This window comes from Anolis sagrei, chromosome X (genome assembly GCF_037176765.1).
Source record: "Anolis sagrei isolate rAnoSag1 chromosome X, rAnoSag1.mat, whole genome shotgun sequence".
NCBI classification, from domain to species: Eukaryota; Metazoa; Chordata; class Lepidosauria; order Squamata; family Dactyloidae; genus Anolis; species Anolis sagrei.
The window spans coordinates 64,956,903-65,189,691 of NC_090034.1; the positions used below are offsets into that span (position 1 = coordinate 64,956,903).

At 44.4% G+C, this 232,789-nt stretch overlaps 5 protein-coding genes, 1 long non-coding RNA gene and 4 other non-coding genes across 13 annotated transcripts; 7 read left to right on the top strand and 3 right to left on the bottom strand.

Moving 5' to 3' along the window:
• Positions 1 to 383: 383 nt before the first annotated feature.
• Positions 384 to 26,922, bottom strand: LOC132781459 (CCN family member 2-like). The gene is made up of 5 exons (XM_067473656.1): positions 26,765 to 26,922; positions 13,796 to 14,009; positions 5,152 to 5,403; positions 2,604 to 2,839; positions 384 to 1,056 (listed from the first exon to the last, which is right to left on the bottom strand). The coding sequence occupies exons 1-5, from the start codon at positions 26,837 to 26,839 to the stop codon at positions 745 to 747; spliced, it is 1,089 nt and encodes a 362-aa protein (XP_067329757.1). The 5' UTR covers positions 26,840 to 26,922; the 3' UTR covers positions 384 to 744.
• Positions 26,923 to 45,718: 18,796 nt separating this feature from the next.
• Positions 45,719 to 65,615, top strand: TRNAU1AP (tRNA selenocysteine 1 associated protein 1). Of its 2 annotated transcripts, none has more exons than XM_060784636.2 (9): positions 45,719 to 45,894; positions 54,724 to 54,821; positions 56,982 to 57,081; positions 58,533 to 58,585; positions 59,858 to 59,989; positions 62,682 to 62,801; positions 63,057 to 63,219; positions 63,574 to 63,607; positions 65,121 to 65,615. In XM_060784636.2, exons 1-9 carry the CDS (start codon positions 45,868 to 45,870, stop codon positions 65,270 to 65,272), a joined length of 879 nt encoding a protein of 292 aa, XP_060640619.1. In that variant the 5' UTR covers positions 45,719 to 45,867; the 3' UTR covers positions 65,273 to 65,615. The 2 variants fall into 2 exon arrangements, with proteins under 2 accessions (XP_060640619.1, XP_060640620.1); XM_060784637.2 differs by having other exon boundaries at positions 45,720 to 45,894; positions 65,139 to 65,615.
• A 5,532-nt stretch (positions 65,616 to 71,147) lies between these two features.
• On the top strand, positions 71,148 to 79,521 carry LOC132780829 (uncharacterized). Its single transcript, XR_009631945.2, has 6 exons — positions 71,148 to 71,404; positions 73,530 to 73,640; positions 75,756 to 75,823; positions 76,354 to 76,425; positions 77,574 to 77,642; positions 79,375 to 79,521. It is a non-coding gene; the product is annotated as an uncharacterized lncRNA (long non-coding RNA).
• Positions 73,913 to 74,054, top strand: LOC132782221 (small nucleolar RNA SNORA16B/SNORA16A family). Its single transcript, XR_009632055.1, has one exon. It is a non-coding gene; the product is annotated as a small nucleolar RNA SNORA16B/SNORA16A family (small nucleolar RNA).
• LOC132782226 (small nucleolar RNA SNORA44) lies at positions 75,930 to 76,064 on the top strand. Its single transcript, XR_009632059.1, has one exon. It is a non-coding gene; the product is annotated as a small nucleolar RNA SNORA44 (small nucleolar RNA).
• LOC132782232 (small nucleolar RNA SNORD99) lies at positions 78,021 to 78,094 on the top strand. Its single transcript, XR_009632065.1, has one exon. It is a non-coding gene; the product is annotated as a small nucleolar RNA SNORD99 (small nucleolar RNA).
• Positions 79,522 to 88,178: 8,657 nt separating the features above from the next.
• On the top strand, positions 88,179 to 105,011 carry RAB42 (RAB42, member RAS oncogene family). The gene is made up of 2 exons (XM_060785731.2): positions 88,179 to 88,447; positions 101,361 to 105,011. Exons 1-2 carry the CDS (start codon positions 88,179 to 88,181, stop codon positions 101,782 to 101,784), a joined length of 693 nt encoding a protein of 230 aa, XP_060641714.1. The 3' UTR covers positions 101,785 to 105,011.
• Positions 105,012 to 109,959: 4,948 nt separating this feature from the next.
• On the bottom strand, positions 109,960 to 129,701 carry TAF12 (TATA-box binding protein associated factor 12). Its single transcript, XM_060784635.2, has 6 exons — positions 129,593 to 129,701; positions 123,257 to 123,508; positions 121,344 to 121,421; positions 118,752 to 118,866; positions 117,467 to 117,555; positions 109,960 to 111,195 (listed from the first exon to the last, which is right to left on the bottom strand). The coding sequence occupies exons 2-6, from the start codon at positions 123,422 to 123,424 to the stop codon at positions 111,160 to 111,162; spliced, it is 486 nt and encodes a 161-aa protein (XP_060640618.1). The 5' UTR covers positions 123,425 to 123,508; positions 129,593 to 129,701; the 3' UTR covers positions 109,960 to 111,159.
• A 364-nt stretch (positions 129,702 to 130,065) lies between these two features.
• Positions 130,066 to 130,203, top strand: LOC132782229 (U11 spliceosomal RNA). The gene has a single exon (XR_009632062.2). It is a non-coding gene; the product is annotated as a U11 spliceosomal RNA (small nuclear RNA).
• A 5,675-nt stretch (positions 130,204 to 135,878) lies between these two features.
• LOC132780827 (discoidin, CUB and LCCL domain-containing protein 1-like) lies at positions 135,879 to 231,720 on the bottom strand. 3 transcript variants are annotated; one of them, XM_060784633.2, is made up of 15 exons: positions 231,409 to 231,720; positions 203,124 to 203,345; positions 191,058 to 191,189; positions 189,713 to 189,764; positions 186,653 to 186,725; positions 185,183 to 185,316; positions 184,972 to 185,009; positions 179,734 to 179,928; positions 160,849 to 160,970; positions 155,715 to 155,895; positions 153,396 to 153,488; positions 151,088 to 151,178; positions 144,941 to 144,978; positions 143,456 to 143,590; positions 135,879 to 138,459 (listed from the first exon to the last, which is right to left on the bottom strand). In XM_060784633.2, the coding sequence occupies exons 1-15, from the start codon at positions 231,701 to 231,703 to the stop codon at positions 138,104 to 138,106; spliced, it is 2,157 nt and encodes a 718-aa protein (XP_060640616.2). In that variant the 5' UTR covers positions 231,704 to 231,720; the 3' UTR covers positions 135,879 to 138,103. The 3 variants fall into 3 exon arrangements, with proteins under 3 accessions (XP_060640616.2, XP_067329759.1, XP_060640617.2); XM_067473658.1 differs by lacking the exon at positions 231,409 to 231,720 and adding an exon at positions 197,633 to 198,128 and having other exon boundaries at positions 203,124 to 203,333; XM_060784634.2 differs by lacking the exon at positions 191,058 to 191,189.
• Between the last annotated feature and the right edge of the window lie 1,069 nt (positions 231,721 to 232,789).

Below are 232,789 nucleotides of genomic sequence, written 5' to 3' on the forward strand. Positions count from 1 at the left end.
GTGCTCTGTGTTACCGCCGCCTCCTCTCTTTCTCTCCTTCCTTCCTTCCTTCCTTCCTTCCTTCCTTCCTTCCTTCCTTCCATCCATCCATCCATCCTTCCTTCTGTGTATTGTGTGCCATGTGTTACTTCCTCCTCTCCTTACCTCCTTCTTTCCTTTTGTGTGTTGTGTGTGCCATGTGTTACCTCCTCCTCCTGTCTCTCTTTCCTTCCTTCTTTCCTTCTTTCCTTCCTTCCTTCCTTCCTTCCTTCCTTCCTTCCTTCCTTCCTTCTTCCAACCCCATGGAAGGAGAGAGAGTGAGAGAGGAGGATCATTGAGAAACTAGAGCAAAATGTGCTCTAGCAGGATGGTGTTCGTCCTGCAAAGACAAAGTTTGTGCAGTTTCATAAACTTTTCCCATGTGTTTATGATAGAACCAATTAGGAAATGCTATTGATAACCCAGGAACAAAAATCATCGTCCAGGAGAAAAAGGGGTTCTTTCCTCAAACACAATGAGGGCAGGAAGTGTGGGCAGGAACAACTCTCTCTACAATAAGATGGCAAATCAATGGAGAATTCTTGAATAAAATGGATAGTTTGCTAGTGTGTGACGGAGGTTGGAAAACGATCCATTTAATTTCAAAAAGGAGTATGTCTGAGCTGTATGGTAAACCTACTCTTCCAAAGACTTGACATGTTCAGTGGGATGAAGTCTTGAATGTTGTGGTCCAAAATGTAACTCTTTTCCATACTCTGGCTACTATTACTGCCTCTCCAGCTTGACATGGTCTCCAATCATTCGCCGTCGGTAGATTGCCAGGAAGATATCATTTTCTGTGGGGCAATCATAGTGGCAAGAACAGGATTTGATGACCATCATCTTGCGGACAAAAGAGTCCCCTTCTGGACACTTGAATTCAACTTCGGTGGTGCTGGTGGTGAGCGGCGTGCAGCATCGCCTGTCTGTGCAGTGGCCACAGAACTTGGGCCGGTAGGATCGGACGCTGGTACAGCCCGTGAACACAAAGCGCATTACTTGGCGAGGCTTTGCATTCCTAATGCACTTCCTTCCCTTCTGCAAATAGATAGATGGATGGATAGATAAGTTTGTTTTTATTTCATTTTCACACTTTTATACCATAAGAATAGGGGGAAAGTATAAGTTGATTATGGAATTTTGTTAATATGTTAGGTCTATCCATGTACATCCAAGAATGAGGAAGGGGAGAGTATTGTTATTAGTATTTCTATTTTTAAAGCAGTTCCATTCACAATGTCTTTTGCTTAGGAAAAACAAAAATAATCTGGGTTCTTTTTCATTTTTTAAAATTCCGTTTGTCTTTCTCGTTGATCTTCTTTCTTCTTCTATTGTCTCATCTTTTTCTTCTTTTCTCCTCTGGGCCTAGACCATTAGTATTTCTTTTAGATATTTTGTCACTTTACTTATACATTATATTTTCTATTTTCCCTTACTTTTAAGAATAGCCTTTCATTTTGATTTCTTAGAGACATAAGGCCAAGAATTGTATGAAAGTAATAAAGAATATAATCTCATCATCTCTAGATAGTCAGGGAAAAAACCAAGAGAGCAACTAATATGTATTGTTTCTACATAATTTTCATATATTGCACTCATTTCTCAGATCTAAAATATATAAACTATATTTTTACTTTTCCTTATACTTAAATGTAAAATATCTTTTCCTTTTTCTTTAAACCGCCTGAGTCTTGGCAGAGAGCTATTCGCTTTGGACAAAGGCAGTCACCTCAATAAACTAGCTCAGGGGTCCTCAAACTAAGGCCCGGGGGGCCGGATACGGCCCTCCAAGGTCATTTACCCGGCCCTCGCTCAGGGTAAACCTAAGTCTGAAACTACTTGAAAGCACACAACAACAACAACAATCCTATATCATCAGCCAAAAACAGGTCTACATTTCCAATTAAAATACTAATAAGTTTATATTTGTTAAAATTGTTCTTCGTTTTAATTATTGTATTGCTTTCAAGTGTTTTTTGCACTACAAATAAGATATGTGCAGTGTGCTTAGGAATTCATTCATGTTTTTTTTCAAATTATAATCCGGCCCTCCAACAGTTTGAAGGACTGTGACCTGGCCCTCTGTTTAAAAAGTTTGAGGACCCCTGGACTAGCTGAACTGACGACTATGGACTGACTTGGAGGATGACATGAAATGGCGAATTGTTTTAATGTATTTATAACTGGTAGAACCTGGGCCTAAAACAGGAGCTCATCCCGTTCCCCGAATTCGAACTACCAACCTTTCGGTCAGCAAGCTCAGCGGTTTAACCCACTGCACCACCGGGGGACCCAAAGTTCCAGATTAAAATTAACTCAACAAAGCAGCCAAAGACCTTTTATTGTTAGAGGCCTTTTATTGTTCATCCTGATCAGAGATGGAGACTTGTGGGCTCCTGCCCCAAAGTGCAAGTCCGAACCCATGTGCCCCTACAAGAGGCTAAATAGGGTCTGTTTCATTGTTACAGTTTGAATTGCCCTCCTTCTGTTCTGGTTGGCCAGGAAAAGAGACTGGTTATTAATTGTTAGCATTCCTTGCCAGACAGAATCCTCAAAGTATTGCGGTCTAGATTCTATATCAATACCTTGATGCTCTTCTCCAAGGGGATGTTGCAGAATCGGATCATGCACAGCCTGCTCTCCTTTTCCAGGCGGCACTGCGAGTTGTTGTTTGTGACCCTGGTTGAGATTCCCATCCCACACGTCTTGGAACAGGCGCTCCATTGGGTGGTTTGCACCAAGCAGTTCTTTTGGAGGCTGCTCACCTTACGATGGGCCTTGCTCTTGGCTTTGCCCTTGTGCGCAGGTTTGTTCCTGTAAACTGAAACCGAAAGAGAGGTTTCCATCAGCAAAACTGAAGGGGAAAAGGACCTTTGCTGCCTTGTCTTTCCTTGCCAGGGTAAGGCAAGGAAAGAACTACCTTGGAGAAGTGGTGACTTTCCAGCTTTTCTCCTGTTCACGTGGTAGTTAGTTATCTGTGTGATCCTGAATCCCGATTCCCCACATGTGATCAAAGCCATAACAGAACTAATGTGATTAGCATATGATGATGATGACGATGATGATGATGATGATGATGATTGTGCTATTTATTTATATCCCGCTTTATCTCCCCCAAAGGGGACTCAAAGCAGCTTAACATAAAAGCATCAGCATAACCATTTAAAATATACAAATATGCAAACATATTCTGATCCTGTTTATGTTGCCTCAGCTAAAGAATGAATGTTATTCAGGATAGTAGACACTTTCTGCTTATTCATTGAATAACTTTATTCTATGTCCAACAAAATTAAATGCTAGATGGTAACATTTTTTTAAAGATTATGCCATGTAAGATAGAATATTCTGAGCTTTCTTAAGGCAGCGGAAATTATACAGTTCTTCCAAAGAGGGGAGAAAGAGGGCAACCATGATTCTCTATGCCAGTGGTTCTCAACCTGTGGCTCCCCAGGAGTTTTGGCCTTCAACTCCCAGAAATCCCGACCAGTTTACCAGCTGTTAGGATTTATGGGAGTTAAAGGCCAAAACATCTGGGGACCCACAGGTTGAGAACCACTTCTCTATGCAGTCATGGTGACTCTTTAGAGTGCCTTCCTATCTGCCACTGTGCAGTTAACAAGCCATGTGCAGATGCAGTAGGTTAGGACACTCTCTAGAGCACAGAAGAGGAAAGTCACCAGCAGTTTTTCATTCAGTTGTTGGTTCCTTAAAAGTCTCAGATAATTCTACAAACTCTGCTGGACTTTCTTAACTAACACTGCCCCAGGTCAGATCCTCCTTCACAGTGACACGAGGAACCTGAAACTGGCCTCCTGCTCCACTTTGTACTCCACTTATGACCAAGGACTGGATTTCTGCTCTGTTCTTCCTATAGTCCACTATGAGCTCCTTGGACTTGTTGATATTAAGAACCGGATTGTTGTCCCTGCCCCACAAGAACGGCCGACCCACCTCATCCTGACAGGCAGGCTCACTCCCTTCAGAGATAAGAAAGCCCCACCACCAGGCCTGTAGTGAGGGGGGGGGGGTTAGGGGTTCAACCCCCCCCCGAAATATTTCAGATTTTTAAAAAAACCTGGTTTACTCATGAATTTTAACTGGTTAACCAAATACCCATGCTAAGTCTATGAGATGCAAAAAATTAAGAGTCCCTCCAGAACTGCAAGCACTGTCATTACTTGCAGCAATAGCTGATGTAGTGAAGCAACCAAGTTGGGGGTGTGTGTGTTGAATGTTCTCATTAAGGAGGCCAGACTTGGTGGAGGTGGTTGACAGGGGCGGAGCTGCAGGCTATGGAAGGCTGCTCTGCCCTCTGCTGTGCTCTTTGCTTCAGCATGAGCTAGGAGGCAGGTTTCAACCCCCCCCCCGCAAAAGTTTCAACCCCCCCCCCCTGAAAATTTCAACCCCTCCCGAATTTTTTTTCTGGCTACACCCTGCCCACCACGGTTGTATCATCTGAAAATTTGGTGATGATATTGGTATGGTGAACATAGTACAAACATATGTGTACAAAGTGTAAAACAGAGGACTCAACACACAGCCCTGTGGCATCCCAGTGTTGAGAGTGAGATTAGCTGGGGAGATATGGTGACTTAATCTCACCCTCTGGGAATGTCCAGACAAGATATCCATAATCCAGGAACATATTGAATAGGACAATCCAAGATGCATGAGTTTGTGTTGGAGAATTGTGTTGAACACGAAACTAAAGCATTCAAAAAGCATCATCACATAGTTCCCCAGTCGTTCCAGACGAGTCAGAGCAGGGTAAAGCATGATGGCAATGGCGTCCTCCATCGATCTTTTAGTTATATGTGCAAACCGATGTTTATCAAATGTATGTGGAAGGCAAGAAATGATAATATGCCTGCAGACCAGTTTTTCAAGGCACTTCATGAGGATGGAAGTGAGACAGTGCCACTGGTCTGTTGTCTCAAAAATAATAAATAGGGAACTTCTTTGCTAACAGAGCAATGATGGAGGCCTTCAAATAAGATGGAATAATGGACTGAGATAAAGACGAATTAAAAATCACAGTAAAAACAACAGCACCTTAAAGACCTCACACCTGCAACTTGTATCCTTCCTATGACTTGTAAAGCATTTGTTACCAAATACAGGCCTTCTCACCTGTGGTATCCTTTCCCTTGTGGTTCTTCCAGTTGCCCCATTCACAGAGCCACTCTTCGCAGCATTTGCTCTGCACCTTCACCTGGTAAGGGAGAGGGCAGTCAATGGGAGAGAGCCGGGCTCCATCTGTGCAAAGGGGGATACAGCCAATAGCCCCATCCATACAGTTGCATTGCAGCTTACAGCTGGGCTGGAAGTTCTCCCCATTAAAGTAGATCTTCCCCATCAAGTCACACGTTGCTCCTTCATGAGCTGAGAGAGAGAAAGTCCATGTGAGCAAGGATTCCACTGCTGCCCACCAGTGTCTATTAGGCATGTGCAATGGATGAAAAAATTGTTTCAAAACTCATTACAAAATTAGGGGTTGCCGGTGTTTCATTTCTAAAGTGTTTCTAAAGTGTTGTTCATGAAAATTTATTTACTATAACAAGAGTTACTTTTCCATTCTAGTAATTGCACAAGTGGGGAAACTTCAGGGGCTCCTTCCTCCCTCATTTTTGCAGCTATTGGGGCGAAACTTGCTACAATGGTAGAACACATTGACCACTGCTAGCCCATCAAGTCTCAGAACATTTCACTTATCCGCGGATTTTTGGGAATTTTTCAAAGTTTTTATAAACAACATTTTAAAAAAATACAAGGGCTATCTCTTTAAATTTTCTATGCAATGACATAAGATAACTTTCAGAGAGATTCATGTCAGCTCACAGTAGATGTTCCCAAAGACGACACAGGACCTCCATCCATTATTAGCAAAGAACTTTACTACTGGACACATGAACATACAGATTCCTTATCAGGGCCGGATGTCAGGACCCTGGTTTTCTGCACCAAAACCAAGGGCCTGGAAACAGGATCCTGACATGGTGTCCTCCTCCTCTTCTTCCTGGAACGGAAACGTCAAACATGTCTATAGTCCTTCTTTATCGAGCGGTCCCTGATACTTTTTCAACAGGCTACAGTGAAATACAGGGTGTACTTTACCCAAATCCTTAGGCAGCCGTAACTTGTACGTGACCTCATTGATTTTATTAGAGATTCTAAACGGACCTATGTAACGTGGGGACAATTTTCTGGACGGGGCGTCCAGTTTAATGTTTTTTGTGGATAACCAAACTAACTCGCCTTCCTCCAGTTTATCCCCGTCCCTCTGCTTCCGGTCGGCGAATAGTTTATTTCTTCTCTGGGCTTCTCGCAGCGACTTTACCACTTCCTCCCAGCTGGACTTTGCCTTGGTCACCCATTCCTCACTATCCAGGTGTTCTCCCTTGCCCCAGTCGGGCAGCCTTGGCAACGGGGCTACATCCTGGCCATAAACCACCTCGAATGGGGACCTTCCGGTCGCCGCGTGAGGAGCTCCGTTATATGCTACCTCTGCGTATGGGAGGAGATCCACCCAATCGGACTGGCGATGGTTTGTGTATGCCCTTAGGAAGAGCCCCAACGTTTGCTGTGTGCATTCGACTCCCCCGTTCGTCATAGGGTTGAAAGCTGAGCTTAAATTCCTCTCAGCTCCTAATAACTGCATGAACTTCCCCCAAAATCTCGCAGTGAATTGGACCCCCCTGTCACTTATGACTTGATTTGGACACCCATGCAAGCGATAGACGTGCTTTTGAACAGCTCCGCCAGTTTCTCTGCGGATGGGAGTTTGGACAGTGCAATGAAGTGTGCCTGTTTAGAAAACAAGTCCAGGACTGTCCAGATATAGCGCTGGCCTCTGCTGACTGGGAGTTCACCCACAAAGTCAATGGCAAAAGAACTCCACGGCCTCGAGGGGTTCGCCACCTTTTGTAACAGCCCTGTGGGTTTCCGTGTAGGGACCTTGTTCCTGGCGCATGTGTCGCACTGAGATATGTATGTTTTGGTGTCGCCCCTCATCCCTGGCCACCAGCATTGCCGTGCCAGTAGCTTCGTTGTTTTTGTGACTCCCAAATGGCCTACGCCTTTATTATCGTGACACCTTGCCATTATCTTCCCCCGCAAGCTCCCGGGGATATACAATTTCCTGTTCACGAACCCCAATCCGTCCTTCCACTCCACTCATTCCTTGTTTCCCTTGAGCCATTCATCTCCTTGGTATGCCTGCTTCAGCTCCTCCTCCCATCCTTCACTCCCTTCACCTGCTATTCCAGTGAGTTTCTGGCTGCGCTCTGCTTGTGTCTGGGTCAGCACTGTCATGCCCCGTTCTGAGATAAGACACCCGCTCGGGCTTTTCTCTCCCCCCTCATGTTGCGGCATACGGGAGAGCGTATCCGCTAAGACATTTTCCTTCCCCTTGAAGAATTTGAGCTTGAAATCGAACCTACTGAAATACTGAGCCCACCTTATCTGTTTAGCTGACAACTTCTGGGGTGAAGTGATGTATTGTAAGTTTTTATGGTTGGTCCACACCTCGAAAGGCACACCGCTCCCCTCCAATAGGTGCCTCCAACACTCTAAGGCCTTTAATATAGCTAGCGCCTCCTTCTCCCAAATCGGCCAATTTCTCTCTGTTTCAGTGAATTTTTTTGATAAGAACCCACATGGCTTCAACGTGCCTCCCGAATCCCTCTGCATCAACACTGCTCCATACGCCCAGTCTCAGGCATCGCAGTGGACTATGAATTGTTTGGCCGTATCAGGATGGGTCAGGATTGGCTCTTCTATAAATCTATGCTTTAGTTTCTCAAAAGCCTCTTGGCATTATGCCGACCAGACTAACCTTGCCTCTGGGGACCGCACCATGGTCGTCTCTCCCCTCCCCTTGGTCTTCAACAACTCAGTGAGGGGCAGAGTGAGTTGGGCAAAGTCTTTGATGAGCGATCTATAAAAGTTTGCAAATCCCAGGAAGGATTGCAACTGCTTGCGCGTTGTTGGGGGCTCCCAATTTTTCACATCATCTACTTTCGTAGGGTCCATCGAGACACCCTTATGTGAAATCCTATACCCTAGGAAATCTTTCTGTTCCTTGTTGAACTCACACTTGGGCAGTTTGGCAAACAGTTTTGCCTCCCTCAACCTCTGGAGCACCTCCCTCACCAGTTGGATATGGTCAGACATATTTCGGCTGAATATGATTACATCGTCTACAAAGCAGTACACCCCACGATACAATAACGGGTGCAGTACCTCATTGATCTTCTGCATAAATGCTCCCCCGGCCCCCCTTAACCCGTATGGGCAGACACAGTAGTTGAATAACCCCAGGACGCAGGAGAAAGCAGTCTTCCATCTGTCCTCTGGCTTAATTCGCAACTTGTGGTAAGCCTCCACCAGGTCCAGTTTTGTGAACACCCTGCCTTCTGACAGCCTCAATAGCAAATCCTTGGTTAGGGGCAAAGGGTAGCTGGTGGTTGTGCTCACGGTATTTAGCCCCCTATAGTCTATGCACAGCCTCAGAGAGCCGTCCTTCTTTCGTCTGAACAGTACAGGGCTCCCAAGGGGGATTCGGAAGGTTCTATAAATGTGCCACGCCCGGCTCCGGCCAGGTGCACCAGGGGTGTAGTTTGGTGGGTGGCTGTGGCTCCCCGCGGCCCTCCTCCTTCCTCGTCGCTCTCTGCCCCTCGGCCCCAGCTCGTCTGGGCCTTGGGGCGTGCTCCGGGTTCCCGTTCACTCCTCTCACTCATGCTCCATAGTGACTCCGCTTGGGTCCGTGGTTCCTCCACCAGAGGGGCCAGGCGCTCCATTAGCCTCAACATCATAGCCAGGGTGGTCTCCATAGCTGCTACCCTCTCTTCCAGATATTCCATCCTCTGGGGGGAGGGGAACTCCAGGTTGCTGCTTCCTCTCATGGCTTCTCTCGGGCCTTTCACTCACCTCTGGGTCACCCCGTTGGGCCAAGCGTAAGCGATCGACGATGCTAAGGCCGTCACCCTTTCCAGCTCTGCCTCTGCCTCCCCGAAAGGTGAGCCCTGTTCATCTCCCACCGCTCCGAGGAGGGGGTTCTCCTCCTCCGTTGGGACTTCATCCTCATCCATAGTGGCACCTCACTGCGAACGTGGGATGGTGCAAGGAATCTCAGCTTAAATGTCAGCTCACAGTAGATGTTCCCAAACACAACACAGGACCTCCATCCGTTATCAGCAAAGAACTTTACTACTGGACACATGAACATACAGAAAGCTGAGATTGACCAGCAGTGGCTGGTCACTCCTTATATACACCCACACCCACATTTGAAATAACAGTTCCCGCCAAGCCAAAACCCTGCGCAATGTTCCCGCCAACAGCCAACAGTCTTCTTCCAAGGCCGCCAGCTGCAGATTCCTTATCAGGGCCTGATGTCAGGACCCTGGTTTTCAGCGCCAAAACCAAGGGCCTGGAAACAGGATCCTGACAGATTCATACATCTACTGATTTCACAAAACCTTTTTTAAAGCAAGAACAGCTATCTCATTCAAAGTGTCTCTCTCCTATTAACCAATAAACGTGCTATTTAGAGATTTCTTCCCAGCCCAGCACAGAGATTTACTTACTGGAAGTCTCAGCCAGTCCCCCTATTTACAGATTAAACCATTTATTGGAACTCTGACTGACTGCTGTGACAGAGGGACACACCTCTCCTGCTCCTTTCTGAGGCTGAGCAGAATTCTGGGAAATGTAGTTCAGGGCAGGGCCTGGCATTCTTTAGCATAGGGCTCCTCGCCTTCCCAGACAACATTTCCCAAATTCTGTGCTTTCTTGGTCTCTTTTCCAGCAAACTCTGCTTTCTCCCTGCTACTTCCATTAATTTATAGAGGAAAAGCAGCCTTTTTGGCTTTGCTTTGCTTCCTTGCGTTGAACATCAAACTGACTTTGGGAGGCTTCCAAGGTTTACAAAGACCAAATGTATTGGGTGAGTTTTGATTCTTAAGTTTCTGGTGTGGGCCCATGTGTTGGATATCACCTCGTAAGTATGAATTAAATGAATTTGATAGCTAACAAAAAATTAAACAAATTATGACAGCTAACAAAAAAATTTGCACACCCCTAATGTCTATATGATATGTGTGAAATAAAGTTTGGGGGAATGGACCTTTGATAGGTCTATTGTCCCACCAATGTCCCACTGCCAGCCACAAATGGGTGGAAAGGTCCTTGTAAGCTACCAGTTGCAGCTTCCTACTTACACCAGTACAGGCCTCTGATACATGGAAGTCCAGCTTCTGCTCAGAACAGTGGTTTTTAACTTTGAATATGCACTGAATATGTTTGAATGGTTTTTAAATTGTGGCGCAGCTGGCTGAGTGTCAGCTGCATTAAGATCACTCTGACCAAAAGGTCATGAGTTTGAAGCCAGCCCAGGTTGGAGTGGGCTTCCAACCAATTGTGTAGCCTGTTGTCGACCTTTGCAACCCGAAAGACAGTTGCATCTGTCAAGTAGGAAAATTAGGTACCACCTTGTGTGGGGAGGCTAAATTAACTAATTTATGAGGCCATTAAAAAAAGACTCCAGCAAAGCACTCCAGCGGGGAATGTGGAAGTACTTCATCAGTGTCGCAGATGGACGATGAAAGTGACAGCTCCCCTGGCGGCCAGAAAAAGTTAAACAGCCTCTGTTTATGTCTGTATAGGTTGTATGTCAAATTGGCATTGAATGTTTGCCATATATGTGTACACTGTAATCCGCCCTGAGTCCCCTGCAGGGTGAGAAGGGTGGAATATAAATACTGTAAATAAATAAATAAATAAACTGTGAATTTTTAAAATACTGTTTAAATTTAATTCCATTTTAATGTTTGCTTATTTGTATATTTTAAATGGTGCTAATGCTTTTATATTAAGTCACTTTGAGTCCCCTTCGGGAGACATAAAGTGGGATATAAATAAATACATATAATGATGACGATAATAATAATAATAATAATAATAACAACAACAACAACAACAGTTCTTCTAGTAAGGGAAATGGCCACAACAGCCAATTTAACACCATCTACTTGGAAACTGGTACCATCATTTTTTTATTTCACTCTTTTTTAAATTATAAGTCTGATACTTGAAGTAGACATTGAGCATTTTAAATGCATTTAAATACTCAAAATCGCAACATTTTCAACACAAGAGTACTAATAGCATGTTACCGATTCAGTTATAATGAAATAACCTTTATACATTTTTTCTGTCCTAGGCAATATATACATATATATATTAGGCTTGTGCATAATTTCATTTTAAAATCGTATTTCATTAAAAAATCATAAAATTCGTGCATACAAAGCGATATTTGAAACTTATAGGAAAGGTGGTTTATTTATTTATTTATTTATTTATTTACCTTATTTATATCCTGCCTTTCTCTAGCCTGAGGGGCGCTCAAGGCGGCTTACAATTGCACCTCCACAGGGCATTAAAACATACAATATCAGTTAAAACATAAGTTAAACATTAAAGCATAATAAGCATAATAAAAATACATTTCAATGAATCATGTCATCCAAAGTCATAGTCTAAAGGCCAATCCATAGTCAAATTGCACATATTCCATACCAATTTAAAAATACTAATTATTATTATTATTAAAAAAATAATATTCCATACATTTAAAAAGTTAAACTTTCACCAATATTTTTTGTTAATGTTCTGTAACATTCAGATGTCTTCCAAGGTCAGTTTAATTTTCAGTATAACCATTAAGAAGCCAAGTGTTTAAAAAAACCAATTCTTTTTCTTTGGAGTTATGCCCCATTATCACCATAAGGAAGGTGCTGTGATTGGGACTAAAGTTAATGGAGATTGAGGACACAGCCATCTAAAATGTAGTTTTGGAAAGCTTGACCCCCGGTGGCAGACTGCAAAAGGCCCTGCCATAAACTACATTTCCCAGAATGCAATGATGCTCAGGACCCAAATCAGGGCTGAAGGACCCAAATGATAGCTGCCTGCAGCCACTTTGGCAAAGCCAAGAGAACATGAAGTGCTTTGAAAACCATTCCATTTATTTTGGACCATTGCCATAAGGAAGGCACTGTGGGGGGTAGCCAGCCAGTGGTTTAGAGTCAGTCTAATAATAAATAAAAGTTCTGCGGTTGTGTGCATAAAGACAATTCAAGGGGATTGCTGTTGTCACTTTTGGGGAGATAAATTGTTTTGGTCTAAACTTTTCAAAATCCCCAAACATCTGTACATGTGTGAATCTTTCTAAAACTTCTGGGGATTGATGCCCTGGTTATCTTGTGCATTGTAAATAAAAGTCAAGTAGACAGCTCTTGTAGTTTTTTGAAAAAAATGTTGTTTATAAAAACTTTGAAAATTTGCCAAAATCCGCGGATAAGTGAAACATTCTGAAATTTGGTGACTTAAAAGTGGTAAATGTGTTCTACCATTGAAGCAAGTTTCATCCCAATAACTTTAAAATGAGGGGGATAGGAGTTTCCCCATTAATAGTAATTATTGCATTAATGCGCATGCGCAATTACTGTAACAAAATAGTAATGAAATTTTATTAGTCTCATTTTAGTAACAAGTTTTTTTATTAAGTATACTTTAGAAACATTTTAGAAACAAAGCTCCAGGGGGCCCCAGTTTTGTAAGTACTTTGGAACCATATATTTGCTTCAGGGGAAATCGTCATTTCTACGTGCTGGGAGAGCTCTGGCAACACTCTACTGGAGGCCAGGTAAGTTTTCCTTACTTTTAAAAGGGGGGTTAGGGCTTTGGGGGAGGGGGATTGAGTCTTTAGGTCAGGGGTCCTCAAACTTTTTAAACAGAGGGCCAGGTCACAGTCCCTCAAACTGTTGGAGGGCCGGATTATAATTTGAAAAAAACATGAATGAATTCCTATGCACACTGCACATATCTTATTTGTAGTTCAAAAAACATTTTAAAACAATACAATAATTTAAATGAAGAACAATTTTAGCAAATATAAACTTATTAGTATTTCAATGGGAAGTGTTGGCTGATGCGATAGGATTGTTGTTGTTGTATGCTTTCAAGTCGTTTCAGACTTAGGTTGACCCTGAGCGAGGGCTGAGTAAATGACCTTGGAGGGCCGTATCTGGCCCCCGGGCCATAGTTTGAGGACCCCTGCTCTAGGTGATCTCCCAGGCCATTCCTGGAAGAACATCTGGATACCCACCCCAGAAAGCACACACTTTCTGGGGTGTGTGTGGATAGGGGTCCAGGAACATCCATGTTTTTTAAACGTGGATGCTTCTGGGATAAAGGGCTGTGTGGAAGCACCCTGGGTTATACAGCTGTGTGGAAGGGCCCTAAATAAGTCATTAGTTCTTATTTTAAAATAAGTCAAACATGGCATAGTCAAGCAAAGAAAAGCATTTCCAAATCTTGATTTTAGATTCCCAAATCTTGATTTTTGCACTATTGAATTCTTTTTTCCTGGGAGAGCACTAGCGGTATTTTCTTTGTTCTAGCACTTCTGTGGAATGATAAATCAGTTTATGTTTTCCATTAATAAATACAGTTATCCATATTTGTCTAACAATAGCCACAAAATATGAAAGGTTACATGACATGTTTTACAAAAGTTTTAACAAAATGTGATGTTTGAAATGAAAGGGTGAAGTCCTGTATGTACTGCTGAATTCCATTTCCTGGGAAAATATTTTTCTTAATCTTCAATCAAAACTGATGCCCTTGTAAATAAAAATGTTACATCTCTTAGAAAATAACAAATGACAAAGGTCTTCTATGGCAGAGAAACACTATGAAAGCAGCTCACCTAAGCAAATGCCATTGTCTCTATGGATTTTGGAAAAGTCGCAGTAGAGACCCTTATGGTGATCGCAAGGCTTCTGCAAAGAGCAAAGCTCGCCAAGCTGCCTGGCACATACTTTGCAGCATCCGCAGCCGTCCAGCAGCAAACTGGTGCCAGCAGGACACTGGAGTGTCTGCGTGGAACACTGGCATGGGTACAAGCAAGCTTGTGCTGCCACCTAGGGGAGGAACAAAGAGCAACATTTAATGAATGCAAGGGGCTGATACCGTGGGGGGAGGAAAGTATCATGCTATTTGATTGTAGGTGAACTATAAATCCCAGCAACTACAACTCCCTATCTATCTATCTATCTATCTATCTATCTATCTATCTATCTATCTATCTATCTATCTATCTATCTATCTATCTATCTATCCATCCATCCATCCATCTATCTATCTATATCTATGGCTGGATGGCTCTTTGTCAGGAGGACTTTGATTATGTTTTCTTGCCCTGATGAAGGGAATTGGATTGAATGGCCTTAAGTATTTTCTGTTGTTCATGGGGGTTCTGTGTGGGAAGTTTTCCCCAATTCTGTTGTTCGTGGGGTTCAGAATGCTCTTTGGTTGTAGGTGAACTGTGAATCCCAGTGACTACAACTCCCAGATGTCAAGGTATATTTCCCCCAAACTCCATCTGTGTTCATATTTGGGTGTATTGAGTGCTTGTGCCAAGTTTGGTCCAGATCCATCATTGTTTGAGTCCACAGTGCTCTCTGGATATAGGTGAACTACAACTCCCAGACTCAAGATCAATGCCCACCAAACCCTTCCAGTATTTTCTGTTGGTCAAGGGAGTTCTGTGTGCCAAATTTGGTTCAATTCCATCATTGATGGAGTTCAGAATGCTCTTTGATTGTATGTGAACTATAAATCCCAGAAACTACAACTCCCAAATGACAAAATCATAATTTTTGGAGTGATGGTCACTCCTTGTGTTGTGAGACATTTTATTGCCAAATTTGGTGTGATTTCGTTCATTGGTTCTTTTGTTTTTAAGGTACTCATTATGCACAGAGCATTTATATATATATATAGAAGATAGATTATTATGGTGGTAAATGAGTATTTGGTCCATAACAAAAGTTCATCTCAATACTTTGTTATATATCCTTTATTGGCAATGACAGAGGTCAAACATTTTCTGTAAGACCTCACAAGGTTGGCACACACTGTTGCTAGTATGTTGGCCCATTCCTCCATACAGATCTCCTGATGTGATGTTTTGGGGCTGTCGCTGGGCAACACGGACTTTCAACTCCCTCCAAAGGTTTTCTATAGGGTTGAGATCTGGAGACTGGCTAGGCCACTCCAGGACCTTGAAATGCTTCTTACGAAGCCACTCCTTCTGGCGGTGTGCTTGGGATCATTGCCATGCTGAAAGACCCAGCCATGTTTCATCTTCAGTGCCCTTGCTGATGGAAGGAGGTTTGCACTCAAAATCTCATGATACATGGCCCCATTCATTCTTTCATGCATACGGATCAGTCACCCTGGTCCCTTTGCAGAGAAACAGCCCCAAAGCATGATGTTGCCACCCCCGTGCTTCACAGTAGGTATGGTGTTCTTTGGATGCAACTCAGCATTCTTTCTCCTCCAAACACGATGAGTTGTGTTTCTGCCAAACAGTTCAACTTTGGTTTCATCTGACCATATGACATTCTCCCATACTCTTCTGGATCATCCAAATGCTCTCTAGCAAACCTCAATAGGCCGCGGACATGCAGTAGCTTAAGCAGGGGAACACGTCTGGCATTGCAGGATCTGAGTCCCTAGTGGCATAGTGTGTCACTGATGGTAGCCTTTGTTACGTTGGTCCCAGCTCTCTGCAGGTCATTCACTAGGTTCCCCCGTGTGGTTCTGGGATTTTTGCTCACTGTTCTTGTGATCCCTTTGACCCCACGGGGTGAGATATTGCATGGAGCCCCAGATCAAGGGAGATTATCATTAGTCTTGTATCTCTTCCATTTTCTAATTATTGCTCCCACAGTTGATTTCTTCACACCAAGCTGTTTGCCTATTGCAGATTCAGGCTTCCCAGTCTGGTGCAGGGCGACAATTTTGTTTCTGGTGTCCTTCGACAGCTCTTTGGCCTTCACTATAGCGGACAGGAGTCTTTTATATTGAGAACAAGTTCAAATAGGTGCCATTACTACAGGTAAAGAGTGGAGGACAGAGGAGCCTCTCAAAGAAGAAGCTACAGGGCTGTGAGACCCAGAAATCTTGCTTGTTTGTAGGTGACCAAATACTTATTTTCCACCATAGTTTTCAAATAAATTCGATACAAATCAGACAATGTGATTTTCTGGATGTGTTTTCTCATGTTGTCTCTCATAGTTGAGGTCCACCTATGATGTCAATTACAGGCCTCTCTCATCTTTTTAAGTGGGAGATCTTGTACAATTGGTGTCTGACTAAATACTCCCCCCTTCATCCCACTGAACATGTCAAGTCTTTGGAAGAATAGGTTTACCACACAGCACAGGCATACTCCGCTTTGAAATTAAATGGATGGTTTCTGACCTCCGCCACACACTAGCAAACTATCCGCTTTATTCAGGAGTTCTCTGTTTGCCATCACATTGTAGAGCAGTGGTTCTCAACCTGGGGTCCCCAGATGTTTTTCGCCTACAACTCCCAGAAATCCTAGCCAGTTTACCGGCTGTTAAGATTTCTGGGAGTTGAGGGCCAAAAACATCTAGGGACCCCAGGTTGAGAACCACTGTTGTAGAGAGTTGCCCACCCACTCTTCCTCCCCCATTTTCTTTGTGGAAAGAAACCCCTCCTCTCCTAATTGACTATGATTTTTGATCCTGGGTTATCAATGGGATTACCTAAGTAGTTCTATCATAAACACATGGAAAAAGTTGATGAAACTGCACAAAATTTGTTTTGCAGGAGGGACATCATCCTGCTCGAGCACATTTTGCTCTAGTTTCTCAATTACTGAATATCTCGTAGAGTCTCCACCCATTTAACGTAGTTTGTGGGCACAAAAATAAAGTTTCTGAAGTACACTACTACTTTCAAAGTAAGGACTCCACAAATAAACAGGAAATCAACACTTGCAAACTAGGAACATATTTTCATGATGATGATGATGATGATTCAGAGACAGGATGGCCATCTGTTGAAGGTGCTTTGATTGAAGGTAATAGGGCATTACCATTTCTCAAAGGGGTATTTCAGCCCCTCCCACAAGTTGTGAAACCGTATCATTTTAAACCTGAGTATGACGAATGCCATCACATGACAGAATTGGCCCTTTTGTCCATCTCTATCCAGATAACTTGCAAAAAAGTTACTTATTAACCAGCTTAGAAAGCATCTAAAAACAAATACCCTCACTTGTTCACTTTGCAGCTACATGGCTACTCAAATGCTAATTCAAGCTTGCTAATTGCAACATCCACACTTTCTTCAAAGAGGCAAGAGTCCTTTCTCCCACCCTGGACTTTATTTCACAGGTATAATATATACACTCAGGCATGTAGCCGGGGGGGGGGGGCTCGGGGGGCTTCAGCCCCCACCCCCCACCCCGAAATTTTCATGGTGGTTCGCGAAAAGGCCTTAATGGTGCATTATTTAAACTGTTATGTTTATTCATATCATGATCTGATCACCATACTCAATATATCCCATATGCATGGGGTAATGATACAAAAGGTTTGCTAGGCTAGACCCTCTTTCACTCAGACTCAGCCCCCCCCCCCCCCGAACCACCCCTGAAAAAAATTCAGCCCCCCCCCCCCCCCCGAAACGAAATCCTGGCTACGGGCCTGCACTCCACTCTCTTCACTGCCAACAGACCTATGAAAATGCCATTAGCCACAGATGCAAGCCAAACATCATCAGAAGAGAATACTGCTTGCACATACAGCCTAAAAAACTTACAGCAACCCACTGATTCCAGCCATGAAAGCCTTTGACAACATATTTTATATACCTTTAAGGAAGATAGATACTATGTGCAGAATGGAGTGGACTGGTCAGCTGTTCAAACTTCTATCTAGCACATCAGATGTTCTGCTGGAGAGATCCATGACAACCTCCCCATACCTTTACTCCCCACACCTTCATCCTACCTGCTCAGCCCACAAGTCAAAACAAGTCTTTGCTTTAACGCCAGCAAGCTGAACCTGGGAAATTACTCACTGAATGTTCTTTCTGCTTCACATCATCTTCTCCACGACCAGTGAAACCTTCTGGATGAGAAGCCAGCTGCCTTCTTTGCAGCTGTTCTGGCCCCAGGGAACAGCTACAACACATGTGGCATGAACACCACTGGGCCATGTTATGATTCATGCTATTGTATCCAAGCAAATCAGCTGTGTAGTTGTTACAAAGACCCTATACATTTAGAAGACGCTTTAGGAGGCTGGGGTGAGTTGTAAATCTTAAATTCAGAGAAAATTCCCTTGCTGATTCCCCCCTCCCCACTTCTATTGTTTTTCTTATGTCAGATTTTCAAAGGGGACAGAAAGCTGTTCTCTTCTGTTTCATGAATCACTGCACATTGGTGGCATTTGGGTAAATAACAGTATTGGTGCTGGTGGTTGAACAGGAATATTTCACTGAGATGGAAAAGAGCCTAAAATTCTTAAAGTCTGAAATCTAAAATTTATCTTTGGAACAACGGGATAAGTTACCGAGAGCTTCCTGAATGATGAATGATACTGGCCTGGGCTGGAGAACACTCTTTCCTTTAGTTCTTCTGGCTTCAAGTCTGTGTCGATAGTGTCCGGGATGCTGGTAAGTGACTTATAGTTTTCCAATCACAAGCTCCCTGAAATGCTGCACACTGGACAAACAAATGTTACAGCAGCAAACAAAGACAGTAGAGTCCATTAATAGCAGAGTATACCTAATCAACTTCTCAGTAGAGTATAATTGTTACTTTGACCTTCTTCCTGCACACTGTTTAATAAACTTACGGGATTCTTACGGTCCTACAAGGGCCAGAAAAATAGTACAGGTCAATAACTCGCTTAGAAAATGGTGTCAGGAGGCACGCTTTGGCTTCCTTGACCATGGCCTGCTTTTCCAGGAGGATGGCCTACTGGCATGGGATGGGGTGCATCTCACACAAGTAGGAAAACACCATTTTGCTCACAGACTCGCAAACATCATTAGGCGCACTTTAAACTAGGCCCACTGGGGGAGGGGGACAACAGCCTTGCGAACACTACTTTACCCACAATGTCAGGGAACCGCCAGAAGGCTAAACGGAGGGCTGCACAAACACAACGAGGACTAAGTACCAAAAGCACAATAATCCCAATTAAACAACTCAGGGGAAGATCTCAGGGGCTCACATGTCTTTACACTAATGCACAGAGCATGGGAAATAAACATGACAAACACCAACTTTTAGCACAAAACCACAAATATGATATCATAGGTATCACTGAAACCTGGTGGGATGACTCCTATCGCTGGAATGTAGACATCGAGGGCTGTAACCTCTTTCACAGAAACCGAACAAAGGGGAGAGGAGGCGGAGTAGCCTTATATGTCAAAAAACTCTTATGCTACAGAAGAGATGCAAGACAGCAATCCGGGAAACCAGCTTGAAAGCATCTGGATAAGAATCAAGGGAACTGGGACTCAAAAAGATCTTGTTGTAGGCATCTACTACAGACCTCCAAGCCAAGAGGAAGAACTTGATGAAGTCTTCTGCCAACAGTTGACCAAACAGGCACAGAGAAGAGATGTAGTAGTCATGGGCGATTTCAACTATCCCGATATTTGCTGGAAAACAAACTCGGCCAAGAGTACAAAGTCCAACAAATTCCTCGCTTGCCTTGCAGACAATTTCATGGTCCAGAAGGTAGAAGAGGCAACAAGGGGATTGGCTACTCTTGATCTCATCCTAACAAATGCGGAGGACCTGATCGATGCGGTTGAAGTGGTAGGATCCTTAGGGGCAAGTGACCATGTGCTCCTGCAATTTGAGGTACAAAGGAAGACAATTTGAGGTACAAAACTAAGACAAGTCAAACCCGCATTTTGGACTTTAGGAGAGCTGATTTCCAAAAAATGAAGGAAACACTGAGCAGCATTCCGTGGACACAGATACTAAAAGACAAGGGAGTTACGGATGGATGGGAGTTTCTCAAGAGTGAAATACTCAAGGGGCAATTGCAAACCGTGCCAACAAAGAGAAAAAATAGGACAAGTGCAAAGAAGCCAGAATGGATGTCCAAAGAACTTCTAACTGTGCTAAGACACAAAAGAGACATGCACAAGAAGTGGAAAAAGGGAGAAATCACCAAAGAAGAATTCAAACAAATAGCCAACACCTGTAGGGAAAAGGTCCGCAAGGCTAAAGCACAAAACGAGCTCAGGCTTGCCAGGGACATTAAAAACAATAAAAAGGGTTTCTTTTCTTATGTCAGTAGAAAAAGGAAAAACAAGGAGGCGATAGGGCCTCTTTGAGGAGAAGATGGGGCAAGGCTGACAGGGGATAGGGAAAAGGCAGAACTACTTAATACCTTCTTTGCCTCGGTCTTCTCACAAAAAGAAAGTCATCTTCAACCTCAGCAAGATGGAGTGGGTGAGGGATTAGAGGACATCCAACCCCAAATTGGGAAACAAGCCGTCCAGGAATACCTGGCTGCTCTAAATGAGTTCAAGTCCCTAGGGCCAGATCAACTCCACCCAAGAGTATTGAAGGAACTAGCGGAAGTCATTTCGGAACCATTGGCAACCATCTTTGAGAATTCTTGGAGAACGGGAGAAGTTCCAGCAGATTGGAGGAGGGCCAATGTGGTCCCAATCTTCAAGCAGGGAAAAAAGGATGACCCAAACAACTACCGTCCGGTCAGCCTCACGTCGATACCGGGCAAGATTCTGGAAAAGATTCTTAAGGAAGTGGTCTGCAAACATTTAGCAACAAATGCGGTCATCGCTAATAGTCAACATGGATTTATCAAAAACAAGTCATGCCAGACTAATCTGATCTCTTTTTTCGATAGAGTTACAAGCTGGATAGATGCAGGGAATGCCGTGGATGTGGCGTACCTGGATTTCAGTAAGGCCTTCGACAAGGTCCCCCATGACCTTCTGGCAAGGAAACTAGTCCAATGTGGGCTAGGCAAAACTACGGTGAGGTGGATCTGTAATTGGTTAAATGGACGAACCCAGAGGGTGCTCACCAATGCTTCCTTTTCATCCTGGAAAAAAGTGACAAGTGGAGTGCCACAGGGTTCTGTCCTGGGCCCGGTCCTGTTCAACATCTGTATTAATGACTTAGATGAAGGGTTAGAAGGCAGGATCATCAAGTTTGCAGACGACACCAAATTGGGAGGGATAGCCAACACTCCAGAGGACAGGAGCAGGATTCAAAATGATCTTGACAGATTAGAGAGATGGGCCAAAACTAACAAAATGAAGTTTAACAGTGACAAATGCAAGATACTCCACTTTGGCAGGAAAAACGAAATGCAAAGATATAGAATGGGGGATGCTTGGCTCGAGAGCAGTACGTGTGAAAAAGATCTTGGAGTCCTCGTGGACAACAAGTTAAACATGAGCCAACAATGTGATGTGGTGACAAAAAAAGCCAATGGGATTTTGGCCTGCATTAATAGGAGCATAGTGTCTACATCTAGGGAAGTCATGCTACCCCTCTAGTCTGCTCTGGTTGGACCACACCTGGAATATTGTGTCCAATTCTGGACACCACAATTCAAGAGAGATATTGACAAGCTGGAATGTGTCCAGAGGAGGGCGACTAAAATGATCAAGGGTCTGGAGAACAGGCCCTATGAGGAGCGGCTTAAGGAGCTGGGCATGTTTAGCCTGAAGAAGAGAAGGCTGAGAGGAGATATGATAGCCATGTATAAATATGTGAGAGGAAGCCACAGGGAGGAGGGAGCAAGCTTGTTTTCTGCTTCCTTGGAGACTAGGACACGGAACAATGGCTTCAAACTACAAGAAAGGAGATTCCATCTGAACATGAGGAAGAACTTACTGACTGTGAGAGCCGTTCAGCAGTGGAACTCTCTGTCCCAGAGTGTGGTGGAGGCTCCTTCTTTGGAAGCTTTTAAACAGGGGCTGGATGGCCATCTGTCAGGGGTGATTTGAATGCAATATTCCTGCTTCTTGGCAGGGGGTTGGACTGGATGGCCCATGAGGTCTCTTCCAACTCTTTGATTCTATGATTCTATGATTCTATGATTCAGTTCACCCAAATCCACAGGAGGCTTTAATTTTCAGTAATACAATTCAGGATGTACTGATCCACAAACTGACTTCTATTTACACGAAGAGGTTCACTCAGCAGTGATTCACAGATCACAGGTACAGATCACACGAAGAGAGAAAGGATTCACATTCCACTCTCCTCTTATAGCCACTGGGTGACTTGTCATCGGTGAGGGACGAACTAACAATAGAACCTCTAGTCCTACATCTCATATTATGACTGTTCCATTTCTGCAGTCCCCTCTGATATTTCATCATACCCTCACTGTCATTTCCCAGGTGATTATCACATTTCCACTAGAACTGTATTTAACACATAGATTAAAAGCTCAGGCATTTCTATCCAACAGATAGCAGGGTACAAGGGGGTAGTGGCACCTGGAAGGTCTGGAACCACATGCCACTTAATGAAGCCTTGCTTCATTACAGTGAAAACAGATAAAATTAGCTTTAAAAGCTAATGTAATTCTAGGCTCCATCTGCAGTGTCCAGATCTGCTTGAAGATGAGAAGGTTGAGAAGGGATGTGATAGCCATTATTAAATATTTGAAAGGATGTCATATTGAGAAAGAGGCAAGCTTGGTTTTTTGCTGCTCTGGAGAGTACGACACAGAGCAAGAGATTCAAATTTCAGAAAAAGAGATTTCACCTAAACATGTTTGCAGCAGAATAGGCTGCCTCCTCGGATCACAGTGGAGCCTCTTTCTCTGGAGTTAGATGGCCATCTTTGATTGTGCTTTTCCTGCATAGCAACAAGTCAGTTAGGAGCATCATGTCTGATCTTGGAAGCGAAGAGTAGTCACTTGGATCATAAACTGCTTCAAAGGAAGCAAATGATAAACCATTTCTAAGTGTTCCTTGCCTAGGAAATTAACAGACTGGCATGTCAATGGGTGACTTGAAAGCATACACATATAGAGATACACATAACTGTTTGTAGGGATTCCATTTTCTAGGGATATTTTGTCTTCATCCCATTGATACTCTTCAGACACATCCAAAGCACATGGAGGCAAGGCTGGCACTGCTGTGCTCACTTGAGATGCTGGGGTTTGAAACTGGGAACTTTGAGATGTATTATTATCTTTATTTATATCCCACTTTCTCTCTCCTACCTATACCTGTATGATTTGCTGCACTCAGCTAATCCATTCATCAAAACATAAGAAGAGTCATCCTATATCAGACCCAAAACTTACCTATTAACATAAATTCCATTGTTAATCACAATTGTAGCAGACTAATTAAAACAATGGGATGTATAATTTAGCATTTTAGAAAGTGTCCTCTGGCTTCGCAACTCCAGGGGTTCTTGGTAGACACCGATTATCTAGATCCAGCACAGTCTGGCTTTAGGCCAGGACATGGAACTGAAACAGCCTTGGTTGCCTTAGTAGATTATCTACGTTGGGAGCTAGACAGGGGGAGTGTGTCCCCGTTGGTTCTGCAGGACCTCTCAGTGGCCTTCTATACTGTTGACCACGGTATCCTTCTGGGACGCCTCGCAGGAATGGGACTTGGGGGTACTGCTCTCCAGTGGCTCCAGTCCTTCCTGGAGGGACGGTCCCAGAAGGTGTTATTGGGTGACACCTGTTAGACTCCACAACCATTGTCTTGTTGAGTCCCTCAGGGTTCAGTACTGTCCCCGATGTTGTTTAACATCTACATGAAGCTGCTGGGGGAGATCATCCAGAGTTTCAGAGTACGATGTTATCTGTACACAGATGATGTCCAAATCTGTCACTCCTTCCCACCCGTTACTAAGGAGGCTGTTCAGACCTTGAACCGGTTCTTGGCCGCTGTGTCGGACTGGATGAGGGCTAACAAATTGAAATTGAATCCAGGTAAGACAGAGGTCCTCCTAGTCAGTCGAAAGGCTGAACAGGGCATAGGGTTTCAGTCTGTGTTGGATGGGGTTACACTCCCCCTGAAGACGCAGGTTCGCAGCTTGGGAGTGATTCTGGACTCATCGCTGAGCCTGGAACCTCAAGTTTCAGCGGTGGCCAGGGAAGCTTTTGCACAGTTAAAGCTTGTGTGCCAGCTGCGCCCGTACCTTCTGAAGTCTGATCTGGCAACAGTGGTCCACACTCTTGTTACATCCCGAATAGATTACTGCAGTGCACTCTACATGGGGCTGACTTTGAAGACTGTTCAGAAACTTCAACTAGTCCAATCCACTTCCAAACTCAATTCAAAGTGCTGGTTTTGACCTATAAAGCTCTATACGGTTCTGGCCCAGCTTACTTGTCCAAAACGCATCTCCCACTACATCCTGCCTTGCAGTTTAAGATCATCCAGGGAGACCCAGCTCTCGCTCCCACCAGCATTGCAAATACGTCTGGCGGGGACGAGAGACAGGGCCTTCTCAGCTGTAGCCCCCTGCCTGTGGAACTCACTTCCCAATGAGATAAGATCGGCTTCTTCTTTCCTGTCTTTTAGGAAGAAATTGAAGTTGTGGTTCTGGGATCAGGCTTTTGGACGGCAGGCATAAATAGAGCTTTGGATATGGAATTTGACTGGAATGGTGATATGACAGTTAATACTGTTTTTATTGTTTTAATCAGTGTTCTATTTATTGTTTTAATTGTTGTTATATTGCTTTGTTATATTTAATGGCATCAAATTGTACCAGATGTAAGTCGTCCCGAGTCCCTCTTCAGGGGTTGAGAAGGACAAGGTAGAAATGCTGGAAATAAATAAATAAATAAATAGTTGGAACTAACAATTGGACTGCAACAGTTCCCTCCTGTTCATGCTCCACATTTACTAATTTATTACAGATATATATTGCACTGGGGGGGGGGGGGTGGCGCAATGGGTTAAACCACTGAGCTGCCAAACTTGTTGACCAAAAGCTCACAGGTTCGAATCTGGGGAGCGGCGTGAGCTTCCACTGTCAACCCCAGCTTCTGCCAATAGTGCTCCATGCAGTCATGCTGGCCACATGACCTTGGATGTGTCTATAGACAACGCCGGCTCTTCGGCTTAGAAATGGAGATGAGAACCAACCCCCAGAGTCCAACCCCCAGAGTCGGACATGACTGGACTTAGTGTCAGGGGAAAACCTTTACCTTTATATATTACACTGAGAACATAGGTGTTATGACTAGCAGTTCTTAAAAGCCTTATTGTTCTTCGGTTTTATTAATTCACTTTTGTTTGGTTGCATACTGCAAGTTGCTTCTGGTGTGAGACAATCAGCTGTCTACAGCTGATTCCTAATCTATCTAAAACGCAGACATGTGCATTTCATCTTAAGAACAGACAAGCATCTTGAGTTCTGAGGACTATCTGAGAAAGAATCCCGCTGGAGCATTGCAGCACACTCAGAGACCTGGAGGCCACTCTGGATAGTGCTCTGGCTTACAAGAGGCACTGCTTGACTATCAAGCAAAAATGGATGCCAGAGATAATATCATATGAAAGCTGACTGGCACTACATGGGGATCACAACCAGACATAGTGAAGACATCTGCCCTTGCACTTTACTACTCTGCTGCTGAGTATGCATGTCCAATGTGGAACACATCTCACCATGTTAAAACAGTGGAATTAGCTCTTAATGAGAAATGACAGGATGTCTGCGCCCTACACTACTGGAGAAATTATACTGTTTAGCCGGTATTGCACCACCTGATATCTGCTGGGAAGTAGCAACCAATAGTGAAAGGACCAAGGCAGTGACAACTCTGGCTCATCCTCTGTTCAGATATCAGACAACACACCAATGCCTTAAATCAAGAAACAGCTTCCTAAGATCCATAGAGATACTTGCAGGAATACCTCAGCAAGTGAGAGTCCAAAAGTGGTAAACTCAAACGCGAAACCTCGATTGGTGGCTGATACCAAATGAGAGGCTCCTTCCTGGGCACACAGAAAACTGGGCAACTTTGGGCTGAACAGACTACGCTCTGGCACCACGAGATGCAGAGCCAACCTTAAGAAATGGGGCCACAAAGTGGAGTCCATGACATGCGAGTGTGGAGAAGAGCAAGCCACAGATCATTTACTACAATGCAGCCTGAGCTCTGCCACATACACAATGAAGAACCTTCTTACAGCAACACCAAAGGCACTCCAAGTGGCCAGCTTCTGATCAAAGTACATTTAGCATCATGACAAGTTTTTAACTTTGTTGGTGGGTTTTTAAAATACATTATAACTGTATTCTTAATTTGCTTCTGACACGATAAATAAACAAATTCACCTTTAAAGCCATCTAAAACCCCATATAAAGCAGTTCAATGCATGTCAAAATGCATGATGAAATTGTCTCAGGGCCCTTCCACATGGCCGGATAACCCATAATATCAAGGCAGATAATCCACCATATCTGCTTTGAACTGGGATATCTGAGTCCACACTGCCATACAATTCAGTTCAATATGGATTTTAGACAGATGTGTGGAAATGGCCTTTTAAGGCAGAGTAGATGGGGCCTATACACTTTTTCTCACACAAAAAAAGCATGGTAATGCTGCTTACTCGCCTGTTTTCAAAATAAATATTCCTTGCAGGGAAGTTTCTCTAACTTCTGTAGCCATGCATTCCTGCAACTTTTTCATCATTTTGCCCACTCCTGCAACTTTTCCAATTATATGATTTTTTTTCTCCCTAGGAGCAGCAACCAGAACCATACGCATTATTTGGCATGTGGCAGATCCCATTGCTTTCTTCACCAGATGGCACACATATAATTATAATATAATTTATTAGCACATACCCAGCCAGGCCTCAAGGCAAAAAGGAAGAGGATGGGGGTGATGATGGCCCCAAAGTCATCAAACATCCTGTGCATTCCTCTCTTCTCCAACTTTTGAGCAGTTCGGTGCTCCAGCCCATCTTTAAATAGGGTTGTGCCTGCGCATGAGTGACAACCTGGAAAACAGCCCAATGTCAGTGCAATAGGAATGAACAGAGAGTTGTTTACTCCTCAGTTCTCCTCCTCTTATTCAGAATTCCAATAAAATCTGGGATATAGACATGACATGAAGATGGGAATTGGAATAGAAGGGAGATCAAGATCTCTGGTCAAGCCCTTTATTTTCCTTCAATTCCTAAACCGTGAAGGCTGGAATGAGCCTGGAGATTGTCTCCTTCCCCCTTTAAGAGCTAGACGTGTCAAGTATTTTGTGGACATTGAGCAAATTTCAAAAGAAACTGGCTACCACTAGAATCAACCTACACCAGAGGAGCCAGTGATAAGAAACGTCCAATATTTTTTCAGAATTTGAGCACCTGTTCTAAATCAATGCAGAACCAAATTGCTAAATGACCAAAAAAAAAAAACCCATTGTTTTCCAAGTGTGATGGTAGGAAATAAGCTTGTGCATTATGGCTGAAACTCCATCTGTTTCTGCTGGCTTGATTTTGGAAGCAACTTGTATCTGTTTTTGTGCGCCCTCTGAAAATGGGCGGATATCTGAATAGCTGTTTTTGGTCTGCAGTCAGAAAATGCAGCTAGATCCAGCCCACTGGCAGCAATGGGGAGGGGAGGGCTGCCCAGGCTTCCCTTCCCACTATTTTTAGGGCTATCAGGATGAAAATGACCACACTTGGAGGACACATCTACCACTGTTAGCCCACACAGTTTCATAACGTTTGGGTCATCCCCTGATTTTGAGGAATCTCTTTTTCTTTTTAGAAATAAAACCTCCTTTTAAAAATTCCCCCAAAGGTATCGATCTCATCGCATTATTATTATTAAAACAAGAGATAAAATACAATTGGATCTGTAATTGATTAGCAGATGAACCCAGGGGGTGCTCACCAATGCTTCCTCTTCATCCTGGAAAGAAGTGACGAGTGGAGTGCCGCAGGGTTCCGTCCTGGACTCGGTCCTGTTCAACATCTTTATTAATGACTTAGGTGGATTCTTAGAACAAAATGAAGTTCAACAGGGACAAATGCAAGATACTCCACTTGATGTCGAATTCACCCCAGACCCCTACTTTCCAGCTGATCTGACCAGCTGCAGGGAGTTCCACAGTTCCTGGATGCTTCATTGGTGAGATGTGCCCCAGCAGCAGCCTCAACCAAGGACTCTTTGCAACCTTGAGCTCTCTCCTTTCGCTTCTTTCCCCAGCCCAAATATTGTAACAAAACCCTTAATAAAGACTAATTTAATTGTAACCTTCACCTCTTCATAGTGATACATTGTGTCCTTTTCCTGACTCACCAGTATGTAATGCGTGAATTCACCCTTTTCTGGGCCGTGGGTAGCCACTGGCCCACCTGGGATGCCTTCCAGGCGACCCAGGGAGGCCGAATCTGCGTTTCTTCAAACCGCGGATACGGAAACCCCTCGGGCCCCTGTATCCGCAAGTTGATGAAACGACTCCATTTTGGTGCCATATTTTTCCTAGCTGAATTCTAACACTATCTGCTATCTCACTTTTTGAATTTCAGGCTCCTGCGCTCGGGGAATAACCTTTTTATTTTTGAGAATATATTTTAAAGGAAAACAGCTGATTGTCAAATCGAGCCTTTTTTCTGCTGCGCTGCTCCCGCCACTGCTGCTTCGTCGTCCTTCTGGAGCCCCAGGACCGGGGACTTGATGCGGTCACCCTATGAGGCCATCGGGGAGTGGATCTTTCACCTGGCTCCAGCCCTTGGATGGAGTTATAGTTCTCCGAGGACAAAAGGACAAGCTTCAGCCTCAGTGATGCAGAGCTCCATATCTTGGCTCAGTGGAATCACCAAGCCTCTCCTTATGATTTTTGAACCTTTTTACCCCCACATCAAGACTTTTCTCCCTTTAAGGACATACTTACATCTATGGATTTCCCTATAATGAACTATGGACACATATTGAGCCATGATCGAGGCTCTTATAAATTTTTCTATGGGATGCTGGGGGGGAGGGATAAATGCGTATATTTTCTGTATCATGATTTCTATATTTTCATATTTATCCCTGTGTATCTGACCTTTTCCTGACCCTTTTGCCCCATTCCCCTCTATTGAAAAATGTATAAAAAAATACAAGGCAGCCAGCCATCCGTGATCCCGGAAGGAAGGAAATCTCCAGTAGAAAAGACCCTTATCAAAAGACACAATTGCATGGACAATAGAGGAGGATCGTGACCTCTGGGCTCAGAGTTGGTCCACCAAAGGAAACGGTCATTTGGCAATTATGATCATATCTCAATTGGACGGAGGGGGCCTTCGGAAAGCCACACCTCGTCCTAATCTGTCACCCATTCAACTTTTCTTTCACTGAAACTTCTACCAAAGTTCCCTCATTGTTCCCATGTCTCGGCACTGAAAAAATCCAGATTTTGGCAGAATCGCCAAACATCAATGTTTATTGCAGCCACTCAGTGACAATTGCCAGACTGGCTCGCAGGCCCTCAGGACTCACTGGTTGCTTTTACATCCTGAAATCTCCATAATCCACTCAAGAACACATGGTTTCTCCTTGTCCCGCCTCCCTCTCTCCTGATACGTCAGTACGCTGGCGGCAGGAGCCCAGCGATTGGCCCAGGGATTTTGGCCTGCATCAATAGGAGTATAGTGTCTACATCCAGGGAAGTAATGCTACGCCCCTATTCTGTCTTGGTTAGACCACACCTGGAATATTGTGTCCAATTCTGGGTACCACAATTGAAGAGAGACATTGACAGGCTGGAATGTGTCCAGAGGAGGACAACTCAAATGATCATGGGTCTGGAGAACAAGCCCTTTGAGGAGCGGCTTAAAGAACTGGGCATGTTTAGCCTGAAGAAGAGAAGGCTGAGAGGAGATATGATAGCCATGTATAAATATGTGAGAGGAAGTCACAGGGAGGAGGGAGCAAGCTTCTTTACTGCTTCCATGGAGATTAGGACAAGGAACAATGGCTTCAAACTACAAGAAAGGAGATTCCATCTGAACATTAGGAAGAACTTCCTGACTGTGAGAGCCGTTCAGCAGTGGAACTCTCTGTGTGGTGGAGGCTCCTTCTTTGGAAGCTTTTAAACAGGGGCTGGATAGCCATCTGTCAGGGGTGATTTGAATGCAATATTCCTGCTTCTTGGCAGGGGGTTGGACTGGATGGCCCATGGGGTCTCTTCCAACTCTATGATTCTATGAAAAGACATAAAACAAGATACATAGAGTTGAAATACAAATTTCAAATCCACTGATAAAATGCAGATGAAAATTAAAATTTACAATTTAAAATTACAATGATAATGAATTATTTATCTCCCACTTTTTCCCTCCATTAAGAGGAGCCCATGGATACTGAGGGGGGCCCAGCGTATGGAGGCCAGGCTATCCACGGGGTTCAAAGGTGACTCAGGTTTAGTTGGAGAGAAAGGAGGATACATTTGGGGGCAAAAGAAGGGAGGGAGCCCCGCTCCAGGGGAGCCATGGGGGCAGATGGTTACCAGGGCCAGCTGCAAGGGGTGAAAGGGGAAGAGAAAGACACAGAAGCCAAAGAAGATACAAAGAATCAAATATAGAGGGTAAGGTCATCCAGAGTTTTGGAGTTGGATGCCATCTCTATGCAAATGACACACAACTCTACTACTCCTTTCCACCTAACTCCAAGGAAGCCCCTCGGGTGCTGGAAGAGTGCATGGCCACTGTGGCTGTCTGGATGAGGATGAACAAGCTGAAGATTAATCCCGACAAGACAGAGGTCCTTCTGGTCAATCGTAAACCGGATCGGGGTATAGGGTGGCAACCTGTGCTGGACGGGGTTACACTCCCCCTGAAGTCACAGGTCCGCAGTTTGGGAGTCCTCTTGGACTCATCACTTACACTTGAGGCTCAGGCGTCGGCGGTGTCCAGGAGGGCTTTTGCACAATTGAGACTCGTGCGCCAACTGCAACTGTACCTCGTGAAGGCGGGGTGGTCCATGCCTTGGTCACCTCCAGATTGGACTACTGCAATGCGCTCTATGTGGGGCTGCCCTTGAAAACAGCCCGGAAATTCCAACTGGTCCAACGGGCGGCGGCCAGGTTGTTAACTGGTGCTCCTTACAGGGAGAGGTCAACCCTCCTGTTTAAGGAGCTCCATTGACTGCCGTTCATTTTCCGATCCCAATTCAAGGTGCAGGTGCTTACCTACAAAGTCCTAAATGGTTTGAGACCCGCCTACCTGCGTGACCGCATCTCCATATATGAACCCACACGATCCCTCTGTTCATCTGGAGAGGCCCTGCTCACCATCCCACCTGCATCGCAAGCGCATTTGGTGGGGACGAGGGACAGGGCCTTCTCTGTGGTAGACCCCCGACTCTGGAACTCTCTCCCCAAGGACATCAGACAAGCCCCAACATTGGCAGTCTTTAGGAAGAGCTTGAAGACGTGGCTGTTCCAGTGTGCCTTTCCAGAATAGGAAACTCCTAGCATCATGTCCCAAATGCACTTTATTAGAGATTTAAGATTGTCTACACACCGCACTTACCTCTAAAAACCTATACATTTCACCTGTCATGTCCAGCACTTTTTAAATTTTACTCATTACATTTGGCCCGGCCTTTAGTTTTAAATGCGTCGTGGTGTTATTGTTCTAATGTTTATTGTTATTGCTTTAATGTTTATTGTTTTGCTTTGAGTTTTATTGTTGTATTTGTTATGCTGTTGTTTTATTGAGGGCCTTGGCCTTTTGTAAGCCGCACCGAGTCCTTCGGGAGATGTTAGCGGGGTATAAATAAAGATAATAATAATAATAATAATAATAATAATAATAATAACATACCATGGTGTGTTATTTATTTAGCAGTTATGCTGTAATAAGGGGGGAAGAAAGATTGTACCCAGGGTGTTTGGTAGCTGCTGCTGGGCTCCTTCATATCTCTGATCGCAGAATCCATTCCCGTGGGGCTCCAGGCTCCCGCTTTCCACATCTCTTCCCGCCACAGCTTCAACCTTAATGTTATTTATAATTTGATCTTGCTCAACATCAATATTTAAAATCCCACAGCGAAAAACCATTAAAACATATTCTAAGTAAAAAAAACCACAGCAGCCCCTGAATTGTGCAGCACGACATAATTTCAGCTAATTACTATCATCCACCAGGATTGTGAATATAATAAATACAATTCAGAAGACATGAATAAAAGTTCTGAAGGGGGGAGGGGGAGCAAGCTAATAAGACAGTTTTTGATGTTGTTGTTGCTCCAGGAAGACTTTGATCATTTTTGACATCTTTCTGTATGTAATTTCCCTTCTAAAGCAGATTCAAATTGCCGCAAACCTGGGTGTTGGCTTCCTTTGATCATTCAGAGCCATTCAGCCATAATTTCTGCATTTCTTGGCTTGTATTATAAACAACAGAAAAAAAGTTGAGTGGGCAGTCATGTCAACCACATCAGGCAAAGTTCCCTGTTACTCCTAGGATAATTTTAGGGAATCCTTAATATTCGTAATCCTTATGGCTATTGGGGTCCTTCTCCTTGTCATGCCCAGTTGAGCTTTTTCTCTTTTTTCAACCTAGAGCTAAAATAAAATAATGCAAAAACAGTAGCATTTTAAAAGCATCCATTTCTATAGCCACTAAGAATTTATGTGTATATAGGAAGCAATCGTGCGTGTGTGTTCAAGTTGCCTACTGACTTAATGGCAAACCCATGAATTTCACGGGGTTGCCTTACTCATAGGTTTCCTCTGGTATTGCATATCTCTGTGTCTATCTATATATATAAATTTGTTAGGGGCATCCAACGAGGAAACAAAACTCAAAAAACCCCCAACGAAACTTAACCAAAATTCCCATGCCCATAACACAACCCACAAGGTACAAACATATCTACTCAAAATGAAAAACAACACAACAACACACTCACAAAACAGCAAAACAACAAAACTCAAAAATCCCCCAAAGAAACTTAACTAAAATCCCCGTGCCCATAACACAACCCACAAGGTACAAACATAGCTACTCAAAATGAAAAACAACACAACAACACACTCACAAAACGGCAAAACAACAAAACTCAAAAATCCCCCAACGAAACTTAACCAAAATCCCCGTGCCCATAACACAACCCACAAGGTATAAACTTATCTACTCAAAATGAAAAACAACACAACAACACACTCACAAAACAGCAAAACAACTGAGCATGCGCATTGGCGCCCAGCCGCAAGTTCCATCACGCAAGCACATGGCCTTCTGGCCAACGTTCCCTCTGCGGAAACCATGCCCACTCCAAGCCCCGCCGCGCCGCTTCCCGCACACGCACACCCCCTGCCACACACACACACGCAACCCCACGCTCCATCACTCCCCCCGCCGCCGCACACACACACGCAACCCCACGCTCCATCACTCCCCCCACTGCCGCACACACATGCAACCCCACTCCCCCCGCCGCCGCACACACACACGCAACCCCAGGCTCCATCACTCCCCCTGCCGCCACACACATACACGCAACCCCACGCTCCATCACTCCCCTGCCCCAATCTTACCTCCTTTTACTTCAGGCCACCTCCAAACCCCACCCCGCCCCTTCCCGCCCTGTCAAAATCTAGGAAAGACAGGAAGGAAGGAAAGAAGGAAGAAAGAGAAAGGGAGGTAAAGAAAAAGGGGGAAGGAAGGAAAGTTAGAGGAAGAAGAAAAGGAAAGAAAAGGAAAGATGGAAGGAAAGAAAAGAGAGACAGCAGAAGAGAAAGAAAAAGGGGGAAAGAAGGAAAGAGATAGAGAAAGAAGAGGAGAAGGAAAGATGGGAAGGAAGGAAGGAGGGAGGGAGGGAGGGAGGGAGGGAGGGAAAGAAGGAGAGAAAGAAGGAGAGAAAGAGGGAAGATTGGCCACAGCAACACGTGGCGGGTAAAGGTTGTTATTTCTATTATTATTATTATTATGCTATTGTTCCTATGAGACCCTTTTAGGGGGAATGGGAGAGGTGTCAGGTCCCAGAGGCAATGCATTGCATTATTGTTATTGTTATGATGGTGGTGAAATAAAAGGAAATAAAAAGTGAAAGAAGGAAGCAAACAGGGAGGGAAGAAAGGCAAAGGAAGAAAGGGGGAGGGAATGAAGGAAAGAGAGAAGGATGAAACCAAGTAGTGAAAGAAGGAAAGAAAGAAAGAGGGAGAGAAGGAAGAAAGTAGAGAAAGGGGGAGGAAAAGGGGGAAGGAATAGGTAGGTACCTCTCTTTCATAATAGTCCAGATATCTACCTCAACTTTGATAAGTTTTACTATAGGCCACAGCAACGCGTGGCAGGGCACAGCTAGTATATATATATAAAGGGTATTCATTGGTGGTCTCCCATCGAAGTACTAACCAGGGTTGTCTTGTTTAACTTCCAAGATTAGTCATGCATCTTGTGTCTTTATGGTATTTAGGGCTAGGCAATCTTATACTAAAAGTCAAATTAGACAGTACTTTCAATATACACACAATGTGCAACCAGAAATGGCTTGATTTCAGCCAATCTTTCAAATCTTTTAAAAAAAATAATTTATGGATTATTTTTTCACACACTCCTAATAGAGCTGTTGAAAAAACCATCACTGGACCCCACTCAATTTGTCAACTATCGGCCTGTTTCCAATCTCCCCTTTTTGGGCAAAGTCCTGGAACGTGTGGTGGCCTCACAACTCCAGGTATTCTTGGAAAACATGGATTATCTGGATTCGGCACAGTCTGGCTTTAGACAGGGACATGGAACCGAGACAGCCTTGGTCGCCGACCACGGTACCCTTCTGGGACGCCTCGCTGGAATGGGCCTTGGGGGGCACTGTTTTACAGTGGCTCCGGTCCTTTCTGGAGGGTCGCACCCAGAAGGTGTTCTTGGGAGACACCTGTTCAACCTCACATCCTTTGTCTTGTGGGGTTCCTCAGGGCTCAATACTGTCTCCCATGTTATTCAACATATACATGAAGCCGCTGGGGGAGATCATCTGGAGTTTCGGGGTGCGCTATCATCTGTACGCAGATGATGTCCAACTCTGTCACTCCTTCCCACCCGCTACTAAGGAGGCTGTCCAGGTCCTGAACAGATTGGCTGCTGTGACAGTCTGGATGAAGGCGAACAAATTGAAATTGAATCCAGACAAGACAGAGGTCCTCCTAGTCAGTCAAAAGGCTGAACAGGGCATAGGGTTACAGTCTGTATTGGATGGGGTTACACTGCCCCTGAAGACACAGGTTTGCAGCTTGGGTGTGATCCTGGACTCATCACTGAGCCTGGAAACCCAGGTTTCAGCGGTGACCAGGGGAGCAATCGCACAGTTAAAACTTGTGCGCCAGCTGCGCCCGTACCTTGGGAAGTCTGACTTGGCCACGGTAGTCCACGCTCTAGTTACATCCCGTATCGACTACTGCAACACTCTCTACGTGGGGTTGCCTTTGAAGACGTCCGGAAGCTTCAACTAGTCCAATGAACGGCAGCCAGGTTGTTAACAGGAACGGCGCTCAGGGAGCATGCAACCCCCTTGTTGCACCAGCTCCACTGGCTGCCATTTTGCTACCGGGCCCAATTCAAAGTGCTGGCTTTGGCCTATAAAGCCCTAAACAGTTCTGGCCAAACTTGTCCGAACGTATCTCCCTTTACAAACCACTGAGGACTTTAAGACCATCTGGGGAGGCCCTGCTCTTGGTCCCACCTTTGTCACAAGCACGTTTGGCGGGGACGAGAGAAAGGGCCTTCTCAGTGGTGGCCCCTTGGCTATGGAATGCCCTCGCTAGAGAGATCAGATCTGCTCCCTCCCTCTTGACGTTTCAGAGGCAAGTTAAAACGTGGCTAATCGAGCAAGCGTTTACAAATACAGAATAGCTAATATAGGAAATCGAATGACCTGACAATGGAATTGGACAATGCTTGAGAATAATGAGACGCTGATGATGTTGCTTTTATTGCTTTTGTGATGTATAATACTGTTTAATGTTTTTTATCTATATTATGTTTTATGTATACTGGTTTGTTGGAAACCGCCTTGAGTTGCCAATTGGCTGAGAAAGGTGGTATACAAATACAGTAAATGAATAAATAAATAATAAATAGAGACATCAAAATCTTATGCAACCTTTTAAGACCTGTGATTTTTTTTAAGCTCAGAATAAGTTGTAACTGTGAATTTTAACACTGTTAAGTTTAATTCTGTTTTAATGTTTGCATATTTGTATACTTTAAATTATGTTGCCTTTTAATGTGAGTCCCCTTCGGTAGAGATAAAGCAGGATTTAAATAAACATAAACATAATAATAATATTTTAATATTACTGCATAAATGTAGAAGAAGAACAGAACAGAAGAGAAAACTGGCAAAAGAAGGCACTCCATGGACAGTTTCTTGGAAAAATTGAGAGCCAAATTGACAAAGAAAAAACATGGCTGTGACTCACAAATGGAACTCTGAAAAAGGAGACGGAGTGCCTGATTCTGGCAGCCCAAGAACAAGCCATTCGAACCAATGCCATCAAAGCCAGAATTTAAAAGTCGACAACAGATCCCAAATGTAGACTCTGCAAGGAAGCAGATAAAACAATAGATCACATCCTTGGCTGCTGCAAGAAGATCACGCAGACAGACTACAAACAGAGGCATAAGACCATTGCTCAGATGTTTCATTGGAACTTGTGCCACAAATACCATCTGCCTGCAACAAAGAACTGATGGGATCACAAGCCAGAAAGAGTTACAGAGAATGAACACGCCAAACTCCTCTGGGACTTCCGGATTCAGACAGACAGAATTTTGGAGCATAATACTCCTGACCTCACAATCGTGTTAAAAAACAAAGTATGGATAGTTGATGTCGCAATCCCAGGTGACAGCAGGATTGCAGAGAAACAACTAGAAAAGCTAACACGATATGAGGATTTAAAGATCGAACTGCAAAGACTCTGGCGCAAGCCAGTCAAGGGGGTTCCAGTAGTGATTGGCACACTGGATGCAGTGCCTAGAGACCTTGGCCTTCACTTAAACACAAACGGCACTGACAAAATTACCATCTGCCAGCTGCAGAAGGCCACCTTTTACGCATTATTCGCCGATACATCACACAGTCCTAAACACTTGGGAAGTGTCTGACGTGTGATCCAATTCAACAGCCAGCAGAGTGTCTGCTGTGGACTCATCTTGTTGTGTATCAAATAATAATAATAATAATAATAATAATAATAATAATAACAACAACAACAACAATTTAATATTACTGAACAACTGTAGGAGTGTATGAAAAAAAATCCATTGACTGGGTTGCTGTGAGCTTTCTGGGCTGTCTGGCCATGTTCCAGCAGCATTCTCGCCTGACATTTTGCCTGCATCTGTGGCTAATGGCATCTTCAGAGGGTCTGTTGGTAGTGAAGCAAGTGGAGTGTATAATGTCCAGCATGGGATGAAGAACCCTTTTCTATTGAAGCAAGTGTAAATGTTGTAATTAGTAAGGTTAAATTAGAATTGAGTAGCCATGAAACTGCAAAGTCAATCAGTGAGAGCATCTCCATAGAGGTAGCTTGGCTGTTGTTTGCCTGGAGGCAGCCTTTGTTTAACTGGCACTTGATTGTTTGCTATCTGTTCTCCTGTTTCTAAGTGCTGTTCTTTGAAATTATTATTATAATATTTATTTATACCCCGCTTTATCTCTCCCGAAGGAGACTCAAGCAGCACCTCTCACCCGGCACCATACTAAAGGCCAAATAATAAAGAGTTTATTGAATAAATATTATAAAGGCGGGGGGGGGGGGGTTATATCCAAAAGTGGCAATCAGGAAATAAGCAGCAATATATGAAACTAGTCAGAGTTCAATAAGAATCAGAAAGCCAAGAATACGTCACAGGAACTAGAAATCCATAACACATAGAAAATCCAGGAACATGAACCCAGGAACCTCTTCCAGGCAAAACTCTTCCAAGGTACATAAACAAAGGCAAGTACATGAAGCAAGAATCTTGACAATACAATACCAATGGTCTTGAGAACTTGGTAACATGAACTGTTTTCCCTTTAGCAAAGTTGTCTCCTCTGAAATGCCTGGAACTGAACACCTCATTTAAGCCTGTTCTGACTCCCATGAAGTCATGTAATGAGAGCACCTGCTTGTCCAATTTTAATGGATTAATTTCAATTTGTGCAACCCGAGGATGTTGACAAGATTCTTAGAGAGGCGAGGGCAACCATATACATCCTGGAACCCTGCTCATCCCAGCTGATAAAGGAAACCCGAGGGGGTTTGGCAGAGTGGATAAAGGTGGTGCTTAACGCCTCCCTTCGAAAAGGCAAAATTCCAGTGAGCTTAAAAGCTATGATAAAACCGCTGTTGAAAAAACCTCATTGGCCCCACCGATATGAACAACTTTTTGGGCAAAGTATTGGAAGTGTGGTTGCCTCACAGCTCCAGGGGTTCTTGGACGAAACTGACTATTTGGATTCATCGCAGTCTGGTCATGGAACTGAGACAGCCATGGTCGACTTAGTGGATGATCTCTGCAGAGAGCTTGACAGGGGGAGTGCATCCCTGTTGGTTCTCCTGGACCTCTCAGTGGCTTTCGATGCCATAGTATCCTTCTGAGTTGCCTCGCAGGGATGGGTCTTGGAGGTACTGCTCTGCAGTAGCTCTAGTCCTTCCTGGAGGGTCGTACCCAGAAAGTGTTGCTGGGGGACTCCTGTTCGGCCCCATAGCCAATCTAATCAGTGGATCTTTCTTTTCACACACTCCTATTAGAAACATCAAAATCTTATGCAATCTTTAATATTACTGCACAACTGTATGAGTTGCAGTTTGAGAACACCTCTGTATTTTAACAAAATTGGCACAAAACATTGGTAATCCCAGTCAACTCGAAAGGAGACCTATCAGTCTTCCTCCTGAATTGTACCATCAGGAGGAGAAAATAAAGTTATATTAAGAATGGTTGCATTTTTTCCTTCTAGCCCATTACTGGAAAAAAATCCCAACATGTTTCCTCAAATACTGTTTCTTCGTGTTAAGCACAGAAGAGCAACACCTGTTGAATTGTTTGTGCATTCAGCTGCTGCAACTGCAGAACTCTTGTCAAGAACAGGGTGGTACCCCATCTACACCCAGATAGTTGAAATTACTGGAAGTCATCATTATCTGAACAGAATGTTCTCTAGATGGGTTACCCAGAAGGTTTTCTGCTTCTGGCCATTTTATTATTATTCTTTTTTACAAGAAATCTGTCCAAACTTGAATGAATAAACACCTCTACAGCTGTAGCTCAGCCTTTTCCAATTTGGTGTTTTTCAGATGTGCTAGACTAGGCATGGGTGAACTCTGGTCTTCCCTCCAGGTGTTTTGGACTCTAATTCCCACAATTCCTAACAGCCTACTTTTTTCCCTGTGTCAGGAGCAACTTGAGAAACTGCAAGTTGCTTCTGGTGTGAGAAAATGGGCCGTCTGCAAGGATGTTCCCCAGGGAATATTGCCGAGATGTATGACCATCCTTGTGGGAGGCTTCTATCATGTCCCCGAATGGGGAACTGGAGCTGACAGAGGGGTCTTATCCACGCTCTCCCCGGATTCAAACCTCTGACCTGTTGGTCTTCAGTCCTGCTGGCTCAAGGGCTTAACCCCACCGGGGGCTCCACAGCCTACTGATTGTGCTTTTTCTGCATAAAGACAGAAGGGGATCGGACTGGATGGCCTTTGGTGGTCCCTTCCTACTCTAGGATTCTATGATTCTAAACATATGGTGAATCTGTATATTAAACCCTTCATAATGGAACAATTTTGCAAGGCTGGGGTAAAAACTGCTGGAAGAAACATTAACAATCCTAGATATGCAGATGATACCACTTTGATGGCCAAATCAAGGAGGAGCTGAGGAGCCTTCTAATCAAGGTGAAAGAAGAAAGTTCAAAAGCTGGGTTGCAATTAAACATAAAAAAAACCAAGATTGTGGCAACCAGACTGATTGATAACTGGCAAATATTGGGAGAAAACATGGAGGCAGTGACAGACTTTGTATTTCTACGTGCAAAGATGACTGCAGATGCAGACGTACAGCCAGGAAATCAGAAGACGCTTACTTCTTGGGAGGAGAGCAATGTCCAATCTCGAGAAAATAGTGAAGAGTAGAGACATCACACTGGCAACAAAGATCCGCATAGTCAAAGCAATGGTATTGTCGTTGAAGAAATCCCAGACCCCTGCCTTCAAGCTGATCTGACCAGCTGCAGGGAGTTCCACAGTTCCTGGATGCCGGGTTGGGCCAAAAACTGATAAAATGTGCCCCAGCAGCAGCCTCAACCAGGGACTCTTTGCAGCCTCATGGTCTCCCCTTTCACTTCTTTCCCAGTCCCAAACTATGTAACAAATCCCTCAATAAAGATTAATTGAATTGTATCACTAACCTCTCTAGAATGTTACTTTGTGTCCCCTTCCTGACTCAAACTGTCTCAATGCATGAAACAACCTTTTCTGGGCCGTGGGAGACCGCAAGCCTGCCTGGGATGCCTTCCTGGCATTCCAGGGAGGCTGAAACTGCGTTTCTTTAAACCGTGGATACAGAAACTGCTCGGCCCCCATATCCGCAAGTTGACGGATCGCCTCCATTTTAGTGCCATATTTTTCCTGGCTGAATTCTAACCCTTTCTGCTATCTTGCTTTTTGTATTTCTGACTTCTACGCTCGGGAAATGATCTTTGGTTTTTAAGTATTATTTTTAAAGGGAAACAGCTGATTGTCAAAGTCCAAGCTCTGCTGCGGCTGCGCTACCGCTGCCTTCGCAATTTCCTCATTCTTCTAGAGCCCCCTGCCTCAGAAGCTTGATGTGGTCATCCCATGGGACTTTCGGGGGGCCAGGCCATTCACCAGGCTCCCACCTTCGGAAGGAACTATGGTTTTCCAAGAACTAAGGGTGAGTTTCGACCTCAGCACTGCAGGGCTCCATGCTTCGGCTCAGTGGAAATCATCAGACCCCTTTTTATGATTTTTGGACTTTCTGCTATACTTTGGACTTCTTTTCCTTCATGAACTTGTTTTCACTCATGACTTTTCCCACAATGAACTATGAATTCATCCTACACAATGGTCAACATTTTCATCAATTGCTCTGTTGGGGGGAGGGAGAGAAGGGATGCCTAGATATGACTTCTTTGTGTATGATTTCTATATCCCCCCCCCCCGTGTATCTGACCCTTCCCTGACCCCTTGCCCCACTCCCTTCTTCTAAAGAAAAATATGTAAGGAAGTCACTTAGCCCCAAGGGACGAAAGCAATTAGCGAGTACAGAAACCCTAATCTAAGAAGATTTTTTTAACATGTTTTTATTGTGAATTTTTAGGTACATAAAAAGTGGTGGAACAATTGGGAGGAGATAGGAAAGAGTGGAAAAGGGGTAGAAGGGAAAGAGGGGATAAAGCGGGGAGGAAGGGGAAGTGGTTTCTCATTCTCGCACACACACACACTGGGGCATTCATAGAATCATAGAATCAAAGAGTTGGAAGAGACCTCATGGGCCATCCAGTCCAACCCCCTGCCAAGAAGCAGGAATATTGCATTCAAATCACCCCTGACAGATGGCCATCCAGCCTCTGTTTAAAAGCTTCCAAGGAAGGAGCCTCCACCACACTCCGGGGCAGAGAGTTCCACTGCTGAACGGCTCTCACAGTCAGGAAGTTCTTCCTAATGTTCAGATGGAATCTCCTTTCTTGTAGTTTGAAGCCATTGTTCCGTGTCCTAGTCTCCAAGGAAGCAGAAAACAAGCTAGCTCCCTCCTCCCTGTGGCTTCCTCTCACATATTTATACATGGCTATCATATCTCCTCTCAGCCTTCTCTTCTTCAGGCTAAACATGCCCAGTTCCCTAACGCTTTCGCTTGGACGCTTTCACTCCGGTTTCGCTTGGAGATATTGTCTCTCCATCGAAAAAAAATGCTTCCAGGTCTTTCAAGGGTAGCTTTCTGTTTTATCTTCTTTGGACTGGTTCCGATCCATCTGTGTGTTCGAGGGGAGTCTGGAGATATTCTATGTTTTCTTCCATTGAAGTCTTGAGATATATTTCTGAGGACTCATCCATATTTATCTTCTTCTTCTTCTTCTTCTTATTATTATTATTATTATTATTTTACATTATTTCTTTTTGTTGTCCTAGTCTACTACTACTATTAAATTTTTGTATTAGTGTATTTATTATGATTATTATTATGTTTTGAGTAGATTTCTTGGTTTGGGACTTTTTGCCCTTGAAACAATTTGTTTCGGTTGTATGTTTTAAATTTTATTTGCTTTTTTCCTCTTCTAAGAATTTGAGGAAATTGGTCCAAACGGTTATTTTAGGCCTATTTTGTTGAGAAAGTCTTTGTGTAAGAATGTCCATGTTCATGATGTCATGGACCTTCAGTATCCATTGCTCTATAGATGGTATTTTCGGAGTCTTCCAGAGCTGTGCCAATTTCATTCTCATCGCTGTTATTAAATAACAAAAAAATCTTGTTCGTGTTTATGCCCATATCAAAAGAACATTTTTTTTGCATCGACAATAAAAAGAATTATTCTCCTGACCTCGGAGGATCTGCCCATCAGGGGATGTTCGTTTGGCAGAATTTAATCACTTTACAATAAGATAATGGGGAAATCTTCCCCTACGGACTTGTTTCCATTCAAGCCCTTCTGTTGATAACATCTACCCAAGTTTGCCCCCATTGTTCCCCTGTCTCGCAGTTGAGGAAAAACCCAGATTTTACTGCAACATGTTTATTGCCACCACTCACAAAACAATAGGCCAGCTTGACTGGCAGGTCCTTTCGGAACTCATTAAGCCCCTGGGCAAAAAATGCATTGTACCAGTCAGGCACACCGTGGCTGCTCTGTGATTGGTCCAGATGCACAGGGGGCGGACAAGCCTCCTCCCAGCATGGCAGCCAATCAGCTTCAAGACCGGCAGAGGGCAGGAAGCGGGAGATTTGAACCACACAACTCTGTATTTTCTATAAAAATGGCATTTCTTGTGTAACTTGGCATGTTGTGCTTTGGCGAATGATCGCAGCTTTGCATCCTTTTCAGCTGAATCGCTAATAAAGACTTCGGTGGCGCTTCCTTCCACGTTGGTGAGCTTCTTTCTGGTAACCTTAGGGGAATAACTCTTAGAATTTGGGCTTCTCTGCGCTCACCATTGTAGCGATCCCTCTTTGGTGGGGCTGCTAAGGTCTCCCTTAAAGGGCCAGACCTTCCCAAATTCCCATCGATTTCATTATTCCCCGTAGTCACCTACGGATGTGAGAGCTGGACCATAGGGAAGGCTGAGTGAAGGAAGATAGATGCTTTTGAACTGTGGTGATGGAGGAAAGTTCCGAGAGTGCCTTGGACTGCGAGAAGATCCAACCAGTCCATACTGGCGGCTGACAGGGAGCTCTGGCATGGGCTGGTCCAAGAGGTGACGAAGAGTTAGAAGCGACTGAACGAATGAACAACAATGGAACAATACAATATATTACTATCTCTCAAAACATGTAAACACTGAAATAGAGCAGAAACATCAAAGGATTACAAGCCCATACTTAATGTCAATAAAACTGTGAAGCAACTCTATCAAAACACAACAGCTGCTTTTTTTTTTTTGCCTTCCTAACCTTCTCTTTGTTTGGCCCAATAAGGCCTCTGTGGTTTTGTGGGGTTTATGATGTCCTGCTGCCAATGCGCAGGGGGAGGGACTTCCAGGACACTCCTCCCTCCCTCCTTCCTTCCCTGCAGCCCAGCACAGGTCCAGCAGCATCACCCTTGCGGATGGATTAGGGATCAGCTGGTTTCCCCTGTAATAGGCAATGAGGGCACCTAGAGTTTCGGAGAGCTTTTGTTTAACCATCTCAAAGCTCCCTGCTTGAGCGGTAATGGCACGATCATCAGCATAGATGAAACTCTCTGTCCCTTCTGGCAGTGGCTGGTCATTTGTGTAAATGAGACAGGCCGTTCTTCTGTTTCCGCCATCTGCTTCTCTGGCCCTGGAACTCAACAAAAAAGCTCCTGTTTTGTAGCAGGTTTCCTATGAGGCGGGTGAGGTGGTAGTCCTTTGTGATACTATACATTTTTCTCAGGAGAAGGCAGTGGTTTAGCCGCTAACACGTCTATGAAGACAGCTCCTGTTATCTGCTGCCTTTCAAAACCATCTTCTATGTGCTGAGTCAGGTTCAGCACTTGCGATGTGCAGCTTTTGCCTTTCCTGAAGCCAGCCAGCTAATCCATCTAAATCAAAGACATGTGCTTTTCACCTTAAGAACAGACAAGCATCCCAAGCTCTGAGGATTAGCTGGGAAAGAATCCCACTAGAGCATTGCAGCGCACCCAAATACCCGGGAGACACTCTGGACCGTGCTCTGACGTACAAGAAGCACTGCCTGAATATCAAGCAAAAGGTGGGTGCTAGAAACAATATCATACGGAAGCTGACTGGCACAACCTGGGGATCACAACCAGACACAGCGAAGACATCTGCCCTTGCACTTTGCCACTCTGCTGCTGAGTATGCATGCCCAGTGTGGAACACATCTCACCACACTAAAACAGTAGACGTCAGGGCCGTAGCCAGAAAAAAAATTTCGGGGAGGGTGGAAAATTTTCGGGAGGGTTGAAAATTTCAGGAAGGGTTGAAAATTTCAGGGAGGATTGAAAATTTGGGGGGGGGGTTTGAAAATTTTAGGGGGGGGGGTTAGGGTCACGCTGAAGCAAAGAGCCCAGCAGGGGGCAGAGCAGCCTTCAATGGCCTGCAGCTCCGCCCCTGCACCAAGTCTGGCCTCCTTAATGAGAGCATTCAAACTCCCCCCCCCCCCAACTTGGTTGCTTCGCTACATCGGCTATTGCTGCAAGTAATGACAGTGTGAATAAATTGTCAATATTTGCTTGAGATAGTGCTTGAAGTTCTGGAGGGACTCTTAATTTTTTGCGTCTCATAGACTTAGCATGGGGATTTGGTTAACCAGTTAAAATTCATGAGTAAACCAGGTTTTTTTTAACATGAAAAATTTCGGGGGGGGGGGTTGAACCCCTAACCAACCCACCCACCCCCCCACCAACCCCGGCTACAGGGATGGTAGACGTGGCTCTTAATGAAACATGCCGCATTATCACGGGGTGTCTGTGCCCTACACCACTGGAGAAATTACACTGTTTAGCCGGTATTGCATCACCTGACATCCGTCAGGAAGTAGCAGCCAACAGTGAAAGGACCAAGGCAGAGACGTCTCCAGCTCATCCCGTTTGGGTATCAGCCAGCACGTCAACGACTTAAATCAAGAAATAGTTTTCTAAGATCTACAGAGACACTTGCTGGAACACCTCAGCAAGCGAGAGTCCAGAAGTGGCAGGCTCAAACCCAGCACTTCAACCAATGGCTGATACCAAATGAGAGACGCCCTGGGCACACAGAAGACTGGATGACTTGGAAGGCGCTGAACAGACTGCGCTCTGGCACCACGAGATACAGAGCCAACCTTAAGAAATGGGGCTACAAAGTGGAATCCACGACATGCGAGTGTGGAGAAGAGCAAACCACTGACCACCTGCAATGCAACCTGAGCCCTGCCACATGCACGATGGAGGACCTTCTTGCAGCAACACCAGCAGCACTCCAAGCGGCCAGCTACTGGTCAAAGGACATTTAATGAACTACCAAACTTGCAAACATTGTGTATTGTTTGTTTGTTAAGAAATGCAATGCAACTGTGCGGTCCGCCCCTGACACGACAAATAAATAGCCCAGCACAGGCCCAGCAGCGTCACCCTTGCGATGCTCATTCCCTCCGGCAGAGGCCGCTGTCTGGAGACTCTCACTTCCAGCCGCGGACGGAAGCCAGAGCAAGCGCGGGGGAATCTCGGGCCTGGGCGAGAGTGGCGAGCGCCGGGAGGAGGAGGAGGAGGAGGAAGCGGCGAGGCTGAGGGGAGGCCCCGCCGCCCGCCCCTCTCCGGCTCAGGCCTGGAACAGCATGGCCGCCAGCCTCTGGATGGGAGACGTGAGTCAGGCAGGGAGGGAGGAAGCGGGCGCCCGGGGCTTGCAGGAGGCACTGCCTTTCCGGCAGGAACTGTTACTACTATTATATAGTATTACTAGCCGTCCCCTGCCACGCGTTGCTGTGGCCCAGCATGTGTATATGTGTTTTGTGTGTGTATATATATATATTTGTATATATGCGTGTTTGCGTATATATGTGGTTCTGTGCATATATTGTAATATTTTTGTTGTATTTTTGGCTTTTAAGTCTCTTCTGCTGTGTTTTTCAATGATTTTATGTGTGATGGTCACTCGTTGGCCTGATAGGTGTATTGTGTCCAAATTTGGTGTCAATTCGTCCAATAGTTTTTGAGTTATGTTAATCCCACAAACTAACATTACATTTTTATTTATGTACTAGCCATCCCCTGCCACGTGTTGCTTTGGCCCAGTCTGTGTATATGTGCTTTGTGTGTGTATATGGTTTGTGTATTTCTGTATGTGTGTGTGTATATATGGTTTAGCACACATGTTGTAATGTATCTTTCTTTTGCTTTTTAAGTCTCTTCCACTGTGTTTTTCAGTGTTTTTATGGGTGATGGTCACTTGTTCGCCTGAGAGGCGTATTGTGTCCAAATTTGGTGTCAATTCGTCCAGTGGTTTTTGAGTTATGTTAATCCTACAAACGAACATTACATTTTTATTTATATACTAGCCATCCCCTGACACGCGTTGCTGTGGCCCACATGGGGGTTCTGTGTGGGAGGTTTGGACCAATTCTCTCGTTGGTGGGGTTCAGAATGCTCTGTGATTGTAGGTGAACTATAAATCCCAGCAACTACAACTCCCAAATGTCAAGATTCTATTTCCCCCAAACTCCACCAGTGTTCACATTTATTTATTTTATTTATTTACTTTACTTCTCAGCCCGGAGGCGATTCACGGCGGTTCACAAGACACAGGACACAGCAAAATTCAACACCAATATGAAACAGTTAATAACCTAATCTAATACACAATTAATACACAATTACTATAATAACCATTCACTAAGGTCTCATCACTAAAAACATGATCCAGATTCGTCATCCATTGTTCCATTCCTATGTCATTACCAGTCATTGCACAATTATTCAAACGCCTGCTGAAATAACCAGGTCTTTACTTTCTTGCGGAATACCATTAGAGATGGTGCTAACCTAATATCTGTGGGAAGGGCGTTCCACAGCTGGGGAGCCACCACCGAGAAGGCCCTATCTCTAGTCCCCACCAGCTGTGTTTGTGACTCTGGCGGGATCGAGAGCAGGGCCTCCCCGGAAGATCTCAAAGTCCTGGTGGGTTCATAGGCCGAGATGCGGTCAGATAGGTAGCTTGGGCCGGAACCGTTTAGGGCTTTAAAGGTCAACACCAGCACTTTGAATTGAGCCCGGTAGCAAATCGGTAGCCAGTGGAGTTGGCACAACAGGGGGGTTGTATGCTCCCTGCGTCCCGCTCCTGTTAGAATCATGGCTGCCGAACGCTGGACTAGTTGAAGCTTCCAAGCCGTCTTCAAAGGCAACACCACGTAGAGAGCGTTGCAGTAGTCTAGGCGGGATGTAACCAGAGCGTGTACTACCGTGGCCAAGTCAGACTTCCCAAGGTACGGGCGCAGCTGGCGCACAAGCTTTAACTGTGCAAATGCTCCCCTGGTCACCGCCGAAACCTGGGGTTCCAGGCTCAGTGATGAATCCAGGATCACACCCAAACTGCGAACCTGCGTCTTCAGGGGGAGTGCGACCAGCAACACCAAATCCCAGCAACTACAACTCCCAAATGTCATGGTCTATTTTCCCCAAACTCTACCAGTGTTGACATCTGGGCATATTGAATATTCGTGTAGAGCAGGGGTCCCCTAACTCAGGCCTGCGGGCCGGATACGGCCCGCCAAGGGCATTTATCCGGCCCGCCTGGCCTGGCACAAAGCCCCTCGCCGTTTCTCTCTCTCCCTCCGGAGCGGCTTCAGGCGGGGTCGCGCCGGACCAGGCTTCTCCCTCTTTCTTTCTTTCTTTCTTTCTTTCTTTCCTTCCTTCCTTCCTTCCTTCCTTCCTTCCTTCCTTCCTTCCTTCCCCTTCCCCCTTTCTCTCCCCTTCCTTCTCCTTTCCCCTCCATCCTTCCCTTCCTTTCCTTCTTCCTTCCTTCCCTCCCCCCCCCCCCCCATGCTGGCCCGGGGAAGCCAGCGCTGCCTGGCCACGCCCACCCAGTGCCGCCTCCGCTTGTTCTCCTGCCTTGTTCTCCTGCCTTGTCCTGCTTGTTCTACTGGGAGGGGAACAGGAGGAACCTCATGGCCACGGATCTTCTGCTGCTGCGCTCCCTTGTTCTCCGTGGCCACGAGACGTCGCCAGCTTTCCTCCCAGCCACGCCAGGAGACAAGCGGAGGCGGCACCTGGCCCGGTGTCCCCACAGAGAGAAGGAAGAAGGGAGGGAGGGAAGGAGGGAGAGGAAAGGAGAAGGAAGGGAAGGAAGGAAGGGGAAGGGAAGAGAAAGGGGCAAGGGGAAGGAAGGAAGGAAAGAGGGAGAAGCCTGGTCTGGCCAAGTTTGGTCCAAATCCATCCTTGTTTGAGTCCACAGTGATCTCTGGATGGAGGTAAACTACAACTCCAAAACCAAAGGACACTGCCCACCAAACCCTTCTAGTGTTTTCTGTTGGTCATGGGAGAACTGTGTGCCAAGTTTGGTTCCATTCCATCGTTGGTGGGGTTCAGAATGCTCTTTGATTATAGGAGAACTATAAATCCCAGTAACTACAATTCCCAAATGTCTAGGTCTATTTCCCCCAAACTCCACCAGTGTCCACATTTTGGCATATCGAGTATTTGTGCCAAGTTTGGTCCAAATCCATCCTTGTTTGAGTCCACAGTGATCTCTGGATGTAGGTAAACTACAAAACCAAAGGACACTGCCCACCAAACCCTTCCAGTGTTTTTTGTTGGTCATGGGAGGACTGTGTGCCAAGTTTGGTTCCATTCCATCGTTGGGGGGGGGGGGGGGAGGTTCAGAATGTTCTTTGATTATAAATCCCAGTAACTACAACTCCCAAATGTCAAAATCAATTTTTTTGAGTGAAGGACATACATTGGGTTGTTAAGTGTCCAGTGGTTTTTGAGTTCTGTTAATCCCACAAATGAACATTACATTTTTATTTATATAGATTTATTTCTTATATTTATACCCTGCCCTTCTCCCCCTGAAAGGGGACTCATGCCTACATATTCCAAAAAACCACTTTCAAAACGACAGAAAATATATATTTTTTCCTCATTTTCATTGGAACTATTTTATTTTCAGAAATGCTAAAGCTATCTTTTTCTATGTACTCCTATATTGCTTTCCGCAGCCCATGGTTGGGTGTGTGTTCTCCTTTTATTGGGTGTGTTCTCCTTTTATTTATGGCGGCCCCATGAATTTAATAGGGTTTTCTTTGAGAGGAAATACTCAAAAATAGTTTTCTCAGTTTCTTTCTCTGAAATAGAGCACCTGCTATTCATTTGTGGTTTCCCATCCAAATACTAACCAGAACTGGTCCTGCTTAGCATTCCAGGTCAGAGACATTTAATCTTTCATTGACTTTGCCAGGTATTATTCTTCTGTACAGTCGTCTCTGTGACCCAACCTGAACAGGCAGTCCCCAAGTTACAAACACATTATGTAGTTTTGTCCTCACTGAGGGCTGAACAGTCAACATATTCATGGATTCCCTGCTGTTATATTAAGACTTTTACACATGCTGTGACATGCTTGAAATCAAAATTTCATTTATTTGTAATTAGAAATATATATTTCACAATGTATATTACATATTGTTTTAGTGATTCATCACTATGCTTTATGTTCAGATTGTAATAATAAAAATACATCGTGCATATCAGATATTTACATTACGATTAATAACAGTAGCAAAATAAGACATGTGCAGTGTGCATAGGAATTTGGTCATTGTTTTTTTAAAAAAACTATAGTCCGGCCCTCCAGTGGTCTGGGGGACAGTAATCCGGCCCCCGGTTTAAAAGGTTTGGGGACCCCTGGTGTAGAGATTGGTCCAGAGCCATCATTGTTTGAGTCCACAGTGATCTCTGGATGTAGGTGAACGAAAACTCCAAAACCAAAGGAAACTGCCCACCAAACCCTTCCAGTATTTTCTGTTGGTCTTGGGAGAACTGCGTGCCAAGTTTAGTTCAATTCCATCGTTGGTGGGGTTCAGAATGCTCTTTGATTGTAGGTGAACTATAAATCCCAGCAACTGCAATTCCCAAATGACAAAATCATTTTTTGAGTGAAGGACATACATTGGGTTGTTAGGTGTCTTGTGTCCAAATTTGGTGTCAATTTGTCCAGTGGTTTTTTAATTCTGTTAATCCCACAAACAAACATTACATTTTTATTTATATAGACTAGCTGTACCCCCCACGCATTGCTGTAGCCAACCTTCCCTCCCTCTTTTTCTCCTTTCTTTCTCTCCTTCCTTCCTCCCCCTTTCTTTCATTCCTTCTCTCCTTCCTTCCCTCTTTCACTTATTTCATTCTCTCCCTCCTTCACTCCTTCCTTCTCTACCCTTCTTTCTCTCCTTCCCTCCCTCTTTCTCTCCCTCCTTTTCTCCTTCCTTCCTTCTCTACCTTTCTTTCTTTCCTTCTCTCCTTCCCTCCTTCTCTCCCTCCTTCTCTCCTTCTTTCCTTCTCTACCCTTCTTTCTTTCCTTCTTTATCTCCTTCCCTCCTTCTTTCCCTTTTTCTCTCCCTCCTTCTCATAGAATCATAGAATCAAAGAGTTGGAAGAGACCTCATGGGCCATCCAGTCCAACCCCCTGCCAAGAAGCAGGAATATTGCATTCAAATCACCCCTGACAGATGGCCATCCAGCCTCTGTTTAAAAGCTTCCAAGGAAGGAGCCTCCACCACACTCCGGGGCAGAGAGTTCCACTGCTGAACGGCTCTCACAGTCAGGAAGTTCTTCCTAATGTTCAGATGGAATCTCCTCTCTTGTAGTTTGAAGCCATTGTTCCGCGTCCTAGTCTCCAAGGAAGCAGAAAACAAGCTTGCTCCCTCCTCCCTGTGGCTTCCTCTCACATATTTATACATGGCTATCATATCTCCTCTCAGCCTTCTCTTCTTCAGGCTAAACATGCCCAGTTCCCTAAGCCGCTCCTCATAGGGCTTGTTCTCCAGACCCTTGATCATTTTAGTCGCCCTCCTCTGGACACTTTCCAGCTTGTCAATATCTCTCTTGAATTGTGGTGCCCAGAATTGGACACAATATTCCAGATGTGGTCTAACCAAAGCAGAATAGAGGGGTAGCATTACTTCCTTAGATCTAGACACTATGCTCCTATTGATGCAGGCCAAAATCCCATTGGCTTTTTTTGCCGCCACATCACATTGTTGGCTCATGTTTAACTTGTTGTCCACGAGGACTCCCAAGATCTTTTTCACACGTACTGCTCTCGAGCCAGGCGTCCCCCATTCTGTATCTTTGCATCTCATTTTTTCTGCCAAAGTGGAGTATCTTGCATTTGTCACTGTTGAACTTCATTTTGTTAGTTTTGGCCCATCTCTCTAATCTGTCAAGATAGTTTTGAATTCTGCTCCTGTCCTCTGGACTGTTGGCTATCCCTCCCAATTTGGTGTCGTCTGCAAACTTGATGATCATGCCTTCTAGCCCTTCATCTAAGTCATTAATAAAGATGTTGAACAGGACCGGGCCCAGGACGGAACCCTGCGGCACTCCACTTGTCACTTCTTTCCAAGATGAGGAGGAAGCATTAGTGAGCACTCTCTGTGTTCGTCCACTTAACCAATTACAGATCCACCTCACCGTAGTTCTCTCTCCTTCTCTCTCTACTCTTCTTTCTTTCCTTCCTTCTCTCCTTTCCTCCTTTCCTCCTTCCTTACTCCTTTCTGTGTATGTGTTTTGTGTATGTATATGTGTGTTTGTGTATATATATGTGGTTTTGTGTGTGTGTTGTATATTTGTATATATATATATATATATTTGCTTTTTAAGTCCCTTCTGCTGTGTTTTTATGAGTGGTGGTCACTTGTTGGCATGAGAGGTGTCTTGTGTCCAAATTTGGTGTCAATTAGTCCAGTGGTTTTTGAGTTATTTTAATCCCACAAACGAACATTACATTGTATTGTCGAAGGCTTTCATGGCCGGAATCACTCAGTTCTTGTGGGTTTTTTCGGGCTATATGGCCAATGCCTCTAGAACATGGCCATATAGCCCGAAAAAACCCACAAGAACTGAACATTACATTTTTATTTATATAGACTAGCTGTCCCCTGCCACGCGTTGCTTTGGCCCAGTCTGTGTATATGTGCTTTGTGTGTGTATATGTGTGTGTGCGTGTGTGGACATTACATTTTTATTTATATAGATTCTATTATTATTCTATTATTTTATTATTGTATTATTTATATTATTATATATTTAGTATTATATTATTCTATGTTATTATTATATTTCTATGACCCTCTGTGCATGCTCAGGAACAGTAGCCTAGCTTTACAGTGCTGGATTTCTAATTATTATTATTATTATTATTATTATTGATGTATTTTTATTTTTGTCTTTTTAAGTCCCTTCTGTTGTGTCTTCCAGTATTTTTATGAGTGATGGACACTCATTGGCCTGAGAGGTGTATTGTGTCCAAATTTGGTGTCAATTCTCCCAGTGGTTTTTGAGTTATGTTAATCCCATTACATTTTTATTTATATATATAGATAGACTAGCTGTCCACTGTCACACATGGCTGTGGCCCAGTCTGGTGATCTGGAAAATAATGCGAAAGTGTTGGTTTCTAATATATGTAATTTCTTGATGCTTGTCGGTAAACAGTACTTCTTGTTGTTTCTTTGTCAGTGTTGATGTAGAGATTGTCTGGAAGATGGAACATATTATTGTCGTTCTTTAGGGGTCCCATTCAAATCTATGATATTATATCTGTCATATACATATATCTCTGTGTGTGTGAATCATTCATATCTATCTATCTATGGCTGGATGACTCTTTGTCAGGAGGGCATTGATTATGTTTTCTTGCCCTGGTGAAGAGAGTTGGACTGGATGGCCTTAAGGCAGTGTTTCTCAACCTGGGGGGTTGGGACTCGGGGGGGGGGGTGTCATGAGGGGGTGTCAGAAGGGTCACCAAAGACCATCAGAAAACACAGTATTTTCTGTTGGTCGTGGGTGTTCTTTGTGGGAGGTTGGCCCAATTCTGTCATTGGTTGGGTTCAGAATGCTCTTTGATTGTAGCTGAACTATAAATCCCAGTAACTACAACTCCCAAATGTCAATGTCAATTTCCCCCAAACTCCATCTGTGTCCATATTTGGGCATATGGAATATTCGTGCCAAGTTTGGTCCAGATCCATCATTGTTTGAGTCCATGGTAGTCTCTGGATGTAGGTGAACTACAACTCCCAAACTCAAGGTCAGTGCCCACCAAACCTTTCTAGTGTTTTCTGTTGGTGAGGGGAGTCCTGTGTGCTACATTCAGTTCAATTCCATCATTGGTGGAGTTCAGAATGCTCTTTGATTGTAGGTGACCTATAAACCCCAGCAACTACAATTCTCAAATGACAAAATCGATTTTTTGAGTGATGGTGTCTTGTGTCCAAATTTGGTGTCAATTTGTCCAGTGGTTTTTGAGCTATGTTAATCCCACAAACGAACATTACATTTTTGTATTGTCGAAGGCTTTCATGGCTGGAATCACTAGGTTCTTGTGGGGTTTTTTCGGGCTATAGAGCCATGTTCTAGAGGCATTTCTCCTGACTTTTCACCTGCATCGATGGCAAGCATCCTCACTACCTCTGAGGATGCTTGCCATAGATGCAGGCGAAACGTCAGGAGAAATGCCTCTAGAACATGGCTCTATAGCCCGAAAAAACCCACAAGAACCATTACATTTTCATTTATATAGATGATTATTAGTTATTTTCTATGTACATAACAACACAGCACACATGCCCATTAGGTCCAAGTATCCATAGCCCATCTCTGTATATCGGGTGCTTCACAATGACCTAGGATATTGGAGATACATTTCATTATTATTTGATACAGAAGATTGGTACACAGCAAACAAGCTCACTCTGCTGGCTGTTGTATTGGATCACACGTCCCAAGTGCCTAGGACTTTGTGATGTACCGGCAAATAATGTGTGCTGATCCAAGTAGGATGGCCTTTTGCAGCTGACAGATGGTAATTTTGTCAGCACCGATTGTTTTTAAATATAATTATATTTAACATGTTGTTGTTGTTATGAAAGGTTAAAGGTTTTTCCTGACATTAAATCAAGTTGTATCCAACTCTGGGGGGTGATACTCATCTCCATTTCCAAGCCGAAGATCTGGCATTGTCCATAGACACTTCCAAGGTCATGTGACAAACATGACTGCATGGAGCACGGTTACTATTTATTTTACATGTACATAACATCACAGCACACATTCACATTAGGTCCAAGTGTCTGAGGTTCATCTCTGAATATTGGGCTTTTCCCAAGGGCTGAGGATATCAGAGGTATTTTTACAGAATGTGCATGGTCCAAGAAGCGCCGCCTTCCTTCTACACTACAGCATGTGGATTGATGTTCTGTCCAAATTAAGGCTTTTGAGGTGCCTTTGGACCAGGAAACATGCTGAACTGTGCAAAATCAGGAATAGGCTGTGCCCTTTGGTTAGTGATGTTACTTCTTTCCTTGCAGATTTGTTTTTAGAATATTGCCTTCAGGGAAGTATCAGCCCTTAAATGGATCTTAGTTGTATATATTTCTCGACGTACTGCTACATGACCTCTATTTATGTTTTCTCCTCAGCTGGAACCATACATGGATGAGAACTTCATTTCGAGAGCCTTTGCTACAATGGGAGAGCTAGTTCTGAGTGTGAAAATAATTCGGAATAGATTAACAGGGTATGTCTGATTTATATTTGTTTTTTTTATCACATATCTATTTTTGTTGTATACCTTCACACACTTTTCATAATAGTAGTGTTTGTGGGAATGTTTACTCTTTTTAGAAAGAATAGCCTAGGAATTAGGATTGGAGTCTGAAACATTTACAATATCTGATCTTGACAGATTAGAGAGATGGGCCAAAATTAACAAAAAGAAGTTCAACAGGGACAAATGCAAGATACTCCACTTAGGCAGAAAAAACGAAATGCAAAGATGCAGAATGGGGGACGCCTGGCTTGAGAGCAGTACGTGTGAAAAAGATCTTGGAGTCCTCGTGGAAAAGTTAAACGTGAGCCAACAATGTGATGTGGCGGCAAAAAAAGCCAATGGGATTTTGGCCTGCATCAATAGGAGCATAGTGTCTAGATCTAGGGAAGTCATGCTACCCCTCTATTCTGCTTTGGTTAGACCACACCTGGAATATTGTGTCCAATTCTGGGCACCACAATTGAAGAGAGATATTGACAAGCTGGAATGTGTCCAGAGGAGGGTGACTAAAATGATCAAGGGTCTGGAGAACAAGCACTATGAGGAGCGGCTTAAGGAGCTGGGCATGTTTAGCCTGAAGAAGAGAAGGCTGAGAGGAGATATGATAGCCATGTATAAATATGTGAGAGGAAGTCACAGGGACGAGGGAGCAAGCTTCTTTACTGCTTCCATGGAGATTAGGACAAGGAACAATGGCTTCAAACTACAAGAAAGGAGATTCCATCTGAACATGAGGAAGAACTTCCTGACTGTGAGAGCCGTTCAGCAGTAGAACTCTCTGTCCCGGAGTGTGGTGGAGGCTCCTTCTTTGGAGGCTTTTATACAGAGGCTGGATGGCCATCTGTCAGGGGTGGTTTGAATGAAATATTCCTGCTTCTTGGCAGGGGGTTGCACTGGATGGCCCATTAGGTCTCTTCCAACTCTTTGATTCTATGATTCTATGGTCAGATGTCATCAACCACCTTTTGTTGTTAGAGAAAACTACTTATATAGAGCCAGTCCATTTAGTCAAGCATTTGTTTGCACTGAGTGGCAGCAGCTGTCTGGTGTTTCACACAGTGGTCTTCTCTGGTCTTACCAGTGATTCATTTGGACTGAATCCTATGCTTTGATGTTCATTAAACTCAAAATGCCTTTGTTTTGAGATAAGAACAAGCACAGAGGTTCCTTGCTCCTCAGTCTTGTAATAATTGAAGTAGAAATGTTATATTTTAAACCTTGGATGACTATGCACCTCAGATTCAAGTCCATTCATCTAAGATAGACTCTGTTACTAAGGCTGGAAGGGCCTTTCTCTAAACCATAAGTGAAAATTGTATCACCTTCCAAATGTTGCTGAACTCAAAACATCCTCACTGTCGACTCTGGAAGTTGCTGTTTAATACCTTCTGTCCCAGTATAAAGCATTGCTGTAGACCACAGTTGTGGAACTTGTCGCTCTTCTGATATTGTGGAACTACAATTTTTCTCTATGCTTGCAGTTTGGACTAGCCTGTTAAGAGTTGCAGTTGAGCACCTCGGATGGCAGGGCCACCAAAAATAAGGTTTTTTTTCAGATCTTAAAATACAGACAAATCATATGAAAAAATGATTACCATATTTCACCCCATAATAGTCATCCTTTTTCTCCTTAAAAATTGGATGTGCACGACTATTATGTGGTGAAAAAATGAGGCCTATGCGGCCTCTCCCCACTGACAGCCGAAAAAGAGCCCACAAGTCTCATCTGCCAGCACAGCTACCAGCATTACAGGGCTTCCTTCAACTTCCAGCAGTCAATGATGGTCTTGTCACTCTGGCTGGCAGGTTCACAGGTGAAGGGTCATCCGCCTGCATGCTTGCCAGGGAGAGCTAGCTCTCGCTCCTTCACTTGCCTGCACACCTACTCTTCTGAGCTACAGGGACTGCTCCAAGAGGCAGACGTGCAGGTGGGGATGTGACTATTATGCAAGGAATCCTAAAATACCAATTTTGGGACCCCCCCCCCCAAAGGAGGGTGTGATTCTCATGCAATGGCAACTATTATGTGAAGAAATATGGTATTTAATTTTTGGTCCTCACTTTGCAGAACTATTTTCAGGTATCAATTCATAACAGATGTTTCATGCAGTGCCTCTCTCCTTCCAGGATTCCAGCAGGCTACTGTTTTGTAGAATTTACTGATCTGGCAACTGCAGAAAAATGTTTACACAAAATCAATGGGAAACCCCTCCCTGGTGCCACACCGGTAGGTAAATTACAATACTAAGAGGTCAGGGACAGAATGAAAAGTACGAACACTTGCACTTAGTGGGTTTTACTCCAAGTATAGAATGTATAGAACATGCATAGAATATGCTATGCAGAATTGGTAGAGGGTTAAATGAGGATTCATTTTTTATTAAAATGAAAGTAACCTATACTATGCAAAAGCTATTAATTAAAGGAATCCCAGAAACAGCCTTGGATGTCTGAGGCACATAAACCTGAAGCATTATAATTTGAACAATACTGCAGATTATGTCACTACAAGTGGCAAGCCACCAGCAGCACATTGCACCGAAGTGTTGGCATGGCCATTGTTTTCCCTTTTTGGGAAACCTTCTTAGTAATGTTTTTGTTTCCTTGTTTTAAATATACTCATACCTGTGCATTTTGTGTTTGTTGGCCCTGCTGTAGGAGAATAAAACTTACCTAAACCTCGGTGAAGAGAGGTTTAATTACCCTTATTTCATCACATAATAGTCACACAATTATGTGTGACTATTATGGGAAAAGGGGAAAGGGGGAGCGACTATTATGTGATGAAACATGGTGTGTGTGTGTTCGATCTAAATGTTCTGTCCTGAGCATTTCTCTTGCTGAATAGATTTATGTTTCTGAGGATATGTGTTACTGACTTGGGAAGTCTGACTTGGCCACGGTGATCCACGCTTTGGTTACATCCCGCTTAGATTACTGCAACGCTCTCTACGTGGGGTTGCCTCTGAAGACTGCCCAGAAGCTGCAGCAAGTCCAACGCGTGGCAGCCAGATTACTAACGGGTGCTGGGTACAAGGGAGCACACCACTCCGCTGTTACACCAGCTCCACTGGCTGCCAATTAGCTTCCGAGCACAATTCAAAGTGCTGGTGTTAACCTATAAAGCCCTAAACGACTCCGGCCCTGTTTACCTCTCCGAACGTATTCTCCCCTACGAACCATCAAGATTATTAAGATCTTCCGGAGAGGCCCTGCTCTCGGTCCCACCGGCCTCGCAAGTGCGTCTGGTAGGGACGAGGGACAGGGCCTTCTCGGTGGTGGCCCCGCGACTCTGGAACTCTCTCCCACCGGAGGTCAGAACCGCCCCATCTATCCTGACATTTAGGAAACGGGTGAAGACATGGCTGTGGAGACAGGCTTTTGATGAATGAGACAACACCCTAGGATTCTGGATGGAAGATGATGTATATTTGATATTAATACGACGACTGACCACCGTAGTTTTATATATAGTGTTATTTTAAATCTGTTACTGTAATTGTGATCTATGATATTTTAATGATTGTATGTGTTTTTTATGGTTGGAAACCGGGCTGAGTCCCTCAAAGAGGTTGAGAAGTTCGGTATAGAAAACTTTGAAATAAATAAATAAATAAATACTGTGAAAATGTACTGGAGTGATATTCCTTTGCAGAGCTTCTGTTTCTCATTTTTCAGATGAAGCGATTTAAATTAAATTATGCCACATATGGAAAACAGCCTGATAATAGGTAAGCAAAATGCTATTGAAATTATTGCCATTATAATATTGTTATGTGTAAGAAAACAGAGGACGTTGAATTACCTATTTTCCATATTATTTATTAAAGCAAATACATACTTCAATAAAGTGTCTTCATTGAATAATTAGAAAGGCAGTATATAAACGTGGTGGACATGCACATACAATCACAGTGAATATATATATCTGCATCTTCTAAAATGCACAATAATCCTTTGTGCAACCATAGTTGTCAAGGGATTTTTCAGTGTGAAACTAATCAGTATTGCTTGGCTGTATGGAACTGCAAATCTGCAGCTTTGATTATCTCAATTCACAAGCAACATCCTGTGATTTCCCCCCTAAATTATTTGTTCATATGTGACTTCCTCCAGTAGCTCCACAATGTGGTCCCTGTTGTTTTATCCTAACTCATAGTTGATAGGTTAGGATAAAAAAATAATTACTGGGTTTAGATTATCCAGTGAACTTTTCAGAGACTGAGGATATGAATCACAGTTTCTCACAGTTCTAATCCAATACTTGCCACTACATTGCAGGTGTGTGTAAAAAAATTCACTTCATCTCCCAGAACCACCCAGTGGTACAGAATTTTGGAATGTTTTGGGGAACTTTTTGCCTTTTAGACTATAGCTCCCATATGTATTCACCATTGGCCCTGCTTGTTAGGAATTCAGCGAGTTAAAGTTGAAAACACCTGGAAGGCTAAAGTGAAGGTTAATGTGATGTCAAACTGCATTAAATCTACATTGCAGATGTGCCCTTAGATTTGCATAGAATGGTGACATACTTGAATTATTTCTTGGCATTTTGCCCCATTCTGAAATTACATGTCACGTAATATGTTCACATACAGGTGTTTGCCCAATGGAATTGTGGCAGAGGGTTTTGTATCACTTTCAAGAGTAATTTCATGTCTTACCCAGTCCAGCCCCCCTCAGGTGCAGGTGCTACCCTGTCATTCCTAGACAAAATGTTTTCCAGAATAGGGAAGATGGGATGGCAATCCAACACATTTGACAGATGCTGGGTTGGGAGAAATTGTTTTCTTCTCAATGCAAAGGCTATACGTCTGGTTTTGTAATTTATTTACTTACTTACTTTTTATCCCGCCTTTCTCTCCATATAGGGACTCAAGGCGGTTAGTAATGGATTGTAGTAATGGAGGTAACTCATACAAATAATCAGTGCATATCGATTCACTCTTGTTAGAACTTATGTGATTACTATCTTCAAATTAATTTCTTATTTCTTCCACCAGCCCAGAATATTCATTGTTTGTTGGAGACCTTTCCCCTGACGTGGATGATGGGATGATCTACGAATTCTTTGTAAAAGTGTACCCTTCATGTAGGGGTGGCAAAGTAGTTGTGGACCAGACGGGTGTTTCCAAGTACGCTTTTTGCTCCTCACTTCTATATCTGGTACTGTATAAGGACAAGAGGAATAAGGCAACTTCAATGCAAAAATATTTCTTTAGGAAGAAAAATATGATTCAAAAAGGTCTAAATTTGCCCTTCAGGTATTGTCGGGTTTTATCTCCCAGCATGGCTTTTCACTAGCTATGTAGTCCAGAGCCATATAAAGGACTGCACTTTGCCTACTGATGGTCTACGTTAGGGGTTTTCCAGCACAATTAAAATCTCATGCTGATTTTTTAAAAAATCAAATGCTGAAGTACGAATCTTGGGGTTCGGGAGAAAGATGTGCTTGTATTTAAGACAGTGTTGCCTCTTCATCAAAATGTTTACTTGGCTGTTAAATGAAGGGAACTTAACTCTTCTGTGCTACCATTTTTATTGACATATTCCCTCAAGTATGCTGATGATGCATTCAGTTCACTGGCCTGAGAAAGCGTTAAAGGAAACTAATAGCATTAATTCAAGCCCTCTTATTATTTCACTCGTATTTGTGGATGTGGCACCAACACCTGCAGATCTAGCAGAAGGCGACTCTGACATCCTTACGTTCTCTAATTTTTATAGAATTTTAAGGGTGAGTTGGAGGTGGCCATATAGTCCAACTCCACACCAGAGCTGTAGAATCCTCAATAGCTTCTCCTTAATGATCTCCGGAAAGGGAAAGCCCAGCACTCCTCTTAGTAATGATTCCTTTTCCAGATGGTTTTTTTTACAATCAAGATGTTTTTCCTTGGCCCCCCAAGCTGAGTGCCTAATGCAGTTTTGTTTCTAGAGGCAGGTTAATCTCAGTTGAGTCTTGGATCTAGATGTATAAACTAAATTTTTGTTAAAACTGATGTTTATGCCTAAAAGTTTGGCCCCATTGATTATCCATTCCAATCAAGGTGGAAAAAGTTAGTTGATGAGAAAATCCTAAACCTCGGATTCTCACCAAATACCATCCTAACTATGGGCTCCAACTAAGGCCCGGGACCGGATACGGCCCTCCAAGGTCATTTACCCGGCCCTCACTCAGGGTCAACCTAAGTCTGAAATGACTTGAAAGCACACAACAACAATAACAGCCCTATTCCATCAGCCAAAAGCAGGCGCATACTTCCCATTGAAATACTAATAAGTTTATATTCGTTAAAATTGTTCTTCGTTTTAATTATTGTATTGTTTTTAGTGGTTTTGTTTGCACTACGAATAAGATACATGCAGTGTGCATAGGAATTCATTAAAAAAAATTCAAATTATAATCCGGCCCTCCAACAGTTTGAGGGACTGTGACCTGGCCCTCTGTTTAAATAGTTTGAGGACCCCTGGGCTACACATAAACCAAAGAAAACATACAATCTATCCAGGACACTGAGCTGCAAAACTATCTAAACGCAGCCTCTATTCTTCCAGTGTTCAGAGATAATGGAAGGGTGCTTCTTCCCGCAGAGTACTTAGGCAACCTAATTATCCCAAAACATAGGCGTTCTGTTTGGCTAAATTCAATGTACTCCCTTCTACTGTACTGGAAGGAAGATAGAACAAAGTACCATACAGTGAACGCCTATGTCCTTGTGGGGCTGAGGCAGTGGAAACCGTGGAGCATGTTTTGTTGTACTGCTCTTTTTATCGAGACCTTCATAAACATTTTATAAAACCAATTTTAGAAAGTTTACCAGTGAGATCTGTAAGGTTTTATGTTGGTTATCTTTCAGCTGACCAACGCCCCAAAATTACTGCTAAAGTTTCTAGCTTTTGTGCAGCAGCAATAGCTTCTCGGCGTAAGATGCTGTCACAGTCTTAGAAGATTTTAATATTTATTTCAGTTTTTAATAATAATAATAATAATAATAATAATAATAATAATAATCAACTTTATTTATACCCCACCACCATCTCCCCAGTGGGGACTCAGAGCGGCTTACATGGGGCCAAGCCCAGACAACATATTACAGCAATAAAATCAAAGCATAAACCAAAACACAACAATATCATCAAAATACATTTTTAAAAAAGCAGTCATAAAATAACATTCTAAACACAATCACAATAACGATAACAATGGGTGGGCCACATATACAAGATTAAACAATTAAAAGGCTGTAATGAGATAAAAATAGGAGCAGGACATTTACGGGGAACTCAAAAAACAGAGTTGTGAGGCTAAACTTCCCATTTAGAGGGCGCGAGCTCCAGTAGCAAAAAAGAACATTGAGGGGTGCAAAATGTCATGGTGTGCACCTACTCATCAAAGGCGCAGCGGAAGAGCCAGGTTTTAAGGTTCTTTTTGAACATTTCTAGTGAAGGGGCTTTCGTGATCTCTCCAGGCAATGGTCAATGGGGCCAAACCTTTAGGCATAACATGGTCACTGTAGCATAAAAGCGTTTAATACTGTTTTAACTATCATATTCAATACTGGGTTTCCTAATATTCATTTGAAATTTTTCATCTGATGACATAACGCCCATTATATCTATTTTTGTTTGGGACAACAAAGAGCAAATCTTTGTCCCCTTCCATGGTGAATTTTCCTCAACATTAAGGAGGTTCAGAAAGCGTTTAAAGGTGTGGCCTTTGTCAGGCTTCTCTGAAAAGAGGGAGTTATGCTCCTCTGGATTCTTAGGAGACTTGTTCACCTTTTCCTCCTCTCTCTCTCTCTCTCTCTCTCTCTTATCTTTCAACAGATGCTATGGTTTTGTGAAATTCTCAGATGAATTGGAACAGAAAAGAGCACTGGTAGAATGCCAAGGGGCTGTCGGTCTTGGTTCTAAACCAATACGCTTGAGTGTTGCCATCACCAAAGCGTAAGTATTCTTGCAAGTGCTACAGTGTGTTGCACCTCTTCCACAAAGCAGGTGGCTTTTGGCGTCCTTGTTAGCATAATGGCTAAATATTAACAGCCGTCCAATATAAAGTGTTCGCCTACTTTCATTTGTGAAAACTGAATTCTGCCTGCGTTGGATTCCAGAATGCCCCATGGAAGCTTGACCTAAACTTTTGTATATAAGTATCTTGGTCCTTTTCTAATTTTGTCCCCTACCTCTATCTTCTTTCTAAAGGAACCGGCTAAAGACTGTTGAGTATAACCATATGTACAACTATAACTACAGCCAGTACTACCAACAGTATCAGAACTACTATGCGCATTGGGGATATGATCAGAATACAGGCAGTTACAGTTATAGCTATCCACAGTATGGCTACACACAAAGTACCATGCAGGTAAGAGCACAGCAAGCCACATTTACAGGTTTTCTATTCTTTATGCCAAGAGGTTCCTGGCATTTGAATCACAGCCTCACTAAAAGTGATACATGTAATAAAACTGCACAGCTATGCAAAGGTTAAAAAGCAACTTGTATGGATGTGACCTAGCTAAGACTTTTACAGGAGAAAACTTCTTTTCATGTGCATTGGTTTATAGTCTCGTTGTCGACACCAGGAGGCTAGTGAATCCAAATGTATTCTGATGACTCTTGGGAATTTTCTTGCCCTGTCTGCTCTGTCTTATAAAGCCTTTATTTTGCATGAGCTGTAATAATGCTCTCCTCATTCTCTCACAACTTACTGTTCCAGACCTACGAAGAAGTTGGTGAAGACGCACTAGAAGGTACAACTGATTTATTGTAATTTTGAATTCCAAACATCCATTTGCTTTTATCCAAAGTACCCCAGTTTGAAGATATTCTAGAACAGCAGAGGTCTGAGAAAATTTAAAAGCTTGGGAAATATGCAGGTCGATATGAATAGGGTGATGGATGTGTTACTCGACTGCTGGATTATTTCCTATGGCTCTCCTCATAATTTCCTATAGCATATTTTAGTACTTCTGATGCAATAGGACACCTTTTTTTTCAACTGTGGGTCCTGATCCCAAATGGGATCCCCTTATTTCAATGTTGGGGTCATCAAAAGTTGGCAATATTAATGCCACCCATTTACACAAATCTGTTAGCAATAACTTGCTTCAGCTCTACTTCACAAAAAGAGAAATCAGCCTGTTTAGCAAGCTGTGCAAACTTTTTAAATACCTATTTTATGTACTTGTATATCTGGGGTCACATAAAAATTTCTCAGGTAGAAAGGGGTCACAAGTGGAAAAGTTTCAGAAGCCTTGCAATAGAGCTAACTGGATACATAGGTTTTCTTCCATCTGTATCTCAGCAAATATATTTTTATTTGATTTGGCCTTTTCATTATATGCTACATTTATATAAAGGAGCCCCCGGTGGTGCAGTGGGTTAAACCACTGAGCTGCTGAGCTTGTTGATTGAAAGGTTGCAGGTGCGAATCCGGGGAGCGGCATGAGGTTCTGCTGTCAGCCCCAGCTTCTGCCAACCTAGCAGTTTGAACACATGCAAATGTGAATAGATCGATAGGTACTGCTCTGGCGGGAAGGTAACGGCACTCCATGAAGTCATGGCGGCCACATGACCTTGGAGGTGCCTACAGACAGCGCCGGCTCTGGCTTAGAAATGGAGATGAGCACCACACCCCAGAGTTGGACATGACTGTATGTCATGTCAGGGGAAAGCCTTTACCTTTACCTACATTTATATATCCCAGTCCTGCCAAAGCATTTATTGTTTTTCATGAATATGAAACAATGTGTACTGCAGCTGGTTCACTGATATGAAAATCATTTGGAAAATGTAGTTTTAGCAATATTTTTTAATGTGATTAAGAGACAGGAGGGCTTTTCATAAAGTGTTTATGATAGCTGTTCATTCCTTTCCCGAATCATTAAAATACTTCATACATAGGCAAAACCGGTTTGAATTATCATATTGGGCTTAACAGGTCTGGGGATGAAGAAACATTTTTTGCATACATGCAACTGTTGTTAAACTAGGAAGTCTCGAATGGACGAGTGTTGTGTTTCATCCATAGCGGGTGACTGTTGTTACAACTTTGAAGAAAGCCATGGTCTTAATATGGTTTGAAATTGAATTTAAATCTAGAGTTGTTGTGGTGACTGTCAGCATAGTTGCCCAGAGGCCTGTAGAAGAGGACTGCTTTTTTGGGTAGGATACACATTGAGTTCTTGGCTGAGATGGGATTTTCCAAGTCGGCTCCTTATTTCAACAATTCATGTTGCTGTGACCTGAAACTCATTGGTGTAGGATTCCTTTTGTTTTCAGACCCAACACCCCAAATGGATGTGGGTGAAGCAAATAAACAGTTCATGGAACAGAGTGAAGAACTCTATGATGCCTTGATAGAATGTCATTGGCAGCCTTTGGACAGTGTCTCCTCAGAGATTCAAGCCATGTAATTGCCTGATCGCTTGTGTGCTGTTTCCAAGTGTGCCCTGGGCTCCGACCAAGTGCATGGAACCTGCAGCTGCATAAGGGATCCTCCCTTTTTGCTCCTGGACCGCTGACTCAAACGTAGAGGGTGGCATTTGGCACTTCCTGTGCACACAGAGTGGCAGTGAAGCATCTTGGTCACCTTTATTCCAAATTCAGACACTCGGTTTTCTTCTTTTCCCCAAGTTTTGACCTTGAAACAGACTTGCTGATCCTTGTCACAGAATTGTAATTTATAAACCTAATAAGGTGTAATGGGGAGGGGGGAATTTACTTATGTGTACATACAATAAAAAAATATCTTTTGCAGAGGATGTGTTCTCTATTTATTTATTGTTCTTATACCCCGCTACCATCTCCCGCAGGACTTGGTGCGGCTTACAAGAGGCCAAGCCCAACAACATCATAAAGAACAACAATAGCAAAAACAATAAATAACTCATAAGAAGCAAAACAATACAATAATAACACGACACATTTAAAAACATGAGGCAGGGCCAAATGTGAAAATTTAAAATTAAAAAGTTGGGAAGTTCAAAGGGAGATAGGAGGAGTGTTTTGGGGTAGGTGGATGTGCAGACAATTCTAAATCTCTCATAAGGTGCATTAAGGACATATTGCTTAGGATTCCTTATTCTGGGAAGGCACACTGGAACATCCATGTTTTCAAGCTCCTTCTGAAGACTGCCAATGTTGGGGCCTGCCTAATATCCTTAGGGAGGGAGTTCCAGAGTCGTGGGGCCACCACTGAGAAGGCCCTGTCCCTCGTTCCCACCAATCGCGCCTGTGAAGCAGGTGGGGTCGTGAACAGGGCCTCTCCAGATGAACGAAGAGATCATGTGGGTTCGTATACAGAAATGCAGTCATGGAGGTAGATGGGTCCCAAACCGTTTAGGGCTTTGTAGGTAAGCACCTGCACCTTGATTTGGGCCCGGAAAATGAATGGCAGCCAATGGAGCTCCTTAAACAGGAGGGTTGATCTCTCCCTGTAAGGAGCACCAGTTAACAGCCTGGCCGCCGTCCACTGTACCAACTGGAATTTCCAGGCCGTTTTCAAGGGCAGCCACACGTAGAGTGCATTACAGTAGTCCAATCTAGAGGTGACTTAAGGCATGGACCACCCCGGCCAGATCAGCCTTCACGAGGTACAGTTGCAGTTGGCGCACAAGTCTCAACTGTGCAAAGGCCCTCCCAGCCACCACCAACGCCTGAGCTTTAAACTTGAGTTCTCTATGGCATAAATCAGTATAGTGTTGGGTTGCTGTGAATTTTCTGGGCTGTATTCCAATCTAGTGTTCTCTGTTACACAAATGAATCTCCACAACTGATTTGTGGAAATACCCTATGATCATTGTCATCTGAAGTGACAATGAAGTGAAACTGCCAGATGAAAAGATGCATTTCTTAGGCAGGGAAAGATGGGTTCTGGTTTATTTTGTTCATTTTAAATGTAAATGTGGGCCTGTTCCAAACTAGAAAACACTGCTCTGAGTCTCCATGTGGAGCGAAAAAGGGAGGTATAAATAAACAAACATAATAGAAAAACGGAATCCATAACATAAACATAATAACAGAAAAACAATACAGAGCAATCGAGTTTGAACAATCATCCTACCAGGAAAGCTTGTAACATCTGGGCTTATTTAGCTTTGAACAAGACTGAGCAAGTATTGCATAGGGAGCAGGCCAAAGATTTACCAACAGTTCAACCACCCAGGATTCTAATGATATTAAGCAATTGAGAGAGGCAGTAACAAATAAAATTCATTATTATCGATTAGGATACAATCATATCCCATCTATCTGATATGTCAGTTAGTAAAGTAGATATGTTACTGCACATTAATTCTTTGCCAGAACATTTGGTACTAGAGGCAAAAAGGTTACAAAATAGGAATGGGTTCCTATGCAACAAAAAGAACAATTCAATATGTTTCTGCAAATGTCTTATCCAACACGAACAATGTGTCCATATGAAATGAACCATGTCAGCTAAGCCATGCATAAGTAAACAAAAATATTTTGAATCTTCTAGACTGTTTGAAGCCTTCCTCCAAAATATATCAAAGGATGATTTCAAATTTTACCAGCATCCACTTTTCTTAGATTTCCATTTGTTGACTAAACACATTGATCTAAATGCATTTTTAGCATGCTGGTGATAGCTGCATTTCTTTCCTTTGCTATTCACACACACTTGTTTATCGGAGACTGTTAACAGAGGTATACCTATATTCTCAATATCCTTGCTAAACTGCAAATCCTAGGACTTCAAAGGACGTTGCCCATTTGGGTGCGATGGTTATGCTTGAAGTACAGTAACCTGTTTCTGTTGGGCTGTAGTTCATACTATTATTTTAGCACAGAGCACACACAAGTAAGTAGAATCATAAGAGTTGGAAGAGACCACAAGGGCCATCCAGCCCAATCCCCTGCCATGCAGGAATGCATCATCAAAGCACTCCTGGTTTAAAACCTCCAAAGTAGTGTATCCCACTGCTCTTACTATCAGGAATGTCCTATTTACATGGGAACCAGTGTATATCTGAGGAAAACGCTTTATGTGTTTGGAAATAGAAACTTGAGAAATGTATGGGTTAATGTTAAAATAAGCAGAAGTAAGCAATTTGTGGGGCAAGCTGGAAGAAAAAAAAAACTATATTATAGATGAAACTAAAAAAGTGAAGCAAGAAATCAACTGTTGAAATCAATTTATGTCCCAATTGTAGTTTAGACTTACATGTAATTAGAGATGTATGTTGTGTAGTTTGATATGTAATTATTGTTAGATACGTCTTGAGTTCCATGTATGCATAAGTGTGCTTTTTATTTGTGTGTTTTTCTCTTAAAACTTGTAATTAAAATATGGGGGGGGGGGTGTATTCCATCAGAAACTGTTTGCAAAGCATTGCAGAAACTTATTCTTTTTCAGATGGAATTCTATCGTGGTTCTTGAAATACTATGGATTCTTCCATTGCAGAAGCACAGTTTTTGTGTGCAATAAGCAAATCTGTATGCATCCCATCAGCAATGATAGTCTTAAAAAGTTCAAAGAGTGATGCTAGGGGTGATTTGAATGTGTGGAGGAATCAGAGCTGTTAGGCTCAAAAATAACCCTCATATTTCTCACCTGGCATCAGCCACTGATTATGCTGTTTAGCAGGTATTGCACCACCTGACATCTGTCGGGAAGTAACAGCTAGCAATGAAAGGACCAAGTCAGTGACATCTCCAGCCCATCCCCTGTTCGGATATCAGCCAGCATGCCAATGCCTTAAATCAAGAAATCGTTTTCTAAAATGTACAGAGATACTTGCAGGAACACCTCAGCAAGCGAGATTCCAAAAGTGACAGGCAAAAACCTGGAACCTCAATCAGTGGCTGATACTGAATGAGCGACTTGTCATAGATTGACAATACCCAGCGGAAGGAATGCTAGATCAAGCAGACACTGAGTTGCAAAATAAGGACTCTGCAGGCTTCGAGTTACAAAAGAAACTAAGTTTACTAAGTACATACATCAGACACGTCTTTCTACAGTGAGCTACAATTCAGGAACTAGTCAAAACCAAAAGCCTCTTCACATCTGCTTATCTTCTCTTGCTGAGACTGGCTACTCCCTTCTGTTCTCAGCAAGAAAAAAAACTATGTTACTTTTCTCAAGTTCACTTAATCGCAGCCTCAAAGTATAAACATTTCTGCATGGCATTTTCAATTCACAGTGGCACCCATATTTGCAATACATAGAAGCACATTTAAAACACATACATAACTAAATTAATCCTGACAAGACTCCCCCTGGGTACACAGAAAATGGGGTGACTTGGAAGGCACTGAACAGACTCTGCACTGGCACCATGAGATGCAGAGCCAATGTTACGAAGTGGGGCCACAAAGCGCCATCCACGACATGCAAGTGTGCAGAAGAGCACACCACTGACCACCTGCTGCAATGCAACCTGAGCCCTGCCACATGCACAATGGAGGACCTTCTTGCAGCAACACCAGAGGCACTCCAAGTGGCCAGCTACTGGTCAAAGGACATTTAGTACAATGCAAGTTTTTAAACTTTGTGGTATTTCTATATATTATAACTGTATTCTCAATTCGCTTCATGATAAAAGTATTCGCCTCCCTGTGGACAATAGGAATTGCAACGCAGTTGAAGCTGTTGTCCTCCCTGAGCCTGGGGAAAGGTAAAAGGACACCTAAAAGCCAAGGTTTGTACCTAGGCCCAGCTATCTTTACTAAAGAGAGCCAACTGTGGCCTGCCAGGTATTCCTGCAAGACTGCATACCTCTTTATAAAAAACTATAATAATAATAAAACTTTATTTCTACCCCGCCACCATCTCCCCAAGGGACTTGGAGTGGCTTACATGAGGCCAAGCCCAGCAGTACATCAATAAACAAAAGCAATAAACAAAAACGATAAATACAATACAATTAATATAAATCACATATAAACAATAACCAATAAACAGTAACACACAAAGATTTAAAAACCTATGGCCGGGCCAAATGTAATAGATTAAAAAATAAACGCTGGGCAAGGGCTAGAAGGCAGGATCATCAAGTTTGCAGACAACACCAAATTGGGAGGGATAGCCAATAGTCCAGAGGACAGGAGCAGGATTCAAAACGATCTTGACAGATTAGAGAGATGAATGGCCAAAACTAACAAAATGAAGTTCAACAGTGACAAATGCAAGATACTCCACTTAGGCAGGAAAAATGATATGCAAAGATACAGAATGGGGGACAATGCCTGGCTCGAGAGCAGGACGTGTGAAAAAGATCTTGGAGTCCTCGTGGACAGCAAATTAAACATGAGTCAACAATGTGATGTGGCAGCAAAAAAAACCAATGGGATTTTGGCCTGGATCAATAGGAGCCTCGTGTCTAGATCTAGGGAAGTCATGCTACCCCTCTATTCTGCTTTGGTTAGACCACACCTGGAATACTGTGTCCAATTCTGGGCACCACAATTCAAGAGAGATATTGACAAGCTGGAATGTGTCCAGAGGAGGGCGACGAAATTGATCAAGGGTCTGGAGAACAAGCCCTATGAGGAGCGACTTAAGGAGCTGGGCATGTTTAGCCTGAATAAGAGAAGGCTGAGAGGAGATATGATAGCCATGTATAAATATGTGAGAGGAAGCCACAGGGAGGAGGGAGCAAGCTTGTTTTCTGCTTCCCTGGAGACTAGGACGGCATGGAACAATGGCTTCAAACTAGAAGAAAGGAGATTCCATCTGAACATGAAGAAGAACTTCCTGGCTGTGAGAGCCGTTCAGCAGTGGAACTCTCTGCCCCAGAGTGTGGTGAAGGCTCCTTCTTTGGAGGCTTTTAAACAGAGGGTGCTTCTTGGCGGAATGGGGTTGGACTGGATGGCCCATGAGGTCTCTTCCAACTCTATGATTCTATGAATAAGGTAAGATATAACTGGTATAGGGTTTTCAAAGAGAGATGAGGGAACGCAATCAATCCTAAACCATTAGTAAATGCATTCTGAGGGCATATTGCTGAGTATTTTCCTTATCTCTATCGCTATTGAGGAGGGATGTGTGAAAAAAATGTCTATTCCTTTCCCAAAAAGAAATGTAGAAACTGCAGCACCGGAAACGCTCGAAATGCTAAATCCGGATGCAGACAACAACCAATCCCGAAACGTGTTTCATCTCCCATGTTCACAAGAGCCAATTGGAGGTGGCGTTCTAAGAAGAGGGAGAAAGAACGCCGAAAGCAAGCAACAGCCAATCCCGAGAGGTGTTTCATCTCCCCTTTTAACAAGAGCCAATCGGAAGCGGTGTTCGAAGACGAGGACTATAAAAGGCGGCGCCTGGCGAGGCCTCGGCCTTTTCCCCACGGACGTCGGTCGAGATCGGCTGTTGTGCTTGTTATCCTGCGCGCAATCCATTGCCATCCTGGTTCGCCTGCACGGCCGGTGGGGTTTTAAGCGGAGATGTCGCTCGCCGAGGTAGCGTGGGCCCCGTGTCGGGAGGAATTGGCGGCCGAACACGGTCCGAAGGCCGGTCGAGCCACTAGGTCCCGAAGCCGGCTGAAGGTCTTTGGCGAAAATGGCGCCTAGGCCTCAGGTAGGCCTTTCCTCTCTAGAATGAGCTCCTCCCTTGTGCTTTCCCATCGAGCAGGCCTGGGCCAACTCCGGCCTTCCCTCCCACAATGTGAAGTAATTGTAATACGATTGGCATGGCTCCTGGATTATGACTTCCTGTCCTGTTTTAATAGTTCGACTAGCCGTCCCCTGCCACGCGTTGCTGTTGATCTGGAAAATAAAGTAATGAGAAAGTGTTGGTTTCTAATATATGTAATTCCTTTATGCTTGTGAGTAAACAGTATTTCTTGCTGTTTCTTTGTCAGTGTTGATGTGGAGAGTGTCTGGTTTGCCTACTCTGGAACATGCAACATCTCATTGTCCTCCTTTAAGGGTCCCTTTCAAATCTATGATACTATATCTGTGTGTGAATCATATCTATCTATATCTATGGCTGGATGGCTCTTTGTCAGGAGGACTTTGATTATGTTTTCTTACCCTGATGAAGGGAGTTGGATTGGATGGCATTTTCTGTAGGTCATGGGGGTTCTGTGTGGGAAGTTTGCCCCAATCCTGTCGTTCATGGGGTTCAAAATGCTCTGATTGTATGTGAACTGTGTATCCCAGTGACTACAACTCCCAAATGTCAAGGTCTATTTCCCCCAAACTCCATCTGTATTCATATTTGGGCGTATTGAGTGCTTGTGCCAAGTTTGGTCCAGATCCATCCTTGTTTGAGTCCACAGTGCTCTCTGGATGTAGGTGAACTACAACTCTCAAACTCAAGATCAATGCCCACCAAACCCTTCCAGTATTTTCTGTTGGTCATGGGAATTCTGTGTGCCACGTTTGGTTCAATTCCATCATTGATTGAGTTCAGCATGCTCTTTAATTGTAGGTGAACTATAAATCCTGGCAACTACAACTCCCAAATGACTATCATAATTTTTGAGTGATGATTACACCTTGTGTTGTGAGACGTTTTGCCAAATTTGGTGTGATTTCGTTCATTGGTTCTTTTGTTTTTGAGGTACTCATTATGCACAGAACATTTTTATATATAAATATATAAAAAATAAATCTATAGAAATAAAAATGTAATATTCGTTTATGGGATTAACTGAACTCAAAAACCGCTGGACGAATTGCCAACAAATTTGGCCACAAGACACCTACTAAACCAAGGTGTGACCATCACTCAAAAAATTGGATTTCATCATTTGGGAGTTGTAGTTGCTGAGATTTATAGTTCATCTACAATCGGAGAGCATTCTGAACCTCACCAATGATGGAATTGGGCCAAAGGTGACACACAGGACTCCCATGACCAACAGAAAACACTAGAAGTGTTTGGTGGGCATTGACCTTGAGTTTGAGAGTTGTAGTTCACCTACATCCAGCGAGCACTGTGGAATCAAACAATGATGGATCTGGACCAAACTTGGCACAAATATTCAATATTCCCAAATATGAAGACAGATGGTGTTTGGGGGAACTACAACATTTGAGAGTTGTAGTTACTGGGATTTATAGTTCAGCTACAATCAAAGAGCGTTCTGAACCCCACTAATGACAGAATTGGGGCAAACCTCCCACAAAGAACACCCACAACCAACAGAAAACACTTAAGGCCATCCAGTCCAACTCCCTTCATCAGGGCAAGAAAACATAATCAAAGCCCTCCTGACAAAGAGCCATCCAGCCATAGATATAGATAGATACAGTATATTCTGGCGTATAAGACTACTTTTTAACCCAAGAAAATCTTCTCAAAAGTCAGGGGTCGTCTTATGCGGGTGTAGTCTTATGCATGGGAGTCGTCTTAACTCTATATTTCAACTGGAAAAGTTGGGGGTTGTCTTATACGCCCAGTCGTCTTATATGCCGGAATATATGGGTATATTATTCATACACACAGATACAGTATCATAGATTTGAAAGGGACGCTTAAAGAAGGACAATTATATGTTGCATGTTCCAGAGTAGGCAAACCAGACAATCTCCACATCAACACTGACAAAGAAACAAGAAATACTCTTTACCCACAAGCATAAAGAAATTACATATATTGGAAACCAGCACTTTCTCATATAAATGGCCTTATCTAGGACTCCTGGTTTAGTTCTTCCCAGTCCTTCTAATGTGTGTTTCTTTATTGTTCATTGCAGCCTGTATGTCACATTTTCGGAAACAGATGTCTCAGTAAAATATGGATCCATTCCCCATACCGATGCTTCTTTGCCTTTGCAGAACCCTGACTAGCAGCAAATGACCTTATGGTAAGTGTTATAACCTTTTGATGTCAGTGCTGCTTGTAGCTGTTTTGTGGAACCATCCTCTGCGGAGCTTCCTGGACTTTTCTGCTCAGCATTGGTTGAGTGGAATATTTGTGTCCTAGCAAAGAAGGCACTGCCATATGAAATCCAGATTTTCTGCTTTAAACTGGATTATATGGCAGCGTAGACTCATATAATCTAGTTCAAAGCAGATAATGTGGATTATCTGCTTTGATAACCTGAATTATATGGCAGTGTAGAAGGGGCCTGCCTCTTCACGGCCCTCTCGAAGCTGTGTCTGTCTCTTTATGTGGCTGATGCGGTCAAAAAGGTGCCAAAAATAACTTTTCTCTTGACGGTCGCTGTTCAGTTGGTTCTCCTATAACTGTCCAGCAACAATTTTGGGGAAAAACATTGGTGATTCTGAGTAACAGTACTGTGCAGCTCACATATAAGACTAGGTGGAAAGGTTGGGTTCTAGATGAAAAGGGAATGTGTTATCAAGCTTATGATTTTGGACTGGGATTTCGTAGAGATGCCATTTTAGTGTATTTACTATACAGGGTTAGTCAAAATGCATAGGCCAATAAGCCATTCAATTGAATGGCTTATTGGCCTATGCATTTTGACTAACTCTGTATTTTAAGTGTTTTGGCACACTATTGTAATTTTTGTATTGGTCTTTTTAAATTTGTCTAGTGTGGGTAGATATTAGCTGTCTTGAGTCCACATCAGGAGAAAGGTGGGATATAAATAAAGATAATAACACCATTCACCTGTAAAGAGCCCAGTGGGTGTTCTATAGTCCAGGCTATCTGTTTTGAACTGGATTATATGGCAGTGTAGATCCAACCATAGTTTCCCATGCATCTTAGGCTAACTTGCCTAAGATGGTTGTGAGGATAGTGTGATGGGTGGTGAAACCCATTCCTTTCTGAGCAGGAATAGTAGAAATATATAAAAAGTACACGTCGTTGTTCAATTTTTAAAAAAATCAAATTTACAAGACACAAAACTTGTGTAGTCGCATAGAAGAACTTAATTTTTCAAAATTACTGCACAAAATTTTAGAGATACCAAGTTAAACCATAAATAAATGCATGTTGAAGTAAGAAATTACATATAAAACTGCTTGCAAACATCCTGTTTTAATACAGGGTGAAGCAGCATGACTTTTTTAAAATGTGCACCATTCAGTCGGTTGAAGACTTAGCGGAGCGCTAGTGGGCTCGTTCGAGAGGCGGGAGTATAAAGTTTTGTCCTGACACAGTACAGTTGCCATCACTGTGTGCTTTTGCCGAAAAGGCCTACTTTTCGAACTGATTTGGAGTGGCCGGCCCGCTCTCCAGATTTGGCCCCTTGTGATTTTTTTCAATGGGGTTTTTGGAAATCCCGTGTATCTGTGAACCGTCCAAGGACCCCACAAGATTTGAAAACCAACATCCAGGAAGAAATTGCCAACATAACACCTGCTATGCAAACGCCAGAAATTGGTTTATTTTATTTATTTATTTACGGCATTTATATGCCACCCTTCTCACCCCGAAGGGGACTCAGCAGCTTACAATATATATTTTCATACAATATCTTATATTGGCATAGTACAATATCAGTATTATATATTACTATATTGCACTATACCATTATATTGTAATATTATTAATAATATTACATGTAATGTAAATATATAGTTATATTTTATTATTACTCGTATTATATTGTATTACATTATAATATTATAAATTTTATATGTATATACAATATATTATATTATTAGTAAAGACAACATGGAAATGTCTTCTGCTCCCCTCTGTCTTCGCATTCTCAGTGTATGGAGAATGGGGGACGTCACCTACCTAATTTGATCTTCAAAACTACGTAGAACAAAACTTTAGGTATGTGCCTACATTATTAAAAAAATTCAAGTCAGGAATAGCGTTAAGCCTTGCAAGTATTTGTTTTCACCCTTTATAAAACCTTTACCAAGTCTATTAGATTGAGGGCATGGAGAAAACTGATGAGGAAAGAATGCACCTGATACACAGAAAGATGGAGGTGACAGGTGAGTTAATAGCATAGCCTTTTGTTTCAACTCTTGCCACTGTGTTCCCTTTCCAGGACTGAGGACATAAAGGAATCTTGCACCTTTTCTCATGGAGGTTCCTTGAGTTCTGTTCAGAGCACAGGTAAGAGAAAACTTGGTTCAACCTCAGTGTTAGTATTTAGAATATAAATACCGTGTTGATTTTATTCTTTTTAGAAATTCAGCCCACTTTATTGCTGGCAAGTAGCCTGCATGTTAAACCAAGAGCTGTGGCTTAGCGTGATAGCCGCAGGATCTCCAACAGCATGCGAGAACAAAATGGGAGTGACTTTGACTTCTCAGTCTTTTCTTAGCTGCAGATGTCACTCGCCTCTCCTACAAGCAGGGTTTTCCCATTAAGACAAGTCTAGATTTTCCCAGTCTCGTTTCTATACCCTTGAAGTGCTTGATTAGAAGCGACAGAACAGAGCTGATGATACTGCATACAGTGCCTTTTCCTGGCCAGGGAGCTTTCTTCTCCCTTCTGTCCATGAAGGCAAATGGTTTTGATTTGTATGTTTTCCATAAATATACTAGATTTAAACAGCTCTGCTTAAGTAGGCTGAGTGGATTGTTATCTGGTGCAGAATTTTCCTTAAAATGTTGGTTGTTTTTTCTTCCTGTTATTACTAGGTATCTTTGGAGTCAAGTGATAACATTGTCTCGTCATAGGCAATCGGGCTTACTAACAGTAAGGCATGCAAGGTAATGTATAGATTTTATTCACTTGTATGTCAGTCCTACAAGAGAAAAAGGAAGAGATAAAAATACAATATCCTCCCTATCCCTTTCCCATTAGATCGGAATACTGATCTCATGGTCAAGAAGGAGGGAAAGTAAAATGGAAGATGGCCCTCACATCTTTGCTGGGGCAAATCCTGCATTGAACTGGGCTAGCTTGAAACAGTTTTTGATCAGTTGCTGCTATGCTAATCTCATGAAATAAGACATCACGAGTGACACTTGTTCACTTCTTGTTGTTTTATTATGTTTTTATATGGTTCTGCTTTTTAAACGGGGATCAAGATTGATTGTGGCAAGTCCATTTTGTTCTCAACACTCCCCTGAAATAGGTTAACTTTCACAAAATCATCCAACTCCTTATCTAGATCCCCTGACCATTTGTCTTCTGACTGAATTTATCTGTCGTAGCAAGAGAAACAGAAAGTCTCCTTGTACCACAAAGAGACTTTAGTGCCACATAGAATATTATAGTTTCTAACATGACACTATTATTATTTTATTATTATTAACTTTATTCGTACCCCACTAACATCTCCCGAAGGACTCGATGCGGCTTACACAGGCCAAGGCCTCAATAAAACAGCATTATAACAAATACACATAAACCAAAAGCAAATCAAAACATTAAGCAATAACAGTAAAAAAGTACACTGTAACACAATAAAAACTAGGCCGGGCCAAATGTGATGGGTACAAATTAAAAAGTGCTGGATATGCTGAGTGAGATATAAGGATTTTTGGATAAGTGCAATGTGCGGACAATCTTAATCACTAATAAAATGCTTCTGGGACGTGTTGCTGGGGTTTCCTATTCACTACAGTAGATTTTATTAGATAATGTATTTTAAATGGCTGTTCTTTTCTGTGGATACATCACTTAGGATGGGAGGAAATGAACTTCAACAAATCCTTAATTTGTTTTTGTAAAGAGGAGTTGGAGTAGGATGTTAACATATTTTGAGTTGGAATCATAGAGTTGGAAAATACCACAAGATTTCTTGACTTTGCTACAGTGTAGTTGAGATTGTGATCCTATGATTGTTCACTTGGACATTGTGAATGTTTATTTAAGATATGGTTCATTTCCTAATATTGTTTGTTTCTTATAGAAATGGTTGTGCAGAGTGATGAACTGCGTGTTCCTCTGAAAAGAATCTTCAACTTGGTCGATGTCTTAGGTAATATGTAAGAATCATTGTTATTCGTAGTTTCATTTTTAAGTGATTGATTCATGTTTTTATTTGTTTTGGACAAAATGTCGTTGCCAGTAACAAAATGTTGGGAAAGTAGTGCTTTTGGAGTGCAGTTGCTAGAATCACCCAGTCATGTTGGCTGGGTAACTCTAGTACTGGTTACTAACTAGAGTACAAAATAATTATTTGAGCACTAGAGTACAAAATAATTTGTTGCCAGATCTGGCAATAAAGAACTGAAAACTTGCTGCTGCTAGAGTAGGAATACTTTGATTGTGCTTTTCCTGCATGGCAGTGGGTTGGACTAGATGGCCCATGTATCTTCTATGATGGTGGCATATGCTGCGTGAAGCAGCATCTCTGACTGGTCTGTGATGACTCATGTTTCTAATGGTGACAGCTGGATGAATCCTGCGGATATGGGGCTGAGACCAGCTGTGGATAACCTTGGAAATTGTTCTTTCAAAGGACAAAATCTCCTGTGATTGAGCCTGGACCTTTTCTGAAATGTGGGAGTAACAGAGTGGTCCTCTTTTGTAAGGCATTGCTAGACCTTGTACAAACTGAATTTTGGGGTTCATCTACAATGTAGAATAAATGCAGTTTACACCAATTAAATTGCCATGGCTCAGTGCTATGGCCACAGCCTTCTGCTGGTGCCTCACCAACTACAAACCCCAGGATTCCATAGTGTTGGTGATTGAAATTAAAATTGGAACAGAAGTCCTCATGATTTATTTCCCTTGCTTTTCGAGTATCTAAGTATTCTGCGGTGTAGATTGGGGTGGGTAGGGTAGAGTTTGTTGTGGTTTATACGAAAGCTAACCCAGAAAATGTGCAGTCCTGTCCAGACTTCCCAGCCCTTTGTTCATCCACAAAGAGTAAATATGAGCCAAGTAAATGGGAAAAAAACAAAACTTAGGTAACAGAATTAAATAAGCAGCTTCACAAAAATATCCAGCTTTGAAAATAACTCCGTCCATTTGCAGAAATAAAACTCACACAAAGTCCTATGCATTAAATCCATGCATCTTCTTCCTCAATGGTGCAAGGAGACAAGTCTTGAAGCAAATGGTTCAGTAAGTCCCAAAATCCATTAGAAAAACTAAGTTATACTCCATTCAAGGAGTGGTTCAAACTTGATTGCTTCAATTATCCAGGTGTTTTCCCTCAACACACACACAGGAGACGATCCTTACAAAAACTTATATGCATATACTGTAACAGAGTTTGGGATTCTGGAATATATTGCTGTACCTGGGAGATCTGGAGTAGGAATCATGGCTTAGGCAGGGGGACCTAGTGGGGGCATTGTATTGTTGATGTACCGTAATGCACAGTAAAGGGGGGGGGGGGGCAGGCACGCTACAGGTGGATAGCACTGAATTTGCATAATCTCAAATGTTCATAATGGGTTCTTGAGAAGTCCTTCACTCCTAGATTCAAAGTGAACAATAACCCTATCAGCAACCACCAGAATTGAGATCACAAGTGGTTTCACACCATAATCCACTTTCATTTTTCATCATTCTAATGGTAGTGGGGTGTTTACTGGCTATTGATACAAATGGGAGTTGATGGTATTATACAAATTATTTTCAGTAATCTTGCAGATGTACTGCAAATTATCCAGAAATGTATTCATAGCTCTGTCTTCCACTTCAGTTGAAAATAGCTGCATATTTATAACTTTGGAGTAACCAGTTCTCTTTTCTAGGTCTTCAGAGACGCCTTGGAATTCGTCATAGAACAAACATAAGAACTCATCTACTGGCAATTTTGGGAGGATCTGTAGAGCTATGAGTAAAATAGTCATATTTCCATGCCTGTTTTATTAAAGAATGTTTTTAAAAATAATGAAAAACAGCCTTCAGTCTCTTGTTTACTTTGCTAAGTGGTTTGACTTATAATGTGCCTTGTCTTCTTTATTAGAGTTAATGTCATGTCTGTGAACCCAAGTATATTTGGTGAATAAGCTATAAAGATTTAATTTATACATTTACTGATTCTTAAGGCGTAGGACTAGTCCAAACTAGAATGTCTCCTGAATGTCAACTCTGTGAATGTTCAGTGAAAATGTATGGAAACCTTGTAAATTTTATTTATTTATTTATTAATCAATTTTATATACCGCCACTCCCCGAAGGCTTGGAGTGGCTTACAATATACATATGTGATACGTTACATTTAAAATCAAAGAAAATTTTCAATCAGCCAGATTCAAATGCCAGCCTAAATAAATAAGTTTTACAAGCTCTACAAAAAGATAGTAAGTCTCGGAGAGCTCGTGTTTCCGCTGGCAAGGCATTCCACAGGTAAGGAGCCACCACCGTGAATGCTCTACGCCTAGTAGACATCAGGTGAAAGGGCCTAAAACTGGGAACTTCAAGGAGATTCTGGAGTGATCTCGGGGGGTTGGTAGGGGGTGAGGCAGTCCCTCAGGTACTCCGGCCCCAGGCCATGTAAGGCCTTACAAGTAAGAATCAGCACTTTGAAGGTAATCCGGTGCTCAATCGGCAACCTGTGCAGTTGCTGCAAGATTGGAGTGATATGACACCTCGTTGGGAGCCCTGCGAGAAGCCGGGCAGCAGCATTTTGCGCTAGTTTAAGTTTCTGGGTCACCGATAAAGGCAGGCCTATGTAGAGGGCATTACAGTAGTCCAACCGTAGCCTGGACAGATAGGGAGCATGATGACTTTTCTAACTGGGACTAGTACTTCCATTTCGGCCAATACTTTGGGTTGTTTTCAATCAAAAAGTGTATGAACTGGATCCGAATGCAAAAAACTAGGCATAGAATTAAAGAATAAAATAAGACATCTCAAATACATTCTGAGCCTAGACATTTGTTTCCAGTGCCGAAACTGAACTGAGTGTATATATAGAAAAGTCATTACTGCTTGTTCCAAACTCCTTTATTTTGCAGCATAATTTAGATAATTACAAATGAACTGTTGCCATTGCTAAGACAATTAGAAGTTGCAAAAGCCCATCAACTCTAAAGACACCCGGTCTGCTAGTGGAACCCAATTTATTATTATTATCTTTATTTATACCCCGCTAACATCTCCCGAAGGACTCGGTGCGGCTTACACAGGCCAAGGCCTCAATAAAACAACAGCATAACAAAACACATAACTTAAAGCAAAACAAACAATAAAACAATAGCAGTAAACAATAAAAACAATACACAACGACACAATAAAACTAGGCCGGGCCAAATGTAATTGGTACAGATTAAAAAGTGCTGGGTGTGATAGGTGGATGTAGGATTTTAAGGTAAGTGCACTGTGCAGACAATCTTAAAACTCTGATAAAATGCTTCTGGGACATATTGCTGGAGTTCCTATTCTGGAAAGGCACGTCGGAACAGCCAGGTCTTCAAATTCTTCCTAAAGACTGCCAACGTAGGGGCTTGTCTGGTGTCTTTGCGACGCAGGTGGGATCGCGAGCAGGGCCTCTCCGGATTAGTGAAGAGAACTCGTGGGTTCATAAACGGGGATGCGGTCATGCAGGTAGGCTGGTCTCAAACCGTTTAGGGCTTTGTAGGTAAGCACCTGCACCTTGAATTGGGATCGGAAAATAAATGGCAGTTAATGGAGCTCCTTGAACAGGAGGGTTGACCTCTGTAAGGAGCACCAGTTAACATCCTGGCGGTGGCCGCCCGTTGGACCACTTGAAATTTCCGAGCCGTTTTCAAGGGCAGCCCCACATAGAGTGCATTACAGTAGTCCAATCTAGAGGTGACCAAGACATGGACCACCCCGGCCAGATCAGCCTTTGCGAGGTATGGTCGCAGTTGGCACACGAGTCTCAATTGTGCAAAAGCCCTCCCGGACACTGCCGACGCCTGAGCCTCAAGCGTAAGTGATGAATCCAAGAGGACTCCCAAACTGCGGACCTGTGACTTCAGGGGGAGTGCAACCCCGTCCAGCACAGGTTGCCACCCTATACCCCGATCCGGTTTACGATCGACCAGGAGGACCTCTGTCTTGTCGGGTCCTCCTCATCCAGATAGCCACAGTGGCCAGGCCCTCATTCAGCACTCGGGCCTCCTTGGAGTTAGGTGGAAATGAGTAGTAGAGTTGTGTGTCATCTGCATAGAGTTGGCACCTAACTCCAAAACTCCGGATGACCTCTCCCAGTGGTTTCATGTAAATGTTAAAAAGCATAGGAGACAAAATAGAGCCTTGCGGGACCCCACAGGTCAAAGGCCAGGGGTCCGAGCAGGCATCTCCCAGCTTCGCCATCTGGGATCGACCCTCCAGGAAGGACCGGAGCCACGACAAAACTGTGCCCCCGAGACCCATCCCAGAGAGTCGACCCAGAAGGATACCATGATCGATGGTATCGAAAGCCGCTGAGATGTCCAAGAGAACCAACAGGGTCACACTCCCCCTGTCCAGCTCTCTACGGAGGTCATCCACCAAGGCGACCAAGGCCATCTCAGTGCCGTGACCAGGCCTGAAACCAGTCTGTGACTGATTTAGGTAGCTGTTGTCATCTAGAAAGCCCTGAAGCTGGGAGGCGACCACCTGCTTCAGCACCTTGCCCAGAAAAGGGAGGTTGGAGATGTTGTTCAGCACCCGGGGGTCAAGGGAGACCTTTTTAAGGAGTGGACGAACCACAGCTTGTTTTAGTCAGGATGGAAAAACCCCCTCCTCCAGTGATGCATTAATGATCAACACAAACCAATCAACCAACCCCTCTCTGGCCGATTTAATTAGCCAAGACGGGCAAGGGTCTAGAGCCGACGTGGTCGCCCTCACAGCACCAAGGACCTCCTCCACGGTCTCAGGAAGAACAAGCCTAATTTACTTCCCATTTTGCCTTAGGAAAGAGATCCATAACTTCTAGAGCCATTTCCCAGCATTCTGATCTGCAGCTCTGTGGAAATTCTCTATTTGGGGCATTGTCTGTTTTTAAGAGGTGGGCTTTTTTTGGTCATGTCCAAGCACGAATGTCTGTGGTTTAGTTTCAGAAATTCTAAATAGGATGCCAGAGAGAGCTGCATCTTCAGGAAATACAGCTGGAAGGAGTTCAGAGCTTCCACAACCTGCAAGTCACCCATATTGTTGGGCCAGCAAATACATAAGAGGACAGTCTGTAGCTGATACTGTTCTGGCTTCCTCTTTCAAGCTTGCATTCTTTTAACATGTTAAATGCTAGTTGGAAGGTAAGGTAGATGGTTTTGTTCATGGCTTTTAACTGGTTTCCTAGCAAATGTGCAAGATCAATGAAATAGGAACTTTAGCTTCAGTGTGGATGTTTTAGAATTAACAAATTACTAGTTTTTTAATATACAAGTGCTTATGCAAACATTTCTGGGCTGGTGGGTTTAGTGATTTAGTGGCATTTTTAAGATACGCTGGTTTTGCTTCATTGAATACTGATACCGATTCTCACACTTTAATATTATATAGCTTTAGTCACATTAGGAGCAATGAAATCTCAATCAAGAGAACATTAGAAAGGCCTTGCTGGGCCACAGTGAAGGCCTGTCTCATGAACAGTTTTATTTCCATACTAGCTTGAGTATCCAGCAATGCCTGAGTTAGGTATTTTGTAATGATGTTAGAAGTAGTCACTGTTTTTGGGATTTATGAACGGTCCCATTACAACTACAACTCCCATAATCCTTAGTCAATCCCCCCCTCCCCAAAAATGTTGGGTCTGTGTTCCAGGTTGGGTGCTCTCTGGATGTGGGTGAGCGCTCTCTGGATTTATTTATTTATCGTGTCAGGAGCAACCAGACATTTGTATTACATTTTTAACAAAACAAACAGACAAAACACAAAGTTTGCAAGCTTGGTAGCTGATTAAATGTCCTTTGACCAGTATCTGGCCACTTGGAGTGCCTCTGGTGTTGCCGCAAGAAGGTCCTCCATCGTGCATGTGGCAGGGCTCAGGTTGCATTGCAGCAGGTGGTCTGTGGTTTGCTCTTCTCCACACTCGCATGTCGTGAATTCCACTTTGTGGCCCCATTTCTTAAGATTGGCTCTGCATCTCATGGTGCCAGTCTGTTCAGCGTCCTCCAAGTCGCCCAGTTTTCTGTGTGCCCAGGGGGGAGTCTCTCATTTGGTATCAGCCATTGATTGAGGTTCTGGGTTTGAGCCTGCCACTTTTGGACTCTTGCTTGCTGAGGTGTTCCAGCGAGTGTCTCTGTAGAACTTAGAAAACTATTTCTTCATTTAAGTCGTTGACGTGCTGGCTGATACCCAAACAGGGGATGAGCTGGAGATGTCACTGCCTTTGTTCTTTCACTATTGGCTGCTACTTCCTGATGGATGTCAGGTGGTGCGATACCAGCTAGACAGTGTAGTTTCTCCAGTGGTGTAGGGCGCAGACACCCCGTGATAATGCGGCATGTCTCATTAATAGCCACATCCACTGTTTTAGCGTGGTGAGATGTGTTCCACACTGGGCATGCATACTCAGCAGCAGAGTAGCATAGCACAAACACCCCAGGGGTGTTCATCCTTCCCTGTTATCCAAAGCTGATATATATATATAGAGAGAAGGGTGAACACCCCTGTGGTCTTTGTGTCGCTGCCTGTGCCCCCCATTCAGAAGATTTCACCTCTCTTTCTGCCCCTTTGCTCATTGGATTTTTAAAAATTTGACTTGTGGAACCAAGGATATACAGTTTCAGTGGAGACCCCTTTTCCCCATGAAAATAACTTCAGGAGTGAATATTTTTATTTATTTGCAGTATTTGTATACCGCTTTTCTCACCCCGAGGGGAACTTCCCTTCCTAGCGGTAGATTTCTCTCACTTCCTGTTGTCTCATCCCTGTTCTTAACTAGGAGTTGTTTATAAGCTGGATGTTTGTAATTTGAGGACTGCCTGTATGTATAGATTGACCAGTCAGGTGTTTGCAGGCAGAACACAAGTGAGTATGATTTAGGTAATTGGGTATTTGTGTTACCTGGCTTTTTGAGCAAGCTTTCGCTAATGCAGCATAATCTGGCAAATATGACATCATTGAATGACTTGACAATACAATTGGATAATAACTTTGGTAAGGAGACGCTTATGATAATAATTTTATGTCTTTGTACTGTTTTTATACTATATGCTAAATGTTTTAATAGTATTTTATGACTATTTTAATTTTTTTTATTGTTGTGGCATCAAATTGTTGCTAACTGTGAACCGCCTTGAGTCGCCTCCAGGCTGAGAAATGTGGTATACAAATATGGTAAATAAATAAACAAAATTAGTTTTTATTATGTCTTATTGAATGTGCATTTGGTAATAGTATGAAAGCTGGGTCCGGAAGCTCTGAGCCTTACGCTCTTTCCGCTTCGCTCCTTTGGGAGCGCTGTTTGCGCAACGCAGAACAGAACACAGATATAGAAGGAATGTAAGAATTCTTTAATAGTAAAACCCTTACCCGAACCCCTTTGAGAGATTTAAAATAGTCTTTCTCTGTCCATGTGGATAATCTCTTTCAGCAGCTCATGAAGCAAGTGTACTGTCTCTCTCTGCTAGGCTTGTTTGATCAAGAAAAAAAAGGTTTTGAAATCGTTTCGTATGTAGGGGGCACTGAAAGTTCATTTTTTAAATTATTTCCGAAATTTTCCTTTACAAAAGATCAAAATTACCAGGAAATACAAATTGTTTCGTTTGTTTCGTTAATGGAAGGTGCCCTTCCCCCCCTCTAGAACCATTAAAATCTCACAGTTTCCCTTCCAGCCATTGCGGCAGAAGGGAGAGGTGGGCGTGGCCAAGCACAGGGCTCCTCGGAGGCCTCGCCCCCAGCCACCTCCAAGCAAGGAGCCCTGTGCTCGGCCACTCCCAGCTCTCCCTTGGACAGCTGGCCAGGGAGGAGAAGAAAGGGGACAGATTTTAAAAGTGTTGGTCTTTAAATCCGTCACCTTTCTTCTCCTCCCTGGCCAGCTGTCCAAGGGAGAGGTGGGCGTGGCCAAGCACAGGGCTCCTCCCAGACCTGTTCCTAAAAGCCACGCCCCCAGCATTTACGATTCACTGGTGGACGTCGTAAGGAAGATGGGGGCGTGGCTTCGTTATTGCAAAAACACTTCCGGGTTCCCAGAAAGCCTCAAAATCGCTTCTAATTATAAAAAAATAACGAATACATAACGAGTTACAAAAATAACGATCTGGATCAAACAACCCTACTCTCTGCTTCTCTCTTCAAACTGTCTGTCTTTGCACCTGCACAGCTCAAGCCTGAACAAAAATGCAACAGTATCCAAAAGTCCCAGGCTCAGCCTGTTCCCCAGGCATTGCCCAACCAATCAGCTTCATGCATCTTATTTTGCAGATCACTTCTGAACCAGTTGCTATCCCTTTAAGTCCAGCCTATTGTTATGGCTATTTGAAGATGAAATCTACTTTGCGGAGAACAATACACGCTGCAATCCTGGCATGATTAGGTAAACGTAAAATTAATGAAAAGAGCCATTTCACAAGGTCTTGGCTGAATATGACAGTGCCGTGTCCTTAAGGTTAAATCTATGCCCCAAAAAGGGTAGAACAACTAGATTCAAGGCATGTTTTGCATGCATATACCGGAGCACCCTAAAGGTGAATTGTTACTCATTTTCAAAGTTTGGCAAATTGCAGGCGCATGACTTAAGGGACAGGGGAACTGATTAGATAAAGAGTAAATAAATGGCCATGAGGCAACAGTCTTCTCTGCTTAAACAGAACCCCGTCCCAATGTGTTTTTATTATCTGTTCTTAGAGGTTGAAAGAGGGTTGCTTGGTGTTTTATGAATGTTTAAAACATTAATAAATGTGAATGTTTAAACGAGGCCTGGTGCAAGTTCAGCCCTTCCTCCAGGTGTTTTGGACTCCAGCTCCCACAATTCCTAACAGCTTACTGGGTGTTAGGAATTGTGGGAGCTGGCGTCTAAAACACCTGGAAAGAGGGCTGAACTTGCACCAGGCCTGATTTAAAAGCTAGTTTGAGCCCATCATCCATGACTGTGAAGACATTTGCCCTTCCGCTTTGCTACTCTGCAAATGAGTGTGCATGTCAAGTTTAGAACGCATCTCATTATGCTAAAACAGTTGATATGGCTCTTAATGGCTGGATGGCCATCTGTTGGGGGTGCTTTGAATGCGATTTTCCTGCTTCATGGCAGGGGGTTGGACTGGATGGCCCACGAGGTCTCTTACAACTCTATGATTCTATGCTGCATTATCATAGGATGCCTATGCCCTACACCACTGGAGAAATTTAGCCGGTATTGCACCACCTGACATCTTCTGGGAAATAATAATAATAATAATAATAATAATAATAATAATAATAATAATAATCTTTATTTCTACCCCGCCACCATCTCCCCGATGGGGACTCGGAGCAGCTTACATGAGGCCAAGCCCAAACAACAAATTACAACAGAGTAAACTGAAAATGCAAACCCAAAACACGAACAATAAACATCATAATTACATAAAACATGTGAATACATAACAATATAAAATTACAATAAGCACAATCACAGTGACAATGGGCGGGCTACATATAATTATTAAAAGAAAACTAATTAAAAACAGTCATTGAAGGCACATTGGAACAGCCAAGTTTTCAGGCTCCTCCTAAAGATTTTCAGGGTGGGGGCTTGCCTAATATCTCTGGGGAGCGAATTCCAGAGCCGAGGGGCCACTACAGAGAAGGCCCTCTCTCTCGTCCCCACAAATCGCGCTCGCAATGAAGTAGCAGCCAATAATGAAAGGACCAAGGCAATGACATCTCTGGTCCATCCTCTGTTCGGATGCCAACCAGTCTGTCAATGCCATAAATCAAGAAATAGTTTTCTAAGATCTACACTTGCAGGAACACCTCAGCAAGTGAGAGTCCAAAAGTGGCAGGCTCAAACCAGGAACCTCAATCAGTGGCTGATACCAAATAAGAGACTCCCTCCTGGGCACAAAGAAGATTGGGTGACTTGGAAGACACTAAAGAGACTGCATTCTGGCACCATGAGATGCAGAGCCAATCTTATGAAAAAGGGACACAAAGTGGAGTCCACGACATGTGAGTGTGGAGAAGAGCAAACCACAGACCACTTATTACAATGCTGCCTGAGCCCTGCCACATGCACAATGGAGGACCTTCTTGTGGCAACACCAGAGGCACTCCAAGTGGCCAGCTATTGGTCAAAGCACATTTAGTATAATACCATGTTTTTTAAAACTCTGTGTTTTTAAAATTACAACTGTACCCTTGGCTCGCTTCTGATACAATACATAAATATCCCACCACTCTTAAAGGGTTGGGCCAGATTTTGCAGCATTTTAACAAATGATAGTGTGCGTTCTCATTCCCTTCCCCTCTGTCTCTTGCAAAAGAGAAGAAATCCTATCAGGTGAGAAAGGTGGGAATGCTTTGGGTGGGGCAGTGAAGCCTTCCTCCCAATCAAGCGAAGGACTAAGCACATTCTGCTGAGCTCAAGCAGCACACCAGTCTGCAATCCCAAGTCGTGGCTCCTGCCAAAGGCTGCTTTTTGGCTCGACCCTCATTCTTCCGCCAACCTCCTTGGACCATGGACATTGCTGCTTCTGAGACTGAGTGGGGACCCACGCCTCCTGCTGCCAACCTGAATGGCAACTGGCACTATCAGTTCCGGATCCTCTTGCTGGGGGACTCCACAGTGGGCAAGACGTCCCTGTTGAGGCGCTACACCGAGCGGTGCTTCATCCCGGCCCCGTGCCCCACAGTGGGAGTGGAGTTCTACAGCCGGATGATGGAGCTGCCCCCAGGGATCAAGGTGAAGCTGCAGCTTTGGGACACAGCGGGACAAGAGAGGTTCAGGTGAGGAGTGACCCCCTTGCTGGACCAAAGGAAGTCGGCACTGCTTACAGTGGGATCCTAGGTTTTTCCTTTTGTCCAAACCCCTTTGAGAGATGGGAGCCGCTTGGCTCGACAACAGTCCATGAGAGAAAGATCTTGCTGTCTTTGTGGATAATAAGTTGAACATGAGCCAGGAATGTTATTTATTTATTCATATCAAAAGTATTGCATAAATTAGTATAAAACTGATAAAAACAGAAGGTGCGCAGGCAGCTAAATATCTTATGACTAAAAACGGGCAACAGCAAGGGCATTGTCTGTAGCCTCCAACTATTCCTCCTCTGTACATGAGGTAGGGCACAGTGGACAAGCATACAGATGCAGAGTTGTCTGTTCTGCTCCACAGTCACATAAGATGTGGAATTCTTTTAGGTAGTGCCATTTTACCAGGTTGTCTTTTGATCTGTACAGTGGCCCTTATTTCTCATGCCAGTAAGGTAATGCTCAAGATCCTGCAAGAAAGACTCCAGCAATACATGGAGCGAGAGTTGCCAGATGTACAAGCTGGGTTTAGAAAAGGCAGAGGAACGAGAGACCAAATTGCCAATATCCACTGGGTAATGGAGAAAGGCAGGGAATTTCAGAAAAAAAATCTATTTCTGTTTTACTGACTACTCTAAAGCTTTTGACTGTGTGGATCATAATAAATTGTGGCAAGTTCCTGGTGGTATGGGCATACTAAATCACCTTATCTCTCTCCTGAGGAATCTGTATAAGGACCAATTATGTAATAAGGACCAATCTGTATAATACGGCAGGGTTGTATACTCCCACCCAACCTATTCAACTTGTATGCAGAACACATCATGCGATGTGCCGGGCTTGACGAATGTAAGGCTGGAGTTAAAATTTCTGGAAGAAACATTAACAACCTTAGATATGCAGATGACACCACTTTGATGGCCGAAAGCAAGGAGGAGCGGAGGAGCCTTGTAATCAAGGTGCAAAAGCTGGGTTGCAGTTAAGCATTAAAAAAAACCAAGATTATGGCAACAAGAATGATTGACAACTGGGAAATAGAGGGAGAAAACGTGGAGGCCGTGACGGACTTTGTATTTCTAAGTGCAAAGATTACTGCAGACGCAGATTGCAGCCAGGAAATCAGGAGATGCTTACTTCTTGAGAGGAGAGCAATGTCCAATCTTGATAAAATAGTGAAGAGTAGAGACATCACACTGGCAACAAAGATCCGCCTAGTCAAAGCCATGGTATTCCCTGTAGTAACCTACGGATGTGAGAGCTGGACCTTAGGGAAGCCTGAGCGAAGGAAGATAGATGCTTTTGAGCTGTGGTGCTGGAGGAAACTGCTGAGAGTGCCTTGGACTGCAAGAAGATCCAACCAGTCCATCCTCCAGGAAATAAAGCCCGGCTGCTCACTGGAGGGAAGGATACTAGAGACAAAGTTGAAGTACTTTGGCCACATCATGAGGAGACAGCAAAGCCTAGAGAAGACAATTATGCTGGGGAAGGTGGAAGGTAAAAGGAAGAGGGGCCGACAAAGGGCAAGATGGATGGATGGCATCCTTGAAGTGACTGGACTGACCTTGAAGGAGCTGGGGGTGGTGACGGTCGACAGGGAGCTCTGGCGTGGGCTGGTCCATGAGGTCACGAAGAGTCGGAGACGACTGAATGAATGAACAACAACAACAGAGACATCACCCTGGCAACAAAGATCTGCATAATTAAAGCAATGGAATTCCCTGTAATAACCTACGGATGTGAGAGCTGGACCATAGGGAAGGATGAGCGAAGGAAGATAGATGCTTTTGAACTGTGGTGTTGGAGGAAAGTCCTGAGAGTGCCTTGGACTGCGAGAAGATCCAACCAGTCCACACTTCAAGAAATAAAGCCTGACTGCTCATTGGAGGGAAGAATAGTAGAGGCCAAGATGAATTACTTTGCCCACATCATGAGAAGAAAGGAAAGCTTAGAGAAGACAATGATGCTGGGGAAAAAGGAAGAGGGGCCGACCAAGGGCAAGATGGATGGATGGTATCCTTGAAGTGACTGGATTGACCTTGAAGGAGCTGGGGTGGTGACGCCCAACAGGGAGCTCTGGTATGGACTGGTCCATGAAGTCACAAAGAGTCGGAAATGACTGAACGAATGAACAACAACAACTTTTGATCTGCCCACTCCGCTTCTGAGTCTATTCAGGGACTTCCAAGCTGCCCATGGAGGAAGACCCCCTCTCGGGGGGCCATCCAGTAGCGATTTCTTGGTTTAGCTTGCCAGAGAGAAACCCTTGCTGTTGCTGGGGGGACACCAAGAAGAGTGGTAGTTCCCATAAAGCTTGATTTGAGTCTGCTGGGAGGAGGCTGGTAGCCATGTAGTGGATGGCTTTCACAGTGTTCAACCAGTTCTAACTCAGCCCTATACATTGTCGAATATGGCCTTATTCTTCCTACCAATTACCCAGATCATTTCCTCTAGTCGGCCCCTGGAATGAACAGCCACAGACCCGTACCTAATATCATTGTTGCCTGCCATAGCATTGCATTTAATTCCCGGGCCCCCTAGAATTTTTGGGCTTTCACAAATCTTGGCCCGGCCTTTTAATTTTTTAAAAAATTGCCTTGAACAGGCAGGATTATTTTTAATATATGCGTGTTATGGCGACAATTTTTATGCATATTTTGTTTTGTTAATCTTATGGTTATGTTGTTTTTACTTTGTATGGTCTGTGATTTTTACCTGGGAACTGCTCTGAGTCCCCTCGGGGAGATAGAGCGGTATATAAATAAAGTATTATTGTTATTATTATTATTATTATTATTATTATTATTATTATTATTTCTCTCGCTTTTAGCAGCAACTTTCCATCGCACATTGGGAGGAGAGGCAATGCCAGCTAGCTTGTAGCGTTTATCAACAGGTGTAGGTTTAAGACATCCTGTGATTATTCTGCATGTTTCGTTCAATGCTATGTTCACCTGTTTTGCGTGGGCAGACTTATGCCAAACATGACAGGTATACTCGGCTGTTGAATAAGACAAGGCCAGGGCTGATGTTCTTATTAATTTTGGATTAATAAGGAATGTGATGCAGCAACTGAAAAAGCCAATGGGATTTGGGGCTGCATCAGAAGGAGTCTAGTGTCCAGATTGAGGGAAGCCATGGTGCCTCTCCTTTCTGCTTTGGTCAGACCTCTTCACCTGGAATCACACTGTGTCCAGTTCTGGGCCTCATAGTTCAAAAGAGACATTGACTCGAAGCTGGAAGGAGTCCAGAGGAAGAGGGAAACTAAAAGTATCAAAGGTCTGGAGACCGTGAATCCCGATGAAGACAAGTGTCTTAAAGAGCTGGGTCTGTTTAAGCTACAGAAGAGAAGGTTGAGCACTAGTGCATGAATTGTGTTCATATCATGAAGTCTGCTACAGACTGCTTCATATTGGGTGGGATACTTATGTCCTCTGGATGTTTTGGCCTACAATTCCCATCCACAGAAAGGCATTGTGGAGCAGTTTAAAGAGCTGGGTGTGTTTAGCTGCAGAAGAGAAGGTTGAGAGGAGACAGAGAGCCACGTATAATATCTGTAGGGGTGTCATGAGGAAGAGGGAGCAGGCTTGTTTTCTGCTGCCCTGGAGACTAGAACTCAATGCAGTTCAAATTACAGGAAAGGAGATTCCATTGAACATTAGGAAGAACTTCCTGACCTTATGAAGATCTATTCAGCAGTGGAACTCTGTCTCGGAGTGTGATGGAAGCTCCTTCCTAACAGGCTTTTAAACAGAGGCTGGATGGCCATCTGTTGGGGGTGCTTTGATTGTGCCTTTCCTGCACAGCAAGGACTTGGACTAGGAGGTCCACATGGACTCTTCCTGCTCTATTATTCTATGGTTCTCCTCCCCCTTTCTCTTGGAAACAAGGGGTGAGACACCCCTTCCTTAGAAATTTGTGCTGCATCACTACTTGTCTAGCCAGGATAGCTCAGGATCACCATTGCCCCTTCGCTAATATTGTTTCAGGCAGAGCTCGGAAAGTTAATTTGAAAAATGTAATTCCTTGAAGCTCTCAGCTTAATTATAGCCAATTATAGGGGCTGAGGGATACTGGGAGTTGTAGCCTTATGTCTGAAATCCTGTTGGCATATGTGAAAAAAAGAGGGGAATCTACCACGTAGAGAGGATCACCATTAGGAGATCCCACTGCTGTGTCACCAATTGTAAAATATTACAATTTAAAACAACTTTAAAATGTTTGGAAGCTGCAGAGACTTAGCCACCAAATATACTGTGTTCTGAGGAAACTTTAGTGTGGAAACTGGCTACCACCACCCTTAGAAGGAAGTTTTCAGTTTGTGTCTGAGAGGTTTTAAGTAGCTAGAACGTGCTGAATTCGGACTCAGGGCACTGAACTCTGAGGTAACAAACAATGAGATTCTCCTAAATAATCACTGCCACCAATCTGGGAAATCTGTTCCCTTTAACTACTATGGAACTTCTTCACACTTCACACTCTTGAGACAGTTGCTGATTAACAAAAAACCAAGTTGTTTATTTGTGTGGATTTCAAAAAAATACAGGAACGTAAGCGTAACAGTTACAAGAATTTATTTATTTATTTATTTTATTATTTAAACTTCTATGCCGTCACTCCCCTGGGGCTCGGAGCGGCTTACAAGAATGGCTAAAATCTAACAAAATTTAAAAGCAATTTAAAACAATTTAAAAACAACAATATCAAACATTAAAAGCCTGTCGAAACAGGTATGTCTTGCATGCCCTGCGGAAAGTCCCGCAAGGCACAGACTTCAGGTGGCAGAGTATTCCAGAGTGATGGTGCCACTGCTGTGAAGGCTCTGCGTCTGGTTGCTGTTAGACGCAAGGTCTTGACACTGGGAACTTCCAATAGATCTTGGTCCTCAGAACGGAGGGATCTCTGGGGTTGGTAGGGGATGAGGTGAAGCTTAAAACAGTCCAATGCTTAGTTCTTTAAAAAAAACCCCAAAAACTCTTCACTCCTTCCGGAACCTAGCAGACTTCCCTCTGACTAGAATTCTTAAAACTCTAGACTGTCCTTTCCTTTGGGTCTGTCTATACTCTATACCAGCTATTCTTCCTAATAGCTAGCAATCTTCTCTAACTAACCACTTTTGGCTTCTCTAACTTCCCTTCACCTAACACTCTCTCTCCTAACTGTCTTCTTCAAAACCCAGAACCTGAATAGCTTCTTCAAATACTAGAACCTGACTAAACAGTCAGATTTTAAAACACAACCTTTCAGGCATTTTTCCCCCTGCACTCTAACTAACCTCCACCCACTTTCTCCCAGCCAATCACAAAGTTTCTCCACATTTCCCTCCAGACTGCTCCTAAGCTACGCCTCCTCTAGGAAATGAGTACTCTAAGATGGCTGCCTCCATGCACTATCTCACAAAATGGCTGCCAAAACACTTAGGCCTACTTCCTGAGCTTTTCCCTGGCCTAAAAGGTAGGCAATTCATCACAGCATACTTGCAAGCAGTGATGCTTTTCCCAGGCGGAGTAGTGCTGCGGGAAGGCAGGCCATCATTTCCACAGTGTCTGACTGCCTTCACAAATAAACATCATCATCCATAGCCACTGAATCTGCATAAAGATCTTTCAATGTCATCACCACCTACAGTGGCGTAGTTATGACAGTGGAGTGTACAAACAGAATTTCCGCTTAGAAAAATAGCAATTGTATGTGTTTTAGACTGTGTGTTCCTCAGACTATGGCAGTGTTTCTCAATCTGGGGGTTGGGCTCCCTGGGGGGGGGGGGGGTCGTGAGTGGGGTGTCAGGGGGGTCTCCAAAGACCATCAGAAAACACAGTATTTTCTGCTGGTCATGGGGCTTCTGTGTGGGAAATTTGGCGTAATTCTATCGTTGCTGGGGTTCAGAATGCTGTTTGAGTGTAGGTGAACTATAAATCCCAACAACTACAACTCCCAAATCTCAAGGTCTATTTTCTCCAAACTCCACCAGTGTTCACATTTTGGCATATTGAATATTCATGCCAAGTTTGGTCGAAATCCATAAGTGTTTGCGTCCACACTGCTCTCTGGATGTAGGTGAACTACAACTCCAAAACCAAAGGACACTGCCCACCAAACCCTTCCAGTATTTTCTGTTGGTCATGGGAGTTTTGTGTGCCAAGTTTGGTTCAATTCCATCATTGGTGGAGTTCAGAATGCTCTTTGATTGCCGGTGAACTATAAATCCCAGTAACTACACTCCCAAATGACTAAATCAATCTCCCCTTAACCCCACCACTATTCAAATTTGGGTGTAACGGGTATTTGTGCCAGATTTGGACCAGTGAATGCAAATACATCCTGCATATCAGATATTTACATGACGATTCATAACAGTAGCAAAATTACAGTTATGAAGTAGCAACAAAAATAATTTTATGGTTGAGAGTCTCCACAACATGAAGAACTGTATTAAGGGAACGCGGCATTAGGAAGGTTGGGAACCACTGGGCTATGGTCGGTTCTTCTTTGCAAAGCGCAAATTACATTGCTGGTGAGCTTGTAATGATTGTCTGATCAAGAGCCACCAACTACGAAGAGATGCTGTGATAAGCCTGTTTTCCCCTTGTCTGGAGTTGAAGACACAAAGCAATGGATTCAGATTGCAGTGGAAGATGCTGCCTCAGAGCATGGTGGAGTCTCCATCTATGAAGGTGTTTAAGCAGAGGCTGGATGGCCATCTGTGAGGAGGGCTTTGATGGTGTCTTCCTGTATGGCAGAGGGTTAAATTGTATGGCCCTTGTGGTCTCTTCCAACTCTAGAATTATTTCATTGGGGCTTCTATCTATGCAAGCTTTATGTTCGAATAAAGTCGTGCAAGCTCTTTTGGATTAGCTATTTTTTAATTTTTTTACAAATAGCCAATGGTTAAAGGCCTTGTAAAACTAGTTCCCATGATTGCATGGCATAGAGGAGGCATGGGCAAATTTCGGCCCTCCCTCCAGGTGTTTTGGACTTCCACTTGTTAGCGACCCTAAATTTGGGTCTTTTTAGGTCCAGTTGCGGGAGCATGGAAGAATGAAGACAGTCCCAATGAAAGATAAAAAAACAAGGTTTTATTTTAGTTTCTTCATTGAAGAAAGACGAACAGCCTGATAACATTTCGCAGATGCTATCCTTAAAGTGGCTGTCGTGCCGTCCCTTGAAAATCTGCATACTTTATATAGCATTTTACAAACAGAGAGCTCAGGGAAAACACCTTTTATGAATAATAATTCTGACCTTTTTGATGGAAAAGTACCTTCTGTACACGTGGCCTCTGCGCTTCGAAAACAACATTTTTAACCTTTTAACTAAAGAAAGTACAGGAAACCACAACTACTTCCTGTCTGCACTCTGTTACCTTTTTGAAGCTCAGCTTATTGCTAAAATTGCTGGTTTTGTTTGCTTTTTCCCAAAAGCCCCTTATTCAGAGACCCTTGAGGTTTTTGTTTGCTTTTACCCAAAAGCCCCTTACTCAGAGACCCTTGAGGCCTACTTCACACTCAGTCCAACTCTCTTCACCAGGGCAAGAAAATGTAATCAGAGCCCTCCTGACAAAGAGCCATCCAGTCATAAATATAGATAGATAGATATGATTCTCTCTCACACACACAGATATAGTATCATAGATTTGAAAGAGACCCTTAAATAAAGGACTATGATATGTCACATGTTCCAGAGTAGGCAAACCAGACACTCTCCACATCAACACTGACAAAGAAACAACAAGAAATACTGTTTACTCACAAGCATAAAGGAATTACATATATTAGAAACCAACACTTTCTCATTACTTTATTTTCCAGATCACCAGACTGGGCCACAGCAACGCGTGGCAGGGGACAGCTAGTGTGTGTGTGTGTATGTATATATATATATATATATATATATATATATAATATGGGATGTGATGTTTTTAAATGATTGTCTGTGTTAGTGTTGTTGTGAACAGGCCTGAGTCCCTCTGCGGAGGTGAGAAGACCAGTATATAAAAGTTCTAAATAAATAAATAAAAAATATTCATGTGCAACAATTTACATTTATTCAAATAGTCATGTCATCTTTTTCTGGAACACAGTCACACAATATTATGTCAATGATATTATTTATATTTAATTATATATTATTACTTTATAATGCAGCAGAGTAGCAAAGCGCAAGGGTAGATGTCTTCATTGTGTCTGGTTGTGATCCCCAGGTTGTGCCAGTCAGCTTTCATATGATATTGTTTCTAGCACCCACTTTTTGCTTGATATTCAAGCTGTGCTTCTTGTAGGTCAGAGAATGGTCCAGAGTGACTCCCAGGTATTTGGGTGCACTACAATGCTCCAGTGGGATTTCTTCCCAGGTCATCCTCAGAGCTCGGGACGCTTGTCTGTTCTTAAAGTGAAAAACACACGTCTGTGTTTTAGATGGATTAGGAATCAGCTGGTTTTCTCTGTAATAAGCAGAAAGGGCATCTATAGCTTCTGTTCAACCATTTCAAAGCTCCCTGCTTCAGTGGTGTTGACGCGATCGTCAGCATAGATGAAACTCTAGTTCCTTCTGGCAGTGGCTGATCATTTGTGTAGAGGTTAAACATTGATGGAGCAAGCACACTTCCCTAAGGGCTGAGTACGCATGCCCAGTGTGGAACACATCGCACCATGCTAAAACAGTGGATGTGGTTCTTAATGAGACATGCCGCATTATCACAGGATGCCTATGCCCTGCACCACTGGAGAAACTGTACTGTTTAATCTATACTACATCACCTGACATCTGCCAGGAAGTAGCAGCCAACAATGAAAGGACCAAGGCAGTGGCATCTCCAGCCCATCCTCTGTTCGGATATCAGCCAGCACACCAATGCCTTAAATCAAGAAATAGTTTTCTAAGATCTACAGAGAGACTCACAGGAACACCTCAGCAAGTGAGAGTCCAAAAGTGGCAGGCTCAAACCCGGAACTTCAAGCCATGGCTGATATTGAATGAAAGACTCCCTCCTGAGCACACAGAAGACTGGGCGACCTGGAAGGTGCTGAACAGACTGCGCTCCGGCACCACGAGATGCAGAGCCAGCCTTAAGAAATGGGGCCACAAAGTGGAGTCCATGACATGCGAGTGTGGAGAAGAGCAAACCACAGACCACTGACTACAATGCAGTCTGAACCCTGCCACATGCGCAATGGAGGACTTCCCTACAGAGACTCCAGTGGCACTCCAAGTTGTCAGCTAGTGGTCAAAGGACATTTTATTTATTTATTTATTTATCAATTTCATATACCGCCACTCCCCAAAGGTTCGGAGCGGTTTACAATATACATATGCGATACCATACATTTAAAATCAAAGAAAAAATTCAATCAGCAAGATGCAAATGCCAGCCTAAATAAATAAGTTTTACAAGCTCTACAAAAAGATAATAAGTCTCGGAGAGCTCGTGTTTCTGCTGGCAAGGCATTCCACAGATAAGGGGCCACCACCGTTAATGCTCTACGCCTAGTAGAATGCCAAGTTTTTAATAGAATGTCAAGTTTTTAAAAGTTGTGTTTTTAAAAATATATTACAACTGTACCTTTGGTTTGCTTCTGATACGATAAATAAAATAAATCTATATATATATAAATGCTCATGTTGTAAGGAGTGGCTTAAAAACAAAAGAACTGCTGGGCCAATATCCACCAAATTTGGCAACAAAACTCCTCACCATACAAGGTGTGACCATCAATAATAAAAAAATAAAATAAAACTGAAAACAACTTAGAAATCCTTAATAAAAGGAGAAGCCATTACAGCGCATGCGTGCAGCTGTGGGGGGAGCGCACGTGCATGTAAGAGAGCGCCTCCATCGTCTCGCGGCGGAACTTGTGGCGGCAACGGCTGCTGGGCCTCCCGGAGCCAGCCACAGCTCCACTAAAATTTTAAATCTGAAACGCCAGCCTGACCGACGGAGACAGAGGGGCCTCTTCGAGCGAGGGAGCAGAAGCAGGAGGCGCCTTCTCCACTCCGTCGCCATGCTCCTGGTGCTGAGCCTGCCATAGCAGCTGCGCCTGGGAGAGGCCTCCCCGCCTTTCCCAGGAGGAGTTGCAGGCAGAGAGGACTCCTGCTTCTGACCCCTCCGTCGCCAGAGATTTGGCCCTCACCACACAGCCGTTTTGGGCCCGGTCGTCCTCCCTCCCTCCGTTCCCCCCAAGAGGTCTCCCAGAGGCCCTGCACCAAGCCCCGCCCGTCCTCCCGATGCAGCACGCCTCTCTTCCTGAGCCCCACCGCCTTCCTGGCCAGGCACAGCTCTTTCACCCCCCCCCCCCCCACTTCCCCGTAGCTCATGGGGCAGCCACAGTGCTCTGATCCTTCCTTCCCTTATCTTCTGTTTTTCCTCCCTCCCCTCCCCTCCGTCCCTCCCTCCCTCCCTCCCTTCCTTCCCTTCTTCCCCTTACCCTCTGTCTTTCCTTCCTTCCTTCCTTTACTTTATCTTCTGTTCTTTGTTTCCTTCCTTCCTCCCTCCCTTCCCTTCCCTTTCCTTCCCTTCTTTCCTCTTCTGTCCTACCTTTCCTTTCCATTCTTCCCTTCTTCCCTTCCTTTCCTTCTTTGTTATCTTCTGCCCGTTCTTTCCTTCCTTCCCTTCTTCCCCTTCTGTTTCTCCTCCCTCCTACCCTTCCCCTCCCTTCCTTGCTTCCTTCCTTGCTTCCTTCCTTCCTTCCTTCCTTCCTTCCTTCCTTCCTTCCTTCCGTTTCCTTCTTCCCCTTATCTTCTATCTTTCCCTCCCTTCTTTCCCCTTCTGTCCTACGTGGGGTGAAAGAGCGAAGGGCCTGTCGCTCCCCCCCCAAGCAACTCCCAAATGTCAAGGTCTTCCCCAAACTCCACCGTATTCAAATTTTGCCATCTTTCTGTTGGTTCACAGTCTTCTCCAGATGTAAGTGGACTGCTAGTATTGTTGTTGTTGTTGTTGTTCTTCTTCTTCTTCTTATTCTTATTATTAACCTGAAGCTGGCTATCTCTCAGGAGTGGTTAGATTGTGCTCTCCCATTTCCCAAAAGGGGCTGATCTGGATGGCCCCTTCAGGTCTCTTCTATACTAGGATTCTTCTATTATTATTATTAGTAGTAGTATATAGTAGTAGTATTATAGTATTATACTGAGGGTGAATGGCCATCTCTCAGGAGTTGTTTGATTGTGCTTTTCCTTTATGCCAGAAGGGGCTGGACTAGATGGCCCTTGGAGGTCTCTTCCATAAAAATGCTCTGTGCATAATGACTGCCTTAAAAAGAAAAGAACCAATGAATGAAATCACACCAAATTTGGCAAAAAAAATGTCTCGCAACACAAGGAGTGACCATCACTCAAAAAATTATGATTTTGTCATTTGGGAGTTGTAACTGCTGTGATTTATAGGTCACCTATATTCAAAGAGCATTCTGGACTCCACCAACGATGGAATTGAACCACACTTGGCATACAGGAATCCCCTGACCAACAGAAAATATTGGAAGGGTTTGGTGGGCCATTGACCTTCAGTTTGGGAGTTGTAGTTTACCTACATCCAGAGACCACTACAGACTCAAACAATGATGGATCTGGACCACACTTGGCACAAGCACTCAATACACCCAAATATGAACACAGATGGAGTTTGGGGGAAATAGACCTTGACATTTGGGACTTTTAGTTACTGGGATTTATGGTTCACCTGCAATCAAAGAGCATTCTGAACCCCACGAACGACAGAATCAGGGCAAACTTCCCACACACAACCCCCATGACCAACAGAAAAAACTTGAGGCCATCCAATCCAGCTCCCTTCATCAGGGCAAGAAAATGTAATCAAAGTCCTCGTCACAAAGATCCATCCAGCCATAGACATAGATAGATAAATAGATAGATAGATAGATAGATCGATAGATCGATAGATATGATTCACACACAGAGATATAGTATCATAGATTTGAAAGGGACCCTTAAAGAAGGACAACTATATGTTCCATGTTCCAGGGTGGGCAAACCAGGCACTCTCCACATCAACACTGACAAAGAAACAGCAAGAAATACTGTTTACCCACAAGCAGAAAGAAATTACATATATTAGAAACCAACACTTTCTCATTACTTTATTTGCCAGATCAACAGACTGGGCCACAGCAACGCGTGGCAGGGAACAGCTAGTACTTTATAATGCAGTACCTGTCATGTGTTGCAATGGATGTACTACTAATAAATGTGTCCATCTGACTGACGATGTTAACTGGGGCTTATAAAATCATAGAGTTGGAAGAGACCTCATGGGCCATCCAGTCCAACCCCCTGCCGAGAAGCAGGAATATTGCATTCAAAGCACCCCTGACAAATGGCCACCCAGCCTCTGCTTAAAAGCCTCCAAAGAAGGAGCCTCCACCACACTCCGGGGCAGAGAGTTCCACTGCTGAACGGCTCTCACAGTCAGGAAGTTCTTCCTCATGTTCAGATGGAATCTCCTTTCTTGTAGTTTGAAGCCATTGTTCCACGTCCTAGTCTCCAGGGCAGCAGAAAACAAGCTTGCTTCCTCCTCCCTGTGACTTCCTCCCACATATTTTTATACATGGCTATCACGTTTCCTCTCAGCCTTCTCTTCTTCAGACTAAACATGCCCAGCTCTTTAAGCTGCTCCTCAAAGGGCTTGTTCTCCAGACCCTTGATCATTTTAGTTGCCCTCCTCTGGACACATTCCAGCTTGTCATTATCTCTCTTCAATTGTGGTGCCCAGAATTGGACACAATATTCCAGGTGTGAGACGCAATATTCCAGGTTATTATTTTTTGGGTAGGCCTTCTATTAGAAGCATCTTGGGTCTTATTTTGGGGAAAACAGGGCGTGCATATTTGCAAAATGTTAATATTCTTGGTTCGTTTGAGGACTGAACCTGTCTTGTTCCTTCTAGGTGCATCACCAGGTCTTTTTACCGGAATGCAGTGGGTGTGCTTTTCATTTTTGACATGACCAACCGAAGGTCCTTTGAGAACATTTTTGAATGGTACAACGAAGTGACCAATGTGATGGACAAAGTCATCTTCCTCCTGGTTGGCCACAAGTGTGACCTTCAGTCGATGAACAGGGTCACCACGGAGGAAGCCCAGGGACTGGCCACTTCTTTGGGAACGCACTTCATCGAGACATCCGCCAAGGATGACATCAATGTAGATTTAGCTTTTGAGACGATCGCCAACACCATCTACGAGGCTCTGAGAACCAAGGAGATCGATTTGCAGGAAGGATGGGACGGTGTGAAAGTCATTCATAAGAGGAGAGCTAGCAGTATACAGAGAAAGAAGCAACCACCATCCAAAGGAAAATGCCAGTGTTGATTCAAGTGGAACATTCAAGCATGGTTCCCAAGAGATAAATGGACAAGACTCTTCTATTGCGGATCTTCTAGACAGAAGCTACAGAAGCCTTATCCAACTGCTCCACTCTAATAGCACCATTCCCTCACTCATCACCAGCCTACTAGAGGGTTACTTTTACAGTTAACTGGTTAGTGGCTTTGTGGAGAAAAAAATCAAAGGCCTCATCTATCCTGTCATATCATGCAGTTTGAACTGGAATACTGTATATGGTCAGTTTTCTTTTTCGTGAGAACTGCAAGTCGCTTCTGGTGTGAGAGAATTGTCCTTCTGCCTGGATGTTTGATGTTTTTACCATCCCTGTGGGAGGCTTCTCTCATATCCCCGCATGGGAAGCTGGAGCTGACAGAGGGAGCTCAATCTTGCTCTCCCTAGATTCAAACTTCCAACTTGTCAGTCTTCAGTCCTGCTGACATAGGGTGACACCCACTGTGTTACGGGGGAGGGGGGGATATCCATATGGTAACTGAACTGGATTATATGTAGACTCATAAGCCAGTGCATAATCCAGTTCAATGCTGCATTCTGGAACTGTATTATATGGCAGTGTAGATGAGGTCCAAGACAGCATAGTTTATGTCACTGATGTAGAAGAGAGAAAGAACACAAAAAAGCATTAGCAATTCTTAAAGCCACTTTAAAAGCTAATCTGTTAATATAAACAGTCCACTGAAATATCCCTCGGAAGTTTTAAAATATTTTTGATTGGCAGTGGGATGAATGCGCAGATGCAGTGCTTATAGATAAGAAGGGCCTGCTGTATTTTTTATTCCTTTAGCAGTAGTCGAAGTAGTTTGTAGCAGTTAGTTGATAGGGTAATCATAGCTGTGTGCATGTGGATCATGTATTGTTTTTAGAATTATACAATGTAGGTTTTAGATAATAAGATAGGGCTGGGCTTGAGCACAGCGGGTTAACTACCAGATGCAGTAAATCTTACCAACTGAAAGGTTGACATTTCAAAGCCTGGATCAGAGTGAGCTCCTGGCCTTTGGCCCAGCTTCTACCTACCTACAAGTTTTGAAAACAGCAATGTGAGGTACCGCTTAAGTGGGAAGGTATTTAAGACACTCATAAGGAAATGCCAGAAAAATGCCAGCGATTCAATCAAGGAGGAAGTTTACAAAGGTCTTTGGCAGGGAAAGTGGAGTGACAGCACCCCCAGTGGCCAGAACCAAGCACAGCCTCCATGATGCCAAAGATGGGGAAACCTAGCTATACCTTTATGTACAAGTTGTCTGTCTTGTCAATGAATAGCAGCATTGAATGTTTGCTGCATATGTGTTCTGCTCTGAGTCCCCTTTGAGGTGAGAAAGGCAGAATATATATACTGTAAAAATGTAAAAATAATAGTATTGACACAGAAAAGGAAACACTGCTCGATAGATTTAATTATATTATGCCTGGAGTGGAAAGTTTTGAGGCTGCTGCACTGGCATGGTAACATCGATGGAAACTTGTTGTTGTTTATTTGTTCTGTCGCTTCCGACTCTTGGTGCCCTGCTGGGCCAGCCCAGGCCAGAGGTCCCAGTTGGCCATGGCCATCCCCCAACTCCTTCAAGGTCAGGCTAGTCCCTTTGAGGATCCCCATCCATCCATCTTGCCCTTGGTCAGCCCCTCTTCCTTTTTCCTTTCATTTTCCCTAGCATTCTTTTCTTCTCCAAGCTTTCCTGTCTTCTCATTGTGTGGCCAAAGTACTTAATATTTGCCTCTAATATCCTTCCCTCCAGTGTGCACCTGGGTATTATTTTGTGGAGTATAAACTGGTTTGATCTTCTCGCAGTCCAAAGCACTCTCAGCATTTTCCTTCAGCACCACAGTTGAAAAGCGTCTCTCTTCCTTCGCTCAGCCTTCCTTATAGTCCAGCTCTTGCATCCATAGGATACTACAGGGAATACCATTGCTTTAACTATGCGGCTCTTCGTTGTCAGTGCGGCTCTTTGTTGTCTACTCTTCACTAAGATTGGTCCTTGCTCTCCTCCCAAGAAGGAAGTCTTTTGATTTCCTGACTGCAGTCTGTGTCTGCAGTAATCTTTGCACCTAGAAATACAAAGTCTGTTGCTGCCTCCACATTTTCTCCTTCTATCAATCAGTCTGGTTGCCATCATCTTGTTCTTTTATGTTTAGCTGCCACCCCACTTTTGCGCTTTCTTCTTTCACCTTGATTAGAAGGCTCTTCAGCTCATCCTCGCTTTCAGCTATCAAAGTGGTATCATCTGCATATCTAAGGTTGTTAATGTTTCTTCCAGCTATTTTAACACCAGGCTTGGATTTGTCAAGCCCCGGAAATGACTTAGATCTATTTGAGGTCCTGACCGGAACAAATGGCTTCCTTGTGAGACAAGCGTACAAAGATGGAAAATACATTAAGACCACACGTTGGTAAAGTTGGGAACTAAAGTTTAGGTGAAAAAGTCAAGATGTGTCATTGTGCTGGTACAGCTGTACCAGAAGCTCCCACTTTATTTGCCTTGTATTAAGTGTTTGCTTGCAGCCCAAGGCTTGGGATTTTGCAGAAGGGTGGCTTCTTGTTAAAGTTTGCAGTTATAGGGCAGGCCCCCTGTCCATCATCGTTAAGTTTGGTTCCGCCCCCTGTTCAAGACAACTGAGAAGGGAAGGGAGCCATTTTCAGTCAGTCTCAGCAAGGAAAGTCAATGTACAGGACGTGTACAGACTTTCTCCTGTACAAAGGCTTCAACCCTTAAGACCTCCCGGGGGAGACCAGTCTTAAAGAGCAAAAAGATTCCCAAAGATTCCCAGGGAAACAGCCCTAAAGCTCTGAGGAATTTCGGAGGGAAAAACAGCTTTGAATATCAAAGAACTCCAGCTGAAGTGACTACCGGCCTACTGGTAGGTCCACTCGGTGCTTTGAGACGCAGTTCAACCCGGTAGTGGTGCCCACATCAGTTAGGTTTAGGTTCACAGTTAGAATCATAGAATCAAAGAGTTGGAAGCGACCTCATGGGCCATCCAGTCCAACCCCCTGCCAAGAAGCAGGAATATTGCATTCAAATCATCCCTGACAGTTAGCCTGGGAGAAGTTTGGAAAGGGATTTTCCTTTAGAGTAAAAGTAACAGTTAGAAGCCACCAGTTGCACAAAAGCCTGGAAGCATTTGTTTAACCTTTTGAAGACAAAGGAAGTTTCTGTTGATTGTTCACCAATAAAAGACTTTGTTATACTTCACAAGCCCTCTAAAGACTGTTTATGATGAAAATCCTTAAGAATTTCTCTTCGGGCCCCCCTGGCTTCCCACTGGGCTAAAATTGCACGTCCTGTTTTAAAAGCAATTCATTTCAAGCCCAGTGCGCGACAGAACAGTCATGTTGGCTAGTAGTTGTACAGTAAATTCCACTGAAAGAGCCATGTCTATTGGCTGTTTGACCATATTCAATTGAAATATTATGTTCTATGGGGCCCCAGATGCACGGCAAAATGCACACTGGAGGAAAATACTAATGGCAAATGAGCATGGTGGTTCACTGGAAAAATATATATACTAGGCAATAAGAAAAAAAATAAAACAAAAAATATACAAGCAACAGTAGTGCCATTTAATAAATATTATATGTACTTTTGGGAAGAGGCGAATGTAATGGACCAAAACAATTGTGTTGTTTTTAAACATACTCTATATCAGGCATGGGCAAACTTCAGCCCTGGTGTTTTGGACTTCAACTCCCACAATTCCTGGCCTTAGGTCCCTTCCTTTCCCCCCTCAGATGTTTAAACAGCTGAGGCAGAAAAGGAAGGGGCCTGAGACCAGGAATTGTGGGAGTTGAAGTCCAAAACACCTGGAGGCCAAAATTTGCCCAACCCTGCTCTACATACTCATATATAATCTATACATTTTAGTCAAGGAATCAAACCCAAACCCAGGTTCGACTTATCCGCGGATCAATGTAAGTATTGTACCTTAACTCGTAACCCGTAAAGGTAAGAGTTTAGTCAATTCCAGGAGAACCTAAAATTAGCACTAACTCTATGCCGTATATATGGTCATCTGGAACATTTTGGCATATTCTCTGAATTTTTTTTCTTACAGAATGGTCTTTGAAATTTTAAATTTATTTTTGTCTATCTGTGTTATTAAATAAAATAACAGTAACAAGTAAAGTGTGCTGGCATGTCAAACTTGTTGAAGGCTTTCATGGCAGGAATCACTGGATTCCTGTGATGCTTCTGGAACATGGCTCCCTGGCTATGTTCCAGAAGCATTTTCTCCTGATATTTCATCCACATCTTTGGCAGACATCCTCAGAGGTTGTGAAGTCTTCAGGAGAGAATGCTTCTGGAACATGGCCATGCAGCCCGGAAAACACAGCAACCCGTACCATATTTGCTTGATTCTCACCTTTGGTGGTGGTGGTGGTGGGGATATTGCATTTCCAAAATCAATGTGCGCATTAGATTTGATGGTGTGTTAGAACCATGCACATATACTCAATGGCATGAAAAGGCTTGGAGCAGGCCTGGGCCAACTTTGGCCTTCCCTCCAAGTGTTTTGGATTTCAACTCCCACAATTCTTAACAACCTGGAGAAACCCTGAGAACTCTGGAGGCTGGACAGAAACTTCTCAATCAGTTGAGTCCCTTTTGGGGGAGATAAAGTAGATTATAAATGGAAATAATAATTAATAATAATAATTGGAGGGCCTTGTGAATGACTGTTGGGGATTGTGCAAGGCTGGTGAGTTGGGAATCATGCAAAGCTGGTGAGTGCACCAGCCTTGGCCTGATGGAGGGGCATAGCTTTCCCAATGGCCTCATTCAAGCTGCCTGCCTACCTGATGTGCTATGCCTGTGATGTCGGGCGCATTACACTAGAAGGCATATCTATCTGTAATGTGCACCTTCAAAATTGCTGTGTGCATAAGATTCAATGGCAGCTTATACTCAAGTAAATATTGTGACACATGCCTTTTTTACCCCTCCAAACATGCACTTACCTGCATATTTTTGGAACTCCAAGGCTGCCAGACATCCATCATTATCACATTGCAACATGCGGCGGAGTGACAACACATCTAACACCTGATCATAGTATGAAGAACTGTTTGGACCCCTCTGAAAATCCCACAACTAGTATGGCTAGTGGCTAGCATGCTTTTAGGATGGAAGAAAGGCTAGTAGTACTGTTTGGGGCTAGTAGTACTGTTAAGCGCCCCTAGGCTACAGGGCAACGTATAATTGTAGCACTGCATGAGACAATTATAAGGCACCCTCTTTAATAAATGTGAGTACATGCCATGGGAAGGAACAATTTAATAATATAAATACTTGGTTGTTGTAGGTTTTTTCGGGCTATATGGCCATGTTCTAGAGGCATTCTCTCCTGACGTTTCACCTGTATCTATGGCAAGCACCCTCAGAGGTAGTGAGGTCTGTTGGAACTAGGAAAATGGGTTTATATATCTGTGGAATGTGGACTGACCAGGGTGGGACAAAGAACTCTTGTCTGCTGGAACTAGGTGTGAATGTTTCAACTGACCACCTTGATTAGCATTTGATGCCCTGGCAGTGCCTGGGGAAATCTTTTGTTGAGAGGTGATTATAAATAAATAAATAAATATTAGATGTCCCTGATTGTTTTTCCTCTGTTGTTTTGCTGTTGTAATTTTAGAGTTTTTTAAATACTGGTAGCTAGATTTTGTTCATTTTCATTGTTTCCTGATTGACAACTGGAAAATAGAGGGAGAAACCGTGGAGGCCGTGACAGACTTTGTATTTCTAGGTGCAAAGATTGTATTTCTAGGTGCAAAGATTACTGCAGATGCAGACTGTAGCCAGGAAATCAGAAGACGCTTACTTCTTGGGAGGAGAGCAATGTCCAATCTCGATAAAATAGTGAAGAGTAGAGACATCAGACTGGCAACAAAAATCCGCCTAGTCAAAGCCATGGTATTCCCTGTAGTCACCTACGGATGTGAGAGCTGGACCTTAGGGAAGGCTGAGCGAAGGAAGATCGATGCTTTTGAGCTGTGGTGTTGGAGGAAAGTGCTGAGAGTGCCTTGGACTGCAAGAAGATCCAACCAGTCCATCCTCCAGGAAATAAAGCCCGGCTGCTCACTGGAGGGAAAGATACTAGAGACAAAGCTGAAGTACTTTGGCCACATCATGAGGAGACAGGAAAGCCTAGAGAAGGGAATGATGCTGGGGAAAGTGGAAGGCAAAAGGAAGAGGGGCCGACCAAGGGCAAGATGGATGGATGGCATCCTTGAAGTGACTGGACTGACCTTGAGGGAGCTGGGGGTGGTAACGGCCGACAGGGAGCTCTGGCGTAGGCTGGTCCATGAGGTCACGAAGAGTCGGAGACGACTGAACGAATGAACAACAACAACAGAGTGGTCCAGCATTTCTGTGTTCTCAAATAATATGCTGTGTCCAGGTTGGTTCATCAGGTGCTCTGCTATGGCTGACTTCTCTGGTTGAAGTAGTCTGCAGTGCCTTTCATGTTGATTCGTGTTTGGGCAATGCTGCTGCTTATGGTGGTCCCTATGTAGACTTGTCCACAGCTGCATGGTATACGGTAGACTCCTGCAGAAGTGAGAGGATCCCTCTTGTCCTTTGCTGAATGTAACATTTGTTGGTTTTTCTTGGTGGGCCTGTAGATAGTTTGTATGTTGTGTTTCCTCATCAGCTTCCCTATGTGGTCAGTGGTTCCCTTGATGTATGGCAAGAACACTTTTCATCTGGGTGGAACTTTGTCTTGACTCTCGTGGCTTGTTCTCGGTCTTGCAGCTCTTCTGATGTCTGAGGTGGAATATCCATTGGCCTGGAGAGCCCAGTTGAGGTGGTTCAGTTCATCTTGGAGGAGGTGGCACGGTCTGCCAAGGCTTTAATGGTGCTTCTTTTTTGACTTGGGTAATGGTTGGAGTTTTTATGTAGATATCTGTGTGTGGGTTTCATGTAAACTGTGTGACCCAATTGTTGATCTGGTTTGCGGATGATTAGGACATCTAGAAAAGGCAGTTTTCATTTTCTTTTGCCATTGTGAATTGGATGTTTGGGTGGATGCTGTTAAGGTGGTCCAGGAACCTGTTTAATTCTTCTTCTCCATGGCTCCAAATGGTGAAAGTGTCATCCAGATATCTGAACCATATAGTGGGCTTTTTTGTTGCTGGGTTGTTGCTGGTTTTTTCGGGCTATATGGCCATGGTCTAGAGGCATTCTCTCCTGACATTTCGCCTGCATCTATGGCAAGCATCCTCAGAGGTAGTGAGGTCTGTTGGAACTAGGCAAAAGGGTTTATATATCTGTGGAATGACCAGGGTGAGACAAAGGACTCTTGTCTGCTGGAGCTAGGTGTGAATGTTTCAACTGACCACCTTGATTAGCATACAATGGCCTGACTGTGCCTGGGGCACACTTTTGTTGAGAGGTAATTAGATGTCCTTGTTTGTTTCCTCTCTGTTGTTGTGCTGTTGTAATTTTAGAGTTTTTTAATACTGGTAACCAGATTTTGTTCATTTTCATGGTTTCCTCCTGACTTTGGAACTCATTGCCTGGCGAGATTAGGTAAGCCCCCTCCTTAGAAACCTTTAAGAAGGACCTTAAAACCTGGCTCTTCTGCTGTGCCTTCTGAGAGTAACCGCACAATTAGACATTACTGCTCCCCTTTAACATTTATTCCTACAATACACTTCCCACGCTTGTATGAAGGCATGTCAGGAGAGAATGGCTCTAGACCATGATCATATAGCCCGAAAAAACCTACAACAACCCAGTGATTCCAGCCATGAAAGCCTTCGACAATACATTTTGTTGCAGTTTCCAGGGCTTGTTTTTCAAAGTGTTCCATGTAGAAATTAGCTATGACCGGACTGAGAGGGCTCCCCATAGCTACTCCATCTTTCTGTTCGTAGAGTTCATTGTTAAATTCTTGTTGGCAGGAATAGTGAGAAGAACTTGCCAAATTCTCACCTGGGACAGGGCAAAAGGGCCATGGGTCAAATGGTTCCAAAACAAGAAGTACAGTAGCATCTTAGGAGGAAGCCTAGATTGCTCCCAAACATCCCCCTGGATGGGGAAACTAAGGAGCATATTCAAATTGGGAATTCAAATATGCAAAGATATGCTACAAATCCCTGAAGCACAAAATTATCCTTTATCAAAATTCATGGAAACACTTTGAAAATAGAGAAGGCATCTGTATACTTGTTTATTATTGTAATTTAAGCAGTTGGGAGAATTTCATGAAGTGTCAGGAGCAGGGTGAGCCATAGCTGGGTGGCTCAAAACAAAGTGAACACATCCTTCAGGCGCTGAATACAAGAGATGCATATCAGGCAGTCAATTAAGTGGCTCTGCTATTACTTTGGATTGCTGATTGTGCAGCACCTTTACTATTATAGTTCAGTCTATCAAGTGTGAAGGGTGGTTTATTTTTAAAGCTAACAGCAACAAGGAACAATGCAAGGTATAAAAACCCAGCTAATGCATGGTGTTGTTCAAGCATCAAAATCAAAAGTGATAATCCATTTCCCACCAATTTGACCCTGCTTGTAATTTTAAGTGTGCTTTTGGATTTGTAATGCTTGCTGACCCAGATACCAGTGACTAATTTGAAGATTTTTCAATCAGTTCTCAAGGGATAAGAAAGCTGCAGGTTTATATAACACAGCAGCATGTAACTATCTGTCAAGACATTAAGCATAAGTCACAATGAGAAAAAAAACAGCCCTGCAAGTTGCATCAGTACTTCCCCACTGATCTTTTGCTCTGAGCCGATCACAGATGGAGTTCTATTGCATCTTTGGAGGTAGAAAGGCTTGCAATATAAGAAGAATTAAAATTTATTTTTCCTACACGTGGAGCATTAAAAGAGGGGACAGGGAACTACTTGTAATCATCAGCCCTTTTCCTGGGCACATGTCTTTTTGGAGTTGGTGTCAATATTATTACCTAGTTTAGATTGATAATTTCTTTACCCCAAAATCAAATATCTATAACCAGCAACATTACAAACAAATAAAAGGGAAATGAAAACAACTATAGCCATTTCTAATACTGTTCCCAAAATACCAAAATATTCTGTCCTTTGGACAATCACAACATAAATCACTTTGAAGACAGAAAATAAAGTCTGTGTTTCAAGATATATTGTGTTCTTTTGGAGAAATACAGAGGGGAGGGAGAACCGAATGACTCTGGGCAGCTCTCCTTCCAAGCTCAGATACTGCTGCATTCTTAAAGGTTAGGCTTCTCTGCAAAGCACGGAGAAACAAAATCCCATGGAGGATGTCATAGACACTTGACAGCTTGAAAGGCAGATTCCTACTCCCCAGCAAATCCATTTTCATTTTAGCCATTTTGGCCTTCCTGTCACTCTCAGGCATTATTTTTTGGTTGTTTTGCGGATCAGTGCCATCCTCTGGAAAAAAAGAGAGAGAGAGTCAGGAACATGGTCTTTCAGGAAGCAAGCTTTTTCAAGAGAGAAAAACAATATTCATGAGGCCATGATCTGTGCTGAAACAGGGTGCAAGCAGCGTCTAATCCTCTTTCCAATACAGCCTGGAAAAAAATATTACTGTATTTCATTGCAAAATAGTCACTATGCAAAATTGTTATTTTCCTCACATAATAGACGCAGAGTAATTTGGGGCTGATTCCCCCTTCCTTTCTTCCAGTCCCTTCCTTCTTTCCTTCCTTCTCCGAAGGCAAGGCAGTTTAAAAACTGTGAAATGGAGGTCTCTGGGACTTGGATCTTCCCTACCTCCTTTTTCCAAAGAGATTTTGTACATTGCCTTCCTTTTGGAGAAAGAAGGAAGGAAGTGGGAATCTTTCCTCCTCCTAAGCAAAGTGTAAAAGATATCCCAGGAAAGATCACATCGCCGTGCCACCAATTATAATGAATATCACACCAAGGAACTTCTTTTAGCAGGGAGAAGGAACAGGGAATTTTGAAATAGTGAATCCTACAAGCTGCCAAACTTTATAAGGAATATCACAGGAGGGAGATTGATTTAACGTTTATTTAACAGGCTTAAAGTCTTCTGGTATAAATGCGTAATGGTTTCTGTAAGTGAATGGCACAAAAGATTTTTGGTTACGTTTGATGTACAATTTTTAGATGGGTACTGGGTTCAAATCTAGAGTTAACAAACAGGAGATTATCTCAGGAAACTAATCTCTGATGATAATTCCAATCCAAATTCCCACTTTCTGGAATCTAGCCAAACAACCTTGGCCTAGCCTTCCTCAGGAATAAAAGAAACAGACAATAAGCAGGGTCCTGTTCCTACTGACAGTATTCCTGGCTAATTCCTCTAGCCCTTGAATACTACAAAAGTTTAACCCAATTCTCCTATCTAGCACTATCCAACTGTGAACGCCAACCGACTACCCAACTCCCAACTAACAAAACCAACTGCCAAAACACGTCTCAAAATTCAAAAAGTACACTTTTCCCCCTCTATTGGAATGTTAGGCTCCGCCCCTTATTCCTAACCAATCCTGGCCATCTACTCTTTGCTTACTGGACTAGGACACACGCCCTCTAAGAAAACCTGACCTAAGATGGCGCCTCCCTGTTTCCCTATCCTAAGATGGCTGCCAGGGCTTCGCTAAGCCCACCTTCTAACTGTTTAGGCTGCTAGGCCTTGCTAGGCCCACATTCTGGCTGCTAAAGGTAAGGGTTCTTCACACAAGGAAATTTGAAAAAGCAAATAAACAGAAACTGAGCTATTGGTTTGAGGCTCCTTCTCCCTCCTCTTTCTCCAGTCTCAGAGGCAAAGCAGTTAATTCTTTTTTAAAAACAGAAACCAGAAACTCAAAGGCAGATTTTTTAAATTGCGTAATAGTCACACCCCCCACCCTTTTAATAAAAAAGGAATAAAATGTGTGCTTATCATGAAATGAAATACAGTGTGTCACTGACGCAAAACTGCTATGTGCCCTAGGAACTGGTAGCAACTCTAGGGATCCCCCTATCCATATATGGAGCAGGAAATGGTACAGGGGAAGGGTTTTAGCTTGTTAGCCGAGTCTCTGCCCGACCTTTCCTCCAAGGAACTCAAAGCAGTATACATGGCTCTCCTCTCTATTATCACAACAAGCCTAGCAGAATGATAAGAGGACTGGCACAAGGTCACATGGTAAGTTCTATGTGTGGATCTCATGGTTTAGTTCAATATTCCAACCATTTTTTTTGGGTCATGTCAGGAGTGACTTGAGAAATTGCAAGTCACTTTTGGTGTGAGAGAATTGGCCATCTGCAAGGATGTTGGCCAGGGGACGCCTGGATGATTTGATGTTCTTATCATCCTTGTGGGAGGCTTCTCTCATGTCCCCGCATGAGGAGCTTGAGTTGATAGAGGGAGCTCATCCGCTTCTCCCCGGATTCGAATCTGCGACCTGTCGGTCTTCAGTCCTGCCGGCACAGGGGTTTTAACCCACTGTGCCACTGGGGGCTCCTATTCCAACCATGACATTTCACTATTTTTAATTAATTACTGCAGTAGTCATTGAAAGTCACTGAAGAATTTGGATCCCCTGTCTTGGTCTCAGAGACTCACACATGAGCTCTATTTCCTTTCGTTTGGCATGGCCAAGCAGGTTATCTCCAGGTCAGCCATACTGTGTGAGTCTCAGTGACCACAAAGCAGAATCACTTCCTTACCTGTAACTATGGCTCTTTAGATGGCCCTCTCTAAACTTCACACAACCCACCTACCTTCCCACTATGGCTGCCTTTGCTCCATCTATGTTGTTAACTCCTCCTGGGTGTTGAAGTGTATGGTATCTGAGGAAAAGTGCTAGAGTGCCAATGGGCCATGTTCTAGAGCAGGGCTTCTTAAACTTTTCCATTCGGGATCCCTTTTGGCCCAAGAATTTTTTACATGACCCCAGGTATACAGGTATATAAGAGGCATAAAAACCCAACATTTACTGATAACATATCAACATTCGCCAGACTTGCTAAACAAGCTGATTTTCCTTTTTACGAAGTACAGCTGAAGTGTCTTCTCCAGAGTCCACTAAAAACACTGCAACAGATTCGTGCAAATGTCTAAAACAGTGGGGTTCAGAAAAATTTTCAGTGCTGCCAGTTGTTTGGAACACCCAACATTGAGCTAAGGAGACCCAATTTGGTGTTGGACCCACATTTTACAAGAGAATGCTGGACTGGGGCAGAGAGAGTTCCACAGCTGAACATCTCTCTCTCACAGCCAGGAAGTTCTTCCTCATGTTCCTCATGGTACCAAGACAGTCTTGGTCGCCTTAGTGGATGATCTGCGCCGGGAGCTTGACAGGGGGAGTGTGTCCCTGTTGGTGCTGCTGGACCTCTCAGCAGCCTTCGATACCGTCGACCACAGTATCCTTCTGGAGCGCCTTGCGGGGATGGGTCTCGGGGGCACTGTTTTACGGTGGCTCCGGTCATTCCTGGAGGGTCGCTCCCAGAAGGTGTTATTGGGGGACACCTGTTCAACCCCACAACCCTTGTCGTGTGGGGTTCCTCAGGGCTCAATACTGTCCCCCATGCTGTTTAATATCTACATGAAGCCGCTGGGTGAGATCATCCGGAGTTTCGGGGTACGGTGTCATCTGTACGCAGATGATGTCCAACTCTGTCACTCCTTTCCACCTGCTACGAAGGAGGCTGTCGAGGTCCTGAACCGGTGCCTGGCCGCTGTGACGGTCTGGATGAGGGCGAACAAATTGAAATTGAATCCAGACAAGACAGAGGTACTCCTGGTCAGTCGCAAGGCCGAACAGGGTATAGGGTTACAGCCTGTGCTGGATGGGGTCGCACTCCCCTTGAAGGCGCAGGTTCGCAGCTTGGGTGTGATCCTGGATTCATCGTTGAGCCTGGAGCCCCAGGTCTCGGCGGTGACCAGGGGAGCATTTGCACAGCTTAGGCTCGTGCGCCAGCTGCGCCCGTACCTTGGAAAGTCTGACTTGGCCACGGTAGTCCACGCTCTGGTCACATCCCGCTTAGACTACTGCAACGCTCTCTACGTGGGGTTGCCTTTGAAGACGGCCCGGAAGCTCCAACTGGTCCAACGTGCGGCAGCCATGATACTAACAGGAGCGGGACGCAGGGAGCATACAACTCCCCTGCTGTACCAGTTCCACTGGCTGCAGATCTGCTACCGGGCTCAATTCAAGGTGCTGGCATTGGCCTATAAAGCCCTAAACGGTTCCGGCTCAAGATACCTAACCGACCGCCTCTCGGCCTATGAGCCCACGAGGACTTTGAGATCTTCCGGGGAGGCCCAGCTCTCGATCCCAGGCACGGCTGGTGGGGACGAGAGATAAGGCCTTCTCGGTGGTGGCTCCCCGGCTGTGGAACACCCTTCCCATGGACATCAGGCTAGCCCCCTCCCTGTTGATATTCCGCAGGAAGTTAAAGACCTGGCTATTTAAGAAGGCATTTGACTAAGAAGTGCAATGACTGGCAAATTGACCATAGGAATGGAATAACGGAAATGATATCGGATTGTGGGTTGACGATGAGACGATTTGGAATGTAGTAGAAATTTTGTAGTAATGCTGATGTTTTTGATAAGATGTTTTTTGATAATGATATGTTTTGTAATTTGCACTTGTGTCTTTTTCATGTTGTACACCGCGATGAGTCGCCCTCGGGCTGAGAATCGCGGTATATAAACGCAGTAAATAAATAAATAAATAAATGTTCAGGTGGAATCTCCTTTCCCTATCCAGAAACTAGTGCACAAACTCTTAGCTCTCTGTTCAGCCTAGGAATTGCTTTTATGATGTTGTGTTGTGATATTGTAATCTGTTTTATTTTATTTCTGATATTTTGACTTGTTTTTATTTTACTCATTGCACTGTGTTTTAATCTGTGTTTTTTCAGGCTTGTCCTTTTTAAAATTATTATTGATTTCTCCATACAGTTAACAAAACAATACAATACGAACCTTAGCCATCTAAAAGATAATATCAAAAACCGATTACAATTTTATGGATAGGATATAGGTTCCAATTGTGCTTCCCTTTATCGTATATCTTGATTAACTACCCCTTTAACCCCCCCCCCCCCCGAGACCACCCTCTTCCCACTTCCCTCCCACCCCCATCTGGGTTTACTTAAATCAGTTCATTGATTTAACTGTCTGGAAGGCCTGATTTAAAGTTCTGTACCTATCTTTTCCTTCCGTTTTGTTGACTGAACAAGACCATTTCCTAAACCAATCTTGTCTTGACTGAGTATTCAAATATTTATTTTTCTTTTCATAGACGAAATCATTAATTAAATATTCAGAGAGATAAGACCACCAAGTTTTCAGGTCCCACCTTGTTTTATCTTTCCAATCTCTGGTGATTGTGGCATGTATAGCAGCTATCATAAATTTCAATATATCTGACCATTCGTTGTTTCCCTCCTTTATCTCTATGGTGAAGAACAGATATCGAGCTTTATTCCAATATAGTTTTTGCTCTATTATTTCCTCTATTACTTCTCTACCAGTATTATAATATTTTTGGATTTCAGAGCAGTCCCACCACGTGTGAAAAAGTACCAGTCTCCCTGCATTTATGCCAACATTTGTTGGAGGTGTTTTTCATAATGTGAGCCAATTGAGAGGGGGTCCTATACCATTTTGAAATTATTTTCTTTTGTTTTTCTTAGATTCTTAGATGTTTAATTTTTTGAGTTTTATCGATCCAGGAGTTTATTAAGTTTTCATTAAAGTTTATATCCTGTTTCCAGGCCTCTACTAAAGTATGTTTTGTATTATAGGGTAAGGTTATTAGTTCCTTATATATTTCCCCTATAATGCCTTTCTCTTTTTCTATTTTCCAGCCTATTATTTTATCCAATAGGGCATCTGATGTTCCTTTCTTTTTTATTTCTTGTGCTCTTTGCGACAAGCCTAACCAAGCTATCCAATACTTTGAGCCACATTTGTCCTTTATCTTTTCCCATTTTTTAATATCTCCATTGGATTCTAAGAGGTCTCCTACCTTCTTTACTCCATTCTCTCTCAGGGACCTGATTAAATTCCTAAATGTTTTATCTTTATTTTCCAGGGTTTCTAGCGGAAAGGGATCTATTTTATTTATTTGTAATTTATTTTGCTATTTCTTCCAAACATGCAGTGTTGAGGGGAGGGGGCCATCTCTTAATTTTTAAGCTCTTTTTTAATCAATTTTTTTCTCCCATAAATGAGCCCTTTTTCCAATCGTTTAATTCTTTCTCTAATTTCACCCATTTATTTCCCCTTCCAGTTTCAATTCTATTAATTTAGCCATATGGCATGCCTCATAATACAACTCCAGGGATCCCAGGCTTGACCTTTTGTAAGCCGCCCGAGTCCCTTCGGGGAGATGGAGGTGGGGTATAAAAATAAAGTTGTTATTATTGCTCCTCAAAAATGCTTCACTTAGCTCTAGAAGTTTCCAACAGAGAAATCTATGTTTAAATGTGCCCCTGACCACTCAAAGAACTAGAACTACATCAATTGAAATATCTTAAGCGGAATAATTTATTATAGAAAGCCTTCAATTTTATCAACTAGGTGCCTGAACTAATCAAATGGAAAGCGAACCCTGCTCTTTTAAGCGATCTCCTCTATTGTTCTATTGCTAGCACTATCTGAAAGCTTTGGCCTCTAGCTTCAGATTGCACCGCCATCCTTAGTCAGGACTGCCACTCTGTAGGAAGAAATCCTTACCTGTTTGTGAGCTTCTGTAGTGCAAGCTTTTTTATAAGGCCTAATTTCTTCAGAGCCAAAACCTGGGATCCACATGTTCCATTGTCGCTCTATAGCAAAGAACAGGAAATGAAAGACAGTCGGGTGAAGGAGGTGACAGACAAGGAATTAAGTAAGGATAGAAGAGAGAGGGGGCCAGGGGACAGTTCCATCTTGTCTCCTGCATATGTCATCAGTTGGGGACCCCTCCTCCAGCACCAAAAGCTGCTCTGAGCCAGAGTGAAGAGAGAGGGGGCCAGGGGACAGTTCCACCTTGTCTCCTGTGCTATGCCAATAAAATAATATAATATAATGCAATATAATAAATTGCATATACATATAATATTTATAATATAATCTAATGCAATATAATACTAATAATATGATATTATAATTATATATTTTATATTACATGTAATATTACTAATAATATTACAATATAATGGTATAGTACAATATAGTAATATATAATACTGATATTGTACTATGCTAATAATATAATATATTGTATGTATATATATCTTGTAAGCAGCTCTGAGTCCCCTTCGGGGGAGAAGGGCGGCATATAAATGTCGCAAATAAATAAATACATATACAATAAACAAAGGGCCATTTCTAGAATGAGTTTTGTAAAAATAAGCCAGGCACCACTTCATGTGAAGTTTATGAGAAACTGAAAGAGAATGTTTTGGAAGAAGTTTGTATTTAATGACTGGTTTTCTTCTTTGGTTTTTTTGTGTGTGCATTTTCCAAATGTTTTGGAATTCAGTCATAGAACAGCAGAGTTGGAAGAGACCACACGGGCCATCCAGTCCATCCCCTTGCTGTGCAGAAAAAGCACAATCAAAGCACCCCCAACAGATGGCCATCCAGCCTGTTTAAAAGCCTCCCATGAAAGAGTTTCCTTCATACTCTGAGGCAGAGAATTCCACTGCTGAACAGTTTATATGAGATCAGGAAGTTCTTCCTGATGTTCAGGTGAAATCTCCTTTCCTGTCATTTGAAATCATGGCTCCACTTAGTCCTAGTTTATGACACCCTTTTAAATCTCTAAATATGGCTCTCATGTCTCCTTTCAACCTTCTCTTCTGCTGGCTAAACAGACCCAGCTCTTTAAGCTGCTCCACAATGTCTTTCTGTGCAGGACTGGATGGATGAAAATTGTAGGCCAAAAGATCTGAAGGACCAAACTTAAAAACCCCACCCAATATAAAGCGGTCTGTATCAGCCTTCATGATGTGGCCACAACTGATGCACTAATGCTCACCAAGATGGAGCTGGACATCTTTCACTTCCAAAGTGTTGGACTTGCGATGCCGCGCAAGCTGACAGGCAGCTGTCACCACACTTTCAATGAAGTCATCAGCAATCTGCAGCAGCATCTGTCAAGAACAACAAAGCGCCAATCACATTACTGATGTCTTTCAGATTCACCAATATCCATCGATGGAATGATAATGTCAGAAGATTCTTATTCTTCCTAAAATAACCAGCAAAGCCAAGAAGAATGTGCACTGCCTGCAATAATACCATTTTCCTTCCCACAACAATCCTCAGATATTAGCTTTGCATATTAATCCTGTATTTATTTTTCAGTGGCCAATCACTAACTTCAAGATATATAATGAAAGTAATCGTGAGCAATAACAGGCAGATGTATTTTGTATTTTATAGGCCATTTGATGACCTTGAAATACCGACAGATCAAGCTGAAGAAAATTAAGTGATTTTCCACTAAGAAAATGATGTACTAATATACTGTATTTACTCAAATCGAACACTCACCTTTTTTGGCTAAATCACCTTGCCAAAATGAGGACAAGCATTCAATTCACGTAATATGGCACTCTTAGTTACCAGCTAACCCCTTTCCAATGCCAGAGATACAGCTTAATGGTGTAACAGTAGAAAATGTTGACCATTTCCGCTACCTTGGCAGCCACCTCTCCACCGAAGTCAACATCGACACCGAAATACACCACCGCCTGAGCTCTGTGAGTGCAGCATTTTTCCGAATGAAGCAGAGAGTATCCGTAGGGATACCAAGGTGTTTGTTTATAAAGCTATTGTCCTCCCAACCCTGCTATATGCCTGCGAAACGTGGACTGTCTAAAGACATCACATGCAGCTCCTGGAACGATTCCATCAGTGCTGCCTCCGGAAAATCTTGCAAATCTCTTGGGAAGACAAGCAGACAAACAGCATGCTGGAAGAAGCAAAGACCACCAGCATTGAAGCAATGGTCTCCGCCATCAACTCCGCTGGACCGGCCACGTTGTCCGGATGCCCGACCACCGTCTCCCAAAGCAGTTGCTCTACTCCGAACTCAAGAATTGAAAACGGAATGTTGGTGGGCAGGAAAGAGATTTAAAGATGGGCTCAAAGCCAACTTTAAAAACTCTGGCATTGACACTGAGAACTGGGAAGCCCTGGCCCTTGAGCGCTCCAGTTGGAGGTCAGCTGTGACCAGCAGTGCTGTAGAATTTGAAGAGGCACGAATGGAGGGCGAAAGAAACGTGCCAAGAGGAAGGCGCATCAAGCCAACCCCGACTGAGACCGCCTTCCACCTGGAAACCAATGCCCTCACTGCGGGAGAAGATGCAGATCAAGAATAGGGCTCCACAGTCACCTACAGATCCACAAGAATACTGATCCTGGAAGTCTATCCTACTTGGCCAACGAGGGATCGGCTAAGTAAGCAAGTGCTGAACGAAAGCAATAGGGGAAGTGTCAGGAGCTCCTCTTTGAGGGACTCATCTGTGGACAAGTCTACATAGGGACCACCAAACGCAGCGCCCAAATACGAATCAAGGAATATGAAAGGCACTGCAGACTACTTCAACCAGAGAAGTCAGCCATAGCAGAGCACCTGATGAACCAGCCTGGACACAGCATATTATTTGAGAACACAGAAATGCTGGACCACTCCAACAACCACCATGTCAGACTACACAGAGAAGCCATTGAAATCCACAAGCATGTGGACAATTTCAACAGAAAGGAGGAGATCATGAAAATGAACAAAATCTGGCTACCAGTATTAAAAAACTCTAAAATCACAACAACAAAACAGCAGAGAGGAAACAATCAGGCACATCTTAACACCTCTCAACAGAACATGTTCCCAGGCTCAGGCAGGCCTTCAAATGCTAATGAAGGTGGTCAGCTGAAACATTCACACCTAGCTTCAGCAGAGAGCTCTCTGCCCCACCCCAGTCATTCCACAGATAAATAAACCCATTTTCCTATTTCCAACAGACCTCACTACCTCTGAGGATGCTTGCCATAGATGCAGGCGAAATGTCAGGAGAAATGCCTCTAGAATATGGCCCTATAGCCCGAAAAAACCTACAAGAACCATCTGTAATATATATAGCTCAACACTATGTAATCCTGGGATTTGTAGTTTGGTGACGGGACCACACTATTTGGCACAGAAGACTCAAGGCCTCGTAAAACTTCAGCTCCATAGCATTGAATCAAGGCAGTTAAAGTTGATTCATTCTACAGCACAGATGCACCTCAAGGTTTTCTTTTCCACTGCTGAAAGCTTTGGTGTTTCAACACAATTGTTTTTAAAGAAGGAATTCTAAGCAACTGTAGTGGCCATATTACAAAGAACACATCTTTTGCCACCACACATGACTTTCGCTAACAAATACTTTTATTTGTTTCAGGGTTTTGGAAATTGAGGTGTGCATTAGATTCACTGGCGCATTAGACTCGAGTAAATTTGGTAATCACAAATTAGTAGCACTGAAAAGGAAAATCATGGTGGTCTAATATTACTTGAGGAGTTGAGAGGTCCAACATCCTCAAGATTACGTACTTGTGGAACACCAATTTACCAAAGACCTACCTCCTCTACATCTTCATCTAATTGCTCATTTGGATCCACCTCTCTGACAAGATCCTGCAGCTTCTTCTTTGATAAGATCTGGGAGCAGCAGAAGTGTGTTGGAAAAAGAATACACATATTAGCACAAATGTACCAGTCATACTATTCTACATTCCCTTTTCTCCATAAAATGTAGATCTATAAGTTATGGAGCCCCTGGTGACCCAGTGGGTTAAACCACTGAGCTGCTGAACTAACAGAAAGGTTGCAGGTTTGAATCCAGGGAGTGGCGTGAGCTCCTGCTGTTAGCCTCAGCTTCTGCCAATCTAGCAGTTCAAAAACATGTGAATGCAAGTAGATAAATAGGTACTGCTCCAGCGTGAAGGTAACGGTGCTCCATGCAGTTATGCCAGCCACATGAACATGGAGGTGTCTATGGACAACGGCGGCTCTTCAGCTTAGAAATGGAAATGAGCACCAACCCCCAGAATTGGGCATGACTGGATTTAATGTCAGGGGAAAACATTTACCTGACGTTTTATAAGTAACACATGCTTCCAACAAATTGCATGCAATATTACCCAGCAGTTTTGTTACAAATTTAAATTCTACAGACTTTCATACACATTAAAAAGAGGAAATACACCAGCTTCAACTGTAATTGAAGTAATAATAATAATAATAATAATAAAACTTTATTTATATACCACTCCATCTCCCTGAGGGGACTCAGAGCGGTTCCCAAGTAACATCACAAAACATACAGAGTAAAAACAACAAACCATAAGATTAACAACAAAACAGAAGCATAAAAATTGTTGCCATAACACACATATATTAAAAGTAATCCTGCCTGTTCAAGGCAATTAAAAAATTAAAAGGCCAGGACAAGATTTGCGCAAGCCCAAAAATTCTAGGGGGGCCGGGAATTAAGTGCAATGCTATGGCAGGCAACAATAATATTAAGAACAGGTCTGTGGCTGTCCATTCCAGGGCCGATTAGAGGAAAGAATCTGGGTAATTGGTAGGAAGAATAAGGCCATATTGGACAATGTGTAGGGCTGAGTTAGAACTGGTCATTTTCAAAGGCTTGTTGAAACCACCAGGTCTTCAAGCTCTTACGAAAGAAGGGGAGGGATGGGGCCTGTCTTATTTCCCTTGGAAGGGCATTCCAGAGATGGGGGGGGGGGGGGGGGCACCACTGAGAAGGCCCTCTCTCTCGTCCCCACGAGAGGACTGAGAGGAGAGCCTCCCCAGAAGATCTTAGAGCTCGTGCCGGCTCATAGAAGGAGATGCGATCACGGAGATAGGCAGGGCCCGAACCATTTAGGGCTTTATAGGTCATGGCCTGCACCTTGTAATATTTATAGTTTGTTTTCATTTCAGCATTGAATGTTTGCCGTATTTATATTGTGCTTAGTCCTGGGTCCCCTTCTGGGTGAAAAGGGTGGAGTATACATGCTTTAAATAATAAAATAAATAAATGTATTTGAAATTTCTTGTGTTAATATATTCTTTTCTGCAAAGCAGCAGTACATATAAATGAAAAGGCAGCAATGTAACATCATTGTACAACGAAACAATTGGCAAAGGAAACAGCATTTACATCTATTTTTATGAAGATACTGCCAGTCCTGGAAGAATGCTACTTTGAGGCAGCTTTAAGTAAGCTAACTGAGGTCCTCACAGTGACAATTCAGAAAGGATCAATTACACTGTAATTAAAATTAATCAAATGTCTCTAATAAGTAAGAAAAGCTTTTTGTTTGCAATAATAATAAGCTCTCTTCTGAAACAACGATATGGCCATGATGAATTTTACAGTGCAAAATATCGGGGGAAAGTTTCCTTGAAAGTCTCAGGCTCACTCAAAAACCACCCATCAATACTGTTTTTCAACCTTCATGGGCTTTTCAAGGATACTGCACAATCACCTGGTTGCTTTCAGGGCTGAGGCGTCCCCCGCTGCTAGGGGTTCCTGGCATCTTGGCCACTGTGGTGTTGTTTGCCATGGAACTATGGGGAGGAGTACTGGCTGGTTCTGGTTTGATAGAGGAGAAGTTGGACAAATTGATCAGGGTAGATGGTCCAAACTGGTTCATAATCTGTTGAGCTTTAGCTTTCAGGTCATAGAGCTTGTCAAGATCTTGCTTCTTTCTGGGGTTATGTGGGCCTAAACCAATCAGCTGGAGGAAGAAACAAAGTCTCAGGGTTAGCATAGCAGGGAACAGGTTCATGTTTAAAATACAAGGTTGACATTTGCTCTCCTCTAAAATTCCAGGAACTCTCCTATCCTCCAAGAATTCTCAAAGATGGTTGACGAGGACTCTGAGATTACATTTATTTATTTATTTACCTTATTTATACTCACCTTTCTCTACCCAAGAGGGACTCAAGGCAGCTTATAAGTGGCACCTACACAGTGCCTCAAAACATACAATATTAATTGAAAAATAAATGGGATTAAAATTACTAACATATTAAACATAATTAAAATGCATTCAGTGTTAATAACATGCTGTCCTGGGATCAGAGTCCAAGGCCATTTCATCATCAATTGCACATATTCCACATTAAAATTACTGCACTGCACTATTTTTCAAAAGTCTGCTCCCAGAGCCAGGTTTCTACTCTCCTTCTGGAAACTAGGAGGTGGGGGGCTGATCTAATATTGCTAGGGAGGGAGTTCCACAACTGAAGGGACCACCACTGAGAAGGCCCTGTCTCTCATCACCACCAGCCACGCTTACGAGGAAGGGTCTCCCAAATGAACTTAGTCTCCGAGCTGGCGTAACAAGGGGGTTGCGTGCTCCCTGAACGCTGCTCTGGAAAACAACCTGGATGCCGCACATTGGACCATTTGAAGCTTCCAAACAGTCTTCAAAGGCAATCCCATGCAGAGCGCATTACAGTAATCTATGCGGAATGTAACCAGAGCTTGGACCACCGTGACCAAGTCAGACTTCCCAATATGAAATTCTTTCAGTACTCTTGGATGCAGCTCTAAGGGGCCCTCAAGAGTTACATTAATTTAGAATAGCTGGGTATCATGGGCTGCACGACTTGTTCCATTTTCACCAGTTAGGGCACTGCTTTCCTTTTGGGAAATCTCAGCCAGGGTGGCAGGCAAGGGAACAAAAAGGAATTCTCTTACTATTACTTTAAGGCTGTTGGAACAAAACAACAGCTTTGTCTTCTGTTCCAAGGGGAAGGTTTATCTCTCTCACTTAGGGTAGAAGGGAAGATTAATGAGAAGTCTTAGCCCTTAAAAGAAGCACTTTTCCCACCTGACCAAGTGTTTTATAAGTGCTTGATGAATATTACATAACCCAGTATGTTCATGCCTTCTATGCCACTCTAGTTTTCTATGCAATTTCACCCAACACATCCATGACATGAATACAGACTCAAATCATGATGAATACATACTACCAAGTGGTTAAGAGGTCAGTAAGATTGTGTTACAGAAGAGATTGTCATGTTAGTATCAGTCCACAAAACATGTTTCATTTCACTTAATAATCATGCATTACTCAACACACTGGCAGAAATACAGGATAAGAGCCAGCGTAATGTAGTGGTATGAGTGTTGGATTCAGATGCTGTGAGATCAGGGTTTGAACCCCCACTCAGCTATGGAAGAACCCACTGGGCGACCTTGCGTAATTCACAAATGAAGGCAAAGGCAGATCCCTCCTGAAAAAAATTCTGACAAAAAAAAAAACCTGTGGTAGGCTTGCCTTAGGGTAGAGATAATTCAGAAATTACTTGCAGGGACAACACAAAACCAAAAGCTGGGAGGGGAGGGAAGATCCTCACCTAGAATTATAAATATTTCTAAAACAATCAAACCGACATTCTAAAGCATATTTAGAACTGAGAAAAGTCTGCTCTGAGGGAAAGAAAAACATGTCCAGATAAGGCAATGGTGTAAAACTGGACCAACTAGTTAACACAGCAACCACTATTGCCAGTGCCTCATCTGGACAAGAACAGCAGTCCAGTCTATGTAGAAGCCATGGCCCTTCATCCCTTGGTGGTTATTGTTATCTGCAGTTACATCTATAGGGAGAAAAGGGCACTCGCTTGGATTCGTTCTAGGTGAACTATGCCTATCATATTAAAATCAGTGAAACTTTAGTTACTGCTAACTAACTTAATTCCACCGATGTGTTGGACATTACATGCAATTAACTGAGTCAGATGCAGGATGCTGGGATAGGGAATGTCCAGCCCTCTAGATATTACTGGACTTCAGCTCCCAGAAGCCTATATTTTATGGTCAACTGTCAAATATTATAGGAATTGCAATTTACCACATGTTCCCTAGACCTAGTACACATGATTATCAGTGCCTTCCTCTTTACCTAGCTGGTAGGTGCTCAGAAAGCCAGTTCCAATTAATACATGATATAGGATGGTGATACAGGAGTGTAGTGGGTTTGACTGGAGACAAAGGTTCAAATTTCCACGTGAACAGGTAAACCCACTGGGTGACCATAGGCAAATCATATTCTATCAGCTTCAGAAGAAGGCAAAGGCAACCTCTCTGAACAGATCTTGACAAGAAAAATCCTAGGGCTGTCAGGACTAATGCTTTAGAAAAATGCAAATTGATATTTCCTAGAAGAGAACTAGCCTAAATTTTAGTACTAGCTCTAAAAGGCATCTTCTTGACCTGACCCTGCCAATGTTTCTCTTGTGTCAAGCTGTAAGGAGAACATATTCACTAACCACCTATACATGTCTTTGCAAAAGAATGTTCAAATCTTAATGAGAATAGGTATATATATCCTTACAAATATTTCTCACATCACCACACTAGATTCTCAGCATACCGACAAAATTAGCAATACATTCTGAAGTTTTTTACCATAATGCTAACATGCCATGCCATTGTGAATTCTAACCAGGTTACTTACAGCTATTTGAGTATCTAGATCTTTAATTACATCAGAAACTGCTGTGGGACCATTGAATGGAGAAGCCATTTCCCCCAAAAAAACGTTTCTGAAAGTAAACAGTCAGGGTTAACCTACAGATGGGCTCTGCTCGTGTTGAAAATGATTATAAAGCCCAGCAGACAGAAAGCCATCATAACATTCTGCTTTCTCTAGTTAGCATGGCTTTGTCTAGACAACTAATGTGGTGGTTCTCAACAGTGGTTCTCAACCTGTGGTCCGTGGGCCACCAGTGGTCCCCAAGAACTAAAATATGGTCCGCGGCCTCACTGTTACTATACGATTGCAACGAGAGTGACTGGTCTCACAAAATCCTCTCATAGTGCCAAGGCAATGGGGATGTTGGGAGGAAAGAGGCTGACTACACACGAAAGGCATGACAACAAGGCATGACTGATGCTTCTCCTCCTCCACTTCCCTCCCCCTGAGTGAAGCAGGGCGCCTTGTTGCCTTCGTTTTTAGGCCTGCTATTGGGGTTATTTGGGGTGATGATTTGGAAAATTGCGTTTATTTATTTATTTACAGTATTTGTATACCGCCTTTCTCACCCCGAGCTCTAAATGATTAAATATAGTTTTCTGTGGGCGAGCAGATGGTGACTATTGGATGGCATATGTTCTGTATCAGAAACTAGAGCTGATGTGGTCTGTCCCCCCCACAGGTGTTTTGGCCTACAACTCCCAGAAATCCCAGCCACTTTACCAGCTGTTAGGATTTCTAGGAGTTGAAGGCCAAAGCATCTGAAGATCCACAGGTTGAGAACCACTGTCCTAAGTGAAATGCCACAGGATTCTGTTGGGATAATTGTGGGTCATAAACTGAAAATAACCCAGCAATGGGATGCTACACAAAGGAGGACAAGACACTTTGAGGGATATCAATAAACATAATAATAATCTTCTTAGTTTAACTGCTAAGATTTTATCATGTGGGAAATGTGTGTGATATGCTGTATTATGTTTATTTTAGTCTTAACTTGCGTTATTTTTGGCTAGTCTTATATAGTCTTGTAAGTTCACATGGAGGTTGTTTTATTTATTGACTCTGCTTTGATCTATGGCAGTGTTTCTCAACCTTTCTAATTCTGCGACTCCTTAATACAGTTCCTCATGTTGTGGTGACCCCAACTATAAAGTTATTTTGTTGCTACTTCATAGCTGTAATTTTGCTGCTGTTATGAATCAGAATGTAAATATCTGATAGGCAGGATATGTTTTCATTCATCGGACCAAATTTGCCATAAATACTCAATAGGCTCAAACCTGAATAATAGTGGGGTTGGGGGGTTTTGCCATTTGGCAATTGTAGTTGCTAGGATTTATAGTTCACCTACAATCAAAGAGCACTCTGAAGTCCACAAACAGAACTCCCACGTCCAACAGAAAATACCAGATGGGTTTGGTGGACATTGAACTTGAGTTTTGGAGTTGTAGTTCACCTACATCCAGAGAGCACTGTGGACTCAAACAATGATAGATTTGGACCAAACTTGGCACGACTACTCAATATGCCCAAATGTGAACAGTGGTGTTTGGGGGAAAATAGTCACATTTGGGAGTTGTAGTTGCTGGGATTTATAGTTCACCTACTATCAAAGAGCCTTCTGAACTCCACCAATGATGGAATTGAACCAAACTTAGCAAACTTGGCTCTCATGATCAACAGAAAATACTGGGAGGGTTTGGTGGGCATTGTGAGTTTAGGAGTTGTAGTTCACCTACATCCAGAGAGCACTGTGGACTCAAACAATGATGGATCTGGACCAAACTGCTCTCGGCTGTGATTACTCCTGTCTGCTTCATTGCTCCAGAGACTGATTGCCCAGATGCCCTCTTGCCACTCTTGTGAATCTCCATGGTGGTGTGTGGAGGCTGATTCTTTTGGAGGCTTATCGACATCTACCATCGCTGCTGGGTTCCCTATAGGCACTCTACACCTACCTCTGTACTCAGAACTGTCTTCCATAATAATAATAATAATAATAATAATAATAATAATAATAATAATTTATTTGTATCCCGCTACCATCTCCCCAAGGGACTCAGTGTGGCTTACATGAGGCCAAGCCCACAGTACATCAATAAACAAAAACAATAACAAAACTATCAAAGCAATACAATTAATATAAATCGCATAACAACCCCCCCCCCCCCCCAATAAATCAACAGTAACACACAAGAATTAAAAAGCAATGGCCGGACCAAATGTAATAGATTAAAATTAAAAATAGTGCTGGACATGGACAAGGTAGGATATAACTCAGTAGAATTTTCAAGGAGAGATGAAAGAATGCAATCAGTCCTAAATCAATGGTAAAGTGCATTTTGAGGGCATATTGCTGAGGGTTTTCCTTATTCTGGGAAGGCACACTGGAACAACCACATTTTCAGGCTCCTCCTAAAGACTGCCAGAGTTGGGGCATGTCTGATGTCCTTGAGAAGTGAGCTCCAGAGTAGGGGGGGCCACCACCGAGAAGGCCCTCTCCCTCGTCCCCACCAATCGCACTTGCGAAGGAGGTGGGAGTGCGAGCAGGGCCTCTCCAGATTATCAAAGAAATTGTGTAGGTTCGTACACAGAAATGCGGTCACGCAGATAGGCGGGTCCCAAACCGTTCAGGGCTTTGTAGGTAAGAACCTGCACCTTGAATTGGGACCAGAAAATGAATGGCAGCCAGTGGAGGTCCTTAAACAGGAGGGTTGTCCCTAACCCTAACCCTCAACATCCACCACCTTTGATGACAAGTAGGAAGACTGGTCTATGGACCTGGACTACTTTGGGAGGGTGCCTTCACCTTGCACTTATTTTTTTATACTACCAATCTAATAACTTGTACAAATAACTTGTAAGCCACTCTGAGTCCCCTTCGGGGTGAGAAGGGTGGCATATAAATGTCATAAATAAATAAACTTGGCACGAACACTAAATATGCCCAAATGTGAACACTGGTGGACTTTGGGGAAAATAGACCTTGACATTTGGGAGTTGTGGTTGCTGGGATTTATAGTTCACCTACAATCAAAGAGCATTCTGAACCTCACCAACGATAGAATTGTGCCAAACTTCCGACCACTGAACCACCATGACCAAAATAAAATACTGTATTTTCTGGTGGTCTTTGGCGACCCATCTGACACCCCCCCGCAACCCCCTCCCAGGGGTCCCGACCTCCAGGTTCAGAAACGCTGCTCTCTGGTTTGTCTGTTTTGGCACCGAATGTTTGTCATGTTGCCACGTTGTTGGCAACCTCCCTGAGTCCCCTCTGGGTGAATACTAATCCTTAGGGTTTGTTAAGGAAGGCCTTCCACTCACCCGGCCATGACTCCGCTCTCGTCCTCCGGCGCTTTCTATCCTCAGCCTTGTCTTCGCGGGCAAACACTTCCGGGGTTGCAACCGCGCCGCCCGGAAACGCGCGCACGCAGGGCTAGCCAATGAGGGCACTTCTTTCACGCATGCGTACTTCCCGTCCCTGCCCTGGCTCCTTTCGCAGCGCCCGCTCTGAAACCTTTCTTATGCGCGTGACGTCAACGCCATTCTATCGCCATTCTATCGCCCTTCTCTCGCCCCAGCATGCCATGCGGTCATTTGCGTGTCGTTTTCGAAAAAAGCGAATGTAATTTCCCTTCTATCCTAGCCCCGAGGAGTCAGGCGAAAGGGTATGTGTTGCAATAATACAAAAGCACTTAACACATGCAGTGGATTAGGGGTGTAACGATGGATCGCTCGCAGTGACCTACAGAGGCGTCTCGGATGGCTTGGTTGCCCGCTTGTGGCAGCACGCGTTTAAAAAGGGCTTCTGCCGTGAGTGGCACGTGGAGAGGAGGGCTGCGGCCAATCTTTCTGTGCGGAATCGCTATCAAGAGATTTCGGAAGCATAATTTTTGGAAACGGGGTAGCTGGTAATCGCTTGTTCGGGCTCCCCTGAAAAGAAGTGAAAGGCAGAAAGTGGTAGGTGAGTTAGATCAGTGTTTCTCAACCTGGGGGTTGGGACCCCTGGATGGGGGGCATCAGAGAGGTCACCAAAGACCATCAGAAAACATAGTATTGTTTTTGTTGGTCATAGTCGTTCTACGTGGGAAGTTTAGCCAATTTTATCGATGGTGGAGTTCAGAACGCACTAATTGCAGGTGAACTATAAACTCCCAAATGTCAAGGTCTATTTTCCCCAAACTCCACCAGTTTGGCTATTTTGAGTATTTGTGCCAAGTTTGGTTCAATTCCATCATTGATGGAGTTCACAGTGCTCTCTGGATGTAGGTGAACTACAACTCCCAAACTCAAGGTCAATGCCCATCAAACCTTTCCAGTATTTTCTGTTGGTCGTTGGAGTACTGTGTGCCAAATTTGGTTCAGTTCCATCGTTGGTAGAGTTCAGAATGCTCTTTGATTGCAGATGAACTATAAATCCCAGCAACTACAATTCCCAAATGACAAATCCCTCCCCAATCCCACCAGTATTCAAATTTGGGTATTTGTGCCACATCTTGCATATCAGATATTTAAATTACCTTTCATAACAGTAGCAAAACTACAGTTATGAAGGAGCAACAAAAGTCATGTTATGTTTGGGGGTCACCACAACATGAGGAACTGTATTAAGGGGTCACGGCATTAGGAAGGTTGAGAAACACTGGGTTAGATTATATGTTGTTGTTTATTCGTTCAGTCGTTTCCTCATGGACCAGCCCATACCAGAGCTCCCTGTCAGCCGTCACCACCCTCAGCTCTTTCAGGGTCAAGCCAGCCACTTCGAGAATACCATCCATCCATCTTGCCCTTGGTTGGCCCCTCTTCCTTCTTCCTTCCATTTTCCCCAGCATCATTGTCTTCTCTAAGCTTTCCTGTCTTATTATGTGGCCAAAGTACTTCATCTTGGCCTCTACTATCCTTCCCTCCAATGAGCAGTCAGGCTGGTTGGATCTTCTTGCGGTCCAAGGCACTCTCAGAACCTTCCTCCAACACCACAGTTCAAAAGCACCTACCGTATCTTCCTTCACTCAGCCTTCCCTATGCTCCAGCTCTCACATCCATAGGTTACTATGGGGAATACCATTGTTTAACTTACTTACTTGCTTACTTACTTGCTTACGCAATGAGTCGCCCTTGGGCTGAGAATTGCGGTATATAAGCGTAGTAAATAAATAAATAAATAAATACTTAGGCGATCCCTTGTAATCTGAGGATGATGGTCCTCCAAGTTCGGTGTCCTGGGGGTGGGTTCGTAGGTGGCTGTGGAGCCCTATTCTTGACCTGCATCTTCTCCCGCAGTGAGGGCATTGGTTTCCAGGTGGGAGGCGGTCTCGGTCGGGGTTGGTTTGATGCGCCTTCCTCTTGGCACATTTCTCTCTTTCACCCTCCATTTGTGCCTCTTCAAATTCTGCAGCACTGCTGGTCACAGCTGACCTCCAGCTGGAGTGCTCAAGGACCAGGGCTTCCCAGTTCTCAGTGTCTATGCCAGAGTTTTTAAGGTTGGCTTTGAGGCCATTTTTAAATCTCTTTTCCTGTCCACCAACATTCCATTTTCCGTTCTTGAGTTCGGAGTAGATCAACTGCTTTGGGAGATGGTGGTCAAGCATCCAGACAACATGGCCGGTCCAGCGGAGTTGATGGCGGAGGACCATTGCTTTGATGCTGGTGATCTTCGCTTCTTCCAGCACGCTGATGTTTGTCCGCCTGTCTTCCCAAGAGATTTGCAGGATTTTCCGGAGGCAGTGCTGATAGAATCGTTCCAGAAGTTGCATGTGACGCCTGTAGACAGTCCACCGTTTGCAGGCATATAGCAGGGTTGGGAGGACAATAGCTTTATAGACGAGCACCTTGGTATACGTACGGATGTCCCGGTCCTCAAACACTCTCTGCTTCATTCGGAAAAATGCTGCACTCGCAGAGCTCAGGCGGTGTTGTATTTTGGTGTCGATGTTGACTTTGGTGGAGAGGTGGCTGGCAAGGTAGCGGAAATGATCAACATTTTCTAATGTTACACCATTAAGCTGTATCGCTGGCATTGGAGAGGGGTTGGCTGGTGATTGCTGGAACAGCACTTTGGTTTTCACGATGTTCAATGACAGGCTGAGCTTCTCGTATACTTCTGTGAAAGTGTTTAGAGTGGCTTGTAGATCTTCTTCTGAATGCACACAGACGACATCATCAGCATACTGGAGTTCTATAACAGATGTTGTTGTAACCTTGGTTCTGGCTTTCAGTCTGTTGAGGTTAAACAGCTTGCCATCTGTTTGATAGATGATTTCCACTCCGCTGGGACATGGTGAACAAGGTAATACATCAACAAGGTGAAGTATTATAGCGATGAAGATGGAGAATAAAGTTGGGGCAATAACACATCCCTGTTTGACACCTGATTCCACCTTAAATGGGTCACTTTGGGAGCCATTGCTGTCCAAAACTGTTGCCATCATGTCATCATGGAGGAGCCTCAGATGCTCACAAATTTGTTAGGGCACCCAATCTTTTGGAGGATGGTCCAGAGAGCGCTGCGATTCACTGTGTCGAATGCCTTTGCAAGGTCTATGAATGCCATGTACAGAGGTTGATTTTGTTCCCTGCATTTTTCTTGGAGCTGTCATGCAGTAAAGATCATGTCTACGCTTCCTCTGGAGGAGCGGAAGCCATTCTGGGTTTCTGGGAGGGTGTCTTCTGAGAGGGGCAGAAGGCGGTTTGCAAGGATTCTTGCGAAGATTTTCCCAGCGGAGGTTAGAAGGGAGCTACCTCGATAGTTTCCGCAGTTTGTTCTTTCCCCCTTTTTGAAGAGGGTGATGATGGCAGGTCCTCCCTCTTTAAAGATTTCAGCAGGGATCCCATCAGGACCACTGGCTTTGTTATTTTTTTGTTGGCTGATGGCATTGCTGACTTCTTCCAAAATAGGCAGTGCTGCAAGCTCATCTCTGGTTTGTTGTTGTGGGATTTGTGAGAGAACCTCTTCGGCCACATTGGAGCTGCGGTTCAGGAGGCTTTGGTAGTGTTCTTTCCAACGTAATGCAATTGATTTTTGGTCCTTCAGGAGTTTGGTTCCATCTGATGAGCAGAGAGGCTGTATGCCATGGTTTCTTGGTCCATAGATGACCTTTGTGGCTTTGAAAAATCCCTGAGCATCATGGGTATCTGCCAGGTGTTGGATTTCTTCAGCCTTCTTTGTCCACCAGATGTTCTTGAGTTCTCTGGTCCTTCTTTGGACCTCAGCTTTTGCGCTGGTGTAGATCTTTTTCTTAGCAGCATTGTTGATGTCTCTCTGCCATGTTTGGAAGGCTTTCCTTTTCTTGTCAATTAGCTGTTGGATCTCGTTGTCATTTTCATCAAACCAATCTTGATGTTTCTTGGTTTGATACCCAATAGTTTCTTCGCATACTGTGATGATGAAGGTCTTCAGTTTGTGCCAGTGTTCCTCAACATTTTCGGAGTGTTCTTTGGGTAGATGGTTCTTGAGTTCTGTTTGGAGATGGGCTCGCCTGGAGGGTTCCTGAAGGGCTTGGGTGTTCATTTTGCGCCTTGTCTTTCTTCCTTGGAGTCTACACTTGGGGGCAATCTTGATGGCCATCATGGATCAGATTAGCCTGTGGTCTGTCCAGCAGTCGTCAGCACCTGTCATGGTTCTTGTGAGGAGCACGTCACGGCGGTTTCTGGCACATGTGATTACATAGTCTAAGAGGTGCCAATGCTTTGACCGGGGGGGGGGGGGGGGGGTGTGCTTCCATGATGTCTTGAACTTGTTTTTTTGGCGGAAGAGTGTGTTGGTGATGACAAGGTTGTGTTCTGCACATTTGGTGAGAAGCAGGATGCCATTCGAGTTGCTTTTTCCAACCCCGTCTTTTCCTATGGTCCCTGGCCACAGGTTGAAGTCTCGCTCGACTCTTGCATTAAAGTCCCCCAGGAGGATGATTTTGTCCTCCTTAGGTATCTCTGATAGGACGGTGTACAGCTGACAGTAAACTTTTTCCTTGATGTCTTCATCAGCATCTAGTGTCGGTGCATAGGCACTTATGATGGTTGCCTGTTGGTTTTTGGCAAGGTCAATTCGGAGGGTTGAGTCCATTGATGCCAGTGGATGATTCGGTCAGATGTTTCACCATATCATTTCTGATAGCAAAGCCAACTCTGTGCATTCTTTCGTCTTCTTCGGGCAATCCCTTCCAGAAGAAGGTGTAGCCTCCTTTTTCTTCCTTCAGCTGTCCCTCTCCTGCTCTCCGGGTCTCCTGAAGGGCTGCTATGTCGATGTTAAAGCGCCCCAACTCCCTTGCAATGATGGCAGTTCTGCGTTTGGGGCATTCACTGTCAGTGTTGTCCATCAGTGTCTGTACATTCCATGTACCAAAGTTCTTTTTTTTTTGGCCGCAGGTAGGTGACCCCACTGGACGCGGCAGTCCAGTCAGGGATAAGAGAGGCAGACTATGTTTAGGGCACCTTTTCTACCCCCTCCCCGTGTGGGGTGAGCAGAGTGGATCCTCAAAAGGGCTGCTCAGTCGTGGATACAGCTGCCGAACTACTCAACTGCCTCGGACCTTGAAGTAGAACGACTGAGTCTGTACCCAGACGGAAGAAGATGCAGAGCAAGAATAGGGCTCCACAGCCACATACGGACCCACAAGAATATTGGAAGACAATCATCCTCGGAAAGCGAGGGATCGCCTAAGTAAGTAAGTAAGTGTATTTCTAGGTACAAAGATTACTGCAGACGCAGACTGCAGCCAGGAAATCAGAAGACACTTACTTCTTATATACATACAATATATTATTAGTAGGTAAATGTTTTCCCCTGACATTAAGCCTAGTCGTGTCTGACTCTGAGGGTTGGTGCTCATCTCCATTTCTAAGCCGAAGAGCCAGCGTTGTCTGTAAACACCTCCAAGGTCATGTGGCCAGCATGACTGCATGGAGTGCCGTTACCTTCCCGCCGGAGCGGTACCTATTGATCTACTCACATTTGCATGTTTTCGAACTGCTAAGTTGGCAGAAGCTCACGCCACTCGCCGGATTTGAACCTGCGACCTTTTGGTCAACAAGCTTAGCAGCTCAGTGGTTTAACTCACTGCTCCACCGGGTGCTCCCTATTATATTATTAGCATAGTACAATATCAGTATTATATATTGTACTATACCATTATATTGTAATATTATTAGTAATATTACATGTAATATAAAGTATATAATTACTGTCAGCTCCAGCTTCCCATATGGGGACATGAGGGAAGCCTCCCACAAAGATGGTAAAACATCATAACATCTGGGTAATGTCCCCTGGGCAACGTCCTTGAAGACAGCCAATTCTCTCACGCCAGAAGTGACTTGCAGTTTCTCAAGTCACTCCTGACACCAAATAAACCAAACAAACCTGCAAGACCAACTATTTAGAGTTGGAAAAGCCATCAATGATTTGAGTTAAGCCATGGTTTTAAAGTTTGGAAATACCTAGAAGCAACCACTCCTATCTGAGGAAATTATAAGAACCTCCTCCTCCCATCCCAAGAAATCAAAGTATGTAGACTAACAAAAGCAAATTAATAATTTGCTCTGCTTTCATGACATCCAAGATCGACTTCATTCTACAGACAGCCTTTGTTTACAAAAACAAACTTTTCTTAAGAAATAAATCAGACAAAACCTTTAATGATAGCTAACATATGGTTTCCTTTTGAGCAACATGATACTTGCAAACGTTTTCTCAAACCCAGTCACCCTACATTTGAATTAGAACACAAAATTTACTAGGACAAATGAACATGCAAAACAAAAACAAAAAAGCGGATTTATTAGTGATACTGGGTGGGCAAGAAGAAATTAAGTAAAGGGTTTTTTTATCTGTTCTACAAAAAATTTAATAAGAAAATGTGAGGAGAATGAATGACTGGAGTCTAGCTGTTATTATTACATAGGACATATATAATCTGGTGTTAGGGAATACATACAATCTGATAGGGAATGTCTCACTGTTTAAACTGGAGCTCCCGGTAGCACCCTGTAAACCCCTGTACCGGCAGAACCGACAGGTCACAAGTTTGAATCTGGGGAGGGTGTGGATGAACTCCCTCTATCAGCTCCAGCTCCTCATGCGGGGACATGAGAGAAGCCTCCCACAAGGATGATAAAACATCAAAACATCCGGGCGTCCCCTGGGCAACGTCCTTGCAGACGGCCAATTCTCTCACACCAGAAGCGACTTGCAGTTTCTCAAGTCGCTCCTGACACGACAAATAAAAATTGTTTAAACCAGCCATAGGCCAACTTCAGCCCTCAGGGTATTTTGGACTGCAACTCCCACAATTACTAACAGCCTACTGGCTGTCCAAAACACCTCGAGGGAGGGCCCAAGTTGGCTCATGCCTGGTCTAAGAGAACAGCTATTTTTAAAAAATTCCAAAAAAAATGAAGGGATTGGTGAAATGTTCTGAAAGTTGAGTGGCTTGCAGTTGTAAACATGGGACTATACTTGAGGTGAGTTTCATGCCAATAGGCCTAAAAACGACTGAGAAATGAGCATCTAAGTTTCCCCATTGGTGGCAATGGGCCAAATCTTTCCTGTATGAAAACGGGAACCTAAATTTGGGAACTTCTCTAAAAATGGAATGAGGGTGGAAAGCCAGAAACCGGGCATCGAAAGCGCAACAAGCTTTTTGCCAAATTGCACACCCTTGCTGGGAAGGAGTTGTGTTGTGACACCTGAAGGTCAACTGTTTGAATCCGGGCAGCAGGGTGAGCTCCTGTCTGTCAGCTCCAGCTTCCCATGCAGGAACATTAGAAGCGTCCCACAGGTGGTAAAACATCCGGGCGTTCCCTGGGCAACATCCTTGCAAACAGCCAATTCTCACACACCAGAAGTGACTTGCAGTATATTCTCAAGTCGCTCCTGACACGATAAACCTGGGAAGTTGTTGTTGCTGTCACTCGCATCTACCAAATGGTCAGCCTATTGGAGAGTAGAAGACATTTGTAACCCAGGAAAAGGGTTCTTTGGGTGTTGATCACAAGGGCTCATGATAGAAGCATGCATGGCGAGGGTCTCTGTGCTCGTAGGAGGGGCCTTATGATGATGGTGCCACTTGGGAGTCATTTCTCAGTTGGAGAGTCTGGTAACCAAAAAGGATCCTCATAAGGGGAGACAGTCTTTCCTGCAAGCCAACCTCAACCATTTTGCTGTCCAGCTTCGCTGGCCACTCGGAGTGCCTCTGGTGTCGCTGTGAGAAGGTCCTCCATTGTGCATGTGGCAGGGCTCTGTTTGGATTGTAGTAGGTGGTCTGTGGTTTGCTCTTCTCCACACTTGCAAGTCATGGACTCCACTTTGTAGCACCATTTCTTAAGATTGGCTCTGCATCTCTGCCAGAGTGCAATCTCTTCAGTGCCTTCCAGGTTGCCCAGTCTTTTGTGTGCCTGGGGGGAGTCTCTCATCTGGTCTCAGCCATGGATTGAAGTTCTGGATTTCAGCCTGCCACTTTTGGACTCTCGCTTGCTGAGATGTTCCTGCAATTATCTCTGTTGATCTTGGGAATCTGTTTCTTGATTTAAGGTGTTGGCGGTCTGGCTGATATCCGAACAGAGGCTGGGCTGGAGATGTCACTGCCTTCATCCTTTCATTATTGGCTGCTACTTTTCGGCGGATGTCAGGTGGTGCAATACTGGCTAAACAGTATAATTTCTCCAGTGGTGTGGGGCGTAGACATCCTGTGATAATGTGGCATGTCTCATTGAGATCCACATTCACTGTTTTAGTGTGGTAAGATGTGTTCCACACTGGACATGTGTATTCAGCAGCAGAGTAGCAAAGTGCAAGTGCAGATGTCTTCACTGCATCTGGTTGTGATCCCCAGGTTGTGCCAGTCAGCTTTCGTACGATATTGTTTCTAACTTCTCGGTTGCCATCGGGACATGGAAGGCATGCTGCATCTGGACCTCTGGATGCAGCGGAGTCAGACTTTTGGAAGAGGGAATCGCTTTTACAGCCAATGTATTCGTTCTGCAAGTGTCCCTTCCTGGCTGAGTGGCCTGCTCAAGGAATGGAGTGGCATATTCGGGTTCTGGTGGCAAAGGCTCAGCGTATTCATGATACTTGCTGGGAACGTCATAATGATTGACAAACAAAGGGAGTGTGTAACTTTCATCCAAGGCAGGTTTAAATGTCGATGGAGCTGTCTGGCTACTGGGACTGACTTGGACCACATCCGGCTCAGCATATTCTGTAAAAGGAAATGCGGGAAGAATAATTCAAAATGATATAGAAAACTGCCTATCTGTGAACTGGTTTGGGAATGTTTGAGGTTTTTTTGGGGACTATAATTCTAAAAACCACCAGACATAGTTGCTGGCCTTCAAGGATTCTAGTGTTTTGGGTTTTTTTAGCAAGGTAAAGAAAAAGTAAATGCTTTAATGTACTACTTAAATAATAATAATAATAAATATTATTATATTTATTTATACACCGCTTTATCTCTCCTGAAGGAGGCTCAAAGTGACTTAAGATAAAAACATCAGCATAACAATTTAAAATACACATTATTATTATTATTATTATTATTATTATTATTATTATTAGCCATCCCCTGCCACACATTGCTGTGGCTCAGTCTGGTGATCTGAAAAATAAAGTAATGAGAAAGTGCTGGTTTCTAATATATGTAATTTCTTTATGTTTGTGGGTAAACAGTATTTGATTACGTTTTCTTGTCCTGGTGAAAGGAGTTAGACTGGATTGCCTTAAGTATTTTCTATTGGTCATAGGGATTCTGTGTGGGAAGTTTGCCCCAATTCTGTCATTGGTGGGGTTCAGAATGCTCTTTGATTGTAATAACTACAACTCCCAAATGTCAAGATCTATTTCCCCCAAACTCCATCTGTGTTCCTAGTTGGGCATATTTAATATTCATGCCAAGTTTGGTCCAGATCCATCATTGTTTGAGTGCACAGTTCTCTCTGGATGTAGGTGTACTACAACTCCCAAACTCAATGTCAATGCCCACCAAACCCTTCTAGTATTTTCTATTGGGCATGGGAGTCCTGTGTGCCATGTTTGGTTCAATTCCATCATTAGCGGAGTTCAGAATGCTCTTTTATTGTAGGTGAACTATAAATCCCAGCAACTACAACTCCCAAATGGCAAAATCAATTTTTTAGTGATGGTCACTCCTTGGATTAGTCGGTGTCTTGTGGCCAAATTTGGTGACAATTTGCCCAGTGGTTTTTGAGTTATGTTAATCCTACAAATGAACATTACATTTTTATTTATTTAGATTGTTATTATAATTTTACTGAAACAAAACCACAATATGTCACAGCAAACAAGATCTATATGCTGGATTCGAACACTGGTGTTGAACACTTCCCAAGTGTCTAGGACTGTGTGATTTATTATTACTACTACTATTATTATTATTATTACTATTATTATTATTATTTGATACACAAGATGAGTACACAGCAAACAAGATCACTATGCTGGCTGTTGTATTGGATCACACGTCGGACACTTCCCAAGTGTTTAGGACTGTGTGATGTATCGGTGAATAATGCATGCAGATCCAAGTAGAGTGGCCTTTTGCAGCTGACAGATGGTAATTTTGTCAGCACCAATTGTGTTTAAGTGCAGGCCAAGGTCTTTAGGCACTGCACTCAGTGTGGGACAAAGGACTCTTGTCTGCTGGAGCTAGGTGTGAATGTTTCAACTGACTACCTTGATTAGCATATAATGGTCTGACAGTGCCTGGAGCAAACTTTTGTTGAGAGGTGATTAGATGTCCAGATTGTTTCCTCTCTGTTGTTTTGCTGTTGTAATTTTAGAGTTTTTTTTAATACTAGTAGCCAGATTTTGTTCATTTTTATGGTTTCCTCCTTTCTGTTGAAATTGTCCACATGCTTGTGTATTTCAATGGCTTCTCTGTGTAGTCTGACACGGTGGTTGTGAGAGTGGTCCAGCATTTCTGTGTTTATGCATTAGCATAAATATTTAAAATATACAAACATATGAACATTAACACAGGATGAAATATAGACAGTGTTTAAAACATTCCCAGTTAAAAACCATTAAAACAAATTCAAAGCTAAAAACTCTATTCCAAACTCTGAAAATTCCATTGCTTTTCGTGTGTCTCAGATCAGGAATCTGCATATACTAACATAAACAGATGAGGATTCAGAAATAACTTCCATCATTTAAATAGAAATGCCATCTATGGGAGGCTCTTGATGAGATACTGCCACTCTTCTGCCGTCCATGTGTTAATTTCCAAGGCCCCACTTCTTCCGCATTATGGGTGGTGATCTTTGAAGTCAACAGCCCTATGGAAGAACTTAATAATTCCTGCTGCCTTAAGAAAGCTCAGAGCATTCTTGGGGATCCCTCTCACCCGGCGTATTCTTTATTTCTTTACTAGCTTGGGGACCCGGCGTTGCCCGGGTTATTAGAGAAAGTGGGTAATGGTGGTTCTGTATGCCAAGTTTGGTCTTTATTGGTCTTTGGATAACGGCTGCATTATTTTCAGGAAGTGAGTGAAGGTACTTGAAGTCCCATCATCCATGGGCCATCCTCCTACAAACAGCAGCAGGATATAGAGTGGGTCATGGGGGCTCTGTGTGCCAAGTTTGGTCTTTATCAGTCATTAGATGAGGGTGGCAGTGGTGTCAGTAAGTGAGTGAAGGTATTGCAAGTCCCATCATCCAAAGTCCATCCCCTTTCAAACTGCAGCAGGATGTAGAGTGGATCATGGGGGCTCTGTGTGCCAAGTGTGGTCTTGATTGGTCATTAGAAGAGGGTTGCAGCAGTCTTGGGAAGGGAGTGGAGATACTTGAAGTCCCATCATCCATGGTCTGTCCTCCTCCAAACTGCAGCAGGATGTAGTGTGGGTCATTGGAGCTCCATGTGCCAAGTTTAGTCTCGATTAGTCATTGGCGAGGGTCTCAGTGGTCTCAGGAAGTGAGCAAAGGTACTGCAAGTCCCATCATCCATCTCCAAAGTTTTCCAAACAACACCAGGACGTAAAGTGGGTCATGAGAGGTCTATGTGCCAAGTTTGGTCTTGATCCGTCATTGGATGAGGTTTGCAGAGGTCTCAGAATGTGAGTGAAGGTACTGGAAGTTCCATCATCCATGGTCCACCCTTCTCCAAAACTGCAGCAGGATGTAGAGTGGGTCATGGGGGCTCTGTGTGGCAACTTTGGTCTTGATTGGTCATTAGATGAGTTTTGCAGCAGTCTTGGGTAGTGGAGGTACTTGAAGTCCCATCATCCATGGTCTGTCGTCCTCCAAACTGCTCCAGGATGTAGAGTGGGTCATTGAAGCTCCATGTGCCAAGTTTAGTCTTGATGAGTCATTGGCGAGGGTCTCAGTGGTCTCAGGAAGTGAGTGAAGTGACTGCAAGTCCCATCATCCATTGTCAAATTCTTCCAAGCCGCACCAGGATGTAGAGTGAGTTATGCGGGCTCTCTGTGTAAATTGTGGTCCTGATCCATCATTGTTGGCAGTTATAATGGTCTTAGGAAGGGAGTGCAGGTATTGCAAGTCCCATCGTCCATGGTGCATCCTCCTTCAAACTGCACCTGGATGTAGAGTGCGTCATGGAGACTCAGTGTGCCAAGTTTGGTATTTATTGGTAATTGGATGAGGGTTGCAGTGGTCTGAAGAATTGAGCAATGGTACTGCAAGTTCCATAATCCATGGTCCATCCCTGGCCAAACCACACCAGGACGTAAAGTGGGTCATGAGAGGTCTCTGTGCGAAGTTTGGTCCTGATCAGTCATTGGATAAGGTTAACAGCGGTCTCAGAATGTGGTGAGTGGTGGTACTGCAAGTCCCATCATCCATGGTTCATAGTCCTCCAAACTGCAGTAGGATGTAGAGTGGGTGATGGGGGCTCTGTGTGCCTATTTCGGTCTGTATTGGGAGTGTTCTGACCCAGCCCCCGGCCTTTCCTTTCCTCTCTTTGTCATCTCGGAATGTTGGATTTGAAGCTGGCCAATCAGAGACCATATGCAAATTTCATTCTGTCATGCCCCGTTTCTGCCATGAACCCTCTTCTCCACCAGGGGCTCCTCTTGAAGCTGGCCAATCAGAGACCATATGCAAATAGCACCACTGCGGCAGCCAATCCGAATGTTGGAACTTTCAGGCTGGCCAATCAAAACGCTGCCACATACACCGTCCGCCCTTCCTCTGTCCGATACAAACAAACACTCTTCTTTATTATATATATAGATTTGGAACATTTATTCTTTTTCACCTCTGAAGTGGGACTTAGGATGGTTACCAACAGGCTGTTGTAGTAGAGTCTGATAGCAACGCTGCAACTGGTAGTGAGCGTACTGGAAGAGGGAAGAGGAGTGCTCAGGAGTTAGATGAGGAGCAACAGAGGAAGAGGATCCGGGAGATACTTATGTCACCCATGGATGAAGATTCCTTCGAGGGGTTTTCTGAGAGTGAAATGAGTGAGGAGGAGGAAAGAGATACAGTGGATGGAAATAGGGGAACTAAGAGGGTTACTCAGGAGCAGGAATCAGATGAGGAGCGACAGAGAAAGAAGATTTGGGATATACTTAACTGCTTCCACAGAAGAGGAGGATTTAATGGGTTTCTCTGGGAATGATGGGTCTGGGAGTGATGAGGATGAGGATGAATCATTGGATTGGACTAAGGTGCAAGAGGTTCGGGATGTGTGTACTCAACCAACGTCTAATGACACATTTGTCGGGTTTTCTGGTGATGGGGATTGGCAATCGGGAGATACTGGGGATTCTTTGAGAGAACTAAGTCTTGACAAGAGGTGGAGGAGTTGGAGAGATGGGCGTCGGCGTTCAGGTGAAGAAGCTAATCCAGCTGTAAGTGATGATGACGGGGTGGAGGGCGGCTCATCATCGGATGATGAGTTGTAAGATAAAAGTAGGCACTGAAATGGAAGAACTTTACAGTAGGCAAAGTGTTGGTTTCGTGCCTTGGGTCTTGTCGCTGCCGCTTTCGTGTTGGATCTGGATCTGCAGGTTGCTTTTTACCTTCGTGTTACAACTCAGCTTGGGTTCTCGTGAGTGTGGATTTCCACTTTCCTTGACTTCGGACTGCTTTTGACGACGACGCTGCCTCCTGGACTTTGAAACTGAAGTTTGCCGTGGCTGGTATGTATGGACACTATGGGGAAGGTTAAAGAGGACTAGTGGGTGGCTATTTGTGGTGACTGATCATCACATAACTCACCTGGTGACTGAGCTCTACCAACATCCACAGGCATTCCTGCTCCATGGAAAGAGGTGACTTCAGAGCTGGAGAGCTGCAGGGTCCTTCCAGGCCATAACTGGCTGGGCTCAGGTATTGGGTTCATTACAGAGGCATCTTAAGGTCATCAAAAGAAAGAAACAGAAATCTTGATGAATTTGTGCATATGGTGACGGAAAAGCACTATTTAGAATAATTTGGCAGGGAGCATTGCATACTGACTGTCTCAGAGACAGTTGGAATGGAATACAGTAGCCTAAAAGAAGAGTGACCAAGTAAGACATCCCCAAGTTTAGGAGATAGTTCACCCTGGTCAGATTTAATGTGTTCCCATCGGCAGCATTGCAAGGTAGATTTACCCCACATCAGGAACAGGTATGCCCATACGGTATGCTGATTGTAGAAACCACCAAGCATGTCCTCCTATACTGTGGCTTTGATAGAGATATTGAAGCTGTTTTTATTACTCCCATTGTACAAAAGATCCCTGGTAGAAATGACGACTGCTATCTAAAACAGCTCATAGACAACAAGGAACCCTTTGATCCCTCTTAGGGTGACTAAGCTTTGGGCTATAAAAATAAGGAGGCACAATGGGGTCAAACCACTGAACTGTTGAATCTGCTGACCTAAAGGTTGGCAGTTCAAAGCTGTGGGTTGGGGTGAGTTCCTGCTGTTAGCCCTAGCTCTTGCCAACCTAGCAGTTCAAAGACATGCAAACGTGAGTACATCAATAGGTACCTCTTTGGCAGGAAGGTAATAAAGATGCCCATGCAGCCATGCCAACAGCACAACCAGGAGGTGTCTACAGACAACAGGCTCATTGGCATGGAAATGGAACAAGAGCACTTCCCCATGGCTAGAACTGAGCACTATCTCCAGAAGCCAGAGATGAAAGGGGAAGCCTTTACCTTTGTTCTGTGTATTTTTATGTCATTGTTATTCTACTGTATTAAAAGTATATCTGTATATGTTGTAATCCATTCTGAGTCCCCTTGGGGAGATGGAGCAGAAAATAAATAAGGTGTTATTATTCACTCACAGCCTAAAAGAAGGCATGCCTGCTGCCTGGACCTGGAATGAGAGAGTTTGAACTCTAACGAGCTCTCTCTTTTGGAGACAGAAAAGGAAGGGTGTCTTGGTGTCAATGGCAAAGCAATCAATGATCACAATCGTTGTCTAATTTTTTTAAAAAAGTCCCAGTGCCAAAAAAGGACATCAGAATGGGCACCAGGCAGGGATTTCTAAAAAGAGAATCCCAAATGCAAAAAGAGAATTGCAAATACAATATGCCACAACTTAGATTTAATAATCTATGCTTCAATTATTTCTTTAAAAGTGAGAGAAATATGATAAAACGGATACACAAGGCACAATCTCATCAATCCCCAGCCTGTGAGGTAAGAAAACTCATCTGTTTCCCAGCTCGCAAATATGACTAGCTTGCCTCGCATTTGTGTACTTTACCTTTTATGACATCACAGTCTTGATCCACTACTGCCTTCCTGCAAACGTTAAGGAAAGAAGACTATCAGGTGGACTCAACAACAGTTTCAGCACCAAGATTAGAACCAATAAGTACAACTAAACGGCATGCAAACCATGAAACGATATTATTCCAGGGCAAAATACATACGTAGTACATAGTTGTATATGAGCCTCACTTCTTGCCTGAATGTTAAACTTTCAAAGGACAGCATAGTGATTACTAATTAAAGCAACCTTCCTCAGCTTTGTATCTTCCAGATGTACTGGATGACATTCTGCACCATCTACAGCTGTGCTGGGGAGGATAATGAGAACTGTAGGCTAGGATCCTCCAGCAAAGGGTCACCGCCTTGTTGTGGCGCTGGAGCTTGAGCACCTCAATGATGTCATGAGCGAAACCGTGAAGGGCCACCCAAGACGGGACGGTCGTGGCTGAGAGGAATCTGTACAAGGACCAAGTCGCAACAGTAAGAACTGACCACGGAACAACAGACTGGTTCAAGATTGGGAAAGGCGTACGGCAAGGCTGCATACTCTCACCCAACCTTTTTAACTTGTATGCAGAACACATCATGCGATGTGCGGGGCTTGATGAGTGCAAAGTTGGGGTGAAAATTGCTGGAAGAAACATTAACAACCTCAGATATGCAGATGACACCACTTTGATGGCCGAAAGTGAGGAGGAGCTGAGGAGCCTTCTAATCAAGGTGAAAGAAGAAAGCGCAAAAGCTGGGTTGCAGCTAAACATAAAAAAAACCAAGATTATGGCAACAAGAATGATTGATAACTGGAAAACAGAGGGAGAAAATGTGGAGGCCGTAACAGACTTTGTATTTCTAGGTGCAAAGATTACTGCAGATGCCGACTGTGGCCAGGAAATCAGAAGACGCTTACTTCTTGGGAGGAGAGCAATGTCCAGTCTCGATAAAATAGTAAAGAGTAGAGACATCAGACTGGCAACAAAGATCCGCCTAGTCAAAGCCATGGTATTCCCTGTAGTAACCTACAGATGTGAGAGCTGGACCTTAGGGAAGGCTGAGCGAAGGAAGATCGATGCTTTTGAACTGTGGTGTTGGAGGAAAGTTCTGAGAGTGCCTTGGACTGCGAGAAGATCCAACCAGTCCATCCTCCAGGAAATAAAGCCCGGCTGCTCACTGGAAGGATACTAGAGACAAAGTTGAAGTACTTTGGCCACATCATGCGGAGACAGCAAAGCCTGGAGAAGACAATTATGCTGGGGAAAGTGGAAGGCAAAAGGAAGAGGGGCCGACCAAGGGCAAGATGGATGGACGGCATCCTTGAAGTGACTGGACTGACCTTGAAGGAGCTGGGGGTGGTGACGGCCGACAGGGAGCTCTGGCGTGGGCTGGTCCATGAGGTCACGAAGAGTCGGAGACGACTGAACGAATGAACAACAACAGGCTAGGATCAGGCCTTGAGACCAAGACGAGGGTTCATATCTCCAGGGACCATCACTAAACCCAATGGGTAAACATAAAAGAAAACCAGTGGATTCCCTGGTCCAGCTCTATGCTCATGCAGTGGCCAGCCAGATGTTTTGGGAAACCTACTAGCGGATCATGACCACAACAGCACCCAAGTGACCCCCAATAAAATGCATGCATATCTTTTATTTGTTACAGATAATGCATTGTTAGACAGGAATGCATTGGCTGTAACCATATTGTGTAAAACTAGTGAAAAATACAGTTCTAATGGACATGTGTGCTGGGGAAAGACTCCTGTTGTCACAGTGATGTATGCAAATCATAATTTAATGGCTGCTACGTGTCTCTCTAAACCAGACTGGGAAATCATATTAGACTACAATTCAGTCATCTCTTACTATTGGCTATATGGGCCAGCATGGATGGCAGCTATAGTCCAACAACATTGGCAGGATCACTTATTTCTCACCCCTGTTCTCAAACCATGTAGGCAACACATAGGTGTTAACAAGATAAATGCAGATTGATACATAGTGTCGAGAGTCATTCATTTATCTTGTGCCAACCTTGTATTTCCCTCAGCATCAATTCAAGTCTTTTTTAAAAAATCCTGTTATCTTCTAAATCAAACTTTTTAAACAGAGGGTCAGGTCAAGTCCCTCTAATAATTGAAGGGACAGATTATAATTTGAAAAAAGCATGAATGAATTCCTATGTACACTGCACATATCTTATTTGTAGTGCAAAAAACACTTTAAAACAATACAATAATTAAAATGAAGAATTTTAACAAATATAAACTTATTAGTATTTCAATGGGAAGTCTGGGCCTGCTTTTGGCTGATGAGATAGGATTGTTGTTGTTGTATCCTTTCAAGTTGTTTCAGACTTAGGTTGACCCTGAGCGAAGGCCGTCTAAATGACCTTGGAGGGCCGTATCCGGCCCTCGGGCCTTAGTTTGAGGACCCCTGTTCTAAATCTTCGAAATGTCTATTCTTTTATCTTCATAGCCTTGGATGTTTCAGAAATTTTAGCTTTTGTATTTCCCAAGTGGTTTTAACTCTCGATTTTGTATCAGACTTTCTTGTTCTGTTTTCCATAACATTCTTGCAATGCTCACTTATTTTTTTAAGTATGTTTACTTTGTGCTATGTGCTGATTTAATTTTTTGTTCTATTTATTAGACTACTGCTTTATTTTATACGTTACAACACCTGTCATAAGCCTTGACTTTCAAAACACTGACAGGAGGAGAGTAGTACAGTCCGAAGTCAAGCCAATTAGCCCATGGTGGAAACAGAACCCAAGGTAACAGGTGGAAGGGAAAGCCAAGTGTCCAGTCCATAGTCAAAGCCATATACCAGAATGCCAAGCAACAAGGTTGTGTCCACAAGTCAAGAGACATAGTCCCAAGTTCCAAAAGGCACATGAGAGAAAGATTCCAAGGTCCAGGCATGGATACGTAATTGCAGCCAGCACTCACACGGGTCAGCACTAACACATTGCAAACCTTTAAATGCTACTTTCACATCTGATCCTGATTGTCTGCCTTCTCAAGAAGCCCCCTTTTCTCTCCTTAGTTTCACAAAGGAAGGCACAGTTAACTTTTCCTCAGCCTGCTCAACAGAAGTTTCTTTTGTTTGGCCAGCAGGCTGAGTAATTGTTACACCTGGGTGCCCCAGCATTGAATCTATGTGAAAATACAGTTCTAGTGGACATGTGATTACCCCGAGGAATGGCTGAGAAAGTCATGGTGAAATACCTAAGGTGCAGGCAGAAATGGCCGAGTCATAATCATGTGAGGTTTATGACAAGGGGTTGCATCAGTAATTTGTCCCTTACTCGAGAGCAGTACGTGTGAAAAAGATCTTGGGATCCTCATGGCCAACAATGTGATGTGGTGGCAAAAAAGCCAATGGGATTTTGGCCTGCATCAATAGGAGTATAGTGTGTAGATCCAAGGAATTCATGCTACCCCTCTATTCTGCCTTGGTTAGACCACACCTGGAATATTGTGTCCAATTCTGGGCACCACAATTGAAGAGAGATATTGACAAGCCAGAGGAGGGTGACTAAAATGATCGAGGGTCTGAAGAACAAACCCTATGAGGAGCAGCTTAAAGAGCTGGGCATGTTTAGCCTGAAGAAGAGAAGGCTGAGAGGAGACATGATAGCCATGTATAAATATTTGAGAGAAAGTCATAAGTAGAAGGGAGCAAGCTTATCTGCTGCCCTGGAGACTAAGATGCAGAACAATGGCTTCAAACTACAAGAAAGGAGATTCCATATGAACATTAGGAAGAACTTCCTGACTGAGAGCCGTTCAGCAGTGGAACTCTCTGCCCCAGAGTGTGGTGGAGGCTCCTTCTTTGGAAGCTTTTAAACAGAGGCTGGATGGCCATCTGTGGGGGGTGCTTTGAATGCGATTTTCCTGCTTCTTGGCAAGAGGTTGGACTGGATGGCCCATGAGATCTCTTCCAACTCTTTGATTCTATGATTCTATAGGTCAGGGGTTCTCAAACTTTTGAAATAGACGGCCAGGTCACAGTCCCTCAAACTGATGAAGGGCCAGATTATAATTTGAAAAAAACATGAATTAATTCCTACGCACACTGCACATATCTTATTGTAGTGCAAAAAACACTTAAAAACAATACAAAATTAAAATGAAGAACTAGTTTAACAAATATAAACTTATTAGTATTTCACTGGGCAGTGTGGGCCTGCTTTTGGCTGATGAGATAGGATTGTTGTTGTTGTTGTTGTGTGCTTTCAAGTCATTTCAGACTTAGGTTGACCCTGAGCAAGGGCCGGGTAAATGACCTTGGAGGGCCGTATCCGGCCCCTGGGCCTTAGTTTGAGGACCCCTGCTATAGGTGGTTGTAAAAAGGGAGATGAAATGCTGAATCTTGTGTGAATCTCATCATTAATATTTCTCTGCCTCTGAGGATTGTTTGTAAATACAAATCTGATTGTGGAATTATGTATCCTGACTGTACAGCTGTAAATAGTGCAACACTGAAGATTCAAGTCTCCTGATAGGTTTTTAAACAGAGGCTAGATGGCCATCTGTCAGGGGTGGTTTGAATGCAATAATAAATCAACATTCTGTGACTAGATTACAGCAGTGTTCCCCAGGCCCACAACCTTCAAATGTCGTGGATGATAATCCTGGCAAGCAAGCCTTTAGCCATGCTGCTAACTGAAAACAATAGGTGTCTTAGTCCATAGTTTTATCATAATTCACCTGCAGTTCATTCATCTCAAATTTGTTGATTTCTGTGAGATGAATGAACTGCAGGTGAATTATGATAAAACCAAGATCCTGACTTTTGGGAAAAGCAATAAAAAACAAGTCTGGAAGATAAAGGGCCACTATATCGAGCAAGTAAAGCATTTCAAATACCTAGGACTTTGGTTCAGTAACAACCTCTCATGGTCCACCCACTTAAAATATACATTGGCCCGGGCCCAATCAAATGGCAATGCTACCAAGAGGTTTTTCCACTCCAGGGGCAACCAATATATCCCCCTAGCTCTGCAAGTCTTCCAAGCAAAGGCGATGTCACAACTACTCTATGGAGCACCCATTTGGTTAACCCCTGATAACAGTGCCATCAGATCTTTCCACTCGAAATTCCTCCACAATTTTTTTGGTGTCCCAAACTGTGTCCCGTATGCAGTCCTATGTCTAGAATCTGGTCAATATTCTATAGAGGCCACTATCTGGCTAAACATTATTAAATTTTGGTTATCTATCCACTACCAAAGGCCCAGCAACTCTCTGACCCAACTCACCTTGAGCGAACTCCACCACTCAAAATGGTGCTCTACAGTTCTAGCAAAGATCGGGGAATTGGGCTATGATAGCGATTTCTGAACTTGCTAACTTTCACCAAGATCTTTACCCTTATTAAAAGGAAGCTGCTAGAAAGGGACTATAACCAATTGTTGAGCTTGGCCAATAAATCCTGTTCACCTATTAACATGGCAATTCCATTCATACAGGGAAACCCAGCCTTTTATATTGCAGAACTCACTAACCCCTCTTACAGAAGACCCTACATGCTGGCTAGATTTAACATCATGCCATCTCCGCTCCATAGAGGAAGACTCAATGGTCTATCAAGCAATAAGAGGCTTTGTCCCTGTAGCACAGGACAGCTGGATTCTATCCTGCATATTCTGCACTACCCACTTTACCAGTATTGGCCACTTTATGCCAATAAAGGCTTATTGGATTGGATTGGATTTGGAAATAAAGATATCCAGGTTCAAATCGCCTCTTGAGTATATCTCCTTGTGGAGAGAAAAAGCAGAGTATAAATAAACATTATAACAACAACAACAACAACAACAACTTAGGTCACTGGCTGAGACTGGTCCAGATTATCAAATCAGACAATCCACATTATCTGCTTTGAGCTGGATTATACACTACCATATAATGACGGATACTCTGGTTTCTCTTCAGATTGTATAAATCTTTCGTCTTTTACTACCATATAAACCAGTTCAAATCAGATAATCTGGATTTTATATGGCAGTGTAGAAGGGCCCATAGTCTAATCATCCTTTCAGGATGCCGCGAGACTAAAAAGATGGGGAGAACCAACATTCAACAAACAAAGGTGCAATATAAATTCAACAAAGAAGGAATGAAATAAATGTTACTTACCTCTTCTTACGGCAGAGGAAAACCAGTAGTAAAAGAGCAGAACAGATTAGGACAAAACCTCCAATCAGTAGCATCACCAGTAAAGGGGGCCCTGAATAAAGAAACAGAGTCAGCCCTTGGGCTCCTTTTCTCCTCCATTACAATGACTGTCCATGAAAGAGATCTTGCTCTTGCCTCTAAGGGGCCACAGTAGCGCAGCAGGTTAAGCCGCTAGCTGCAGGAAATTTGCTGACTGGACGGTTAGCACTTCAAAGCCACGAGTCGGGGTGAGGTGAGCTCCTGGCTGTCAATCCTAGCTTCTGTCTACCTAGCAGTTCAAAAGCACTCAATGCAAGTAGAACAACAGGTACCACCTTGGCGGGGAGGTAAAAGGGTGCCCATGCAGGCAACATAATTGGACATGTAAATGGACAAGCTCCTTGGCATGAAAAATGGAACAAGAGCACCTCACCATGGCCAGAGTTGAGCATCGCCTCCAGAAATGGAAGGGGAATAGGCCTTCACCTCTGTCTATCTATTGTATGTCGTTGCTGACTATGTAAAAAGTCACTGAATGTTTACCTTATATATGTAAAACTGTAATCTGCTCTGAGTCCCTCTGCAGAGATAAAACAAAATAATGTGTATTAAGCAGCTGAGGGTGAAAAGGAAGGGGACTGAGGCTGTTAGGAATTGTAGGAGTTGAAGCCCAAAACACATGGAGGGAGGGCCAAAGTTTGCCCATGTCTGGACTATACTTTGGGCTCTTTACCTTATCATCTCTAGCAGGCCTGTAGCGGGGGGGGGGGGGGGGTTAGGGGTTCAACCCCCCCCCCCCGAAATGTTTCAGATTTTTTAAAAAACCTGGTTTACTCATGAATTTTAGCTGGTTAACCAAATCCCCATGCTAAGTCTATGAGATACAAAAAATTAAGAGTCCCTCCAGAACAGCAAGCACTATCTCAGGCAAATATTGACAATTTATTCACACTGTTTGGGACCCACCTACCTGCGTGACCACATCTCTGTGTACGAACCCACACGATCTCTTTGTTCATCTGCATTGCAAGTGCAATTGGTGGGGACGAGGGATAGGGCTTTCTCGGTGGTGGTCCCTCGACTCTGGAACTATCTCCCTAAGGACATCAGGCAAGCCCCAGCCAGGATATCTGCATGCCCATCCCCCTCCAAACACCTACCCTTTTCACCTGTTCATGCCCAGCACTTTTTAATTTTAATTATTACATTTGGCCCTGCCACAGATTTTAATTGCGTCATGGTGTGTTGTTAATGTTATTGTCTTGTTTTTGAGTTATTTTGCTGTATTGTTGTTGTTGTTTTTACTGTTGTATTTGGGCTCGGCCTCTTGTAAGCCCCACTGAGTCCTCCGGGAGATGGTAGCGGGGTACAAATAAAGGTTTGTTGTTGTTATTATTATTACTATTAGTATTATTATTGTCATTGTGGGGTGTGTGTGTTGAATGCTCTCATTAAGGAGGCCAGACTTGGTGGAGGTGGTTGACAGGGGTGGAGCTGCAGGCTATTGAAGGCTGCTCTGCCCCTTGCTGTGCTCTTTGCTTCAGCGTGAGCTAGGAGGCAGGTTTCAACCCCCCCCCCCGCGAAAATTTCAACCCCCCCCCCCGAAAATTTCAACCCCTCCCGAATTTTTTTTCTGGCTACGGCCCTGATCTCTAGCAACTACTACAAGCTGGCAACAGTGTGGTTGCAGGCAAGGCAGGTGCCAGGTTGCCTGAATTTGGCATTATGGCAATCGAGCACCTACCTATCCTTATAATAATAATAAACGTTATTTATATTCCATTCTATCTCTCTGAGGGGACTCAGAGTGGATTACAAAAACATATATGGCAAAGAATCAATGCTGTTATACAATTAACAAGGATTGACAGTACACAGACAGAGGCAAAGGCTTCCTCCTTTTCATTTCTGGCAACCGGAGGCTGTGCTCAACTCGGCCATGGGGAGGTGCTGTTGTTCCATTTTTCCATGCTGAGGATCCTGTTGTCCATGGAACCTTCCTGATCAAATTGCCTGCATGTCTTCATGGGCGTCTTTTAACTCCCCGCCAAAGTGGTACCTATTTATCTACTCACATTGCTGTTTTTGAACTGCTAGGTAAGCAGAAGCTAGGTCTGACAGCAGGAGCTCACTTGAACTGCCAACTTTCCAGTCAGCAGGATTTTCTGTAGCTGGCGGTTTAACCCGCTGTGCTAACCGTGGCCCTTTATGCAACAGAGGTGATTGCAATCTGCAATTGCTACTTGGTCTGACCACTACATCAAGATGTCCGAAGTTGAGAAGCACTTACCTGTTTTTTCTGAACTGATCACAGTTCCTGGGATTTGGGTGAAAATGTCAGGGCTGCTAGTCAGGACGGGAAGCTCTTTGGGGCCACGGTGGGCTAGAAAAGAGTACAATTTCAGGGGATGAAAAAGAAAAAAGAAGTGGGGAAGAAATCTTTTCATTGCTGTGTCATTTCCAATTTATGGCAACCCTAAGACAAGACCATCAGATAGTCTTCCTGGCATGATCTGTTCAGAGCAAGGTTGTCTTTGACTCCAAGGCTGAATGCATGTGGCTTGCCCAAAGTCACCCAATGGCCAAGTGGAAAGTAAGTGAAATTTATTGATTAGTCCACTGACCATATCAACAGTAAAAGACAAAAACAAGAAAATACACAAATAGACACTAATCACTGTCCTAAAACACTTGAAATAGTGAACATATATTAAAACACAATTAAAACTTGATTAATTTAAAAGTTCAAGATAATTAAAAATAATTAAAAATGGAAAGTCCAAGTGGAAAGTCAAATCCTAGTTTTCCAAAGTCCTTGTTCAGGACTCAAAAACCACCACACTATGCTGGTGTGAGGACTCGTATATTAATTTCAGAGGGGTACTTTACACGCCACAACTCAGACACAGCTTACTAACCTCATTCGTCATCCCAAGGGAAAGCTAACACTGTATTTACTCGACTCCAATGCTCACCTTTTATGCCTAAATAACCTCCTGCTGCAGGAGCTGTGTCTGGAGCCTTTAATTTAATTGCATTGACTCGATGCTATGGAATGCTGGGATTTGTAGTTTGATGAGGCATCTGCACTATTTGGCAGAGAAAGCTTAAGCTCTTGTAAAAGTACCGCCCCCATGATTCCACAGCATTGAACAAGGCAGTTAAAATGGATTCATTCTGCAGCAGAGATGCACCCCAAGGTTTTCCTTTCTATCACTGGAAGCCTTGGTGTTCCAACCCAATTGTTTTTATAGAAAGAATTCTAAGCAGGCAGCTACTGTAATGGGCTGCTGTGCATTACAATAATCAGCAAATACTTTTTTTATTTCAGGGTTTTGAAAATGTTGCAGGGTTTCAAGGTTTTGGAAAATGAGGTGCGCATTAGATTTGATGGCATATTAGACTTGAGTTGAAAATGTTGATCATTTCTGCTACCTTGGCAGCCTCCTCTCCACAAAAGTCAACATTGACACTGAAATTCAACACCGCCTGAGCTCTGCGAGTGCAGCATTTTTCCGAATGAATCAGAGAGTGTTTGAGGACAGGGACATCCGTAGGGATACCAAGGTGCTTGTTTATAAAGCTATTGTCCTCCCAACCCTGCTATAGGCCTGCGAAATATGGACTGTCTACAGATATCACAAGCAACTCCTGGAACGATTCCATCAGCGCTGCCTCTGAAAAATCTTGCAAATCTCTTGGGAAAATAAATGGACAAATATTAGCGTGCTGGAAGAAGCAAAGACCACCAGCATTGAAGCAATGGTCCTCTGCCATCAACTCTGCTGGACTGAGCATGTTGTCCGGATGCCTGACCACCGTCTCCCAAAGCAGTTGCTCTATTCTAAACTCAAGAACAGAAAACGGAATGTTGGAGGACAGGAAAAGAGATTTAAAGATGGGCTCAAAGCCAACCTTAAAAACTCTGGCATAGACACTGAGAACTGGGAAGCCCTCGCCCTTGAGCACTCCAGTTGGAGGTCAGCTGTAACCAGTAGTGCTGTAGAAATTGAAGAGGCACAAATAGAGGGCGAAAGAGAGAATCGTGCCAAGAGGAAGACGCATCAAGCCAACCCTGACCGGGACCGCCTTCCACCTGGAAACCAATTTCCTCATTGCGGGATAAGATGCAGAACAAGAATAGGGCTCCACAGTCACTTGTGGACCCACTGCCTACACCGATCTTGGAGGACCATCATCCTCGGACAACGAGGGATCGCCTAAGTAAGTAAGACTCGAGAAATAATTTTCCCATTCATGAACAAGTCATGATGAAGCTGGCATTACCACTGGATAGTTTGCAACAATACATGGCTGTTAAAATCAACCCCCCCCCCCCAAAAAAAAAAAAAGACTGAGGATAGTTTCTAAAATATGTAAGAATGGGAATGCCTGGGGTGGCTGATGACATAATGATCTTTGCTAGTTAAAAATTTAGGCACTGACTCTGACAGCCCTGGTCCCATGCTATCTATCAATTGGTCTTCCCTTCTGCTCTGAGATTGCCTATAACACCTTTCAGGACCACAGCCTCCTTAGGAAGTCTCACTGAAATGAACCAGCAGCCTTCAATCCAAACAGTTCACTCCCTGGTTCCCTAGTTCCTTACTTCCGCTGTCGCTGTAAGGATGCAGAGCCTTTGGGCGAGCCACCTGGCATCCCCATAGCATCATTTTCAGAGCCACTTTCTGGTTCCAGCTCTGAGGTGCGATGCGCAGATAACGGGCCACAATGGGTGGGATAAAAGTATTGGAGGCTTCTTGGTGGCTGTCATGGTTTCCTTCAAAGACCTAAGTGGGTTGCAGAGAAGAAAGGGAGGAGAGAGAGATCGGAAAACAGGGTCAATCGTTAGGTTTAGGTCCTTTCTTTTCTTCTCTTTCACACCCTCCATTTCCTTCCCATTCCCTTTCCCTTAAGAGACTAGAATGCAATAAGCAATTCAGACAGAGTTTTGGAGCACAATACTCCTGACCTCACGATCGTGTTGAACAAAGTATGGATTGTTAATGTTGCAATCCCAGGTGACAGCAGGATTGAATAATAATAATAATAATAATAATAATAATACTTTATTTATGTACTGCTCTATCTCCCCGAGGGGACTCAGAGCAGTTTCCAGGTAAAATCACAGAACATACAAAGTAAAAACAACATAACCATAAGATTAACAAAACAAAATATGCATAAAAATTGTCGCCATAACACACATATATTAAAAGTAATCCTGCCTGATCAAGGCAATTTAAAAAATGTAAAAGGCTGGGCCAAGATTTGTGCAAGCCCAAAAATTCTAGGGGGCCCGGGAATTAAATACAATGCTATGTATGATGGCACACCAGGAAGATTTAATGAGAAAACTAAATGTGTCTGGCTATTTTCCCAGTGACTATCGGTATGCCCTAATTACTTTCATGCCCCCAAAAATGATACTCTAAAAACAAGATTAAATTAATCAACAATTGTTTACTGAACAATCAAGGTATAAAAGTACCATTTGATTATGATGGTGTTAGAACAGTGAAATATAAACGCTGAGGTAACAAACTACTATAATTTCTATGAGGTAAATATACCTATAAACTATGGGGAATGTATGACTATAACTATTCTATGAGGTAAATATTATCTATTCTTTATTACATCTACTATAAACTCTAAAGCAAATATGTATTATCTATGAACTATCTATCTATAAGGCAAATATAAACTATTCTAAAATCTATAAACTTTGGCAAATATAACTATTCTATGAAACGTGCTATCTATAAACTCTCTATCTATAGGGCAAATATGTGATAAGGATGGCCTGTACGGATTGCTAGACCAGACCAGACACTTTCTGGCAACTATCTATAAACTATGACCAAAAGGAATGGAGCCAAAAAGTCTTTCACCAGGCTTTGAGGCAGAATGGGCTGAACCAAAGAGCTCGGCCTATGGGGGAGCCTAAGCTCCTACTCTAAACTTGGCAAACTGGAACAGTCCAATGGGCAAACAGGGAAATGCTAGACCGAGACTTCACACTATGGCAGGCAACAATAATATTAGGTACGGGTCTGTGGTTGTTCATTCCAGGGCCGACTAGAGGGAATGATCTGGGTAATTGGTAGGAAGAATAAGGCCGTATTCGACAATGTGTAGGGCTGAGTTAGGTAAAGGTAATGGTAGTCCCCTGACATTAAGTCCAGTCATGTCTGACTCTGGGGTGTGGTGCTCATCTCCATTTCTAAGCCGAAGAGCCAGCGTTGTCCGTAGACACCTCCAAGGTCATGTGGCCGGCATGACTGCATGGAGCGCCGTTACCTTCCTGCCGGAGCGGTACCTATTGATCTACACACATTTGCATGTTTTCGAAATTCTAGGTTGGCAGAAGCTAGGGCTGACAGCGGAAGCTCACGCCGCTCCCTGGAATCGAACCTGCGACCTTTCAATCATCAAGCTCAGCAGCTCAGTGCTTTAACCCACTGCGCCACCAGGGGCTGAGTTAGAACTGGGCATTTTCAAAGGCTTGTTGAAACCACCAGGTCTTCAAGCTCTTACAAAAGGAGGGGAGGGATGGGGCCTGTCTTATTTCCCTTGGAAGGGCGTTCCAGAGGCGGGGGGCCACCACTGAGAAGGCCCTCTCTCTCGTCCCCGCCAACTGCGCTTGAGATAGTAGTGGGACCGAGAGGAGGGCCTCCCCAGAAGATCTTAGAGCTCGTGCCGGTTCATAGAAGGAGATGCGATCACGGAGACAGGCGGGCCCGAACCGTTTAGGACTTTATAGATCATGACCTGCACCTTGAATTTCGCTCAGCAACTTATCGGCAGCCAATGAAGCTGTTTTAATAAGGTGTTGTATGCTCCCTATAGTTTGCTCCAGTAAGGAGCCTGGCTGCCGCCCATTGTACCAGTTCAAACTTCTGGGCCATCTTCAAGGGCGGCCCACGTAGAGCGCATTGCAATAGTCCAGTTTGGATGTGACCAAGGCGAGGACCACACTGGTCAAGTCAGACTTCACGAGGTAAGGTCGTAGCTGGTGCACAAGTTTGAGTTGTGCAAAGGCCCTCCCGGCCACCGCTGACACCTGAGCATCAAGTGACAGCATTGAATCCAGGAGGACCCCCAAGCTACGGACCTGCGCCCTCAGGGGGAGTGTAACCCCGTTGAGCACAGGTTGCCACCCAATACTCCGGTCAGCCCTACGACTGACCAGGAGTAAACAACTGGAAAAGATGACACAATATCTCTCTTTAATTGTGGTGCTCAGAATTGGACGCAATATTCCAGCAGAATAGAGGGGTAGCATGACTTCCCTAGATCTAGACACTATACTCCTATTGCTGCAGGCCAAAATCCCATTGGCTTTTTTTGCCACCACATCACATTGTTGGCTCACGTTTAACTTGTTGTCCACTAGGACTCCAAGATCTTTTTCACACGTACTTCTCTCGAGCCAGGCATTGTCCCCCATTCTGTATCTTTGCATTTTGTTTTTTCTCCCTAAGTGGAGTATCTTGCATTTGTCACTGTTGAACTTCATTTTGTTAGTTTTGGCCCATGTCTCTAATCTGTCAAGATCATTTTGAATCCTGCTCCTGTCCTCTGGAGTATTGGCTATCCCTCCCAATTTGGTGTCATCTGCAAACTGGATGATCATGCCTTCTAACCCTTCATCTAAGTCATTAATAAAGATGTTGAACAGGACCGAGCCCAGGACAGAACCCTGCGGCACTCTGCTCGTCACTTCTTTCCAGGATGAAGAGGAAGCACTGGGGAGAATCACCCTCTGAGTTCGTCCATTTAAGCAATTTCAGATCCACGGAACCGTAGTTTTGCCTAGCTCACATTGGACTAGTTTGTTTGCCAGAAGGTCATGGGGGACCTTGTTGAAGGCCTTACTGAAATCCAGGTACGCTACATCCACAGCATTGCCCGCACCTACCCAGTGGTGATCGACACACTGGGTGCAGTGCCTAAAGACCTTGGTCTGCACTTAAACACAATCGGCGCTGACAAAATTACCATCTGCCAGCTGCAGAAGGCCACTTTACTGGGATCTGCATGCATTATTCGCCGATCCATCACACAGTCCTCGACACTTGGGAAGTGTCCGACGTGTGATCCAATACAACAGCCAGCAGAGTGTCTGCTGTGGACTCATCTTGTGTTTCTAATAATAATAATAATAATAATAATAATAATAATAATAATAATAAAGCTGGCAAGCGCCTGGGATTCGTCTCTGAATATTCTGCTTTTTCCAAGGGCCCAGGATAGTAGAGATATTCCAGACATTTGGACCTAATGTGCATGTATACTGTGTTGTTAAGTACATGTACTAAAATAACAAAGCTGCTAGAATTCCCTATCCAACACTGAAATAATCAATATATAGAGCAGTGGTTCTCAACCTGTGGGTCCCCAGATGTTTAACCTTCAACTCCCAGAAATCCTAATGACTGGTAAATTGGCTGGGATTTCTGGGAGTTGTAGGCCAAAACACCTGGGGACCCACAGGTTGAGAACCACTGATATAGAGGGTCCATAACAATAATAACAACAACAACAATAATAATAGAACCCTAGAGTTGAAAGAGACCCCATGGGCATCCAGTCCAACCCCCTGACATGCAGGAAAAGCACAATCAAAGCACCCCCAACAGATGGCCATCCAGCCTCTGTTTAGAAGCCTCCAAAGAAGGAGTTTTCTCTACACTCCGAGGCAGAGAGTTCCACTGCTGAACAGCTCTCCTTAAGGTCAGGAAGTTCTTCCTAATATTCAGGTGGGATCTCCTTTCCTGCCATTTGAGCCTTTAGCTCCATTGAGTCCTAGCTTCCAGGCCAGCAGAAAACAAGCCTGTCTCCTTTCTGCCTTCTCTTCTGAGGCTAAACAGACCCCGTTCTTTAAGACACTCCTCAGGGATTATTCGTAGCCTCCACATCTTTGATCCTTTGGACTCCTTCTAGCTTAGGGTCAATAGCTCTCTTGAACGGTGGGGCCCAGAATTGGACCCAGTGTGATTCCAGGTAAAAGGTCTGACCAAAGCAGAAGACAGAGAGACCAGGACTTCCCTCAATGTGGAAACTAGACTCCTTTGGATGCAGCCTAAAATCCCATTGGCTTTTTGTGCTGCTGCATTACACCCTTCAACTTATTCTCCACAAAGACTGCAAGATCTTTCTCACATGGATTGTTGTCGAGTCAGGCATCACCCATTCTGTATCTTTGCATTTCATTTTTTTTCTGCCAAAGTGGCATATCTTGCATTTGTCCTTGTTGAAATTCATTTTGTTAGTCTTGGCCAATCCGCTCTCTAATCTGTTAAGGCCATGTTGGGTCCTGATCCTGTTCTCTGGAGTATTTGCTCTCCTTAATTTGGTCCCATCTGCAAACTTAGATAAGCAGGCCCTCTAAACCTTCATCCAAGTCATTAATAAAGACTGAGCCCAGGACCGAACCCTCTTCATGGCACCCAAATAGTCACTTCTTTCCAGGATGACAAGGAGGAACCAGTGGTTAACAGCATTGGTGATGTGCTCTAATGCTTTTTTCCAACAAGTACAACTGGTGTAGCCTTTAATGAATAGTATAGATCTGGAACTATGTCCATCTCGCGTAACCAGCATTGAGAAATGGTGCCAATTGCAATGCAGCAATATCTGGAAGATGGTACAATCCCCTCCCCTATTCCAATGTTCCCTTTAATGTTGGGGTTCTTCATGCTTGGCATAACTACTCCCCAATTTCAGTTTAATCTCACCTTATCTTCATTACCACCTTTGGCTTTGTAAACTTTCCAGTTTTTGCCATCCCTGCTGGAGAGAACCTTGTAAGATTCCACATAGTAGTTGTGTGGATGAGAAGATCCTTTAGTCACAATTCCTGAAAGAGACAGAAACACCTAAGATATAATAATAATAATAATAATAATAATAATAATAATAATAATACTTTATTTATACCCCGCCACCATCTCCCCAAGGGACTCGGAGCGGCTTACATGAGGCCAAGCCCAACAACACTTCAATAAAACAAGAAAGCAATAAACAAAACAATACAATGCAATAAATTAAAATAAATCACATATAAACAATAAGCAATAAACAATAACACACAAGGATTTAAAAATCTATGGCTGGGCCAAATGTAATAGTTTAAAATTTAAAAAATAAAAGCTGGGCATAAACAAGGTATGATATATCTGGTAGGAGGGTTTTAAAAGAAGTGAGGGGAGCACAGTCCAACCCAATCCAATAGTTAAAGTGCATTCTGAGGACATATTGCAGGGAATTATTTTCCTTATTCCGGGAAGGCACACTGGAACAGCCACATTTTCAGGCTCCTCCTAAAGACTGCCAATGTTGGGGCATGCCTGATATCCTTGGGAAGTGAGTTCTACAACAACTGCATTGGCTACCAATAGAACATCGGATCTCTTTCAAGATACTGATCCTGACATTTAGAGCTCGAAATGGCCAAGGACCTTTATATCTTAGGGACCGCCTCATTCCTTTTTCCCATCAGTGGTTACCTCGATCCACCCAAGAAAATCTCCTATACATACCAGGCCCTAGGGAGGTACACCTGGAAGCTACACGGCGTAGAGTTTTTTCGATCTATGCTCCAATTCTGTGGAACTCATTGCCTCCATATATTAAAGCAATGTCGGAGTTGCGACCTTTTGTAAAGGCGCTCAAGACTTGGCTGTTTGGTTGTGCATTTAAGTAAAGTGATCAGATCTAATTTGCCAAATAGTCACTGTTGTATGTTTATATGTTGAATGTTTTTATATTGTGTAAATGCTATTTTAAATTGTAAGTCACTGGGAGCACCTTGGCGGAGAGCGACTAATTAAGAAATAAAGTGAAGTGAAATGAAGTTCCAGAGTCGGGGGGCCACCACCGAGAAGGCCCTCTCCCTCATCCCCACCAATTGCGCCTGCGAGGGTGGCAGGAGCGCAAGCAGAGCCTCTCCAGATGATCAAAGAGATCATGTGGATTTGTACACAGAAATGCGGTCGCGCAGGTAGGCGGGTCCCAAACCGTTCAGGGCTTTGTAGGTAAGAACCTGCACCTTGAATTGGGACCGGAAAATGAACAGCAGCCAATGTAGTTCCTTAAACAGGGGGGTTGACCACTCCCTGTAAGTCGCACCAGTTAGTAAACTATGGTTGCTTACCTGTAACCATGGTTCTTCAAGTGGTCCTCTGTGGAATCCACACATGTGGTATTCTGATGCCCATGTGCAGCAGTTCCGGAAATTCTAGTAAATTATTAAACAAGTACTGCCCCGCCCCTGTTCTCCAGACCACGTGCCCAGAGCCAGTTCCCTGCTGCAAAAGCGGCAGAGCAAAGGCATGAGCGATGTGGGGAGGTAGGGCGGGGATGTGTGGATTCCACAGAGGAACACTTGAAGAACCATGGTTACAGGTAAGCAACCATAGTTTCATTCTCGTGGTCTCTGTGGAATGCACACATGTGATAGAATAAAATAGCCACTTATGTGGATGGTTGGCGTCATGCCAGGGATGAGAAGAGGACAGCTCGTCCAAATGCCGCCGGGCATTTCGACAGAAGGTCAATCTTGTAGTGCTGGACGAATGTCAGCGGGGAAGCCCACGTGGCTGCCTTGCAGATGTCAGCGAGTGGGATGCCCCCGAAGAAGGCAGTGGAGGTCGCAACGGCCTGGGTGGAGTGCGCCTTAAGGCCCGGTGGCGGGTCCCTGCCGGACAGGTCATACGCGAGGCGGATGGCCTGTAGAACCCACGCCCCCAGGCATTGAAGAGAGATAGGATTGCCCCAGGTGTCCTGACGGTACTGGAGGAGGAGACAGGGGGACTTCCGGAAGAACTTGGTGCGGTCCAGATAATACAAGACTACCCTCCGGACATCAAGGAGATGAAGGGAGGTCTCCAGGGGGGTGGAAGGGGATTGGAAGAAGGCCGGGAGGACGATGTCCTGCGCAGCGTGGAAGAGGGAGGAGACCTTCGGTAGGAAGGAGATGTCCGTTCGGAGGACCAACTTGTCACGGTGGAAACGGATGTAGGGCTCATCCGCCCGGAGGCCACAGAGTTCACTGGCACGGCGGGCGGTGGTGATGGCCAGGAGAAACGCCGTTTTCCACGAGAGATGGGACAGGTCAGCGGAAGACAAGGGTTCGAATGGAGGCCTGGTGAGAGCCGACAGGACGAGGTGAAGATCCCACACCGGAGGAGGGAGGAGATGAGGAGGGTACTTGTTCTTGTAGCCCTGGAGGAATAGTTGAACCAACGGGTCCTGGAAGGGAGAAGGGAGGCAGTGGCGCTTCCTATGAGCGGTAATGGCTGCCAGATAGCATTTGACCGATGACAGGGCGAGGCCCTTGAGAGCCAAGGAGGCAAGGAAATGGAGGAGAACGGGGGAAGAGGCCGTGAGCGGGTCCGTGCCCCGTGTGGAGGCGAAGGTGGTAAACAGAGTCCACTTGCGGGCATAGGACCATTGTGTGGATGGTTGATGGGCCGCATTCAGGATGTCAAGGACTGGCGCGGAGAGGCCCGCGGTTGGATCCTCTAGGCGGTGAGGCGGAGCCACGTGGCAGACCATCCCGGAGTGAGTGGTTAAGAGGTCTGGCCGTGGCGGTAGCTGACGGTGATGGCCGGCCGCCATGGAGGACAGGAGCGGGAACCAGGGCTGACGAGGCCACCAGGGGGCTATCACGATGGCATCCACCTCGTCGTGGTAGAGCTTGGCGATCACTTTCAGGAGGAGAGGGACGGAGGAAAGGCGTAGACCAAGGGTCCCGTCCACCTGAAGAGGAAGGCGTCGCCCAGGCAGCCACTGGGTGTGGGGCGTGCCCCCCAGGAGCAGAAAAGGTTGCACTTCGTGTTGGCCCCTGTGGCGAAGAGGTCGATCAAGGGAGTGCCTCACCGGTGGAAGAGAGACGCAGCGACATCGGGATGAAGGGACCACTCGTGATCCGTGGCAGAGGATCGACTGAGGAAATCGGCCCGGTCGTTGGACTGGCCTGGGACATGAATGGCCACTATATAGATGTCATGGGCGATGCACCAATGCCAAATGATGAAGGTCAAGGTCAAGAGGGCCCGCAATCGAGTTCCTCCTTGTTTGTTGACGTACCACATGACGGTGGTATTGTCGGTGCACACCTGGACAACGTGGTGGGATAGGAGATCCCGGAACGTTCTGAGGGCCTTGAAGAGGGCCAGCATCTCCAGCAGGTTGATGTGGAGTTGTCGTTCGGAAGGAGTCCAAAGGCCACGTGTCGAGTGGCGGCCCGTGTAAGCCCCCCAACCCGTGAGGTAAGCATGCGGGACGGGTCCCGGGGTCGGAAGGGCATGCCCGCGAGGACTGTCGACCGGAGGAGCCACCAACGGAGGGAGCGGGTGAAGCGACTCAGCAGGATGAGACGGGTGGACAGCTTGTCGCAAAGACGGTCGAAGTGGCGGAGGAACCAGGCCTGAAGCGGGCGCATGTGGAGGCGTGCAAAGGGGGTGACGGCCGAGGTTGACGCCATGTGCTCTAGGGCGGACTGGACCTGTGATGCGGGAACCCTGGTCCGGTGCATCAGGGAGCGGACGGAGGTGCGAAGTGTCTCGAAGCGGTCCTCAGGTAGATAGGCAGTGTGGGCGGCAGAGTCGAGCACCGCTCCAATGAATTGTATGGTCCTCGAGGGAGTGAGGCAGGACTTGGTATGGTTCATGATGAGGCCCAGATCCTGCAGAAGGGAGAGGGTGAACCGGATGTCGTTAAGGAGAGAGGAGCTCGAACGGCCCAGGAGCAGCCAGTCATCAATGTACGGGAACACGGTCATGTCCTGAGTACGGAGGAAGGCAGAGACAGCAGCCATGCAATTAGTGAACACCCTTGGGGCAGTGGAGATCCCAAAGGGGAGAACCTGGTAGGAAAAAGTGAGGTCCCCTATCATGAAGTAGAGGAACCTGCAGTGAGGGCGGGAAATGGAAATGTGGAAGTACGCATCCCGGAGGTCGATTGTGGCGAACCACGCCTCCGCGGGAATAAGGGGAAGGATGGTGGAGAGAGTCACCACCCGAAAGGTGGGAGAGTACACAAATGTGTTGAGGGCACGGAGGTCAAGGATGGCGCGCTGGTTGCCACCCTTTATGGCCACTAAAAAATAACGGGAAAAAAAGGCTGACAAAAAAACTGAGGATGAAGAGGGACTGTTGCTCCCTTTGACAACAACGAGCGGACCTCCTCCCATAACCCCTGAGAGGGGGAAGAAGCCTTCAACACCCCCGTAGGGGGTGGGAAACAAAATCAATGGAGTAGCCATGTAAGACTACGTCCAAAACCCACTTGTCCGTGGTGATGGCCTGCCAGGCCGAAAAGAAAGGCACTAAACAGGAACCAAACTGAAAGTCCATCCCGGGCACAAGTTGGTGCTGCTCAAGGGCGTCAACGTCCAACAAAAATGGGAAGGCATCACCGTGCCATGAGGGGGGGGGGATTGTGGGAGAGCAGGAGAGGGTGGGGGAGGTGGGGGGGAGGAGTCAAAAACGACGCTTGCCCCTGCCCTGAAACCGAGGCTTCCCCTGTTGGGGAAGGCGAGACGGCTGCTGTTGTCTAGGCGGCTGGGGCAGTGGGGTCTGGGGAAAAAGTTGTTGTATTGTGTTTTGGGCTTCGGCCTGTGTAAGCCGCATCGAATCCCTTGGGAGATGCTAGCGGGGTACAAATAAAGTTATAATAATAATAATAATAATAATAATAAAAGCCTGTTGGGCGTCGGGTATGGCCGATGGGTATAGGAAGCAGAGGGTTGCCACCGACCTGGAGAGCGAGGTTGCCTCTGGGTGACATAGCCAAACGTATGGGCCGCCCGTCGGACCCCGTGAGTCTCCTTGAGCTGGGAGTTGGTCTCCAGGTTAAACAAGCCCGAGTCATGGACTGGGAGGTTTTCGGCCAAGGCCCTGCCTTCCTCCGAGAGCATGGACGCCCGGAGCCATGCATGCCTGTGGATGGTCGTGGAGACAGTAAAGAGGCGGCCCGCAGAGTCAGCGGCGTGCTTGGCCATGTCCTTCTGGGCCCTGGACAAGGCGAGTGCTTCCTGGAGGATGGCCTCAGCCATTGGGCGGCGCTCCTCTGGGAGGTAAGGTGTGTAAGCGTTGAGGAGCTTCCACAGGTAGGTCTGACAAGCCGCAAAATAAGCCTCATAGTGCGCCAAGCGGGTGAAAAAAGACGCGCTGGAGTGCACCTTCTTGCCGATAGAGTCGAGCTTCCTGCCCTCCTTGTCGGAAGGAGTGCTCTGGGGTTTGAACCGCTTGCCTGGAGTCATATCCGCAACCACTGTGTTTGGCTTGGGCAGTCAGGCAACCCAGGGGGCAGTGGACAGGTCAATCCTGTAAAGGAGGTCATTATGGTGGGAGACGGGGTTAACGGAAGGAGGCGGGAGATCCGGCGTCTTCGTCAGCTGTAACAGGTAGGGAATGCTGGGGAGGAGAGTCGACGGGGGTGGTGCCTGTCGTTGCTCATCGGAGGGAAAAAGGAAATCATCCACCGGTTGGTGGGACGTAGTCACCTTAAGCACCCTGGACAGGCGGGTGAGAAGCACTGTGAAGTCCATGGCATCTGGTGGAGGAGCCGGGTGGGAGTGAGAGCCAGAGTAGGCGGAAAGATTGTGGGCCCTGTCGGGGTCTTTGTCGTCCTCCAGAAGGACAGGAAAGGAGGATGCCCCCTGGGGTGGGGGAAAGGAGGAGGGCCCCCTGACACTCTGCTCAGGGGCCAAAATAGGGCCATAGACATAGGCCCTGCCCCCCGGGGACCTATGAATAGAGGGATCCCTAGGTTGGGAAGTGCCAGCCGATGCCCCATGCCATGTAATCAGGCTATCCGAGGCCCGGCCCCCCCTGGGGGGGGGAGAGAAACGTCGGCGCCCCAAACTGCAAAGCGGGGGGAGAACGGAAGGGCGAAAAAGCCAGCGGGCCCGGGCGGCTTTGGTAGGGCATCCCTTCCCTTTTAGCATTCCGTTCAACTGCTAGCCGCTCGGCCTCATAAAGCCTCTATTTTTCCTCATTCTGAGGTCATTACACAAAAACCTCAATTTATCCTCAGGCTTCTGGAAAACAAAGGGTGAATTTACAAGGACATGCCGTATATACTTGTGTATAGGTCGATAAATGGACGCCAAGGAATCACCCCTCAACTTGAGTTGACCATGGACTTATCACACACATTGCAGGAAACGCATTTTAGCTAGGCAAGCCGTGTTTTTAGAAGACTCTATACCAGACATGGGCAAACTTGGCCCCTCCAGGTGTTTTGAACTTCAACTCCCACAATTCCTAACAGCCTACTAGAGGGCCCAAGTTTGCCCATGCCATCTACCCTAGCACACCAGGATCTCTCATTTCCGTATCTAATAAAACAATGCATCTTTGACTTATTACAATCCTTCCAATCCATTAGGTCCCCAATGTTATTGTCTCTCGGCCCTTATAAAAAACTAGCTGTCCCCTGCCACGCATTGCTGTGGCCCAGTCTGTTGATCTGGAAAATAAAGTAATGAGAAAGTGTTGGTTTCGAATATATGTAATTTCTTTATGCTTGTGGGTAAACAGTATTTCTTGCTGATTCTTTGTCAGTGTTGATGTGGAAAGTGTCTGGTTTGCCCACCCTGGAACATGCAACATATCATTGTCCTTTAAGGGTCCTTTCAAATCTATGATACTATATCTGTGTGTGTGTGTGAATCATATCTATCTATCTATCTATCTATCTATCTATCTATCCCTATGGCTGGATGGCTCTTTGATTACGTTTTCTTGCCCTGATGAACAGGCACAGAGAAGAGATGTAGTAGTCATGGGCAATTTCAACTATCCCGATATTTGCTGGAAAACAAACTCAGCCAATAGTACAAAGTCCAACAAATTCCTCGCTTGCCTTGCAGACAACTTCATGGTCCAGAAGGTAGAAGAGGCAACAAGGGGGTCGGCTACTCTTGATCTCATCCTGTTGCAACCCAGATCAGGAAACAAGACCATAAGATATTAATCCACCACACTTGACTGTAGGAAAAAACAATCCTTTTGTATTGATGAAAAATGGTTACAAAATAGAGGAAAATACAAAGTCCAAAAAGCCACAGTAAATACAGCAGTCAGGAATATCTATGAACTGGATCACAATTCCAAAAGCAGCACTAGAAAAACCTGGAACCTGTTAGCATCTCACTAACCGTACTTGGAAACTAGAAGCCTCCGGGAATGCAGGCCATGGAAACCGGGAAATCTGCCAAGGTAATGCCTCAGTCTAAACGATGCTTGATCTAATGAGAGAGCCCGGGGAGAGACACTTAAAGCTAAAGAAACTGTTCTGGGACACGCCTCCAGACTTTGAAGCCTGTGCCTCCCTTTCCTTTAATCTGCTTGACCTTCGCAGACTTTGCGATTCACTCCTGTTTTTCCAAATCTGCCCTTTCCTATCCTCATTAAAAAAGACAGGTTTTAGCTCCTCTGGAGAGCTATCACCGCTTGATTCAGAAACATTGCCATCAGGATGAGTAGTTTCACTTTCCAAGCCACTGACCTCAGAATCAACAGTTTCCAAACCTTCAGGGACAAATTCATGTTCAGTAGCCTGTTCAGTTGCATCAGGAAATACAATCAGAGAATCAGGTTCAGGTTCACACGGAGGCTGAACCCCAACACATCCTAACAAATGCGGAGAACCTGATCGATGCGGTTGAAGTGGTTGGATCCTTAGGGGCAAGTGACCATGTGCTCCTGCAATTTGAGGTACAAAGGAAGGCCGAAACTAAGACAAGTCAAACCTGCATTTTGGACTTTAGGAGAGCTGATTTCCGAAAAATGAAGGAAACACTGAGCAGCATTCTGTGGACACAAATACTAAAATAAAAGGGAGTTATGGATGGATGGGAACTTCTCAAGAATGAAATACTCAAGGCGCAATTGCAAACCGTGCCAACAAAGAGAAAAAATAGGACAAGTGCAAAGAAACCAGAATGAATGTCCAAAGAACTTCTAACTGTGCTAAGACACAAAAGAGACATGCATAAGAAGTGAGAAAGGGAGAAATCACCAAAGAAGAATTTAAACAAATAGCCAACACCTGTAGGGAAAAGGTCCGCAAGGATAAAACACAAAACGAGCTCAGGCTTGCCGGGAACATTAAAAACAATAAAAAGGGCTTCTTTTCTTATGTCAGTAGAAAAAGGAAAAACAGGAAGGCGATAGGGCCTCTTCGAGGAGAAAATGGGGCAATGCTGACAGGGGATAAGGAAAAGGCAGAACTGCTTAATGCCTTCTTTGCCTCGGTCTTCTCACAAAACGAAAGTCATCTTCAACCTCAGCAAGATAGAGTGGGTGAGGGATTAGAGGACATCCAACCCCAAATTGGGAAACAAGTCATCCAGGAATACCTGGCCGCTCTAAATGAGTTCAAGTCCTCAGAGCCAGATCAACTACACTCAAGAGTATTGAAGGAACTAGCGGAAGTCATTTCCCAACCATTGGCAATCATCTTTGAGAGTTCTTGGAGAATGGGAGAAGTTCCAGCAGATTGGAGGAGGGCCAATGTGGTCCCAATCTTCAAAAAGGAAAAAAAGGATGACCCAAACAATTACTGTCTGGTCAGCCTCACGTCAATACCAGGCAAGATTCTGGAAAAGATTGTCAAGGAAGTGGTCTGCAAGCACTTAGAAACAAATGCGGTCATCGCTAATAGTCAACATGGATTTATCAAAAACAAGTCATGCCAGACTTATCTGATCTCTTTTTTCGATAGAGTTACAAGCTGGGTAGATGCGGGGAATGCCGTGGATGTAGCGTACCTGGATTTCAGTAAGGCCTTCAACAAGGTCCCCCATGACCTTCTGGCAAACAAACTAGTCCAATGTGGGCTAGGCAAAACTACGGTTACATGGATCTGTAATTGCTTAAATGGACGAACCCACAGGTTGGTCACCAATGCTTCCTCTTCATCTTGGAAAGAAGTGACAAGCGGAGTGCCGGAGGGTTCTGTCCTGGGCCCGGTCCTGTTCAACATCTCTATTAATGACTTAGATGAAGGGTTAGAAGGCATGATCATCAAATTTGCAGACGACACCAAATTAGGAGGGATAGCTCCAGAGGACAGGAGCAGGATTCAAAACGATCTTGACAGATTAGAGAGATGGGCCAAAACTAACAAAATGAAGTTCAACAGTGAAAAATGCAAAATACTCCACTTAGGCAGAAAAAACGAAATGCAAAGATACAGAATGGGGGACAATGCCTGGCTCGAGAAAAGTACGTGTGAAAAAGATCTTGGAATCCTCGTGGACAACAAGTTAAAAATGAGTCAACAATGTGATGTGGCAGCAAAAAAAGCCAATGGGATTTTGGTCTGCATCAATAGGAGTATACTGTCTAGATCTAGGGAAGTCATGCTACCCCTCTATTCCGCTTTGGTTAGACCACACCTGGAATATTGCGTCCAATTCTGGGCACCACAATTAAAGAGAGATATTAACAATCTGGAATGTGTCCAGAGGAGGGTGACTAAAATGATCAAGGGTCTGGAGAACAAGCCCTATGAGGAGCGGCTTAAGGAGCTGGGCATGTTTAGCCTGAAGAAGAGAAGGCTGAGAGGAGATATGATAGCCATGTATAAATGGTGGAGGCTCCTTCTTTGGAAGCTTTTAAACAGAGGCTGGATGGCCATTTGTCAGGGGTGATTTGAATGCAAAATTCCTGCTTCTTGGCAGGGGATGGACTGGATGGCCCATGAGGTCTCTTCCAACTCTATGATTCTATGATTTTCCAGGCTGCGGGCAGCCGCCGACCCACCTGGGATGCCGAATCTGCATTTCTTTAAACCGCGGATACGGAAACCCCTCAGGCCCCCGTATCCATAAGTTAAGCAAAAGACTCCATTTTGATGCCATATTTTTCCTAGCCCAATTCTAACACTAACTGCTATCTCACTTTTTGCATTTCAGACTCCTGCTCTCTGGGAATAACCTTTTTGTTTTTAAGAATATATTTAATAAGAAACAGCTGATTGTCAAACTGGGCTTCCTGCTGCTGCACTGCTCCCGCTGTCACTTCTTCGTCCTTTTAGAGCCCCAGGACACGGGGAACTTGATGTGGTTACCCCATGAGACCCTCGGGAAGTGGACCTGCCACCCTCGCTCCAGACTTCAGAGGGAATTGTAGTTCTCTTCAGACCATAGGGCAAGCTTCAGCCCTAGCGATGCAGGACTCCATATCCTGGCTCAGTGGACTTACCAAATCACATCTCATGTTTTATGGACCCCTTTGCCCCCTTGAAGGACCTTTTGACGATAATGATAATTTCCCTCTCCTTTTTATGGACTTTTACAAAAATATTATGAACTATGGACATATACTGAGCCATGATTGAGGCTCTCATCAATTTCACTATGGAACTCTGGTGGGAGGGTATGTTTTCTACACCATGAGTTCTATATTTTTCCCTAAGTATCTGACCTTTGCCTTACCCTTCTGCCCTATTCCCTTTTATAAGAAATGTATAAAAATATAAAAGTCACCCTCAGTGACCCTGGGAAGGAGGAAATCTCCTGTTTAAAAAGAACCTTATCGAGAGACATATTTGCATGGACAATACAATGGGCAGCGACCCTGGGGCTCGGAGTATGTCCCCCAGCGGAAGATGCCCACTTGGCATAAATGATCATATCTCTACAGGACAAGGGGCCTCCAGAAAGTCTCACTTTGTTTTGATCCGTTTGCTCATTTGAGCTTCTCTCAGCCGAAATTTCAACCAAGATTGCCTCATTGTTCCCATATCTCGGTACAAAGAAAATCCAGATTTTGGCAGGCTTGCCAGACTTCAACATTGATTGCCACCCATCAAAGACAATAGACTAGCTGGCTAGAAGGCCCCCAAGGACTCGCCGGCTATTTGGACATTACATATTTCCATAATCCACTCAAGAATTCATTGTTTCCCTCTCGTCCCGCCTCCCTCTCTCCTGATTGGCCAGGAAGCCGAGGTGACAGAAGCTCATCGATTGGCCAGGGCGACCAGGAGGCGGCCAAGCTTCCTCCCAGCTGTAGAGCGCCAGCTAATCAACGCCGAGCTGGCTGAGGGGCGAGGAACGGGAAATTCAAATCTGCCATCTCTGTTTTATGTATAATAAGGCTTCATTTTGTGTACACTGTATGCTTTGCTTGACGAATTATTGCGGCTTTGCATCCTTTCCAGCTGGATCGCATCTCCGTGTACGAACCCACGCGTTCACTTCGTTCATTCGGAGAGGCCCTGCTCGTGATTCCGCCGGTGTCGCAGGCGCGTTTGGTGGGGACACGAGACAGGGCCTTTTCTGTGGTGGCCCCCTGACTCTGGAACACCCTCCCCAAAGATCTTAGACAGGCCTCTACGTTGGCAGTCTTTAGAAAGAACTTGAAGACGTGGCTGTTCCGATGTGCCTTTCCAGAATAGGAAAACTCCAATAACAAGTCCCAGAAGCACTTTATTAGAATTAAGATTGCTGGCACACTGCACTTACTCTATAATCCTTACATATCACCTGTCACTTCAGCACTTTTAATCTGTACCCATTACTCTGGCCCGGCCCAGTTTTATTGTGTCTTGGTGTATTGTTTATTGCTTGTTGTTTAATTTTGCTTTAACTGTTTTTAATTTTTTAATTTGCTTTAGGTTGTGTATTGTTATGTTGTGTTTTGAGGCCTTGGCCTTTGTGAGCCGCATCGAGTCCTTCGGGAGATGCTAGCGGGGTACAAATAAAGTTAATAATAATAATAATTATTTATTTATTTACTTTATTTACTTTATTTGTATACCGCAGTTTCTCAGCCCGTAGGCGACTCAACGCGGTTAACAACAAGGGCAAGAATTCAATACAACATACACTATTTAAAAACAATTAACACCGTAATATACTGAGTAATTACACATCAATAGACAGCACATTAACATCTCGTAACTAGAATCGTGATCCAACTCGTCATCCGTAATTCCGTTTTCCTATATTCATTATATTCATAGCACTGTTTATCCAAACGCCTGTTCAAACAGCCAGGTCTTCAGTCTTCTTCGAAACACCATTAACGAGGGGGCTGATCTAATAATAATAATTGCAATAAAATCAACTCGGTGGCACTTCCTTCAGCTTTGGTGAGATTCTTTTGGGAACTTAGGGAAATCTTTTAAACTGCAGCTTCTTTTTCTTTTGCTCACCAAAGTAGCGAGCCCTCTTTGGTGGGTCCGCAGGGTCTCTCCTTCAGGGTGAGACCCTTCAAAATTCCTTCTCGACTTCAAAAGGATCAAGGGTCTGGAGAACAAGCCCTATGAGGAGCAGCTTCAAGAGCTGGGCATGTTTAGCCTTTAGAAGAGAAGCCAGAGAGGAGACATGATGAAGGTCATGGATCAAGATGGGAGGAGAAGTCATAGGATGGAAGGAGCAAGATTGTTTTCTGCTGCCCTGGAGACTATGACACAAAGGAGTAATGGCTTCAAACTACAGGAAAGGAGATTCCATCTGAACACAGAATCATAGAATCAAAGAGTTGGAAGAGACCTCATGGGTCATCCTGTCCAACCCCCTGCCAAGAAGCAGGAATATTGCATTCAAATCACCCCTGACAGATGGCCACCCAGCCTCTGTTTAAAAGCCTCCAAAGAAGGAGTCTCCACCATACTCCAGGGCAGAGAGTTCCACTGCTGAACGGCTCTCTCAGTCAGGAAGTTCTTCCTCATGTTCAGATGGAATCTCCTTTCTTGTAGTTTGAAGCCATTGTTCCTTGTCCTAATCTCCATGGAAGCAGTAACCAAGCTTGCTCCCTTCTCCCTGTGACTTCCTCTCACATATTTATACATGGCTATCATATCTCCTCTCAGCCTTCTCTACTTCAGGCTAAACATGCCCAGCTCCTTAAGCCGCTCCTCAAGCCGCTCCTCATAGGGAAGAGACCTCATGGGCCATCCAGTCCAACCCCCTGCCAAGAAGCAGGAATAGTGCATTCAAATCACCCCCGACAGATGGCCATCCAGCCTCAGTTTAAAAGCTTCCAAAGAAGGAGCCTCCACCACACTCCGGGGCAGAGAGTTCCACTGCTGAACATGAGGAAAAACGTCCTGACTGTGAGAGAGAGAGCTGTTCAGCAGTGGAACTTTCTCTCTGCCCCAAAGTGAGGTGGAGGTTTCTTCTTTGGAGGCTTTGAAAGAAGAGGCTGAGTGGCCATCTGTCGGGGTGCTTTGAAGGCGTTTTTCCTGCTTTTTGGCAGAATAGGGTTGGACTGGAAAGCCCACCCAACTCTATGATTCTATTTGGCTTAGTCGCAGCTCATACTGGTTAACAGTCCTGGAGAGAAGCCAGGGATGTAATTTTTGCTGCTATTGCTTTTTCCCATCTGGACTGAAAGTCATCCAACGGAGTAAGGCCAAGGGGAGAAAGGGCCAAGAGAAGAAGGGGCCAAGGGGAGAAAGAGATAGTCTAAGGCAATAGCTCAATATAACCACCGACATCCTAGCCTCAATTCTCAGGAAGCCAGTCTCCAGGTGTATGGTGGCATTGGAGACACATCTGGGTACCTGGAGGGTTGACCTTAAGAATTTGGATTGTACACTCTCCAATGGGGTGAAGTAAGAAAAGGAGCCTAACTGGGCACTGAATAGGAGTTGTGCAACTGGCTTGGTATCAAATAATTTGAGTGCTGCGGGTATATATTGTCCCCCTCTTGACCTGAGATATTTTAGTATAGCAGATGAGCTCCTCTGTGCAATCTCAGCTACATGGACGCCATGGGCTTATCTGCTGCTGGGGGAATGGAGGACTATCCCCAGATATTTGAAGCACAGGGCCTGATTGATTTTATTTCCATCTATCTTCCAGATGTGAAGCTTGTGGCGGAATGAAAATCACGCGTAGCTCACAATTTATCAGTCTACACACTGTCTTGCCAGAGAAAGAAAATATGAAGCAAGAACACTAAACTCTCTCTCTGCTCCTGCACAGCTCAAGCCTAAAAATCTAACTGTAGTCAGAACTCCCAGACTCAGCTAGCTCCCCAGGTGTGGCTCAACCAATCAGCATCGTGATTTGCATTTTACAGTTAACACACTCACCAACTGATTTCTTACATGCTCCAACAAAGCTTGGGTCTTTTGGCTTCAACTTATATATGAAGTTGACTTATACATGAGTATAATGATAATATTAAGTCTGTTTAGCAGTGCAATAGTTGACCTGGTCTGCCCTGGTGATCTTTCTGTTATAACAGGAACAGATGGAGGAAGGGAGGAATGAAGGAAAGGGAAATTAAGAGAGAAGACATGCAAATAAAGAAGGGTGAAAGAGGGGCAGAGACGTATAAAAGGACCATTATGCATGTCGACACTGGTCTCAACCCAGGGAGTGGGCTCTCAACAGAGATGGCTTGTGTGCTGTGAAGTGCGCACTGAAAGACAGGGAGGACATGCAAAAGGGAATTTCACAAAAGGTCAGCAACTCTACATTTTATCACCCGGTTTAACCGTGATGCTGAACATATCATATGTAAACCTGGATAAGACTTATCGTGCAGCTACACTGTAAGATTAATGCAGTTTGACACCACTTTAACTATAACTTCAGCCCTCCAGGTGTTTTGGACTTCAGTTCCCACAATTCCTGGTCTCAGGTCCCTTCCTTTTCAAGGAAGCTTGAGCCAGTCAAGGAAGCCTGAGCCTATCATACGGAATCGGAAGTGGTGAAAAATTGCATGATTAGATGGTCAGAAAATTTAAGACGTCCAATACAGATGAAAGAATGGGAACAAAGGAAATAACATCTCCAGGTTATGCAATCACTCACCAGATGCAGACTGGGAGGCGGGGGGGGGGGGGGGGGCTATGCTCGCCCGAGAAAGTTTTTATCTTAGGGCAGTTCCTGTGCTGAGCATCTCTGGCATTGAAAGTGTTGGCCTGGTGTGGGACTCCTGTGAAAGCATAGCCTTTCTGCTGGTGTATTGTGCGCCTAGCGCACCAGCAGACAGCCTATCCCAACTGCTTGAGACTGTTGGAGTGGTTCTTGAGGTTCCCCAGACTTATCGTCTTGGGGGATTTCAATGTCCACGCTGATGCAGACTCTTGTTCATTAGCGGCTGTGGACCTAGTGTCTACCATGGAAACATTAGGACTCTCGCTTTGTAGTACTGGGCCCACGCATCGGGCGGGACACATGCTAGATTTGATTTTCAGCGCAGGAATTCAAGTGACCCAAGCCTCCACAATAGAGGTTCCATGGTCGGATCACCTGAGAGTCCGGTTGGAGCATGCCTACCCACGCTGCAAGGGTGCCAAGCCAATTTGGGCTCGCCCAAGGAGACTTATGGAACCCAGTAGGTTCCGGAATGCTCTGAGGGATCTGGAGCCTGCCAGCGACTTGATCGATGTGCAGGTGGACACATGGAACATCAGGCTATCCAATGCACTCGACGAGATCGCCCCTAGACGCCCTCTCAGACCCCGCCGAAATCGGTCTCCTTGGTTCACCGAGGAACTTCGACTGATGAAGCGGGAAAAGAGACAGCTGGAGGGCGTGTGGCCAGAACAGAGCATCGAGATCAGCTTATGAGGCATTTAGGGAGTCCTATGAGCATGCTATCACCGAGGCAAAGCGAGTATATTATGCTTCTTTGATAGCGTCTGCTAGCTCACGCCCGGCAAAATTGTTCAAAATAATTCGATCTCTAACGATGGTTCCTACCGTCCCAAAAAGTGGTGATCAGGCCCCTTCAGCCGAGGTTTTTCAGAGCTACTTTGCAGGCAAGATCTCGCTACTTCGCCGGGACCTCCTCACCACAATTGATACAGTGAGAGAACTTGAGACTCCGTGGCTGCTTGCTGGGCCCATCCTCGACCAGTTCATCCTGCTGGACGCAGGGGCTGTCAATAGGCTCAAAGCTGCAGCTAGACCGACCACTTGCTCCCTCGATCCGTGTCCCACTTGGTTGGTGAAATCCTGCTTGGAGGGATTACGCGACCCTCTGTTGAAGATTATAAACAGCTCCCTTGAGCAAGGAGTTTTTCCAGAGGATTTAAAAGAGGCGGTGGTCTCTCCCTTGCTGAAGAAACCAGACTTCGATTGTTCGGTTCCCTCCAGTTACCGCCCAGTTTCGAATCTCTTGTTCCTGGGCAAGGTGATTGAGAGGGCAGCAGCGGAGCAGTTGCAGCAACTCCTAGACGACACAGCCGGACTAGATCCCTTCCAGTCCGGCTTCCGTGCGGGGCACAGGACAGAGACTGTGCTGGTCTCCATCACGGATCACCTTCGATGCCAGCTTGACCAGGGCGGGTCAGCGCTGCTTGTGTTATTGGATCTCACAGCAGCATTTGACACAGTCGACCACAATCTTTTGACCCACCGCCTTGCTGTTGCTGGAGTCAGGGGGACAGCTTTAAACTGGCTGTCCTCCTTTCTTCACAACCGTGGACAGCAAGTGGAGAGAGGAGGCCTGGTCTCTGAGAGGTTCCCTCTGTCTTGTGGGGTTCCTCAGAGGGCCATTCTCTCCCCTCTGTTGTTTAACATCTATATGCGACCACTTGCTCAGCTGGTTCAAGGTTTTGGGCTTGAGTGTTATCAGTACGCCGATGACACTCAGCTGGTGCTGAAGATGGAAGACCGACCGGACTCTGTACCCGATTGTTTCCATCAGTGCCTCGAGGCGGTTACTGGATGGCTGCGTGCCAGCAGGTTGAGGGTGAATCCAGCAAAGACGGAGATCCTATGGCTGGGTTGACCGGGCAGTGGGGATATCCAGCTGCCTACCCTGGATGGCGAGGTGCTACGCCCGTCATCATTGGTAAAGAGTCTGGGAGTCCTTTTGGACCCTCTGCTGACGATGGAGGCCCAGGTCTCCGCCGTTAGCAGAACCACCTTCTTTCATCTGCGGCAGGCTAGACGGCTGGCCCCCTACCTGTCCAGGGACGACCTAGCTATGGTGATCCAGGCCACGGTCATCTCAAGGCTGGACTACTGTAACGCCCTCTACATTGGCCTTCCTCTGTCGGTGATCCGGAAGCTCAAGTTAGTACAAAATGCAGCTGCTCGGCTTCTTGCGGCAATTCCAATGAGATGCCACATAACCCCAATCTTACTACAGCTGCATTGGTTACCAATTGAGCACTGGATCACTTTCAAAGTGATGGTACTCACCTTTAAGGCCTTGCATGGTCTGGGGCCAATGTATCTGAGGGACCGCCTCACCCCCTACCAACCCCAGAGATCCCTCCATTCTGAGGACCAAGATCTATTGGAAGTTCCCAGCGTCAAGACCTTGCGTCTAACAGCAACCAGACGCAGAGCCTTCACAGCAGTGGCACCATCACTCTGGAGTACTCTGCCACCTGAAGTCCGTGCCTTGCGGGACTTACCAGCTTTCCGCAGGGCATGTAAGACATACCTGTTTCGACAGGCTTTTAATGTTTGATATTGTTGTTTTTAAATTGTTTTAAATTGCTTTTAAATTTTGTTAGATTTTAGCTATTCTTGTAAGCCGCTCCGAGCCCCAGGGGAGTGGCGGCATATAAGTTTAAATAATAAATAAATAAATAAATGTGGATAAAAAAATCAAAATATACCTATGCTATGGACTTAAAAGAAAATGTTTTAAAGATGTTTCATAGATGGTATATGACCCCTAAAAATTAGGACTTATATATATAAAAACATAAGCAAGACTTGTTGGAAATGCCAGGATCATGAGGGCAGCTTTTTCTACATGTGGTGAACTTGTAAAGCCCAAAAATATTGGAAAATGATACACGAGGAGACCCAAAATCTATTAGGAATTAAATTTGAAAAAAAAAAGACTATTACCTTCTAGGGCTCACAGACTTTGAATTAAATATGGATCACAATAAAGATATCTTATTTACATATATTTCTACGGCAGCAAGAATCATTTATGCAAAGTTCTGGAAATTAAATAAAATTCCATATAGGGAAGACTGGATAAGTAAACTAAGAGAAATCAGAGACATGGACAAATTAACATTTTTTTAAAGTCAAATTCGGGAAACCCAATAAGAAAGCTGGACTGGACTCTTTTTGAGGTTTACGAAAGAAGTAAAAATACGAAAGTCAATGCCTAGAGAAGTCTATTTTTTTCTTTTTTGGAATAATATATAATAATAGACACATCCTTCCTGGTTAAAACTTTAAAGAAAAAAAATTAAAATTATTATTAGAAAAGATCCAGACAAGATGAAACAGTTGAAGCACATCAGTTTCTTTTTCTTTTGTTTTTCTCTCTCTCTGTCTCAGGACGTTTATTACTATTATCTCTTCTTTAATTTTCTGTCTTTTCTATAAAATGATTGTTCTCCCACTTTCCATGTAACAAATTCCGTTAATTGTTGTTTTTTTAAAAAAAATTCTATGTTATCTACTCTTATTTCTTATATTTTATTACTTATGCTATACCAATAAAATGCATTTTTCAAAAAAGGAAGCCTGAGCCTACAAGACCTAAGCAGCTCTGAATAATAGGGATACATAATAGACCTACAGGCTTCTCATTCATGGGATCAAGTCAAAATCTCCATGGTGGACCCTCCCTGTTGTGCTTTGGCATTGGAGACTCTCGCACCTTAAAGAATATTCTTGGGGAGTCCCAAGACAAAAAGGGGTACTGACTGACCTGTAATATTCTTCCTTCCTCCTAAGTCTATTTCCAGCCACTCATTTTCAGAATTCTCATTGGCTGCCCAAGAAGAACCATCGACATCCAAAGCAGCTCGGTTAGGTGTCCATGATCTATCTTCTCCCATGGCGTTTTCTTCTTTCCAGTAGGACGATGCGTGGAAGCTGGCGATCTCCAGCCTGCCAGCACAAGCTGCAAAAGGAAGCCAAAGTGAGTAAGAAATATTAGTTTCAGCCCCACAACTGCTTTGCTATATTTATTTATTTTATTTCGCGCATTTCTACCCCGCCCTTCTCAAGCCCCATGGGGGGACTCAGGGCGGCTTACAAAAGGCACAATTCGATGCCAACACAAGCAATAAGATAAAAACATATATCAACAGCAATTATAAAACAATTAAAACAATCAATTATACATCACTATAGGTCATCAAGGCCAACCCTACAATCTGGCAAAGGCATGCAGCTGTTGTCACTACTTGGCAATACATTTTACTGATTTGATTTTTGTCACTGTATTTTTCCTTCCTTTGAGAGGGGACAAGTTTAAGAAAAAAATTCTGCTTCAAGTGCAAGATGAAATGATTAATTCTTCCTACTATATCATAGAATAATAAAGTTGGAAGAGACCACATTGATCATCTAGTCCAACCCCCTGCCATGCAGGAAAAGCACAATCAAAGCACTCCCAACAGATGGCCACCTGTTTAAACATCTCCAAAGAAGGAGCTTCTACCAGACTCCAAAGCAGAGAATTCCACTACTGAACAGCTCTTCTTACAATCAGGAACTTCAGGTCTCCTGATAAAGGCTAGGACTAGGACTCAATGGAGCCTTGGTTTCCTTCCCTTTATCAGGAGAATAAAAAAGGCAACATTAGCGAAGGGAGGAGAATAAGGCCAAGGGACAGGGGCTAGAGGTGAAGGAGAAAAAAAAAGTAGAAAAGAAAATGGATAGTGAACGTTTTTAGAAAGAGTGATGCAGATAAATTGATTATGGTGAATAAGGAGGAAATGGAGAAGAACTTGGTTAAGGAATGGGAACTACCTTTGAACTGTGTGAGAAGAAGGGCTCCATAATTTGGGCTCTGTTAGAATCTTTTCTTGTAATTGTTAGATGATGATTCTTGTGCCAGAGGGAAGAATGGGTGAATGTTTCACTGGGAAGGAAGGGTAAGATTGTCTATGAATGAGGAGCAACTGAGGGAGCTGGGTAGGATCAGCTTGGAGAACAGAAGGTTGAGTGGGGACACAATAGTCACATTTAAATATTTGAAAGGATGTCACATTGAGGAGGGGGAAAGCGTGTTCTCTGCTGTTCTAGAGACGAAGACACAGAATGGTGGGTTCAAATTGCTGGAAAAGGGATTCCACCTTGTACTGAATTTCCTACCAGTTAGGCTGAAAGAAGCCTTGGAAAATAGTCGGTCCAGGGAATTCGGCAGCCATCTTGGAAAGGGTGCCGGGGGAAATCCATTTTGGTCACTCATTTCCTGAAGGGGGAGTGTTTAGTAAGAGCAGCTTTTGGAGGGAAAGGAGAGAGGGATGTCATTGGCTGAATTAGAGTGGGTGGAGCCTAACTTGACAAAAGAAAAAAATGTCTTTAAAGAGAGGTTTTTAAATCCCTGTCAGGAGATTGAACCTGGGTGTCGAAGGGAGAGGGTGTTTAGGAGATTGGAGTGGTGTAGAGGGTTAGGAGAAGGCCTGAGATTGGCCAGAGCTGACTAGCAGGGACAGCTAGTGAAGAGTTTACAGCTATTAGGAAGATAGCTGGGAAGTAGAAAGATAGATCCAGGTTAGGACTATCTGTGCTGGGGAGGATTACTGTCAGATAAACTATCCAGTCAGTATTCTTGTGTGGAGAGAGAAAGAAGAGTTTCTTATGTAACTGTCAGAACCGTTTATATAACCACACGCTTTCAAGACAAATCTCTGAAACAGCCAAGCTTAATACCTGAATTGTTCCTGTTCTTTTAAAATAAACTTTAATGTTTATTGTTCATTACATCTGACTCAAGTGTGCCTCTGTGCTTAAAGGTTTTAAAAGCAGATTCCTGAAGTATTCAAGAACTTTATGGTGGCAGCGTATGTTTTAAATACCTCAGAAACACAAGCCTGAGTGCTAATACCATCACACTCTTTCACAAGATACCTCAAGTAAGCCAAGGGCTTATCAGCACTTCTAAGTTGGTGGGTGCCAGTGCGCTTTCAAAAAGGGTTTTTCGGCCAGGAAGAAAGTGCCAGCTTTCTATCACAGCCTTTTGTTTTTGGGGTTTATTTTATTTCCCAAACAAAGTCACATTACATCCTTTATATATTTTGGCCCTCCGTCTGTTTTGTTATATTCCTCATCATTAGGAAGAACATCCTGATTATTAGAGTTGTCTGAGAGTGGAATATGCGGCCTCAGAGTGTGGCCAAGTCTCCATCTATGGAAGTTTTTAAACAGGTTAAAAACAAAAGTCATGCCAGACTCATCTCATCTCTTTTTTGAGTTACAAGCTTGGTAGATGCAGGGAATGCTGTGGATGGAGCAGATCTTGATTTCAGGAAAGCCTTCCTTTGACAAAGTCCCCCGTGACCTCCTTGCCAGCAAACTGGTCTAATGTGGCAAGGCTACTATCACGTGGATCTGTAATTGGTTCAGCGACCGAACCCAAAGGCTGCTTCTCCCCAATGGTTCCTCCTCTTCATCCTGGAAAGAAGTGACTATTTGGGTGCCATAAAGAGGGTCCAGTCCTGAGCCCAATTCTGTTCAATGTCTTTATTCATTACTTGGATGAAGAGGGGAGCCTGATCACGTTTGCAGATGGGACTGAATTGGGAGGGAGAGGCATTACTCCAGAGCACAGGATCAGGGTTCAAAAAGACTTCAACAGATTAGAGAGTGGATTGGTCCAAACTAACACAATGGATTTCAACAACAACAAATGTAAGATATGACACTGAGGCAGAAAAAAACAAAAAGAAAAAGATGCAGGATGGGTAACACCTGGCTCGACAACAGAGTCACATATGAAAAAGACCTTGGAGTCTTCGTGGGGAACAAGCTGAACATGAGCCAAGAGTGTGATGCAGTAGGTGAAAAGGCCAATGGGACTTTGGGCTGCATCCAAAGAATTGTTCAGATTGAAGGAAGTCATGGTGCCATTCTCTTCTGCTTTGGTCAGACCTCACTTGAAGGAATGTGTCCAATTCTGGGCATCACAATTCAAGAGAGATATTGACTCTATGCTGGTTCTGGCCCAGATTACCTGTCCGAACGTATCTCCTGCTATGAACCATCATGAAGCTTAAGATCATAAGGAGAGGTCCTGCTCTCGATCCCACTATTCTCGCAAACACAGTTGGTGGGGACGAGAGACAGGGGCTTCTCAGCAGTGGCCCCCCATCTGTGGAACTCTCTCCCTAAGGATATCAGGTTGACCACCTCCCTCCTGTCCTTTAGAAGACAACTGAAGACCTGGCTCTGGCACCAGGCATTCAATTAGAGAGGCCAGCGGCAATAGGAAAAGGAAATTTGGATTTTGCAATACGGATTCTCCCAGCTCGGCTTAGTTTTACTGGCACACTAATCTATTAATTTATTGTTAAATTTTAAGGATGATGTAGTATAATATTTTAAAATGATTTTATTGTAAATTGTAATTTTTATTATATTTATGCTGTTAGCATCCTCTGATGCTCATGTGAGTCTGCGCTGAGTCCCCCTTGTGGGGAAAATGACTGTAAGAACAGCTGTTCAGCAGTAGAACTCTATGCCGCCGAGTCTGGTGGAAGCTCCTTCCTTAGAGGCTTTTAAACAGATGCTGGATGGTGCTTTGAATACAATATTCCTGCTTCTAGGCAGGGGGTTGGACTGGATGGCCCATGAGGTCTCTTCCAACTCTATGATTCTATGGTCATCTGTTTGGGAGGGCTTTAATTGTGCTTTTCCTGCATGGCAGAAGGCGGTTGGACTATATGGTCCACGTGATCTCTTCCAACTCTATAATTCTAGAAGGCCATCTGTCAGGAGTGCTTTGATTGCGTGTTCCTGGATGGCAGGAGGTTGGGTTGGATGACCCATTTGGTCTTTTCCAATTTTAGGATGATGTGAATATTGGGAGGCCCATATGCTTCCCATCCTTGAACTACAATGGATCTTATGACTTGGTTGATCAAATCTTGTACCTCATTTTTGTTAGGGAAAAACTACCCAAAAATATAGAAAAGCATCTAAAAACAAACAGGATACCTATAGCTGAGCAATCAACTCACAGCAAACAGAGTGTGAAGTGGGTTGTTGTAGGGTTTTTTCAGGCTATATGGCCATGTTCTAGAGGTACCCTCAGAGGATGCTTGCCATAGATGCAGGCGAGACATCAGGAGAGAATGCCTCTAGAACATGGCCATATAGCCCGAAAAAACCTACAACAACCCAGGGATTCCAGCTATGAAAGCTTTCGACAATACAGAGTGTGAAGTGCCATGTGATGTGGCTGTAAAGAATTCAGAGCTTAGGCAGGCAAAGAGTCCTGACTCTAAAAATCACAAAAGGTTTATTTACAGAAAAAGAATAACTACATTTCTTAATAGTAAAGAAACGAGTCTGAGCTACTCTAACACCCATCTCTTCTAAGGTTTCAAAGAGAGAGGGAAAAAACACCAATCACTACATCTCTCCTGACACACATGCAGAGAGAGATCTCAAAGCACATAGCACATACCAAAGACTTGGGCAGTGTGCAGATGAATCCCAACAGTTTTTACAGCCTCTTCACTGGTCACAAACCCTTTCCCAAAGAGCTGCACAAATCCTTAAAGCCTAAAATGATCTGGGACCAAGTCAACAACTTTCCAAATCAGGTTGGACTGCATCCACACTGCCCTATTTCCCAGGATGTGATCCCAAATTACCTGTTTTGAACTGGATTATATGGCAGCGTAGACTCATATAATCCAGTTCAAAGTAGATAATCTGGGATCAGATATTAGATTTTATGGCAGTGTAGATCAAGCCATAGTTTGCAGTTTACTTCTCAGGCTAGGAGCTCTCTTCCTGTGCCCATCATTGTTTTTTGCAGGGCCATCCTTTATTTCCACAGGGGTTTTGCTACAAAAGTAAATGCAATCCGTTGATGGTCCCAATGGTATTATTATTCTGTGCTCTTTCAGTAAGGTGATGGACTTGATAATTTGTAGTTATTTTTCTATCGCTGTTTTCAAAACCAAAATCGACACACTGAACGGCATACCTTTGTGAAAGACAATGCGTTTCTCAGATAAAGATCCCCTATATAAAATAAAACAGAAAAAAAACAGAAAAGGTCAAAATATTTGGGACTAATTATCTCAGGACTAAAATAAATGTGAAATAGAAACTCAAAACTTATTCTTTCTGAATAGAAGTAAAATGTATGGGAGGTTGTTGCCCAACTGAGAAAAGCATGATGCCTGACAGCTTACCTTTTAGAGCAGATTCCATTGGAAAAGGCAGACTCATAAAGAGTGATCCCCTTCTCTCGCAATATAGTGACCTCTCCTCCCTGCTCATCCGAAATCACACCGGCATGGATGGCAGCTTTGCAGAGAACGGATGTCTACATAGGAGCAATATGAAGAAAGCAGTGAGTAAAGGGAGAGTGTGCCATTTGTTTGTTTGTTTGTTTATTTATTTATATCCCATTTTTCTCCCACGGGTGGGATTCTAAGCGGCGTATGTACAATGGTTAAAAGCAGCAAAAATTACTTAATGTTAAAAAATCAACAAAAAAAATCATATAACCAAATGCCTGCCCACCCTGCAAGGGCGCTGAGCCAATTTGGGCTCGCCCAAGGAGACTTATGGAACCCAGTAGGTTCCGGAATGCTCTGAGGAATCTGGAGCCTGCCAGCGACTCGATCGATGTGCAGGTGGACACATGGAACATCAGGCTATCCAATGCACTCGACGAGATCGCCCCTAGACGCCCTCTCCGACCCCACCAAAATCGGTCTCCTTGGTTCACTGAGGAACTTTGACTGATGAAAGGGACAGTCCAGCCTGGCCAATATGGTTTCAGGCTGAATGGATTATGTAGACCAGGGGTCCTCAAACCGTTTAAACAGAGGGCCGGTTCATGGTCCGTCAGAATGTTGTTCTGGACTATAGTTTGAAAAAACTGTTTATTTTAAATTGTATACTAATGCTTTTATGTCCAGCCATTTTGAGTCCCCTTTGGGGAGATAAAATGGGGTATTATTATTATTAATAATAATAATAATAATAACGAATTCCTGTGCACATTGGACATCTGTGGCGGAGGCTCCTTTTTTGGAGGCTTTTAAACAGAGGCTGAATGGCCATCTGTCGGTTGGGGAGGCTTTGAATGCGATTTTCCTGCTTCTTGGCAGAATAGGGTTGGACTGGATGGCCCACCAGGATTCTATGATTCTATGATATCTTATTCGTAGTGCAAAAAAACCCATGAAAGAACAATACAATATTTAAAATGAAGAGCAATTTTAACCATCATAAACTTACCAGTATTTCAATGGGAAATGGCCTGCATTTCGGCTTATGAGATAGTCAAGTTAATTAGAACTGTTGTTGTTGTTGTGTGCCTTCAAGTCATTTCAGATCTAAGACACCCAGGCCTGGGGAAATGGCCTTGGAAGGCCGCATCAGGCCCACGGGCCTTATTTTGGGGACATCTGATGTAGTCTCGTAGAATCATAGAATAATCCACCCCATTGCTGCTGCAGGTCACACCTTCGAGACCTCTGGAGTCAGTTTGGAGCAGGACAACTGACCTGTGTAGATGACCCCTTTTGTTGTGCACTATGCTAACATTGTATTCACTTCGTAATAAAGAGTCAGAAATTACTTCCCTTCTATATCAATCATTCAAGGACATAAGACATGTTTGAAAGAATAGCTGATGCCATACAACTTACATCTCGGTAACCTTGGTCCATATTGCCCCAGATGTCTCCTGTTATTCCCTTGCAGCCTGCGGGGCAGTAAGCTCTGCAAAAGAACAAAAAGAACAGGTATTTAAGATCTAGTCAGGGTGCTGTGGTTTTAACTTTGGATATGTTGGGTATATTTTTATGAATTTTAACTATGATTTTTTTTAGTGTTGTTTGTGTTTAATTCTATTATTATTATTATTATATTTGCAGTATTTATACCCTGCCCTTTTCACCCCTAAGGGGACTCAGAGAGGCTTTACAGAACACACATATGTCAAACATTCAATGCCGATTATTCAATAACAGGACAGACAACACAACATTGGTAAAGACAGTTTTTCCCATCTTTTTTCTGGCACCTTGGAGGTTGTGCTTGACTCTGGCCACAAGGGGGTGCTGTCGCTCCATCTTCCATGCCAAGGAGCTTCCCTCCAATCGATGTCCTCAAGGGCGCCTATATTACCTCCCCACTAAAAGTGGCACCTATTTTTATCTATTTGCATTTCTGCTTTCGGTCTGCTAGGTGGGCAGGTGAGTTAGGGTTAACAGCGGGTGCTCAACCCTGACCCAAGCTTGAACTGTTGACCTTCCAATTGACAGGATTTTCCGCATCACAGCAGCTTAGCCTGCTGTGCTAAGCGCGGCCCCAGTATTCTGATTTAAAGTTTGTATATTTGTGTATTTTAAATTGTATGCTAATGCTTTTATGTCAAGCCACTTTGAGTCCCTTTTGGGGAGATAAAGCGGAGTATAAATAATTAATAATAATAATAATAATAATAATAATAATAATAATAATAAGGTGTGCCATGATCAGCCCTGTAGGAAAGGGGACAGGGTGGGGGGAATGAATGAAAGGTGCAACTATTATGTGAGGAACACAAAAATACCAATTTTACCAACCCCAAAAATGGGGGTGTGACTATTACACGGTGGTGGCTATTATGCAAGAAAATACAGTAATCGTCAAATCCGAAGCATGTGCTAAGTCATATTTATTTACTTATTTACTTACTGTATTTGTATACCGCCTTTCTCAGCCCGTAGGCGACACAAGGCAGTTAACAGGGAAAAATTCAATGCCTACAATGTCATAAATACAATTTAAAACATAACATATAATAAAAGCTAAACAAACCAATAAAATATAAATTCATAGTGTCTCCTTGTTAAAAACGTTGTCTGGACTCATTGTCTAGCCGTTTCAATTTCCTATGGTCTGGTTGACACAATAAGTAAATAAATAAATTTTCCTATGTCAGTTACTCTGCATTTGCAAACGCTGCCACATCTTGACTTGTTTCCAGAATGTTAAAAGGGAGGTGGGAGGGCGTTCCATAGCCGAGGGGTCACCACTGAGAAGGCCCTGTCTCTTGTCTCTGCCAAACATACTTGTGACGAAGGTTGTAACGAGAGCAGGGTTTCCCCAGATGATCTTAAGGTTCTAGACCAGGGGTCCTCAAACTATGGCCCGCAGGCCACTTCCGGCCCACCAAGGGCACTTATCCGGCCCACGGAGGAGGAGCGCCCCCCCCCCCACAGTGCTCCTCCCTTGGCTGGCTCACGCTGCCCATCGCACCCAATGGGCAGCATGAGCCAGCCAAAGGCAGCTGCCCTGCGGGGCCTACTCGCACGTAAAGCACCTCGCGAGGTGCTTTACATGAAAGTAGGCTGCGCGGTGCTGCTCCTCCCTTGGCAGGCTCACGCTACCCATCGGGCCCGATGGGCAGCATGAGCCAGCCAAAGGCATCTGCTCCGCACGGCCTACTCATGTGTAAAGCACCTCATGAGGCGCTTTACCCGCGAGTAGGCCGCGCGGCGCCGCTCCTCCCTTGGCAGGCTCATGGCAGCGATGGGCAGCGTGAGCCAGCCAAGGGAGGCTGCCCCGGCGCTCCATGCAGTCATGCCGGCCACATGACCTTGGAGGTGTCTACGGACAACGCCCGCTCTTTGACTTAGAAATGCAGATGAGCACCACACCCCAGAGTCAGACACGACTGGACTTCATGTCAGAGGAAAACCTTTAACTAGGAAAATTGTGAAAGATCCAGGGTGGGAGAAAGAACTCTTGTCTGTTGGAGGTAGGTATGAATGTTTCAATTGCCCACCTTGATTACGATTTCATAGCCTGACAGTTTTTAGGGAGAATCCTTTGTTGAGAGGTGATTAGCTGGCCCTGATTGTTTCTTGTATGGACTTCCCTGTGTTTGAGTGTTGTTCTTTATTTACAGTTATAATTTTAGAGTTGTTTTTAATACTGGTAGCCAGATTTTGTTCAGACTAGAAATAGGAAGATTTCCCATTCTCTGCTCCTGGAATTACTGCCTAAAGAGGGCTAGAAAGAACCCCCTCTAAGGGCCCTTCCACACAGCAAAATAAGATATGTGCAATGAGCATAGGAATTTTTAATTGATTTTTTTTAAAAAAAACTATAGTCCGGCCCTCCAACGGTCTGAGGGACAGTGAAGTGGCCCCCGGTTTAAAAAGTTTGAGGACCCCTGTTCTAGACGGTTCATAAGGGGATATGAATTTGGACATGTAAGTTGGGCCAGAACCATTTAGGGCTTTATAAGCTAAAGCCAGCACTTTGAATTGTGCCCTGTATCATATCTAATACAAACTCCACTAACAACTGATTCCCAAAGTTTGGGCCCAAGTGTTTGTCAATCAAAGCTTGGAAGTAATGAGTTCATAGTAACATTGTTACCTGTAACTATTTACTCTGTGGGATTCAGTGTAAAAAATGTTTAATTTTAAAAGCAAACTGAATATAAGAGCATAATTACTTCTCTGGTAATTCTAGTTAATTTTCAAAGCAATATCAGAGGCATTTTTTCACGAACCTCTTATTTTCCAAATCTCAAATGGGAAAGTAACAAGCAATGAGACAAGTAACAAGACAATGTAACCTTTACACCAGCACAATGATTAACAGAAATAGAAGTAATGACTGGAGATACAATATTGTGTGGGTTATTGGTTGCAGAAAGAGGAGCTCCATCATAGTTTTGAGTAAATGAGAGTCTCAAAGGAAGCACTCACCTGATTATCTTCTTGTCATAATGGATTCCCTTCTGTAAACATGAGATCAGATCTAAAAGAAAGAAGGTGAAAGTCCCACAGTAGGTAGGGGAAGGTATCCTATAGGGGTTCTAGCTGATTGTAAATACACTGTCAGCATACAACGGCTACAATATCCCACTCCTCGATCTATATCTGCACATAGATGCTGGGATTGCACAATTCAGTTAATCAACCTCCTTCCAGTCTGTAAGTTTTGCAAGGGAACAGGCCAGACCCCTGTGTTTTCCTGTATTCACTCGAGTCTCATACACTATCAAATCTAATGCACACCTCAATTTTCAAAACTCTGAAACCAAAAAAAGTACTGTATATACTTCAGTATAAGCCTAGTTTTTCAGCCCCTTTTTTAGGCTAAAAAAGTTCTTCTAGGCTTATACTCGAGTCAAGGTTATTTATTATTTTACTCTGTTATTAGTATTATTTTTATTACATTTATTATTTTACTCTATTACTGTTATTAAATTTCCATTATTTACTCTATTATTATTATTATTACATTTATTATTTTACTCCCTTTATTATTATTGGAAGGAAACGTAAGCACATTGACATTGAAGAAGATTAGAATAATGGTTTCATCACAGATGGATAGTCTTATCTTAAATTACAATTTTATATAAATACACAAAAACATTTCAGTAGCAGCTGCATTTTTCACCCTTGGCTTATACTCAAGTCAATACATTTTCCAAGTTTCTTGTGGTAAAATTAGGTGCCTCGGCTTATATTTGGGTCGGCTTATACTCGAGTATATACGGTATTTGCTGGTGAATGTCATGTGCAGCAGACAAGGCGTGCTCTTTGTAATATGCCCATTACAGTTGCTGCCTGCTTAGAATTGCTTCTTTAAAAACAATTGTGTTAGAGCACCAAAGCTTTCTTCAGCAATGGGAAAGAAACCTTGAGGTGCATCTGTGCTGTAGAATGAATCCACTTTAACTGCCTTGGTTCAATGCTATGGGGTCACAGGGGCTGTAGTTTTACAAGGCCTTGGACCTTCTCTGCCAAAGAGTGCAGATAATAATAACAGATGCCATAGATGCAGGTGAAACGTCAGGAGAAAATGCTTCTAGAACATGTCCATATAGCCCGAAAAACCTACAACAACCCAGTGATTCCAGCCATGAAAGCCTTGAAGAAGGTTGCTACTTCCAACAAAACATTTAGTGGGGTTTCAAAATAAACTTTTGCTTTGCTGCTGAAAAGGTTTGAGAACTCTTGCTCTAACTACTATATCACATCGGATCAATTTCCTCCCTCCCTTAATTATTTTCATTGGGTGCAATAGGTGTCCCTTTCCTACCTGACTGATTGCCACTAGCATAGGAAATCAAAAATCCACGCCCGGAACGATGCACCGTGCTGTTGAACAAGACGGTTAGGGGATCCATCACCAAGACTTTGTGGGGTGGATGTGAGTTGCTACAGTATGGGCCTTGATTGACAGAGAGAGAAAGACAGAGAAAAGGATGTATTCATTAGTTACATTACTATTCTGGCTTTCATCCAATGAGCTCTGGTATGAGAGGATTCTTTCTCCCATTTTATAATAATCTATATAAATAAAAATGTAATGTTCGTTTGTGCTATCCACAGAACTCAAAAACCCCTGGATGAATTGGCACCAAATTTGGACACGATACATCTAACAACCCAATGTATGTTCTCCACTCAAAAACCCCCCAAAAAAATTTAACCGGAAAGTCCTTAAACCCCCCCAAGCCTAAATAAGTATACCAAGCATGCGTTCAAAGAACACCCTCCTCACCCCGCCCCTCTCCTGCACGAGGGGGAAAAAACCAACAGCCGAGAGAGAGAGAGAGAGAGAGAGAGAGAGGGAGGGAGGGAGGGAGGGAGAACCAGTAGAGAGAATGAAGGAAAGGGCCCATGGATCCCTTTCGGTAGCCCTGCTTCTCCCCTCCCAAACACTTCTGTGTCAGGAGCCGGTTTCCAGGCCTTGGGTTTTGGTGCTAAAAACCAGGACCCTGACATTCCACTCTGATAAGAACTGTGCAGCTGATGACCTCGGGAAGAGCAGTTAACATTGAGCGGGAATGTTGCGCGGGATCCTTGGCTGGCGGGAAAGGGAAGTTCAATTGTGGGGGTGGGTATATAAGGGTTGACTGGAGGCTGCCAGTCAATCCTGGCTTTCTTTGTGTCTGAACGTCCAGCAGTAAAAGTTTCTGATTGATTACGGATTGGAGTCCTGTGTCGTTATTGGGAACGGCTGTTGTGAGCTGACACTTCTGGTCTAAAGGATTTCACCTCCTTCTTGCCAGTGAGAGAGAAAGAGAGGCGGCATCCTGAGAGGCTGGGCTCCCACAGAAGTTGAGGAAGCAGGAATCCATTTTGTTTCCTTCTGCTTCAGGATAAGCTTTGTTTAAATTTAACTGCTTTCAGTGCTGCTTTGTTTGAGAGGCGGGGCTTCCTGAGTTTAAAAATTAACTGCTTTGTTTGAGAGGTGGGGCTTTCTGAGTTTAAAAATTAACTGCTTTGTTTGAGAGGCGGGGCTTCCTGGTTATCCTATATAAACCAGCGTCGCGCGCGGCGTCAGGCGCATGCGAACTCGTACACTCAGTAACCTATACTTTCACCCCTGCATACAGACAACAACATAAAACACACACCAAGAGGTGGTCATTAGCAACCTCCAGATGGAACAAACACGAAAACTTCCCGTCTCATGCACAAGCTGTGGCATGTTCAGCTTTTTCACACTACAATTACTCAATTACATCTGCCCCAAGTGTAAACAGATCACTCGCATGGAACACAGGATCCGACAACTCGAGGACCGTATTAAGATCCTTAAGGACATTCAGGAACTTGCGCTGTTCTTAGACACCACACACCACACTGTCCTAGACACGCAGCCCATATCACACCAACATTACGGGGAGGCTCAAGAGAACAGCACCTCAGATGTGGACAACCCTCAGGCTTGGAGAAATGTCACCCTTAGAAGGACACATAAGACCCGGAAGCCTCCTCAGAATACTTCCGCTCAGCTGCAGTTACACAATAGATTCCAAATTCTCACACAACTATCACCTGACCAAGAAACACAACATATTGGGGAAGACCAGAATGGCTTAGATACTGATCAGTGGCTCATCCTTGATCAGTGTGCAGGGGATAGCCCTGACTGGGACAACACTTCACAACATTCACACTTGCACAATCGTGCAGGTGTACCATCCCCAACCATAGACCAGGTGCAACAGGAACACATACAGGAGAACCATAGGCTCTTGGACGAATCTCAATGGATTGTCCTTGACGAATGCACCGGGGATGTCGAGGAGGAGGACAACACTTTTCACCTACACAATTCACACCAACAGGATCACTTTTCTGGAGACCTACACACTACATTGCACAAAAGGGGCCCTGTCATTCCTGAAAGTAAACAGGTCTTGGTAGTAGGCGACTCCCTCCTTAGAGGAACGGAAGCTGTCATTTCCAGACCAGATGGGATGGCTCGAAAAATATGTTGCCTACCGGGGGCAAAAATACACCATATCACTCAGAGGCTCACCAGACTCCTCAAGCCCTATCACCGTCCTCCCCTCATGTTGATTCATGTAGGAACCAATGATACTGCAAGGCATACGTTTCAAAAGATCACAAATGATTTTCGAGCTCTAGGAGCAAAGCTAAAAGAATGTAATGTACTGGTGGTCTTTTCATCCCTCCTCCCTGTTGTAAGACACAGACCCACAAGAGCCAGAAAAATAGTACAGGTCAATAACTGGCTTAGAAAATGGTGTCAGGAGGAACGCTTTGACTTCCTCGACCATGGCCTGCTTTTCCAGGAGGATGGCCTACTGGCAAGGAATGGGGTGCATCTCACACAAGTAGGAAAACACCTTTTTGCTCACAGACTGGTAAACCTCATTAGACGCACTTTAAACTAGGTCCACCGGGGGAGGGGGACAACAGCCTTGCGAACACTACTTTACTCATAATGTCTGGGAATCGCCAGAAGGCTAAACGGAGGGCTGCACAAAGACAACGAGGACCAAGTACCAAAAGCACAATAATCCCAATTAAACAGCTCAAGGGAAGATCTCAGGGGCTCACATGTCTTTACACTAATGCACAGAGCATGGGAAATAAACAAGACGAACTCCAACTTTTAGCACAACACCACAAATATGATATCATAGGGACTCCTATCGCTGGAATGTAGATATCGAGGGGTATAACCTCTTTCACAGAAACCGAACAAAGGGGAGAGGAGGCGGAGTAGCCTTATATGTCAAAAACTCTTATGCTGCAGAAGAGATTCAAGACAGCAATCTGGGAAACCAGCTTGAAATCATCTGGATAAGAATCAAGGGAACTGGGACTCAAAAAGATGTCGTTGTAGGCGTCTACTACAGACCCCCAAGCCAGGAGGAAGAACTTGATGAAGTCTTCTGCCAACAGTTGACCAAACAGGCACAGAGAAGAGATGTAGTAGTCATGGGCGATTTCAACTATCCCGATATTTGCTGGAAAACAAACTCGGCCAAGAGTACAAGGTCCAACAAATTCCTCGCTTGCCTTGCAGACAATTTCATGGTCCAGAAGGTAGAAGAGGCAACAAGGGGATTGGCTACTCTTGATCTCATCCTAACAAATGCGGAGGACCTGATTGATGCGGTCGAAGTAGTAGGATCCTTAGGGGCAAGTGACCATGTGCTCCTGCAATTTGAGGTACAAAGGAAGGCCGAAACTAAGACAAGTCAAACCCGCATTTTGGACTTTAGGAGAGCTGATTTCCAAAAAATGAAGGAAACGCTGAGCAGCATTCCGTGGACACAGATACTAAAAGACAAGGGAGTTACGGATGGATGGGAATTTCTCAAGAGTGAAATACTCAAGGCGCAATTGCAAACCGTGCCAACAAAGAGAAAAAATAGGACAAGTGCAAAGAAGCCAGAATGGATGTCCAAGGAACTTCTAACTGTGCTAAGACACAAAAGAGACATGCACAAGAAGTGGAAAAAGGGAGAAATCACCAAAGAAGAATTCAAACAAATAGCCAACACCTGTAGGGAAAAGGTCCGCAAGCCTAAAGCAAAAAATGAGCTCAGACTTGCCAGGGACATTAAAAACAATAAAAAGGGCTTCTATTCTTATGTCAGTAGAAAAAGGAAAAACAAGGAGGCGATAGGACGTCTTCGAGGAGAAGATGGGGCAATGCTGACAGGGGATAGGGAAAAGGCAGAACTACTTAATGTCTTCTTTGCCTCGGTCTTCTCACAAAAAGAGAGTCTTCAACCTCAGCAAGATGGAGTGGATGAGGGATTGGAGGACATCCAACCCCAAATTGGGAAATAAGTCGTCCAGGAATACCTGGCCGCTCTTAATGAGTCCCCAGGGCCAGATCAACTACACCCCAGAGTATTGAAGGAACTAGCGGAAGTCATTTCGGAACCATTGGCAACCATCTTTGAGAGTTCTTGGAGAATGGGAGAAGTTCCAGCAGATTGGAGGAGGGCCAATGTGGTCCCAATCTTCAAGAAGGGAAAAAAGGATGACCCAAACAACTACCGTCCGGTCAGCCTCACGTCGATACCGGGCAAGATTCTGGAAAAGATTGTTAAGGAAGCGGTCTGCAAACACTTAGAAACAAATGCAGTCATCGCTAATAGTCAACATGGATTTATCAAAAACAAGTCATGCCAGACTAATCTGATCTCTTTCTTCGATAGAGCTACAAGCTGGGTAGATGCGGGGAATGCCGTGGATGTAGCGTACCTGGATTTCAGTAAGGCCTTCGACAAGGTCCCCCATGACCTTCTGGCAAGGAAACTAGTCCAATGTGGGCTAGGCAAAACTACGGTGAGGTGGATCTGTAATTGGTTAAGTGGACGAACACAGAGAGTGCTCACTAATGCTTCCTCTTCATCTTGGAAAGAAGTGACAAGTGGAGTGCCGCAGGGTTCCGTCCTGGGCCCAGTCCTGTTCAACATCTTTATTAATGACTTAGTGGGCTAGGCAAAACTACGGTGAAGGGCTAGAAGGCATGATCATCAATTTGCAGACGACACCAAATTGGGAGGGATAGCCAATAGTCCAGAGGACAGAAGCAGAATTCAAAACGATCTTGACAGATTAGAGAGATGGGCCAAAACTAACAAAATGAAGTTCAACAGTGACAAATGCAAGATACTCCACTTTGGCAGAAAAAATGAAATGCAAAGATACAGAATGGCTCGAGAGCAGTACGTGTGAAAAAGATCTTGGAGTCCTCGTGGACAACAAGTTAAACATGAGCCAACAATGTGATGTGGCGGCAAAAAAAGCCAATGGGATTTTGGCCTGCATCAATAGGAGCATAGTGTCTAGATCTAAGGAAGTAATGCTACCCCTCTATTCTGCTTTGGTTAGACCACATCTGGAATATTGTGTCCAATTCTGGGCACCACAATTCAAGAGAGATATTGACAAGCTGGAATGTGTCCAGAGGAGAGCGACTAAAATGATCAAGGGTCTGGAGAACAAGCCCTATGAGGAGCGGCTTAGGGAACTGGGCATGTTTAGCCTGAAGAAGAGAAGGCTGAGAGGAGATATGATAGCCATGTATAAATATGTGAGAAGCCACAGGGAGGAGGGAGCAAACTTGTGTTCTGCTTCCTTGGAGACTAGGACGCGGAACAATGGCTTCAAACTACAAGAGAGGAGATTCCATCTGAACATGAGGAAGAACTTCCTGACTGTGAGAGCCGTTCAGCAGTGGAACTCTGCCCCGGAGTGTGGTGGAGGCTCCTTCTTTGGAAGCTTTTAAGCAGAGGCTGGATGGCCATTTGTCAGGGGTGATTTGAATGCAATATTCCTGCTTCTTGGCAGGGGGTTGGACTGGATGACCCATGAGGTCTCTTCCAACTCTTTGATTCTATGATTCTATGATCCTCCTCCTCACGCCTAGAACTCTTCCTCGTGGAGATGCTGTCTGCTTCCTTTCTTCCCTTCTCCCATTGCATTTCTCCTTGGGCAAAGCCCGACCAGAGAGGGAGGGAGGGAGGGAGGGAGGGAGGGAGGGAGGGAGGGAGGGAGAAAGAAAGAAAGAAAGAAAGAAAGAAAGAAAGAAAGAAAGAAAGAAAGAAAGAAAGGACTGAGGGGTGGGGAGCACCGTCCTCCACCCCTCCCTTTCCTTTCCTTTCTCTTCCCTCATGTTTCCCTGACTGAAACTCGGGGCTCTGGGCCGGAAGCATGGAGGCGCCTCCTCTGGGCTGCTGGGAACTTTTGGGGGAGGAATTCTGTGTAGCTCTGTGTGTATGTGCACACACACACACATACCTCTACACACTTCAGCTCCCAGAAAGCTCACCCATATTGAGTTATGGGAAGGAATTCTGGAAAATGAAGTTCAATACTCAAAGAAAGGACAAAAACAGGAAATGCTGTCCAGGAAGGAACCATCAAAGAACTCCCTACAGATGGCCATCCATTTTTACTTTATAGCAACCCTGGGCTACAATATCTACAATAATAATATATATCAGTCTTTAATAATAATATCTATGTCTGTAATGATAATATCTAGAGGGGGCACCTCTATTATAACAATAATATCTACATGTCTATAATAATATCTGCATGTCTGTAATAATAATATCTAGGTGCCTATAATAATATCTGTAGATCTATAAAAAGATCTGTCTGTTAATAATATCTATATATCTATAATAATAATACCTATATTATTATTATTATTATTATTATTATTATTATTATTATTATTTAAACTTATATGCCGCCACTCCCCTGGGGCTCGGAGCGGCTTACAAGAATAGCTAAAATCTAACAAAGTTTAAAAGCAATTTAAAACAATTTAAAAACAACAGTATCAAACATTAAAAGCCTGTCGGAACAGGTATGTCTTACATGCCCTGCGGAAAGCTGGTAAGTCCCGCAAGGCACGAACTTCAGGTGGCAGAGCATTCCAGACTGATGGCGCCACTGCTGTGAAGGCTCTGCGTCTGGTTGCCGTTAGACGCAAGGTCTTGACACTGGGGACTTCCAATAGATCTTGGTCCTCAGAACGGAGGGATCTCTGGGGTTGGTAGGGGGTGAGACGATCCCTCAGATACATCGGCCCCAGACCATGCAAGGCCTTAAAGGTGAGTACCATCACTTTGAAAGTGATCCGGTGCTCAATTGGTAACCAATGCAGTTGTAGTAAGATTGGTGTTATGTGGCATCTCATCGGAATTCCCACAGGAAGCCGAGCAGCTGCGTTTTGTACCAACTTGAGCTTCCGAATCACCGACAGAGGAAGGCCAATGTAGAGGGCATTACAGTAGTCCAGTCTTGAGATGACCGTGGCCTGGATCACCGTAGCTAGGTCGTCCCTGGACAGGTAGGGGGCCAGCCGTCTAGCCTGCCGCAGGTGAAAGATAATAATAATAATAAAATATATATACCTAATATATATTTTAATAATCATAATATCATATCAATAATAATAATAATAGCAATATCATATCAATAATAATAATTTCTATATGCCTATAAGAATCTATGTCAATACTAATAAAAATATCTATACCTCTGTAAAAAAAAATTCATATCCACAGTGACTTAAGAAACTGCAAGTCGCTTCTGGTGTGAGAGAATTGCCCGTCTGCAAGGACGTTGCCCACGGGACATTGCCTGGATGTTTTGATGTTTTCCCATCCTTGTGGGAGGCTTCTCTTATGTCCCCGCTTGGGGAGCTGGAGCTGACAGAGGGAGCTCATCTCCACTCTCCCCAGATTCAAGCCTGCGACCTGTCGGTCTTCAGTCCTGCTGGCACAAGGGTTTAAACCTTTGCGCCACCGGGGGCTCCACCTCTGTAATAATAACAGCTATATCATATCTATAATAATAATAATAATAACAACAACAACAACTAGATATAATATCTATAGGTCTGTAATAATAATATCCATACATCTGTAATAATAATACCTGTATATCTATACTTCTATAATAATAATAATACCTATATGCCGTTAATAATAATATCTGTGACTATAATAATAATATCTATACATCTATAAAAATGATACCTATGTAATATCTTTGAACTGGGTTATATGGCAGTGTGGACTCAGGTAACCCAGGGCCCTTCCACACATCCATATAACCCTTTGGCCACGAGGAGACTGAAATGGGCCTATACTAGGTTGACACTTTGCCACTTCAGTTGTGCATTGATAGCTTAGAAACCAGCTCTTCCTCTTTTCTTTATTTCCCATTTCTCCACAATGGGCCACAGCAACGCGTGGCCGGGTACAGCTATTAATAATAATAAAACTTTATTTATATCCTGCCACCATCTCCCCAAGGGACTTCGAGCGGCTTACACGAGGCCAAGCCCAACAACACATCAATAAAAACAACAGGGAATAAGCAAAATAAACAATACAATTAATATAACTCACACATAGACAATAACACACAAGAATTTAAAAACCTATGGCCAGGCCAGTTGTAATAGTTAAAACTTTAAAAAAATAAATGCTGGACATGAACAGAGGATGTATCTAGTAGGAGGGTTTTAAACGAAAAGTAAAGAGCAGCCCAATGGGTAATTATTATTATTATTATTATTATTATTATTATTATTATATTATAACTTTATTTGTATCCCGCTAGCATCTCCCAAGGGATTCGATGCGACTTACAACAGGCCGGAGCCCAACACAATACAACAATACAATACATAGCTAATAAAACAGTTAAAGCAGAAAAACAATAACAAAGCAGTACAACAGGACATTATTAAAAACTGAGCCGACCGGAGTGGGGTACAGGATTAAAAAGTGCTGAAGTGTCGGAGGGATATGGGATTAAAATATAAGTGCAGTGTGCGGTGAGGGTGATCTTGACTCTACTAAAGTGCTTCTGGGCTTTGGTAGTGGGGTTCCTAATCTGAGAAGGCACGGTGGAACAGCCAGGTTTTCAGGTTCTTTCTGAAAACCGCCAAAGTAGGGGCCTGTCTGAGATCTTTCGGGAGGGCATTCCAGAGGTGGGGGGCCACCACAGAGAAGGCCCTGTCCCGCGTCCCCACCAAACGCGCCTGCGACGCGGGCGGGATCATGAGCAGGGCCTCTCCTGATGACCGGAGTGAGCGTGTAGGTTCGTAGACTGTGATGCGGTCACGCAGGTAGGGTGGTCCCAAACCGTTAAGGGCTTTGTAGGTAAGGACCTGCACCTTAAATTGGGCTCGGAAAATAAACGGCAGCCAGTGGAGCTCCTTAAACAGAAAGGTTGACCTCTCTCTGTAATGGGCCCCCGTTAACATCCTGGCTGCTGCCCGTTGGACCAATTGAAATTTCCGAGCCGTTTTCAAGGGCAGCCCCATGTAGAGCGCATTGCAGTAATCCAGTCTAGAGGTGACTAAGGCATGGACCACCCCGGCCAGATCAGCCTTAGCGAGGTACGGGCGCAGCTGGCGCACAAGTCTCAGTTGTGCAAAAGCCCTCCCGGCCACCGCCGACTCCTGAGCCTCAAGCGTGAGCGATGAGTCCAGAAGGACTCCCAAGCTGCGGACCTGTGGCTTCAGGGGGAGTGTAACCCCGTCCAACACAGGTTGCCACCCTATACCCCGGTCTGGTTTGCGATCGACCAGGAGGACCTCTGTCTTGTCGGGATTGATCTTCAGCTTGTTCGTCCTCATCCAGATAGACACAGCGGCCAGGCACTCGTCTAGCACCCGAGAGGCCTCCTTGGAATTAGGTGGAAAAGAGTAGTAGAGTTGTGCGTCATCTGCGTAGAGATGGCACCCAACTCCAAAACTCCGGATGACCTCTCCCAGCGGTTTCATGTAGATGTTAAAAAGCATGGGAGATAAAATAGAGCCTTGCGGGACCCCACAGGTCAAAGGCCAGGGGTCCGAGCAGGCATCTCCCAGCTTCACCATCTGGGTTCGTCCCTCCAGGAAGGACCGGAGCCACGACAGAACCGTGCCCCCAAGGCCCATCCCAGAGAGCCGACCCAGAAGGATACCATGATCGATGGTATCGAAAGCCGCTGAGATGTCCAAGAGGACCAGCAGGGTTACACTCCCCCTGTCCAGCTCTCTACGGAGGTCATCCACCAAGGCGACCAAGGCTGTCTCGGTGCCATGACCAGGCCTGAAACCAGACTGTGCCCGATCCAGGTAGTTGATGTCATCCAGGAAGCCCTGGAGCCGGAGGGCGACCACCCGCTCCAGCACCTTACCCAAAAAAGGAAGGTTGGAGATCAGTCTGTAATTGTTCAGCACCGTAGAGTCAAGGGACGACTTTTTTAGGAGTGGGCGAACCACAGCCCGTTTCAAGTTAATTAAAGTGCTTCTCAGGATATTTTGCAGATAATTGTTTCCTTTATTCAGGGAAGGCACTCTGGAACAGCCACGTTTTCAGGCTCCTCCTAAAGACTGCCAATGTGGGGGCTTGTCTGATATCCTTGGAGAGTGAGTTCCAGAGTCAGAGGGCCACCATAGAGAAGGCCTTTGTTCCCACCAATCGCGCCTGCGAAGGAGGTGGGACCAAGAGCAGGGCCTCCCCAGATTATCGAAGAGATCGCGTGGGTTCGTATACAGAAATGCGGTCACGCAGGTTGCTCTCACAACAACAACCCTGCAAGGAAAATCAAGGGGCAGCAGAAATAGCAGCGCAAAAGAAGGCAACCACCGCAAGCACCTTGCCACAATGGCAGTCCTTAGTTCAATGAATAAAAGTGCTATCTTCACTCAGAAAAAGGCACCCATGGTCCTTGGAGATAAAGATGGCTGGAATCACGCTTCTTCCCAACCTGGTGTCATTCAGGTGTATTGGATTTTAATCCCCTTGTACCAGCATCAATGGGAAAAGGTTGGTCTTTAAGACATTTTGGCCACCCATGCTCCCAGTGAATCATTTCCAATGATGACTTATATCTAATGGAATGACCTCCCTCCCTCCCAGCCATGGAGTGGATTCAACCCTTCTCCTTTGCTGCTGGGGAAAGCAAACAGAAGGAAATGCAGTTGTAAAGGCTTCTTGCTCACATTATATTCTTTTTGTTTTTACTGCCTGACAGATCATCGTGGCCTATGACACATCATGATTGCAAACTAGATGTTAGATCAGCCCTGCGAACACCTCTGGAATGTTCCACTGCAAGACTATATTGTAAGGGGATGCATGGAATATTTGCAATCCCACAACCACAGCTCTAGTATAGATGTGTCCTTTGAAAGTTGTGGTTTTGAGATTGCAAATATCCCATGCACCCCCCTCCCCCAACAACAGGGAACTATAATGCAGCTTCTGACTGGTTTGGGACGAATATTAATAATAATAATAATAATAATAATAATATTATAATATAATAATAATAATAATAATAATAATAATAATAAAACCTTTATTTTTACCCCGCTAACATCTCCCGAAGGACTCGGTGCAGCTTACAAGAGGCCGAGGCCCAACACATCAATAAAACAACAGCATAACAAAAACAACAATAAATAAACTCATAAAACAATCAATAAACATTAAAACAATAGCAATAAACATTAGACAATGACGCCATGACGCATTAAAAACTAAGGCCGGGCCAAATGTAATGATTAAAATTTAAAAAATGCTGAGCATGACCGGTGAGATGGATCGGTTTTTGGAGATAGGTGCGGTGTGCAGACAATCTTAAATCTCTAGTAAAGTGCATTTGGGATACAATGCTAGGAGATTCCTATTCTGGGAAGGCACACTGGAACAACCATGTCTTCAAACTCTTCCTAAAGACTGCCAATGTTGGGGCTTGTCTGATGTCCTTGGGGAGAGAGTTCCAGATTCGGGGGGCCACCACGGAGAAGGTCCTGACCCTCGTCCCCACCAATCGCGCTTGCGACGCAGGTGGGATCGTGAGCAGGACCTCTCCAGATGATCGAACCAGTTCCACTGAGCAAGTGATTAGATCGACAGATCTGGAACTGGTTTGAAGCTGGGAGAGGATTCTCTGGACCGCTTCCATCTTGTCCATCTCCTTCTTAAATGCCCAGAATTGGATACAATGTTATTCCAGTTGAGGTCTGACCAAAGTAGGATAGAGTGGGTTATTTCCCTTGATCTCAACACTATGTTCCTATATATACACTTCATATACACTTCACTTACCTCACTGCCAAAAGAACTTGCCATTAGAGTATGCCATTAGAGTATGCCATTAGCCACAGATGCAGGCAAAATGTTAGGAAAGAATGCTGCCAGAAAAATCACAGCAACCCTATGCTCCTATTGATGCAGCTTAGAATTGCATTGGCTTTTTAGTTGCTGCACCACACAGTTGACTCACTGCAGAGAAAACATGGTGTAATCCTGTGATGCTTCAATCAGGATAAGTAAGTAAGTCAGGATAGCCTTACCAAAGCTGGAACCATCCAATGGAGAAGAAAGCAGTAAGAAGCCAGATCTGCATTGTTCTGAAGCTTCAATATCCACATCACCAAAAGCCAAACTGAGTCGCCGTCCTCCAGCCCCATGAATCTTCCACTCGCAGGATGTGAAGTTTGGGTAAGTGTTGGGATAGTTCTTGGAGGTCAAGGTCCCACTGGACGGTGTCAGCACAGAGTGGCCACAGCCATCCCCTGCAAAGTAAGGAGAGATCATCATCAGACGGTGGCATCGTTGACATTATTTTTAACCACAGGAATCTTACTTGTCACTTACTAGTGTTTCGAGAATGCCTCAACTAGCATGGCTTCTGCCTGGAAGATTCTATGAATTATACTTTTCAGACTGAATTAAGATAAGTGGGCATTCGGTTAGAAGGGTTTGGGGTCATTTAAATAGGACTAAGTGGTATCAACCAACTGAAAGTCTGGTCTGTTAAACTTTACCTTTCCCCTTTATTAATAAGCATCTTTGCATGTCATCAAATCGGTTTTTCTGATTTGCACATACATTATATATACACATACACACATGCACATATTCCTGGATCTACACAGGCTCAATAATGCAACACCTTATGGACTTGTTGTTGTTGATTAGCATTATGTTTATTTATACGCATACACATACACACATATATTCCTGGATCTACACAGGCTCAATAATGCAATACCTAAAGGCTTCCTTCTTGTTCTTGCTGTTGTTATGGTTATTGTTCTTATTGTTTAACCTTATGTTTATTTACATACATACATACATACATACATATACACACATGCACATATTCCTGGATCTACATGCTCAATAATGCAACACCTTCTGGACTTGTTGTTATTGTTATTGTTGTTATGATTTTCTTCTTATTGTTATTATTATCATTCTTTAACCCTGCTTTTTCTCTCTACAAACGAGACTCGTAGCAGTGTACAACCAATTTGATACATTTGAATCCCCAAATATGTAAACATTAAAATAGAATTAAACCTTAACGTTATTAAGAATGAACAGTTAAAATCACAGAGACAGGGAGATGCTGAAACATAAATACCTAGGACTGAAGATTAGGATTGTTCATGAAGTTACCATACATCCAGAGAACCACTGACCACATAGGGAAGCTGATGAAAAAACACAACCTACAAATAATCCACACACCCACTGTTGTTGAGCAGGGGGACCCTCCCCCCAAGTCAAAATATTATATTACTAAACTTGGCACTGCAGCGGAGAGTTCTGCAGGTAGAGGGGGCCTGACATTCCACAGATTGGCCTTATGGATGTATGGGGAAGCCCAGCAGCAGCTACCAGTGCCGAGGAGACTTCTTGACAACCATCTTCCCCCTTTTTACTAGTTATATAGTCTCTAACCCAAAATAAACATAGTTACCCTATATCTCTGCTTCTCTGAGTCTCCTTTCACTCTCTGAGTCTTGTTCTCACCTACTTCCACATTCTACAGCCGGCCCAGTGGCCGCTTGGGCCACATGGCCCTCTCGGCCCCCATGTCCCTGGGAGCAGAACTGTAATTCCCATTTCCCTTGCACACTTCATACACACACTTCAGCTGATATAGTTCCAAAGTTGTAAATTAATGATAGACGTCATCCACCATCTCAGTTTCCTTGCCAGATATTGACTCTTCTTGATTGCTGTTACCCTTATGTTGACTTCCTTCTTAACATTGTAAATATTTCTCTTATCACTGTCACAGTTCTTATCACAGTTTACTATTTCAGCTCTCATTAGCAACTTTTAATTACAGTCCAGCAAGCAGGTAGTTAGTCATTGCAGGCCTTAATCTTTTAGAATGGAGTCTCCAAAATTATTAGCTCTCATTAATTCATTATTCCATATAATTTCATTCATATCCACACATATTAAATCCACATTTATCAAATCTGCATATTAAATTTCTTGTGACATGTATCTGTGCACATGTGTATGTGTGACCGGACTGTCATTATTAACTTGGTTGGGAATTTGATTATATGGAATGTCTCTGATGAGAAAGAACATTTCTGCCTCTTCTTTTTAGCAAGTTGTAATCACTACAATATTCTTTAGTTGGGAGAAGGCCATTTATGGGGATTGGTTTTAGGTGATGAGCACCCTGTACTGATTGAAGATACAGATGAATAAGATTATGTCTTATTAGAGTTTAATCAAGTGTTTGGAGAAGGATAATCTATGTAGCCAATACAGTGCCCAAAGATTTTCTTCTACAATTCTATTTGTTGCTGGTTTAGACACTTCCTTCTTATCTCAATCACATGGAATGTATTTTCCTCCTAAGCAAATGCACGGAGACTTAAAATCCAGTAAAAAGAATTTGTTTTGCTTGTGCGCAACAAGAATTGCAGGATGGATGGGGATTAGTAGTAGAAAAGCACTCATAGGAAAAGCAGAGCAAATAATGCGGAGAAATGGAGCATGAGAGGCTTTCGACTGGTTCTGCTCTGATAGATCTTGGTAAAGCTGGAGAACTAGAACTAGATGGCGGATATAACGAATATGAAATATCAATCCCGCCACTGGCACCAATTATAAAGTATATACTATAATATATATCCCACAGCTGAACACCACTGTAAAGGATTATATGTAATATCACACCACTGGACACCAGTAAGAAGGAAAATATCACAACCAGTGACGCGAGGCTGGAGGCTTATTGATAATACGTCTGGGCAAGATGATTCTTCTCCCAAAGATCCACTTTTTCCTCAAAAATCCTACCCCTGTGCCTCCAATATGGTAGCGAGATGTAGACAGATATGTGTAATGATAGAGTGAACACTGTTTGCCTTGTAGTCTTCTTTTGGATTAAAGCTGCCACCAACCCAAGTTATCTTAGGATTTTTAAAATGAGTTTTTGAGGTAAACTTTTTCTACTTCTTCCAACACTGCTCTTCCCCTAGCTCCCAGAATGCCTATTTGATAAGAGTACTTTCTGTAGTATCAGGATGTTAAAGATGCTGGAATTATCACAAAGGATTAATGATAGACTGAGGAACAATAGAGACCTCTTTGAAAGTTAAATAGAAAAAAGATTTATTTATAAAAACAGACAACTACTTCTGAGAGGTACAAAACACTTGACTTGTTACGAAAATACTACAGTTTGATGGTTGCTAGAATGAGTTTCTTCACTTAGTTACAGTCAGAGCTAATCCAACAGATCTAGCTGGTAGTAACAAAAATCCCTCACTCTACTTCAGAGAAATAGTAATGAGTTTCTGACTAACCTATCCTAGGTACTCCCCTGAGTTGTCAGCTAACTCTTCCCAGAGTTCTTCCTGCTAACTAACTCAGCCTAGAGAGCTAATCTCTTGTGCTATCTCCCACAAGAAATCAGGTTGCTGCCTGACCTTTCCTGTCAGCTAATCAACCCCTGTCTGACACAGACTCTCTCTCTCTCTGAAAACTCAGTTTCAAAAACACTTCTTCTCACACCAGCTCCGAATACTCAACTACACAGAAGCTGAAATCTTTTTCCCTCCTAAGACTTGGCTCCTCCCATCTGCTCTAGCCAATCCCAGGAGACCTCAAATTTCTCTCATCTTCTAACTATCCTCACTCAAGATGGCTGCTTCCCTGGCTTACACTCCCAAAATGGAGGATTGCCATACTGTTATCAAGGCTTCTTTTCCGGTTTACTAGGTAAGATTCACTACAGCGGAGATGCAGATTCAAATGGTTGATCAGCCTTAAAAATCACTGGTTGTCTCTGGCCCGGTCCTCTTTCTTCCAGCCAAACATATTTCACAGGGTTGTCTATGATGATGAAGTGAGGGGAACATGTATGCGAAGCATAAGTGCTTCTTTTTTGCCCTATATGATGGCTGGAATTTTTAGTGTAGGTTTCTATCCGTGTGCGTAGGTTTTCTGAAGATTGTGTGGCCCAATTGTTGTTTTGGTTTGTGGATGACTAGCGGCCCTTCCACACAGCCATATAACCCAGAATATCATGGCAGAAAGATCCCACAATATCTGCTTTGAACTGGGTTATCTGAATCCACATGGCCATATATTCCAGTACAAAGCAGAAAATGTGGGGTTTTATTTGGCGGTGTGGTAGGGGTCATAATCTAGAAATTGTAGTTTTCCTCCGTTTTCTTTTTCCATGATAATTTTGCATTCTAGCCTTGAGAGCACCTTCTCACCCAGCACTACACTCAGTCCAGTAGTATCTAACTATAGCAGTTTATTTACAAAAGCATACACTCTGAGTCCCCTTCGGGGTGAGGAGGATGGCATATAAATGTCATAAATAAATAAATATACGAAAGGGAAAAAGGCATTTCCCAAAAAGCAGTGGAAGAAGTGCTATAAAATAGCAGGAGTCCAATATACAAAGTTCAGTAGTCCAAAGTAGCAAGGTACAAGAAATCCAGGAAGTCAAGATCATAGGCATAAATCCCTACGAATGAGAAACAGGAACATTTCCAAGGTAAAACTCTGACAGGAACATAGGCATACACAGGAGATTTGAATGAGAGTGAAACAAGAACTTGATTTATTTTTGAATGCTTTCATGGCCGGAATAATCGGGTTTTTGTAGGTTTTTTCGGGCTATATGGCCATGTTCTAGAGGCATTTCATAGAATCAAAGAGTTGGAAGAGACCTCATGGGCCATCCAGTCCAACCCCCTGCCAAGAAGCAGGAATATTGCATTCAAATCACCCCTGACAGATGGCCTCTGTTTAAAAGCCTCTGTTTAAAAGCTTCCAAAGAAGGAGCCTTCACCACACTCCGGGGCAGAGAGTTCCACTGCTGAATGGCTCTCACAGTCAGGAAGTTCTTCCTCATGTTCAGATGGAATCTCCTCTCTTGTAGTTTGAAGCCATTGTTCCGCGTCCTAGTCTCCAAGGAAGCAGAAAACAAGCTTGCTCCCCCTCCTCCCTGTGGCTTCCTCTCACATATTTATACATGGCTATCATATCTCCTCTCAGCCTTCTCTTCTTCAGGCTAAACATGCCCAGCTCCTTAAGCCGCTCCTCATAGGGCTTGTTCTCTAGACCCTTGATCATTTTAGTAGCCCTCCTCTGGACACATTCCAGCTTGTCAATATCTCTCTTGAATTGTGGTGCCCAGAATTGGACACAATATTCCAGGTGTGCTCTAACCAAAGCGGAATAGAGGGGTAGCATTACTTCCCTAGATCTAGACACTATGCTCCTATTGATGCAGGCCAAAATCTCATTGGCTTTTTTTGCCGCCACATCACATTGTTAGCTCATGTTTAACTTGTTGTCCACGAGGACTCCAAGATATTTTTCACACGTACTGCTGTCGAGCCAGCCGTCCCCCATTTTGTATCTTTGCATTTCATTTTTCCTGCCAAAGTGGAGTATCTTGCATTTGTCACTGTTGAACTTCATTTTGTTAGTTTTGGCCCATCTCTCTAATCTGTCAAGATTGTTTTGAATTCTGCTCCTGTCCTCTGGAGTATTGGCTCTCCCTTCCAATTTGGTGCCGTCTGCAAACTTGATGATCATGCCTTCTAGCCCTTCGTCTAAGTCATTTTCTCCTGACGTTTCACCTGCATCTATGGCAAGCATCCTCACAGGTAGTGAGGTCTGTTGGAAATAGGAAAATGGGTATATACACTCCACAAGATATATACACTCCACTTGCCTCACTGCCAACAGAACCTCCAAAGTTGCCATTAGCCACAGATGCAGGCGAAACGACAGGAGAGAATGGTGCTGGAACACAGCCCGGAAAACTCACCGCAACCCAATGGTGATAGTGTTTTCACTTTGAACATCAGCACCAAACGCTATAAGAAGAGGACAGTCATGCCAGACTATATTCTTAAAAGCAACTAGCAGAAAAGAAGCTGAGGGAAATCACAAGTTGATAAATGAAACTATGATGCTTAAGACATTTTAGTGGCGTAAGAGCCACCCCAAACTACAGGAAAGCGGGAGCGAGCTTGCGCTTGCGCTCGCTCCAAAGCCCCGCCTCCCCCCCCCCCAAGGCTGCTCTCTCTCTTGCTAGCGTGCCTGTTTTCCCTTGCTAGGCCAGCGATACGAGCGTACTCTCGCTGTTGACAGAATTCAACAGCGAGAGTACGCTCGGAACGCTGGCCTAGCAAGGGAAAACAGGCACGCTAGCAAGAGAGAGAGCAGCCTCGGGGGGGGGGGGGGAGGCGGGGCATCGGAGTGAGCGCAAGCGCAAGCTCACTCCCGCTTTCCTGTAGTTTGCGGCGGCTCTAAGTGCTTACACTGCAGCCAACACCACAAACTTAGATTTGGGAGACTTCTATTGCATACATCATTACATTTTTTCCTGAATTAATTCAGGAGGAAGACACGCCTGTCAAAATTGGTCATCCGATCTGACCCAATATGTTATTTTAAACAGGATGTGAGAAAGACAAAACAGAGCAGATGATGTGAGGGAAATACACTTCCTCTTGAGTTAAGTTTAGGCTTCTTTTTCCATTGTAGTATTATTATTATTATTATTATTATTATTATTATTAAACACATAAATTTGAGACCACATCAAACAACAATCAAACTGTACAGAAACAGAGTCACAAGTACACATCTTTGCACGACTAACAGAAGACAAAAGGTTAGAGTAGAATACACTTAAACACTGAACACTACACCTATAATACTAGGTTACATGAACAGAAGTGAAATGTTACTTTCAATTAGTATACTCTTCTCTTTTGAAAAAAAATTCTAAATCTGACTTTGAATGCAGTATTATTTTTATATATACAGTAGAGTCTTGCTTATCCAACCTTCACTCATCCAACGCTCTGTAATGAGGTTGAACCCAGAATTCCCTGCCTTCAAGCTGATCTGACCTGCAGCAGGGAGTTCCTCAGTTCTCCATTGCCCTGCTTGGGCCAACATGCATGAATGTGGCCACAGCAGCAGCTGCAACTCAGAAGCCTTCCTGTTACTTCACTTTCTTCCCCCTCCTAACATTGTAACTAATCCCCACAATAAAAGTATCAATTAGTTGTAACCTTTTTCCTCTCCATAGTGTTACTTTGTGTCCTTTTATTGCCTCTAAGCTCGCTCTGCATGATCCTTTCCTCTCCCAGGCTGCAGATGGCTGTCGGCCCACCCGGGATGCGATTTTTGTGTCCCGGGGAGGCCGAAACTGCGCTCCCTTAAACCGCGGATACGGAAACCCATTGGGTCCCCGTATCTGCGAGTCAACGGATCGCTTCAAAATTGGTGTCATTCTTCTCCTGGGAAAATTCTAAGATTAATGACTATCTCGGTTTTGCTCTGCTAACCCCTCTGCCATGGGAATAACCCTTTTTGCCTCTCAAACCTCGACCTGGAGCCCAGCTGTTTCTCTGAAGACATTGCCCCATTGCCACCATTTTGTGGATGCAACAATACAGTGCAATGTTTTGGTGCTAAATTTGTAAACACAGTAATTACTACATAACGTTACTGTGTATTGAACTGCTTTTTCTGCCAATTTGTTGTAAAACATGATGTTTTGGTGCTTAATTTGTAAAATCATAATGTAATTTGACGTTTAATAGGCTTTTCCTTAATCCCTCCTGATTATCCAACATTTTCACTTATCCAACGTTTTGCCAGCCAATTTATGTTGGATAAGTGAGACTCTACTACTATCTAATTCTCCATATTCTTCCCTCTCAAAGGATTACTGAGCGCCATTCTTTTTGGAATATATACATGCAAATAATGATAGTTTTGCATAACATAAATCCAGTGCTACTGCCTTTAGTACAACAGTTGTGGGATTATTTTATCCTGATTAGTTTTCCTTAATGGCTCAATTATGAAATGGCAAGCCAACACATAAATGAATCTTATCAGTTCAGTGGGTATATTCCAGTTGGGCTTAGCAACAGAATTCAGGCCAGTATTTGCAAATTGCCAGTTTGCTCACCCTGTACTCTAGCCCCATCGAACAACATCATCATCATCAACAACAAAACAGAGCCGATGATATGGGGAAAATGCACTTCCTCTTGATTTTAGTTTAGGCTTTTGATCTGGAAATTGGAAGGATTTTCTCCATGGAGAAACATACCGATTTGTAGTACCATTTCCCTTCCAAAGTGTATAGCCCACTTTGTATCTACTTAGTTTAATATTAAATGACTGAACCTTATAACAATGGGCAAATCCACCCCACAAGCAGATTTTTTGAGACATTTGGGAGAATATGTGAAATGCCAAAGGACATTTAACATATTTTCCCAGATATTCCCTCTCATTCAAAACCGGGGAGAAAAAAATCCAGGAAACCACAAGCTTGACCTCAATACCAGCAAACAAAAAATAATTGCATATTACAAAGGATTATATAGGAGTCCGCTTGCAAGTATCTTGATTAAAATGAAGTGATTAGTAGGAAACAGCATGAGTTTGCCAAAACAAACCCGGCCAAGCGAAACTTGTATCTCTTTTTTATTTTTCGTGATATTTTGATCAGCAAATGGAGCAAATATGGAATAGATCAAAATGCCATAATTGGTGAAAAAGCACGTTCAAAGAGTCATCATCAATGGCAGCGCTTCAAAACTGGGGGCCCTTTTACACTGCCAGATCATATCCAGATTATCTTCTTTGAACTGGATTATATAACAGCGTAGACTCATTTAATCCAGTTCAGAGTAGATAATCTGAATGATCTGCTTTGAGAAACTGGATTATATGGTAGTATAGAAGGGGCCTGGATGGTCTTGAGAGGAGTGCTGTGGTCTTCAGTAGTTGATGCACCACAAATATTTTTTATCAATGATTATATGATAATAATAACACTACTATAATAATGATAATAATAATTAAAAAAACTTTATTTATACCCTGCTACCATCTCCCCAAGGGACTCGGTGCGGCTTACATGAGGCCGAGCCCACAATACATCAGCAAAAAAAAAAAAACAACAGCAGTAATACAAAACAATAAAATGAAGCTCATAAACAAAAATAGACAGTAAACATCGACAATAACACAGTAACATTTAAAAACCAATGGCTGGGCCAAATGTAATAGTTAAAATTTAAAAAATAATGCTGGACAAGACCAGGTGAAATATAACTAGGATAGAATTTTGGAAAAGAATGGGGTGTACAGACAGTTCTAGATCACTAATAAGGTGCAATTAGGGACATATTGCTGGGAGTTTCCTTATTCTGGGAAGACACACTGGAACAACCACGTTTTCAAGCTCCTCCTAAAAATTGCCAAAGTTGGGGCGTGCCTGATATCCTTGGGGAGTGAGTTCCAGAGTCGGGGGGCCACCACCGAGAAGGCCCTCTCCCTCGTCCCCACCAATCGCGCCTGCGATGGAAGTGGGAGCGCGAGTAGGGCCTCTCCAGATTATCAAAGAGATTGTGTGGGTTCGTAGGCAGGTCTCAAACAGTTCAGGGCTTTGTAGGTAAGAACCTGCACCTTGAATTGGGACCGGAAGATGAACGGCAGCCAATGGAGCTCCTTTTTAAATATATATATATTTATTGAGTTTTATAATTATTAACTGACATAACGAAACTGACAGACATAACAAACAACAAATAACAAATAACATCTACAAAACTAACGTACCGACCACCGTATAACAATAACATACAAAACATCTAGTATGACATTTTCCCTTTAACTTCCAGATACCTCAAGTGAGCCTTTGTCTTCTTTCTTTTACAATTTAGTGTTAAAATAGAGGTTATCCTGTAACCTACCCTAACTTTGCCCGGAGTGCCCTTCTTTTATTCCTATTTTAAGATAATGTTTATTTGTCCTTTTCCAGAAAATTGGTAAATTTCTTCCACTTCGTCTTGTCGTATATTGAACTATTTTGGGATACCTTCTGGGTTAGCAGCTCCATATTCATTATGTCCATGGTTTTCTCAATCCAGGAGTTGATCTTTGGTGTCTCCTTACTTTTCCATTGACGCGCTATGCAGATTCTTGCTGATGTGGTGAGATAAAAAAAAATCTTATCATCGTTCTTGTTCAAGTTGAAGTCTGTCATTCCCAACAAAAAATACTCCGGTTTAAACTCAAACTGTAACTGGAAAATCTCTCCGATCTTTTTATATATTTCGTACCAGAACTTTTTGACAGCTCCACAGTCCCACCACATATGTCCGAATGTGCCCACTTTTTCATGTGACGTCCTGGCAGAAAGCCTGCTTGGTCCTCATGTATTCTTGTACTCAATATTTTCTTCATTCTTGAAGCCAGAATTCCTGAGAAGATTTTATAATCAACGTTTAATAAGGAAATCGGCTGGAAGTTCTTGATTTTTGTGTTCTCGGCTTCGTCCTTTGGGATGCGGTCAAGCAGGTAGGCGGGTCCCAAACCGTTTAGGGCTTTGGAGGTAAGCACCTGCACCTTGAATTGAGACCAGTAAATGAACGGCAGCCAATGGAGCTCCTTAAACAGGAGGATTGACCACTTCCTGTAAAGAGCCCCAGTTAACAACCTGGCCACCGCCCGTTGTACCAATTGAAATTTCCGGGCCATTTTCAAGGACGGCCCCACGTAGAGTGCATTACAGTAGTCCAATCTGGAGGTGACTAAGGCATGGACCACCCTGGTCAGATCCTTCACGAGGTACGGTCGCAATTAGTGCATGAGTCTTAATTGTGTTAAGGCCCTCCCGGCCACCGCCGACGCCTGAGCTTCAAGCATAAATGATGAGTCCAGAAGGACACCCAAACTGCGGACCTGTGACTTCAGGGGGAGTGCAACCCCGTCCAACACAGGTTGCCACCCTATACCCCGATCTGGTTTACGATCTACCAGGAGGACCTCTGTCTTATCGGGATTGATCTTCAGCTTATTCCTCTTCATCCATAAAGCCACAGCGGTCAGACACTCGTCCAGCACCCGAGGGGCTTCCTTGGAGTCAGGTGGAAAAGAGTAGTAGAGTTGGGTGTCATCTGCGTAGAGATGGCACCCAACTCCAAAACTCCGGATGACCTCTCCCAGCAGTTTCAAGTAGATGTTAAAGTGCATGGGAGACAGAATGGAACCTTGCGGGACCCCACAGGTCAAAGGCCAGGGGTCTGAGCAGGTGTCTCCCAGCTTCAGCATCTGGGAACGACCTTCCAGGAAGGACCGGAGCCATGCCAGAGCCGTGCCTTCAAGGCCCATCCCAGAGAGTCATCCCAGAAGGATACCATGATCAATGGTATTGAAAGCCACTGAGATGTCCAAGAGAACCAGCAAGGTCACACTCCCCCTGTCCAGCTCCCTGCGGAGGTCATCCACCAAGGCAACCAAAGCCGTCTCGGTACCATGACCAGGCCTGAAACAAGACTGTGACTGATCCAGATAGTGGATGTCATCCAGGAAACCCTGTAGCTGAGAGGCGACCACCCGCTCCAACACCTTACCCAAAAAAGGAAGGTTGGAGATTGGTCTGTAGTTGTTCAAGAACATGGAGTCAAAGGAGGTCTTTTTCAGGAGTGGTCTGACCACAGCCTGTTTTAGTCCAGATGGAAAAATCCCTTGCTCCAATGATACATTAATGATCAACACAAACCAATCAATCAAATCACCTTTGGCAGATTTAATTAGCCAAAACGGGCAGGGGTCTAGAGCCGACGTGGTCGCCCTCACAGCCCCAAGTGTCAGGAACCAGTTTCCAGGCCTTCAGTTTTGGCGCTGAAAACCAGGGTCCTGACGTAGAGCACTGATAAGGACATTGCAGCTGCTGACCTCGGGGGGAAGCAGCTGGCCTTTGGCGGGAGAGTTGCGTGGGATTTCCCACTTGGCGGGAAGAGTGTTTTCAAATGTGGGGGTGGGTATAAAGGAGGTGACCAGCAGCCGCTGGTCAATCTCGGCTTTTGTTATGTTTGAGCATCCAGCAGTAAAGTTTCTAATTGATTACGGATCGGAGTCCTGTGGGGTGACCCAGAGGCGAGTGAAAGGGCCGGAGGAAGCTGCAAGAGAGAGCAGCGGTCTGGAGTTCCCCTCCCCCAAGAGGATGGAATACCTAGAGGAGAAAGTGGCGGCTATGGAAACTACCCTCGCTGTGATGTCGAGACTGATGGAATGTCTGGCTCCCCTGGTGGAAGACCCACGGCCCCGGGAGGAGTCGCTGTGGAGCGACTGAGAACCCGGGGCGCATCCCAAGACTCAGGCAAGACTCCAGAACCGGAGCACAGAGCGACGAGGAAGAAGGGCGACCCCGGGGAGCAGCGCTGACAACCCAACTGACGCTCCTGGTGCCCCCGGCTGGAGCCGGGCGTGGCACAGGGCAGCGGGAATTGCCCCCGGAGCAGCAAGGGCTCCAGGGAGGGCCACCGCGAGCGGGTGTCCGGGAAGCGCAGCCACCCACCTACCAACAGAGGGAGGAGCTGAGAGTGGAATTTGGAGGCGAGGCTGAGAACCTCGATTTCTTCCTGACGATGGTGAGGGGCTATCTGGAAGACACCGCACCTCCCTTTAGGTTGGAAGCCAGCAGGGTGTGAACAGTGGGCGTGGTGCTGAGGAGAGGAGCGGCGGACTGGTACGTTCAGCTCCATGCCAGACGCGACCCATGCTTAGGATCATTGAGACGATTCCTGGCAGCTATGGAGGCGCGTTTCCGAGATCCGCTTGAGCGAGTCAGGGCGAGAGAAAAGCTGCAGACCATAACCCAAGGGCAGAGATCGGTGTCAGAGTATGTGGAGGAGTTCCAGTTGTTGGCCGAAAGGGTGCCTGAGTGGTCCATTGTGACAAAAGTCCAAATCTTTAAGGAAGGCCTGAAGAAGGAGATTCTATCCTGGGCGCTACATCGCGATGACCCGGAGGCGATCGGCGGATGGATCGAGCTAGCGGGCCGCATCGAAACGACACTGGCCCAAGTCAGGAGGCATCGGGGATTGGCGCCACAGCAGACCCGGCACAAGGAGGAGAGTCGGAGACCCGAGAGAGGCTCGGCTGGAAAGGAGCTGACGGGGGAACCCAAGGGGCGACGAAGCGGATGTTTCTATGCGGCTGTTTGAATCATAAAGCAGTTGACTGTTGGCAGCCCAGGTCAAAGCCGGCTATCGGAAAGAGAGCAGAGGAAAGCATCCTTCTCGGGGCCCCAGGGGCGCATCTGGTGAGTCATAGCCCGGGAATGCTAGTATTCCCTATCAGGCTGGAAGGGGAGGGCAAATGGACCAGTTGCAAAGCCTTCATGAATTGCGGCTGCTCCAGGAACATTATGGCCCCAGAGTTTGCAGACAAGCTGGGGTGTAAAAGAACAATCTTGCAGGCACCCATAGCGTTTTCCCAGCTAGATGGATCAGTAGCAGCCGGAGCGCCGGTGAAGTTCGAGGTGGAGAAGGTGCGATGCAAAGTAGGCTGCTGGGAAGGAGAGATAACATTCGTGGTGTCCCCTATGGCTACTTATAACGTGATCTTGGGGATGCCGTGGCTGAAGGAGGCGAATCCGTGGGAAGGAGGGGAGCCTGTGTTTCCCAGAGGCTTCTAAGGGGGAATGCTGCCGAGGGGAGGGGACCGCGCTGCCGGACTGGGTCCATGATATCCCTCCTGAGTATTGAGACTTCGCGGACGTTTTTGACGAAAAGGAGGCTGACCAATTTCCCCCTCAGAGACGGGTAGAGGTAAAGATTGAACTTAACAAGGACGCTAGCCTGCCCAAGAGTAGGCTGTACCCCATGTCGGCCAGGGAAATGGAAGAGTTGAGGAAGTACATAGATAAGAATTTGTCCAGAGGATTCATAGAAGCGTCCGAATCCCCCTTAGGGGCCCCTGTGCTGTTCAGACACAAGAAGGACGGCTCACTGAGGCTATGCGTGGACTATAGGGGGCTGAATGCGGTGAGCACCACCACCAGTTACCCTTTGCCTCTGACCAAGGACTTACTGTCGAGACTATCAGGCCTACCATAAGTTATGGATACGACCTGAGGACAGATGGAAAACGGCTTCTTCATGTGCGCTGGAGCATTTCAACTTCTGTGTGTGTCCATTCGGGCTAAAAGGAGCCAGAGGGGCATTTATGCAAATGATTAATGAGGTGCTACATCCATTATTGTATCGCGGGGTGTACTGCTTTGTGGATGATGTAATCATATTTAGCCGCAACCGGCAGGACCACGTCAAGTTGGTGAGGGAAGTGCTTCAGAAGTTGAGGGAGGTGAAGCTGTTTGCAAAGCTGCCCAAGTGTGAGTTTAACAAGGAGCAGATAGAGTTCCTCGGGTACAGGATCTCGCGTGGGGGCGTCACTATGGACCTCTCGAAGGTAGAGGACGTTAAGGCTTGGGAACCCCCTAAAACGCGCAAGCAGTTGCAGTCCTTCCTGGGATTTGCAAATTTATATCAGACTTTCATAAAGGATTTCACCCAGCTGACACTGCCCCTCACTGAGTTGTTGAAGACGAAGGGGAGGGGGGAAATGGCCAAGGTACGATCCCCAGGAGCGAGGTTAGTCTGGTCAGCAGAATGTCAGAGAGCTTTTGAGGAGCTGAAACACAGGTTCACAGAGGAGCCCATTCTAATCCACCCCGATATCACCAAGCATCTGCGATGTGTCAGATTGGGCCTACGGGGCAGCGTTGATGCAGAGGGATCTGGAGGGTGTGTTGAAACTGTGTGGGTTTTTATCAAAAAAGTTCAGCGAAACTGAGAGAAATTGGCCGGTGTGGGAGAAGGAGGCACTAGCGATATTAAAGGCTTTGGAAGCTTGGAGGCACCTTCTGGAGGGAAGCGGCATACCTTTTGAGGTATGGACCAACCATAAAAATTTGCAATATATCACCTCGCCCCGGAAGTTATCAGCGAAGCAGATAAGATGGGCTCAGTATTTCAGCAGGTTCAAGTTCAGCTGAGATTCCACAAAGGAAAGCAGAATGTCTTGGCGGGTACGCTATCCCGCATGCCACAGGATGAGGGGAGGAAGCAGGGGCAAAGCGGGAGCCTGTTCTCAGAACAACAATAGGGCATGGCGGTGCAGACCAGAGCGCAGGTGAAGCACAGCCAACAGCTCACGGGAGTAGAAAGCGGAAGTGGGGGATGGGAGGAGGAGCTGAAACAGGCATACGAGGGGGATGAATGGCTGGAGAGAAACAAGGAAAAGGTGGAATGGAGGGATGGATTAGGATTCGTGAACAAGAAATTGTATGTCCCTGAAAGCCTGTGGGGGAAAATAATGATAAGGTATCACGATAGTAGAAGCGCAGGACACTTGGGGGTCACTAAGACTATAAAACTGTTGGCACGGCAGTGTTAGTGGCCGGGGATGAGGAGCGACACAAAATCATATGTATCCCGGTGTGACACATGTGCTAGAAACAAAGTGCCCACTCAAAAGCCTACGGGGTTGCTGCAGAGGGTGGCGGGGACCTCCAAACCGTGGAGTTCAATCGCCATGGACTTCGTGGGCGAACTTCCAGTTAGCCGAGTGCAGCATTATGTCTGGACGGTGCTAGATTTATTTTCAAATCAGGCGCACTTCATCGCACTACCAAAACTCCCATCCGCAGAAAAGTTAGCAGAACTGTTTATAAAGCACATTTATCGCCTACATGGATGTCCTGACCAGTTCATTAGCGATAGGGGGGTCCAATTCATGGCAAGGTTTTGGGGGAGGTTCATGCGGTTGTTGGGAGCTGAGAGGAGCCTGAGCTCCGCATTCCACCCCATGACGAACGGGGGGGGGGGGGGGTCGAGCACACACAACAGACGTTGGGGCTCTTCTTGAGGACGTACACGAATCACCGCCAGACTGATTGGGCTGATGTTCTCCCTTACGCCGAGGTAGCATATAACGGGACCCCCCACGCAGCGACTGGGAGATCCCCTTTCGAGATATTTTATGGTCGAGAAATAGCGCCTTTGCCGAGACTGCCGGATTGGGGGGAGGAAGAGTCCTGTGGTAATGAGGAGTGGCCAGATAAAGTGAAAGCCAGCTGGGACGAGGTGGTAAAATCGCTGTGGGAAGCCCAAAGAAAATATAAGCTGTTCACTGATCGTAAGAGGAGGGAGGGGGACAAACTAGAGGAGGGAGATTTGGTTTGGCTAAGCACCAAAAACCTTAAGCTGGACACCCCATCTAGGAAATTGTCCCCCCGGTATATGGGCCCCTTTAGGATCTCCGACAAAATCAATGACGTCACCTATAGGCTGTGACTGCCAAAGGTTTTGGGGAAGGTGCACCCAGTGTTTCATTGCAGCCTGTTAAAAAAATACCAAGGATCGCTCAATGAAGAAGGACTGTAGATTGACGTGTATTTCCCTTCTAGGAAGAAGAAGAGGAGGAGGACGCCGTGTCAGGAACCGGTTTCCAGGCCTTCAGTTTTGGCGCTGAAAACCAGGGTCCTGACGTAGAGCACTGATAAGGACATTGCAGCTGGTGACCTCAGGGGGAAGCAGTTGGCCTTTGGCAGGAGAGTTGCGCGGGATTTCCCACTTGGCGGGAAGAGTGTTTTCAAATGTGGGGGTGGGTATAAAGGAGGTGACCAGCGGCCGCTGGTCAATCTCGGCTTTTGTTATGTTTGAGCATCCAGCAGTAAAGTTTCTAATTGACTACGGATTGGAGTCCTGTGTCATTATTGGGGACGGCTGCTGTGAGCTGACACCCAAGGACCTCCTCCACGTCCTCAGGACAAACCAGCCAAAAAGAATCCCACAAAACCGGACAAGCAGATGCCTCGGTCACCTCCCCTGGCGCTGTGTTTAAATTAGAGTCCAACTCCAGGCGTATCCGAGCGACTTTGTCTGCAAAATGGTGCGCAAACTCACAGCACCGAGTTGTCGGGTCATCGAAGGCCTCCTCCACCTCAGGGGAATGAAGGATGTCCCAAAACAATGTCCCAAAACAACTCCGAGGATCTATTAGATGCAGACGCTATGCAGACAGTCGTGAAGGACTCCCTGGCTACCCATATAGCCACGGTATAGGCCCTAAGTGAGACTCTAGGCAGTGTTCGGTCGGAGCCGTCCTGAGATTTCCTCCATTTGCACTCTAGCCTCCTTCTCGTGCACTTCATCACAGCCAACTCCCCAGTGAACCAAGGAGATGGTGTGTCTCTGCACAACGAGATGGGGCGTTCGGGAGCGATCGTGTCTATCACCCTGGCCATCTCACTGTTGTAGCGATCAACCAGGGTGTCGACAGGATCGCCAGGCTCCAAGACAGGAAGAGCCCCAAGATTCCTCAGGAATCCATCCGGATCCATCAGTCTCCTGGGGCGGACCATCTTAGTTGGTCCTCCACCCCTGCGAAGGTTAGAGGTCACAGCAAGTCTAAAACTGATCAGATGATGGTCAGACCATGACAATGGAAGAATGTTTTGCTCTTCCACTCTGACCGTTCCACTGTCCGCAACAAAAACTAGGTCGAGTGTATGTCCAGCCTGATAGGTGGGTCCAGATATAACTTGTGATAGCCCCATGGTTGTCATGGCGACCATGAAGTCCTGAGCTGCTCCTGTTAAAGAGGTCTCTGCATGGATATTAAAGTCTCCCAGCACAATCAAGCGCTGGGAGACCAGGGCCGAATTGGAGACCACATCTGCTAGCTCAGGCAGGGAAACTGCTGAGTTGTGGTGTGGGCGGTGCACCAGCAGAATCCCCAAGCTATCACGGTTTCCCACCCTCAAGTGAACACACTCAAACCCAGAAGATTGCGGAACAGCGCATCTGACCACAGTGATGGACTGCCGAAAGACTATTGTGACCCCTCCTCTCCGCGCCCCAGACATAGCCTGCTGGTGCACCCCGAAACCAGGTGGGCATAACTGGGTGAGATTTACCCCTCCCAGCTCGTCCAACTAGGTCTCAGTGATGCAGGCCAGGTCCGCCCCCTCATCCAGGATCAAGTCTTGGATGGCAGCTGTTTTTCTATTGACGGATCTGGCATTTGCCAGCAGGATCTTAAGTCCGGGGGGTCTGCCATGGAGTCTACCACATCCTACCTTCTCCAGGGTCGCAAGAACTCTGTTGTGATTCTCCCTGGTGTGTTGGTGACCAGCAAATCTCCTCCCTACTACTAATAACACTTTATTTATATTCTGCCCTATCTCTCCAAGGGGAGTCAGGGCAGATTACAGCATATATACAAACACAAACTCAGGCAAACATTCAATGCCATTATGAAATTCACAAAGACAAAGGCAAAGGCTTCCCCTTGCATTTCCGACTTGTGGAGGCGGTGCTCAACTCTGGCTCTGAGGGAGGTGTTCGTCTCCATTTCCAAACCAAAGAGACTGTGTTGTCTATAGACACCTCCTGGTCACGTGGCTGGCACTAATGTTTGAAGCGCTTTTTGCGATTTCTCACCAAGGCTTTACCTATTGATCTACTCACATTTGCATGTTTTTGAACTACTAGGTTGGCAGGAGTTGGGGCTAACAGCAGGAGCTCACCCTGCTGCCGGGAAGGCACACTGGAACAGCCACGTTTTCAGGCTCCTCCTAAAGACTGCCAATGTTGGGGCATGCTTGATATCCCTGGGAAGTGAGTTCCAGAGTCGGGGGGCCACCACCGAGAAGGCCCTCTCCCTCGTCCCCACCAATCGCGCCTGCGAGGGAGGCAGGAGCAAGAGCAGGGCCTCTCCAGATGAACGAAGAGACCGTGTGGGTTTGTACACAGAAATGCGGCCACGTAGGTAGAAGCCATTGAAATCTACAAGCAGGTGGACAATTTCAACAGAGAGGAGGAAACCATGAAAATGAACAAAATCTGGCTACCAGTATTTTAAAACTCTAAAATTATAACAGAAACACAACATTCAAACACAGGGAAACTCCAGAGAGGAAACAATCAGGGACAGCTAATCAACAAAAGATTCCCCCAGGCACTAACAAGCCACACCAAAAAAACTGCGAGGCCATCAAATGCTAATCAAGGTGGCCAATTGAAACATTCACACCTAGCTCCAAGGAGCCCCCAGTGGCGCAGTGGGTTAAACCCTTGTGCCGGCAGGACTTGAAGACTGACAGGTCGCAGGTTCGAATCCGGGGAGAGCATGGATGAGCTCCCTCTATCAGCTCCACATGCGGGGACACGAGAGAAGTCTCCCACACAGATGGTAAAAACATCAAAACATCCAGGTGTCCCCTGGGCAACCTCCTTGCTTACGGCCAATTCTCTCACACCAGAAGCGACTTGCAGTTTCTCAAGTCGCTTGTGACATGAAAAAAAATAATCCAGAATAACTATTCCATTTCTTGTTGGTTTGTTTTCTCAACCGCTGAGTTGAAGCCGATCTGTTACCAATGTTGGGGGGGGGGGGGGGGGGGAGACCTTTCTTTGCCGAAGCTTTTCACTTTCAGTTTCAACACATGTCTTGAAAATCCATGATATGTAATATTGACAAAGACTGTAATTGTTGAAAAGTTGAAGATGAAGTCGAACATGACCCCCGCCCCCCGCAAGAGATAGTAACATAGTTTTGCTAAGGGCAAGGACACCAGGCTGGATAATAAGGGTTAAGCCTTGGTCAGTTTGGTGTGTATCATTTAATCAAGGCTTATGCCCTATTTTCATATGTTCACAGCAGAAGGTAACCAAATTATTACTGAAAATCATGCCACAAGAGTATTTGACTTTTTCCATCTGAGACACACCTGGGCTCCTGATGATCCCCCATCTCACAAACAAGGGACTCTCTTTCCCCCTCATGGATATATTTCCCTTTATGGACCTTCCTATGAATAATATGAACTATGGACACTGGGGGAAGGTAGTTGGGTTTACTCTCTGTATTATGATTTTTATATTTTCATATTTTCTCCTGTATTTCTATATTTCCCTTCATGTATCTGACCTTCCCCTGAGGCTTTTTGCCCCCTTCCCCTCTCCTTGAGGAAAAATGTCTAAGGAAGTTGCCCTGATCCTGGAGGGGCAGGGATTAGCCATCACAAAGAACTCTTATCTATAGACATCCCTTGCATGGACAGTGACAAAAGCTGATATTCTTTGGCTTCGGGGGTACTTGGCCAGCAAGGGAGTCACCAATTAGCAAACTCTTAATCATATCTCCATGGGATAAGGGGAAACCCTTGAAAAGTTTCCCCCTCCCAACCTGTCAACCATTCAGCCCCCCACTAAAGACATCCACCTAAGTTTGCCCCCATAGTTCCCCTGTCTGTGCTGTTAAAGAAAACCCGGATTATGTTTATTGCCACCCATCACAGGACAATAGACTAGCCTGGCTTGCAGGCCTTTCTAGGACTTGCCAGGCATTTGGACATTTCCTGATTTTCCATAATCCACTCAAGAATGCATTGTATTCCCTTGTCCCGCCTCCCTCCCTCCTGATTCGCCGAAGTGCCGAAGTGGTAGGAGCCTTCTGATTGGCCCATGCACTCAGAGGGCGGCCGAGTCTCCTCCCCGCTGTTGGGGCATCAGCCAATCATTTTTCAGCCAGGCGGAGGGCAGGGAGTGGGGAGAATTGAAACCCACAACTATGTATTTTCTATTAAAATGCCATTTATTTCTGTAACCACATGCTCTGCTTGGCAAATGATTGCTGCTTTGCATCCTTTTCAGCTGAATCGCTAATAAACCTCGGTGGCGCTTCCTTCAACTTGGCAAGACCTTTTATTGGGAAAATCAGAGAAAAATATTGGGTGCTTCTCTGTCTCGCCAGGGCAACGAATTCTTTGATGAGTTTGATTGGTCTCTGCCTCCTGGCAAAGACCCCTAAATTCCAGCTCTGTAACAATGGGAGTGTAAATAGTAGCTTTTTTTTTAAAAAAAAAAGGAAGGAGATGCTTTCCACAGATATATAAACCCAATTTTCCTAGTTCCAACAAAGTTCACAACCACTGAGGATGCTTGCCATAGATGCAGGCAAAATGTCAGGAGAGAATGCTTCTAGAACAGTGTTTCTCAACCTGGGGGTCGGGACCCCTGGGGGGGTCATGAAGGGGTGTCAGAGGGGTTGCCAAAGACTATCGGAAAACACAGAATTGTCTGTTGGTCATGGGGGTTCTGTGTGGGAAGTTCAGCCCAATTCTATCATTGGTGGAACACAGACTGTTCTTTGATTGTAGGTGAACTATAAATCCCAGCAACTACAACTCCCAAATCTCAAGGTCTATTTTTACTCAAACTCCACCAGTGTTCACATTTGGGCATATTGAGTATTTGTGCCAAGTTTGGTCCAGATCCATCATTGTTTGAGTCCACAGTGGTCTCTGGATGTAGGTAAACTACAACTCCCAAACTCAAGGTCAATGCCCACCAAACCCAGTTTTTTCTGTTGATCATGGGAAAATACATCCTGCATATCAGATATTTACATTACGATTCATAACAGTAGCCAAATTACAGTTATGAAGTAGCAATGAAAATAATTTTAGGGTTGGGGGTCACCACAACATGAGGAACTGTATTAAGGGGTCGCGGCATTAGTAGGGTTAAGAAACACTGTTCTAGAACATGGCCATATAGCCCGAAAAACCTACAACAACCCAAGAATCAAGTGCTGCTGCTGATGATCTCTGCTTTGAACTGGGTGATCTGAGTCTGCACTGCCATAGAATCATAGAATCATAGAGTTGGAAGAGACCTCATGGGCTATCCAGTCCAACCCCCTGCCAAGAAGCAGGAAAATTGCATTCAAAGCACCCCCGACAGATGGCCATCCAGCCTCTGTTTAAAAGCTTCCAAAGAAGGAGCCTCCACCACACTACGGGGCAGAGAGTTCCACTGCTGAACGGCTCTCACAGACAGGAGGTTCAGATGGAATCTCCTTTCTTGTAGTTTGAAGCCATTGTTCCATTGGCCTCCCCCCCCCCCCACTTAGTTCTTTTGTTGCTTGATGCTTGTCTATTATTATGTTTGTTTTATGTTTTTAAATTGCATTTTGTTATTGCTCTGCTTTTAATTGTATGTTCCCTAGATCGGCCCCACTTTCTCTCACATATTTATACATGGCTATCATGTCTCCTCTCAGCCTTCTCTTCTTCAGTTTAAACATGCCCAGCTCTTTAAGCCGCTCCTTATAGGGCTTGTTCTCCAGACCCTTGATCATTTTAGTTGCCCTCCTCTGGACACATTCCAGCTTGTCAATATCTCTCTTCAATTCGAGATTCCGAAACCAAGATTCTGTTGATGCCAGCCGCAGTTCGACGCTCCTTGAGGTAGTGGATGAGTTGCCGAAACATCTGCATAGGCCTGCCCTTCCATGCGAGACAGCCGTCAGCCGTTCTCACAACCGACTCCTCGACGTTTGCCTGGGGCGCCCACACAGGCCGCTTCTCCATACAAGACGTGTGGTCCCCAAAAGAACAATTACACCACATAAACTATCTGGAGTTGTTGGCCATTTTCAAAGCTCTCAAGGCCTTCCTTCCCCTCCTGACAGGACAGATGGTCCAGATCCAGACGGACAACATGGTGGTCATGTATTATATCAACAAGCAGGGGGGCACCGGCTTGAGAAAGCTTCTGAAGCTGTCCGTGGCGCTGTGGGAGTGGTGCAACCAACATGCGATATTCCCGTCTGCGCTTCACCTCCCAGGTCGTCTAAATGACCAGGCCGACTCTCTAAGTCGCTCGACGTCGACGTCTCACAAGTGGCAGCTCGACCCGGCAGAGCTCCATGCCCTATTCGACGTGTGGGGCCATCCCTCAGTCGACCTCTTCGCCTCCCCAGACAATTGTCAGCTTCCCCTCTTCGGGGCCCGCCTACCTCAAGACACCGTTCCGGGGTGCCTGGGAGATGCGTTCATGTTGGAGTGGTCGACACAGTTCCTGTACATCTTCCCACCGATCTCTCTCTGAGAGAATCGAGATGTCTCAGGCCAACTGCATCCTCATTGCACCGGAGTGGCGGAGACAAGTGTGGTTTCCCGCACTCCTGAGACTCTCCGGCTCCCGGGTGATCAGACTACCACCTTGCCCGGACCTCTTGTCGAGGGAGAACGGCCTTCTTCTGCATGCAGACGTTACATCCCTACATCTGGCAGCATGGAGGATAACGTTCTAGGATTTTTCTGCCCCGAACTCCGGTCGATCCTTGAGGCAGCCCACAAGCCTTCGACATCGAGAGCATATGCATACCGCATCGGGCGCCTCAGAGAATTCCTTCGAAATCGATCTCTACCGGAGTTTCCACCGTCAATACCGATGATCTTAGACTTTCTCCTAAAGCTCACGCTGGCTTCCTTAAAGTCATATGTCGCTGCAATCTCCCGGTACCTCCAGAGGCTGGGTTTTCCCTCACTCTTCGGCAACCATCTCATCAAAACTTTCCTGAGAGGCTACAATCATCTCAACCCGCCAGTTCATCCTCCAACGCCGGGATGGAGCCTCGACCTCGTCCTCTCCCAGCTGACAGGCCCGCCCTTCGAGCCTTTGGCCACGATGGATCTTCGCCTACTCTCGTGGAAGGTTGCCTTCCTGGTAGCATTAAGGATTGACGAGCCCTACTTGCTTTTTCACGCTGACCGGGTGGTGTTGAGAACTGACATCACTTTTCTTTCCATGTTAATGAGGACATAGTCCTGCCAGCTTTTTTCCAAAGCCCATCTTCTCCAACAGAGAACAGACTTCATTCCCTCAACGTTCGTAGAGCGTTGCTTTTTTACAGGCAAAGAACTGCTGCCCTACGAAAGACCCCTAGACTCTTCGTTGCCTATGCAACAGATAAATTGGGGTTGCCACTCTCCTCGCAGCGGCTCTCTCGGTGGATTGCCTCGACGATTGAACTCTGTTACGAACTGGCGCGTAAGCCCCCTCCGTCATCGGCCCAACCGAGGTCGACCAGAGCCATGGCAGCCACAACAACGTTCCTACGGGGGATCCCGTTGGACTCGATTTGTAAAGCGGCCATTTGGTCTAACCCAATGACTTTCATTTCCCACTATCGTCTGGACACCCGGTCTCGTAGGGAGACTGCCTTCGGCCGGGCAATCCTGTCAACTTGTCCTCCATGACATGGTCACTCGGGTTTCCTGGGTTTTTTTTTTCTCTTCTCGAAATGCACCAACGACTGCGGTGCTACAAAGATTGTGCTTGATGACACTGTTTTTGCCCTCCTACTCACCCAGGAGGATTGTTATTGTGTTCTTATGTAACATACTTGAATTTGATATGCCTGTAATGTACAATACTGTGCTTACAGGTACCTGATATTCACATCGTTTTTCATTGCCTTTTTTGCCACATACGTGGCTTATTGATCATTCTCGTATTCACATTCCGTTTGTCTACACTGAAAAATCTGTAGCCACTAGTCATCCCAACTTGGCAATAAAGTTTAATGCACTATATATATGATTGTATATGTGCTTATGCAAGACTTTGTTGTGTTTTAATAAAACATAGTTTGGTCCTTCAATTGGTGTCGGTTTGCTTCCCACCATCTGGGACCTAAGCTTGCTAGCTCTCCATAAGTGTGCATTTATAGAGGCCACGAAGAAAAATGGTAGGTTACTCACCTGTAATCATGTTTCTTCGAGTGGGCCTCTGTGAATCCACACTAACCCGCCCGGCCGTCCCCTCTTGCAAACCTCCCCCTATTCCTCGCTACGCGGGGGGCGCCTTTTATGCCCTGCTGGGCGGCGTTACCGCCAAAACTTAAAAGTTTCAACTTGGGAAGTTTTTCCGTTGGGACCTGCGCAGGCGCAGATTCTCTCCATAAGTGTGGATTCACAGAGGCCCACTCGAAGAAACATGGTTACAGGTGAGTAACCTACCAGTATTTCAATGGGAAGTGTGGGCCTACTTTTGGTAAATGAGATAGGATTGTTGTTGAGTGCTTTCAAGTCGTTTCAGACTTAGATTGACCCTGAGTGAGGGCCGGGTAAATGACCTTGGAGGGCCGTATCCGGCACCCGGGCCTTAGTTTGAGGACCCCTGATCCTAGACACTATGCTCCTATTGATGCAGGCCAAAATCCCATTGGTTTTTTTTTTGCTGACTCTGTTTAAAAGCTTCCAAAGAAGAAGTCTCCACCACACTCCGGGGCAGAAAGTTCCACTGCTGAACGGCTCTCACAGTCAGGAAGTTCTTCCTCATGTTCAGATGGAATCTCCTTTCTTGTAGTTTGAAGCCATTGTTCCATTGCGTCCTAGTCTCCAGGGAAGCAGAAAACAGGCTTGTTCCCACCTCCCTGTGACTTCCTCTCACATATTTCTACATGGCTATCAGGTCTCCTCTCAGCCTTCTCTTCTTCAGGCTAAACATGCCCAGCTCTTTAAGCCGCTCCTCATAGAGCTTGTTTTCCAGACCCTTTTAGTCTCCAGACCCTTTTAGTTCTTCAGATCATTTTAGTCGCTCTCCTCTGGACACTTTCTTTTTTAAAAAATTGGTTTTAATTGATAGAGTATATAGTTACATAGATCGTGGAGGAATATTGTGGAGAAGATAGAAAAGTAGGAAATAGAGTAGAGCAAAATATAACAGAACATGGAATAAAAATATAATAATAATAATAATAATAATAATAATAATAATAATAATATGATTTAAGAAAACCTGTCACTAGGGTGTGCAGATCCTCTCCAAAAAAAAAAAAAGGGGGGGGGGGAGAAAAGAAAAAAAAACCAAAAATAAAAAAACAAGAAAAAACAAAAAATAAAAGAAAAATAACTTCCATCTAGTCTTTGAGGGTCTTTAAAGACCTTTCTGAAGTTATTTCTACGCTGTTTCTTCCTTTGTTTGTATTTTCTTGGCTGTGATTTACTCTTTTTAGTAAATGACTAGCCATCCCCTGCCACACGTTGCTGTGGCCCACTCTGGTGGTCATGGGGGTTCTGTGTGGGAGGTTTGGCCTAATTCTCTCATTGGTGGGGTTCGGAATGCTCTTTGATTGTAGGTGAACTATAAATCCCAGCAACTACAACTCCCAAATGTCAAGGTCTATTTTCCCCAAACTCCACCAGTGTTCACATTTGGGCATATTGAGTATTCGTGTAGAGTTTGGTCCAGATCCATCATTGTCCACGGTGATCTCTGTGTGTAGGTGAACTACAACTCCAAAACCAAAGAACACTGCCCACCAAACCCTTCCAGTATATTCTGTTGGTCATGAGAGAACTGTGTGCCAAGTTTTGTTCAATTCCATCGTTGATGGGGTTCAGAATGCTCTTTGATTGTAGGTGAACTATAAATCCCAGCAACTACAACTCCCAAATGACAAAAACATATTTTTTTAGTAAAGGACATACATTGGGTTGTTAGGTGTCTTGTGTCCAAATTTGGTGTCAATTTGTCCAGTGGTTTTTGAGTTCTGTTAATTCCACAAACGAACATTACATTTTTATTTATCTAGATTTTCCATTGTTTAAAGTACTTTTTTACCGGGTCCCAGTTTGTAGGTTTCTTTGGGATTCCTTGAATTGGTGTTATCCAGTAGGTTAGTTCATCCATATTCATTATTTCTAGTACACTTTCCAGCTTGTCAATATATCCTTCAATTGTGGTGCCCAGAATTGGACACAATATTCCAGGTGTGGTCTAACCAAGGCAGAATAGAGGGGTAGCATGACTTCCCTGGATCTAGACACTATGCTCCTATTGATGCAGGCCAAAAACTATGCTGATGATCGTGGCATTACTGCTCAAGCAGGGAGCTTTGAGATGGTTGAACAGAAGCTCTCCGAAGCTCTACGTGCTCTTACTGCCTATTACAGGGAAAACCAGCTGATCCCTAACCAATCTAAAACACAGACATTTGCTTTTCATCTCAAGAACAGACAAGCATCCCGAGCTCTGAGGATCACCTGGGAAGGAATCCCACTGGAGCATTGCAGCACACCCAAATACCTGGGAGTCACTCTGGACCGTGCCCTGACCTACAAGAAGCACTAATAATAATAATAATAATAATAATAATAATAACCTTTATTTGTACCCCGCTACCATCTCCCGAATGACTCGGTGCGGCTTACAAGAGGCCGAGTCCAAATACAACAATAAAAACAGCAGCAACAACAACAACACAATAACTAAAAAACAAACAAACAACCAGAGCAATAACAATTAACAACACCCAATGATGCAATTAAAAACAATGACCGGGCCAAATGTAATAATTAAAATTAAAAGTGCTGGGCATGACAAGGTGGGGTGTTTGGAGGGGGATGGGCATGCAGATATCCTAGATCTCTGATAAAGTGCATTGGGACATAATGCTGGGAGTTTCCTTATTCTGGAAAGGCACACTGGAACAACCACGTTTTCAAGCTCCTCCTAAAGATTGCTAGCGATGGGGCCTGCCTGATGTCCTTAGGGAGAGAGTTCCAGAGTCGAGGGGCCACCACCGAGAAAGCCCTATCCCTTGTACCCACCAATCGCGCTTGTGATACAGGTGGGATTGTGAGCAGAGCCTTTCCAGATGAATGAAGAGATTGTGTGGGTTCGTACACAAGGATGCGGTCTGAATATCAAGCAAAAAGTGGGTGCTAGAAACAATATCATACGAAAGCATACTGGCACAACCTGGGGATCACAACCAGACACAGTGAAGACATCTGCCCTTGCGCTATGCTACTCTGCTGCTGAGTATGCATGCCCAGTGTGGAACACATCTCACCACACTAAAACAGTGGATGTGGCTCTTAATGAGACATGCCGCATTATCACGGGGTGTCTGCGCCCTACACCACTGGAGAAATTACACTGTCTAGCCAATATCGCACCACCTGACATCCTCCGGGAAGTAGCAACCAATAGTGAAAGGACCAACGCAGTGACATCTCCAGCTCATCCCTTGTTTGGGCATCAGCCAGCACGCCAACAACTTAAATCAAGAAATAGTTTTCTAAGATCTACAGAGACACTCGCTGGAACACCTCAGCAAGCAAGAGTCCAAAAGTGGTAGGCTCAAACCCAGAGCCTCAATCAATCAATGGCTGATACCCAATGAGAGACTCCCCCCTGGACACACAGAAGACTGGGCAACTTGGAAGGCACTGAAGAGACTACGCTCTGGCACCACGAGATGCAGAGCCAACCTTCAGAAATGGGGCTACAAAGCGGAATCCAGAACATGTGAGTGTGGACATGCACAATGGAGGACCTTCTTGTGACAACACCAGAGGCACTCCAAGTGGCCAGATACTGGTCAAAGGACATTTAATCAACTACCAAGCTTGCAAACTCTGTGTCTTTTGTATGTTTGTTTGTCTGTTCTGTCAAAAATGTAATACAACTGTTCGGTTGCCTGACACGATAAATAAAAGGCCAAAATCCCATTGGTCAAAATCCCCCAGTTCAATGTGGATGGTATAGTTGTATGGATGGGCCCTGAGAGAATGTGGCTCACTCCAGGTCTAAGGCAGGCCAGTGGCAAACCCTCCCGACAAGCCCCTCTCCACCCCGGAGCCGCTTCTTGGCTTACCCTCCTGTCCGGCGGATGGAGAGGCTCCCAGGCTCAGCAGCAGCAGCACAAACAGCCCGGGAACCGGCTCCGGGAGCATGGCTGGGCTGGATGGAAGGAAGGAAGGCAGGAAGGGAGGGAGGGGGAGGCAGACGGAGGGGCTCCCCAAGGGCTTGCTCCTCCTCCTCCTCCTCGGTCCAGAAGTCGGAGGCGGGGTCCTATCTCGCCGGCCAAAGGAAACTCTCTGGGCTACAGCTGCGGGCACTGGGCGCTGGCGCCCGAAAGGCGGATGCCCGAAGCCCTTCCTCACTGCCATAGGATCCAGAAGAGTGTTTCCCAACCTTCCTAATGGTGTGAGGCCTTAATACAGTCCCTCGTGTTGTGCTGACCCCCCCCCCCATAACATTATTTTCGTTGCTACTTCATAACTGGACTTTTGCTTCTGTTATGAACCGTCATGTAAATATCGGATATGCAGGATGGATTTAATAATAATAATAACCTTGTTGTTGTTCATTCGTTCAGTCGTCTCCGACTCTTCGTGACCTCATGGACCAGCCCACGCAAGAGCTCCCTGTCGGCCGTCACCACCCCCAGCTCCTTCAAGGTCAGTCCAGTCACTTCAAGGATCCCCATCCATCTTGCCCTTGGTCAGCCCCTCTTCCTTTTGCCTTCCACTTTCCCCAGCATGATTGTCTTCTCTAGGCTTTGCTGTCTCCTCATGATGTGGCCAAAGTACTTCAACTTTGTCTCTAGTATCCTTCCCTCCAGTGAGCAGCCGGGCTTTATTTCCTGGAGGATGGACTGGTTGGATCTTCTCGCAGTCCAAGGCACTCTCAGCACTTTCCTCCAGCACCACAGCTCAAAAGCATCGATCTTCCTTCGCTCAGCCTTCCCTAAGGTCCAGCTCTCACATCCGTAGGTGACTACAGGGAATACCATGGCTTTGACTAGGCGGATCGTTGTTGCCAGTGTTATGTCTCTACTCTTTACTATTTTATCGAGATTGGACATTGCTCTCCTCCCAAGAAGTAAGCGTCTTCTGATTTCCTGGCCACAGTCTGCATCTGCCGTAATCTTTGCACCTAGAAATACAAAGTCTGTCACGGCCTCCACATTTTCTCCCTCTATTTTCCAGTCATGTTGCCATAATCTTGGTTTTTTTGACGTTTAGCTGCAACCCAGCTTTTGCGCTTTCTTCTTTCACCTTGATTAGAAGGCTCCTCAGCTCCTCCTCGCTTTCGCCCACCAGAGTGGTGTCATCTGCATATCTGAGGTTGTTAATGTTTCTTCCAGCAATTTTCACCCCAGCTTTGCATTCCTCAAGCCCCGCACATTGCATGATGTGTTCTGCATACAAGTTAAAAAGGTTGGGTGAGAGTATGCAGCCTTGCCGTACGCC

Coding starts and splice junctions, on each gene's coding strand:
- LOC132781459 (XM_067473656.1), bottom strand. CDS start 26,839: ATGCACAGGATGTTTGATGACTTTGGGGCCATCATCACCCCCATCCTC. Junction 14,010..26,764: donor TTGCCTTGAGGCCTGGCTGG/GTATGTGCTAAT, acceptor TTCCTCCCCTAG/GTGGCAGCACAAGCTTGCTT. Junction 1,057..2,603: donor CCTTGGAGAAGAGCATCAAG/GTATTGATATAG, acceptor ATCTATTTGCAG/AAGGGAAGGAAGTGCATTAG.
- TRNAU1AP (XM_060784636.2), top strand. CDS start 45,868: ATGGCCGCCAGCCTCTGGATGGGAGAC. Junction 58,586..59,857: donor GGAAAACAGCCTGATAATAG/GTAAGCAAAATG, acceptor TTCTTCCACCAG/CCCAGAATATTCATTGTTTG. Junction 59,990..62,681: donor GACCAGACGGGTGTTTCCAA/GTACGCTTTTTG, acceptor ATCTTTCAACAG/ATGCTATGGTTTTGTGAAAT.
- RAB42 (XM_060785731.2), top strand. CDS start 88,179: ATGGACATTGCTGCTTCTGAGACTGAGTGGGGACCCACGCCTCCTGCT. Junction 88,448..101,360: donor GCGGGACAAGAGAGGTTCAG/GTGAGGAGTGAC, acceptor TGTTCCTTCTAG/GTGCATCACCAGGTCTTTTT.
- TAF12 (XM_060784635.2), bottom strand. CDS start 123,424: ATGAACCAGTTTGGACCATCTACCCTGATCAATTTGTCCAACTTCTCC. Junction 121,422..123,256: donor TCAGCCCTGAAAGCAACCAG/GTGATTGTGCAG, acceptor TGCTGCTCCCAG/ATCTTATCAAAGAAGAAGCT. Junction 117,556..118,751: donor AGATGTCCAGCTCCATCTTG/GTGAGCATTAGT, acceptor TCTTTGCTATAG/AGCGACAATGGAACATGTGG.
- LOC132780827 (XM_067473658.1), bottom strand. CDS start 203,240: ATGGGGCTGGAGGACGGCGACTCAGTTTGGCTTTTGGTGATGTGGATA. Junction 185,010..185,182: donor AATGGAATCTGCTCTAAAAG/GTAAGCTGTCAG, acceptor TATTTTATATAG/GGGATCTTTATCTGAGAAAC. Junction 179,929..184,971: donor ACGCATTGTCTTTCACAAAG/GTATGCCGTTCA, acceptor TTCCTTTTGCAG/CTTGTGCTGGCAGGCTGGAG.